The sequence below is a fragment of the Pempheris klunzingeri genome, chromosome 12 (assembly GCF_042242105.1).
Source record: "Pempheris klunzingeri isolate RE-2024b chromosome 12, fPemKlu1.hap1, whole genome shotgun sequence".
NCBI classification, from domain to species: Eukaryota; Metazoa; Chordata; class Actinopteri; order Acropomatiformes; family Pempheridae; genus Pempheris; species Pempheris klunzingeri.
Window position 1 is genome coordinate 22,333,846 of NC_092023.1, and position 246,841 is coordinate 22,580,686.

General features: G+C 41.9%; 9 protein-coding genes across 13 annotated transcripts in view; 6 read left to right on the plus strand and 3 right to left on the minus strand.

Annotated features, from left to right (window-relative positions):
• Positions 1 to 452, plus strand: part of aprt (adenine phosphoribosyltransferase) — a 7,176-nt gene extending 6,724 nt beyond the window's left edge. Inside the window, exon 5 of the mRNA XM_070841123.1 lies at positions 1 to 452. This exon is cut by the window's left edge and continues 1,202 nt beyond it. The gene's annotated coding sequence lies outside the window, so the exon portion shown is untranslated.
• A 3,025-nt stretch (positions 453 to 3,477) lies between these two features.
• cdt1 (chromatin licensing and DNA replication factor 1) lies at positions 3,478 to 7,834 on the minus strand. Of its 2 annotated transcripts, XM_070841063.1 has the most exons (10): positions 7,308 to 7,834; positions 6,970 to 7,113; positions 6,217 to 6,512; positions 5,904 to 6,098; positions 5,444 to 5,589; positions 5,194 to 5,294; positions 4,808 to 4,996; positions 4,511 to 4,675; positions 4,194 to 4,395; positions 3,478 to 4,036 (listed from the first exon to the last, which is right to left on the minus strand). In XM_070841063.1, exons 1-10 carry the CDS (start codon positions 7,755 to 7,757, stop codon positions 3,873 to 3,875), a joined length of 2,052 nt encoding a protein of 683 aa, XP_070697164.1. In that variant the 5' UTR covers positions 7,758 to 7,834; the 3' UTR covers positions 3,478 to 3,872. The 2 variants fall into 2 exon arrangements, with proteins under 2 accessions (XP_070697164.1, XP_070697165.1); XM_070841064.1 differs by lacking the exon at positions 6,970 to 7,113.
• Positions 7,835 to 10,323: 2,489 nt separating this feature from the next.
• piezo1 (piezo type mechanosensitive ion channel component 1 (Er blood group)) lies at positions 10,324 to 102,675 on the plus strand. Of its 2 annotated transcripts, XM_070840711.1 has the most exons (54): positions 10,324 to 10,667; positions 29,064 to 29,159; positions 32,541 to 32,706; positions 33,505 to 33,646; positions 42,724 to 42,958; positions 43,110 to 43,323; positions 51,279 to 51,450; positions 51,807 to 51,911; positions 53,770 to 53,842; positions 55,376 to 55,479; positions 55,756 to 55,835; positions 56,114 to 56,294; positions 58,725 to 58,830; positions 59,853 to 60,034; positions 60,298 to 60,446; positions 60,750 to 60,908; positions 62,003 to 62,109; positions 62,763 to 62,929; positions 63,700 to 63,876; positions 66,936 to 67,061; positions 67,513 to 67,713; positions 67,945 to 68,149; positions 69,510 to 69,614; positions 70,784 to 70,940; positions 72,972 to 73,215; positions 76,307 to 76,403; positions 77,726 to 77,891; positions 78,649 to 78,738; positions 79,684 to 79,766; positions 80,182 to 80,250; positions 80,377 to 80,477; positions 81,968 to 82,115; positions 82,656 to 82,730; positions 84,106 to 84,278; positions 84,668 to 84,777; positions 85,102 to 85,278; positions 86,154 to 86,412; positions 87,285 to 87,473; positions 88,338 to 88,535; positions 88,691 to 88,931; positions 91,487 to 91,607; positions 91,831 to 91,978; positions 94,127 to 94,279; positions 94,677 to 94,738; positions 94,950 to 95,108; positions 95,327 to 95,474; positions 96,271 to 96,459; positions 97,192 to 97,284; positions 98,068 to 98,240; positions 99,165 to 99,287; positions 99,384 to 99,463; positions 99,940 to 100,129; positions 101,151 to 101,292; positions 101,444 to 102,675. In XM_070840711.1, the coding sequence occupies exons 1-54, from the start codon at positions 10,604 to 10,606 to the stop codon at positions 101,570 to 101,572; spliced, it is 7,803 nt and encodes a 2,600-aa protein (XP_070696812.1). In that variant the 5' UTR covers positions 10,324 to 10,603; the 3' UTR covers positions 101,573 to 102,675. The 2 variants fall into 2 exon arrangements, 1 of the variants encoding a protein (XP_070696812.1); XR_011585266.1 differs by lacking the exons at positions 99,384 to 99,463; positions 99,940 to 100,129; positions 101,151 to 101,292; positions 101,444 to 102,675 and having other exon boundaries at positions 98,072 to 98,240; positions 99,165 to 99,284.
• A 3,359-nt stretch (positions 102,676 to 106,034) lies between these two features.
• vps8 (VPS8 subunit of CORVET complex) lies at positions 106,035 to 159,058 on the minus strand. Of its 3 annotated transcripts, XM_070840738.1 has the most exons (46): positions 158,915 to 159,058; positions 154,789 to 154,857; positions 154,521 to 154,651; positions 150,962 to 151,058; positions 150,504 to 150,536; positions 149,828 to 149,882; positions 141,401 to 141,525; positions 139,515 to 139,601; positions 139,337 to 139,404; positions 138,795 to 138,948; positions 138,625 to 138,684; positions 137,790 to 137,897; positions 136,301 to 136,381; positions 134,295 to 134,465; positions 132,721 to 132,795; positions 131,982 to 132,017; positions 131,045 to 131,135; positions 130,338 to 130,384; positions 130,133 to 130,222; positions 127,985 to 128,031; positions 127,563 to 127,785; positions 127,370 to 127,459; positions 125,108 to 125,159; positions 124,932 to 124,974; positions 124,209 to 124,281; positions 123,529 to 123,648; positions 122,010 to 122,081; positions 121,221 to 121,259; positions 120,831 to 120,950; positions 120,619 to 120,675; positions 120,438 to 120,520; positions 119,210 to 119,294; positions 118,768 to 118,866; positions 118,151 to 118,240; positions 116,282 to 116,328; positions 116,036 to 116,180; positions 114,522 to 114,611; positions 114,110 to 114,283; positions 113,343 to 113,424; positions 112,696 to 112,778; positions 112,465 to 112,545; positions 110,588 to 110,757; positions 108,753 to 108,921; positions 107,993 to 108,046; positions 106,810 to 106,890; positions 106,035 to 106,240 (listed from the first exon to the last, which is right to left on the minus strand). In XM_070840738.1, exons 1-46 carry the CDS (start codon positions 158,984 to 158,986, stop codon positions 106,115 to 106,117), a joined length of 4,245 nt encoding a protein of 1,414 aa, XP_070696839.1. In that variant the 5' UTR covers positions 158,987 to 159,058; the 3' UTR covers positions 106,035 to 106,114. The 3 variants fall into 3 exon arrangements, with proteins under 3 accessions (XP_070696839.1, XP_070696841.1, XP_070696840.1); XM_070840740.1 differs by lacking the exon at positions 138,625 to 138,684; XM_070840739.1 differs by lacking the exon at positions 121,221 to 121,259.
• Positions 146,587 to 147,603, plus strand: LOC139211236 (DELTA-sagatoxin-Srs1a-like). The gene is made up of 2 exons (XM_070841519.1): positions 146,587 to 146,683; positions 147,109 to 147,603. The coding sequence occupies exons 1-2, from the start codon at positions 146,616 to 146,618 to the stop codon at positions 147,533 to 147,535; spliced, it is 495 nt and encodes a 164-aa protein (XP_070697620.1). The 5' UTR covers positions 146,587 to 146,615; the 3' UTR covers positions 147,536 to 147,603.
• Positions 159,059 to 171,345: 12,287 nt separating the features above from the next.
• Positions 171,346 to 175,421, plus strand: LOC139211048 (zinc finger protein ZIC 4-like). The gene is made up of 2 exons (XM_070841294.1): positions 171,346 to 172,051; positions 173,773 to 175,421. Exons 1-2 carry the CDS (start codon positions 171,532 to 171,534, stop codon positions 174,402 to 174,404), a joined length of 1,152 nt encoding a protein of 383 aa, XP_070697395.1. The 5' UTR covers positions 171,346 to 171,531; the 3' UTR covers positions 174,405 to 175,421.
• Positions 175,422 to 182,981: 7,560 nt separating this feature from the next.
• On the plus strand, positions 182,982 to 201,039 carry pcca (propionyl-CoA carboxylase subunit alpha). Its single transcript, XM_070840712.1, has 23 exons — positions 182,982 to 183,062; positions 185,333 to 185,410; positions 185,653 to 185,700; positions 186,019 to 186,087; positions 187,925 to 188,038; positions 188,280 to 188,333; positions 189,232 to 189,363; positions 189,954 to 189,990; positions 190,349 to 190,427; positions 190,785 to 190,887; positions 191,861 to 191,955; positions 192,319 to 192,469; positions 193,161 to 193,304; positions 194,111 to 194,185; positions 194,382 to 194,450; positions 194,583 to 194,658; positions 194,747 to 194,960; positions 196,143 to 196,245; positions 196,427 to 196,525; positions 196,670 to 196,723; positions 197,595 to 197,735; positions 198,192 to 198,269; positions 198,568 to 201,039. Exons 1-23 carry the CDS (start codon positions 183,009 to 183,011, stop codon positions 198,634 to 198,636), a joined length of 2,136 nt encoding a protein of 711 aa, XP_070696813.1. The 5' UTR covers positions 182,982 to 183,008; the 3' UTR covers positions 198,637 to 201,039.
• A 1,209-nt stretch (positions 201,040 to 202,248) lies between these two features.
• tm9sf2 (transmembrane 9 superfamily member 2) lies at positions 202,249 to 220,194 on the minus strand. Its single transcript, XM_070840713.1, has 17 exons — positions 219,973 to 220,194; positions 218,817 to 218,884; positions 217,382 to 217,475; positions 215,145 to 215,272; positions 213,851 to 213,980; positions 213,216 to 213,340; positions 212,914 to 213,025; positions 211,784 to 211,863; positions 211,073 to 211,181; positions 210,846 to 210,978; positions 207,412 to 207,531; positions 207,051 to 207,108; positions 206,807 to 206,966; positions 206,291 to 206,442; positions 205,801 to 205,912; positions 205,386 to 205,557; positions 202,249 to 203,813 (listed from the first exon to the last, which is right to left on the minus strand). Exons 1-17 carry the CDS (start codon positions 220,087 to 220,089, stop codon positions 203,746 to 203,748), a joined length of 1,938 nt encoding a protein of 645 aa, XP_070696814.1. The 5' UTR covers positions 220,090 to 220,194; the 3' UTR covers positions 202,249 to 203,745.
• Positions 220,195 to 223,211: 3,017 nt separating this feature from the next.
• calhm3 (calcium homeostasis modulator 3) lies at positions 223,212 to 227,058 on the plus strand. The gene is made up of 4 exons (XM_070841518.1): positions 223,212 to 223,498; positions 224,859 to 224,986; positions 225,091 to 225,218; positions 226,609 to 227,058. Exons 1-4 carry the CDS (start codon positions 223,212 to 223,214, stop codon positions 227,056 to 227,058), a joined length of 993 nt encoding a protein of 330 aa, XP_070697619.1.
• The last annotated feature ends 19,783 nt before the right edge of the window (positions 227,059 to 246,841 follow it).

Below are 246,841 nucleotides of genomic sequence, written 5' to 3' on the forward strand. Positions count from 1 at the left end.
ATGCAGTGATATCAGCTAGAAAGGCATTGCATTTTATCTGTTATAGACTGCTATATTCTACCTTTTTGCACAGTTATTGTTTTATTTTTTTGTATTTTATATCCTCAAACAGCAGTTCTTTTTCATGTGTATATTTTATAACGGACACTTCTCTACGTAGGTGGTGTATTAGTTAAACAGTCCATTTACCATATGCTGTGGAGGTGCTTCTAAAAATGATTGCCTTCTAAGCTGATATCTTATTTTAATGACATTGATAGTTTAGAAATTCACCTGACATTTTGATGTACAGGCCTGAGGTTTGTTATTATTTCTGTGCATCTAAGAAATATGTCCTTCAAGCTAACGGTCAGTTTTGAAGCTGTGATGGTTTTATTGGAAATTTGTTGTTTAAAGGAGAGAATCTATGTTCAAAGTTAAAAAGATGCTGTTAAACAATATTTCAATTTAAACATATTTTCTTTGTGTTGTTTTTATGTCAATTCTGTGATCTAACCTTTAAATATCCATTATTAGAAGCGTCAGTCTTAAGAAATACATGTGATTAATCACGATTAATTACAACATTGTACGAGTTAATTTTTTTAATCAACTGACAGCCCTGATTTTTTAATTTATATACAGTATCTACCTATGACCACTCTTCTCTTTACTAATGAATGTTTCCTGTGTTCAGCATGCCATTGGGATTTTGAACACTTCTGTTCTTACTACATAATTTCATACTACATGTTAATATATATGTTAATGTAAAATCTAAAACTTACTGTATACTGTAACATATGTGCTCATACATTATCAACATATCAAGTTGATATTAAGTACCACACAGATGCATCAAGTACTGGGGAAAAAAGAAGCAACATTTCTTCCTCTCAGAAAGAAGAAATGTATTTTGTGAGCAACAAAACAAACCCTTGCTCAATTCATACTTACATTTTACACTTGATTTATTTGGTCGTTGCAATGATAAAGTAGACATTTAAGCTACCTATGAAGCCTTGCTTTCCAATTAAGTAAAGAAAAGGAAAGAAAAAATGATTTTGTCCTCAGAAAATAATCCCCCAAATATATTTTTATTTAAATTTTCATGGATCACTTTATATGAATTGCAATGCTGTTTGCTGTCTCTCATAGCACTTAAATGTGACTCCATGCTGACTCCTCTACTCCATTGTTCTTAACATTGTATCTTGATCAGGGTGACTCAGTCCAATGTTACCTGAAAAAGCCAGCACAAAAATAGAATTGATTAGCTGATTCTGGATTGCAACACTGGTTTTCTGAATCTGGATCAACTAATGATCAGGTGACACTTATTGTAACATCTGCATAAAACTCTACTATCAAACTGAGTAGACTTATGACTAAACCTGTGTGTACGCACAGATCACATGTGCATATCCATTATTTTTGACAGATACCCAAATTCAGGTATCCAGTTGCTCACACAGCCAACTGACAAACAGTAAAATGATACAAATAAAAATAAATAACACAATTCATAAGTCAGTGAGACCAGAAAGACATTGTTAGATAAAAAAGCTGAAGTAAAATATAAATAAATAAGGCATTCTTGCACATTGTCCGGGGGGAGGGGTCCCTAGAAACAAAGAGAAAGAGAGAGGGAGTGGGTGGGTGGGTCATGAGCCACTGCCCTTGCCTGAGGTGTTGCACAGTCTGATGGCTCTGGGGACAAAGGATCCTCTGTACCACCCAGTCCTCAGCTGCAGTGAGAGGAAGCGTCCACTGCGGCTGCTCCTCTGCCCCCCCAGCGTGCGGTGAAGAGGGTGGCTGACATGGTCCATGATGGCCTGCAGCTCCACCACCATCCCCAGTGAACCCAGGCTCCTACCCAGCACTGAGCCAGCCCGGTGTTCTCAGCTGTCATGTTACCTCCCCAGCAGACGGCAGAGTAAAACAGCACACTAGCCCCCACTGACGGGTAGATCATGTGCAGCATTTCACTGCAGACACCAAAGGACCTGAGCCTCCTGAGGAAAAGTCTACCTGCATTCAGGAACCAGTCCAGCTTGTTGTCCAGGTGCACACCTAGGTGTTTGTGGGATTGCACCACCTCACCATCCTTTCTTCAAATGTTGACTGAAGTGGGGGCTTAGAACTGTGGAAGTCCATGACCATCTCCTTGGTCTTGGAGGTGTTAAGTAGATTTATTAGTGGGAAAACAGTGTACAGTCCCTGCTGGTATAACCGTGTCCCTGCAGAAGTTAATGTAGTCTGTAGTGCAGTCAACCAATTTGTCAGTCAGTTATTTTCCTGTGACCCCAGCAGTACATCCCAATCCATGCACTCGAAGCAGGCCCAGAGAGACCCTCTGGTGTCCACTCCCTGAAAGTGCAGGTGGTTGCAGGCTCCCTCAGTACACAGGGTTTGTAGCAAGACCAGGTTGTGATCTGATCTGATCTTAAAGCTGCATGTACATCTGACTCTGTTTTATAAATCTTAGTCAATGAGCAACCAGGCACACATGCACAACCTGCCAGTGACGCCCCTAAACCATCCATGTTTGAGAAGTCAGAAGCATAGTCCATGATACATTTAGAGTTCACATTAAAACAGACTTTACGAAATGATTCACGATTCAGGTCAAATGAGTACACTTACAGGGCTTGAATGCAAATTAATTGTTTGATTTTGTAATTCTGAAGTTTAAAATGCATGTTTGGTTGACATTTTACACAACACTGTAAAATGAGACAGACTGTTTTACAGTAAGGTTACACCTCGTACCTTCACCCTCTGCTATGTCAACAAAAACCTCGTGTTCTTATGGTCTCAGGCATGCCTTCACGCAAAGTCTCCCTTTATACATACTATATAATGTATATTATACAACAATAGAACAAGTGGTCCTTTTATCTCTTTACTAAGGGAATAACATTCAGCGGTGAAGAGGACCTACAACAACAAAGGACTGTGCATACACATTAAGAGGAACTCAACCTGACAGATTCCCTTTAAATGTCTCTCTTAGGTCCGTTTTGAGATTCCACCGTGTGCACTCACCCAAGTTGTTTTATGCGTCGTAAAAGAAAGACGTGTGCACTTAAGTCCTGCTGGATGTCCCTCATGAAAAAGCATGTGGATACCAGATCTACCATCAGGGACCCAGGGCCCTTCCACTTACCTGTGCAGGTAGATAGTAATCCAGTAACATACAATGTCTCACATTTTTTTACCGGAGAATGATAAAAATTTATGCAGTGTCTAAAAACATATTAGTACGGTTTCTTCGTTTGATTAGGTTACGCCATATCTGATTAAATAACAAGACTGAAGAATGATCTGACCAAGTTCAGCAGTTGGAAGCCTTCGACAGAACACCAGACCCACATGCGCTCTCATTTGTCTTGAAAATGGAATTGGTTTTTAATGTATTATTGTACAGAAGCTTTCCATCACGTTCAGATAATGCATTACTGCCACTGTTTTATGAATTATTAGATTTAACTGCATTCACGGTAAAAAAAAAAAACAGGCATTTCTTAAACATCATCAAACAGTGACCTTAAAAACTGTAAACATTCATTGATTCTGCATTGACCTGTTAATACTAATATTACACTTTCACTGAAAAAAACAAAAAAACAAACTTTAACAGAAGTATGGTTTAAAAAAACCCCACTTACAACACTGGGGCAGGAACACCAGGACTAGGACCCGTTCCATGTGGCTGCTGGATTTTGGGATGTATCGGTGTCCTGGAGCTGTGTTACATCAACCGGCCAATATTTTTACAGCGACAGCCTCCAGAGCAGAGCACAAACCACCATGTCTCCATGCCTGCCACATGAGCAGCTCACTGTGGGAGGCCTCCACGTCACTCAGTCACCATTTTGTTTTTCAGTCTTTTAAAGTTTCTCCTCCTCTCTGAGCCTGCTGCTCATTTTGTCCAGAACAGTGTTGAGCTCCATGTTCTTGTTCAACTTCAGGTAGAAGTCCTTCCTTATTGGATGAATAGTCAGCCAATCAGTAGTCACTTCTGCCAGCAGGCGGATGTGTTTTTCCATTTCACCTTCATGAGAAAGGAGGAACAGCCAATTACACAACAGTTCTTGTACATGGCTTGACTACATTCTAGCAGTTAGTTCCACAGCAAAGGTGCGGAGCTTGGTTCACAGCCACTCCCCAAAGTTACAACATTCCCCACCCTATTTGCACTTTGAACCAACCTGTGCTGAGTGCAGATCTGTAGCTGGCCACCATTTTATTACAGGCCACTTCCATTATTAAAGCTGGTTTCTTTTCTGCGACGAAAACATTCCGGAGAATCCTGGCCAGCTCGGGGAGCCGGGACATCATCTGCAGGCGCTCCTCCTGGATGGGGTTTCGGGTCATGGCTGCCTGGAGCTTCTGGGCCTCTTTTGCGCGAATCTAAAACACCACACACACACACACAATAAGTCCAAACACGGCTATTTGATGGGGCAGTGATGCAGCCCTGCTAATAAAGCGCAGCCTCTCCCCCTTCCTCCTGGCGTGTACCTACCCTGTCTAGCAGGGACTGGGACACTCCTTTTAGGACTCCTGGGACCTCAGTGGCAGGGACAGATGATATTTGAGGAACTGTTGAGTTTTGTGGACATTTTGTCTCTTTACTTGCTACTAATTTATCTTCTGTCTTCAGGGCCAGAGAAACCAGAGCCTTCTCCATCTGAAAATATGGCAAGAGAACGACAACACTCAGACTTTTCAACGTTATTACCAGTGGATTATATATTATTCATTTAAAACACAATATCAACCATTTCAGAACAACCATCAAGTGACCAAACTGACAAAGTACCTTGGGTGTAAAGATTGAACGGGCCTTGTCCAGCATCTCCTGAGCTGTGACCACTTTCTCAGAGTGAGGAGGCAGAGGCAGCAAGCTGGCTTGGACAGCTGACACAGTGTCCACATTAAAGCGAGGGTGCCAGCGAGTCAGTTTGTCTTCTGGAACAGACACCGGAGGGACCAACGAGGACAGGAAGACCTGCAGACAGAGGTGTGGTATGAAAACAAGTTACTACAAAGGAACCGTTCTACAAGACACCAACGTGTTTTCCTCGTGTGTCAGTCGAGGTGACTTTCTTAGCTTAGCATGTTAGAAATGTCTCCCCATGTGTGGCCTACGCCTTGGTATGATTCCTGCTACATAAAAACAGAACCAGTACTAGAGCAGCTGCTGACCTTGTGGTGCTGTTTAACGATGGAGACCAGATTCTGGTGGAAGATGTGTCTTCTCTCCAGGAGACGAGAGGCTGACAGGACAGGGCGGGCTTCGTTCTGGCCTGAGGAGGCCAAACACATGGTACACACAGGTAAGAAATTAGCAGAAAATCATGTGCACCTATAAAAAGGACCTGCAGTTAAATCTGCAGGTTACATAGATGTTGTTGATTTAAAGGGTCTTCAAAGAGTGAAAAATAGGTGTTCTAACCACAGAGAATGGCAGGCTCCACAGTGAGCTGGTAGCTGCCTTTCTTAATGCTGTTATTGAAGGTTGGGATGTTCTTCTCCTGTCTAAATGTGTAGGCCTCTGGAAACACTGTCTTTATCTGACCCATGTGGCCCTCCTCAAACCGCCTGCAAGGTGGAAAAGGAAAAACGGCAAACATTAGTTTGTGCAGCCTGACAGTCAGTTCTAACCTCCAGGATGGCGTAAAACAGAAACTTCTGGAAAAGCAAAGTTACCAGTGTAAATGACTGTAAATATAAATGTCGGTTACTTAAACTGACATGAAGACAGCTTGTGCTGCACACACACAGTAGATGAGGAATAGTACATGGCCAGCAGGCCTGGAATTAAGGCCACTTTTCCACAAATTAAGTGGGGCATCGTGGCCAAAATGTACAGTTAAAAGGGTACAGCCTGACCACCTCTCCATGTTTCCACCTACTTGTGCATCATGTCCTGGACCCCCTGTTTGATCTTGGTGAAGGTAGCCGTCTCACAGCGGTTGTACAGCATGGCAACCACTGTGTCCATACTCCTGAACATTTCTGCCAGCACCTTGTAGTGGTAAGGCAGGGAAAGGCCCGGGGGGGTCGCCTGGGCAAGGTTGTGGTACCGCTGGTATGCTGGCTGCTCAGTACTGAGAGATAATTGAGAGAGAAAAAAAAAACACTTTGGCTCCTGATTTGGACTTGGAATGCCGCCTGCACAGATGGGTATGGTTTGTATGTTCTCTGGCTCTGTGTGCACATGCTCACCTGTCCTGGGTTTGTGTCTCACTCCGTTTGCTCCTCTCGGCTTCTTTCTCCTCTTTCCTCCTCAGAGCTTTTGCTGCACGCTCTTTGGCTTGTGCAACAGTCAACTTGAGGGCCTTCGCATCAGAGGTGAGGGGCGGGGCAGTTTCAGGGACAGGGGGGTTAGTACTGTTAGGTGCTGAACCAGCTGGAGAGGCGACAGAGGAAGATGTGGGGGCAGCATTGGTAATTTCCTCTGCATACTTCTTGATCCTCTGAAGGCGAGACTTGAGGGTTGCAAGGCCCTCTTGACTCAGAGCCTGAAGAAAAGGGAAAGGTCATTATGCTGATGGAGTCAGTTAGTGTAGCAATATCCTGCATTGTTTGTTGTCAACCAATTCCACGTACAGTGCCACCCCAGCGATGAATGTATCCAACTAACAAATGTTGACTAAATATGGTTTAACACATGAATACATCATTTCCTCCTCCCTTTGCTAATACCTGCCCGCTGTTTGGGGAAATTGCTAGCCCTCCTGATTAAATTAGACCACTCCTTTCACACCACTGCACCAGTTAGCCCACAGACATGCTAGCCTGGTGCTAGCTTGCATTTAGCATACCTGCTTGTATAGAGCCACAATGCGAGCACACCTCGAGTAGGGATCGTGAAGCAAAGGCTCAGCTTGGTAATTACAGTACGAACACAAGCGTTGAAGAAGGCAACACCACACCGGTGAAGCTCGTTCTTCAGCCAGTCCAAACACATGGCGTTACCTTGCTGGCCTGTCCTCCAGGGCTCCTGCTGATGCTGATCTCCCTCTGTGGGGAGCCCCTGGCTTGGAGGCGATGGTTCTCAGACACAGGGGCTGGTGGGGGGGAGGTCTGGGAGGTCTGCTGGGTCACCGGCTGGACTACATCCTAAACATGGCCAGCAACAGAGCGGATTAATACCAGTCTTCTATGTGTTACACAGTTATGAAAGCTGTCTACCAACAGGTAAACATTGGGTTTCCTGGTTGTCATTTTTTGGGTCAAGAATAAAAACCAAGCTATAATAACTAACACCTCTAACACCCACTCCTTCAACAAGAACAGAACCAGGACAACATTACCTCCGTCTCTCGAGGGAGCACCAGCTTCTTCTTGGCTTTCTTCCTCGTCGCTTTCTCCGTACCGTGTAGCTTCGCCTCTCTAATGGCCTCCACTGGCCGTCTCTTCTTGGCCGTGCTGTGCTCGGCGGTGGCCGAGAACACCGCTGCCGCGACGTCAAAGTCCGTGTCCGCAGAGGTCCGCTTCGGTGTCCGGGGACTGCAGGGGGAATCTTTGGCGGTGTTGCGGATAGCAGAGTCTGCATCTTTTAGCCCCACTGCCTCGTCAATTACTCGAACAAACTCTTCGTGGACGGAGGAGGAACGGAGGAGAGGGTCTCGGTTTGCAGAGGATCTTGACCGTGTGCCGGTGCCGCTAGTCCTGATCCCAGACGAGCCACTGCGTAGCTTGACTGGTCTCGCTGGTCCTTTCTTTCTCTGGTGGAAGAAATCCGTGACCCGAGCCTGAGACATGCTGCCGCTGGAGAAGGAGACAACAGCTGCACAAATCAACAAGAGACCAGACTCGGTATAAGTAGCGTCTATCAACAATGGCCTACATGTCCGGAAGTGTTCACAGGTCACCGGAAAAAGAAATGAACTTTCGCGCGAATTCAACAAAACCACGCCCCCCGTGCTACGTCATGTGATGATGAAAGAAGGATTCTCCGTTTTAATGAATGGGCTGTTAAAATACTACTTAACATAAATCCTGCTGTTTTGATTATTTCTGTGATCGATTGATTCTTTTTCTTTTTTTCTACAACACGTCAGTGTTTGGTATGGCCGCTGACCTATCCCTGTCCTATGATCAACAAAGCCAATCTAATCATTCTCAGTAGGCCCCTAAAAGCACGGCTGCACGTTCAATATTCGATCTTCTCTGTAAAGTGGTCACATAAGTCCTTATAATCTTTGAACAGTCTGGGGACAAAGAGAGAGAGCTGACTGTTGCAGTCGTCTAAAGCTACTCTTGCACATGAATAAAACCCATGTGACATTGGTAATATTATATTTCACTTATATTTCCATCAATTAAGATATAATTTGATGTCATTTTATTATAAAGAATCTAAAAATTGAGTACTAAACTAAATATGTAAAAAACATTTCAGGAGATGATTAATCATTGTTGACTATCATCACCTGCCCTCACATATCATCATCATCATCATCACTACTGCTACGGCTGCCTCTAGTGACAACAAGCTGCCAACAACCTATTGTTTCAACTATTTGCCCTTAATAATGTTTCCTTACAACGCTGTGACTATTTCTCTTGGTTACATGTGTCTGGTATGCTACACATCAAATGTCTCCTGCAGGCTAAAGAAAGTATTGAAAAAGTTGAGTTATTCGGCATATTTGGTTTTACTTTCAAACCAAATGATTAAAGAATAAAAAATAAAAGTAGATTACGACATAGGCTAGTTTGATCTGGTAGCCAGATTAATTTATCTGGATCACCCACAACAATCGTTAACACAGCAATATCCCCATTATAATGAGTGCTTTGACTTTAGAGCACTCTGTGTTAATCTTATGCACACACCTCTCAACATAAACTTTAATGTTTTTTTGCTTCAGTTACTTTGCAATCTTAGAGAATGCACACCTTAAATACAGTGTAGGAGAGAAAGGGAAAGTAATAGGATTAAAGTCAGTGTCCTCTCACTTAGAATTAGTTACCTGGTCCATTTCATATATACTAATCATTAGGCTTCAGGTGCATTTAAGATATAAGTGATTATTCTTCATAATAGTTCAATGGATTTGATTTACCTTGGCTTAATTAAGTAGTTTCACGCTGAAGGATTTGAACTGGGCAGCGGCTGAAACATTGTAATCAGGACCTCTTAAGGGGTCACCAGGGCCCAGCAATGCAAAACCTTCAGACCGGGTTGCACAAACAAAGCTTAATTTAATCTTGGATTAGCAAAACTAGGTTTCTGTTCAGTAAATCTAAGACCAGTAAATCTAAATTTAAACCAGGGAGGTTTGAGGTCCATCTCAAACAGATTAGATTAGATATACTTTATTGATCCCCCATAGAGGGAAATTTGCATATTACAGCAGCAGCAGAGATAGGCAGTAATAGAGGAAAAAGAAATAAAAATACAATAAACAGTAGAAAAATAAGCAACAGTAAATAAATATAAATTGTGATGAGAATAAATAAATATTTACAATAACAGGCAGCCATTGTAAAAGTTAAACCCTAGATCACATTTTAAACAGAATATTTGGTGTAACAAAATTAAACTGAATCTGGGTTTAGACTAAAAACTGACTGGCATTTAAAGAGGGGTTTAACTGTAATCTTTCTTAACTTTGCACTAGTTTTATTGGTTGGTACAACATCATTTAAAGTTAGATAGTTAATTAGTTAATTTAACCAGGTTTGAAAATGAATCATTGTTGGTGCAACCAAGAAGAAAAATGATGCATCTCTCTTACACATATTCTTTTTATTCACCATTCCTTCCCTTTTTCTCATCTTGTAGAGTACTGATGTGTGCTTTCATTGCTGTGGGTTCTAAAGATCCCTCCAATAAAGCAACCCAAGAGGGAAAGCCCTGTCTTGTGACACATGAACTGCTCCCAGGTCATGTCACAAACCTTTGTGACCCCTCAAACAGTCACTTGATTGGGCTGCTCGTTAGGGTTACATTCGGTCTTTTCACAGTGTTTATGTGTCCGCCAGGGGGGGGGCACGACCCGTAAAATGCCGTTATTGTGGCGCACAGCAGATACAGTACACTGTGGCTCCAGAGCAGAGCTACTTGAAGTGCCAACATTGTCTGGCATGGTCACGTCAAACAATACCGACCTGTAAAGCAGCAGCACATCTGACCTGCTGGTGCCCCCCCACCTACCCCCCCTCTCTCCTGCAGCAGGCTCGGGCTGAGCCGTGCCTGCAGCAGGGAGGTGACCAGCAGTGAGAATAGCTCCTCTATGAACGCCCTTCTGACTTACTTGCCTGTGAATCACATTTTCCACCTACAACACTGTTGATTCTAGCTGGGCCCCTCCGGAGGAACACATGCAGAAAGGAGCTGTCTTCCTCTCCGGAACAGTCGATCTTCTGGAAACTCACACTTTATTTGGAGCCACTTGGAAACTTTAGTTCGAACATGGACTTTTCCCACTTTGATGCGTCTTTGGTGGAGCGAATATCGGACTAACTGTGAGCTCGTTCCGTCCTAAAGCCTCACATGGAGCCGTTCGAGTCAGAGGCAGTGTTTGTGCTCTGATCCCCGGTGATCATCGGTGGTGATTACCGAGCACTGATCACTGATCACTGAGTGATCTGCGCTGCCATGGATCTCCAGGTGATCGTCTGGCTATTCTACTGCTGTCTGCTCCCCATCGTGCTGTTAGCAGGTAGGGCGACGGACGTTCCCTTTTTAATCCTAAGAATGATGATCATATGAATACTAATAACGTACCAACAAAGTTTCACCGCTGCAAACGTCCATCTGACTTGGGGGGGGGGGGGGGGGGGACTGGAGAAATGAACTTGAACATGTTTCTCTGGTGTGTGTGTGTGTGTGTGTGTATTTTGGGACCTTAGAACCCCAGAAGCCAAATGGTTTTAGAAGCCCTGAGTCCCGTTTGGAGCGGGGGTGTCGGCGTCGCCTCCCGCGGTGGAGCGGACGCTGCTGTGAAATGCGGTAGTAGGAACCGCTGAAGCAGTGGAAAAAAATGAAATGAATTCCTGAAGTAATCACTGTTTGGGGGGCCGGATGCTAATCGAATGAAGTCCGAGTGTAACCCAGTGTGACAGGTTTCCACCAAGTATTCGTGTTGACTAAAAAGCAATGAAACGCTAAACGGGCTGATATTTGAATAGAGTTTGGCGGGGACAACTTTAGACAAAAGTGAACGTGAAGTTGTGCGTGTGAAACGTGGACAGGTTACTAGTCAGCTGGCCACTTTAAGGTGGTTTCAGCGCTGGAACCTGGTTTTTAAGCTCTTACATAGTTTGGTCTCAGTCAAACAATATTATTATTATTATTATATTCACACTATTAAGAACATGTGACCTGCCAGCCACTCAGTTTTCCTCCTAAGGCTCTTATTCCCATCCTGTTGCCTGAAACAGTTTCAGTTTAAACACTTCAATCTCGGTCAAGGCCATAATAACAGGAACTGTTCCTCATTATTTGGTTTTGCCTCCTTCTCTGTCTAGTTAAATCTTCCTGTTTTGTAACCCCATGATGATGATGGTATTCACAAAGCAGGCTTACATGTGCAGTCACAGTGAAACTCACTCCCACTTACTTTCATGTGGCACGGCCCAGAACATGACAGTAAGGTAATTGTCTTATGGGTGACGCGTCCTTCATGAATTATTGCCGTCTATTCGAAAACCCTCTCTAGCATCCCAGGATTATTTGATTTCAGTAGCACAGTTGGTCATTTGTCTGCCACAGCTTTATAGACCATTTTCCGACCTTGATACATGCTCTGTATATGGTCTTACTACAGGCAATAGCATCCTGCCGCTGCTGGAAATTCTGTCTAATCCAGTCGCAGAATATATGTGCTACCTGGCCACTGGCTGTAGTCTTAACGGTGTGTTCAAGTACAACTTCTTTGACCAGACATACGCAAACGTGAGGCGATGCAACAGTCAGCCCTCATCACCGCTGGTGCTTTCATGTTGGCTTAGTCTGTTTGGGCCTTTAATTCACAACTGATCACCTGGAATTGATAAATGGCTGATGGTGACAATAATAACACCAACCTGAGCTTCACCCACTCACTTGCTGTGATGCACTGTGAGAAGATGTCCACTTTTTTCTTTCCAAGGCATTGTGGGATAATGGAAGTGAGATGCGGGTTAGGGTTAGTGTTGTTGTTGGTTTGTGAATATGACATGCTGTATGTGTTATTCTCAGTATGGCAGTTATTTAATCAGTTTTTCATGTATGGACTCTGGAATCAATATGTGGTATCAGAGCACAATTAGCTAATATGCAGCAGTAAATATCAGTCCTTCTTAGCACGGTCAACTTGCTTCCATATATTAGAAGCCACGCAGAACCAATGAGCAAATGGTTTTGCCACAGAAGCTTCTCACATCTGGTCTGTAGGATCCTGCAGGAATGACGACTGTGTTTTCCAGTGATTCGACTGGTCCGTAGCCATGCTGTTTAAACTCTTTGGTTCAGTCCTCTGAGCTGCTGCAGTGTCGGCTCCAATAAGTAAAAGTTAGTTGGCTTGGTGACCCCAGGAAGCCTGCCTTAAACCCAAAGATAACTGCTAACCCATTAATTACTGACTGAGACAGGGTTCAAATCTCGTGAATCACACCCTTCACACAGCAAACACAGAGCACTAAAACCACAGGTAGTTTAACCAAGGTTGTAAACGTCTCTGGCTTTGGAGTTATTTCTATCTCTATACTTACTTAAAACGAACGTCTTTCAATATGACATAATCTTTCTCTAAGTGTTTTTTTTTTCTTGTGATAGGTTCAATATTTTGTCTGCGTGTTGGATAGAGAGAGAGCAGAGAGTCTGTCTCCTGACAGGATGTCACAAGCAAGAACTTGCAGTGTTTCTGTTTCTGTCAACAATTCAAATGAGTTTCAACTACTGAGTCAAAGGAAGTGAAGCAAGCCAATAAAGTTGCCAAGACAATGCCAGAAACACACCCTCACACACACACACTAACACACACACAGACACACACACTGGCAGCTGGTTAAAGTACCCTCATTAAGTATCCCATAATGTACTAAACCGTGACTTGTGTTGCTTCTTGTTTAATTTTGAACTGAAGTGTGGATTCCTTGTGTAAACTTTTCGAAAGACTTTTTTAAAACTAATGCTGGTGAAGCACTGTCTGTCAGAGACCGTTTGGCTGTTGATGAACAGGAAGATTATACTTGAATGAGGTGAAACAGCTTTTGTTGCTTTTTTTTGTTTGCCACAAACTCCATGACTTCATCACCAATCCGCCAATCCACTTTCCATACCTGCTCATGCTGTGGCCCCAAAATAATCCATGACAGCATTTGAAACAGTTGTGAATGAAGTGGTTTTGTTTCAACACCTATAGCAGATCTCTGTGACTCAGCTTAAAGTGTGATCTATCCAACATTTAAAGGTAATGATATATGCCAGGATGACAGGCTGATGACAGGAGCATCACCAAGCCTGTAGACATGTAGTGCTTCTTTAAAGTAGTGATGTCAAATTTGAACGATGAATGGATCAGAGCAAAAGCTGTTTGTGATAGTTGAGGTGAACTTGGGAGACACTGGGTGACTTGGACCACTCTGTCAGTTGATTTATGTGGTATTGTCTGTAGTGACCCTGCCATCACTGTGGTGGCAGAGTGGAGCTGAACACATGCTCAGAACACACATGACGTTTAGCTTGATTGACAGATTAGGGAAGCCTGTGTGAAGTACCCTGCTCAGTATTTAGCAGTTCCCTGTCGCTCGTTCGTTGGCATGAAAACGCAAATGTGGTTTTACACAGAACCTAGGGGTATAATTAAAAGTTAAAAGTAAAATTGATTTCATGAAGTAGAGGCTTGTGGATGTTGGTTTCAGCTTTTTTTCCCCAAAATTACAGTTTATTGTTGACATAGCTCAATAGAAGAGACGTCCAATTTATTAAAACTAGAATTGGCTGTAGCCCTTATTTCAATGGCATTTTGATGACCATCTTTAACATGCAACATGTTAACAGGATCTCCTGGACACATTGCCAGTTAAAAATAAATTCCCTGACAGTGTTATTGCATGGGTTTACACGTGAAATGCCACCATAGTGATGATGGCTTGTTTACTTCTGCATGCAACCTGGAGTAGTCTGTGGCAATGATGCATGGTGGTACAACACAACTTCATAAGGCTTACAGAAAATGGACACAAGCGTTAAATGAATATACTTTTATGAACATCTCTAGTAATGAAGTGATGTGTAGTTTCACATATAAGAATGATCCCAATCATATCCATACGGTGAGGCTTAAATTGGAAAAGCCAAAAAAAGGTATAGCCTCGCTTTGTGTACCAGAAGGGATCTACCCTGTTTGACAGTGTTTTGGTGTGTGTGTGTATTGTGTGTGAGTGTTACTAAGGTGGTGAGTCAGAGCCATTCCACACCAGAGCAGTTTAACAAGACTTCATGGCTCAGTGAGAAATACTCAGTGTGTGTGAGATGTGGGGTTTATTGGAGTGAGCCAGAGAGAGGAGGAGGGATCATTTCAGTTGTTTAGAAGTTCTTTCTCTGCTCAGAGAGGTAATGACAGGGATCTGGTCATCAGTGCGTATCAGCCTGACATTATTATTATGCATTATTAAGAGAATGAGCTGCAGCTTGTCTGATTGCACTTCTTAATGATATTAGCCTTGCAAGGCAACTAGATTTGTAAAATTACTACAATCACGCAACAGTCCATCATTGCAGGCTCCAAGTTTTGGGTTCGTGGTCAGACCACAGAGGTTTGAACCGGTCAGCATTAATCTAGAGGCTTAGGCTACAGGGTTCAAGTGTGACAACAGCCAGAAGCAACTGTTCACACCAAAACAAGAATGGCGGCTCCTAAAGAGGTTAGCACAGACGCTACCAAATCATCAGTTACATCTGCACTGGAGAGTATTTCTTCATTCTTGATGAAAAACATATTTTCTCTCTGTTCCCGACTGGGAAGAGATTCAATTCCGTTGTATGGCTAATTGATCCGACTGGTTGAAGTTAGCCCGTGTTAGACACTGATAGACAGTTATCCAATGACCTGCCAAGTATTTTTTGAGCAAACAGTTCTGGTTTCTACTGATAACATCCCAGGTGATTCTATGTACGAAACCATCTGGTGCATCGGGTTATAATGATGTTAAACTCTGCAACCTGTTCTCCACTTTGCAGAGCTATGGCAGATTTTCCTAGGTTCCGGCCTCTTTTTCCTCCCCAGTTTTAGTGGTGAAGACATGCTGTTGCATGTGAGAGCCAGCATGCTGAGAATGCAGCGTGTTTGGAAAGTTCAGAACCAGGGCAGTGTCTGCTCCAAGGCTCTGACTGGTCTGTCTGTGATGGAGCATTAGGTCATGGAATATCTGACCACAATCGTTACCTTCTGGGAAATGTAGATGTCATATAAACATGTGTAAACCAGTTGTTCAAAACACTACCGGAGATTAGGGCAGCAATCATCAGGGATTAATAGGTATCTCTCAGTAATTATTTAGTATACTGTAACACCAAATCTAGACATCTGAAGTGAACATAATATCCTTTGTTTAAAAAAATGTCATCTATTGTTCCGTGCTCCATGCTTCCACCAAAGTGTGTGCCAAACACTTCTGAGACACTGTTTGGTGTTTGGCCCAGTTTGACAGCTTACAGTTTCAGACAAAATAAGACATCAGTGGCTAAGTGTCAGCTTTCAGAAAGAATGTCTCTGACATGTGAAAGTCATGGAAACTTAGCTCAGCGCTAGATTCTATACTGAAGCAAGTGCCAACACATTTGATCTGAAGACACTACTTACTACTACTAGTCTGCCGTAATGAGGCTGAAAAGATGGAGCTAATGAAGATTAAAGAAATGTGTGGATTGTCCCTCATTGAACTGTCAGCTGCTTGCATCATTATCCTCACCACAACAGAACTTTATCTGTGAAATTCATCAGCCTTTAGCCAGACAAATCATAAACAGTTGGCATAACAATTTCAACCTAAGGCTCACTTACTTGTTTTTTCTTGAGCTATCAAACATTTGATATGGTTCTTAGAGGCAGATTGAATTTGCTCAGTTGCCAAAGAACTGTAGATCTTTATGAGAACTGTGTGATACTTTTGAAAGCTCCAGAGCAAGTGGGTGGGTGGACCTTAAGTTTTTTGGTTCAATTAGGGTGCAATTATATAGCAGGTCTGCATGAAACATGTAAGTGGTAGTTGAGAAACATAATCAATAAATAATGAAAACATTAGTTACCATTAACATAAGTTCATTTACCTTCAATTTCAAGCTGAACTGCATTCATTCATGTGCCAAACACAATAAATGACTTTTCACTGATACGCTATGTGCTGCATTTGGATCCGAAACACTGTAGCAATCATATATTGCCATGGTGGAAGAGCTATTGATTAGAAGGCAAACCTTTCATTTATTTGCCTGACGTTAGTAAAGAATTTATTCAAGATGTTTTCTCAAAAAATTCATGTCTGAATCATAAGACAAGCAGTAGTAGATGGAGTATCAAAAGCGAATGGCTTGCTGTGGAGGGTTGTATTGAGTGTGCTCGTGTTGTAAAAGAGGAGGGCCACCTCCTTCAAGCAGAGCTACAGACCTGCAGGGCTTCATGACGGACATTATGTCAGGGAACTGTGATCTACAGTCTGTCTGGGTCTAAAAGTCTCGACCTGATTCAAAAGTTAGTGAGTTCAAAATGCCCACTGATCCAAACTTCAGTGGATCTCAACAGACCCAAACACCACCCTCAGTTGCATGATTTTCTACCAACTAACAATCAGCCATGCTGGAAAGAGCAGTAGTTCATGTCAGTTTTCTGTCTCAGTTAATACTTTATGCCTCAAAAATGCATTTTCTCCTGTGATGAAGGTGAAGCACTGTGTGATCAGAGCTTACATAGAGTCTGCCTGGATCTACATGGGCATCAGACATATCGGTACACAGACAACAATACAACAGGATCATACTGGACCTCATTAGACTGAAGAGAATTGGGTTCCAGCCCAGGCCCTGTTTGTGTGTCAGTTACCTGTAAAGACCATCACTTTGCCTTAATGCTTCACTGGGTTTTGGCACAGCTACTTGTGCTCATTCTCTCACTCAGAGACTGAGTTAAGGGATGATGTGAGTGTGTGGGAATTCAGCGTCAGACTGCAGAACCAGTTAGTCTGCTCTTCTAGGTAGAGAGCGGACTTATATCTTCTTGTCTTGTAGATAAAAACTCTGTTCTGCCTTTTGTATTTTGATCAACTTTGATGGATTCCTTCCTGACTTTTCTAGTTTTGCCCACAGAGTTTGTTCCCATAAAACTTACCACTTTGTGCTTGTCATTATGTTCATGCCGTTCATGCCATTCATGCCAATACATAACACTTATTTATCACATTCCGTTATCCCTGTATGTTTCCAGTGTTAACAGCCCTTTCTTGTTGTGACTTAATTAGGCCAAATTTCTACTCGTACACTGGAAATGCTAAGATCTAACAGGCAGTTTTCCATGAACGTCCATTTATATGCTCCTTTAGTGACAGTTGGCTGCAAATTCAGGATCTTTCCTTTCAAAACATTTGGAATTTCCACTTGCTCCTGCAGCTGCTGACAGTGTTCTGTCTGATCGCTGGCTAATCATAATGTGCATGTGTGATGTGTTTGTCTAACTGAGATGGAAGCCATGGAAAATAAAACTGGGGCCATGGTGGGAACCTTGCAGCTAACTCATTGTTAAAATGTACCAACAGAGGTCTTGTGATTTTAACACCAACTACCTATAAACATTCAGCACACGTGTGTGTGTGTATGTGACAAATGTGTGTGTAAATGTCTGTTTGCCGATTTTCTTTCCACTAAACAGGAAAGCTAGTCAGTTTGGATTCAACTGCACACACAGACACACACACACACACACACACACACACACACACACACACACAGACACACAGACACACACACACAGACACACACACACACACACACACACACACACACACACACACACACACACACACACACACACACACACACACATATAGAATGTTCCATTCCAAAAAGGCTAAGTTGAACCGTCACCACATGTAACTTCCGCAACAACTTTTGGTGTTTCCTCTTAAAATGGGGTGTGGACAAAACACATAAAGCGGAGAGCATGGATATTAAATTCCTGCCTTTAGCAATGGTGGGATTTAGATAGACAGAATCTCTGGCATGGCTGCTATTTATTTTGCCAACATGGCAAATTGGTTCAGAGGTGTTTTCAACATGCCTGGGCATGCCTGCATCATAACAAGACGGCACAAGATTTATTAAGTTTTATTGCTTAAAGACTGTAAGACTAGTCTTTTCTGCAGGTACTTGGATTATATTTAAGGGCACATGGGGAAGCTTTCTGCACCTTGAAGCTGTGGCTATCATGCCCTTGGACAAGATACAGAACCCCAGGTAGCTTGCTGGCATCAGGGGTGTGTGTGTGTGTGTAACAATGGGTGAATGAGAGAAAAAATGGTAAATCTCTGATTTAAAAACGGTATAAATGCAGTCCATTTACCATATTAGCACAGCAACAGACATCTTATACCTCAGACCGAGGAATTAAGAGAGGTAGAAGGGTAACTTGGAGATGAATTTAATAGAAGAATCACAAAAAGTAATTTTTTTTCCAGTTGGCCTTACTCACATACTATAGGAACATTGAAATCTTTGTTTACTGCAATTAGCCGTCCTGTTCCTTTTAAAAATGTCTTGGTCAGCCAAGTTCAGTGGATATGTTTGTCCTGGTGGATGCATGTAGGTTTTTTGTCCTGATGTTGTTTTGTTGTGTCCCTCTCCTTGGTTTTGTTTCCTGGTGTGCTGTCATATGTGCTTTGGTTAAGGCTTAATTTAGGTTACTATCAATTAAATCTGAGTGTTACATTAAAATCCTCCCTTTTACAAAGTAGTGTTGCACCTTGTACATAAATACTGCATTCTTGTGTAGAGTCAGGGTAGCTGATTTCAGGTACCTTTAGGTAATGGCGGAAAGCTCCACTGCTCAAAGCAAACCATGGAGTAAAAAATCATTATCACTGCTGTTACTGATGTACATTCACAGGGATGTGCAGCTCAGCCAGTTTTGCTTGTGTCAGAAGTTGCACACTGGGGGAGGATGTCACAGGGTCAAATACCACTGCTCAACAGTTGAGACCTGGAAACATCCCAAACACTCTGACTCACCAACCCAATCATGAGACTCAGTAACAAGGAAAAACAGGCAGAAGGCATGCTCTTTGAACATCGAGACAATCTTACTCTTAGTTACACTCTTGTGTGTGAATGGGTAGTTTTCTCCTGCTGAACCCGCCCATCAATGGATGAATGTAAATGTAGTGTTGAAGTGCTTTGAGTGGTCAAAAAGACTAGAAAGGTGCTATACATGTGCAGCCCACGTGTCTCCAGGATCACCTAGATCTAATTCCTATCAAATATTTGGCATTGACTTGAAGATAATACACAATAGTGCCTTGTTGGGCTTCACTATACAGTGAATGACACATAGTGAAACCGCATGTTTCTTTGTCTGTAAAACTATTGGGCTCCTTTCCCCAATGCCCCCCAGTTTCACAGATAGGTGTGAAATCACCCCCGCGCCCAGCTCCACTGTCACCATTGGCCGGAGGGGACACATGATTTTACGACCACAGGCCCACAAAACCAGTTCACCCCCACTGAACTCTCTCTTTCTCATCGTCTCTCCTGAAGTGGAGAGACCACCTCTTTTTCTCATCGTCTCTCCTGAAGTGGAGAGACCAGGTCTTTCCTGCTCCCTCTCCTCCTGCAGAGGAGAGACCAGCTCTCCTGATCTCTCCTGAAGAGGAGAGAAGCTCAACTCAGCTAAGCTCTGCCTCAGTGTGGTCTGTCCAGAGCAGCCACCTCCTTCATGGTAGCGACACAAGGTCCTGCCTGAAGTAAGCAGATCAGCGCCAGCAGGCACGACCCAGAGTCTGCCAGCTGATAACCAGAACCAACAACAGGAGCACACCAGCAAGTTAGCACAGAGCTGCTAACTAACAGGAACAAAGGAGCGACCGGATTCCTCCAGCCTGCAACCACAGCACGGACACGAACCACACCTTTCCTCCAGCAACAAGCTGAGAAAGCAGCACCCTCAAGGACACTTCTCCTACCCCTTTAAGGACTGGTAACAAACTCTAACTGGGCATAATTAGCATAGCATTACTGCATACATGGTTTACCCTTGTTAATGTATTGACTTGTTTTAATGTTCAGTGAGTTTAATTATTGTGATGTGTTGCAGATTACTGTGCATCCATTAAGTTTAGTTGATGTTAGCCTACAAACTAACCATCCTGTCTTAACCTGCACCTTTATCTCTCTCACACACACAGTCTGGCAACAGGCCACTGAGGGACAAGGCTAAGCTAACAGCACTTAGCTTTCCTTTGTCTGCCTCTGACCCACACCCCAGGGGGTCTGGCCATCACCATTTGGTCTCTCTCCCCCACCTTTGTGGGACCCATCTCACATTCCTCAGCCTTATCACACACACACACACACACACACACACTCTTACACTCATATTATTTTAGTTTAGTCATAGAGATTTAGTTAGATTGTTTGATTGATTTTGTTTCTGCAACAGCAGATGTCTTCAACACCTACTCTGCTTCAGCCGTACTTACAACCGAAGTACAAGTCCTTAATGCATAACAAATGATGTCCCTGAATTTTGCTCTGTTTTAATAAATGTTTTAATACTTGCTGTCTCCGTTAATGTTGTACAATTGTGGACACTGCCAACCTCTACACTGTCAAGAACTCCAAAAATCCTTCAGCTAGCTATCAATGTGGTAATTTTGGTAGTAATTATTAAATTAATTATAAAACATAATTCCAAATTGATAGTTTAGTATTTTTATGAGACTAAATCAATTAAAACGGCTGTCTTTTCCTCGTTTTTCGAGGTGGTGCCCCAATCGAGGTGGACTTTAATCGAAGTTCATTTATTTTAATAATTATTAATTATCTTTGATAATTATTAATTATTTCTGATAGCCAAATTGAACATTACCACTTGTTAAAGCACAACAGCCTTTCTCTTTTGTAGTGTTCGGTACACCAAGTGGTGCTGATATTATAAAAAAGGAAAATAAAATTTTGTGGTCCCTAGACCATTAATGGCTGAATAGCTCTGGGACAGTGAAAACCACAGTAGCGGTCTGGTAGAGTGGATGTACCTCCTTGCATTTCATTGTGGCACCCTGAGTAGTAGAATGTCAAAGAAATGAACCTTCAACTTTGAAATACAGTAGTGTCAATCAACCCTGTCTTCTGCATTTAGCCACAAGTTAGCATTCACATTCTGTCTTATGTCCCGTCTTACAAGACACTTGGTAGGAGATTTTCTTCAGAAAATGTCTGGGCAATCTGCAGATATGCCCAGACATCCAGCATTCATTGCATCCAGGAAGGACATCCGATCATGTGGGTGGTGCTTTTGACAAGGCACATGTGGGAATTGAAAAGAGAGAGCATTGAGAGAATGTGCAAAGCTGTCATCAAAGCAAAAGGTGGCTACTTCGCAGAATAAGAAAAAACATATTCTGGTTTGGTTTTGCGCTTTTTTGTTTACTACATATTTCCATATGTGTTCTGTCATAGTTTTGATATCTTCAATAATAATTTACAATTCAGAAAATAATAATGAGAATGAGAAGGTGTGTCCAAAATTTTGATGAGTACTGTCTATATATGAATGTATAATGAAAAATGATCCACAGTTTAGTTCACGTTGACTTCTGTTGTGCTTTCTGTGTGAAAAATTGAGTACAGTGTTGAGAAATGCATATTACAAACTGTAAAACAAATAAGGAATAATGTCCAGTGAGTGGGTCATTATTTCAAAACAAACCCCGACAGGGCAATGCTATCAGCTTTAAGTCGTCCTCTTCACTTTTTACAAGGCTTTATACTAAAGATTTATGTGATTTGTAACAATTTTGCAAGGTGCAGACAAATGTTGTCTTGCTGATAGGGATGTCAGATCAGAAAACATTGCTGTGTGTCATTCTATAAGGCGGTTATAGTCAACATACTGTATTTTGTCATTCCCTGTGGAGGACATTTTGGGATGGAAGCACAAACAAGAATGTTTGTGTGTTTAAAGTGTTACATTGATCTTTTGTTCTGTTCAGATGCTCACTAGGTGTTTGGGGGGAGTGTTGTTCCAGCTGTGCTTTTTTACCGGGGTGTGTGTGTGTGTGTGTCTGTGTGTGCATGTGGTAGTTGTATTAAAGGTAAATTTGGCATCCTATTAACGGTTAACTAAATGTAAATACACAGATACAGATTTAACATGTCTAATGAGTGTGGAGTCGACATCTGTTGCAGTCTCAGGCTCTGGTCAGACCTGATGTTTGTATTCAGATAAATGTGCCTGACACATGCTGAAGTCAAAAGACACCAATGGAAATGAAAGCGCATGTGAACTGAAAAAAGCTATCACACAAGTATCACATTAAAAAGTGATAACTCATGAAGTGACGTGATGAAAAGACATTTGAACTGATAGTGACTTGATAAATGCGTTACTATGATTTAATTCTACCAAATCCATATCGATCGCCACTTTCTGATTGTATTTGTCATTTCAACAAAGACTCTTTTAAGGTGAGCCCCACAGCCCACACAAGTAAAAAAATGTTGAAGCAGTTGAAGTGATAAAAATAAATATGTCAAGGGATAAATCATTAGACATTAGATCTGTCTGAATTAATAAAATCATTCCTCACATCAAATCCCAGTCACTTGTTGTGTTACTATAGATGCCATGTTGTTAGAGCATGGACCAAACCTTTTCACAATGACAGCTAAAGAGTTTAAATAAAAACCTTTCAGTTTGCACAGTGTGTGCAACTCCTGTTAGGAAACAATTCGCAGAAAATACCCTCAAAAGAGAGAGTGTGCATCGAGAAAGAGGAATCGAGGCAAAGATCTGAGTTCTGGAATGAGGTGTTGCAACATCTCCCACCACAGCCTGCCAATAAAGAGAGATCTGAAACCATGATGATGTAGAACAAAAACAAATACTCAGTGCTTGAATTCTACACAAGCATAAACAACAGGACAGAGACGGTAGAGTGCTCTAGAGAGATAGGTGCTGTGGTTAGTGAGCAGCGTTATCATGTCTGTCCGTAGACATCATTTTGGGTGTGTTTGATGATTAACTGGTTAGCAGGGTGGAGGTCCTCAACACCCATCTTGTTCTGTACTCTGTAGTTGGTGCTCGTGCTGCTCTGAGAATCATACTGTTATTAAAGAGGTTCATCATTTTTGATGGTTAGGTATAAATGACATGAAACCTGATAAGATACCAATCCCTGGTCTGCCCAAAATTTTAAATTTGTAACCCTTTTTTAAATCAACTTGAAATGTTGAGTGGCACATAAATAAATAGGCAACAATCAGTGACAATGGTAGTGTTACAGCTCTACTCAGTGTTTGCCCTGAGTAGAGCTGTTTTGGGTTTAAAAAATAGACCTCTGCTTGTGTCCTGAAGCAGAGGTGGTCATGGTGTAATGACCTGAGTGGCTGATGGTTCGCCCAGCTTCAGGACCAGCAGGCAGTGGGTATTTCTTTGTGTGTTCAACTACTGGCACTGGTAGGAAAACGAGTGTGTGTTGCTTGTTTTGATATGATTCCAGAAATGTATTGCTGACTTTTGAATTTTTATTGGTTATTAGCTTTAATTCAGTTCTGCATGCAGAGTTGGAAGCTGCACTCTGCACCTAAAGGATAATTTGCAGAACTCTGCATGCATGTCTCTTTTTGTCCAGTCCAGTTTGTGTTCTCCACACCTTGCTGCCATATAATGCAGTGGGTTTGATGATTGACTTGAAGATTTTGAGCCAAGTCCTAATTGGTGGTTGAGTGTTAATTGATCTGTTAACAGCATTCATTCATAGCCAAGCTGAAATTTCCTGTGTTTGCCACAACATGAAATAAGGTTGGGAACTACTGCTTTAAAGTTCTGGAACTTGCCGGAACTTCGGGGGCAAATAAACATGATCAGGAAATACGGAAATGTCTGTTTTATTGTTGGTAAAATTTTGTATTTTCAGTTTTAGTGAAAATACAAGCTTGACCCCCAAAAACTTCAACAGAACGGTATGTCAAGAATCCATGTGTGGATAATCATATTGTTTTGGTGATATGGCTGGACTAACCAGTTAACCTAACATTTCCTGGTAGGAATCCTTTTTTCCTAGTATCCATTTATTATCCATTTGTTAGGTGGTCTTTCTTTTAGTGCCACTATCAGAACCCGCTGTACTTTTTCACATGTTTTGTGCTCTGAAAGGCGTATGCATCAAGGAAAGCTTACTTGAGACAGCAACCAAAATTTACTGAGTTCAGTTCAATTGCCCTATATTTACTACCAGTGATGAAGTGAACACCACAGGAATCTTATACCAGGATGAAACACATGTGGAAAAGATGGTCTTTATTCACGTCTTTATTTTGTGGTTGCAGTGCAGAATTCTGTCTTATAGTCGCCAAAAAGCTTAGTACAGAATAGGACAGAATTGTAGAATGGTCTGCAGGGATAGTGAATAATTCCCCACCTCCTGGAGACAATGGGTTGAGTGAACTACGTGACTGTGACTGGCAGTGAACTAACTGAAAGGCTACATACACACGCACAGCACGAATGACTTGGCACTTTACCACCATGTCAGATGACCGACCACATGAGTCACATATGGAAGAGAGGAAATGCTTCCTCTCAAGGCCAAAATTGTTCGCTGTATCAAATGATTTCCAAAGCATCCCCCTTACCAGCATGGGAAAATAATTTCCTGAACAACAAACAAAGAAAAACAACTCTTTAATTCAAATATTGCTTTACCAAACTCCAAAACATACATTTTCTCTTCCCTCTAGTGGTATCTCTCTAGACAGATACTTTTGGTTTGTGCAAGTTTAGAAATATCTGTCGCTGAGATTTCTGTCTCCACCCCAGTAAAGCTGAGGTGAAAGGAGTTGTATTTGTGGTGTTCACTGCACTGAAAAATTATGTGTAAAACATTTTAACTACCACTGTCAGCACTTTTCAATGCTGTTGTTTCCTCAGTTGAAAGTAGTGTTTGTGTTTGTCTGGTTTTAACTTGAATTCAAGTAAAATTACTTGATGTCATTTAACAATAAACTGCTTTTATGCTGTACTGGGCTGAGACTGAATAAAGAGCTGACTAAAGGAGCACCATCACTTTGACTTTACACGTCAAGATCGGTTTACTTGTTGTGTGGAGCACTCAGCTTGTCAAAAAGTTGTATGATCTGTGTACCTCCGGAAGACCTTTATCAAGTAATGCCATGTCATGTCCGTTTCATTTTTTTTTTCTTGCTCCAATCTAACTTAGTTGGAAAGAGGAAGTTGGGGTGTCAAGATTTGGTTTGATTCGACATGGCTTTGTATTAGCAATATGAACTTAAACTGAATTTGTGTGACTGCTTGAATCTGCATAGAATGTTGTGACTGATCTCAGTCCCAAGCCAGGAATAGGATCAGTGCACATGCACGTCAAGCTACAGTAGCTGTGGTATCCAGGATAGTTGTGGTTTTTCAGGGCTGGGTTTGTTTGGTCAGTGTTGTCCTACACATTACATCAGCCTTTGGCCTCAATAAATGACTTGATCAAGGCTCAACGTTAGCTGGACACGTAACAGCAGCCCCTTTGGGTTGATTGTCTAAAGCTTTCTGTTCTAGAATGCTGGCGAAATGTAATAAACGTTACTTTTATAGGTATTCAGATCCCTGTTTTAAACCCCCACTAGTTAACAAAAGAAATGTATGTCCTTCATTTGTGTCAGTTTGTTTCTGTAGTGAAATGAAGAGAGACAAAGCAAGGCAAAAACACTAAAAAGGCCGCCAGGTAGGAGACATGACTTTTACAGCCCTCCCTCTCATGTGGTCTAATTCCCGCAGACAGGCAGGAAGACCGTATGTTTTTCACTTTAGCAACTGGAGGAAATAACAGAGCACTTGTGTGTTCCCAGTTACTGCACAAGTCATGTAATAACTATCATGAAGTGATTCAGAGAAAGACAGCGATACATGAAAAGATGCGAGAACAAGCTTGTAACTGATGTTGGCTTTCTTTGAAATCTTAACTGTATTACTCAAATTGAATGAATGAAGCAGATGTAAAAGTGAAAGTCTACAGCCCTGCAATGACCTTTAAAAGCTACAGTGTTCATTGCAGCCCTGACATGGAAATGGTTCAACATCTGAGGAACATAAATGGATTTGCTAACAATGTGCCTTTCTTATTTCTTATGTTGAAGTGTCAATTTCTGCCAAATAGTGGCAATAGAAGAATCAGTAGATCACTTTAACATCAAGTTACATCCTCTTGGGTTCCAGAACAAAATCCTAAACAATAGTCATGTGTGTCAGAAGGTCAAAACAATGACATGAACCAAACTTCATCCACCATCAACAGTATTTAATCATTGTACAGTGGCTAACCTATCATCAATATAGAAGTTTTTCTTGATGACCACTTGGTGGTCAATCGCCTATTTCCATGCCAAATAATTTAGGCCAAAGTTGGTGCATCTAGTCTCCATGCTCCCACTATAGAATACTGAGATAGTTTTGGGATTCAGGGGTGAGACAAGGAATTGGTGAAACATTCTATAAACACCATGTCATAGCTACGGCTTCCTTCCAAAAGCACTAAAGATAAGGACTCCTATCAAAGAGTAGATGTCAGTTAAGTGTTGTTAAGAGAGACACCACACAACTTTGCTAAGAAAACTCTTACTTGCTCAGGGTTTTTGAGGCATGATTACAGGGGCACCAGGCAGTCTCCCCCTATGTTTGTGCTGGCGCAAACTCTGCATCACTCTGCTGATTATTTGTCTTCAGTTGCCTCTTAAGACACTGAGGGTGAACAATGGCTAACCTGTTGTTGTTTGGTATTAAAGGTGCACTGCTACTCTTAAAGGGGATGGGCATCTCAGTGTCCATCCTCCTGTCTGATGCTGTCAAAAAGGAACTGTATGAATTAAACACCATCTTGAGGCACATACTTGTCTTACTCCAAGGCTTCCAAGACATCAGTGACCGGTGGAGCTGACATTTCCATATTGCCACTTAATGCACAAACATCTGACTTCCTTGCCTGTCTAGGTGAGGATCAGATGAGTTTGTTACGCTCCAGCTGAGCTCAGTTCACTGTGCAAAGGGTTCGTGCTGACAGATAGTCATATACCTTTAACAGTCATACTTCACAGTCCTGAAGTGTTGGTAGCCTGTTTGTGAGTTGTTTGAGGTGATGGGATGTATGACTTATCCACTGGAATGAAGCTTCAGGTGTAGCCTCTCTTTACCTCACTGATGTTTTGAACTTGTAAAGTGTGCATAGACTCTTCTCTTTGGATGATTTGCACTTTAAACAAGCTGAAGTTGAAATAAAGTTGACTTGTTGGCTTTAAATTAAGGGTCAAACAACAACAACGACCTGTGTAGTAAATCTCTCACCTCTATGTGCAAACTGCAATCTCAACAGGTTGAGATTAATCCAGAACTTAACCCTAGGTGAGTAAATAATTATCACTGCATGTGTTAAATAGGAGAAAATAAGGCTGCACATTTTCTGTACTTGCAGGTCTTTAAGTTGGCAGACCTTCTTTATTCCTCCAAGCCAGAACACCTCATAAAATCCCTCTTGTTGCACTGTTTGTTCAGGAGAGAGACAGCTGTGGAAGTTGTTCTTCTGGGAGGAGACGTCTGCATCAGCTAAATAGCAAGCCTTCTGTGGGCTCTCCCTAAGGTTAAATAATGACAATGGTGTGTGTCATTTAAACGACAGCCTCGGGGGCACTCAGGGCTTTTCATAAAGTCATAAACTGCACTTGACCTTTAGTCCATTATTATTCATGCATGCGGAGCTGTCCGTCATTAGTCAGACCTACAGCACTACCCCTACCACCACTACTAATTACAATTATGATGAGTGTGAGCAGGATCAGGGCACCATCGAGGAACTTTAGAAAAGATTAGCAGGGTCAGTTCTGCTGGGTCAACAGTATTTTATATAATTACCATTCGTAATTATTATTATGATTTAAAACTCTGCACTGTTACTACCATATTTCAAATGATGCTGTTATGTTTATTATGTTCGTTGTGAATGATTTTGGTCAGGCCCTCAAAGGAGGAAGCAGGCCGATTGTGGGCTTGACCCCATCCTAAACTGCCAGATTCAGTTGTGAAGGGTGTAGCCTTCGATTACCATGAAACCTGCTCCAGAGTGATCAACACACCCACCAGGAGCATACCTACAGAACTGCTAAAAGGACTACTAATTTGAAGATCAACAGAAAACATTTTTGTCAAATACTCTTATATGTCAGTTATCTAGTTCTAGCTTCTCAAATGTAAGGATTTGCCCCCCGCCCCCTCCCCCCATTTCATATAATTCTAAAGTGAATCAACAAGCAAGCATAACAGTAAGCTCTGGCAAAATGTAACAGGTACTATCTACCTTTTTAAAAAATATTTTATAGAATATATTATTAATCTAAACATTAATCTGTAGATTAATCTATGGACTAATAAAGATTGTAGATTAAAAGGATCATTTGTTGCAGGGTGGTCCCTGGTCCAGAGGTTTGCAAATATGATCAATTGCCTGGATATGTGTGTTTATTATTGACTGAGACCACGGGCTTGTGCCAGAGGAGTGTTTAAGGTGAGAGAGAGTGAGGATTCCTGTAGGTTATTGGCCGTCCACCATGCTAGAAGAGTTGTGTTGATTGTTTGTTTGGTTGTGGAAACATGGATGTACATGATCTAAAATTGGGTGCTTCTCTGCCCACTAATGACGTGTTGTGAGGTGGTTTGATTCTGTGTCTTCTCTGTTTCCAGTAGAAATTAAAGACATGACTTTCTAATTTACTGAACCACTGTAGTGGCAACTGGGATCATTTGGAAAAGACTGTTTTTGGTATGATCATGTATCTAAATGTATATCTAAATGTATGCTATTTTCTGACTTTGCAGCTTGTCTTTTTCGCTACAACATCCTCTCGCTGGTTTACTTCCTCTATTTGCTGCTGTTGCCGTGGTTCCTGTGTCCCAACAAACACTCAATCAGAGGTAAGACCAATTGTGTTTGTCTGTTAGATATCTTATGGCATTTTACACCCATTGTAATTGTTTTTCCTCAGACCCCAAGTTTGGCAAATTAAATGTGACTCCAATCACTGTAACTTAAGGAAGCCTCCTCTGGTGATCTCTCTCGCCCATGATTTGCTCGTATTTCTAATTCTTTTTTGATATAAGGTCATATGACTAAAAATTGACAGATTTAACCAGTTTCTCTCTCTCCTGTGGTTCTGCCTCCATTAACCATTGGAACCATTAATTGGTGAAAGTGAACAGTGTATTCGGTTATTTTTTCAGGAATGGCTGAACAAGGGCATAGTTAAAAAGGGGTCGTACTAGTGGTGAATGAGCAATTTGACTTATTCCAGAACAACGCATAGGTTAATCAATGGCCATGGCTGGGTAAACACCTGGTATCTGTACAGTAACAATTGAATACTCATTTTTGAATGCCTCCCCAACTACTTGGTGAATGATTGAACATGAATAATACTCACTACTACCATGATGGAGCATCACTCAAAGCAGAAAACCACAATTGTCCTTAGCTGGAGGAGCTATTTAAAAAAATCAGACATTAATGTTTGAAGAAGTTGGACAGTCTAAACTGCTGTCACCTTAAAGGAAATGCTTGTTTCCCCCCACACAGCTCCACCTTATTGTGACTGAGCCCCTCTGACTTATTTGCCCCCAAATTGTCATACATGAGAAACAAAACTAATCCACATCCCTTTTGAAAGAACAGATTAAATGACACATTGATGTTAACTCGTAGGTCTTAAAATCAATTAGCATGAAGCAAGCATCAAGTTACTCACAGGAGAATAAGATAAACAGGAGAATAGCTCTTTATGTATCTTCATTATCTCTAACTTTGTCTAGTTTGATAAGTTTTACATACCTTCACTGTGTAAAGAGCTCCGAAGATCCATTATAACAAAGTACAACTACATCTATCTATGTAAAGAGAGATGATGAACTTATAGCATGAATTGTTTTGCTCAGGCTTTTTGACCCATGCCAGATGTCCAGGGTGTGGTGGACCACGCTGTTTTTGTATTTTCCTTTGTCTGTCGGACAAATATAAGACACTGAATACATATGCTATGTCATAGTCCAAAACATCTTTTTTAAATAGAAATGAGAACAAAAATGTAACCACGCCTTTCAGTAATGAGCTAAGCATGTCATTTCATACTGCTCCAAATGCACGGCACTTCATATGTCACAACTAAACAGCTCATTTGGAAATATAATCAACTCAAAAGTCCTACACAAAGGCAGAAATGGCCTGGCATCAGTTTACAATCAGCCACGTCTGAGTGAAGCCTTGCCCCCAATAACCAAAGTATCGACTTTTTGTGCACATTCCATTGCATTTGATTTCTACTGGAACACTGATGTTTTCTGTCTATCCTGCCCTTTTACCTTTGCCATATTTGGTATTTGTGTTACCATGCATCCTCTGTGGTAATACTCCAGAGAACAAATGCAGGTCTATTATATGGTGGATAGTGTGTGTGTGTGTGTGGGAAGCCGGGTGATGATTTCAGCTCTCTTCTCATTCTAGAAACACATTTATAGCATCCACACAGTAGGAGTCCTGTATCCTGAAGAAAGAGGGCCTATCCACCATTCCCAACTTCATGAATTGGAATAGGTGTGATATTTTTGCACAGTTGCTGCCTGAGAGCAGTATGTTACTGGCAAAAATGAAGTCCCCCGTGAACATCCCATACTTGACAGTGGGCTGGGAAGTCCACACATTTCCACACAGTGTGGCCATGAGGACACATCTGAAAAAGACACAGAGGGAGAAAGACAGCACAGCAGAGTTAACAACTATTACTACAGACTCACCCATTCAGTGACAGCAGCTGTGCCCCTGGACTTGACTTTGATTTCAAATGGTCTAGGTGCCTGGCACTCTACCGCAGTGTTTGGGTACTAAGCAGTACACATGTTCACAGGTAGAGCAAGATATTCAAGCTGCTGCAGACAGTCATGGTATGTGAGAGATGTGGGACGGCCAATTATATCATCCTCAACCAGGACTTTAGCTGTCACTGGGAATGGAGGGATGTCTGAGGTAGTTGGATCTGAGAAGTTTTCTACAGCATCACGCACAGTGTCCTCCATGCTGATAGGTGGAAGTGCATCTAAGCAAATCTGTGTCTTCAGAGCACCGCCAGTCCTGTTCTAATAAATAAAGCTATGAAAAATCCAAAGCAAAACACAATAACTTGGCTGTAAGTGGAGCCAGACAGTACTGAACCTACTGCACACAAATACGTGGTGTTTAAACGTCATCATCACGGTCTTCATAGTGCGAGTCTTCTTCCAGTGTATAATCTAACCGCCATGTCTTGCAGAATCCAGAAAGTGCTTTAATTAAATGATTGGATTTAGACAATTCTGTTTCTGTTTTTACAGTGTCTGTTTCTTGTGCAATCCTCATCATAATATTTGATAATCCCAGGCCTACATTTTTACTACCACCACCACTACTACTGCTACTTGAACCCCAGATGTTTTGGCCCTTGACTCGGTATTCTTGACATAATTGGGCTCCAGGGGAAAACTAATTGGGGAACGCTGATATAGTCAATCGTAGCACAACAACTTTCACAATACTAAAAGTTAATGCCATCAAAAAAACTGCATTGCTTTTCATGCAATTCAGTTTCCTTTTAGTGTAAACCAGTCTACGTTTTTTTGGTTGATTGTCGAATAAGTCAATTTTTGTTCATTTTCTATCCAAAAGTAAATGAGTCATCTTACTTTATAGAATGTTCAGTAGAAAAAGATAGAAAAGACAGAATTGCTGAAGTAAAAGTGGCCAAATGTGAAAAAAATACACAAATACAGTAAAAAAAACAAAATAATATACATTACAGTCCATGTAATTGAAAAACCCCAAGCTATGTCTACGATTGAGATTGAAATCAGCTGTGGTTCGTCCATTTTACAAAGCTTCCTGTAAATCTGCTACTTCTTCTTTCAGCGATCTTCTCATTCAAAAATACTAATCAGCTATTTCAACATAGCATTTCCACTGATGTTGTAGAAGTAGAAACTACACTAAAAGCTTTTAAACATTCGTTTTTCAATTACGGCATACTTTGTGCAAGCGCTTAAGAAAAGAAAGATCAACAGTTTTGGTATTTTGTAAGCTTGTATGTAGAGAAAATGTGAAAGGATGTTAGCGATTGTAAAAAACTGTATCATGCTTGAATAGTCAGTTAAAAAACTCTTACACTTCATGTATTTTACTCTGTATTTATATGAACCTGAGTTCTATGTATTACTTTGTATTTGACTGTTTCCTCAGGTTTAATGTCCATCTTCTATCTCTTGTCTCTTGTCTTCCAGGCCACACAGGACAGTTTATCAGAGCAGTATTTTGCACCAGTCTACTATTTGTACTGGCTCATATTTGCTTCCAGACAGTACTATACACATATCCTCCTCTCAACATCACCATAGGTGTCAACTGTTCACAATGGGACACCATAACCAGACACATAGGACTGTCCAGGTATGTATTTTGTGTTTGATAAAGCTTAGGACCAGTTATCAATGCCACTGTCATTGATGATTGGATGACTGAATGGGGGAAAGCGTGTTGATCAAAATATGAGTGTTTGCTTATCCAGACAATATTCTGCTAGTAAAGTATTAAAGGACAACAGCAGATTCATCTTATTTTCCTCCAGTGGGGTAAGGCACAGATGTATACACAACAATGAGTAAACAACATAATCACGATGTAGGGCAACTTTTTTTTTTAGTCATGGCACACTTTAAAATATTATGCAAAATCACCCCTGTCTAAAATGGGGCAAGGGAGGCGGGGAGGGGGGCTTACTTTCAATGAGAGACCTGAGCCTGTACTGTATTTTAAGTTTGGATGAGGAAGAGGAGATGGTGGATTCCCGGTGCAGATGAATCCATACAGTGCGCAGCATCTGTCTATGTACTGTCTATGTAGCTGTCTTTTCTTTGTCTACGGTCACTGCTGGGCTAACGTTACCACTGTCACTGGATGATGAAATTGGCTCAGGTTTCAGTTATCTGATTCTGTTACATGTCTTTTCAAAAACTGTTCTATGCTAGTTTGTGTGCACTGGCTGCTTCACTTCACCTTTCAGAAACTCTGCATGCGTCACGCCGTAATGAAAAAAAAACAAAACAATGTATGCTATTTATGTAGATATTTGCTGTCTAGCCACTAGTAAATGAGTGTGAATGAAGAAAATATCAGAATATAAGTAGGTATAGGAAATGGGACACATTTTTGCTGACCTGTCCAAATATGCATGTTGGTGTGTCGTAGGCTTCCCTTGGATGATCCTTGGAGTGTGTTACGACTTCTATGTCCAGACCTGGGTGTGTGTGTAGTTGCCTTGGTAACAATCGTCCTCTGCAGAAGATTGGTCAGGAACAGAGAAATGGTGGCTGCTGCCAACATCACATCGGTGAGTGATTTCGTCGTTAGAGTGTGAGATGGGGCTGAAAAAGTCAATGTGTTGTTGGGATAAAATCAAAAGTGACACAGTGTTTGATAGATGATGTGATAGTGCTGTTTCATTTAGCAAGATGACTGAATGCTCAGGCTTATGATTATGTCTTTAATGTAGGTTTTATTAAGCAGGTTTGCACAGACTGTGCTTGGTTTAATTGCCATAATAAGTACTTAAACAAGCCTGAGCCCTGAGCCCTGCTCTTCACAGGTGTTGTCAGGTAGATAACAGAGTAGATGTTGATGTTTTGACAGAAGTCTAGAACTTTTGGTTCATCTAAACTGGTTTAAATGTTATCTGGACCTGTTGTCAGAGCACCAGTTCCCTGAGCCCCAAACTGCAAAAGTCAGTTGGGTCATGAACTGATTTAATTTACAAATGGCTTTTTTTAGAAAGCCATGCAGGTTATTGTAAAATTACAATGATCTGTTGATGTAATTATTGCAATCACATTTCGTAATGAAGAGTTACCAATGCGTATAGCATAAATGATAAAACAAAGTCAATTAAATTACAGTGGATAAAAGTTTGTACATAAAGAAAGAACCAAATATTCTGACATTCTGACCAGAACATATGGAATTTAATTTGACCTTAAAATGTGAATTTGTAATTTGAAGAGTAAAACTTTCAATTAAATACTTAAGTGCAGTGCTCACTGAAGATGTTCATTTCATTAAAATTGCTTGTAAAGAGTAGTGAGGTTTCATTTTCATAGTTATGGAGCCAAGACAATGGCTTTAGATTGTGGTTTTGGAAATAGAATTTGAAAACACAGGCATTACAGTTTGTTTATTTATTTCATTTTTTACAATGACAGTTAAAGACAGTTTTTACAAGCTGTCATTGACTGTGGTCAAATATTTCTGTATGTTTACACTCAAACATGAAATACAGAAATATGCTGCAATATAGATAAAATAATAACAATAATAATAATATTTTCCCCCAAAATACTGAATACATACCACAAAGTTGGATGAATATAGTGTTTTACATACAGAACAAATAATAGATCACAAGCGAAATTCTTCATGGCCAAGCAGCAGGGAAATCTTGCCTAGCATGGCAAATCCACCCCTTCAGAAGCTTTAACAGTTATATCTGCACATGCATCTTCTGTACCTTGCAAAAGCAGGTACAGGCAGACACATGGTCCACCAAAGTGGCTCCAGTCTCATCCGAGGGTTATGGCTCTCCTTGATCTTGCTCTTTTAGTCCAGCTCCTTATGCATTTTCATTCAAAATTATTGTGGAGTTGTGTGGCATCTGCTGCTGCTATATAAATCAAAAGTGGTGTAAGACAGTAGTTGTACCAGAGAAAGAGTGTAAGGCTGACATTTAAATGCTGACGGTGTCTCCTTGCCTGCACTGCTTACTAAGAGTATTCCCACAACTTGTATATGCAGTAGTGTACATCATCCCTCGTGCAAATGTAAATAATGCATCTGAAGTTATATTGGATGTGATTAATTAGATGGATAAGATATCTACTTCTTCTAGGCGACTTTAACCACAGTCTACTGGATGGTGTTTTACCTACATATCATCAGTATATTGACTGTCCTATATGACTTCATAAGGTACTGGATAAATGTTAGGGCTCTGTTTCCCAGAGCATATAAATGGTTCCTCCTGCCAGGCCTTGGTACCACTGACTGCAAATCTGCTCTGCTGGCTCATGCATACCAATCAGTTATTTAAAGATGGAAATAATTAATAGTATGAATTAATCAGCAGGTACATATTACATCCTCATTATTAACTTCTGTGTGGATGAAGAAATACAAATACAAGTACAAATTTTCTCCAATAACAAATAAAAAGTATACTGAACAAAAGAAAATGATATTTTTCTGTGGGACACTGAAAGAAAGGAAAGAGGTTAATAAGCAAGCAGTCACATTTACTCATGTGTTCAGCCTTGAGAAGATTCAAAACTATGTCAGGGACAAGCACAAAGGCACTAAACCTCTTCAGACAGAGAATATCAGGAATAAGACTCCGACACACAAATTAACCAAGTTCTTTCATTTTGACAATTAGGATTTTAATGCTGAACTTATTAGAGACCTATTAGAGACATTCTCACCTGGGCAGCCACTGCAAGTTTCCACCCATTGTATAGCAAAATGTAACCAATAGACATAACAGGTACGTTTTTGGCGGGGGTGCTGGAGCCAATCCCAGCTGACTTTGGGTAGAAACTGGACTGGACTGGTCACCAATACAACACATTCACACTCAAACAACCATTCACGCTCACCTACGGGCAATTTAGAGTCACCGGTTAACCTAACCTGCATGTCTGTGGACTGTGGGAGGAAGCCGCAGTACCTGGAGAAAACCCACACAAGCACAGGGAGAACATGAAAACTCCACACAGGTTCAAACCTTCATTCAAACCTGGCACCTTCTTGCTTTGAGGCAACAGTGCTAACCATCGCACCACCATGCTGCCCCAGATCATCAGTAAAATTAATTTCAACACAATTACAATGACTTAATGGAGAGATTCTCCCTTTTGGTCTTTTTATGAGTCCAGTGAAAGTAATTAAAATATGCAGTCCGTGATATGTATCGTCCAGTGTTTTGGCAATAACCAGTCTCTGAGGGATTTCAGATGAAAATAAGAGATCAGATGTCTCAGGATTGTCTCATCAGTTACCTTGGCTCGCCACAACTAAGAGCACAGACACACACTGAGAGAAAACAGAAAGACCCAGCCTGAATAGGCCAAAAAAAGAAAAGAAAAGACACATATATGAATATTACATATTTATCCTCTTTGTATGTCTTGAATCAAATAGTGAGGAATAATCATCAGGAAATTATTATCATGTCTTTTTAGATAAACGTCCCTTTATGAACTGGTTGCTCCGACCTACAATCTACTTTTATTTTCACTGCCACTGTGCACACAAAATACACAAAGGTGGGATGTTAAATCGCTCTGATATGCACATGCCATGTTCAGAAATGACACAGAATCTTGAACTTGAATTTGCAGTTGCAACAGGTGACATGGGAATAGAGTAGATAGCCTTTTAATTATTAAACTTCACACAACAAATTTCGTTGCATCTTGTGTGGTTAAGATACTTAATATAAAAAAGATACTTAAACAAGTAAAAACACAGCGTTGAAGAACGGTGCGAGCAAACACGTCGTCCACGGTGGGTGGCATCTTGGACCAGAAGTTTCATATTTAAGTCCTATTAACAAGGGTTACATACCTCTTGATTAGGTTCACTGCCAAGTAATTTCTCACCAATTTTCCAATTGACAGCCGCCTTTAAGGGAATTTGACTCTTCTGATTCTGTGAACGTCACAGATTCTTGTTCAGCAGCTGCTCAGTTTTCTTTCTGAACCAGAGGGTTCTTAACTCCAGGGTGAGTGAATGCCACATGATGTTTCTCTGCTGCTCCTCTTTCACTTTCTCTCCAGTTTCCAAATTGGACCATCTTTGCCATTCCGATTGGGCTGTACACAGGAAGGTTACCAGCACATTTCACCACTACATAGACATCAGGCTCCTACTTATCAGCCAACTTGTGCATCTTCTTATCCAAATGTTCCTTACAAGGATGCTGTCACTTGCTTCAAGGGTGGAGTCAATGACTTGCTTGTCAGAGAGAGGCTCTTTAGATCTTGTACTGTTGTATCACAGACTCAGAAATAGGCCAGAGAAATAGTATTCAGTCATCACTGATTTGAAAATGCTTCTTTCAAAAATCTTGGAATCAGAAGCACACACAAAGAAAACCCTGGAGATGAGAGGAATCTGATGCAAAAGAAAAGAGTTAATTGGCTTTTCTGACAGAACACCAATAAACCCGAGTCAATTTCTGACTGACTTCAGACTGACTTATCGTTTGACCTCTTTATTTTATACAGAGTCTTGTTGGAGTTCAACCAGAGGGCACTCCGACTGTCCACTGATCTCTTGGCATGGGCTTTGGTCAACAGATAGGGGTACCGTCATGCAGGCCAGGCTGCAGTCAGGTTTTCAGTCCTGCAACTCGCATCCCCTAATGACAGTGCCCATGGTTCCGGGCACTCTGCCCACCTCATCTCTGTCCTGTTCAGAACTCCTTTTCCTGTGTTTCTTATCCCTTTAAAGCCTGAACCATGAAATCATTGCCAGAAAATTCAATTTTTTTGAAACTGGAGTGTTTATTGAACCTTCTGACAAATTTTTTTTTTTAAGTTTAAAAGCTACATCCGGCATTTTTGTGCCATTTATTGCTCACAGTTTGTTTATCTTAAACAAACAAAAACATATAAAACACAGATAAAATAGAAAAAACACAAAAGAATAGCACACTGATGATGTAGAGGTGTATGTATCAAATATAATACACTCGGCGTTAAAGGGTTAAAGACATTCAGTTCTCCATTCATTTGTACATTATGCCATACATTGAAAGTTTTAATAAGTGTTCCTACTGGGGTTACATGTTACATATTACACAATACTGTGGTTTTAAATGTGGTTTAATGCCAGTAAAACAGACTTTAATTAAAACAAAGAACTCGCTAAAACAAGTTCAAACAAGTTGGATTACTGCTCCAAGCACTTAAATTATCTCAACAAAGGTCAACAAGGTTAACACGATAACTCAGCAGGTTACCTAACATTTAGGTATATATGTCAGAAGTTTACACAGCAATCCCCCCTTCAGACTCCCTTTTAGCCAGACCTGGGAGGGGAGCTCGGCCAGCCCTGGACTAGTCGACCTACGTTACAACCCTGAATTGCAATTGTGTTTTCTAAAGTTTCCTTAAGAAATACAGCAGTTTCTGAACTTTCTTGAGCAGGGTGGAGATATGAGATGACCACTACGTGTTCTCTTTGATGCTGATTCCCTGGAACCTAAAACTGTTCACCTGCTCCACCTCAGCTCCACTGATGTAGACAATGTGTGTGTATTCACCTGCTTTCTCCTAAAATCAATATTCTGCCCTCTTGGCTTTTGATGTATGGTGGAGATTCATAATCTACTCAGGAAGAACCCTCATGCTAGGTGACCTCCTAACCTTTTTTCTTGCACCTCTTTCACGAGCTCTTTGAAGTCGTTAGTCTTTTGTGTGACACTTTTTTCATTACAAAAGAAAACATGTACACCAAATATGAACTTTAAGTGTTCACTTTACCTCCAGCCAGGCTAAATGTTCACTTGGACACATACTATTAGGTTGCAATAATATGTTTAAACCACAGTCATGCTCCCCAAAAAATTCTATACCGTTTCTCATAGCCAGAAGGGAGTATGAATTCAAAGGGTTCTCCAAATCAACTGCTTTCACACAGTAAAGTCACATTCTGTAAGAGTAGGGTGAGTTTATGTGATATTCCTGTCTCACCAATACGTAACATTAGATCAGCCACCTGTTACTGTACGTCAAGTGTTTTACTGGTGCCTGTTCACAGGGATATTAGATTACTTTGTGTATATGTGTGTATGTGCATGTGTGTGAGTGTGTGTGTGTGTGTGTGTATAGACACACATGCTAATAATAAGAGGAAGAATGTGGCAATCTATTAGTTTTTATCAGAACTATGTTGTTACAATAAAACTGTCCTCTCACATAAAATAGACAGACAGGGGGCCTATAAAATGTTCCACACACTTAGATGTCTGTAATGTGTGGAACACTGGACATTTAAGTACTTAAGATAAGTATTAGTTTGTGTCATTACCTTGTTTCCCCGTCCTTATTTTTAAGGTTGTTATTATTTATAATGCTTTGTGTCCATAGTAAGTAAAACTCACTAAACCTGCTTCACCTTAAGTACCTATATATTTGTTTTTGCCACCAAATGGCATTAGTGGTCTGGCATGTTAGTGACTGGCGCTGTTATCCTCTCCTAGAAGCAAGTTTGCGCAGTCATAATATAGAATAGCAGCAAAGGAAGCGGATATTCATCCAGGACTGTCTTTTTGTTGTATTTACAGGTGAGAGTATGTAACTATATCTGTTATATGTTAGTGACCTGACCTTGTAATTGTTTTTCACATGTAAGATGATGTAAGCAGTGTTTTGTTAGTGAACAATTTGCATATTTTGTGTTGTAAAAATCGCAGTGTCCTCCCGTTTAAAGTTTGTGCTTTTAATGCACTTGTCTTATTATTCTTATAGTGTTTCATGTGAACATTTAAGTTATTTTGAAAGGAGACCATACAGGTAGCAAATGTAAATGATTGAATTAAAAACGGTCCAAGTAAGACGGAGTGAATGTAGCGGTAACATGGGCACATGAGCATGGGTAGGGTGACAAGTGTCACAGAATGAGTAATAATAAACGGGGAGAGTAAGCTACAATGGGAGTTTAGCTTCAGTCAGGAGTGGTAACAAGGTATATTGCATTATTTGTCTAACTTAAAAGTTAGCTTATACACAAAATGAAATTGGTTACTCACAGAGTTCACTGTATTAGTTTGCATTTTTGTTTGTTTAATCACTGTTTAGCTCTTACGTTGGTCTATGAACTACAAGAAAGCTGAATAAAAGACATTAGACGGTCAGTCCAGTCTTAAGTACTCATTATAAAGTGACTTAGTGTCCACCTTGATTGGGGCACCACCTCAATAAACAAGGAAAAAGATTTTTATTGATTCAGTTTCATAAAATACTAAACTATCAATTTGGTATTAAGATTAATAATTAACTTAATAACTAAAGCCAAAATTACCACATTGACAGGATTTTAGAGTTCTTGACAGAGTAGAGGTTGGTAGTATTCACTCTTGTACAATATTAAAGAAGACAGCATACAAACAACAACTAAGTGTGACTGGATAACAAACAATAGACAGAAGCAGACAAAGGAAAGCTAAGTGCTGTAGCTGTTAGCTTAGCTTTGTCTCTCAGTTGAGGCCTATTGTAACACTGTATGTGTGAGTGTGTAGATAAAGGTACCAGGTTAGGAGAGGATGGTTAGTCTGTAGACTCTGTGTCTGTGTGAGCAAACTAACATCAACTAAACTTTATGGCTGCACAGTAAACTAGAACACATCACAATAATCTGTGAACATTAACAATTAATAACAAAACAATACAATTAATTAACAAGGTGCATATCTATGTATACAGTAATGCTATGCTATATGTGCCCAGTTAGAGTTTGTTGCCAGTCCTTAAAAGGGAAGAAGAAGGTCCTTCAGTGTGCTGCTTTCTCAGCCTGTTGATGAACCAGGCTAGAAGAAGGTTCTGGTTCTTTGTCCTTGCTGTCCTGGTTGCAGGCTGGAGGAATCCAGTCGCTCCTTTGTTCTTTGCTGGTTAACAGCTTGGTGCTAACTTGCCGGTGTGCTTTTATTGCTCTGAAGATCAGCTGGCAGAGTTTGGGTCATACCTGTTGGCGCTGATAAGCTTGGTTCAGGCAGGGCTTTGTGTCGCTGCCATGAAACAGGTAGTCTGCTCTGGTACAGGCCACACTGAGGCTGGGGCTGGTGGAGGTGCAGCGCTGAACTGGTCTGCAGTAGAGCCCAAGGTGTTACAGAGCTGGACTCTCAGAGGTCCAGAGGAGAGGTGTGAGAGAGCCAACCTGGACTCTCAGGGGAGAGAGAGAGAGAGAGAGAGAGAGAGAGAGAGCAGTGGGGGAGCTCTGGCTTTGTGGCCTGTGGTTGTATGGTCATGTGTCACACACATTGGTCAATGGTGGCTGTAAAGCTGGGTCCAGGGGCCTATATGTGTGAAAACTTAAGAGGAACTGTGGGAAACATGTAGTCTTCACCATTTTCTGGTGGAGGGCCCAACAGTGTCTATAACAAAATCATGTCACTCCATAATATTTAGTCTTTGGCTGCAGCTCTATCAGTGGTGCTGCTCAGTACAGGGAAGCAGACACAGAGCTCCTAATGAATTTGTCTGCAAGTGACCCATGGAAACACAGCATTTCTTGTACAGAATACACCTCAAACAGAAGACATATACAAATATAATTTTGTCATGTTGTGTATGAAAATGTATAGAATTATTAGGAGGGTGCATGCTTAACTTGTACATGTGGGAGTAAAAAATACTATATTTTGCCTTGTATCACTACTTGCTTCCATAATGGTTTCCATAATGTGCATGCACATGCTTCAGAAATTCTATGGAAAATAAATCTAAATGAACTGGATCCCAGTACTTTTGTTGAAGAAATTGTGGATTTCTACTGGTTGACCATGTCATACATATAAGATGTGTTCATGCATCCAGTCTTTTTGCGAAGAAGTGGAATATTCAGCTCTGGTACTGGGTACTTTGTTTCTTTAAATGTACCTTAAAGTGACATATTTAAAGAGCTATATGGCAGCAAGTAAAACATTTTACTAAATGCTAATTACTGCTACTCTTCGTGTAGACTGTTAGATACTGGTACTCTGACATTTTGACAGAATTGTTTCTGATCAGATCACCTGCCTTCTCAGAAATCTGGTGGCAGCTGCTGATAGCTTCATCTTTCTGCCATGTCCAGGCAATGATATTCTCTCTTAAGTCTTTGGACAACTTACTTGACTTACCCATATTTCTAACATGCATCCAAATGTCAGTGTGAACAACCCCCCCAGCCAGTCCAGGTATTTGATGTGTTCTATCAACCTCAGGTGCGTTTGAAACAACACCTCATTTGCAAATGAGTGCTCTTATAGGGGTCCTGTTCAGGGGGTTGAATAATGTTGAGACTGCAGTAATCATTAAAAGACATATTGTTTTGAATTTGGAGAAACCACTTGTGATATTAGTTAGATATTAGTAATCTATTTCAATTGTTCTCGTTTGACTTGTTCATTGAACACAGCTGAAAGTTTGTAAATTTTGCAGTATACCTAATTTGCAATAGGGGTTGAACAATTTTGAGTGCAACTGTAGCTCTAAGGTGTCTCATGGCTACAGCCTGGCCTACATGGAAATACATTTCTGTGTAGTCACTGCACCTGCACTGTCCGTAACTAAAGAAAACCTAAAAAGACTGTAATTTAATGTGTGACTATTCTGTGGATTAGTAACTGTGAGTGTTTTTGTCCCTTTATCACCTCAGCTAGAAGATTATTTAGCAGACAAAACCACAGATGACGAGGAGGAAGATGAGGAGGAAGAGGCATCAGGAGATGGAGATGAAGATGAAGACGAGAGGTCATTACCTGGTGACCCTGACGAGGAGGCTTCCACAGTAACAAGAGCCAAGCAGCTGGCTGAGCGTCTGAAGACCACAGCCTGTAAAGTTCTGAGGGACCTGGGCAGAATTTTGGCCATCAGTCTACTGGCTTTGGCTGGTAAGATCGGTCACCTTGTCAACTTTCCACAAAATTTCACAACACAAGAAGCTGCAGACGCTGAAAAAAAAGTTTGAGCGCACTGATATGAGTGTCTGCCTGTGACATGTTGAATGTTTGCCTCTTACATTTCATTCGTTTCCCTTGCCAGGCATCACACTGCCATCTGCTTTCTCAGCCATCTACTTCTTGCTTTTTATTGGCATGTGCACATGGTGGGCGTGCCACCTTCCCATCAGTCACCTGGGTTTCAATGCAGTGTGTGTGATGGTGGGCTTCTTCACCTCTGGTCACATGGTTTGTCTGTACCTGTACCAGAGTCTGCTAGCCCAAGCCCTGTTCCCTCCACACAGTCTCTGGGCCAGGTAAGACTGCAGCACACTGTAATGCAGAATTTTCATTCATTTACATAAAACAATATGTCATCATGAAGCAAGACTGTCCTATCTATCTATCTATCTATCTATCTATCTATCTATCTATCTATCTATCTATCTATCTATCTATCTCTATCTCTATCTCTATCTCTATCTCTCTATCTCTCTCTATCTCTATCTCTATCTATCCATCCATCCATCCATCCATCCCAGAGTATTTATTCTGCGTTCTAAGTTTGTGCCTGCATTGCTCCGCAGCAGCTATGACCTTTAATTACAAAGCAGGTCAAATTTTGTATGAACAAGTCTGCTGAGAAATAATTTAAAAGTAAGTGAGGGTAACAGATCAGTTCATGTTGAGCTCTGCAGGTGCTGGATGAGTATAGGTTTGCAAACAGATCCTGTGCGGTTGGGAAATAACTCATAATAATGTTTTTACTAGCATGCTTTATTTGTGCATGGCATAGATAGATTATTCTGTGGTACTTGGATTGTTAGGTATTTTCTATTTTGGAAGTACCAGCAGAGGACCCAAGTGATTGTTAAAGGGCATTTTACTAACTAATTATCTGGATATTCATCAACGTGGAGAACCCAATGTGCAGAGCAGCTGCACTAATCCAGATGGCTTAAAAAAGAAGTCAGATTGTATGGAAATCGATGATAAAAATACAATATTTGTCACGCGATTTATCACCTCAGTAAACACTATCCTAATGATTTTATGGTCTCAATCGCTAGTTTCAAGGCTCTGGCTCCATTGCCAAGATGGCGACAATCATAAAACCAAGACACTTCAAAACAGCAGTCACATCACAGTGACTACACCCACCTCTTTTATACAGTCTGTGAGTACGACACGCATACTGCATACCTAGTTCCAATTAATATGCGCACTACACATTTATGAAAAAATGTTTCATGTGGGTTGCAAATGTGGTTTACATGGAGATAAAACTTACGTTACAAAAAATTTACAAAAATTAGAAATGCCAAAGTGAAAAAAAGGTGAACACCGTACAGCACTACAACTGCATTATGTATGTCAATATCACAGAATATCATATATAATGAGGTATATTGTGGGTATAGTATAGTACATGATAAAAGTTTGTGGTATAAATAGTATAGTATAGCATAGTATAATATAATATAAATAATATGCTGCATTTAATATAATGTATTACAAAATATATCAAAACATAGCAATCAGTCCAATAGACAACAGAGAGGGAGAGTAGTATGAAGGACAGCGAAGTGGGTGACTGCTGTAGAGGACAAGCTGAGGAAATGATGCGAGAGTGAGGCGAGAACAGGTGCTTGGGAAATGTCAAGAACTCCCTCAGCACCAGTGGCACAGTCTGACCAGTCAGAACCTCAGCTGGCTCATTAGAAAGGCATGGGTGGGGTCAGCAGGAGGTCCCAAAACATGCAGCCCCGGACCAAGATGAGGGTAGTTACCAAGTAACAATAAACACCGCACAGCTTCAGAGGACAAGCACACAGCCCCTGATTGGTCAGATGCTGTTTTTCTGAACTTGTCTATTAAAAGACCTTCACTCCAATGCTGCTTTTGGGGCTTCTTTGCACACAGGTGGACCATTCTTTTTGATGGGGTTCTTTTCTTGATCACCAGTGTGACGTGCCCATCTTGTCCTTTCTGCTACACCACCACCTTAGGCCGTTAGATTTTCTGCTTCACACCTCTACAGCTCTGAAGCAAGTGTCTCCTTTCTAGTAGTTTTAGAAACTAAATTGGCCTCCGTTATCAAACAAATTCTAAATTCATTACAGCTTTTACCAGCTGCTTCTAGTGATAGTAATTCGGGTGTTTTGATACATTCATTAATCCACTGCATACTACCCTTGTGTGTGTAGGTAGTATTTTTGTTGTTGTTGTCTGTTAGTTGTTGAGGTAATAAAAGGTCTGTAAATATACATTTTCCTGAATTTTCTTTGGCTTAATTTTATGTATGCATCTAAGTCCTGTTTTCTGGGGTTTTCAAGTTGTTCCCGGCACTATTTTTTTCAGTGTTTTATGGCTTGACCACCAATGCAGTAATTTGTTAATCATTAAAACAAAGCACAAATACCACATGCCAGAGAGAGAGAATCCCACAGAATCCTGCAAAGCTGTGTTGATGAGTTTAAAATGAGGTCCACTGTTGGGGATTATGCCAGAGATTGGCAAAGACTATATGTTGGGGATTGTCACTGGGTGTGCAATATTATCCTCCTCCTCTGTTATCCTCCTCACCACAGTCTTTCATCCTCTAGTCAAGTCTACAGAAAGACCATGCAAAGGGCAGGTCATGATATCTAAGCTATAGCAACCACCGGCAGTGGCCTTCATGGACTGCAACATGATTACAACTCGGCTGGGGCAACGGATACGTGACATAGGCATACTGGAGCAGGGCAAGCGTGCAGGAGAGAAGGGACCTTGTTCAGACAGAAGTCAGGCCAGATGAAAGCAGACCCCAGAAGATGCCTCATCTTTCTAGGAGATTACTGTTACATCTCTCATGCAGGATTTATTAATCTGATCTAAAAGCACAAGGAATATCATCATGCTTGAGCCGATGGTCTTGTGGGAAGAGAGGATGGAGGAAGCCTTTGAGTTTTGTAAGTGTAGTGAGAAGCAGCAAAACAAGAGAGCCCTCATCCTGAGCCAGGAGCAGCATAACCACTGTGTATAGGTAAAGTCAGAAATAAGAGGAATCCAATGTTGTTAAATGTTTTGTGTAAGACTGATGTGGAGAGCAGTGAGAGCCTGATCAGCTATGACTTTAAAATAGTCCATTATAAAGGGCTGCTCTGGTGTCGGGGAGCACTCATCTGGGACTGTAACCCAGGAAGGAATAGTTGCATGCATTTTTTTCATGTGATCTTTATTTTCACTGGACAGTCAGGAAATGTATTTTCAAGTATGTTGGATTGAAAGAATTGCATTGCAGTGATGTGCACAGACATTTCGAGGGGCGTGTGCTCTAACCTGAACAAGGGCAAACCCCCTTCTTCCTTAGAACTCCCTGAGAAGGAGACTTTTCCTGTGGTCCGATGGGAGTACACAGACACCCTGCCCCACTATGCCGTCTCCCACGGAGCATGAAAGAAAACAGAAAGGGAATGTGTGAGTTAGAGCAGAGGAATGTAAGTAGAGTGTTATTTCTGGACAGTAATTGTCTGGAATGACAAGCAAGCAGTGGATGCTTCGTCAATTACCTCACCTAATCAGCTTAACTGTAGAATCATTTATGAGCAGTGCAGTATTCCACTGTGATGTATGATCTCTCTCCCTCTCCCTCTCTGTAGCTGTCTTATCCGTCATCACCACACTTCTTGCACTTCTAGGTCTTTGTCAGTATCGCCTAACCAGCTGTCATCTGTGTGGGATACTGAGCTGATGAAATGAAAAAGAGATGGGAGTTGTGGTAGAGGTGTATAACCTCAGTGATATAAATGGGGTGGAGAAAATAATAGAAACATTTGTCAGTAGAACACAATACAATTTAATAGCACCACAAGCGTTTCCTGGTAGAGTGGATGTGGTGAATGATGAATGGTTGGGACTCAGAGTGAGCAAGTGTGTATGTGTTAGTAAGTGTAAATGCATGTGTGTCAGTATATATGTGTGTGTGTGTATACAGTACTGAGCAAAGGTTTTAGGCAGGTTTGAATGCTGTAAAGTAAGAATGCTTTCAAAAATATAAAATTTAATTGTTTATTTTTATCAATTTACAAAATGCAAAGTGAGCAAACAGAAGAAAAATCTAAATCAAATCAATATTTAGTGTGACCACCCTTTGTCTTGAGACAGCATTAGTCCTTCTAGGTACACTTGCACACAGTTTTTGAAGGAACTCGACTGGTAGGTTGTTCCAAACATCCTAGAGAACTAACCACAGATCTGTGGATGTAAACTGCCTCAAATCCTTCTTTAATCCCAGACAGACTCGATGATGTTGAGATTAAGGCTCTGTGGGGGCCACACCATCACTTCCAGGACTCTTTGTTCTTCTTCACGGTGAAGATAGCTCCTGATGACATTGGCTGCATGTTTGGTGTCGCTGTCCTAGTGCAGAATAGATTTGGGGCCAATCAGACGCCTCCCTGATGGTATTGATGATGGATTAGTATCTGCCTGTATTTCTCAGCATTGAGGACACCATTAATCCTGACCTAATCTGCAACTCCATTTGCAGAAATGCAGCCCCAAACTTGTAAGGAACCTCCACCATGCTTCACTATTGCCTGCAGACACTTATTATTATATTGCTCTCCAGCCCTTCGGTGAACAAACTGCCCTCTGCTACAAACAAATAATTTTGACTCATCAGTCCAGAGCACCTGCTGCACCCCAGTTCCGATGTTTTTGTGTATAGTTGAGTCACTGGGCCATGTTTCCACATCAGAAGCATGGCTTCTTGGGCGCAATTCTGCTATGACGAGCATTTCAGGCCAGACTTCTCCGGACAGTAGATTGGTGTACCTGTGTCCCACTGGTTTCTGTAGGTCAGAGCTGATGTCACTGCTGGACATCTTCCGACTTCGAAGGGAAGTAAACATAATGTGTCTGCCATCTGCTGCACTAATTTTCCTTGGCCGACCACTACGGACTCTACGGTCCTCAACGTTGCCCATTTACTTGTGCTTCTTCAAAAGAGCAAGAACAGCACATGTTGAAACCCCAGTTTGCTTTCAAATCTTTGCCTGGGAGAGACAGATATGCTCAGTCTTGCCATAGTGTATGACCGGTGACATGACACTGTCTTCCACAACCTCACCTTGGTAGCAGAGTTTGGCTGTTCCTCATCCAATTTTAAGCCTCCTGCAAAGCTGTTTCTGTTTCAGTTAATGGATTTGTTTCAACCTACATATGAAATTGATGATCATTAGCACCTATTTGGTATGATTGGTTAATTATACACCTGAGTATGACACAAAATCCCTGACTCTGTGCAAGTGTACCTCAAAGAATTGATGCTGTGTTGAAGGCACAGGGTGGTCACACCAAATATTGATTTAATTTATTGACTTTTTTTCTGTTCACTCTGTTCATTATATTTTTAAAAGCATTCTTACTTTACAACATTTCTTCACTCCTGGCTAAGACTGTCTATATGTGTATATGTATATATGCCATGTGGGTCAGAGTATCGTCAAATAATCTGTAATTCATAAGTCACATGGTTTTTGGTTTCAAAACCAAACCTAAAACGACGGTACTATTATACTGCAGGTGGGCAGACCTGAAGCTGAAGTAAAGTGTAGCAAATTCAAAATAAAAGCCAAGAGGGTAGAATAGCCATTCTATAAAAGTGTAACATTATGCAAGGGCCACAATTAGTCACAATTCCCACAGTTTTTGAAGTAATTATGAACGACTCAATGTGTTCATAGACTTCCATTTCACCTCCTTGGATGTTTCAGAGATCAGCACGATGTCTGGTCTAAGGGGGTCTCCATGATGTTTTCCAGGAATCTGAGCTGCTTTCCCAGGCCCATCCGTAGCTTCCAGGCTGATCAAGGGAGGCCCTCCAGGGCTCTTGGTAGGGGTTTTGGTCAGTTCGCTGGATTCCCCGTATTGGAGTACCATGAACTCCTCACTAAGGCTGCTGATGGGCAGGCTCAGCTTGTTCCTGTTAACATACAGGGTGATACTGCTCAAGCTCCTTGGCAACCCCAACACCTTCAGAGGGGACAGCTGATTCCTCTCTCAAGCCGCTCCACAGTGGGCAGTGAGAATTCATACACCAGCAGAGGCCATAACACTCTTGGTAGTATACCTTGCTGGTATATGCAGCCTTTAAATTGTCCTGTTAGACCTGTAATGGAATGTGCAAAATACTGAAGAAAGATACAGTATGTGAAAGTGCCATGCGTTCTACAGGATGTGTCCTGGCCGGTTTAAATCAGTTCTGCAGATGACCCCCACTATCCTATGGCAATAAAAAGACAACGCCTGTTGGGCTTCTCTGAGCTTCTCTAACAGACTGCATGACCACTCTGCTACTGTTTGCTCCTCTTTGCAAAGAATAAAACCCACAAAGACAGTTTTGGTGGTCATTCAGAAATATTTTTTTCCAGGACAGACCTGACTTGTCTACAGCTGTCAACCACCCTTCCAGGTCTTTGTTTCCTGTCTTGATGGAAGCAACATCTTTAAGCGTGGAGTCAAGTTTTTTAGTGACCATTGGGATGCGGGTACCTCTGTGTGAGAGGTGGAACCGGTCTGTCATCTTCCCTTTCTTCAGAACCAAGGACCTGGATTTTGCTGGCTTTGGCAACGGCTTTTTTCCATTTTTGTTTTGAAACAAAAAACAGATTTACAGTTCTGTTTTCTGTTCCAAAACCGAATTGAAAAAATGTTGCTTTTTGCCAGTGGGTGGAAGTGTCAAAATTCAAAATAAAAGCCTAGAGGATTGAATGGCCATTCTAAAAAAGTGTAACATAGAGCAAGCACATGATCTACGCCACAGTATACATAGATAGATAGATAGATAGATAGATAGATAGATGTTAGTAGATAGATGATAGTCTATGTAATATATTACTACACAATAGATTACACAAAACTTGTCCATTCCCTATGCAGACCCTGATAATAGCCAAACACACAATCATAATTTTCAAAAACGTTACATTAAGCGTGGTCCGAATGACAGATTCAAAGTGTGCAGCAGTCAGGCCTGGTTATTGGTGTTATCGGCAGACTCTTGTTGACCACAACATAAAGCGAGACCGCTACCAGTTTGAGAGCGAACCAAAAAATGCTCACAGGTAGCACACCTAACATTACCCATCAGCACTCCCGTCACACTCAATGTGGCCATGAGCTAAGATATGAGGATTATGTTCTTTGACTTTGAGTGCTTTCAACACCATCCAACCTTCCAGGCTTAGAAACAAGCTCAAAATGATGCCCCACAGTCCGTCAGGCTGGGGAAATGCGTCTCTGGGACGGTGGTGAGCAGCACAAGGGGCTCCACAGGGGACTGTTCTGTCTCAGAGTTATATTTAAAGTCTGATGTGTACAGGGTGAACAGGACCTGAGTCCTGCCACACATCCAGAAATATTCGACACAGCTATTATGGCATGTGTGAGGAAGGAACAGGAAGGGGAGTGTAGGGACCTGGTGAGACCCTTTAGTGACTGACAGGAGAAGAACGGCCTCCTACTGAACACCTCCAAGTACAAGGGGGGATGGTCATGGACTTTTGCAGGTCTAAGCCCTCACCTCACCAAGTCGGCATTCAAGGAAAGTACACTAAGGTACTAAGGTGGTACAACCAGATTCTGTACAACAGACAGAGTCTGTCTGTCTGTCTGTCTGTCTGTCTGTCTGTCTATCTATCTATCTATCTATCTATCTATCTATCTATCTATCTATCTATCTATCTATCTATCTATCTATCTATCTATCTATCTATCTATCTATCTATCTATCTATCTATCTATCTATCTATCTATCTATCTATCTATCACCAAATGGTCATTCAATCCTCTTGGCTCTTGTCTTGAATTTTGACACTTCACTTCCGCTTCTGGTTCGCCCACCGGCAAAAAGCAAAAAAGTCGTTTTTTGTGTGGAAACAAAAACCATGTGACCTCCGTTTGAGACCTGTAGTTCTTCAATCAAAAACAAATAATGACAAAAGGAATTGTCAAGAACAATTTTTTTTGACACAAAAAAAGATTTTACGTTTTTAAATTACAAATGAATTACCTGATCATCTGATGGTACTCTGACCCAGATATGTGTGTGTGTGTGTGTTATTAGTTACTTATTAGAGAGCAGTTTGTCACAGTAGCTTACTAGTGTTTATAATGGAGCCTGTTTGAAATAAAAGTATTGAAATTGACAGCAGATGATTAAAACATAATTCATGCATTTCATGTCATGTTCATTAAGTATTTCTTTATCTCTGTACCTGTCTAGACTCTTTGGTCTGAAGGACATCATCATACCAGGAAACTGTTCCTCGCCCTATGTCCTCACCCTTAATGCTGATCATGATTGGCCAGTTTATGTCAACCCAGGAATACTGTTCCTCCTCTACATTACCATAGCAACTGTTCTCAAGACAGGATGTCATGGAACACCTAACCAGGTATCTGCTACTTTTTCTTTATTGGTCCAGACTGAAATGTTTCCATGACAGTGATAGTGTTGGAATTTTTTGAAACATTGGTAATTGTATCATGGTCATGATGGTGCCAGGGTATGATTACATGCTTTGAGCTACTTTTTTCTGGGTGTTAGCTGTTTACTCTAGGTTTAGGTTTAGTTTACTCTCTAGGATTCTAGGATTCTAGGATTCTAGAATCCCCACATGAGCAACTACTGTCATCAAGACTCTCCAAACAATCACAACTTTTGCCCAATGATTGTAGTATTTTTTTCATGTCAAAAGGCTGTCAATTTTGATATGTGTTTCTTCTCAAATGCTGTATTTGTATTCAACAGGTTGAGGAGGAGCAGCAGCATGAGAAAAGGGAAGACTTAAGGGAGGAGATGGTGGAGTTGACGTCACGGAATCAACAGAAAGATAATTATGACAATGACACACAGGTAAATATCAATTTCTTTGCTTCAGCCCAAGAAATAAAAATGAATTGTCAGCTGAAATTAAATAGCTGCTACTGTATACAGATCCACTCCATTCCTGGAATTTCATGGTTTTCTGCATTCATTTGCCATAAAATGTGATCTGATCTTCATATAAGTCAAGGGGACTGACAAATATAATGTGCCTAAAATAATAACACAAAACAATTCTGATCTTTCATGTCTTTATTAATAACAACCATAAAAACTTCATAGTGCTAGTGGAAAAAGTATGTGAACCCTTGAGTTAATGACCTCAAAAAAGCTAATTGGAGTCAGGTGTTAGCATACCTGGAGTCTTGTTAAGTAAAGGAGTTTGGAGGTGTGGACTAGAGCTACTTTGACTGATAAAAACCACTCAAACTTTTTGAGTTTTCTCCGCACAAGAAGAATACGCTTATGTGAGCCTTGCCTCGCCAAAAAGAGCTTTCAGAGGATCTACAATAAAGAATTGTTGATTTACATAAAGCTGGAAAGGGTTACAAAGTGATATCAAAGACTTTAGAAATTCACCAGTCTACAGTCTACAAATGGAGACACTAAGATTGAACTATTTGGAAAGAACACGCAGCACTACATCTGTTAAAAAGGGCACTGCATATCATCATGAAAACATCATCCCAACTGTAAAGTATGGTGGAGGAAACATCATGATTTGGGCCTGTTTTGCTGCATCAGGGCCTGGCCAGCTTGCAATCATTGAGGGGAAGATGAATTCCCAAGTGTATCAAAAAATTCTTCAGAATAATGTGAGAATGTCTGTACGTTAGCTGAAACTCTGTAGAAGTTGGGTGATGCAGCAGGACAATGACCCAAAACAGAGCAAGTCCACAACAGAATGGCTTCAGAAAAACAAAATCTGCCTTTTGGAGTGAAGTCAGAGCCCAGACCTCAACCCAATGGAGATGCTACAGAATGACTTGAAGAGACACATGAGAGGTCCACAGAATATGACAGAGCTAAAGCAGTTCTGCCAGGAAGAATGGGCTAAAATCCCTCCTGAACGATGTGCAGGTCTGATCCACAGCTACAGGAAGCGCCTGGTTGAGGTTATTGCTGCCAAAGGGGGGTCAAACAGTTATTAATTCTAAGTGTTCACTTACTTTTTCCACTACCATTTTGAATGTTGAATGGGCGTGTTCAATAAAGACATGAAAGATCAGAATTTTTTTTGCGTTATTATTTTAGGCACATTAGATTAGTCAATCCCCTTGACTTAGATGAAGATCAGATCACATTTTATGGCAAATTAATGCAGAAAACCATGAAATTCCAAAAGGTTCACATACTTTTTCTTGCCACTGTATTTAATGTTCTGTGTTCTGTAGGTGAGAGTTACTCCTCTGTCTACAGTCATGTCCCACCTGCTTTTTACCATAGCAGCTTTTTACCTCACCGGGTGAAATATGGTCGGCTGCACTATCAGACACAACACAAAAAAATCAAGGATAACAAGAAGAGAAGAGTAGCAAAGTTCCCTTGTTATTTACATGCATAAAAAAACATGTTGCTGACACTACTGGGGGCGGAGCTTGTGGTCCATTGCAGGGCAGAGCCCGTGGTTAGGGCATGGTGCCAAAGGATGCAGGACTGTTGTTTGTTGTAGCTTAAGAAAGCTATTGTGAATTCTCTTCAAAAATGTGGTCTTTTGACATGGTCAAATTAAATTTGACCATATTAAGTAACTATAATGAAAATATAATGCAATTGCTTCATATTCATCATGTCAAGTAGAATGAATAGATCAAGTCCCATCCTTTGATAAAGCTGTTTAATGTTGAATGTATCTCAAAGTGTATGTATGTGGTGTTCTCTGTTTCAGCTCATGCTCCTTTCAATGGGAACACAAGGCAGCAGAGAAGAACCTGTGGCTGGAGAGAGTCAGCCAGATCTAGGTATCAAATATTTTCTCTGTTTTTTCTCTGGCCACAAAACCATTCTTGTTGAAAATGACAAACTCTATATACACTGATATTATCACATTTTATGAGGCTAGCTTGTTTCCTGTTCTCCCAGTGTGTGAGAGAAGCACCTTCATGTTGCCACAGCTACAGAAAAGTGCATTATGCCATTAGGGGTCGTTTGAGTTATAATCTTATTATATTATTGTATTATTGTTGAATGAGTTAACACAATTACGGCTGAACCTATGTCCCACAGATGAAAGCCCTTACATTTGCAATATTCAAACCGGGTGTTGAGTTAGCATTCCCGAGAAAAATCTCGATGCACACGATGCTGTTTGGGTCTCTCTTCAAGGGAAATTACCACTTATCGCCATAGGCGCTGTGATTGTTACTTCAAGTTACTTTATTCAGCCTTAAAGTGCCTGGATAACCTCAGGTTTCAGCATAAGAGTCATGGAAAGAACGTTTGTTGGGTTCTACTATTTCACACTTGTCATAGAGCTAAGCCAAATACATCGCTAGAAAGCTGACGGCCTTGAGAGTAACATAGATCAGTATGAAGATTCTGTGTGACTCCTGTGTAATACTAACCTTTGAACCTTGACCTTGGTGCATCTTTGAAGGCTTTGAAGACATAAGGAGCTACACACATGGGACTGACTGTTAAAGAGAGCTCTTATCAAAAGCTTCAAAAACTACAATGCCCTAGATTTTACACAAATCAGCACCACAGTTGTAGTTGTTACGGTCGCAAATAGGTTCATTAAAAGTAAAATATAAATAAAATATATATATATATGTGTGTGTGTGTGTGTGTATATATGTACTGAATATATTCTGAACTAGTAATTGCATTGCAACTAGATGCTCTATGCTGAGAAAATTAGATTTTTGTTGGTTCATGTCAGATATTAAAGCTACTATTCTAGAAAATTAGGTTTGGATTGGCAGTTCTTACAGTTTACAAAGTAGGGTTGTAAAAAGATACATGTATTGGATATATTAAATATCTGGTGCAGCCGAATTAGTAATAACACTGCATCTAGATGATCTATTTTATGAAATATTTAAGACAAAGCTTTTTTGGGAAGGACTTGGTGGTCAAGCAGCAAGCTGCCCCCATTGAGCAGAGTCCTGGAGATAGAAGATCAGCAAGTCTGCTCTGAGCAGATTACACTGTCAGTGGCCCGTGAGAAAGAGAGAGAACAATGGACTGACCGATACTTTTATTGACCTAATGATGTCGTGGGTCATGTGCCATATATTGACCAGCAGTAGCTGAAAACTGGTTTCAGGCCTGGGGTTCACACTCAGAAGTCTGTGTGATTGGAGCCATTTTGTTGTCAAAACAAACAAACATGATCCCACCATTTTGTAATTATATTATTATATTATATAATAATTATGGAGTACCAACATCAGATATGATGATTTGAGCATGTTATGTTTCTTGATGATCTTCCTCCATTGGTTTATGCTTATGTCTTGTAATGTGCTGCATGATGTATGTATTGTTTGCAGGTGTTAGTGATGCCCCCAGTGGCCAACAGAGTGAAAGTCCATTTTTCATGCTTGGAAGGGTGGTCATGCAGCAAAGCTACGTCTGTGCTCTCATTGCCATGATGGTAACTATTAGACTAAATCATAATTTTCTACATCTATAAAATGACCTAAGACCAATATAGCGTAGGCCTAATTTGCTATTTCACCCTTCAAGTAACAGACACATAACACACGTGAACTTAATTAGTTCTGATCGCAGATTGGTTTTGGCATCTTTGTTGTGTTATGTTGATAGATTCTGTGAACTTATATTAACAGCATACTAAAACATCTTCACAATATGGATATTACAGACCATTATTGTTCCTATTCTCATGTGCTCTTCCCATGTTGTTCAGGTTTGGAGCATCACATACCACAGCTGGCTGACCTTTGTGCTGCTGCTGTGGGCTTGTCTCATCTGGATCCTGCGTGCCAGGTAAATGGTAAATGGGAATGGTTTGTAATGGTATTGCACCCTTCTAATCTTTTCGACCACTGAAAGTGCTGTAACACTGTATTCACATTCACCGAAACCACTCACTGACAAGGGCTAGTATGCAAGGTGTTGGCATGCTTATCATGGGGAAAGTAACCATTCACACACATTCACACATAACACGTGTGGATTTAACAGGCTACATTATGACTGAAGTCACTATGATGTGTGGTTTCAGGGTTTTGAACTGAATTCAGTCAGCTGTCCATTTTTTACAGACGGCATGCAGCCACGCTGTGCTCTCCATTCATCCTGCTCTATGGCCTGGCTCTGTGCTGTCTGCAGTATGTGTGGGCCATGGAGCTTCAGCCTGAACTGCCAACCACTGTGGGAACAATGAGCCTGAGACAGCTGGGACTGGACAGAGCCCAATATCCTTGTCTAAGACTGGGAGCCTTGGTAAGCTTAGAGCATAGATACTGGGTTGATGATGAAGTTAAGTTAAGCACAACAAACAGCAACCAAAATAATAACAGCAACTATAATACTGACAAAGGGAATATGACTAATAATAATAATGATAATAATGATCAATATGGTAACAGTGAAAAACATGACAATAGTTAATATTTTAATAATAATAGTACGACTAATATTGGTATAAAGTGTCGGTGGCTGACGATCCTCAGCAGTGATTCATGAAGCCAGAGAACCACAGCAGCAGAACCAGGACCAGGATCCACAGGAACCTGAGAGTTAGTACCAAGTTAGTAACAGACATTAAAGAGACATGAAGCATAAGGATGGAGAGGAAGAGGAAGAGAGAGGAGCTCAGTGCATCATGGGAGTCCCCTGGCAGTCTAGGCCTGTAGCAGCATAACTAGGGTCTGGTCCAAGGTCTGATCCAGCCCTAAACTATAAGCTTTATCAAAAAGGAAGGTTTTTAGTCTACTCTTAAATGTAGAGAGGGTGTCTGCCCCCCCGAACCCAGACTGGAAGGAGATTCCACAGGAGAGGAGTCTGATAGCTGAAAGCTCTGGCTCCATCACTACTTTAGAGGACTTTAGGAACCACCAGTAGGCCTGAAGATATGATGGAGCCTGACCATTAAGAACCTTGTAGGTGAGGAGAAGGATTTTAAACTCTATTTAATCTATCTATCTAATTAATGGAGCGCTTCCTGATAATATTACCCAGAAGAAGTATAACGTAAATAACATTGGTCCAAGCACTGAACCTTGTGGAACTCCATGTCTAACTTTAGTGTGGATGGAGGACTCATTGTTAACATGTACAAACTGAAATTGATCTGATAAATAAGACTTAAACTTTCTTAATGTGGTTCCTTTTATGCCAGTGAACTGTTCCAGTCTCTGTAATAAGATGTGATGGTCAATGGTGTCAAACGCAGCACTCAGATCAAACAAGACCAGTACAGAGAGAAGTCCTCTGTCTGATGCTATAAGGAGAGCTGTTTTTATTTTCTTCTATTAATGAGGAGTAATAGGCAGCTCTGGCATTACAGAGGGCCTTCCTACAGGTTTTCAGATTCCTATAATTTGGTGACACACCATATCCTTTCAAGTTTTTGCAAATTTTGCTTAAGTTTGCGGGTCTGGGAATTACACCAAAGAGCTTGTCTCTATTCTATTGTATTGAGACATGGCATTTGCTTAAATGCTGATGAAATCACTTACTTAAATTTTGCAACAGTACTATCAGATAGGGATCTAGTTAAGACATTTTTATCAAACGATGCATAGTCTAGTAACAGGAAATCAAATGTTATTAGGTAATCGTCCGATAAAATAGAGTTTTGTGGAAAGACTGTTCGCTGTTCAGTTTCAACACCATATGCCAGAACAAGGTCAAGGGTGTGGTTAAAGCAGTGAGTGGGTTCATTTACACTGAGAGAAGTCAATTAAGTCCAATAATGAGATAAAAACAGTGCTCAGACCATCATTATCATCATCCACATGAATATTAAAGTCACCTACTATACTTACTTTATCTGCACAAAGGACTAACTTTGATAGAAACTCTGAGAATTCAGCGAAGAATTCAGAGTATGGGCCAGGAGGGCGGTACACTGTGACTAATAAGACTGGCTTTAGTGTTTTCTAGGTTGGATGTGAGAGACGCCAGCTTTCAGTAAGACACAATAAATCAGTATGATGGTCTGATATCAGATCTTGTATCTGAAGATGAGTGATAGAAACCAGATATAATTAGGCTCATCTCTCCATACAGCACTGCGAGCAATGAGCATAGTTGGTACCGTCCGTTCAGCTGAGTTCAACTCCTGGCTGTGCCATATTGCAGTATCACAGCCAAATTCATTACATATTTCTTCACATGTGCACTAGCACTGGACCCAAACTCCTGGATAGAGATAAACTCTCTCCTATTTGAGAGGGAAAAAAAATCCTATTATGTCACATTTGGAGACAAAAAGAATGTTGATCTTATTTATACGATACAATCAGTGATCTTTTAGTTGCAAACACTTGTTTATTTCAGTGAACTTTGTAAAGCACTGTGAGACAACTCTGTTGTGATATTGGGCTATACAAATAAATTGAATTGAAAAATTGAATTGAATTGCATTGCATTGCAGTGTTTTCGTACCTACAGAGTGCTGCACTGAGATATCTGCATTCTATCCATTTTCAGACATGCATAAAACAGCCTGAACATTTGTCGTCACCAAATACCCTACAAAATTTAGATTTGCTGTATCTTCAATAAATATTCCCTAAAAAAGTTCTATTGATTTGAGCAGCAGTGAGTAAAGGGCTGGTTATAGATTATAGACTTTCTCAGCTTTTCTGAAACCAGATGAACTCTGTTTTTACTTCTGTCTCTGATTTTATCTGTATGTCTCTCCAGCTTCTGTTCACCTTAACCTTCTGGCTGTTGGTACGTCAGTCAGTGAAGGAAAACTTCACCAGGAAAAGGAAAATGGCCATACCACTACAGAAAGTCACTACAGGAGGTCAGACATCTAAAACATACATGCACACACACACACACACACACACACACACACTTTGATACTATTCACACTGATATCACAAACAGAAAAGAAATGTTGAACACTAACTTCTGCTAGAGCCTTGCTCTATTATGACAAACCATCCATGCCCAGAATGTATACACACTTTTCTAGGTGTTTATACAAACTTTGATCAAATGATGCTGTAATTGAAAAAACATGAAGGGGGTTTGTGATGCATGCAAATGGTCAGCACTTACAGTCTGTACCATTTTTAAATCACTGTAATGAAAGTATAATTAAATTGCATCATATCCATCATAACAAAAGTCATATTGAGTGAAACAAAATGTAATGTAAAGTATCATTTTCAACATTGTGTCAAACAAATGATTTCCTGATTAAATATGATGAAAAACACACACACACAAAAAAACCACAATGTACCTGTTTTCTAGTTATTAAAATGAACATGCAGTTTTCATTGGAACTGTACTTTCTACCAAAGAAATACTATGAAAAGTACTGATGGTCTGTACCCTGGATTATTCAGAGTAAAAGTGACACTGTTTCAAGAAACCATTTCAATTTGGGATGGAGGCAGAATATCAACACCTGACAAATAAACCAAAGCTCTTTGCATGGAGAGACACCACTGTAATACCACATGACTATAATTTAAAATGTAACAAAATATCATCAGGTAAGTAAACATTTAATTCCAAACTCAGCAAAATCTCATAGACAACAATATGAAGTCCTTGAACAGGTTATGGTGTGTTGAATGTCAGCCTCCTCAGGTCATGTGATCTAGTGTTCTTTAGTACTGTCTAAAAGTTGACATTTTTCTACTGTCACCACAAGGTTAAGTTGCCATTATTGTACTCAAAGACAAATAGAATTGATGGATGACCGATTTGTCTATCCCTGTTTTATAGTCCTTACCATGTACAGAGTCTTCCTGGTGACCTTTTCTCTTCTGTCCTCTCCCTCTCCTCCCTCTCTAACCATATCGTTGCCAGACGAGGAGGCCAGTAATGAATCGGTTCTGAAGGTTCTGGGGGGTATGGTGATGAGCTGTTATGCCAAATATTGGATCTATGTGTGTGGAGGGATGTTCATCATGGTCTCCTTTGCTGGAAAACTTGTTGGATACAAGATCATCTACATGCTGCTATTCCTGCTCTGCCTCTGTCTCTATCAGGTAGGAACAGGTCTACAAACCACTGACTCAAGTTTACAGTCATCATTTTTAAAAATGTCTCATCAGATACAGATGAGAACGCTCAGAATGTTTGGGGATTTTGACATTTTTTCTTTGTGTTACTTGGTTTGTGATCAAACGTTGGTTTATGACAATTTAGTTTTAAACACTCAGGAATCTCTTCAAACTGTTGTGGTTATTTGTATATATATTTCAAATTCCTTTCAAAATGTTCTGTACTGAGGAAGTTTCATATTTCCCAGGTGTACTATTCTCTGTGGAGGCGTTTGTTGAAGCTCTTCTGGTGGCTTGTTGTAGCCTACACCATGCTGGTGCTGATCTCCATCTACACTTACCAGTTTGAGGACTTCCCTGGATACTGGAGAAACTTCACTGGTTTCACACAAGAACAGTACATTGTTATACCAAAACTTACCAAAAATACTGATCTCTGTCCCAGTTTGTGAATTCTACATTATATATAAAATTCTATAAACATAAATCCTGCCTAAATTACTATTTTAACTGCACATATGGACCCAAAAAAACCTGCATTTACCCTGTGTTCCTACCACTTTGTGAGCAATGTGTACATTTTCACTACCTGGGTGCAGATCTGCAGTGTGGTGATTAAACATGTTCTTCTACGAATAAGAAAGGTTTAAGTTTAACACTTAGACAATGAAGCTGCATTCTTTCCCCCTTTTGTCCTCAGGCTGGCAGCGATTGGTTTGGAGATGTTTGCTCTCTCTGAACTTTTCTCCAGTATTCTGATCCCCGGCTTCTTCCTGCTGGCCTGTATTCTACAGCTGCACTACTTCCATAAACCCTTCATGACAATCACTGATCTGGAACATGTTACCCCTATACACAAGTAAAACAACCCACTTACTTCCACTCATGTCCCATCAAAAAGTTTTTTTTTTAAATTTCATATTGCTAGCAGACAGTGTTGTTTAAAGTCACTGTGAAATGACAGTGTGAGTGCCTTTACCATGTACTCCGTCCTGTGATGTGTGAAATGAAATGTCTGGTGGGGTGTAACTATGAGAGGAATTAAAAGACATCTTCAGAGCAATGTTAAATCAAGAGGAGGACAAAGGAGAAATGACTATATTAGTCCTCAGCCACATTCTTTGTGAATATAAACAACGTTTTTACTAGCTGAAATCCAAACACCCACTTCCTCCCATGCTATCACTCTACTAGCCACTACTTCATGTGCAATGTTTGCTAGTCTCCCTAAATCACATTTTACTGGACAAATTTATCTATACATCCGTGAGTTCATGATGAGTCACTAAAACTATCATGATATTTTATAGGAAGAGAAAAGAGAGGGATTTGTGATAAAAATACTGTAGAGGATGATTTTCTTATTAGGTTTGGCATGTAGGGATAAATGAACAATTAACTTAAAGACACAAGATTGTAACTTGGAAAATGGAAAATTTTCATTGTGTTTCAAAAGAAAGAGCAAATCTTATTTTAATACAACAAATTGATATAATGTAAGCATTTAAGAGTGCAGGATATACCAGAAATGACCACTAAATTACATTAGTCTGTTAGTTAAACTAGGCACCGCATTTTCCTTCTTATCTAAGGCAGTATTTAATCATCGTAAAGTTAATCTGGCAGTCAGAGGTCACATTATATATTTCATTCATGTTTTTTGGAAAATTTTAAGTTTGATTTCCATTACAGAAATAAATTGGCAGCTAATTATGATTTTTTTACACACAGATTATTTTTTCATTCTAAAGAAAATTCTCCCTGTCACGAGTGAATATCTAGCAAATGTATTAGAATGATCCAGTCTCATTCAAAATGCCCCTGGAATGTCCCCACCATATTTCTGCTCACAGCCACAAATGAATATTTATATTCAAACCTCTGCGTTTTGTGGTCATGTTAGTCTTGTATAGGTCTCCTGTTGCAAGAACTAATGAGACAGTTTGCCTCCAGGAAGAAGAGCAGTGAGAGGACTGAGCAGACTGGCTCCGTTAATGAGGGGTTGAACTTTGAGGAGGAAGACCCGCTGACTAGCATTGATGAGGAATCTGATGATGAAGGTAAAAAACAGTGACAGAAAACAAATTGAATCGTTATTGAGCTACAGATTGATGATTACATTGCTCCATTATCTATCAACTGCTTTCTGACGCCATTCTAAATAATCACATTTTATTTACCAGGTGTGCATTCAGGTGTTCCTCAGAGTAGAAGTCTACTCAAGTAAAAGTTTTGTTACTTTATGAGCTATAAATTATTATGTATAAACAAGCATCACCTCATTGTAAAATCAGTGCCATGACTCATTCAGTTCTTAATATTGAACACTTTTAACAGCATTGTTTGGATGTTTTCAGTATAAGAGAAATCAATAGTATGTGTTATACAGTACAAAAACAGATCATGGTCATATGAAGCTTTGATGGGGATGAAAAAAGAAAAACTGGTAAATAGAAATGACAGCTTGTTCTGATTGGTGGCTATGGTGGAGTCGTGGATTAGAGACTTCTACTGAAGGGTTGTTTCTAATCTGAGATTTGAGACAGAAATTAAGTTTACAGTGTTTTTTTTTGTGTAAAAATGTTTTGTCTTTGTTTTTTAAACTCTCATGGATGGATCTCCTTTCATCTGATTTCTGTTTTACTGTTTCTGCCGTCGACCTCTTATCTTCTCACCCTGTCTGTTCATTTACCCTCTCTCCTCACTTGCCTAGTGGAGCTGGTGCCCAGTAAGTGGGGTCTGGTGATGGACAGGTTACTGGTTCTATCAAAAAGGTTCTCCGACATCCTCACCAAAGTTCAAGTGTTTCTCTGGAGACTTCTAGAGCTCCACATCCTCAAGATGGTTGCCTTCTTCTCCGTGTGGGTTGGACTTGAAGAGGTAAGTGTGTGCGTGTGTGTGTGTGTGTGCACCACCTTCCAGTTTTGTCCATCATTACCCATGTGAGCGTAAACCCCCCCCCCCAGTAGAACTATGGAGTCCATAGAGGGAACCCCAAGATACCACCCAGAGACTCCAAGAAGGCCAGATACTGAACTTGCTGTTCAGTGCATAAGCACACACAACAGTCAGAGCCTTCCCCCAGCAACCCTGAGTTGCATGGAGGGTCCTTCAGGAGGCCCTCTCCAGGAGTTTGGTTTCTGAGACAAAGCTGTGCTAGAGGTGATCCCATCTATATCTATCTGGTGCTGTTCAGCCTCCCACACTACCTCCAGCTCCTTCCCCACCATAGATCCAGGCCCAGCCACTGAAGGAACATTGATCTCCTGGCTTCGCTTCATGCAGGGGGCTTTTGAAACACTACACACACACACAGCTCCCAGGTTGTACGCCTAAAACAGCTGATAGACCTGTCTATCTATGGACTGGAGTGGACTGAACAGTAAATACAAATGATTTATTTAGGCTGCTTCTCTCAACAAGGCATCGTCCAACATTCTTATCACGACAGTGGAGTCAGCCACCAACAGAAGGATACTGACATGTATACTGTATGCTTACAACTGTGGAAGCCTGGAGAGGTTTTTTGACAAATGTGCTGGTTGAGAAACGTTCATCCATGTTTGTGACTGCTTGACGTTTAAACATATCCATTTCACTGTGGCTGGATTATGACCAAGATAATGTACTTTTTCTGTCTTTGTCTGTAGCCATCTGTGATGAACCTGGTCCTGGTGGTGTTGTGGTCTTTAGCGATGCCCTACAGTCGCTTCAGGCCCATGGCTTCCTGTCTGTCTACAGTCTGGGTGTGTGTCATCATTGTGTGTAAGATGCTGTACCAGCTGAGTGTTGTCAACCCTGTTGAGTACTCCAGTAACTGTAGCCTGGTAAGACACATATGCACCCACATCAACAATATCTGTTACAACATGCATGATGTTATGTTTTGGTCAGTCATAATAAACTATATACAGTCCCAGAGGATGAACCAGCACCAGAGTAAATGCAAGAACCCCATAACTTAATCAGATGCACTGCTGTAATGTCAGGTATAGTTCCTGGTTTAGGCTGCCTCCCTGTAACCCTTTTATGTTCATCAATACCACATGTAAAATACTCGGTTACACCATGTCCTAACAGCAAGCAAGTGTCCAACTAACTTGTCAAATCACAGAACATCAGATGCTGTCTGTCCACTCTGAATCTGTTAAATACGCACCTCTGTTACATCATGGAAATAAACCACCATCCTATCAGCTGTGCACTCCAGTTCAGACTGGAGACATAGGTTTAGAAAAGAGGTGTTATTCTGTTTCGGTGTCTGGTGGGTTTCTCCACTGCCCCTCCCATTTAAGGAAGTTTTGGCCGGTCGTGATTCTAAACAGGTTCTATAGTAAACGTGAGCACAGATTATGACAGATTCTTTTGCCGCATAGTCACCAAAGTAAATATTGAAGACATCTTCCACAAGCCACATATCTTCTGAACATTCTGACAGTAAAATGACATTTTTCAGATATCATGAAAAAATTAACTTTGCTTGAGACCTGTCTCTGTTTCAGCAACACACTCTGGCAGCACAGCTATTGTTTCTGAACCACTGTCATCGATAGCCCAATGAAGTATTGCAATATTCACTAACAGTAAAAAGTACCACTGTACTAACCAAAGAGGAACAAATGTTTGCACTGTACTATTAAGATACATCTAATAGAAAGCTGCCACTATACACCTCGACCAAGTATTACATCTGAGTATTTTATCAACCCAAAGTTGTCCAAAGCTGGTTAGCATTTCATGACAATCTATCAACTTGTCTTTACACAACAACTAAGTACAAGCTATTCAACAGTCTGCTTTATTTTAAGCTACAAAGCAGCTACTGTCACAGTCTCCCTTCCTCCATCTACATGACATTGACAACAAGGCAGCCACACCTACTTAGAAGACAGAAGTGTAGACTATTTCACACCCCTGGCACAGCTTATCATGCATCACTTTATGTTATTAGAGTGTCTTTGATGTTTTACACTGTTGACCATAGCTGTGCACCCACCTGTCTCACCCATTTTAGTGCTGCTCACTATGCCATTTTGAGTGGCTTGGTTGTTTCTCCAACTGCAAAGCCCCATTCACCGAAGCAGCAGACCTTTTCGACTAATTGACTTCAGAGATGTGGGCAGATATTCAGGGCTTTTGAACCAAGCTGGAGTCACAGGATATCACATATGGTCACATATGGCAACCGTGTTCATCTAATGGACGACCAGGGTCAAGAGCTGTGGACCAGGACTGTCTTTCACATACAAAACCACATGAGCGACAAAAGCTTTATTAGAACCATAATTTGGCACTTTTGTGCTGTGTTTAAACATAGGCTTTGTCTACAATTAAAGTTGTTTACAAGGCAACAGGCTGAATTCTTCCATGCCCTCGTTTTCACTTTTCTTTCATGAAAAGAAAAACATCTAGAAGGTTCAAATTGTTTAGTTTTAAGAAAGGCTCAGTCATTCCCTAAAACAGCTGGACAGTAGTTTTTTTTAAAAACTTTACTCAAACAGGTGGAAATAGTACATTTATTATACACATTTAGTGCTCTAGTGAGTTTGGAGGGCAGCAGGATTGTGTATGTGGGAGTGAACCAAAATAAACTACAGTGTGTGTGTGTCCATGGTAGCAAAGGAACACTGCACCCAGTGCAACGATGTATGTTCACAGTGCCAACAGTGGTGCCCACAAAATGGATCTTAAATCAGTGGGGGTGACATGCCATGGTCATGTCTTGTGTATGTTTCTAAGGTGTCCATGGCTACATTAGATAAAAGTTATCGATAAGCACGTCCTGTCCAGGTTTCCAGCACCAGAAGGGCTCTGGAGGTCTAAGCACATACAGTACATTTGTGCGCAGTAAGGAGCAGGGAAATGTGTGGAAATATCAAAAAATGAAATGCATGTATGTGGAAATGACTCAATATAAACTACAGTGCCCAAGTTTGTAGTAAGTAAGGAACATGGATCACCAGATCTCCTATCCAGATTCCATGGATGCATTGTCTACTGTAAACCAAAACATATTGAGAAACATCCCAATTACGCACATATACATCCAAATGGAACTTCTCGTCATTAACCTAAAAAGTGACAAAAAAGTGCATCTCCTCTCAATACAGGATAAGTAGCTAGTTATTGTTACTTATTGAAGATGTAATGTTTGTTGACAGAGAGGCTGCCGCAACACTTCCATGAACGTTATATGTAATGAAACTGGCTACACCTGCTAAGCTAACAAACCATAGTCAGAAACACAGCAGTTGGTGAAACAACAGATGAGACTTTTCTTGGTCTTTACAAGCTACAGTATATATTAACTGACACACTGTGGCCTGCACTGTACTTTTACCTCCAGAGTAACTCGCTGCTAACCTTTTCCACTGCTTCACCATTTTCACCATTTGCAGCAGCAATGTGTAGTGACTCTGCTCACTTGATTGTTTCAACATCATGTGTTACTTAGAAGTGGGAAATGCCAGTTTGTGCGTATGACTGGGCAGGAAAGTCAGATCTTTTGTACTGATTAAGACCCAGCCATGAGTTATCTATAAGCCTCACACAAATACACTTTTTTCTCTTTCATCTTAACAAAATAATTACAGTAGTCCCTGAGAGTCATGTCTGATCAGTAGATGGGCATTGCCAAGACTGTAACTTTGCTCAGCTTTTCAAAGGCAGTGTATCCCAAATTAGTACATTTTAAACAGTTTCTTTATTCAAAGTAACAAAGGAGTAAAAAAGGAGGAATGAAAAAGAAAAGAGAACTGAGGAGGTCAGAGTCGATCAGAGCAGAAGATCAGAGCAGAGTAACTCATCCTGATGTAACAGTAATGTACTCTAGTTGGAGCTGGATTTAATATGTTGTGAATTTGTGTCTTTCCTCTTTTCCCCACAGCCTCTAACTAATGAAACCAACCTCTTACCAGAGGAGATGATGAACTCTTCTCTGTATATGGAGCCAGTGGATCCAGCCAAATGGTTCGGCATCAGGAAAGACGCCACCGTACTTGGATACACCAAGGTATATTTAATAGTTTAATAATAGGCGGTGGAAAAACTGAAATGGCGTGGCTCCAGCAAAGATGTTAGTCTATTTGGTTTGTGAAGGTGTTAAAATTAATCCACAATACAAACACAGTGCGAAACTTATTGAGAAGTTATGAAAATCACAATTAATCACATTTTTCCTGTAAGAATAAATATTGTAATGATGAACAATTATAGGTAAAGCAGAATAAATGTAGAATCAATACAAAGGAAGTATGTTTGAATATATTAACTAATGTTAAATAGCATCTTTTTAACGATGAACACAGGTTCTCTCCTGTGAACCACAGATTTCCAATATTAAACCATTGAGGCTTCGAAACTGTCTGTCAGCTTGAAAGGCAGATTTCTTTTATGTCCTAACAGAAATAATAACACACCCCAGGCTGAATGTCATGTCATAACTGAATCAATGTTTTTTGCAGAACCATTTAATAGTGCTGATGTTGTTGGTGTTTGAGGCAACAGTGTATCGTCACCAGGCTCACCACTACCGTCAGCTCCAACGATCTCCCCCCACCATTCCAGCTCTGTTCCCTGCAGCCACCAGGGACACTCTAGACCAGGGACTCTTACCCTGCCTCAAGTACCTGCTCAACTACACCTTCTACAAGTTTGGATTAGAGGTACCTAGGAGCGGTCACATCAGCACTGAAGGGGAAAACAGTAATCTGTAATAATAAAAATAGTTTTCTATTGCAACAATATATAGACATCATTCAAGAGATGACACACAAAAGTTAGTTCCTCTTATAGACTGTTCCAGTGCATCAGCCATTGCAAACAAGAGAATCAAGTTGTGAAATGACAATTTTGTGTTTCTCTATTTTTATATCATATTTACCTCCCAAACCTAGATTTGCTTCCTGATGACGGTGAATGTGATTGGCCAGCGGATGAACTTCTTGGTGATTATCCATGGCTGTTGGTTGGTAGCCATCTTGGTGAGGCGGCGGCGAGCAGCTATTGCTGGAATCTGGCCCAGATATTGTCTCTTCCTATCCATCTTTATGATCTACCAGTATCTACTATGCCTGGGCATACCGCCTGCTCTCTGTACAGGTGAGTCCTGATGAATTGATGTGAAGTTAAGTGTAACTATGAGACAATATAATACACAACTAGGGAATGTTCTACCATGTAGCTGCTGGGGAGAGCATCCATAATGTCTATAAGTGAATAGCACCAATACTGTTTATGAACATATCATTTATATTTCAATATTCCAAATATCCTGCACACATAGTTCCCACTTTATTAGATATACCTGTGTAAAGGCAGCCAGTACAGCAGCTGTGCAAAAATCCCATCTTTATAAACCTTTTGGATAGCTGAAGTCCAGTCACATTGTGGGGTAATCTTAGATCCACTAGCTTTTGTTTCTCAGTGTATTTCCTCATAAAAATGTAGTTGAAATTAATCTAAAGCTGAAACTTCAGTATGTAACATTTGAGTAAAAAGGAAGAGCAACAAATAATCTTCACAGTGAATATCACCATGATGTCTTTTCTGAAGTCTGTCTGGCAGTGGTTCACATCCTAAACATTTTTACTAGCAGGGCCTCCTGAAGTAAATGTGGAAGCCTTAGCTGACTGAAGACTTCCCACACTCATGTATGATGCTGTCATCAACTAATTAAGTTAATCATGAGATGATCTGTCAGCTTGAGCACAGCAGGTGACAGTTATTGATTGTAATTGCAGGAAAAGAATGTCACAATGTCAAGAAAAAGAAAACTTTCTGCACAAAAGTTATGGAAAACAAGGGTCAAACCGCTCAGTCAGTCACAGTTGGGTGTGTGGGCAAAAACTCACTTCCCAATCAATCCATCAACCAATCAATCAATCAATCAATCAATCAATCGGGTGATGATGGGTGACGAGCCGCAGCAGTGATTCATGACGCCAGAGAGCCATATCCAGGAGAACCAGGACCACGAGCCACAGATGAGAAAAACACAGAAAGGCTCCGGGGAAGATACCAAGTTAGTAACAGACATTAAAGGGACATGGAACACAGAGATGGAGATGAAGAAGAGGAGCCCTAAACTATAAGGTTTATCAAAAAGGAAGGTTTTTAGCCTACGCTGTAGAGTGTAGAATGTAGAGAGGGTGTCTGCCCCCCAAACCCAAACTGGAAGAGAGGAGCCTGATAGTGGAAAGCTGTGACTCCCACAATAGTCTGATCAGACTGGTATCAACCAGTGAACAGACAGTGAGTGGGTAACAGTATGGTTTTGTGGTTTTATTTGTTAAAATGTGAAAATGCCTTCTTTCCTGCAGTCACTGTCAGTCTCAGGTCACAGAGTGATTATATTCATAGAGCTTATGAGCAATGTTTAGTACATTGACCGCAAAGTTAAATCATCCCATATACAACTAATGTTGCTATCTGGATTTAATGTGTGTCTGTTGTCCTGTAGACTACCCGTGGCGGTGGAACACTCCAGTGTTGATGAACTCAGCTCTCATTAAATGGATCTATCTACCTGACTTCTACACTGTGCCTAACTCCAAGAACCTCATAGGTCAGTTTATGTGCGTCTGTCTGGGTGTGCATCTGTATGTAGCCCATGATGCTCCCCTGTCTTGTTTAACTTTCCATGTGATACATTTATGGGGGGAGGTTGAGTTTCACTGACTGTAGCTTAACAGTGAACAAAAGTGAGCTAGTGTAGTAGAGTAGTGACTGAAATCACTGAATAAGAACAGCATTTGTGTTTAAAAAGAGAAAGTAATAGCAGCATAGTGGTGTGTATGGTGTATAGTGTTGGGTATGGTGTGTATAGTGGTGTGTATGGTGTGTATAGTGGTGTGTATGGTGTGTATAGTGGTGGGTATGGTGTGTATAGTGGTGGGTATGGTGTGTATAGTGTTGGGTATGGTGTATAGTGGTGGGTATGGTGTGTATAGTGGTGGGTATGGTGTGTATAGTGTTGGGTATGGTGTATAGTGTTGGGTATGGTGTATAGTGGTGGGTATGGTGTGTATGGTGTATAGTGTTGGGTATGGTGTATAGTGGTGGGTATGGTGTATAGTGGTGGGTATGGTGTGTATGGTGTATAGTGGTGGGTATGGTGTATAGTGTTGGGTATGGTGTATAGTGGTGTGTATGGTGTATAGTGGTGGGTATGGTGTGGGTATGGTGTATAGTGTTGGGTATGGTGTATAGTGGTGTGTATGGTGTATAGTGGTGGGTATGGCATGACTGAACATGATGCTGAATGCTGAACATCTGAGCCACTATAGTACAGGTCATTTACTCCCCATATTTTTTACCTATCCTGTATCAGTGACCAGCCTTTATTTGTTTATGCTGGTATTGCCCACAACTATTCTTTGAGACTGATCCATTAGAACTCTCAGAAGCCAGATGACCCAATATTGACGCTACGCCAAAGAACATCTACGTTCATTTTTCTTTAGAACAAATACATCTGAGAACTGGTGACCAAAACAAGATGAAACTGTTTGATGAACAGCCCTCTCATGTGTGTGAATGAGGAAGACGGTGTGACACCATCCTATCAATCACATTTTCACATTTAGTTTGAATGTCAGGAGATGTGGAATGTTTGACCTCCCAGACCTTCTCTACCTTCAGTTGTTTTAACTCAGAGCTATGGGACAGCAGTCACTTTTCCAGGAATATGGCCATGATGATGATGGTGCATTGTGTTATTATGTGTGTCCACAGCGGACTTTGTGCTGCTGATGTGTGCATCCCAGCAGTGGAAAGTGTTCGAGTGTGAGCACACAGAGGAGTGGATGGTTCTGGCAGGAGAGAACACAGACAACCCTGAACCAATGGAGGGCCACATGTTTAACCCGGCACCCAACTTCATCAACTGCAGGTAAATCTGAGTTAAGCAGACATCCACAGTTGAACCTGCTGTTTCTCTGCCATCATGGGCACCTAGTTATAGTTAAAAGTGGGGGTGCAGGATTCGCGATGAGCAAGGGGAGGTATGGCAGGAAAGATTTCATTTAATTATCATGTGAAAGTGTCATTTCCTACAATACAGAGCCTCCAATCATGACCAATAAAGCTGCTCTTTCAGTATAAAGTTCGGTTATATTGCACCGTAAATTTAGTTTTCCATTGTGTTCTGCACTAGTTTCAGCAGTGAGAGACTGATAAAATGTTGTCTCAGATTGGACATAATGCAGATATTTCCTAGTTTGTCAAGACTAAATGCAAAGCTTCTTAACTCATCTGGGCATATCTTATTCAAAACCAAGCTTTTGTTGTGTCTGTGACCTGATTCAACATCATGTGCATGTCAACCAACCAACCAACCAACCAATCAACCAATCAACCAATCAATCAATCAATCAATCAATCAATCAATCAATCAACCAATCAACCTTAGTTTCTAACTCAAAAAAGCAACTCTACAAAAAAGGAAACTTTAAGGAATAGTAGCCTTATACATACAGAAAGTGTGTGTGTGTAAAAATATACAGTTAATAATATTACCTGTCTATATCAGTAAGGATCTCAAACTCCATGTACCCACATTATTAGCGTAATCTGGGTTCCATTAACCCACCGTTTCTTTATACATGGACACCTGTCATTGTCAGACTTAAAACCACGTCACCGGATTTAATGAAGTCTTTCAACCAGAAAGCCGTAAAACCAAATTCTTCTACGCTCAGTGACTGGAAACAGACAGCCACACATATATTCAATCAATCAATCAATCAATCAATCAATCTTTATTTATGTAGCGCCAATTCATAACATTCAGGGTGCAGCCATGTAGTTTGTTAGCGGGACATAGTTCTCCAGTGCTGTGTTTGGACCTACAGTTGGAACACAATGGTGTAGGTCTGACTGGGCCTGACAGGAGGTTTGTCTTGGATGTGGAAAAAATTGTCTCACCTCGACTTTAGCTGCTGTCTGTGGGCAAGAAACACATTTAAACAGACAAAATACGAAACATAGCTAAATCAACTAAGTTTGAGCTCAGATTTGGTGATTTTCCTGTGATTCTCACGCTTCTAACGTGTCCACATCTTGAGCGTAGAAGAGCACCGAGCCGCTTCAGCGAAAACTTCTGTGACGCTGCTGCGACTCCCGGTTACTTTTAAAGTATTGACTAGAGTGGGGGCAATAAACTCTGGCAGCCGGAACGCCCTCATAGACGCCCCCTGTGGGTTGGAGCCTTTAATATTGTGGATGCAGCTGCAGCAGCTATCTGTGGAGAGAGCCCAAAAGTGCCAGTGATGTTCTGGACAGTTTTTATCTTCACATATCCAATGCAGATTTGAAGTGTTTCCAGTCAGGATGCTTTCTATTGCAGGATTTTTACTTTCTTAAATTCCCTTATTAATATCAGCCATGTCAGAGCTTTCTTGATGACCGTGACAGGTTCTCTCTGATGCTTCCCAGTAACCTAAAACTGTTCACCCTCTCCACCTCAGCTCCACTGAAGTAGCCAGGGGTGCAGGGTCTTCACCTCCTTTTCTCTAAAATACAAAATACTGTTCCTGTAGTACATTTTTTTTTAAATTTGCTTTAGGAGGAATGTAAACAGCAGCAACAAAAACACTCGTGAATTCTCTCGGCAGATAATCTGGTCAGCATCTTAACATCTGTCATCTCGGAAACATTGTCCACTATATTTTAGCACCAAGCGTCATTGATGTAAAGTCTGCCTCCCCTCGTCTCACCACAGTGTGCTCATCAAGTGCAGTAGCTTTATCCTGCACATTATGTGAAGCCAGGTCTCTTTAAACATGTGGGTTCTCTGTTATCTATATCTGTATTAACTGTTCTGTCTTATTGTACAGTTACATAGTATAGTGGAGTAACTCTTTTTCAGTTTTTTACATGATCTCTAAATGTTTCTGCAAATACATATTCTGTCCTCCTCCAGGAGTTACCTGGACATGGCCAAGGTTTTGGTGTTTCGTCACCTCTTCTGGTTTGTGCTGTCGGTGGTCTTCATCACCGGGGCTACCAGGATCTCTGTGTTTGGATTGGGCTACTTGCTCGCCTGCTTCTTTTTTCTGCTGTTTGGGACTCAGCTATTGGTCAAACCATCCAGGACTCGCCTCGTCCTGTGGGACTGTCTCATCATCTATAACGTGGCAGTCATTATATCTAAAAATATGTTATCAGTAAGTATAAACCTCGGTGCTTCTTGGTTCGTCTGTCTTTTTGTTTTGGTAATCAAGTAAAAAATATTTCTGCTACAGGAGACTACCACATCAGCTTTCTAGATTTTTTCCTGAAATTTAGAGCCTTATTTTAATTGTGCAAGCACAATGACAAGCACGAAGCAGTGCGTATTGACTGCACAGACTGTGTTGGCATTCGAAGTATATGTGGTATTTTGGTGCATGTATTTGCAGCGTACATGAAATGCAAAATGCAAAAGGACTGAGTCAAGTGGAATATACTGTATATTAGAGGCTGTAGAGGCTCTCAGGTGAGTGTAGGACACACAGTATATGATGCATTTATTACCCACATTGATTTCATTTTTCCCACAGTTCTGTTGAACACAGCATCTCTTGGCACTTTGACAGCTGAGAACAGAACATAATAATAATAATAATAATAATAATAATAATAATAATAATAATAATAGTAATAATAATCCTTTATTGATCCCCATGAGGGAAATTCAGGTGTTGCAACAGCCAATGTACAGGTATACAACATTAAAAATACTAAATTAAAAGCGCAATAGAAAAAAAAAAATTAATTAAAATTAATAATAATAATGATTATATATATATTATATTATAACATATAATCAGAACCAGAGGTGTGTCTTTTTTTTTTGCCTTTCTACATGTTCTCTAAATTGAAATAATAACCTTTATAATAATAAGCAATCACCACCTAAAGTGACCACCCAGAAAGAGAGAAAAGAGAGCCGGGATAATAGCCAGGCAAACCCAGCTTGGACTGAATGCTATAGCACTATCCAGCCTAATGCTGGCTAATGTCTGGTCGCAACAAAATCAAGTGGATGAAATACATTTCTGGCTTTCTGTTGTGCTCACATCTTTATATAGACCTGGCTCTGTCATAACATTTCAGATCAAGCTATTGTGTCCCATGCTGACAGAACACAGTACTATGGTAAGATGAAGAGAGGCGGACTCTCAAATTCGGTCAAAGTTGGTGGACTGTTGTTGAGGAAAAAACCCTGCAGCAACGGAGCCAGACAAAGACTAGAGTCTTCCTCCGTACAATATCAAAAACTCTTTCTGTGGTTCTATCTGTGTTTGGTAGTCAGAAAAAAGGAGTCTTGAAAAACTTTCTCTTGAAACAGAACAGAACCAAAACCTGGTGCAAAAGAGTTTATTGTGTCCTCTCAGATTGCAACACCAATAAACGTGTGTCACTTCCAGAATTAGGCTGGCTTAATGTCCCTCTCTACTTTATACAGGAGGGATAGATGTGGAATAGAGGAGGGATAATATCCGAAGGAGGAATCCTCCCTAAGATGTACATAAATCTCACTAATTGGGTTTAGTCGGTGAATAGAGTCACAAATCACACATACCTATTGATATTTGGGGTCAGCCTGTGGAAACCTGCCTGCTGATGACACCCCCAGCAATTATCCACTAACCAAATGACCACATACATAAGTCAGAAAGAAACCATCCTTTGATCGTATGATCTTTTCATTCCTTGCACTCTGCCAACCTCCAGCCCTACCAAAGCCCATCATCCTTTTCCTGTGTTTCTTACAGCCATTCAGTTCTCCATTCATTTGTGGATTATACCGTACATTAAAAGTGTTAATAAGTGCTCTAACTGGAGGTACATGTTACATATAATGCAGTAAGGTTTTATATGAGAATAGCACAAACCTTAATTATGTTTACAAAAAGAACTTACTATTCAAACACACAACTGATTGGAACACTGTTCTAAAGGTACTTTAACTATTTTAACAAAGTCCAACAAAGTTACCATAATAAATCAAAAGGTTAATACAGTATACACAGTATGTGTGCAACACATTTAGGTATATGTGACAGAGATTTTACACAACACAATCTTTCCCAGATGTCGAAATGTTAACGTTAAGACGCCTTCCATAATATTTGCCCAGAGACTTCACCAGTGTTTCCATCGTTCCTGTTTACATTTCCCTAGATGTAAATTAAAAAAATACACAGGAATTGGTCACATGACTGCACTGTAGCTTGTTATTTTAATCAAACAAACCTCAGAACCTAAATTCCACCTGTATGTCCTCACCCCCATCAGAGGAAATTATATTGTGGACCGTGACAAATATTCCTGGCAGCTATAAAAACTTCCCTCGTCCCATTTTGGACAATATCAGACTACATGTTTCTGCTTTTCTTGCCAACTTACTCCCAGCTGATTAAAAGAGTCAAACCATTAGAAACTGTTTAAATATGGCACATTTTCAGAGATGCCATTAATCATCAACCTTGAGCAGTATATAGCCAAGCATCAGGGCTACAGCAGCTGCAGAGATAACACTAGAGACATCAAGAACTGTGACTGGTAGTGTTTTCACTCACAGTTTCAAGTAGAAATCTCTCAAAGTGAACACAACATCAGCAAGCAATCAAACAAATATATCTTCACTACAAACTGTACACCCCCCCCCCCCTTTTGTTACATTGAATGAATAAATAAACAATGTCCATTAAACAAGTCAGGTGACAAGTATGTGACAAGTAAATTGTGATTATTTTGTGCAAAGAGTCAGTAAAATTACACACATTACACCTTTAAATCAGAACCAAGTGTCATTTAAGTGCAGTGTTAACATAATTCAATAAATCTGTAGAATTTGGCTGAAAGGGCCATTTTCACAAGGTGTCTTATTAAATAGTGCTGAATGTTCCTAGCAAAGAGATTTCTCATGAGTTGTTTTCACAAAGCTGACAAGTTTCTAAATTAATTCACTTCGATCAAATTCAATGCTTTGTCATATGGCAAAATCAATCAATAATTAATCATATAAAAATAACTCAAAATTAAATTTGATAAAAAATCAAAGTACAATTTAAAGTCAAGATTACATTTAACAGTAACAGCTTCATTAGATGCAGAGAAAGGTTTTGATCAAGTCATTCAGGCACTTTTATGGACCTCCTCCACCTTCTCTCAGACTTAGGACCGACCTCCACACATGAAGTGTAAAAGCACTGGCCTGACCTGGAAAACACTGAATTGTGTACTTCTGTGTTTGTGTGTATGTTTCAGATCCTGGCGTGTGTGTTTGTGTTTGAGATGCAGAAGGGCTTCTGCTGGGTGATTCAACTCTTCAGCCTGGTTTGCACAGTCAAAGGATATTATGACCGTAAGTGCTTTATTGATAATAATACTCCACAACAAGGACTTTGTATACTGTACATTAAGAATAGTACATATGTTTGTGTGTGTGTGTGTGTGTGTGTAAAAGAGCACAATGCAGAGTAAACGTGTAAACATATTCTGGTAGGACCCTCAAATACAAGTACAACCTGAAAATTATTTTTCTCCTTCAAATTATATATGAATATATATATATATATATATATATATATATATACACACACACACACACACACACACACACACACACATATATATATATACACACACACACACACACACACACACACACACACACACACATATATATATATATATATATATATATCTTTTCAAATTGCTCAATTTTAAGGGCACCCACCCATAAAAGCCCAGTCTGCTCTGATTGGTCAGTTTCCACAAGCCTGAGCAGGCACTGCCCACCAACCTCCACATCAGCTGTCTATCATCTCCAGAGCTCAGTCTCTGCTCCGAAGGGGAGCCACTTTAGCCAAGCAACATGCTAACACCAAGTTCACGGGCTAACCTGCCAAATAAACAGCAAACACACAGCAAAATAGCTTCCAAGTCTGATGCAGGGTCATGGACAGACAATATTCTGTGTATCCTGTCATTGTACTGTTTATCGCTGTCCTTGCAGATAGGAGTGCTGTATACACACACACAGTTGTGTTTTGCAGCCACTGTGAGGACATCACAGTTCATCCAAACTCTGTCCACTGTAACTGAATCCACTGTGTCTTCACTTCCACAGAGGGTGGACACCAGAGCTAGCGTTAGTCACATGGCAATGGCAGACAGGGAGATGGATTCAGGTTTTCAGTGGTTTGGACCGTCACCCTGCTGAAGGGCTGAATGAGGTCACATCCCTGCTTATGGTGTCACACACATGGCCAAATCTAAATGGACACATTTACTGAAAGATGGAGCAGGAGAAAAGGAGAGTTTGAGGGCCTGTAGGCATCAGGAACACATTTTTAGATTGAAAAGGTATTGAAAAAATGCATTTTGCACAATAGGCCACTGTCCCTTTCAAGCTAAAATGATTTATTGGATTTTTGTTTTATGAAGTGATGAAGTGAAATGATTTGGTACAGCACAAGAAATCCTAAAAGCCTTTAGTATTAGATAGCTTTTTATCTTTAGTCATGACTGTGTATTTAAGTGCCCATAGACGTGTCTTTGAAATAGCAGTATTGTATTCACATGCTATTATGTCAGGAAGTCACACGCAACAATACAGTGACAGACAATGTTCTGCAGAATGTATTTCACTATCTTGCTGTTGTGTATTTTGTTTCCTGACAGCAAAAGCAGTGAGTGACAAGACCTGCAGCCTCCCAGTAGAAGAGGCCGGGATCATCTGGGACAGCATCTGTTTTCTTTGCCTGTTGCTGCAAAGGAGGGTCTTCCTCAGTGTCTACTTCCTGCATGTGACAGCAGAGCTGCAGGCTTCTGCCAAACAGGCCTCGAGGTCAGACACAAGAAAGAGATCACTGATGCAGTGGTTCCAATGCAAGAAGTCACCAGATCATTAAACATGTATTTGTGTTACACATAGCAGTGTTTATTTAGAATCCCTCAAATCAAACAATCTGAGACAGAAATATCCTTCTTTGGTTGAACTTCTCACAACTCATGTTTATACTAAGGCCCTAAACTGTGATGAGGTGTCACACACATACACAAATAGGTGTAGACAAATAGAGATGACCTCATCTTAGAAGCCACAAGCCAAAAAGTTAAGGATGAATGAACAGTGTTGTTAAGCATTCAAGTTTATTGTTTAACTTTGGGGACGAGTAACAGAATAATCTAAAATGAAAGGTCTTTTTTTTTAGCACGTTTGCATTAGTGCATATTCACCCTTTTAAGAGGACGCACCTGACTGATCAGTGGTAAAACTAGTTAAAGGCCACATTCCATTTTTTATTTAGTGTTGTAAGACAATGAAAGGAAAACTTCCAAAGTGGGTGCATAAATAGTAACAACGTCATTATAATGTGCTTCATTTGGTCATCAGCCCATCAGATTAGGTACACAATGAAAATATGTCCAACAGTCCAAATGCTCCTTCTTAAACTTTCAACAGGTTTTGTGATTCATTAATGCAATTAATTCAGCACGCTTGTTTCGTTGAAATGTAGCTGCTGTGAATGTTGGCTCCACAATTACTTGCTAATGACACTTACTTCTTGATAAATATAGTGACATCTGTTTCTTCCTTCCAGGGGGTTTGAGCTCTTCAAAGCCAGTATTGTGAAGAACATTAAATTCCACAGACAAGCTGAGAAGAAATCTCTGTCACAGCTCAAAAGATCGTAAGTGTTCACACGGTACCATGAGTGATGTAGTATTATAACGGTGTATTTAGTAGAACAAGTACAAAAGATAAGTTAGATGATGAAATTCTTACAAACGTTGTACCTTGCCACTGGCTGATGGCAGATAAAGGCTGTAGGGATGGCAGTGTTGACCTTTTTACCACTTTGTGATTAATTTGTTTTATATTTTGTAATTATGGACGTTCATTTTCCTCACAGGATGAATCGTACTGAATTCAGTGATCCTGATTTGTGCCACCGTAACACTGATATTTTTCGTGTTGTGTAGTGAAAGATCCCAACAACTATTGGTCTGCCATGAAATTGGGTACTGATACCACTGGCTGCCACACTGCAAAGCTTTTACTGATCCAGTAAAAAAACCTTCGCATCTACTTGATTTGCACACAATCTTGTCCAGATATTCATGGTTCCCAGACAACTTTGGGGATCCCCTGACTTTTCCTCTGGTACCATCATCAGGTCTTTTTTTTACCTGCAAAACTGACATTGCCATCAGCCTCAGCTTTACTTTGTGTTTCGTAATAATTAGCAGATCTTAGCATGCTAAGATGGTGAACACGGTAGACATTACACTTGCCTAAAATCAGCATCTCAGCATTTTCATTATGAGCGTGTTTGCATGATGACATTAGCATTTAGCTCAAAGCACTGCTGTGTCTATGCCTGACAAAGCCACTAGCATGGCGTGTCATGTTGAACTGAATTCTGAGTCATATATTGTCAGGCCAACTACTATTGGTTCATATTTGCTCATCACAAATGCACCGTGTAACCAAAGGTATATGGACACCCATTTGTGGCTCAAGATATCATTCCAACACCATATGTGAATGAGTTCACATAGAGTTGACACAGAGTTGTAAGAAAACTACTGTTCTATTCTTGTGTCTCATCTCCTTCCTTTATCTTTCCTCACAGGATGCAGAGAATCCGCTCCAAGCAGCAGAAGTACAGAGATGGACACAAAACAAGTGAAGATTCAAGTGAATGTCAGACTGCTGGTAAGAGTCACTGGTTTGCTGTTTGACTGAAAAACTATTTGGCAAACTGTATTCCACACCTTCCATGTCCCCCTGGACCTGCCAGTAACATAGCTAGAACTTGTGCAGCACCCCTCTGGGTTTAATCAGTGCCATTTTGAAAACACTGAACCCAGAAGTGAAATGCATCACTTGTCAAGTTTTATTTTGTGGGTGATGTCACAGTCTGTCAGTTGGTCTGTCAGAGGGTTTCAGAGGACATTTTGTTCATTTTAGGACTATAGTCACTTTGTAGAATATTTACTCTAGTGGCACCCACAGGTGAGATTTACGTTTTCAATTCTGCTATTAGTAAAACTCTAAGATTTGCAAAGCCATGTGTATGTTTGTTCTAAACGCACAGCCTCCAATGTATATCTTTCTTGTTTCCCTCCAGAAACCCAGACAGACATGAAGAGATCCAAGAAGGAAAAGTGGTATCAGCCGTGGTTGGACCATGCTACAGGTATGATGTTGTATATACACAAGGGTAAACCATACTGTAAGAGTGAAGTAGGCCTTCTGGTCTAAATTCAGATAATCTCCATATAGTGAGGTAAAGGAGGTTGTAATATGTGTCTTCTACTCGCAGTGCTCCACTCAGGAGAGTACTACCTATTTGAATCAGATAGTGAAGATGAAGAGGAGCAACAGTCTGAAGAACAGAAGCCTCAGAAACAGACTGCCTGTCAGGTCAGACACACAACTGGTTTGCAAAATATGCTTACTCATACACTATATGGACAAAAGTTTTTGGCCACACCTGTTCATTATTCAATTCAGGTGTTTCAATCAGACCCCTTGCCACAGGTTTATAGATTCAAGCACCTAGCCATACAGTCTCCATTTGCAAACATGGGTCGTTCTGAAGAGCTCAGTGACTTCAAGCGCGGTACTGTGATAGGATGCCACCTCTGCAATAAGATGGTTTGTGAAATTTCATCCCTGCTGGATATTCCACGGACAACTGTAAGTGATATTATTAGAAAGTGGAAGCAATTGGGAACAACAGCAACTCAGCCACAGACCTCCAAACTTCATGTGGCCTTCAGGTTAGCTCAAGAACAGTGCGTAGAGAGCTTCATGGAATGGGTTTTTATGGCCGAGCAGCTGCATCCAAGCCTTACATCACCAAGTGCAATGCAAAGCGTCGGATGCAGTGGTGGAAAGCACTGGACTCTAGAGCAGTGGAGACGCGTGCTCTGGAGTGACGAATCGCGCTTCTCTGTCTGCTAATCCGATGGACGAGTCTGGGTTTGGCGGTTGCCAGGAGAACGGTACTTGTCTGACTGCATTGTGCCATGTGTAAAGTTTGGTGGAGGGGGGATTATGATGTGGGGTTGTTTTTCAGGAGCTGGGCTTGGCCCCTTAGTTCCAGTGAAAGGAACTCTGAATGATTCAGCATACCAAGACATTTTGGACAATTTCATGCTCCCAACTTTGTGGGAACAGTTTGGGGATGACCCCTTCCTGTTCCAACATGACTGTGCACCAGTGCACAAAGCAAGGTCCATAAAGACATGGATGAGAGAGTTTGGTGTGGAGGAACTTGACTGACCTGCACAGAGTCCTGACCTCAACCTGATAGAACACCTTTGGGATGAATTAGAGCAGAGACTGAGAGCCAGGCCTTCTCGTCCAGCATCAGTGCCTGACCTCACAAATGTCCTTCTGGAAGAACGGTCAAAAATTCACATAAACACACTCCTAAACCTTGTGGAAAGCCTTCCCAGAAGAGTTGAAGCTGTTGTAGCTGCAAAGGGTGGGCCAACTCCATATTAAACCCTATGGATTAAGAATGGGATGTCATTAAAGTTCATGTGTGAAAGGCAGGCGTCCGAATACTTTTGTCCATATAGTGTATATAGTATATGGACATGCCAATTTTAATGTGGGTCTCACAGTACTATATATGTCATCATGCATACCAACAGTTTTCTCACCAGCTATGTTACAGAATTTGTGTTCAAACACAGCAGCAGGGCAACAACATGATTAGTGTTGCTGCAGTAGACAGTTGTAAAGCTGTGTCACATGTCCACAATATCTGACTGTGAGCAATTAACTGATATTTCATACCGCATGTAGTTGTTGTTATATCAAAATGTTTTTCTCAGATTAACTCTTTACACTCTAATCAAATATGTTGATTGTTCTGTTGACCCTCATTGTTTCCCCCTCAGTTGGCGTACCAAGCATGGGTGACCAGTGTGAGAGCAGCTTTGAGAGAACGTCAGAGACGACAGAGACAGTTGAAAAGGACTGAGAGAAAAGAGAAGGAGAGAGATGAAGAAAGAGTGGATTCACAACCGGACCCTTTTTCTGTGATAGGTTAGATATTCAAATTTTTTAAAATTCTCTTTTTTACCGTCTAGGGCGCCAGAGCAGATGCTAGAAGCAGTAATAGAGGTGAAATATGGCTTTTGTAATTTATACTCTTCCGTGCTGTGATCAGGGGGAGAGTGTGTGAGTTGATTCATTAAACTTAAGTTTACATGTTTCATAATTTATGAGGCAATGAGTTGTAAAATACTGATGAAGCAGGAAGAATCTGTTCAGTTCTCTCACATGCTGCATCACTAATCAGTTAGTCTTAATTAATCATGACATTGATTATGAGGGACACTTGTCCCTACTTCTCAATAGTCTAACCAACTCTTTAGGTAAATGCAGGTAAATTCAATGTCATCATTTGTTTGGAAGATGATCCTTAGACAATTTAACAACTATGACATGGAAAGACTCATTACAGGAGAAGATTTTGGCATTGGTTACGTCCTTGGTAAATATTGATGTCTGCAGCGCTGTCTTATAGTCCTTGTAAACTTGATCCCAATGACCATGCCACAATACATTTACGTTTGTGTGTAGGTTGTGGGGACAATGATGTGTTTGAGGACCCTGTCATTCAGGAGGAAGTGAAGGAGCCTGAGGAACAGAGTTCTGGTAGGTCATATTCCACCATCACATGCTGTTGTGTCCTCTTAAATACAGTGTATACTAACCTGGGTTTGTATTTACTTACTGTGATCATGAGAATGATATTACTTCAAGTATATTTGTATGTTCAGTAGGGGGCAATGTACAAAAGGCTTTAATACTAAGTTTAATACTAAGTTGATTGGCCCTATTTATTAGACAGTACACACATAACAACACACACATGCATCAGCAGGCTTGTGTAATTACTGCCATAAAATGTGATTTAGAAGACAGAACAAGTATATCTGAGAATATTTTGGCAGTAAACTGCTCTACTTGTAACATCCATACACATTTACAATTAACCGCACGACACGACTGTGTCAAAGGAACTTTGCGACCCTGACAGGGAGGACAGTGACAGTGTCACGCACTGCATAACGGATTATACCAACTTTGGTGTGGAAAACACTGTACCCACCAGGACTGTGCGGTGTTTTTCCAACAACAAGGATTAATCCTGACATAAAGGCCATCCTTAAGAAGAAAAAGAGGGCTTTTAGGCCGGGAAATAAGGAGAAGCTACAGGCTGTGCAGCAGGAGCTGAGGAGGAAAGGGAAGGGAGGGGAAAAACATCTATAAGGATAAGAATAAGAACACTTTATTCATCCCGAAGGAAATTACTTTGCCAGTGGTTAACAATACAAAACAAACATTAAATATTAAATATATATATATATATTTGTAATTTTATAGATTCCTGAGACCTTAAGTATCACTCCTACAGAAGGAGGAGGAATTATACAGTTTGATAGCCACAGGTAGGAAAGACCTCCTGTGGCGTTCTGTTGTGCACCTCGGTGCTCTCAGTCTATGGCTGAAGGTGCTCTGACAGGACGTCAGTGTGGCATGAAGGGGGTGAGAGGTGTTGTCCATGATGCTGAGCAGCTTCCTCAGCATCCTCCTCCTATAGAAGGAAGATGAAGGATCAGCTGCAGCAGAGTAACGTCAGTGGAGTTTGGAGAGGCCTGAAAACCATTTCTAGCCACAAGGAACCAAACTCTCAAGCAGCTGGGGACCAACACTGAACTGGACTGACCTGAACCGTGGGTGACCTAAACAATCAACTGGACTGGACTGACAACTCAAATGCACTTTATAGGAAAGGGCAGAACAGACGCTATCTGCTCAGGAGGCTCAGGTCTTTTGGAGTGCAAGGGGGGCTCCTTAAGACCTTCTACGACTCTGTTGTGGCATCAGCTGTGGACAGCAAGAGACTGGACAAGCTCATCAAGAAGGCCAGCTCTGTCTGGTGTCGCTGTGAGGCTAGTAAAGGAATATCATATCTTATCTTAAGCCACGGCATCCACAGTCTTTCCTCTCTGTCTATGTGCTTCAGGTCATGGCGAGATGGTTCAGAGGATCTTGGACATCCTGCGCTTCCTGTGGGCCATAGTCCTGGCCATGGTGGATGGACTGACTCACTGGCTCAACCTGCTGACTAAACAGTACAGGGAGACATCTACTGTTCTGTGCAATGAACGTTACTTTACCGTACACAAGATACAGCAGGTAAATATAGCAGAGAATATTTTGTTAAGCAACACACACACACAAGCACATCAGAATCAGAATCAGAATCAATCAGAATCAGAATCAGAATCAGAATCTTTAATTGTCATTGCACAGGAGTACAACGAAATTCTGTGAAAGTAGTAGAAAGGAAAGACTCACTCAACATCTACCTCTACAAATAAATAAAAACATTTCCCAACCCTAATATATACAAAAGTGAATATAAAAATTGAAAAATAAATATATGTATGCATTAAAAACAAAAAGAGGAAGAAGACACAAAGGATTTGTACATTCAATATTCAGCATTGCACGTTTTTTTTTTTATGTGGAACAGGTTGTTAAATATATACTCTATATTATGCCTGTGTCCCTCTGATTGACAGCACGATACAACAGCAGAGTCCACAGACGACCAGATATCTCAGAGCAGTGAGAGTCCCACACTGGAGACCTGTTTGGATGAGACTGATGCAGAAAACTCCACCAGATACAGGCGAGTATGGAAAAGAGCGTGTGCCACTTGTGTCTTCTATGGAGGCGTCTTTGTAGGTAATGTGATCAGAGCGTGTCCTCAGTCATACATGGACGTTTTTGTGCTGATGTATTCATTTCCACGGAATGCACTGAACATGCTCACGAAGAATGAATCCTCATCCCTTCCTTTACCTCCTTATTACTCTGGTGATAGATGGGATAGAGGGGTTTTAGGTTTCATTTTGATCTGATACATGATACATTTCTGTGCTTTAATCCACTTTTCATTTTCAGTGTTGATGTATTTGTATTTTTACGTGTATGTGTGTTTGAATCACTTCAGCTGCCTAGAGGTGGATAGCGGGGCTGTGACAGACCGGTCTACCCCCAGGCCGAAGCTCGGCAGCGCTGGGACCTTCTTGAGTCCAGAACCCCCTTCCAGCAGGATGGAGCTGCTACCAGTGCCATCCACACAACAACACAGACAGTCCAGAACAGCCAGCGAGCTGCTGGGAGACAGGTAGAAACTGTGGAGACACATGGGTCAGCCTGGACAGGAAACGTCATACATTTGGGTGGCTGTTTAAAAAGTTTATTGTATGCAGTATTACACCTTCTTCTGTCTCTTTCTCAAGCACACACACACACACACACCTTGGAGAGTGCTCACTCTTCATTTCCTGCATCAGTCCTGAACTGTTCCTCTATAATGCATAAAGTTGGCAGTTTGGGTGTTGAATTAATTTGGGTTGGCTGACCAACACATGTGTTTGTGGGCAGGGCAGTGCAGATGAGCAGGTGGTTGCAAGTATTAACTGACTCACGCATCACTAACACATTCATACACACAGCACGTCGCTAACAGTCAGACGGCAAGACAAGACGGCAAATAGCTGAGTTAAGGTGGGTCAACGCAAAATATTCAGGAAATAGATGATTTACCAAAAGTCAAATCTTGGCATTGAACTAAATGTTCACATTTTGTTACAAAGTCTCTAAACTGACTGATAGCAAGCTGTTATAAATGTTAAGCAGCTAACGTGATGGATTTGCTCACACGCTCCTCAAATCTGCCACTTCAAGACGACTGTTTTTCATGAAAGGTGGCAGATTAGTCATATTGCTGTCTTCTGGGTAGCAGTGTTGTGTGTGTAAAAACGTGTGTGCGTGAACAAAGTCACAAATGTAACTGGCTAAGAACATAATGCAGCATTTAGAGGCAGGCCTCAGGTTCTGGCGATTCTTCATTTTCTTCTTATGCCCGTGGTGTAGCAGCAGTGGGTCATGAATGTGTTATGGGAAAACTAATTGCAACTCTAGCAGTTATTTAAAGACTGGTGATGAATGCTATGATAAATGAATACAACTCATGGTTGTGACCTTTTCTCTCTGCAGGCAGTTCTTCATCGAGGAGCTGGAACACAGCAGAGAGTTCTACAACAACCAGAACCGTCTGCTGAAGTTGCTGTTTGCCATGTACAACCTGCTGGCAGCCAACTCCGAGCTAGTCTGCTACTTCATCATTGTGTTAAACAACGTGGCCAGTGCCTCTGTAATATCACTTGTCCTGCCCATACTGGTGTTCCTATGGGCCATGCTGTCTGTTCCAAGACCAACCAAGAAGTTTTGGATGACTGCTATAGTATACACAGAGGTATGGCCACTGGAAACACACAGAAACTTTGCCATCAAACCATCAGGGCAGCTCAATATTCTTTATACTGTGTATCAATATTGTTTGTCTCATTGCACGCGTTAGAAATAGCAAAGCATCAGTTGCCTGAGGGGCAAAACAGAACATTTAACAATACAGGCATGTTATTGATCTTTTCATTTTGGGAGTCAATACACTTTCCAAATCCAAGACATCAAGCCTTCAAAGATCTATTTAGATTATAGATATTCTTACAATCTGTCAGTGACAATCAATCTGTAACAAACTCACAAAAGACTTTCATAATCTCTCGAATGCTACTGAGATATTTAATTTAATATTCATCAATATTAATGTTATAATATTTCATTTTCACCAACTCTCTCAGCTCTGTTCACCACTAAACTGCTAAACATTTAGCTATGAAAGAGACAGACATTTTTTCCTCAGGAGTTGGTGGAGACTAAACCAGAGCTAAAAGGAGAGTGAACATCACAAACACATAAACTTAAATAAAGTGATAAAATGTGCACTCGAGTGGTAAAAAGTCAGGTTTTCCAAAAAGAACTAAGTGAAGCTGATTTTAATGTTATTTTAGGGTGCACCTGTGACGAGCAGTCATCAAAAGAGATTCATGTGTTTTGAGTGACATTATCTAATTATCTTAATCATAATCTCCTCTACTTGTTCATTATACAGTATGTGATATTTCCATTACTGGTTCATCTCTCACCACTGTAATCTAATTATTGCATCATAGTCACAACATGCTTACATATGTGACTGACTGGCCTGATGGAGGGCAGCTGCTTTCTCTGTGCTCTTTTCTAGTCTGACTGGTGGCACTGCTGTGCCGCTCTGCCTATTTCCAGGTGATGGTGGTGGTGAAGTACCTCTTCCAGTTTGGCTTCTTTCCCTGGAACAGTGTTTATGAGATGACTCTCTATGAAGACAAACCTTACTTCCCACCTCGCATCTTGGGCCTGGAGAAGACTGACAACTACATCAGATATGATCTTCTTCAGCTGCTGGCTCTGTTTTTCCACAGATCCCTGCTGATGGTCAGTTATTATTTACAGTGATTCCACATTTTACTGTTTGACTGTTATGGTAAAAATGTCCTTTTGCTGCCCTGCTGTTACTATTAATCCATGTTTTAGACACAGACAGTGGATGTTGGATGTAACTATCCAGCAGTAGTAGACTGACTTTAATAACTGCCCATTGGCTTGTATTTTTCAATCAGGTGGATTTCTGTGGCTTAGCATGGTGAGGATATTGCTCCACTTTCTCCACCCACTGAGTTTCAGTCGCCAATAACTGTTTTGCACTTAAGGCCACTTCCAGCCATAATCTCTCTCATTGCAGACCTGCATCAGCTAGATTCTAAACTGTGGTTCAGGGCAACATTGTAGCGAGATGATTGACACCCATCAGCTCTCAAATGTAGTGAGAGCATGTGAATGTGATTATTTTTATGCTCATCTCTTTCATGTCTTTTGATGGTGAATCAAGTGGGTTTGAGCTCCCGATTGCCCCCCCAGAGTGTTGGGATCTAATATTTTCATGATAGCTCTGAAGTCATCTTCTGATATTGAAGCATGATGAACTGCTCTGTCAAGCCCTTCCTTTCACTTTACTTTCACTTAACTCTAGCCATGCAGACGTTACCTATGTTGTTAAATAATACATTTCACTTTGAGAAATAGTATGGTAGAGCTATCTCCAGTAAATTTCTCCAAATCCAATAAAGTGCATGACAGAGCAGCTGTCCTAAACATTCCCCACAATGTTGGAGTGGGATGCTGCAGGTGTTATGCTTAGTAATGCTTAAGGGCACTTCAGCATTCCACATAACTTGAGCTTCAAATTTTTTGTGAATCTTTTGTGTGTGTGTGTGTGTGTGTAATGGGCGGTTGGTGCAGCGTTATGGCCTGTGGGACCATGAAGGCCCCCTAGAAGAGCAGAGCCCCTCACCAGAGAGTTTTAAGGTGAAAAGAAAATCTAATGAAGGAGATGAAGATGGAAGGATGGAGGGAGGAAGAGAGGAGGAAGAGGGCAGAGTTAGCTCAACATCAATTCTGGAAAACCTGGAAATTACTGAACTGGAGCAGCTTGTAAAGGTTGGTGTAAATACCTGATATTAGTTGCTATTGGTTACTGCCTGCTCTTAAGGAATGTGCTCTTGGCCATGGACCAAAGCAGTGGCATTGTGTAATAGTATCAGTAGACTTCTGTTTCCTTTCCTAATTTTCAAATCCATTGTTTGTCAATGTAGGATAATGCAGACGATGTTGAACCAAGCACCAGCTCTGCAGCTGCTGCCCCTCAACCTCCTGCAACAGAACCGGTGCCCACTGGGTCAAAAGACGGGCTGAAGGACATGTTGAATCCTCTCAGCGGGCCAACAGAGGAAAAGATGGAGGGAGATAATGAGCAGGTGATAGAGGTCCCAAAGAAAAGCAGCAGTATCCGCTTCCGCAAGAAAGCTAAAGAGCCCAAACAGCAGCGCAGAAAAGGTTTGTGACTTAACTACATGTGGACTGAATTCATAACTGCTTTCCCTTTCCCACTTTGTTGGCTCAGTTTGGAAAAGCCTCTCATATTCACATATTAACTTTGTCCAGGATTAACAAAACAATCCTCACATGGCATTCTAACAACCAAATTAGCTGGATTAGAATTAAGATTATTTTATCTGAATAACGGGGGCTCTGCAGTGGTGCCCAGAACATCATTGGTACCCTCTAAGTAACTGTATATATTATTTTATTTTATTTTTATTTCATCTTATTTCATCTTATAACAGTTAGCAAGAAGGTTCCAGGTTCAAATCTGCTGGCTGGCTGGTTTGAAGTTTGAACCAAAGACCTTTCTGTGTGGAGTTCTCATGTTCTCCCCGTGCTTGCGTGGGTTTTCTCCAGGTACCCAAGCTTCCTCCCACAGTCCAAAGGCATGCAGGTTAATTCTAAATTGCCCGTAGGTGTGAGTGTGAATGGTTGTCTGTTTCTGTGTGTCAGCCCTGTGATTGGCTGGTGACCAGTCCATGGTGTATCCCGCCTCTCACCCAATGTCAGCTGGGATTGGCTCCAGCTCCCCCACGTCCCTGATGGATAAGCGGTATAGATGATGGATGGATGGATATTGAAGACACACATATGGAATTATGTAGTAAACAAAAAAGTGTTTAACCAACCAGCGAGCTAGTTGAAGCGTTTCTGAGTTCTTGACAGAGTAGAGGTTGGCAGTATTCAGCCTTGTACAATATTATAGAGGACAGCATGTGTATTAAAACGTGTGTGTTTGTGTGTGTGGGGGTGTGTGTACATGTGAATATGCAAAGGAATGTAACATGGAGGGCTACAAAAGGTGGGAGAACCAAATGGGGCTGGGTGAATACTGCCAACCTCTACTCTGTCAAGAGCTCGGAAATCCTTCAACTAACTATCAACTGAGACTGAGGAGGCTCTGAAGGACGACTGTGTGGGAGGAACTTTGTGATCCCCACGGAGAAGATACTGACACTCTCACACATTGCATGATGGACCATATCAACCTTTGTGTGGAAAACACTGTACCCACCAGGACTGTACGGTGTTTTTCAACAACAAGTATTAATCCTGACATAAAGGCTTTCCCGAAGGAGAAGAAGAGGGCCTTTAGGTCAGGGAATAAGGAGGAGCTACAGGCTGTACAGAAGGAGCTGAGTAGATCAGGGAGGGAAAGACATCTACAGAAGGAAGATGGAGGATCAGCTGCAGCAGAAAAATGCCAGTGGAGTGTGGAGAGGGCTGAAAACCATCTCTGGCCACAAGGAACCAAACTCACGTTCAACTTGGGCCTGAAGCTGGGGAGGGTGCCACAGCTGTGGAAAACATCCTGCGTGGTACCTGTCCCCAAGACTCCACACCCCCAGGACTTTGGCAGCTACTTTGATTTCTCCAGTGCCTTCAACACAATACAGCCAGCACTTCTGAGGGACAAGCTGGAGAACACCGGGGAGAGCCGTCACCTATCATCCTGGGTTGTGGATTCTCACCAACCGTCCACAGTATGTGAGGGACACAGGACTGTGTGTCTGAAATGGTTGTCTACAGTATGAGGCCCCCGCAGTGAACGGTCCCGGCTCCGTTTCTCTTCACCGTCTACACTTCAGACTTCTCCTACAACTGCCACCTGCAAAAGTTCTCTGATGACTCTGCCACAGTTGGTCTCACCAATGGAGATGACAAGGAGTACAGAGAGCTAACACAAGACTTTGTGGACTGGTGCCAGAGGAACCACCTCCGGCTCAACGCAGGGAAAAGCAAGGAACTGGTGGTGGATTTCCGCAGACACAACACGCCCCCCAACACCGGTGAGCATCCAGGGAACAGACATCGAGATGGTGACATCTTATAAGTACCTGGGTGTTCACCTAAACAATAAACTGGACTGGACTGACAACTCAAATGCACTTTATAGGAAAGGGCAGAGCAGACTCTATCTGCTCAGGAGGCTCAGGTCTTTTGGAGTGCAGGGGGGCTCCTTAAGACTGGTCTTACCTGCTGGGGGAGCAGCATTGCAGCTGTGGACGGGAAGAGACTGGATAAGCTCGTGAAGAAGGCCAGCTCTGTCCTGGGTTGCCCCCTCGACCCAGTGGAGGTGGTGGGAGAGAGGACAACGTAGAAAATAATGAAAATAAAGAAAAACCATTGAATGAGAAGATTTGTCCAAACTTATGCAATTCTGTGTTATAAATTCCATCCATCCATTACTGCCATTATCCACGTATCCTTCAGGGTCATGGGGGGGCTGGAGCCATCCCCAGCTGACTTTGGAGAGGCGGGGTATCATAGGGCCGACACATAGAGGCAGACAACCACTCACGCTCACACTCACACCTACGAGCAGCTTAGAGTGATCAATTAACCTGCATGTCTCTGGACTGTGGGAGGAAGCCAGAGTATCTGGAGAAAACCCACACAAGCACAGGGAGAACATGAGAACTCCACACAGAATTGATTATTATTTATTTATTTGTTTCTCTGTGGTGCTAATTTTGTTCCCTCCCTGGTTGTGGTTCTGACCATAGCTGAGAGTGCAGATGCCTGTGAAGAACCGGGGAAGAAGACGCAGAAAAGCAGAAGGAGAGAAGCAGCCAGTCAGAGACTGCTGGCTATGGGACACAAGCTAAAACATGTCTTCATCTCTGGGTGAGTGGGTACAGTACCACAATGAGAACAGTTAGCAATACAGCTCACATGTGAATTACTAAAATAACCATTTGCTGAATAGTTTTAGAGTAATACAATAATATATACATATTTTAGTTTAGTTAACTTTCAGAAGAGAATTAAAAACAGTGTAATGTTTTACTGAAGTGTTACTGTCTTTCCCACGAATGCACTTTAATGTATGCCATCTTGTTTTCTTCAGTGTTCAGAGTGTCTACAGGCCAGCTCAGGGTTTCTTCAGCAGTATTCTCCATGCTGAGTATAGAGCTGCCACTGATGTCTATGCGCTCATGTTCCTGACTGATGTCATCGACTTCATCATCATCGTCTTTGGGTTTTGGGCTTTTGGGGTGAGAGATGGATCGCTAAATGAGCGATCTCATTTGGTCATTATTGCCCACTTATCAAGTATTAATATTAATGAAAAGAGAAACTACAATGACAATAAATCAAACTGTGTGATTACAAATGAAATTGATATGTATTTTCAAAATTTAAACTAAACTGAAATGAGGCCATCTATTTAAAAAAAAAACAACCTAAAGTGCTATTACAGTTGACTTGGCCTACGCTGCCAACTTTTTGCTTGACCCGTCCTATTTTACGATCAGTTCATGGTATTGATGTTGGACACTATTACAAATACCTCAAGCACTGTCCTTCCGTGGTCAATTCAACTATTAGCAAGACCAATCTAATAGGTCATCAATTGTGTTTTCCAGCGCTTCAAAAACAGGCCGACCACCTAAAGCAGTTTATGTTGCTGTCACAGATTGTGCTTTGATTATTTTAAAGTGCATTTTTAGTTGTGCTTTGGTGAGATACAGCAAATCTACTTTAAATTACTTTTTCTATTAAGTATTTTTCTTTTTCTAGTCTGCCGCAGAGTCATAAAGTGTGTGTAGGTACTTAAAGGTGTTGATTACTTTGCAAAATAGCATTGCACAATATTATGGAAAGAAAACATGACATTACAAGACTGGCAGTATGTCCTGAGGAGCAATATAAAAAATAAGAATATAAAAAAGTATTGCACATTAAGTATGGAAAATGTTGTTCTAATGAGAAGTCCATATGAAGGAAGACATATGGAAGTGTTTTAAACAAAATCATGTTAAACAAACCAGAATATATTTTGTATTTTAGATTCTTCAAAGCGGACACCTTTTGTTTTGATGACTGCCTTGCACACTCTTGGCATTCTCTCTTTCAGCTTCATGAGGTAATCATATGGAATGTTTTTCCAACAGTCTTGAAGGAATTCCCAGAGGTACTGAGAACTTGTTGGCAGCTTAACCTTCACTTTGGAGTCAAACTCACAACAAATCATCTCAGTTGGGTTTAGGTCAGGTGATTGTGGAGGCCAGGTCATGTGACGCAGCCCTCCATCACTCTCCTTCTTGGTCAAATAGCCCTCACACAGCCTGGAGGAGTGTTTGGGCTCATTGTCCTGCTGGAAAACAAATGATGGTCCCACTAAGCCCAAACCAGATGGGATGGCATGTTGCTGCAGAATGCTGTGGAGACCATGCTGGTTCAGTGTGCCTTGATCATGTGTGTGTAGGATCATTGTGAATAAATCACCAACAGTGTCACTAGCAAAGCCCCCCCCACACCATCACACCTCCTCCTCCAGGCTTCACGGTGGGAATAAGACCTGTAGAAACCATCCACTCACCTTTTCTCTGCCTCACAAAGACATGGAACGAAGAATCTGGACTCATCAGACCAAAGTCCAGATTTCCACAGGTCTAATGTCCATTCTTTGTGTTTCTTGGCCCAAGCAATTCTCTTGTTCTTGTTCTTGTTCATGAAGGCCTGATTCACACAGTCTCCTCTGAACACAACAGAGATGTGTCTGCTGCGTGAACTCTAATCTTTGGGATTTCTGAGGCTGGTAACTCTAATGACCTCAGAGGTGACTCTCGGTCTTTTTTTCCTGGAGCCAGTTTCATCAGAGCATTTGATGGTTGACAAGACACGTGTGTTAATTGAAAACCATTCCAGGTAATGACCTCATGAAGTTGATTGAGAGAATGCAAACAGTGTGCAACATGTGTCATCAAAGCAAATGAAGAATCTAACATTAACATATTCTGTTTTTTGTTAACTAAATAATTCCATGTGTTCCTTCATAGTTTTGATGTCTTCAATATTAATCTACAATTAATTATGAAAGAAAAACCATTGAATGAGAAGGTGTGTCCAAACTTTTGACTGGTACTGTATACATGTAGTATGTATATAAAAAATAACAATGAAAATTACAAAGAGGAATACAATAGTGCTCTCTACATTTTTATTGTCACAGTGATATGCACTAGTATTCCCTTTGACAGCAAAGCGGAAGGTGTGACAAGTTATTTCCATTATCAAAAGCAATGGCCACATCACCTTTGATCATAAAGTCAGTATGAATATTAGAAGGCGTTTCACACATAGCATTTTAAATCAGATAATAGAGAAAGTTCTGCATGACTTTTGTTTCTCTCCTTCAGAAACACAGTGCAGCAGCTGATATAGCCTCCACCCTGTCAGAGGATCAGGTTCCTGAAGCCTTCCTCGTGATGCTGCTTATCCAGTTCAGCACTATGATCATTGATAGAGCCTTGTACCTGCGCAAAGCTGTCTTGGGAAAACTCATCTTCCAGGTTCAGTTCACATATCCAGATTATTAGCATGCATGTATCTTATCTGTCTGGTTCCATGTTCCATTCTTCTTGTGGAAAACTGTGGCTCTCTGTCAGTTGTTAGTTCCCTCATTCCCTCTCACAACTTATCAGACATCAGTGAGTGGATTTTCATGGCTGTGTTTCAGCGTTCTTTGCAGTTATACTTCATGAAAAGTTTCATTGTGTAACTTTGTTAGTGCCCAGGTGACAAACTAATGTTTTAGACTTTTGGAAAAGTCTGCAATATTTATTAGGATGACATGTCAACATTTGCCTCACTCTTTATTTTCAGTGCACCTTTACTAATGTGCTTTTATGCATCCTTTTTTTGCCCTCATACCCCTCCTGCCCTCCTTTTGTCATTCCTTCCCTCAAGGTGATCCTTGTATTTGGGATCCACCTGTGGATGTTCTTCATCCTGCCTGCTGTCACTGAAAGGTGAAGTCAAACTAAATCATACATTCATTGTACTAAAGTATTCATGGTAAATTATAACATCACAAGGGACCAAATCACAGAGAGTGACTTGCATTTCGGACTCTAAAATATTAGAGAAAATGAATCACTCTGATAGTATGATACCATCTGAATACTGCTGCAAATTAGATTGAACAAGTTATAATCTCCACCTCTCCTTCTTTCCATTCAGGATGTTCAGTCAGAACTTTGTGGCCCAGCTGTGGTACTTTGTCAAGTGTATTTACTTCGGCCTGTCAGCCTATCAGATCCGCTGTGGATACCCCACTCGTATCCTCGGCAACTTCCTCACCAAGAAATACAACCACCTCAACCTGTTTCTCTTCCAAGGGTACGAACACAAATCAAGTCAGCAGATGTCTGAGCTGTTTAGTAGAATGAATATTTGGAACAGAGGAGGAAGTTTTGTCAGTTTGCATGTATGTATGTATATCTCTAATGATAGAGACTCTTTGAGCCACTGTCAGTACTAAAGGACCACGAGAGCTTTAAATGGGTCAGGGATCAGAATATTGATTATTGACAGAATGATATGGATACTGTGTGTAGGTTTCGTCTGGTGCCGTTCCTGGTGGAGCTGCGAGCGGTGATGGATTGGGTTTGGACAGACACTACTTTGTCTCTGTCAAACTGGATGTGTGTGGAGGACATTTATGCCAACATCTTCATCATTAAATGCAGCCGTGAAACAGAGAAGGTATGAAATGTGTGAGGACAGTGATGTGACAACAGACAAAATGATGGATACGTTTAAATGGGGAAAATTTAAAGAGGGAAAAACTATGTGAAGTCTGTGCATTAATTATTTAAAACCAAATATAACATGTTTTGATGTGTTTTTTGCACGACTGGTGTAAACTTGTTTCCTCAGTTGAAGCCTATATGAGTAATAATTGGTTCCTGTTTTGTGATGAACTGATCTTCATCACAAGACAGTTTTAATTAGAATGACCCCATGGTCTTATCTTTAAAGCAATCCTCTGGATTTTTAACCCCACTAGTGGAAACACTATCAATCAATCAATCAATCTTTATTTATAGAGCGCCACTTCACAACAGCGTTATCTCAAGACTCTTTCCATAAAGAGCAGGTCTAGACCAAACTCTTTAATTAAGAGAGACCCAACGATCCAGGAATTCAACATTAAGGAGAGAGAGAGAGAGAGAGAAAGAGAGAGAGAGAGAGAGAGAGAGAGAGAGAAACACAAACAGCAACCAATGTACTAACACTAGCATCACACTATATTGGCTAGTTTGAAAGCTGCACAAGAGATGAGTCCTGGTTTTGTTAACCTGAGGTTGTAGGGTCATGTGTCACACACTGACCAATGGTGGCTGTAAAGCTGGGGTGAAATGTGTGAAAACTTAAGGACTCTGGGAAAGTGAGTTCAGAGAGGGAGCCCTTTGTTTAAAAGCCAGAGAAACATGTAGTCTCCACCATTTTCTGGTGAAGCCCAACAATTATATCTTCAAAAAATGTTTTCTGCCCTCAGAAATACCCACAGCCCAAAGGGCAGAAGAAGAAGAAGATCGTGAAATATGGCATGGGCGGACTCATCATCTTCTTCTTGATCTGCATCATCTGGTTTCCCCTTCTCTTCATTTCATTGGTCAGATCAGTGGTTGGAGTGGTCAACCACCCCATTGATGTCACTGTAACTGTCAAGCTGGGAGGATATGAGGTAATCAACAGTTCCTACAGCACTCTGTTTTACTGTCTCTTAAAATAGAAAAATCCAACTTAGAAATGTTATGACTGCTCTAAAGCTAAAGTTATGGCAGACTAGCTGCATTTAATATCATTTGACAACAAATCTTCAAAAACAGTGTCTGGGTATTGATAAAATTGCTGATTTGTTTTTTAATCATTATATTGTGTCCATGTCTAAAATTGATAGACATGCTGTCTATCAAGGGTTACACAGTTATTATTATAGATGGGAGTTCATAACGCATTGATACGTTTACTTGCTCTTGTAGCGCCTCACATTGAGCTGAGGTCAATGAATTACCATGATGATGTAATTATTATCCCAGTTTCGGATTGGAAACTACAGAATGCTAGTTTTACAAACTGGGGGCTTGGAATTTGAAAGCCATGGGTGTTTGAAGTTGTATTGTACACTCAGTTTTACTCTGCTGTGCTCAACGTGTACGTTTAAACACATACATTTGATGGAAGGTGGGAAATCCCCGTAGATCAGAGATAATCATTAAATCCCTCTGCCAGGACTCACTGAGATGGGATTAGCATGCGCAGCCAAGATTTCAGAATGCAAAGATTAATTGTGTTTAAGATTCTTTAACGATGGACCGTCACAGTCTACATACAGGACAGCCAAATTGATAATTGGTACAAATGTAAAACACAAATGACAAAATGTATAAGCTATGTTCTCTGTGTGTTTGTTTAGCCCCTGTTTACCATGAGCGTGCAGCAGCAGTCCATCCAGCCCTTCACACAGGCTAAATATGACCTTCTCACCGAAATGTTTGGAGACAATGCGGTGCGTACTGATTTCAGTTGGATCTGTGTGACCGTCCGTTTGTACAGCTACGTTCTATCGCTCCTGAGTGCTGTAGTCAGTGTAAACAGTTATCAGACTGGTTCTATAGCTCTGGGAGGTGTGATTGAGTATTTACCAGTTCTATCATTCTCTTAAGACCCTCGGTATGCAGTAAGACAGCCCTCAGGAGATGTTGTATCTGTATAGAGTACGTGGAGCTACAGGTCACCTACCACTGCCATGCTGATGATGCTGATGACTCAGTGTCCCCAAGTGTCCCACTCGCTTTTAAAATCCCTGTTTTTTCAGTAATTATTCAATAACAATGCAGTTCATCAAAGAAGGAGGTTCTTGTTGACTTTCCTCTTTATATATCATTGTTTCAAGTTCTTTATTGTCATGTGCACAACAATTACAGTGAAGTAGTCATTGGCAATGAAAATCCCAGACTCCCTCAAACAATATGCAGAAACAATAGAAACAAGTAAGTAAGTAAAAGTAAAAGTAAAAAAGAAGACAAAAGAAAGAACACAGCATTAAAATATGAAAAAGAATGTTATTAACTGTTGAACAACGCAGACACTTTTCCAAACATGTTCTTCTTTAGCAGCATAATCAGATCTTTTGTCCAAAAACACTGATTTAAATCACATCTCCTCATAAATGATCGGCACTAAATTATCACGTTAGCATGTTGAGCTCAGACCTGCATTCTTGTCATCAATGTGTGTGTCCTACTCAAGTTGCTGCCTTCGTGTAATTTTTGTGTCTACGTGCATCCAGGTAGCCATGCAGTTCATCACTCTCTACAGTTACGACGACATCGTGACAGCGATGATTGAAGGTAGTTCAGGATCCATATGGAGGATCAGCCCCCCCAGCAGACAGGAAGTCATTAAAGAACTGCTTGGAAGTCCCGTTGACCTAACACTACGTCTGGCCTGGAATTTCCAGAGGTTAAACCTTAGCTCTCCTTATTACATTATTATGCATAATTATCTCCACACTATCAACTGAACCTGACAGCTGACTGTGACAAATAACATTGATGCAAATTATATTGTACAGTAGTGGTTCCCACACTTTTTTAACCATGACGACCCTTCAAAGGATGTCTTTGTTTGATGGTGGGCAAAGGAAATACTTCCCACGGGTCTGGTCTGTCCACGACGTGTTTTATTTTCTGTGTCAGGGATGTGAGACCCAGCTTACACAGACATGATGCTGCAAACGGCAGTACCACACTGAATGTCCTATTGCACATCGCACATGTATAAATCTGTAAAGCTGCAAGCCTACTTGCTGTCACTGCACTGACTGATTTCATTTCATCTGGCTGCTTCATCTTGATGAGAAATGTAACATAAATTGTAGGTCATGCCAACATTGCCTAGTTTTTTAATCTGGTGACACACCAAGAAGGTCTAATAAACACTGAATTAGCATTGCATCCACTTTGGGAACCACTGCTGTAAAGTGAACTTTACATTATATCAGTTTACAGATGTGACAAATCATAGCCGAGCTTGACAAGCTGACAGAGTCTGTGTGTCCTAAAAGGGACACCATACAAAAGACATACTTTCAGAATGTAGTTATAAAGCTATGACACAGCTTTCTTCTGGCACCACCATGTGGTCATTTGATTTTAATCTAGAGAATCATCCCTAAAATAGGTGTAGACATTTACTGTGCGTGCATGCTCCGAGTATAAGGACAAGTGTTCAGTGAGATAATAAAAGACGCATTAAATGGATAGTAGTTAATTATGATAGCTTTTACTTTGAAATATTTGTTTTTCCTCTCCTATCATTGAATGTGTTTATCTCTAAAAACTGACTGTGTCTCTCTTTCTCTCTGAATGTTCCGGTGTCTGTCAGGGATCTGGGGAAAGGAGGGACGGTGGAACACACCTTTGACAAACACTCTATAGACCTGGAACCTGGCAACCCAGTTAGAGCAGATCTGGCCTCACTTCTGGTTGGGAATCGCACTGAGCCTGTGTAGGGTTCTTCTCTGGAGATAAAACATTTTTTTGTCTTTTATTTAATACATACCTATAGTTATATCTTACAGATGGTGTCTTGTTTCATTCCCAGGCTTGTTCCTAATATGTTCCCTAACTACATCCGTGCCCCCAATGGAGCTGAGGCCAAACCAGTTAGTCAGCTACATAAAGGTCAGAGTCCTGTGAAAATGTACAAGATTTCTTTACATAAATATCAATAGCCTAAACATGTACATAGCCTTGTATTTCCATGTTTGGGTGACATAATCATGGAATGGGTTAAAGCTTTCCATTCTAAGTACCGGACAGAGTTCTAGCTAAGTCAAGCCGGAAGCAACAAACAAACAAAAGAGCACTTTGTAGGGATCTTTGTGTCAGAACAAAGTGAGTAGTTATTATGAGAGAGAGCAGCTGCCTAATTGCCATTGTAGTCTTGTCTGAGCAGCTGTGGCTCGGAGGCAGAGCGGGTCGTCCCTCAATCAGAAGGTGGTTCGATCCTATGGGTTAGCATGTGTGTGAATGGGTGAATGAGGACGTGATGTAAAAGTGCCATGAGTAGTGACTAGAAAGGAGATCTACAAATCCAGACCATTTAGCATTCATTCACTTTTCCAAGTGTGTGTTGTAACACAGCTGTTGTTTTGTAGGGAATGAAGACGGTTACCTAAACATAACCCTGTCCCTGATGAGCGACAGGTCAGTGTACGGCAGTGGGAACCAGGAGTGGTGGGACATTGCTATCGCAGGCTGTGTCCCCCCCTCATGTGGGGTTCTACCCATGGTCATATTCAATGACAAAGTCAGTCCACCCAGCCTGGGCTTCCTGGCTGGATATGGGTAAGGAGCACACTCACAAACAGCAGCGGGGGTTGGATATGTCTATTTAACATTCACAAAAATCCATGCACTTTTAAGGAGCAGTTTAAAAGAAGCTCAGGATATCACAGCGTGCAGGACCAGTTCTGATCGGAATGTCTTTAACCCTTTGAGGGTCTTCAGCACTTTCTAGTGTGTTATGATTTTTATTTTTAGCATATTTTATCAGTTTTTCATGCATATTGCTTATAATTTTGCAAGATGGTGAATTTTTCAGAGTTCTCAATTTTTTTCATGTATTTTTTGTGTATTTTAGACCATAAAATGATGCGCATCATGACAAAAACATGGCAATTTAAGGGTTAAATTTTAAAAAAACTAATTAAAATTTGATATGTATGATTAGGGCTGATGCTGGTCTAAAAAACTATTTAAAAAAAATTTAAAAAAAAGAAAGATTTTTAACATTTTTATGGCTTGTTTTTATGCATACACATTTATGTGTGTAAGGATCTTTAACGTGATTATTTCTGAGGACCTTCAAGGGGTTAAGACCTTTACACACAAGACGTTTTTAACGTTTATTGATATTAATGTTTTTCGAACCCGTATTCAGTCTATGCAAGCTTTCACATCAGCGGCAGAATTTAGCTGAGCGATATTGGGGCTTTTATATTTCCAGATGAAGGTCAGTGCGACCTTGAAGGGAGTGAAGCCCCTGAAACGTTTACAGCAGATCAATCACAATGCATGTTTTTGGCAATGCCATGTTTCACATTCTCCATGCCATTCTACTCGATACATTAGCCATTTTCAGCTTCATCCTTGTATTTATAAATGAAGATTGATATTTGGAGGTATTACTAGAATATGTTTGCTGTAATGTTCCAAAAACGTCATCTTTCTCCCACTGCTTTCTTCACCCGCTTTCTGAATGCTCCAATGTAGCCTCCCTATGTCTGATTTGGGTTTTTTCCCCACCCCCTCTTCAATGTAAATATGCTTTTCCTTTTTTGACTGACTGACTAATCTCTCCTTCTAGGATCATGGGTCTGTATGTCTCTGTGGTATTAGTCATTGGGAAGTTTGTGCGCGGCTTCTTCAGTGAGATCTCCCACTCCATCATGTTCGAGGAGCTGCCCTGTGTGGATCGCATCCTGAAGCTCTGCACAGACATCTTCCTGGTAAGTGTGCAGCGAGTGCACATTGATGCACACATTCTGTAAATGCATCCATTGTACTCAAATATGCAAATATGGAATATTCCCCCGAAGACACACACAGTTGTTCGTGGAAATCATTTCTCCTGCTAACTGATGTTTCTGTGTGTTTCAGGTGCGTGAGACAGGAGAGCTGGAGCTGGAAGAGGAACTTTACTCCAAACTGATTTTCCTCTATCGATCTCCAGAGACTATGATCAAATGGACCAGGGACATCCATGGCCAAGACAGAGACAGATACTGACTGACTTACTGATTCTCTTTGGTTGTTCTGAAGCACACTGCAGCGATGTTCCGGGGAACAGCACATGGAAGGCTTCTAGAAAACACTCCCTAGCAGAGTGGACATTGACTTACAGCACGGTGACTCATGGAAGAGGAAGCACACTAATAGACATACTGTATGATACATCTCCAGTCGCTGGACACCTGTTGCAGATACACGTTCACAGCTGTCTTCATTCTTTCATCAAACCACCTTAAACTACAGACTATGAAGTGATGAATTGCTGTCGCACTGTGGGTGGACTTGATGTCAGCTGGATCTCTGTAGCGCAGGATTGGACATAACGCCCCTGGAAGGCAAAATCAGTGAGTTTGGACTTGTATTGAAAAGAAACTTTCAGTTCTAAGCTACCACACCTCCCAGGTTTTGATGAGACAGGTTAGTGGGAGAGCCAGTGGATCAGGCTTCTGGAAGTTGCTAATGTTGCACTGGTTGCCTTTAGTTGACACTTTAAATCTGAAGTTCAGTTCAATTAAAAAAAACTTTAAAAGTTTATCGGGGGGCGCCTCAGTGTGTCACCTGGTAGAGCGCCTACTATTAAGGCCCGTGGCCCTTTTCTGCACGTCTTCCCTCTCTCTCACCTGTTTGCTGTCTCTCCACTTTCACTGTCTAAATAAGGATGGAAAAGGACAAAAAAAATAATCTTACAGCAGAGCACACACACGCTGAAATTTCTCAGCAAAACACTTTGGGTAAAATAGCACGACACACAGTTAGGGTGCTAAATATGTATGTATACTGTATATATATTACCAATGTATAGTGACAACTACAAATGTGCTACATGCTGGGCACATTAAGTTGCTGATTGCTCCTTTATTCAGAGCTCATGACAACCTCAGACAAATGTTTGATTTAAATGTCCAGGTATAATGTCAGGGACAGTTGGATCGTCTTGGTATGTTGGTATATTTTAAGAAATGAAAGCAATCCTCTCCATCGGTTCCGGACCATTCAACAAATCCATTGGTTACAAAGTGAACATTGACTGATGGGCTGCACTAATCCTTACCTCTGTTGGCCTGTTGTTCCCTCATTAAAACTATACAATGTTCAATTAACATGTTCAATATTGTGATGCTGATATAACAAATATTTGTATGGTGTCAATGTGTCTCTGGTTTTATATGCTGCACATATAAACTGACAAAGAGCAGGTATGCCTGCAGGGTACACAGTCAGCCATGTGAGATAAATCTCACCAGGATTGGCTTTGAATGGACCTGTGCTACTAAAAAAATAATAATAACGTAGTAATATAATGAAGTTATTGATATGAACTAGCCGTGACAGCAGCTCAGCTATTGTAAGACACAGACATCTAACAAACTGATACTTTCTAATGATACTTTGCAATCTAGATTTTTTTCACACCAGCAGTCATTTGTTGTTTCACTTGGTTTATAGTAATTTGTGTAAATGCAAATAAGTTTGAGAATATGAACCACAATATCAAATGATCAGGGTGAAAAGGTGCATATTCTTAAAAAAATCATTTTTAATCATGAGAACTGCTGTAAACTGGTACTTTCCTCTACAGTACTAACTGCAGGACTCCCATGGTAACCACGGTACCTTAAAACTGATATTTAATCATTTATGAAATTATTCCTGGCATAAACATTAAACTTCCACTAAACCAAGTGAAAAAACCCACTCACTGTCACTATTTCATCGTGCCAGCACACAGCAACATAAAGAAGTGACAGATATTCATTTAGTCTCAGACTAAAAATACATGTTTTTGATTTTAAACCACCACAAATGTTGGAAGATATGGTAGTGTAGGGTGTATACAGGGTGTATATCTCATGTTATAAACCTTTCTATGTACAATCCCATTAATAGAACAGCCTCAAGGTAAGTATTTTTACTTTTTACTAGAAGTATTTTGACTTGTTTCTCACTGTTGTTCTCCAAGATGGTTTGTATTCATCCAACCAGCCCAAAATACTGATGAATCCTGTAGGTGCAACCTCCTCCAAACTATATTGCTGAGACTTGCATCAGAAGAGGAAAATGATTAAAAGGTATTTGATGACCAGCTGATGAAAAGGTCACAGGTCACTAAGGACAGAAGCTGGACTTGTTGTCTACGGGACAGAGCGAAGACTTCTACAAGTCTCTGGTGATGATTCTTGATCGAAGCACAATCATGCTTTGAAGAACTGATCTTAGTTTTGTTGTAATGGAATCTTAGTTTATGATTAATAATAAATAAATGATACTTTTACAAAGACAATACTAACGGTAATACAATCTGTTGTTAGTTATTTTTATCGAATAAGTGATGGAATGGAACTAAGTGTTACTGTTGGCAGGTACATGAGCTGATTCTGAATCATTCTGAAGTGGTTTTGGTCGTGTTGGTACATTTCGGATGTGGGATTAACTGTTCAACCCTCATGAGGGCAGGAAATCGGACTGCATTAGCTTTAGCTATGCAATAAACTGGAAAATGAGTGTGGAATATGTTGCATATTTTAAATGTTTTCGTGAACAGCCGCACGTCATCATTCAGCTGCTGGCTGTCGAGGTGGGGGCTTCATAGATAACTGGCAGACTGTTTGGGGAAGACCTGGTCTGATCAGAAGAGACAGCATCCATCCCACGTTTGATGGAGCAGCTCTATCATCCAGAAACATGGCTGAGTTCATTAGTCCTAAAGCATGACAGCCCAGAGCTGCAACCAGGAGGCAGAGCTGCAGTCCTACACTCTTCTCTGAACTTGTCTGCCCCCCAACCATTGAAATCAGAAGTGAACAGGAGTTCTACATACAAATCTAATGAAAATCAATACCATCACTGCAATAAAAAGGAGGATTAAATGATTAATTAAATGAAATCTGACATCCAAAGTGTTCTTACCTAACATCTAACATCAGACCATTCTGATTTATTGTCATGAAAAATATAAGTCATATGAAGATATGAAGCCATTTTCAACTCAAACCTTTTACCCAACCCCCAACCTAAAATGATTTCTAACTCAACTGAAAGCCTTTTTCTTAGTCTCTCACACCCAACCAGGAAAACTTTACAGTCAATTCTATCTGTTAGTGTATTTTCATCCTGGCTGTACATTTTTATGAGTTCTGAGTTCTCAGTTTTATCAAAAGTGAAACATTTCATCATTGTCCTTAGTGCAGATAAAGTAGTTGTAGAGATCAGCAGGTCACTTTAATATTCATGTGGATGTTTATAATGATGGAGTTCATCTCATTATTAGTTGGCTTCTCTCAGAGAAAATAAACCCACTCACTGTTTTAACCACCTCGTCAACCTTGTTCTGTTAAACGGCATTAAACTGAACATTTAATAGTCTTCCCACAAAGTACTATTTTATCAGACCATTACCTAAGAACTACACGCCATTAGACAAAAATGTCATCTCTTGGTGCTCTATAAATAAAAATTGATTGATAGAAGAAACAAGATTGAACCTCCTTCCCCTCTGAGTTCAGATTATTTCAATAAAGTTTATTGTTTCAAATGCTGACTCTTCAGTCCCAGATGATCAGCGCCATCTCTTCATGCTGTGGGTTTCTTGTACGGCTGGAAGCAGAACAGCGAGACATTTCCCCCACATTCTCGTATCCACAGTTGAGTACCGTTACATCCCAAGTTTTTACCACTTTCCACTAACAGCAGCCACAGTCACACTTTCTATATCTTTCCATCATCGTTCCTGCTCTTCTGGAATGAAACGATATTTTATGATTTATTCTTCTGCGGAAACGATTATACATTAGAGATATTAAAAACTAGATGCACGTGGTTTTATTTCACTTTCTTTAAATACACATGTGCAGACTGCATTGTTCATTAGGAACATTAAAGACAATGTGATTTGAATTTCATTTCTCTGGATTCTTTAAATGACCAGAAATGCAGTTAGTGATAAAAATGATGTACAACACAGTTTGCATACAAAAACATCAGAGACACTGAAAACAATGTGAATATAAAGTTGATCTTGTCTTATCTTATGTAGCTTTTTCACAGATTCAGCCGAAATGGATGGAGCAAGGCTTTAAGTGTTTTAAAAAATAGGAAGGCATGTACATATGTGATCACATTTCCCAGCTTAAACATCATTTTTTTGTTTTCTATTGACCAAATTAAAAATTGCAACTCTACAAATGTTGTCTGTTATGTTCACCTGCTCTTGCAGCATGCAGGACAATCTAAAGGAGATCTGAGCACAGAACAGGAACTCTGGACTACGCGACAGACTGCCTTGAGGCCAAACAGGACTGACCATCCCATCATCGGCCTTGAAAAGGCCCAACACTACGGTCCTAAATGACTGTTTGTTCAAAAATAAACATCCTGAAAGATGTTAAACAATATCAAATGTCTCAAATCAAAAAAGCAGTTAAAACACACTGATAGAGAACAGTAAGGGGAATGCAGGGAATCAGGGAAAAGTCTTTATTCAGTTCCACTTCACTCGTCTGGACAAATGATGGAAAAATCTGTCCTCAAGCAGTCGTGGTGCTACTCGTCTAAAAGAGGCGGAGGAGAGAGCTTAAGTTGGAAATGTTCTGATCCTGGCTGGGCTGGGATTAAAAGCCCCGTCTTCTCATTGCTGTGGCAGTGGGAGAGTTCTGAAAGGATGGATAACTAGAAGAGGAGGGAAAAAAACCAAACAATTAGAAATGTATACTGAATGTTCAATCCATATTTACTCAGTGAGCCCAAATTTAAGTCATAACTGGAAATTTAAAATGTTACTCGATAAATCAAACTCTTTACAAATCCTCTTGAGTATCATGGATGATGAAACCTGTGAAGGTTGTCTTAGGAACCTGATTACCTCCTGATTTGGAAAAGACTAAATATCCATCTGGTGTTAGTATGAAGGCAATGATGGCCACAGGAGCATCTTTGAATATCTTAGATTTGCTCATTAATTATCTTGTATCACTTGCAAACAAGGGGGCTCTTGCAGAATTTGCATTAAACATACAAATGCACACAATAAATTCAATACAAACAATAAAAATAACGCCAGTTGGGCACTAGTGAAGAACCTCCAGGAGTTAAATGGGGCTAAATGAACCAGGAGGTTTTGAAGGCACTACAGTCAGGGAAGGCCCCTGGCCCCGACAGCCTTAGACACCTTCCACACACACACACACACACACACACACACACTTCTTGGATCTAAGTCAGATGCTTAGTGTCAATACCCTGGATGGTCCTCGGTACAAACAGCGTAACTGATCCCATGACTGCTCCTGCTGAAGGTCCAACATTGCCTCAACGATGACCTGAAGGACCAGAAGAAACGCAGTCAAAATATAATTATCAATAATTGCAATTTGTTACATTGCACAGTGTCGGGATAAGAGTTGGGATAAGACCTGTGAACTACCCCAGCTGGTCCTAGCTAATGTCCGGCCACAAGAAAATGGAAGGGGTGAAACGGAAACGGGGAAATCACGCAGCTGTGCCCACATCTTTACCACAGACTGGAGAAAGAAGTGGACGTAGCTTCAGGGTCTGAAGAGTGAAACCAATGTGGAGGAGCCTTAAACCTGCATTCTTTCTCGTGTCCAGCAGGGGGCGACTCCACTGTCTCTAAACGGAAGTCTGCTTGAATGGAAGTCAACGAGGAAATGAGCCGATTTCTCACTTGGTTTGTTAGTTCTGTTTTCCCCATGAGTTTCTGGTCTCAGTCGCTAGTTTACAGTCTTCTTCAACACAGCAGGATGTTCATTCATAGATTAGGGTCCCATTTGGAGGAGAACAGACCAGGAAGCAGGCAGCAAGCTTCAGAGTGGGACGACGTTATGATTAACCAATCAGAGGTGGTCGTTGTGGAGCAAACTCCACTTCTGGTTCCAAAAAAACCAAGATGGCGACGGCCTGGCTCCACGACACTTGGTGAGCAGACAATGTTTTGTTCCTCAGTCCAGTGGACTAAGTCATGAGTAAGATACCGCTGCACGGCACTGAATGTAGTTTGCTTATTTGCGTCTTGGTCAGAACCATGTTGGACCCACAATAACCACATTAGAATTTTAGTATCAAACCTCCTGTACTGTGGCTGGGCTAATGAGTCAAATGAGTCTTTAGGACATTTCATGGCACCAGGACAATGATGTACTGGTTTTTTCCCCATGATTTTAAAATCATGACTTCCTGGAAATAAGACCCATAATGTAATAAAGTGGTATTACCCTTTAAGTTGTCAGAGATCAAGTTTGACAGAAAAAAAGCTCAATGTTTGGAGCACTGTGAGACAACTCTGTTGTGATATTGGGCTATACAAAAAATAAATTGAAATTGAAATTGAATTGAGCTGAAGATTCCAGCCCACCAGCTGTCCACAGATGTAAATATCCTCTCTGGGGTCTGATAAAAGCTTACCTTCTTTCCTTGAGCCTCTGCTCTGGCATCATGATGCACTGACGTAACACGAGTCTGAGGCAGAAAGAAAAAGAGGGCTTTGTCAGAGCTGTTAGATACTCTCAGACATTTTCTGTGCTCTAAAAAAGTACTGTAATAAACAAACAACCCAAACTGACATAAAAAGACGTACTGGGAGAAGAGGAATACATGTCAGATATACTAATAATAATCCTACAGTGCATAACTGCTGTTGAGTGTGTGCAATTACACATTTACCAAAGTAAGAGTTTGTTAAAGCTGTTTATATGACGGCATCAATCCAACACAGTCACTATCAGTCCTGACTGGCTGCATCACATCATACAACCACTGAGTCACAGGCTGATGTGAGAGACGCAGCTGGGGGCAGTGTGGAGGAGAGGCTGGTTATGGTATATTTATTAGAATCAGTCATGGCAAGTCACACGAGCTCCCCTTATCCCATTTAAAGGCAGCAGGGGGGAAGAAAGGGGGGAGTGACTGAGGTCTCTGAGAGAGAACAAAACTTGACTCCCCATGAATAAAACTACTCCTAAATAGCAGTCTGTGTGTATCCAAAGGAAAAAATAAACTAAGCAGGATTTTGGTGACGAGCTTGAAGGAATATGTATTCCCTCATGTCTTTCTGGGACCAGCCCAGGGTGGACCCCGCCTCTCGGGATTGGCTCCAGCCCCCCCGCAGCCCTGAAGGATGAGCAGTTTAGACAACGGATGGATGCCTTTCCGATCTTTGACACACCTGTGCCAGGGACGCGCTGCGGCCTCTTCCCGGTTCGGCGGAAGCCCCCCCCCTTCCTCCTTGGCTGGAAGAGCATTTGTAGCAGCTCCACTGCTGCTGCAGCTCTGAAGCACAGCCCCAGCCACAGTCCTTCTGCTGCAGGCACTGGAAGTGGTACAGGTGGCCACAGCTGGTAGGACACACGAACACACGCGTTAGCAGCTGGAAGTACATGGTGCTGTGTCATTACATGTGTGTGGCAGGAACACACTGAGTCTGCCAGAGACCCTAGACAGGCGATGGCTTAAAGAAAGAAAGAAATAGGTTTCAGGAAACAGTTGGCAACATCTATTTACATACATTTGACTGGCTTTCCAGCACAGGTGTGATTAACTGCCCAGCCTTCACTCAACAGATGACACAGAACCTCTTCATTAGAGTTTTAGAAGTGCTGCTAGGTTATTTTGTTTCCTTCATACGGAGCGAGGCTAGCTGTCCCCATTTTCTGATGTTGTGCAGTTACCCAGCTACTAATGGTGTGTATGGTGTGGCTGTATATTCTATACACATATTTTCCAAAATATTGTACTTTTCTTTTAAAATATTAACCAGGAAACCTTCACTCTTATGCATCATACTTTTAATGTGAATAAATGTATGTCTAGACTATGGAGAGATGTCAACATGAAATCTACAGTATTCTATAAATACATTAAAGTTCCTAAAACATGTTCTGTATGCATGCTATTCTGTATTCTTGGCTCCTAAGTGTGCAGACTAAAAGTGTGAAGACTGTCCTCAGGTACTCGTGCCCCCTCAGTGCGCTCGGTGTTGATGTGTTTCAGGAAGTTTCCGACTGGGGCTGAAATTCTGTGTACAGTTTTTTAAGTGCACTGGTTTCTGCACATGAGAGGCTTCAGCAGTAAAGCAGCTTTTGCTGCATACAACTTCTTAGCAGAGGAAATACAAGTGGACCTTGTGGACTCCTTCATTACAGCACTACATTCCCGTGGAGTCGTGATGGAGAAAAACAACGTTAATGACATTTTCCCAACTCACACACTTATCAACATGTTTTCTGCAGATCTTTGCATGGAGGGTCTGAGTTTATGTACAACTGAATGTGATTTATCTGATTTTAATATGCCTGTGTTTACGTAGATAATATGAGGGGAAATAATACCATTAATTAGAGTGTAGGAGCTTCAGCATGTCACATTTGTGTTTTCTGGATTCATGTTTTTAACAAGTGTTAAAGTGTTTCACTTTAGTTTTATTGTCCATGCATCCAGCAGACAACCGTTTGTGTGCTGTACAAATATGGGATGTGAGGTTCTCTTCCACTAACCCAAGAGACTGGCTCCCTTTGGCCACAGGTTTACACACACACACACACACACACACACACTCAGTGACCAGTTTATTGAGACACTTTTATAATCTATTGTACTCCAATACAACAGTTCTGCCATACATTTCACGACTCCCATGATAGAACATATGCCTTACTGAACACCTGTAGGACAGCGTCAAATAGAAAAGTAAAACCAGAAAAAACAGTCTTTGAGTTCCAAGAAAGGCACTTTATAAAAGTATCATTATTATTATTATTATTATTATTATTATTATTATTAAAGGGATCATTATAGTAACCTTTATGGCAGAACAGTTGTATTGGATTAGATTACAGGTGTGTCTAATGAAGGCTCCACTGAGTCTATATGATGTGAATCAAAATCCCAAGATGAATGTGAATAAAAAAAACACGCTAAGAGCTGCACGCAGTTCATGACCTACTTTTCTGGCCGAACCTTACAGACACCATCAAACACAGAAGCTGCCGAGGCGTGTGTCACCTGAACACAATGATCTCCTCCGCTAAGTCCTGTCTCCTCTTGTACTGCTGGAGGCAGATGTTACAGTAGTCCTGTCGTGGGTGGAGTCCTCTTGTGACGGCAGCACGCAGGTGAGCGAGGGACCAGTGGAGGTCATGGTTCAACAGACTGGTGGTTGTTTCCAGTAAAGTCTAAAAGAGAAACGGCAGCATTGTTCTGTCGGTTACAAATACGTTTACAGACAAAATAAGATGAACACGACTTTAGCTGTGATGCCTTGTTGTTCAAACGTGAGCTCTGTTTTACTGCTGTGTTCATTAGCAAGAGAAAGCAACATTTAATAAGATCAAAAAATATTAACAGTGTCGATGGGTTCATTGTTCAGAATATCTGTATTGACCAAACATGTTAATAAGCGTGGGAGTGATGCAGCCTTCAGCCTTCAGCCCTGTGACATGAACTGTGGCTCAGATGCTGCTCTGCACAGACTGATGAAAAGGACCACTTTTATCCTCACTCCTGTCTGTAGGACGAGACGGGAAAAGATCAGAGTTTGTCTGAGTTTGTCTTGTTTGAGTGGAGGGGAAAAAGACGCAGTCGTGAGTGGATCCAAAAAATCCATTGGAGTTGTTCCCCTGAAGCTGTTAGCTCTGCTAAGAGAACCCGGGCTACTACAGCAAAACACAACAAAGCAGCAGCCATCTCGGGCGCCACAGCGGATCAAAGTAAAAGAATATGTGTCAAGATGGGATTTAAATATTGCTATTGCTATATACTATACTGATTCCACAACCTTAGGACATCACAACTGCAACCTCATTAGGGAGCTTATGGAGCTACATCATGAGCTCCACGATCGCTCTTGCACAAACTCCATCAACTGAAAGCTCCAGAAAATCTATACCGTATTTACCGGACTATAGAGTGCATCGGAATATAAGCCGCACCCACTAAGTTTTAAAAGAAAAAAATATTTGTACATACACTACTCACAAAAAGTTAGGGATATTCGGCTTTCAGGTGAAATTTCAGGATGAACCACCACCAATACATTTCCTGCTTCAGTTAGAATTGGTATTTAAACAGTCCTCCTCATCGTGCTGTTCACATTCTGACATCATGAGACCAAGACGACACCTAACAGTTGATCAGCAGCACCTCAACACTGGAGGCTTCAAACAGGAAGTCCTCAGACGGAGGTGTTCACTGAGCTTAGAGGGTCACAGAGTGTCATCAGGAGGTTGCAACAGAGATACAGAGACTGGAAGAGTCACAGAAAGGAGAGGAGTGGACGTCCTTTGGCCACATCCCAATTTTACGTTTACCCTCGTTTACCCTCCACTGTTGGTAGATTTTCTTTCAATAAATTGTTTAAGATGAATAAAATGACCATTGCATGCTTCTACTTAAATGCCCTACTTTCATGATATAATATCACTGTAGCATTCACTTTTTACATTTTCCATAAATTTCACCTGAAAGTCAAATATCCCTAACTTTTTGTGAACCCTGTATATTAGCCGCACCAGACTATAAGCCGCAGATATATACGTTGTAAAATGAGATATTTACACAGAAAGATTTTGTAAATGTTTATCTACATACCTTAATTGTTTCTAAACGTTGCCTGTAACACGGCAGTAAAACGGCTGATCGAACAAAACAGAAAAGTCATTAATGTATTTATTCATCCTCCTCCTGTGCACTGAAACCGTCACTGAAACGTTAGCGAAGAAAAATCTATAGATTAGCCGCATCGTTGTATAAGCCGCAGGGTTCAAAGCGTGGGGAAAAAAGTAGCGGCTTATAAATACGGTACTTTTTTGTCCAAGGTTAATGATGAACCTCATCGTAGTTCACAGTAGTGGACAAAGACCCACAATCATCCAGTGCTTTACCTGCTCATAGTTAAAAGTGTCCAGCATGCCCAGAATGAGACCTTGGATCTCTGCCAGCTTTCCTTTCCCATAGACTGGGTCCTGACAGACACAAGCAAGCAGACAGCATCACACACAGCGACAGTACAAACGGTGGTCAGTCAGTCAGTAAATCACACATTACAGATCACCGCATGTCTCTCTGCAAAGAGAAGAATGAGAAATATGAAGACGGGCTGCACAGACACACACCTGAAGTATTCGCTGGATGATGGCAAGAAGAGAAATAAAGCTGCTCATACAGTTGAGAACCTTCATTGTGAGCTCCTTCAGTACTGAGAAACACAAAGAGAATTAATATCACCTTAATGAACAGCAACATCAGCATCCTCCTCACTGGCACGATGACAGCACAAAGGCTTGTCATGCTGTTTTAAATGAGTTAAACAAGTAATCATATCATACACAATCATGAAGACAGAACAGTTTACAGACACTTAAAACTGTAGAGCTGCTTTCAGATGACACTCTTCAACTGTTGTGTGCTCGTGTAGTAATTAGTCAGAATTAATGTGAAGTCTTTAATGTGTTAATGTTAACGTGTCAATCTGCCTTTCCAGGGGTCCGTTTTGAAGCCTCGATGGCTTGATTACATGAAATCTGTAGTTCAGGAGAGAATATCAATCAATCTTAATATGTATTCAAAGTCAAAAAGATGTTATTAAACAGCATTTGATTCACCTTCTTTGTGTTGATTCTACATGAATTCCATGACTTTACATGAAAATATGCATTATTACAAGCTTCAGACTTAAAAAACTGATTTAAAAAAATTGTGGGGTGAATTAGTGACTTGGACATTTCAGTAGTAACACAAACACCTGTCTGTATGTGTTCACCTTCAAAGGTGTGTTGGTCATTGAGACCCTTCACTTGTTTTTGGGAAGCCATCATGGTCTCCAGCAGTGGAAACCACAGGACCTGTGACAGAGACAGTAAACATCATTCACATGAGTTCCCTCTCATCCCCTCCATGCCGAGCTGAGGAAACTCAGGAGCACATTCAGCCACAGATTCCTCCAACCAAGAACCTCAAAGCTCCTTTATACCATCAGTCGTCAGACTGCACAACAATGCAGCACCCAACACCTCCAGACTGGCACCGTCTTCTCATCATAACCACAATAGCTCACTTTGTAAATTTCCACTATTCACCATTTTGTAAGATTTGCACTATATTTTTCTAATTTGCACTATATTTTATTCTTGTACATTCTTTTATTTTGTATTTTTGTATATTGGTATTTACTTTTATTTTTTGTTAACTTCATTTTTTTTTTTTTTTAATTTCCTTTTTCTTTCACTGTAAATTTTTTCTGAATGGAGCTGTGTGTGTGTTATATGTGAATTTCCCTTTTGGAGGATAAATAAAGAATCTTGAATGAGAGCAGACAGTGCCACCCCCACACACACTACACAGAGCTACACACTAACCTATCCCTGACCCGGACCCTCACCACCACCTTAAACATCACCACACAAATAGTTTGACACTTTTAGTTTGATCAAGAACAACAACATAGTTTAGAAAAATATTGTTCTCCAGTGGTCCTGCAAAAAGGCACACACACACACACACACACACACACACACACACACACAATACCTCTCTTTGTTGCTGGTAGAGGTTCTGAGAGCTTTGATGACACAAGACAATGATGTCATTCAGTGAATCCTTTACTCTTGTCAGTGTCGATTCGTTCTCTCTCTCCTCTTCATCCCGCCTTCCATCTTCACGGCCACTCTCAGCAGTCAGGAGACCCAGTTTTTCCTTCAAAGTCTTCAGAGAGATTATAAAAGCACATTTGTGACAACAACAACTACATAAAACAGGAGCGGTGAAACATGTTTCCATCCCACTGAAAGTGACCCCCGCCTGCACACCAATACATGTGGACATAAATACGACTGATGTGCAAGTACTGTTTCACAAGCTGTGTGTTTGTGTGTCAAATTGGTAAATGGTGATTCATTAGTTCATTAATGTGACATGTAATTACTCCCCGGGTGTTCTGTACCTCTAACAAGACAGCAAAAGCTCCTTGAATATCTCCCTTCTTCTCCAGCAGATAGGCTGTCCCCTGATTGTGCTGGTACTTCTGTGTTATCTGGAAAGACAGAAACAGAGAAAGAGACAGAGGCAGACGCTTTCAGACTTACGGGAACAGGTGAACTAGTCCAGTCTGGCTTCAGGAAACATTCTACCGTATAGTGTGGTGCAGGCCTTGAGGTAGGTACATTTCCATTCCATCAACACAGCCTTCATCAACTACAATAATAGAGAACTATGTTGATTCTATTGGTTTAGTTATTTCGTTTGTATCGGAAAGTCATTTTATTCCATGACGGAATGTTTCCTTCAAGTGAGTTACGAGGTGTAGTCAATCAGTTTTAACTACCTACTGTCCTAACAAAGCCCCCGGGAGTTGAAACTGGTGGGAATTTATAATAATTAGGATGCATGAGTGAACAGATATCTTTAAAAATGTCTTTCCCGTATTCGGCTTGAAGTTTCTTTTAATATACAATAAAACCAAGAAAAAAGTAGCCTAACATTACGCTGCAGATCACCGTTAAGGCTTCTTCACACAACAGACATTTCGACTGTCCCCTCACTATGTAGACACTGAGGGGGGGCTAAAGCTGCTGCCATCATTGTGATGCTTTTTGCTACACAGGCTTTGTAGACATTGTGTTACATGTGTAATGTTCCAGGACTGATTGTAGCATCATTATAATGTTCTAAAATATTTGGATCATTCGTTGGTGACTTTATTATATTCTTCCATAATATCAGTCAGAGTATTACTATAATGTTCAGGGAGTGTGTGTCCTATCCACAGGTTCTGCACATTACTAGGATCCACATCCACATCAGGATCCACATATCCAGCCTGGCATATATGGGAATTTTGAAACGTTTAGCTCTTACTGGAACTTGGAAACAGCCTCCTAACTAATGACTGTAACAGCATAAACAGCCTCAACAGTGTTGTTAAGGTCTGAATGATGAAAAAGGGGAATGAAAATCCGAGACAGTTGTGAATTATCACAGCAGAGGTTCCCAACATGGATCAATACCAGATGTTCTTTCCTACAAGTTTCTGATGCTGGTAAATGGTCTGTATTTTTTCTAGTCATTTGAACTACTCAAAGCACTTTTCCATCACATCCTCATTCAGCCATTAACACATCATTCATTCAGGAGGAATCTGAAGCTGGAGGAGACTGTTCTGTCATAAACATTCACACACTGAAGCTGTGTCAGTGTCCTGCTCAACCACTGATCTGACTGACGGACACCCCATTCTACCTCAGAGCCACAGCCGGGGGGGCTGTGGTAGAGCGGGGGTACAGCTGGTAGAAGACCACATCAAGCAATGTGCTCAGTAATATTTTCCGTTTCAGTAACACACTACTGCTGTTAGAACAATGTGGACTCTGAAGGCAGCTGTTCATGGAACAACAAGCAGGTGTTTCAGTCGTGTGCACTAATACGTGCAATGCATATTATCAAAGTAGTAGATAGTACTTGTATGGCCTCCTCCAGTCTGTAGTGCTGAGAGGTCTGGAGGAAGCTCAGGAGCTGCTGGGGGGCAAAGCGACTCATCAAGTCCAGCAGAAGCTCATGGAGGCCATGTTCGAGCAGGATGGTCCCTGATGTGTGATGGCCTTCCCTAAATAGATAAATAGATAGGTGGGGGGGGAGGACGAATTTAGAGGAAATGTGTGAAAGTGAGGTAGCAAAGTTATCAGTGAAGCAGGACGGACGCCATACCGTGGCTCCAGAAGACAGCTGAGGAACTTGAACAGTAGATGATCATCCTACAGAAAGAGAGAGAGAGAGGGAAACAATGTGTTGTGATATTCAGGGGTAACATTCATCACTCCAGGTGTTTTGTTGCGGCTGTTGCAGCCTACAATATGCCAACAGTGGTGGTGTGCAGGTATTCAGCATATACTGCAGCCACGTCTGGGCACTGGATGAGGTGTAGATCCACCTACAGATGGCAGGTGATGTCAGTGTCCATCTTGCAGAGCGAGGCTGTAGCCAAGTAGCTCATTAGTTATATGGTGAATAATTGGGAGGCCGCTGACAACAACAATCAGTATATGCTGGTGTCATGTTTACCAGGTTTGCTGTCTTAAATGGTAAATGGAGTGTACTTGTACAGCACCTCTCTAGTCTCTTTTTTTGACCACTCAAAGTGCATGAAGACTACATTCACACTGACCCATTCATGAAATCCCCCTGCCACCAGGAGGAAAACTAATCATCTAATAGTGAATCACTATCCTGCCCACACTTCGACATGTGGGGTGGAGGGGCCGATTGAGTAAATATTCAAGATGACATCAAACATTAAACATTAACATAACGGTCTGTTTTTGAAGCTCTTTTACAAACTGAAGCAGAAGAACACCCAGGGCTTCAGTTTCAGCCAAACAGTTCAAACTTTCTCCACTCCCCCATGTTGTGCTGTGAAGTCCTTGAGTCTGGGTGGTTTTAAAGGTTTAGTTCACAGTGACTGACATCATTAAGCTTCTCCAGTCTTTAAGTCAGTCTATTGGAGTGTTTTCATGGTGGGGGGTATTAGCCGTGAACAGCCACAAGCAGCGGAGTGCTTTTCCACTGCAGCACACAGCAAAGTAAAGTTGTTTACCTCAATTTGATCTTTTAGCGCCCCCCCACTGTGGTGTATTCTCAGTGCCATACGAAACAAACTTCTCCATTTTCTACGTGGAACAGTATTTTTGAACCACAAAATACCAGAACAAGAATTTTCATTATATTGGCTTCCAACGTTCCAACCTATGAGGGGGTTTGTCTGTCTTCCATAAATCCAACATTAGTGTGATATCTATTATATTTATTACATTTTAAAATAAACTGGTGTTCATATAAATGTGGCCTTTCCATTGTTGAAGATTGCTTGGCCTTTATTCTCCCCCTCCTAATGTCTTGTAGCTTCTCTCTTATGTAACTACCCCCTTCAGCATCAGGTTTCCTCCGTTGCTTGTCGACATCTGTTGCCAAGGAAACACTTTCCTTATGACTCCCTTTTGCTTCAGCGCTCTCTCGATCTGTTTGTCGGCTTGGTGTTTCTGCATCACACCACTTGTCATCAGTTTGTTGCTCTCTTTTTCCAGGCTGTTCTAAGAGCATCTCTTTGATTTAAAACTGCAGAAAGCTCCATCACCAAACACTGAGATAGATCTTGGTGTTAAATTAGGGACAACTTTTGTTGTCAGGGCAGTTGGCCAGTTTGGTGTTTAACCCTGTAACACCATGTGTATCATATTTGATACATGACTTTTTGACACCTCTACGTCATCAGTGTGATTTTTTTGTGTGTTTTTTATTTTTTATCTGTGCTTTATGTTTTTATTTGTTGACGATAAACAAACTGAGCAATAAATTGCACAGAAATGCCGGATGCAGCAAAAATGATACAAATAAAAACTTTTTAAACTTTTCTACTTAAATTAAAAATGATCTTCAGCAGTTTTAGTGCAGAAAGTTGTTGTGAACTAGTTGGTAGCTGATAGTTTGTAAAGGTAGCCAGGCTATCAGTGCTAATATTACCAGATAAAGAAGATGTATTAAATCTACTGTATAACACGTCATTATTTATTTTGATCTCACCTGAAGCTCAGAGATGATTTGCTGCACCTCTTCAGAGAAGTGAAACACCACTAGGTCAGCTGACTTGGTGGGGTCAAGGGTCACCAGCTCCTGTAAAAAATGTTGGACGTTTACGTGCTAAGGCAAACAAAGAATGTCTTCCTTCATCTGTGTCCTCCTTACATTTGTAAGGATGCATTCATATGAATGGGAAGAGCAGAGGAATCAAAACAAACCGGTTCCTCAGCCTGTGACCAAGCAGCCATGCAGCTGAGGCGGTGCTGTGCTACACAGTTCTAAAAACTACACAAAGACCAAAAGCTAAATTGTAGACAAAGCAGTAGTTTTTAACGACCTTTGTTCATGCAACTATACAATATGGATGTGTTAATCCGTCCACATTCATCTCCCTGTTTGCAGGGAATACAGGTTTCCTTCTTCTAAAGATGCTCATGTTAAAGGCAGGGTGGGCCAAATTGAAAAATCTAGCAAGACCAAGCTCGATTTTGAAAGTATAAACCTGAAAACACACACGTGCCATCCTCAGTCAGGGAAGGACTTTCTTCCTGAGTTGCTTAACCAGCAACCAGAAATCAAGTCTGTCTAGATCTGTGTGTAATATCTCTTTATGTACTGACCTGGATGTGCTGCAGTGCTTTGTCCTTGACTGTTTGTTTGGCCTCAGGGCTGTAGCCAGGCATGGACAGGAGATTGTGAATGTAGCTGAAGATCTCCTCCTGATGAACACACACACACACACACACACACACACACACAGGCACATTTCATTGGAATCAGCCGGTTATATCAGTTATGTTACACTTGTCTACAATAGTCATATTTACAGAGGCCTTGTACGTTCTCGAGCAAGGATAAAGGAAACGCAGCGTGTGCCACATGGCCAGACGACCTGCTCTGATGGAGCAACATTTCACCAGCTGTTAACTCTTTTTTGGTGAGCAGGAATCATAACCCACAAACACAATCACACACAGACACACAAATAAACATACACGCAAATGCAAACATCCACCAAATACATATATAGTATGATAAACTACAAAAAGTTCAGGATGTTACCTTTCTGAGAGGGTCTCTCAGGTAGCAGTCAATGATCATGTCATACAGATGTTTCTTCTCATAAAGAAATTCACAGATTTGGTAGCTGACAAGAAAACACAAAGACATGTAACCTGGGCAACAAAATGTAACAATAATAATGATTTATATAAGTACACTGCTGTCCCTAGTGTTTGCTAAATGGATACTTTAGATTAGACATCTCAATGAATGACCTGCATAATCAGCATTGTGAACTCAAAGCTCCACTAATCAGTGTTTTTATGTTCGTGTGAATACATTAGTATGTACTGCATAGTGACAAACCCCCAGGGAATCACCACCAACTCTGTACCTCCCCTAATCTTTACAGAACTTTTTAGCCTCTGCAAAACAAATTCAAATTTACTGTGGTTCAGTCTCAGTCCTCAGTCCAACTCTTGTTTCCAACAGCAACAGGCACAGAGACACAGTTAGAGAACTAGCTGGTGAAGAAAGTGGACTATGGAGAAGCTAAACAGCCAGCATTCTTTCTCAGGAGTTGGTCGAGACCAAAGGCTGAGTGAATATTGGACTTACCAAAAAATGCATCTGTTGTAACCTTACATCAGTCACTGTTGAGATTTTGTACATCCATGCAGGCTGAATGAATGTGCATCTGTGGAACTACTTCTGTAGTGGCTCCAAATCCTAAATCCTAAAGCCACTGAGAGGCTGCATAGATGAGCTAGTACCTGACATGTCCACCATAACACAGCGTACTGCACGTCTAGTGAAATAAAAACAGTCCAGTGATTTCTTCCTCTGGCTCTTGTGGCTATTTATTGCCCATCGCATGAGGATTTTCAGTGGTTCAAGCTATAATCCATTACAGCAGCAGCATAAATCTCTCTGTTCCCCAATACCTCACAGGAGTGTTTTCCGTGTGGGTTGGCAAAAACTGTCAATTCCTACTATATAGCAACACCTGACAGCTAAGTGAAAGTGACACCGTATGAACAAAAACAGCTGACCCCTCTTCAGCACATGGCTCCAACAACTTTTGTGGGGCATCATACAAGGAATATGTAAAATATATTTAGCATAACCTGGGCCCAGGGTGTGAGCTCATAACCTTAAAGAAATATTAAATATTGAGCTGAGAGATGCAGGGTAAATATGCAAAGGTAAAATATACTACAGTTACTCACTACAACTGCAATCATTTCATGCAAATGTTTTTGGTTCAAGTCTTTGGTTAACTACTCACAACTTGGCCTTCTCTGCCAAAGCCAACAGCCTTCCTTCGTTAAACTGGACCACACCCCCGACCTGCAGCAGCTCTAGTAGAACCTATAGGTCAGGCACAATAAAGTCCAGTGTCATGGCATGATGAAATCATCCGGCAAATCACAGACCGCAGACACAACGATATGTATGTATAATGGAACCTGCTGCCTTTCGGTGTGTCTAGAGTCATCATCTGGGCAGCACAGGAACTCCAGCACCTGGAAAGACAATAAGAGCAAAGATGTGGATGAATGGTGTTGGAGGTTAGCTACTCTCATAAATACGTCCGAAAATGACTTTCGTAATGAGCACCCTGATATTACAGCCTTTAATGGAATACTCTGCTGGGGTATCTGAGGGATCTGATGGTTACCTGATCAAAGAGCTTTCTATTCACAAAAAGCGTGTTGTCTGGCTTGGCCAACTGACGAGCCAAAAAAGTGAAGAGCCCGCCCACCTGGGAGGGAGTGAAGTCTGGGTTGTCCACCATCACCTAGGTAACGAGATAAACAAAACAAAAGAGGATACAGACAAAATAAAAACTTGTTACAGTAGTTAAAGATGTTAATATTCGTGTTTTTTTACATGCAGGCCTTCAGGTGACCTATATTCTCTGTGTGTTGTTTGGTTGTAAAGAGCAGAGATAGTGTGTGATGTATGAAAATATCTACTCCAGATACAGAAGATGACCTTGTCACTGTATTTTGTGTGGAATACCAGTTTGTCTGATTCATTGTCAGAGCAACAACCAAGAGGTTTGTACCAGAGATGGATCCATGTCAAGAGAGATCAACCCGTTTATCTGTTTCAGAAAAGAAGGTTATTGGTCCTCTCTGTGCTCCATGCCATCAATATCAACAATTTAGTGAAACATTAATTGACTCAACATTTAAGGAATAGCAGATGGTTTAGGGATTTTTTTTACAATTTTACAATTACAAAAATTTACTTTTCACAATTAACAGCTTTTGCAAAAATAAAAAGTTTGAGCTTCCAAACAGGAACTTTTTTAGACACGTTCTCCTCTCTAAGCTACCAAATTTCCCTGAAGTGAAGACGAAGGCAGCTGAGGTGTTTACTAGACTCCCGTTGCACAATGGTCTAATTTCAGGTCTCTACAACGAGCTGTCAGTTAGAAGACGTGCTCCTCTTGACAAATGTTAAAACTGCCTGGTAGCAGGATCTAAATCTTACGCTACCGGGTGACGTATGGGATCCAGTCATCGAGCTGCTTAATTCATCATTTGCGCCCTCCACTGGCTGTTACAGTTCAAAGTTGCCCTGATGTCTAGTCCCATTGTGATGGTAATGGTCTGTATTTGTATAAAGCCTTTCTAGTCATTTTAACTTTTACATCACATCCTCATTCACCCATTCACATGTCCTAGATCGATGATAGATGTAGAATAGGTGAGGCTTCCCTTATACACAAGTTCTCTGAGGCATGGCACTGATCTGTTGTCAGGGTGGTGGGACGGGGGTAAATCTCAATATAAATAAAAACAATTGTGAAACAAACACAACAGCAAGAGAATGATTTCTGTGAGTTTACCTGAAGTAAGATGTCCACTATTCTCTGCTGGTACTCAAGGGCCTGCTTGTCATTCTTAAAGTCTTCAAATGTCTAGAAAGAAGTAAGAACCAATTCTTAAATCAAAGGAAAAAAACTATAACAACATCTCTCTGCTTTTAAAAGGTGATTTTTCTTTTTTTATTAGAGGAAAATAAAGACACAACCTGACAGTGGCCGGGGGAAATCGAAACAAGACTAATCCTGCAAGGAGGAATGAGTGCAGGGCACTTCATTTGTGACAATAACAAAGATAAGTGGCTGTGAATCCCACACATTACAGACAGACTCATCTCAACTTATCACAGTGCTCCTAACACTTCTATGGATTATGTGACTATTACAAATGAATAACATTTTATAACATGAGCATTCATTGGGTACATTTTTCTCTTTATTTACTTATTATTTGTCATATTCCCTGCTTAGTTATTTTGACTCCCATTAATGTTTGTCTATTTATTGCACATATAGTTTAAATGGACCAATAGTTTAAATCTACTTCATGAGCTTCTTTAATGATACATTTCCTACAATTAGAGAAAATATTCATCACCTCCTCTAATTCAACAGGCTCCGATTCAACCTCAAACTCAGGAATCAAGGAAACAGCTGTTGGGCTTAATCTGCATTTGGATTGTTTTTCTCCAATTGATCTTCCTGAATTGGCTTCAATAATTTCCTCATCCAAACTGTCAACATGTCTCCTAGACCCCATTCCTACTGGGCTACTTTAGGAAGTCCTGCCCTTAATTAACACGTCCTTACTGGATATGATCAATCAGTCTTTACTAACAGGCTACGTACCACAGTCCTTTAAAGTTGCTGTCATTAGAACAATTCCGCTCGATTCACATGTATTAGCCAACTATAGGCCTTTATCCCACCTTCCCTTTCTCTCCAAGAAAGCAGCAGATAGTCAGCTGTGTAATTTTCTAAATACCAATAGTCTATTTGAAGTCATTATAGTCTGGATAGTATTACTCTGTTTCTACTATCAGGCTCCTCTCCTGTGGAATCTCCTTCCAGTCTGAGTCTGGGGGGGCAGACACCCTCTCTACATGTAAGAGTAGACTAAAAACCTTCCTTAGTGATTAAGCTGGGGGACTCCCATGATGCACTGGGCTCCTCTCTCCTCCTCTTCCTCTCCACCCTGATGCTTCATGTCTCTTTCATGTCTGTTACTAACTTGGTATCGTCCCCGGAGCTTTTTGTGCTGCCTCATCTCTCAGGATCCTGTGGATCCTGGTCGCTAAGTCGGCTGTATTATATGTATAAAGTGGCAGACTGGTGACAAATGATGTCCCAGTCATTGCATTAGCAACTCCTGCTGTTGGCTTAAGAAAGAGCAAACATCCAGGCCTCACAGATATTTTGCTGAACGCAAGGAGGTGCCATAAAGAGAATGATGCAGATTAATGGCCTACGAAGATATTCAAGATACAACAAGCTAAACACACATACCAGCAAAGAGATTTACAATAATATGAGGAGATCTCACCATGGCGAGGACATTGAGGAACTCCCGAGTATCAAAGTGGAGGAGTGTACGAATAAATGGGAAAACCTCCTCCTCCTCTAACGACTCAGCTGAATGGAGGCGGACCAGGAACTCAAACACCTGACAGACACACACAGAACATACAGGCTGTCTTACAGTGACTAAAAATACATTTCTTCAGATGACACGACAGTGGTGACATCCTGGATCACCATCTTCTTGCCCTTGAGCCAAGCAAGTAATAAATTCAGAGAAATGAGAGCATAGAAACAACAACGACCACACTGTCAGGGTATTAGACGATAAGGACTTCCAACCCCAGAGAAGACTTGTTTCTCTTTGGTTAAAAATGTGTAACCAAAGTGTGTCGGACGGATTGGGATCAGTCTTCTGGGAGACAACATAAGGCCACACAACCACTCAACACTTACTAACTACAGGCAGAGTTAGTTTGCGGCTTGTGAGAATTCCAAACTATTATAAAATGTGTAAAAATGTAACACAGAGACAGGATTTATAGCAGTTCAGTCACAGCCGGTCATTACCAGATTACTTCCTGTAAGAAACTTTTGGCAAATATATAAGGATATAAAAATAAAGGGGAGAACACACACACACACACACACACACACACACACACACACACACACTCTGTCTGCAAATATACAGCATCTACGTACTTGGTTCTTGACTTGGATCACAAGGTCTTCAGGGATGTCTCCAAGTGGATATGCCCTTCCTGCAAGACAGCAGCTACACACACACACACACACGCAGGATTTTAGATGCTTGTTTGCCACACAAATTGCATTATATTAACAGTTTACATTATTACGCTTTCAAAAATAATAATAAGATCTGACAATATTAAAAAGCCTGTTTATGAGTGACAGGTGTCACCTAATCAAAATATGAATTATTAATACATTACTATATTATTAAACATCAACAACAGCTATAAAAACACAGGATGAGCCAGTATTGATCCCCAAAAGTGAATTCAGTTGTTGCAGCAGAAATAAGTTCAGATAAATAGAGAGAGCAAAAAATAAACAAGTAGTTATAGTTATGTAGAACAAAAATAAGAATAGAAGTAAAAATAGAAACAATATGTAAACTATGCATGATGAAATAAATGTATGTTGAAGGAATGATGAAAGATCAGCAATATAAAACCTGATACAGTTAAAGACATTTTCACACCTTGACCAGCTGTCACACCTACGTTATCCATAGCAGTTTTTTTAATCATCTTTCACAATATGCTACCTGATTACATCAAGCAGCTTAATTACATGGCTTCTTTCAGGTACCTTTTGCATTTAGTAGAAGCTGTAGGCAGATACCAAACTTTTTCCTGTAATGTATCCTAGCTGCATATAAACTGAACTGTGTGAACTTACCTTATGTACACCAGAAGTTTGTTTCCCATCACCACTTCCTCATCTGTCAAAAAGAAAAGAGCTGAACTGAAGACTTAAATATGCTTTTCACTCTTTCTCATGCTAACCAGATACTTAAAATAGCATGGAGATGCTTAAAGTAGGTGGTGCTAAAAACTCTAGGGGGTGTGCCTTACCTGTTAGGCTCCTCCCCTCTCTAAGTGGTGGACCAATGACTGCAAAGAGTTTCTGAAATATAAACACATGGTCGAGGAGTATGTTTTCAATTATTGTTCAGGATCACAGCACCTATTACATCTATTGCAACTAATTAATGTGTTAAAATAGAAATAGAGAATTAATTATGAAAGAATTTGGCTACATTTACCACCATCTATCCTGACCAGCTCCATATAACCTGACCAGGTCCAATGACTCTTTTTCAAGGACTCCTATTGCTTTAATAACACATTAAGCTTAAAGATGAGTGTACAGTGGTGTGAAAAAGTATTTGCCCCCTTACAGATTTCTTCTGTTTTTGCCTTTTTGTCACACTTACATGTTTCAAATCATCAAACAAAGTCAATCAAACAAGTTTTTCATTAGTTGTCAGTTATAATCATCAAAATTAAAAGAAATAAACACTTGAAATATATCAGTCTATGTGTAATGAATGAATATAATATACAAATTTCACTTTTTGAATGGAATTACTGAAATAAATCAACTTTTTCATGATATTCTAATTATATGACCAGCAACTGTATATAATAAGTTCCTGAGTAACACAGATCTAAGATGAGGTTAGGAGAACTTGATGATCCACTATTTGGAACCTTTCATAAGAAATTATTGTTGAACCTATAGGCAGCAAACAGGTACACAGTCTCAAACGGTCAAATGGTCAATTTGTTAGTTCCTGCATTGGCAGGAGCAGGTTTGGTTATTAGCAACAGAATGAAAATGATTATTAATACAATCAAAAAACGTATTGATAACAATAAACTCATTAATAGAAATTCATATTTGGACACCACCCAGGGAAGGCTTGAAGCCGACTATCACAACCAGCTGTTACTACAACACATGTGCACAATAACCACAAACAATTCCTCTTTAAATGTATAATATGGTTTATCTAACTAAGTACACTCAATAATACCTCATCTTTTGTATTTGTACAGCAAGCATCCAGCGTGTGTGTCCGGTGTGTATGTGTGTGAGAGGTGGAGATAGAGAAGGAGGGGTGAGGAGGAGAAGGCAGACGAAGACTCATGAGTGATTACGCCAAGCGAGAGTTCAAAATGGCAGATGAGCACGGAGAGCACGATAGAGAGGACTTGACCAGTCTGTAACACCAGATGGTGCAGAACACCGCCGAGTGTATTGTGGCGCTCATCGAGCCTTTAATGATATGTGGAGGTGTGTGCCTGTAGGTGTACACGTGTCGGTTAGTAAGGAAAAGAAAAGAAAGGAAAGCACTCAGAGTAAAGTAAAGACAGTCTTAACTGCCTCACAAACGCTCAGTAACCATCTATTCTATCGCTCAGCGCCCGACATGTGAACTCTGTTTCAGCGGTCATGGCTTGTTATTAACACAACAAAGCCTGCATTGGATAGCACAGACTAAAAAACTAAGAAGAAAATAAACACGTGGCTGTGTAAAAGCAGCTGGAGTCAAGTTGGAGTAAAAGGAGAGCAGGGTGTAGAAGTTACCCTTCTCTTTTTTGAAAAAAAAACCGCCAATCTCTTCGTTGTGCAGGTTAAAAAAATGGCGGGAACTGTGGGTTGCTCGGCGACCTCCTCTGGATCACAACATGTCCGGGGAGGAACACAACAAGAAAAGAAATGCAGGAAAACAAAAAAATTAAAAGCAGCCTGTGACTCGTCGAGCGAGAGCGGGGAAGGCTGTTACCTCAGTTATTAAGGGCACAGACGTCTCATCAGCCACACGGTGTGGCGTTGGTGTGCGCTGGCTTTGTATTCCTAGTGATGTCATGCCCGCATCGCGACGTTCCCCCCGAGCTCCGGTGATCTTCGCCCAATAGGGCACCAGGACTTTGAGTTCAAACCAAATTTCCCACTCAGTTGAGATTTGTAATGTTCCATGGAGCTCTGGTGTCTAATTCTTCGTTCCATGCTTTGGTCTTTACATGTAGGCCTTTCTTTGTTCTCCCACGTGCTGAGGTTCCAACATTAGTATGTGAGGCTTTTGAGTGTAAAATGTTGATTTAGGAACCTTCTCACCAGAAATCAAGTAAGTCTTAAACTAAGGTTACAGTGATGTCTCATAACACATCATGCCTGTGTCACCATACCACACTGAACATAATGCTCCAAAGGTGGAAACTCAGATTTAACAACATAATCCTTCCAATCCATTAGGTTTTTAAATGTCTAGCCTTGGCCTTGGTAGGAAATGATATAGCTGATAAAACATGTTTTGGTGGAGGACTTACCTCCATAGGTGTTGTGTAGTCATTCATGCCACTGTTGAAAACGTAGATCATTGCGTCATAGAGCTGGTTCTCCCAACACACTTGAACCACCTTTAAATACACACACACACACGACCTTTAGTGACACCAGTGGAAATGTGAAGATCACTCACTGACCCTACAGCCTTTACTATACACTCACACACAAACACACCTGTTGTATGTCCAGACTTGTGACGTCCAGATGGACAATGCATCTCTCTAGGCTCTCCATCATACCGTTACCATGGTAGTGGGCCAGGAGGTCCCTCATGATGGGCGTGGTGAGGTGACCAAGGCGGTCCGCAACAATGTACGACTCCAGTGACTCCAGAAAGACACCCTTTGCAACCGTATTCTCTGCCAGCCGAGCATACAGCTGGTTGAACAGAAGGTCGCTAGACACACGCAGAGACACACACACACACAAAGTTAATATATTAACCATTCATAATAGGCCATAGGCTATACCATATATAGCAGATCAAGTGTGTTCTTGTTTACATCCCATTGCATCTGCCATCAGTTGAAAGCCATGAGTCTTACCCTAATGTTTGTATTTATGTACTTATAGTATGAATGCATATATATTCTTACGTCCTCTGTAGCAGTAGACAGTAATCCACCAGGACTGGAACCACATCCTGAATGGAGAGAGGAAGCAAGAGGGGGAGACAGACAGAGAAAGATGGAGAGAGAAAGACTTTACCACATAGGAAAGCTTTCATTCATGAGACGGAACCACTCCCACCCCCATGAAGGACACTCTGACAGCACTGGAGAGCTCCTTCAGCCACAGACTCCTCCACTCTAAGTGTGTGAAGGAGTGATATCACAGGTCCTTCCCTCCAGCAGCTGTCACACTCTACAGCCAGCACTGCTCCAGTAGACCTCACTGCACCAAAACTGACAATAACTGCAGTATAATGTACACCAACTGTGCAATATATCTATTAAGAGCAACCTCCCTCTGTGCAATATATTTATTCATCTCTTTACCTCACCCAACAATGTGCAATACTTTGTAATAACTCCATCTTGAATACTTTATTGTTTCTATTTTTTATACTTTCTCCACCGTAGATGTACATTATGTTTTCATATCTCCTCGTGTCTGCAGTGACATTGTAAATGGAATATCTTATCTTAACTGCAAGAGATGTGTTCTCCCTGAATCAGTTTATATTAAAAGATGAGTCATGTAATGTTGAAGAGGAGAAAAATGTGTTAAAAGGTTTTGTGAGACACAGCAGGAGTGAAACACAGGAAGGCGAGCAGGACCAGATGTGTCCGGCTAAAAGCAGAAGCACTCAGGAAGGAATGAAGAGTGTTTAGAGAAGTGAGAGTGGAGAGCGGGATTTAAAATGATCAAATATGAAACTGAATGTTCAATGTTGATGTTATTGGACAAAAATATTCAAACAATGATTATGGTTTGAAATGTTTGCTCAAGTAAATGGGCTGAGGCTGGAAAAGGAATTTAAATATACATGTACGCGCTCACACACACACACACACACACACACACAGCAGGGCGAGTGACGCATGTCCTGTACACAGGCCGGAGAAATTGGCATGGCAACGGAAATAAGCTGTATGAAAACGGTGACACGTGCACAGTGGAATATTACATTCCGAGTTTTGTGGGATAAACCATTTCTCTGCCAAACCATTGTGGATTACAATTTCAACTTTGACTTTCTTTGCTCGCACTGCCATGATGGAATAAGGATTACAGGCAAACTTTGAGACGTTGGAAGGAGTCGGGACTTTCCCTCGGAGTCTTTATATGATAGATCATTCTGAGCCGTATGCTTTGCCCCTGCGTAATTTTGCAAGAAATACCTCAAAATAAAATTAGTGGACAAAATTTAATTTAGTGGACACTCATTTTATCATTTCTCTCTAGAAGTTTAAAGACTATAGTGTGTTTTACATGATAAAGGTTCTTGTAGGTTGCTCTAGCCAATTCAATTCACAATTTAATCTTCTCCACTTAAGTCATTTCTAGCACCACACCAAGAGCACAGACCATCTAGAGGAGAGCTGCCGTTAACGGGCGTGGCTGGTGACTGTATCTGACCCATGGGCTGTTCGGTTGGGTGCAGCTCCAAAGGAAGCAGGGTACGCGCTTGGAGGGAAATGGTAAAATGGTAAATGGTTTGTATTTGTATAGTGCCTTTCTAGTAAGTTCGACTACTCAAAGCGTACATCCTATATTCTATACATCCTCATTCACCCATTCACACTCCAGACTAGGAGGAGATTTTTCTTTTCACACACACTTGCCCAAGGACACGTCGACTTGCTGACTTATAGGAGCCGGGGTTGGAACCACCGGCCTTCCGATTGATGGATGACAACAGGCTCAGCAGGCTCTGATTCAACCTCAAACTCAGGAATCAAGGAAACAGCTGTTGGGCTTAATGTGCATTTGGACTGTTTTTCTCCAATTGATCTTCCTGAATTGGCTTCAATAATTTCCTCATCCAGACCGTCAGCTTGTCTCCTAGACCCCATTCCTACTGGGCTACTTAAGGAAGTCCTGCCCTTAATAAACACGTCTCTTCTGGATACGATCAATCAGTCTTTACTAACAAGCTATTGTAATGCTGGATTGTTTGAAGCACTTCACTGTCAGCCATGACGATTCACAAACACAAGTGCTACAGTCCAACTGTATTTGCTCGGCTGTTACTATTCTGTTAGTAATGCTCATTCAAAGGCATGTTACATGTTACTTACATGGAAATGTTGCTCCATCACTTGAATCTTGCCTTGCTCTGGACATTTCTTCAAAGCGTGCTCTGCAAATTGGAAGAACATCTCTACCATCTGCACACACACACAGAGAGAGTGGTACAAGTTCAAAAATAAGAACAAGAATGCTGGAATTCCCGGTCTAAGGTAGAGAGATTCATTATAGGAAGGGGCGGTTTTCTGAACTTACCTTGTCACCTACCACTGCCTTTCTTTTCACCGGATCTCCAAACAGGCCTGAAATAAGCACGTCAGACATGATTCTCATCTGTCAAACAACTGTTTTTTATATGACTAATTTTCTATTCAAAATACCTCTCATTAATCAGAATTAATCACATGCTGAAGCACATACAGACATTTCCTGAAAAGCATGCACTATGTTTCAGGGTATGCTGTGTTTTGTACAAGATTTTAAAAAAGAATGGCCTAACAAATCAAACTACATGCTCTATTAAAAAGTACATGTAAAGGTGTAGTTTTACCACCACCATGCCTGTCAGTTAGAGATATGGGGTGGCTGCGGCTCAGAGGTACAGCTGCCATCAATTGGCAGTTCTCCTGTTCGATCCTCGGCTCCTCCAACTCCACACCTCGAAGTGACCTTGTTCTCATGGAAGTGTGGGTATAACTAGGCTAGTGGAAGGGTAGACTATTTGTCGCCTTTGCTTCCTGGTGCCAGCACTGTGCAGTACAAAGTACCCTCTTGTATGATGAGTCCTTGCATGTCATCAGTCCTTGCACATCATATTACCACATTCCTTGATCAAAGGACTGCAAACTGATCAGCACAAGGCAACATCAGTGAACCAGAGTGGAACCAAAGACATGATGGAAAACACCTGTCACATCCAGCAGTTACAGGCTTGTTGGATGTGTGACATGCATTATACCCACCAACCACAGCCTTCGCAGTTCCCTCATGGAAGGACCAGGCCAGAGAAAGAGCCTCAACAAAATGCTCCTGCTTCAGCAGACAGTCGATTCGCTGGACACCGACAGAGGAGGAACATGGACCAAGAGCAAAGTGAGCAGTTGTTGCTATAGTAATGTAAACTAAATAATTAGCAGCACAAATGAGGTCAAGGAGAAACTGCACTTCTATCACAATCCTCTACTAATGGATCTTTCAGTGTATCATTACTGTTTAAAAATGAATGTAATGTAATGTACAGTATATATCACAAGTATAAGACAGTAACACATTCAGTGGAGGTCATGAGTATAATGCATTCAGGCTAATAGCATCAAGGACCTTGCCTAAGGGTCCACACTGGATCTAAATGGCTGCAAAATAGGTGCGAAATATTCCTGGAAGTTGCAAAAAATTGATTGATGCTAATGATTATTGCCAAGGTTTGTTCACGCTGATTAAATCGATGACAAAATCAGGTGTTTTTTTCCTGGATTAGGTTTTTAGAGATGTTTTCATCATGTTTCACCCCCTATGCCTATATTCATGTATCTTATTTCTTAACATGAATAAGAAAACATATGAAAAGACTTGACAAGAGTAGAGGGCACAGCAACTTTGGTTTGTGAGCAGCTACTTTTCAAAATGGCCTCCACATTCGTGCTAAATATTACCATGACCTGCTCGAGCTGATTAAATCACGCCAGAGGACCATAGATATATTTTTTTTACCCTTTTTATGTTTTTAAGGTTGCAAACTGAAATTGTGTACAACCTTGTCATAAGTTGTCATGTACAGTAAACATTTATAAAGGTTTTACAAATTCTGAATCCTGAATTCTTCACTTATTAACAATTGATTTGTGTGGAACTAAAGCGGCAGACTCGAGCCTTAACTCGTACAAACAATGTCATACATACCTCTCTCCAGTTCCTCAGAGCCATAATGTGAGCCGACTGAAGGACAAGAGAATATTACGCTGTTAAGGAAGACACTTTTGACTTCCACATAGAATCTTAACATCTGTGCTTCACTGGAAAGGAGTTATTTATGGAAAACACATTAGAAATATTTTGGATTAGATATCATCAGATATTAATATTATCAAATGCTGACAAGCATGTCTATATTTATCTAGGAAAGATAAAGTCGGCAGTGTAACTGCAACTTGTACAGAGGTCTGGGGGTCGTTGCATAAAACGAATAAAACTATGTGGGCACAAACAGAAATATGCTTACACATTATTTTTGTTAGATTTATAAAGCCGCACATAGGCCTGATTCTCACGCTTATAAATTCCACTCATTATGGAAGTAGGCACAGGAACACGCCTTATTTCAAGTCCTACAGTTCACCATGGATTAAACATTTGTTTGCATATCGATACTTCTGCCAGCTCCATCATTCATCAGAAGAACATTTCACTGATTGTGTCACACTGCCGAGGTTCTCCAACAGCATCTCAACAGCTTACACTAAATGCAACCATTATGTGATTTAACTGCATTTCCCACTGCAACAACAGTCAGGACTTGCTTTTCAAAGTGGTTACCAATGATTGCAGGGGAAACTCCACTCCACGAACAGAAGTGGCAGGCCACAGCTGTTAAACACACACAGACAACAAATGGAACAAACACACACGTGCAGCAAAGTACCTTAGTGCCCAAATATACAATCTGTCCTGCGTAGCTCGACACTGACTGGTAGCAGGCCTTTTCTCCGACTAAAGCCTGAAACAGACACAAACACAAGTCAGCAAAGAATGACGGCAGCCAACCTGCACTACACAACATATACAGCCTACCAGACCATAAAAACCTGCTGTTCAAGCTGTTCTAACGTAAATGCGAAGATTTATCCACATGGACCGTAATATAGAAAAGCTTTTAAACCACATTCTTTTGTGAATTCCAGGTTTGGATTCAGAATCAAGAGACTGTAGGAGGCAGGCTGACAACATTAGAATAGATCTTTATCATCATTGGTATGAGACAATGAAAGGTGTCTCTTTCACAGTTTAGCAGCTCTTCACATGAGCCGCAGGTTGTAATTGTAGTAATAAGATCTGGTAACCAGGGGAGAGCCAATTAAACGCTTTAAGTGTCAGGTCAAGTACACTTAAATCAACCAGTGGAGTGAGATTAGGATTAGTGTGGTAGAATCAATCTTGCCAGAGACTAAAAGAAATGCAGAGACTAGAAGACCAGAAGTATTACATGGATCAAAACATCAGTATCTGAAAAGAGAGTAATGGACACATCCCCTCTTTGTTGCTGAGACAGAAAAAAGCTATTTTGAGAGTAGACTTATCATGGCTACAAGTCAGTTTACAGGATTTGGAGAGTAAAACTGCATAGGTGTAAAAAAGTTGTGGGTTTTTGTGGGTTCAGAGGGAGCTGTGAAAAATGTGATAAATGACCTCACATGACATCACTTGAGGCAGTTATAAAACCTTGCTGTCAGCTGGGAGACGTCTTCAGCCGTCAGTGACATATCACAGGTAGGCCTGCCTCTGTGGCGGCTGTTCTATATCTGCACTTTCATCAGTTCTCTACACGTTCTTTTCTTCAAGGAAGTATTAAGTACTAACGGCCTTCCATTATCACTTTACTTTAATCTCACCTCTGTTCAGTAGCTTCTGAAAAAACCCAATCTATATCTTGAACAATCCCACAATTGCATGACAGCTGTGTCTTAGCGCTTCTGATACGATCGATCATAATGTTTTATTGGATCGTCGTGGATTAATCAGAACTTCTTTGTATCCATTGCTGACAAAAACTCTGGTTGTGCTCCTGACTCGTAGAGTTCATCAAGGATTAATCCTGGTACCTGCTTCATTCTCACAGAAACCTAGAGGTCATTTTTATTTCCCAGTTGAACTCTGGGAAACATCTTCATTAAGTTATTCAGTCCTGTTATCAACAATTAAGAAAAAATGCCAAACCATGTCCCTTCTTATCCAATCCAAACTCAGGATTGAATTTTGAATTCTTCTAGTTACTGTGAAGTCACTCTGCAGTTCCTGTACAGGTCAATCTGGCCTCTCAGGTCACCAGAACAAGGTCTCTTGGTTCTACTAACTACCCACATTATTTTTGAATGTTAAGCTTGTATTTATGATCAATAACCTCTTCACTTCCAAATCAAAATTATTACACTATCGCTTTTAATGTTACATTCATCTTAAACTTAGCGTCCGTCCCCGACCCAGACACTGGTCCCTTACCAGAGCCTGGGAGACGTTCCCTCCAGTGGCCAGCGATTTGAAATGTCGGCTGCTGTAAACCAGTTGTACCTGCTCCAGGTCCAGAGTCTCTAAAACCTCCTGACTGGGTCGGTCCACAACCTGCAGCTTTTCGTGGCTGTCTACCAGGACGAGTGTACGACTGTTAATCCACTGCAGACACAGAGAGAAAACAAGTGATGCACTTTGCGCCCGTGCAAAGAAATACAAATATTAATCTATATTCTCACATTAGCCAAGAAGGAGTTAGATTCCATCTGATGTAGAAAAACCTCCCTGGTATGCATCAAGGAAAAGAAAACATACACAAGCTCTGCATTTTGGACAGAAAACAAAACACACTGCTCAAAAAAATGAAGGGAACACTTAAATCACACATCGGATCTCAAATAACTAAATATTCAGGTTCAAAATCTTTACTGTACATTGTGGAATTCATTGAGAACAAAATTATGCAACAAATGTCAGCGGAAACCAAAATCACCAACCGACTGAGGGCTGGGTTCAAAAACGGTTGGAGCCTTCAAAATAGAAACTTAGTGAATTTCATCATGGCAACTCATAATGTGACTCAGTAGTGTGTATGGCCCCCACGTGTCTGCATGCACTCTCGACAACATCTGGGCATGCTGATGAGACAGTGGATGGTGTCCTGGAGGACGTCCTCCCAGACCTGGATCAGGGCATCAGTGAGCTCCTGGACAGTCTGTGACGCTACTTAGCAGCGTCTGATGCACCGATACATAACGTCCCTGAGGCTTTCAGCTGGATTCAGATCTGGGGAACATGAGGGTCAGTCAATGGCATCAATGCCTTCGTTATTCAGAAACTGCAGACACACTCTGGCTACATGAGGCCGGGCATTGTCCTGCACCACACCTGCACCTGCACATAAGGGCAATGGCTCAGAGGATTTCATCCCGGTACCTAACAGCAGTCAGGGTACCGTTGGCTAACACGTGGAGGTCTGTGCAACCCTCAAAGGATGTGCCTCCTCAGACCACCACTGGCCCACCGCCAAACCGGTCATGGTGGAGGATGTTGCAGGCAGCATAATGTTCACCACAGTGTCTCCAGACTCTTTCACGTCTGTCACATGTGCTCAGTGTGAACCTGCTCTCATCGGTGAAGAGGACAGGGCACCATTGGCCAATTCTGGTGTTCTCTGGTGAATGCTAGTCGAGCTGCACGGTGCTGGGCTGTGAGCACAGGTCCCACTAGAGGACGTCAGGCCCTCATGTGAGTCTGTTTCTGACAGTTTGGTCAGAAACATGCACACCAGTAGCCCACTGGAGGCCATTCTGTAAGGCTCTAGCAGTGCTCCTGCTGTTCCTCCTCACACAGAGGAGCAGATACTGGGTTGATGCTGTTCTACAGCCCTGTCCAGCTCTCCTCTTGTAACGGCCCCTCTCCAGGTATCTCCTCCATGCTCTTGAGACTGTGCTGGGAAACACAGGAAACCTTCTTGAGATGGCACCTATGGATGCCATCCTGGAGGATCTGGACTACCTGTGCATCCTGAATGGGCTGCAGGTACCACCTCATGCTACCAGTAGTCACAAGGACACCAGCAAAATGCAAAACTAGGGAAGAATCAGGCAGGAAGGATGAGGAGAGAGCAACTGTCTGTGGCCACCACCTGCAAAACCATTCCCTCTCTTGCTGTTGCCTCTCCAGTGAACCTGTTGTCACTTTCATTTGCACCAAAACAGGTGAAATTGATTCACAATCCCTTTGCTTCCTAACTGGACCGACTGATATCAGAGAAGTTTAACTGACTTGGTGTTATAATGTGATGCTTAAGTGTTTCCTGTATTTATTTGAGCAGCGTATATTCCTGTCATGCTGTCCAGGCAGCTCCCCATGCAATTTGAGCATGCTGCCATGGCAACGTGATGCTATCTTGTGGGCATGACCTGTACGCTGTGAGCAGGTGTATCACTGAAGCAGCATTTGAACTGACCCAGTATATTTAGTTGGCTACTTACACACAGGCTGATGATGTCACAGCTCAGGTGGAGTTGTCTCTGTTTTATGACATGGATGGTCCCCGTCTCCTCCTTTTTAACCTGCAAATAGAAGTGCAGAAAGGAACATTGAAACACTAGAAACACTGTTGCAGTGCAGCAAGCGGACATCTGGGAACTATTACTTTCTACCATAATTGTGATGTGGCTGTGTATTGGGTAAACACTGCTATAACGAAATGGTTAAGTAGCTTCTTAGTTGGTTGAAAAACCGCCTCTTGAATTACTTGTCTTTTATTTGGGCCTTGATATCAGATATGCTGAGGTCAGATCCCACAATATCAATCCAATAATAAGAATAAATAAGAATAATAAAAGATGTGACTGACATTGGGAACAAAACTGGACGTTGAGTGCCACAACTGACTGCTCCATAGCATCATAGTGAATTAAGAAAAAGCTAATTCCACATTAGCTATTAGCTATTAGCTATGCAGCAGTTTTCTCTCCACTGTAAAGTCTCAGGTGAACAAAATGGATGAGCAGCAGATTATCACGCTTAAAAGGATCAAGCTGCAGCGTCATCATTTTGACAGAAACATGACTCAACTGCCCTCAAACTAATGTGGAGCTACGCCCCCTCGGCAAGATTCTGGCAAGACCAGAGATGGGGGACCGTGTGTTTGCATACCCAAAGCCTGGTGCATGGACACTGCTATACTAGAGAGTGACTGCTCTGCTACCCTAGAATATCTCTGAGGAGATCCAGCGCCTGGCAGGGCACACACCTTCCTCTAGTGACTAAACATCTGCACTGTGACAGTCTCTGCCTCCCTAACTACTGCCACACTACTGGACACACACTACACTGTATGTGCTTTCAAACTTCTGTCCATACTGAGTATCTCTGACCGATGCTGTATACATCATATTCATATCATACCCTCAGCTGTTTTATTCGATATATATTGTCTCTGTATTTCCATCCGTGTCCTTATACCTGCACTGTATCTCTTTTTGTTCATACTGTATATATATCTTAGCATGTTCATATCTATAATTCACTGTTTATTCTCTACATATGTACATTACTCTTCTGGCTAGATGCTGAACTACGTTTCATTGTCTCCAGACAACAAACTGACTTGGGGCACCTGTAATCTCATTCTACCAGATAAACTGCAGTTTGATCTATGTTTGTATGCTTTTCAAATTAGTCTGCAGCCACATGTCTGGCTGTTTCAGGACCTTGAATTAAACCTAAAACCTGACCAGTAAGAGTGTACATATTGAAACTAAATATATAGTGATAATTACAATATTTAGCTGTGCTATTCATCCCTAGCTGAGTGTGGCTCTACGTGGAACAAGCGGAAGATAATATAATATAATATAACATAATTTACAGCTACAAAAATGTTGTTATATTAACTAAAAACAATATTCAGGTTGAGAGTGTTGTATTATGAGACAAGCTAAGAGTGAAGTTGAATTGGAGTGGAGGCGATACCAGGAGGAAGTGGACTGTATCTCCTTTGCAGAAAGCCAGGATGGGGTTGACAGTCTTCTGAACAGGAACAAACTGCCAGGCCAACTGGGGAACACTGGACGGATCAGACTGGAGAAAGAGAAAACGTGATGTTCCAAATGTTCACATTTGTATGAACACAGGGCTGAGAGCAGCCTCACGGCCACCACGTTGTTGGCCTAAAAACAATGAGTAGCAAAGAGTTTACATGCTAATACTAATAATAGTGCTGAGAAGGCTAGTTTCACTTGACAAAGTCTAATCAATGAAAATCTGCACTACGTCAGACACACACACAAAAACACAGAAGTACCAAACCCAGTGGTAAGTTTGACAGCATTTCTCACATCACAGAGATTCATGGATGTCAGCAAAAGGACATCATTTTTCACAGCTGATATCTTCACAGCTGTGAAGCACAGCTGTTAGTAATAACGCCTAGTAAACTACACAAGAAGAGATCACTGCTGTGGTTGAACATGGAGCTCACAGAGTTCACGAGGGTCTGCAACTACCATTTACACCAGAATCAGGTCTGATACTGTGCTCATGCACTCATGCTTGTTCTCATACTTCTCTGATACAGCTGCACCGAGCAGGAGATCTTTGAAAACGTTCTACTTACCAATTCTGACAAGTGTCAACACTGCCACTGATAAGGTGGATGAGATAAACCCTTTCATTTACAACCCCTGATGTGTGTACATTCACTCACACACTCACACTAATTGATAACCTGACAGAATCAATGTCAATGCATCAATATATTTGGCCGACACACACTCATTAAGATGGACAAGCAGGCAGGAACACAGACCTTGCTGTAGGGAAAAGTCATCCAGACTTTCAGTGAGGGCTTTAGTCCAATGACCAGAATCTAGTGAAAGAAGAACAGAAGGTAAAAATGTCACTAACTCAGTACATGGTTGGGTGGATGGGCAGAGGGTGAAGGGTGCACTGGGAGTGGTGCTGTGTGTGTTGGTGGACCTTAGTGAGAGAGGCCATAGCCAGCAGACAGTAGTGTGTGATGGGATGGTCTCTGAAGTCTGGAGGAGCACGCAATGGCTCAATACAGCAGACCTCCCCTTTGGAACCACTAAAGAGACATCGAGAGTCACAGGATCGCATCCCCATCACCCTCCTGGGAGCAGGAGAAGGAAACCATTAACGGAGACACGCAGAGCATGAAGGCAACAAATGAAGATGAAACACTGTGAGAAGAGCCGCTCACTCTCCCAAAGACACGGGCAAACCACGCAACTATCCCGCAGACACAAAGACACTTCATAACTAAAGAAGTTAATCAATCAAATCAGTTTTCAGCTCAGTTTTGTAATGCGGAAGAAATGTGTGTCAAGGGGCAACCGTAGTTTCAAACACGTATAGGTCCAGCATAGAACTCCATTCATTTTCAGTGTTTCCAAAAAGGATCTCTAGACACACTGGGCACACATATTTATGCTGGAAAAAAAACCAAAAGATGCATTTTGTATCATATGTCCTCTTTCATTTGAAGCAGAGTGCTTTACCTGAAAGCTAGCTCGAAAACGGATCCTCCACTGTCATTGCACACGGCGAGAGTCGGGTCATCTGTGAACTACAGGCACAACAACAGGGAAAGAAATCAGGTGAAAAGTATCCAGCTCATGTAACACCAAGACCAATATCTGGGTTAGTGTGTGTGTGTGTGTGTGTGTGCATCTGTACCTTCACATGCAGTATAGCTGTCCCTGGAGGGTGGGCATCAGTGATAGTCCTCAGAAGCTTCCCATTGGCTAGATCCCACATCATAATCTAATCATGCAGACAGACAGACAGACAGACAGACAGACAGACAGACAGACAGACAGACAGACAGACAGACAGACAGACAGACAGACAGACAGACAGACAGACAGACAGACAGACAGGGTGGTTTTTGATCAGAAAATGATCAACTTGATGAACACATCATCTACACAGTTAGGGGAGAATGGGGTTGGTCGTCACTCCTCTTTCAGCATGTTGATATCACCTTCCAGCCTGATGTCACGCTCATTTCTATTTAGCCATTTTGTGTAAGACAGAGAAATGGAGTATTTTTCATGGGTCAGAGTAATTCTTCATGTTGCTGTTAATGTAATAACAGTTTGGTGATTAGGCGTTTCATAATGTTCAGTTGTGTGATGACCCTAGGCCTTAACGTGTATTCTGAATGTGACTGTGACTTGTGTACTCTGTTCCCTCCCTGCCCGAGGGCGGTGCTGTTCACCCAGCTCTGTGAAATTTCAGAGTGCTGAGTTGCAGGAGGTGCCGATTGGCTAGGAGACTTCTGGCACCTGCTTAGGCCGACTTCACTCATTCTCCTTCCTGGTTCCCAACCAACACAGTAAGTTCTTCATTTCACTTTTCATTACACAGAATAATTCAAACAGACAATCAAAGTTCACATTCATTTGTTTGAACAATTAGACCAATGCACCAAGTATGACAGAGATGGTGATTCTACTCATTCATCCTGACACAGCCTTGATGACTATAGGGACGGCCAACACCACACAGCCCATACCAACCCCGTGATGGGGTTGGTTGTCACAATGTGTGAGAGTGTCTTTGACGGTTAATAACTTAACTAAAATAGTTACAAGAATGAAAGAGATCCCCGTTTCAGCCTGTGACCTTAAGCTTCCCTCTAATGTAGGAATGACTGTAAGATGTGTTGTTGATGAATGTCTCCCACTCAATTTCAAATGTGTACACAGAGTCAAAGATTCTTTTGTAAATGTACATACATGTAAGATGAAAAAACTCACAGAAGGTATAAAGTACTTCACGTGATTCTAGAAAGACCTGCAAAAACACACTTTCCTCACCACCTCAAGTGAAGCAGGTGCTTTTAGGAAAAAAACTGGCATCATATATATAATATATTATATATGACCTGTGGCCACAGCAGTTGTTCATATAGTATATAGTAGTATTGTATTCATCAGCAGCATGACTCTCCACTGAGAGACACCACTTCCCACCAGCAGGTGCCTCTTAAAACTGGTAAAGTTATGTTTGTTTGTTTATCTGATACTGCCTCTCTCTTCTTTTTACCCGCCTTTATTTTTTCTCCACATTCAACTGTCATCACCAACTTGTCCACTGTATGTATCCATATGTATTGTCCATGGAGATCAATGGAGATTACTTAAAATCTCAGTATTCTTTCATCACTACCAGACAGTGTGCACATCATGCACACGACCAACACAAGCAAACAGATTAAAGCATTCAATAAAAGCTTTGTCATGGCTCAGATGTAGCTGTTTAAACCACAAGTGACCATTGGATGATGTTATACACACAACAAATGCATAAAGTATTAGTTTGTACGTTACATTTGCCTAGTCTAGTAGAGCCAGTTTCACCTTAACATCTCCTCTGTGTGTACTGGCCCTTGGACAGCAGCTAAAATCAATAATAATAAACACGACTGTATTCAAATCATCAGTAGAAACCTGCGCAACATAAACCAGCTGTTGTTAAAGTCATCAATGACCCGTCTCCACCATCTTTACCTTTTTGAAACTGTCTGTGTTTGTATGCATGTGTTTCTGGGGATATACCTGTCCTTTGGCGAAGCCACAGAGAAGACGTGAGCAATCATGGTTAATGCTGAGGGCGGAGACAGCTCCGAACTCTGTCCCCGTTGCCTTGGTACCCAGACAGAGCCGCAGAGCCTGGTTGGTGTCTGAAGAGGAAGATTAAGAGGACATTTGACTGCTGAAGTAAGGGTACAGACTTGAACAGAAATGGTGTGGATGGTAAAATTCAAAAAGACAAATTTAAGGTTTCTTCAGTTTTCAAATTTAATAGTGGAAAAATAGAACAGAATTAAAATGGCACATCAATAACAAAACACACTGGCACCAAATGAAGAGTTGGAAATGCAGTAAGAACTGCTTACAGCAAATAACCAAAATCAAGCAACAAAGAATGCATCAGTAGCTCCACCAAACCAAAATAGACATGAGTGGTGACTTCGCAGAACCAGTCAGGTTGAGCCAAAATGAAAAACATAAAGCATGAATGTATCATCTGACAGCAATGTTCATACCTTTTCCTGCCCAGGCATCATTAAGTCAGCAATGTAAAGAGACACAGGTCAGCCCTACAGAAACCTCAGCCCCAGTCAACAGCCAAACAACATCAATATACGAACTCTTTCATTCTGTATCTCTGGAGACCAGCAGCTCTTATTACTATGTAGTTGCACTCAGAATTAGCCAACCCCCATTGCAAATGAAGTGTATAGATGAAATGTATAAACTTCCAGCTGTGTTCAATGAACAATTCAAACAAGAACAATTGAAATAGCTCAACACGAATGAACAGATAGATCACATCCTCACAACCCTCCCTGTCTGCAGACAGGACACACATTGGGTGTCAAACCTATTGTAGAACTGGTTTAACTCATTGATCCTGTCCTCATCACCCACTGTTGCCTGAGTGTTCTTCTACTTGTAGCCAGTGATAGTCCTCATCTGCCAAGTGGGCTGAAGGGCTGAAGCAGCATATGCCTCCCTGGCATTTTCATAAAGCAGGTTAAGTGTCCTGCTTTTCCTTGTGGGACAATCAACATACTGTAAAAAGTCATTTGATTAGAATCTCTTGTTATCACAATAAAGGCATCAGAGCCAGACACATGGCCAGACACCTGGTCCTGACAGCATTCCTGAGGAATCTTTGCCCATTCCTCGTGGGCAATAGCGGCCAGCTCTGTAATATTCTTAAATTTGCATGCTGCAACCACCTTCTTCAAATCCCACCAAAGGTCTTCCATGAAATTCAAGTCAGGCAACTATGACGTCCACTCTAGTATCTTCCAGGACTTTTTCTGCAGCCAAGCCTTGGAGGACTTTGAGCTATGCTTGGGATCATTGTCCCGTTGGATTGTCCAATGACGCCCATGCTTCAGCTTCCTCACAGGCAGCATGAGGATTTCTACTAACATTTGCTGATACTTGATTGAATCCATCTTGCCATCCAAACGCTGCAGATTCCAGTGCCAGAAGAAGCAAAGCAGCCCCAGAACATCACAGAGCCACCGCCATGCTTCACTGTAGGCAGGGTGTTCTTTTCAGCATCTGCCTCATTCTTCCTCCTCCAGACATACCGCTGATAGACCTGAATCCCAACAGAATCTCAAAACTTCTGTGGCTTACTTATATGGTTTTGAGCATATCACAGCCAACTTATCATATGCTTTTGTCTTGGATTTCGGACATAGTAGCCTTTAGCATGCTCCTTTCTGTAGAAACTGAAATGAAACCTCAGTGCCTGCTGCCACCAAGTCTTGCTGCAGGTCTTTTGCAGTCACTTGAGGGTTTCTGGCCACCTACCTCCTCAGAGATCTGGAGGCAGCTGTTGATAGCTTCCTCTTTCTGCCACGTCCAGGAAATGTGGCCAGTGTTCCTGTTTCCAACAGTATCTCTTGGAACATTCAGTGCTTTTGCTGTCTTTTTGTATCCTTTTCCTTGTTTGCGCAAGGCAATGATCTCCTCTTTTAACTTTTTGGAAAAATCTTTTGACTTACCCATATTTCAACATCCATGAGATGTTCTATCTCAAGTGCTCTCGTGAGGGATTCTATTCAGGGGGTTGAATAATTTTGAGACTGCAGTGGTCATTAAAACTGGCATTTTATGTTGAATTTGGAGAAACCACCTATAATATTAGTTGTGTTGAGCTATTTCTTAATTGTTCTTGTTTGAGTTGTTCACTGAATACAGCTGAAAGTTTGTGAATTTTGTTAATACACCTAATTGGTTACGTGGGTTGAATAATTTTGAGTGCAACTATATATAGTATATGTCATATTTTGGCATTTTTCTCTGGAAATTACAATAATCCTATAAAACATGTCATGAACATTTTATGTCTACATCTCTCTTGTACTTTCTTTTGGCTAACCTCTCTTCTCTTCTTCTCACCTAAACCACTTCAGGAGCAGGTTTCTGTTGGTCATACTTTACTTCTTCATACTCTGTGACTGCAGCAACAACAACACTCACCAAATCCCCACGTTAGAGTTAAGAAGAGCAGTGAAAAATGTCAGGTAACAGAGCCATGAGCAAAAACACTGACCAGAGAAATACTTCAGTGAGGCCAAAGACTTGATGAGAACTTTGAGCGAGGACTGAAAACTCCTCTAATCGTTTTGAACTGAAGCTTACTGAAACTGAGATGGTGCCTTTAGCTGAAACATAGAAATACCTGGAGCACCAAAGCCCACTCCTAAGGAGGCAAAATGTCATGTCAGGGGTCCTGGTTATGGTTTGCGGTAGGTTATGTTAAGGTCAGGGTTAGGCCTGAACTGGTTATGTTTAAGGTCTTGGTTAAGGTTAGGGTAGGGGTCTGGTTATGGTTAGGTATGAAGGTACGGGTGTTGGTAAAGGTAAGGGGGGCAGTGGAGATAGGCAGGGCAAACGGGCAAACGGGAACAGGAAGAACAACTTTAGATTAAGTTTAGGTTAAAACAATAGCAGGTAGGGCAAGTAGTGGTTATGGTCAGGGTTAGGATAAGTCTCCAGGAAAATAATGTAAGTCAGTGCAGCTTCCTCATAATGAATATAAGTCTGTGTGTCTGTGTCTTTGCATTAGAATAGTTTTGGCCGACAAGATTACTTTTACATCAAAATCTGTGTGATTCTCTGGTTACAGATATTGGTCCTCAGTATTTGTGTCCTGCAAGAAGAAAATTAATAGTTAGATAAGATATGGGCGCCTGGCTCAGTGCTACCTCACGGCTGGTTGAGAGCTCTGGCACACACCCTATTCATGCTACTCCAAGTACCATTCACATGACTGATATGAATGCAGTTAGAAACTCTTTCACTAACTAATGCTTTTATTGGTACCACTGCTGCTAATTAGCACCATTATCATGGCTCCAACTGGACTGTTTTATTCACTACCATTACAACTAATGTTGGAACTCCAGTTATTACTGAAACCACCACTACGGATACCAGAGGCATTCTTTTTACTGGAAATGCACTATTACTGTTATTACTGCTGCTCCTTTAGACACCAAAGCAGCAAAAGGACAGCTACCGTTTTGCCTGAACCAGCTGGACCTAAACTGTTACATGCTGCTACAACTATCACATACTAAATACATTTTAACTCGTATCTGTACTTTTACACATTGATAAAAAAAAAGTCAAATTCCTTAAGCCATAAAGAAAACATTTTGAAAGAAATTTTAACTCTGTTGAGAGTGAATTAATACTTTTCTTCCCACTAAAACAAGCACACAAATTCAATTCAGTAATGATACGTGGCCACAACCTAAAGGATCAAATCACACTCATCATTTTGACATGGTGAGAGGACAAATAGTCATGTTGGTGCTTCTGCATACAGAAGTGAAAATATATATTTTTTTTAAACAGTGCTTGTGTTATCACACATTTATACTAAAGAAATTGATGAGTTTTGTTTTGTCTTGATTTCTGTTTTCCAAATGGTTGCCATCTTACTGCAACAACTGTTCCCTTAGCAGCAGTCTCATTTCATGGTCGGTGAATTAATTTTTATACTGTAGACATGGCACACTGGCTAGTCTTTACCCTCCTGATGTCACGCCCTGTACAAATAATGCGTACCCATTTTAATATGCTCTAATAAAGGGCAGGAACAAAAGCATACGTTGATCTCAGTAGTGTGATCCAATCCTTTCGTAGTGATAAGGTGGTGAAGTCAGGGAACAGAGAGGTAGCTGATACTGGACAGAAGATAAAGAGTGAGTCAGCTCGCGCCTAAAGGTCCTGATTACCTGAGTCAATAAAACCCAGTGTGTCCGCAGCTCATATGCAATGTGACTTCACCACCACATCCTGCCTGAAACCTGGACCAACAGCTCACACTGTTTTTTTAGCTCTGCACACCATAAAGAGGTACGTACTCCTGAATTCACATATATGTGACTTTTACACAGCAGACATTAGTGAATCTAGTGAGTTTCATGAGCTTTATTTCCACACAGGGATGTTTTGTTTCATTACCAGCTGTGCTGTATGCAACTTTTCTATACCAGGTGACTACAACGCATGTAAACATGTTCTCTTATAATAATAGTAATGATAATAATAATAATAATAATAATAACAACAACTATTATCATCATTATTAAAGTCCACTGTATGGCTTGCCAAAATGTGTACTGCGAAAAAGTCTCTCGTCTAAATACCAACATTTGCAAGTCATTTTTCAACTCACTGTTGGAGGTCAGGAGTTTAATCAATATAAGATGTTTTTATTATTTTTAAGTTGTATGAGACAAACATGTCAAGCACAAATTATGCTCTACCTGATACATGGAACTAGTTAGTTCTTACAGGTGGGTTAATAATAGAAGCTACCTTCAACCTAATTAGTCAGTGAGAACAGTACTTGTGTCGAGAAGACGAAATGAAAGCAGCTGATTTTGATACAACTTTGTTGTAAATGAAGTGAAAATCTATTTACTATGTGAGCTATGAAAATACAGGCAATTAAAACCACAACCCTGATGGGCTTTTTATTTTATTTTATTTTTTTAATCTTTATTGACAACTACACAGTTTGTGACCTTTGTGTTTTAGTGTTCTTTCCTCTGAACTAATACACTTAAACATTTTCTAACTAAGCCAGTCAGCCTACTCAGAAGCTTACACTCAGTCACCAGTTCACACACTGAAGCTCAAACTGGCCTGTCTGAAAAACTTCTGAATGAACTGTCTTGACTTGTTCTGTCTCCAGTCTCTTCACCTGCCAGCGCTCCAAACCATCGCAATGCCTCATCGCAGCTGCTGTATTGAGATTAACAACACCTCTGGATGCTACACTCTTGCTAATCCAAGGTTTTGTGTTGCTTCTGTAAACTTTTTAAACTTTTAATGAACCATTTTTGACTTGATTTAGGCTCATCTATGTGTGACAAGATAATGTATACCACAGACCTTTAGGTTTTAATATGTCCTTGGTTGTCTTGGATTCCGTTGCATTTGGAAAACAGCCAGATAATAAAACAAGCAAATTGAGAAACACTTTCAAGGCTGCACTGTTGTCTCAGAGTCAAGTCTATTTTATCTATGTAGCCCAAAAGTTTTCAACCACATTCATCACTTTTGGGCAGCAAGTGGCCAACGTCACTAACACATAGCTTCTTGTGGGTAAATCAACACGCTTGTAGAAGACAGAAAATATCCACTCATAAATTCAATTGGATTGATTTGGAAAAACCTATTTCTACAAGAACCAATATGATTTGATATGTTGTGTTCAGGGTGTTCACTGAGAGCGGCAACTGTGAGGTCCCTCTGCCACCCATGGTTGGCCCCTGCTCCGTTGGCAACGCACTGTTCAACAAGACTACCGGCGCCGCGACTGGGGCAGTTGGCATCTTTACCTATGACCTTTTCAACGGCGACCTGGGCGACTACAGCCACATCGTCGCCGTCATGTTCTCCGTGCCCTACGACCGAAACCTCTACTCCAACTGGTTTGCTGTGGGCATCTTTGACAGAGGAAACAACTGTGACTACAATCTTTACGATGTTATGTATAATGGAAGTGAAAATAACTTTGTCAGAGCAAAGGCTGATGGCTCCTGCATTTCTTACCAGGGCGATTATGTTATTGCTAGTGCCTCCATGTCGGACTCAGGTGAATCGGTCCTGAGGTTGGATATCAGTGATATTGCCATGTATTAAATGGAAAGAAAGATACAACCTACTGTTGTTATAGAAGCCATAAAAGATGATCACAGTATATTTAATAAAATGTGTGGAGCTCAACAAGAAGCAAGTGGTGATCATTAATCAATTTACGTAAAATATGAGGGCACAAGATTGTTCACTAAATATCGGCTACTTCAGGTGCGATTTTCATGCGATGCCAACAAACTAATAAAGAACAAGACTTTTATGTGTCCATCTAATCATGTCCTTTTTGTACTTGGCCATGTATAGATAAACTTAAACTTTATCTAAACTTATAAGATAGCTACATTTGTGGCTTCATGACTCACAGACTGATTATGCCTTTAGTGTGTTCTCTCTGATCCATAAAAGTCTCATTGTGTATCAATTTCCAACCCTGTATGGGTGATGTTGGTGCCCTTGGCCAGACACCCACTGATGAAATTCATCTTTTTACCATCACATGGTCATTATATGAATTTGAGTCTAACAATTTAATCATAATATTGTTTTATTTAACTTCACCCATATCATCACATGTCAGTTAGAGCCGTTACTGTCTATGTCATACAGCTGACAGTAACACTTGGCCTGCATTACAATCTGAGAAGGAGAAGCATTTCAATTGGTTTTAGCCGCTTGACAGCTTCCTTTAGACAGATTCCTAGAAAGTTTGTATGCCATCCTGAGGATGTTTAGACTCAACCTGAACATTAACAAAATTCCTAGAATGACTATGTTTAGAGTGAATATTCACACAATACGTCTGAGAAGATTCTCAGTCATCCAGGTCATAGTTATTCCTCAGGAATTGAGCAAAAGTCAACTGGACTTGTTGAAGGTACTTGAAGACGTTTCGCAGATTGTCTCTCAAGAATATGCCTGCAGTGTCCTCTAAGCATCAGAAGTGCGGAATCTCCTTCCAGTTGGGGCTCAGGCCTTGGACCAGCCCCTAGTTAGGCTACACTACTATAAATTGGCGCTATATAGAGACTGACTGACTGACTGACTGCAAAATAAAACATCTTTCTCCACCTTGCCACCCCTCTAGCTCACCTATGCCTAATAACGTCCCTAAGTTAACAATGACTTTATTTTATTACTTCATGCTTTATTAGAATATGTGTCTATCCATCCATTAGCTAAACCTGTAGCTTGCATGTCTTGAGATTGTGGGAGGAAACCAGAGCACCCAGAGAAAACCTACACTTCTTTTCCAAAACCAGGTCTATGGAACAGGACAATGGTCTAAGAGGACTTCTTCGACTTGTGTGATGTGTGTTGTGAATATCTTGATGCTGTGAGGCTTGTGTCCAACCCTCATGATAACAGTAAGCCTATGATCAGGTTTCTATGAGAAGGACAGACACCAGAGGGAGTATTTGCACAACCTATGGTCAGTACATGTCTGTGGATGGGCGTGATGTTATGCGGTGAGAGAAATATTTTTGGTCATGCTCATGTACCTCTGAGACTCTTTCCTCACTCTCACTTTGTGTGGCAGGTTTTCCATAAATCACAGCACATGTATTGAAGCCCAAAGAAAAAAGGGAAGCTTTATAAATAAAGAAATGACTTTTGCACCTTTTGTTTTGCACCCATGCGTACATAGATCAGATTATTCCATCTAGCAGCCTTTTCTTTAGACATTTACACAAGTGACTTTGTTAGTTAAACTTTTTATTAGTAAAATGAGCTGATATTAAATAAGGTAAGATTCTAAATAAGATGCTCACACTGTTTATAAGCAGGACAACATTTCCTGCATACTCAAACTACCTCATCAGCTAGATGTTTCACAGAGAAAGGCTTACAGCCAAGTCTGTGGATTTGAGACAAGTGCATTAATTCCTATGTAAGCAGCCACAGAGCTTGTGAGGATCAACAAGAAGGAATGGGCGCAACTACACACTATCCAGGTGTTTAAAGCTGGTAGATTCACAGCTGTAATCCCTGACAAGTCAAGTAGTAGTAGAGGTATTAAAGAAGACCGTGTTGCAGATAGTAAGGCACAGCATTATTACCACTCCACATAGAACACTGAAAAGGTGCTCAGCTGGAATCAAAACACGTTTTATCTGCCTTAACCACTGAAGTAACAGAAACCCAGATAAAAATATCTGTAATTAAATGTGTAACAGCACCCCATGTAAGCTTGTTTTAATAATATATATCCGATAACAAAACTTTATCAGCTCCATCTACACTGTTTGTGTTGCATTTGCATTGTAGTATGTTTGAGATGTGAACATATCCTTCACACCACTGTGTGCATACAGGGAGGGTGATCAGGTTTAGACTCACCAAAGACCAGAGCCAGACCATGAGATGTTCCCACAGCAATCACACCTGACACTGTCTGAACAAAAGACACATGCAGCTTTGACTTGGTTGGAAGGTAGAACACAGACCAAACACTGCATCCACCAGCACTCACCCAAAGACCACAAACTTAGAGCCACCTGTGGGGGGGGGTGTCGTTTATATAATAGTGGCGGCAGTAGTTTTATTGCGCTGATATGATCTAACTGATATAACTATGACAGCCTCTCTCTTCCTGCTTCTCTCCTACATCTCGCTCCATATTTTCTATGAACTTTCTATGAGCTGTGATGATAGAGGACGGCTCTATCATTATCTGCTGCTCCTGAGGTGGCAGAGTTGCTGCAGGAGTTGGTGGGCACTGCCTGCTCAGACTTCTGGGAAGCAGAGCATTCAGAAAAGACCAGGCTTTTTCCGGGAGGGGGACCTTAAGCTAAAACGGTGCTTTCAAAGAGAGGCTAATGAGAGCGGTCTGCGCACAATGAGAGAAATAATGTGCCAGAACATAGTCTAATAGGATCCCAAAATACAGACACAGACCTGCAAATGAGCAGAATACGTCTACTTAAAATAAATGCAAAAATCTTGATTCAGATGTTGATGGAATATCATCACTCTTTGTTCAGGTGAGTTCATAGCAGGATGAGCTGATACTCACTATAGCAGTTGGTAGTCCAGCATCAACTTTGTCCTGAGGAAAAGATACAAACAGTTATTATGCTGGAACACAATCTTTAATGCACTGGTCTACTGGAACGAATGCACGATTCTAGAGCTACTGCTTAAGTAAGTAAGCTCTGTAACATTAAATCATTAAAATAAAGTCAGCTTTAGCAACAAAACACTGATGATCACCCCGGTCACCGACGGATCACTGCTGTCTGACCGCTGGATCAAAGGTTTTGATCAAGTGATTCAATACAGTCACTCCAGCCCAAAGGTTGGCATTAGCTTCAGTGAACCAGTGAGTTATTTTAATGGTGTGATGTGGTCTGACAAGAGGAGCGGGAAGATAATTAAAGACACACAAGAAATATGTGATCAGCTCTAATGAAAGGCTATGAGGCATGTGTGTGTGTGTGTGTGTGTGTGTGTGTGTGTGTATGTGTGTCTTACAGCAGCTGAGACGATCTGTGCAGAGATGCCCTTCAGCAGGCTGTGTCGCAGAACAGACCCATGAATTGTCGTGTTCAAATCCGCTGTCCTCCTCTTTCTACACACGTGTTCCAGTCTCCCCCCCCCCCCCCCCCACACACACACACACACACACACACACACACACACACACACACACACACACACACACACACACACACACACACACACACAGTAGAGTTAGTTAGAAATGAAACTGGATTCTGTTTTCATGCAACATTTTTAAATGAATTCATTTGTAATTGTTATATTTAATTAAGACATGTTGTTAATATGTTGTTACAGAGTAGGTGAGCAATTAAGACATTTCTCAATAAAAATACAGACTTCAGAAGACTGAAAACATCGTAAAATAGCAAGAATTAATTAAAGCTGCAAGCAGCATTGAAGGGCCCTCGCGAATGTGCGCGCGTCGGGGCGTGTCCACAGCCGCAGACGTGGCCACGCGGTTTGGCCGAGGCTGCCTGAATTTGCGTGACATCTGCACGGAAGCCTTCACAGAAGCCAGGCGTACATCACGCATATAGCTCCAAAGTTTCATATCAATCTGACGATCTTTGTCACGAGAGACTGAGATCCTGTCGTCTGCGGCTGTTGCTGTGACCGTGAGGCAACGAGGGCACGTAGATGTCCGTTAATCCTAAAGTCTTATCCAGCATTTGATGTATGGAAGAATTAGTCAGTCAGTAAGAATGTACACAAAACACGTAGAATTCAAAGAACCTGTGTGTTCATGTGATCAAGCATTATAAGATGTTCCCTTATTAGTGTTGCAGTAGAGTAACACACACTGAAAACACATTTTTAACTCCTTCCAAAGAACAGGAGGGTCGTGAGCTGCTTTTCAAAAAGGTCTCAACGATGTCCACAGATCTTAAATCCAAAGATCAGGAGCTATAACATGAAGCACAGACATTTAGTGAGGATGAGTCTGGAGGGACAACCATAAAACCCTGACCAGAGGACTGGAGAGATCAACCGGTCACATGCAGATCTCTTGAAACGATCACAAGAACCTGGAAGTAGAATCTGAATTTGATGGGGAGCTAATGAAGAGGAATCAAGATAGGAGTCACATGAGGCACTTTTGATGATCTGGTCAAAAGCTTAGCAGCAGCATTCAGGTCTATTTATAAGAGGGGTGTTTTGCTAGAAAGAGCATATAATCATCTCCACCTCGGCGTGAGAAACAATGGGCCTGGTTTCACAATGTTCCTCAGCTGGGAAAAACACAGGAACAGAACAAGCACTTGTTACATGTTGGCCAAGAGTCAGAGTCTGGTCTCTGCTGACACCTAGACCTCAGAGGGGGGAAGTGTTTGTAGACTATTCACTGCCTGAGGGACGTCGCTGGCTGAAGCAAAAAACATGTACTGCAGCATCCCACAACGTTAAACTGTGGGAACTATCTGCCTTCCAACATTCAAGACAGTTTATGCATATAGTTGGAGTCAGGGTCCAAGTCCCCAGGACATGGTACATCTAACAGGCACATTTAAATGATACATTTTTGTAAGACTTGGACATCCCTCTTGCAATTGTATCTTTTGTATCCATCTATTGTATTTAAGAGACGGGCAAAGTGACGTTTTTGGGTTCAAGGTGGATAATTATTTGAAATTATTTCAAATTTTGTTTTGTTGCTTTTCTTCAAAATTATAGTTTTATTTATTTATCTATTATTTATTTCCCGTCTTTCTCTTCAGCCGTGTTGCTGTATTAATGTTGGCTGTAATGGGATTCAATATTGTCTTATGTGTGTTGTCAAGAGTGTCTCTTTACCTCATAAGGAGCTGCAAGAGAGTGTAACATCGAAGTGTGGAACACATACAGCAGTAAGTAGAAGCCTGCACGCTGATGTAAGATCAGGATGTGAAAGAACAAGCAATGTAACGTGTTCAAACAGTTTATGTTGATTAATGAATAAGAACAAGTGTTGACCTAGATACTCATTACATACGCATGTCGGAGAAGTTGGCATGGCAACGGGAACAAGCAGTATGAAAAACAGATGGAGTGACACGTGAACACACGCACACAGTGTCTATGTGAGAATGAGTGCAGGAGAGTATAAAAGGGAGTGGAACAAAGGGCCGAGGTTCTCTCCCCGGGATGGGGATGACTCGCACATCGATCTCGTATCAACACCAGAGAAGCAGCTTCGCTGAGCTGCCCGACATCTGGAAGGAACTCTGAAAGATCTACAGTGGAATATTATATTCTGGGTTTAGGGGATTCAACCATTTGATGTCCAAACCACTGTGGCTTACAGTTTGAACTTTGGAGTTCCTTTGCTTGCACCGCCACAATGGTAGAAGGATTATAGGTACATTTCAGCACTTTTTCCTTGGAGTCTCTATCCAGCAGTTAGACATGTTGCACTGGCCGAGCAACTCACCTATAAAGTTATTATCAGCCTCAGCTTTGACCTTTTTAGTGATTTTATACAGTTTTAATTAGGAAATTATTTCTTGATTGACAAATCAACCCACGGGATGTTCGGTTGGATGCAGCTCCAGAGGAAGCAGGGTAGGTAATCAGTAGCTAGACGAGTCTTCTCACCCCTTATAGGGTAAGACCCCTAAAGGCAGAAAAGACTTGAACCCTTACAAACATAGGTGGTATAATGTTTTTTCTCCCTTTATAATTCCTTAAACTACTCACAAAAAGTTAGGGATATTCGACTTTCAGGTGAAATATATGGAAAATGTAAAAAGTGAATGCTACAGTGATATTATATCATGAAAGTAGGGCATTTAAGTAGAAGCATGCAATGGTAATTTTATTCATCTTAAACAATTTATTGAAAGAAAATCTACCAACAGTGGTAGGTATACCACAACAAAACATTTTTAGTGTCTCAATAAATTGGGATGTGGCCAAAGGACGTCCACTCCTCTCCTTTCTGTGACTCTTCCAGTCTCTGTATCACTGTTCCAACCTCCTGATGACACTCTGTGACCCTCTAAGCTCAGTGAACACCTCCGTCTGAGGACTTCCTGTTTGAAGCCTCCAGTGTTAAGGTGCTGCTGATCAACTGTTAGGTGTCGTCTTGGTCTCATGATGTCAGAATGTGAACAGCAGGATGAGGAGGACTGTTTAAATACCAATTCTAACTGAAGCAGGAAATGTATTGGTGGATTCATGGATCAAACCTGTTGTGAATGTTGCTGTTAAGCTTCTTGTTAGAGAACAGCAACTTGTGCAAAAAGTACTGAGACACTGAACAGTTGGACATGTGCATTCAAAAGTTTAGAGAAGGTCACATTAAGTTCACCTGGAAAGGTTAGAATGCATTTTAGGTTCATCTTGAAATTTCACCTGAAAGTCGAATATCCCTAACTTTTTGTGAGTAGTGTGTGTGGTTGTGTGCAATCGTCTTTTCTAGTATATTTTGTATCACGTAAAGTCACTTGTTTCGTTCTTGTGGCCACTGTGTATTGTTAGTATTGTTGGATCTGTGTAAATACCCCAAAGGTGGTGTGTGTGTGTGTGTGTGTGTGTGTGTGTGTATTCACACCGTTTGAGGTGTGCTGGATCTCCACTGTCAGAGCTGGCCAGAGAGGAGGTGTCGCAGGAGTGAGCGTCCATGTTGTCCGAGTTCAGCATGCAGGTGTCCTCCAAAACAAACGGTTCCTCCTCATCCTCCAGCTGTGGACACGCAAAACAAACCAACAAACCAGAGCTAGAAGGGCAGAATGCGTTCCCTTACCCTTTGTACTGTGAACAATCTACAGTGCGTGACGCAGTATGGCACGGCGTCGTAGTCAGAAGCAACGTGTTCTCACCTCATTAAGGATGCTCTCCAGCGTGGGAGGGGTGTCCACTTGGGGAATGTCAAACTCCTTGTCGTCGATCTGAGAATCCAAGTAGAACAAAAACACAGGTGGTCACAGAAAGCAGTGTTTGTTTCTCTAGTAGATCCGTCCAGTCTACGGCTCATCTATGCTTTCTTTGCTGTGTGTCTGACTGGTGGCATGTCCTTAATTTGTTTAACCCCAAATCAATCAGAAGGTCAGGTCGGGCAACAGAGAGGGTAAGGGTGAGTCCGAGCAGGAAGGCTCGGGAGATCGTCGCAGAGAAGCAAGAACACAGTAAACCTGTCTAGGAGTAACAAATGTAGTTTACGGTTCTGTTTCTGCTCTCTGAATAAAACTAAAGTTCTCATATCTGGCTTCCCAACTAGTGATGGGAATTTCGGCTCTTTTTAGAGAGCCGGCTCTTTCGGCTCCCAAGTGGCTCCTCAGATTTTTTTGTTGCTTCAATAAATGTATTACCAAATTATGTGTAAAATGAATTACTAATGTAAAAAACACATTATATAGAATATTTATTGTTTATATTGCTTTATTGATTTGAAATTATTTAATTTTACTGGGGTCATAGAGCTCTGGGCTGTAGGTCTTGGTGGCTGTGGTGTTGTCCTGGATAATGCTGCAGACAGTGTAGGAGCAGTAGACACACTGGCACCTTCATTAACAGCAGGTTCCCTCTCTTGTCTTTCCTCCTCTAACTGAATTGATGGGTGAACAGTACACACTTGTCTGTGCAGGTTATTTGTGGAGCCTGCCTGATATGAAATTTGAATTTTGCAAAGTCTGCACTCTGCCCTCCAACTATCAATTGTATTAAAATTTGTCCAAATTTTACTACATTTTCTGTCGCTCATGTTTCTCACCTGTCCTGCCTGCAGTCTGACTATGTAGCAGTGCTCTCTCTCGCTCTCTTGTCTCTCCCTCACTCCAGTTCGTGTGCTCACTGTGCTGTGTGTCTGTAACCTCCCGCTCAGTGTGGACACACAGACACCACCACACATCTTGACCATAAGACCTAAGAACCGGATCGTTCGCGACCGACACATCACTATTCCCAACAGCAACGTTGGGCAAAGTCAGGACTGCCCAGGAGGCAAATCTCTGCTGTGCTTCCCAACCACTGTATGGAAACTGAAGCATTTCATTTTGAAAATAAATCCGCCCCTGATTGTACTTCAGAACGTAAGCTGTGTGAAACAAAGAAACAAAAACAACCTTTTACTTCTCTGATTTACTGCTCCGTTCTCACTAATGACAGCTCCTATCTACATTCAGTATGACTGCCGCTGCCCTCTTCATCCGTCAGCGGAATAATCTGTGCAATTTCTGAGAGACCACGGTGAAACACAGACTGTCTGCAGGAAGCTTTCAGTCCCTTGAAAAAAAGGTTCCTCAGAATAAAAGTTCTGGTTACTTTGGGCGGATATGCAGCCAAACTTTCTTATTGCTTGCCGGTTTCCAGAATTATTCTAATTGTAATATCATCCACATTACCATTGATCTTCCTTATGTCTAGGGCATACAAGAGACTGCATACAGTATAACCTGCATTAAATGATGCCAGCTCTAGCCATACTGATTCTGGGCCATTTTTAATACAATCAGATACGTAACGAAGCTAACCCTGCTAACTTCTGCAACCAAGCCACTTTGATCCTGGTTTCTTTTTGTTCCAAATAAATGTCCTGAACCAGCCCTTAAAGGTTTTATTACCGAGTAGGATGAGTAAAAAACAGTTTACAATTTTAAAAATGGCGACCAGTTTCCAAATGTGTGAAAATACAAAATCACACACACAAGAAGATGTCACTCCTCAAAAGCTGCAAAAAAATTTTTAAAAAATGGACCCTTCATTGTTAGAATCCTGTCGGCATGGCTGTGGCAGACCACCACCCACCATGTCCTGTCCATCTGTAACACAAATCTGGCCACAAGCAGTTGGCATGATGTCATATTCAACACAGGTAACAACCAAGACAAGCAGGGCAGCACACTGATCTGGGACTTTAAATCATATCGTTGCACTTTATATGTACTCTATCTTCCCCTGCGTTAAACAAACCATGCTGCTGAGTTGGAAACCTCAAAGACTTTCTGGACTGATCGTCTAGACTTAGCCATCTAGGAGCATCACAAACACACACTTAAAAAAGGATGTGACACGCCTTGACTATGAAAAACCACTTTTCTAGTGCTTTGCCACTGACAAATCAAATTATATTAAAACATAAAATGTGATGCAATGGGATTTCCCACAGTAAAACTGATTCATATAGGCAATAAATAGGATGAGTGTGTATGATGAAATAGTGGCATTAGATATTCTCTGGACTCCCCCAGCTGCCTGGCTACTCCATATCCTGTGGAGAGCCCTGTTAGCTAGGCCACAAATAATTCCTTTTAAATCACTGCCTCATGTTGATGTTTCTCTCAGTCAGTGCGGTTTCGCGCTGTACAGACGTTTTTCTATTTTGATGTCGATGAAATATCCTTTTCTTCTTCTCTGATTCTTCACATCGTTGCAACAAATGAGAAATTATCTGCAACAAATGTTGGTTGGTGCGAGTGTTTTGTGTTGAGTTTATCTTTGTGTACTCTATTCATGACATAATACGTGACACAGTCCAGTGGAACCTTCTGTCTGGGCCGCAGTTCCCACCGAGAAGTTTCTCCTGCTTTCCTCCGTGTCAGAAGTTGTCTTAACCTTGTGAAGTGTAGGAGGACTGTAGTGAACACATTTTTCCACAAAACTAGAATGCCCCAAAGAGGACACAAGTGTGTGCTTGTGACATCCCAAGTTGCACTAATCAGAAAAGAGACAGAACCGTGAAGCTCTGTCGATCCCTGCGCCTGCCGCAGGACAAACTTATATCTGCATAATTAGAGGATTAATTATACTATTCTATTTTAATTTAAATAGAATTAATTGTTCAATGGATATTAAATCACTAGATTTATGGTGGTCCTTGGTATTAATATGAAGGCATGACGTTATGCTACAGCTGCCTGAATATGTTGTTACAATCACATCTTCCGGTGTTTCAATCAGTGCTGGATGAGCTGCAGCGTACCTACATAAAGGTTATGTCAAAATAAAGAGTCTCTGGTGTAACAGAATGAACGTGGTCTCCCAGAGGACAGTGGAGTGATGCAGTCCTACAGGTGTTACAGGGGTGGACGTCCGTCTCTGCATTAGATGCCATGTGCTGTGGGGGGGGTTTTGTGCACATTAGAGATGATTGCATTCTACGCTGACATGTGGAACTATGTGGAAATGGAAGTGACACTTTGACACACGGGCCTGGGGTTTGTTAACATTTCTGTTAGTGCACGAGACAGAAGAGAAACATCATGTGTTTGTCCCTGACCGACAGCCTCAATATTAACCCAGATTATCTCCTGTTATGGATCATATAACACACAGTATCCTTCAAACGTCTGCCCGATTTAACAGGTCCAGGAAGTCAAGTCCCGGCCCCTGAACGCACCACAGACGGCTAGTTGCAGCTAAGCCAAAGGTTACTGAGCATTAGTGAAGAACACATACTGAGGCCCTGTCTGTCTGTCTGTCTGTCTGTCTGTCTGCTGACGCTCTGACATCATGAACTGCACCCTAAACACTGATCACGTGACAGTGGCACACACTGCACATCACATTCGCAAAACTCGACCTTAAAGTAGCAGCAATCCCTTCAGACCGAGACCCGGACCCGGACCCGGACCTGGACCCAGACCTGGACCCAGACCCAGACCTGGACCCAGACCCAGACCCAGACCCAGCCAGTGTCCCCCCCACCCCCCCAGTTCCGAGCAGGGCTCACTGACTCCAGCTGGCCGCTCCAGCTCTTCCTACACTGGCTCTCTGCGGCCATCGCACATGCGCAGACGCGGCCTGGTCCTGAGCTAACGCTTCTCCTCAGGAACAGTTATCGTGTTCGGAGCAGGATTTAGATCCACTGTGCGGCTTCACCTCCTCTGGTATGTAGATACCGAGAAAACAGCAGAGTGCTGCGGCAGCACACACTTCACTTTCCCCCCCAGTCTTCAGCCCCCATGACCCCCCTCCCAGTCAGAGCAGAGTCCCAGCAGAGTCTCTCACCGGGTCTGCCTCCATCAGGTTGAGCTGGGAGGAAGCAGAGAGCAGGCTGCGGGCGTCCGGAGAGTCCGACATCTCTCCTGGTTCCCTTGGACGGACGGACGGACGGACGGGCTCAGCTCCACTTCTGCTGCTGCCTCTTGTTGTTGTGCTTTTACTGCGGTGCAGCCAGTGTTCCTGGGGCAGGTAGCGCCCCCTACTGCACTGGAGTGTTATCACATGCTGTCGCTGGACTAGTTCATACAGTGATGATGGCACTACTAATCATACTGTGGTAAGACTTAAGACAGACCATGACAATATATTCCACATCCTCTGTCACCTGATGTACTTTTCCTGGTCAAACCGTGGTCGAGTCAAAACGGTCTCCTCCTGAACGCTGTCATGTTTTCTTCTTCCTTGAGCATCACCTATGAAATCTTTCATCCCACTTGCTTTTTCAGTAACTCTGTCTCTTCCTTCATTCCCCTTCTCGCCTACATGAGCTTGTACGCTGCAGAAGGGAACTTTCACTGCTTGCCTGTGTAATCTGAATAAGCTTCGTCTAAAATCTTCCTTAATGGATTTCTTAATGTATCCTACTGAGAATGACTCAGTCATGCCACTCTGTCTGGTTTTACTTCCCTTCTCACTGAATGGAGGCCCTGCAATGACTACCATCATTTCTGCTGTATATTCTAATATCTGATCAGGAATTGTTCTGTTCCGTATGTGCACAGCCCTCTGAAAGGCTTCACTATTGGTCATATGAGAAAGATAAATATGTACTCACCGCACAATCAGGGTGTAGTATAAATCCAGAAGCCACCCTAAATTCCCTTTCACAGCCAGCTACCTTGAGAACAGATTTATCCTGCAAGACTTTTTCTCTTCAGCTTTTTCTCTTTGGGCACTTCTTACACCACATCCAAACCCTGCTCTTCTTGTACCTCGCCCATGCTGCCGTTGGACACTTACAGTAAGTGCTTTCTCTCCCTGGGACGACGGCGCCTGGCTGTGGTCAAACCGTGAAATGTCTCGCACTCCCCCAGGAGGAGTGTTAGCGGTGCCTGCAGTTCACTGACTTGGTCCACTCCATCCAAAACCAACCCAGCGCTTGCAAGCGGGACCGCCGACCAGGCCGTTGTAGGAGGTAGGTGGAGAAGCTCCCCTTGCCACACCAATGCACCAAAGCTTCCAGCAGTGCAGGAAGTATTGCACCTGTAGCTGCAGCATGTTTGCAGCAGTGATGATGGCAGGTCATGATGGGCTGGACCACCTCACAGCTGGGAACCACCCACTGGTGAAGTACTTTTTGCAGGGGGCTTCTCGGCATCTCACTGTGCCGGATGGCCGAGCTGCTTTCGACCCTTTGGGCCAGGCTGAATTTGAGGTCTTGTGTCTTTCTGGCGTCACCTAAGAGATCACAGGACTTGCAAATGGGAAATGGTCTGTATTTGTGTAGCGCCTCTCTGGTCACTCAAAGCACTTTTCCTCATTCACACATCATTCATTCAGGCGGAATCAAAGGTGGAGGAGACTGTTCTTTCACACACACTGAAGCTGCTTCAGGGGGAAGTTGGGGTTCAGTGTCTTGGCCTTCATTCAGGTTGATGGTCATTTGGCTGAGGGCTGTCTTTCCCCCTCCTCATTCCAAAGGGGAGCGCCTTCACACTTTGCACCCTTATGTGGAGCTCAGGGAGCCCCTCTGTCTGCACAACAACTAACTACAATCAGGGCTATGAGATTGTAAAACATGTTCCCCCAGTGGGCTCAGGGCTCACTCCACAGGTAGTGTTGTGTTCTCAATGACTCTGCTCAGGATGTGGACGACATCTGTCTGACTGCCTCCTGGTCTTCCTCTTCAACCTTTGTGTAGTCATATCTCAGGGACATCACTGCCATACCTGTGTCTCCTGCAGTGCTCGGAGCACTGTCTGGAGTTACTTCCCATGGATTTTCCACATACTCATTTCATTTAGCCAAACACTCAGGTACTTAAAGTGATCTGATGTGTCCATGGCTGGGCTTGTCCATAGAACTTCAGGGTCCTTTTGTCTATCCCTTTTGTTCTTCTAAAAATATTGCAACAAGACTTACAGAACGCTTAGAGCCCTAATTATATGAACACCGTTCTATTTTTCTTATGGCTTCCTTGATTTTTACCTAATATACTGTACTTGGGTAATATAATTGTCCCCTTGCTCAGATGGCCCCACTATCTGCATAGAGAGGTGACCCATTCCTTCTGCCTTGCTTTACAAATATATCATTAGTCATAATAATGAATAAAGCCGGTGCTCTGAACATAGTACCTCTGACCTCACATGAGCCCTAAATCGTCTTCAGATAGAAAATCTGCTGCACATGTACTCATGATGAACTGACAAGAAGTAAGGCACAGAGCTGGAATAAGAGTGCACGCTGACACAGGAGGGGAAGACACAAGGGTGGGAAACCACACAGCAGGAAGTGAGACGCAAAAATGAATCAACTTAATCAGGTCCTGAGAAAATCTGATGAGCCATTAAACAGGAGGGGAGAACAGAAGCAGATCATGACACTGGCACTGATTTTGAAACACTTCCTGAGAGCTATTGTTCATTGTCAGACTAACAATTAGAAACTAGGTTTTTAAAAATCCTGTGACATTTCTTGAAATTCAGCCAGTCTGGTCAATAATAGCTTAATGCTGTCTTTACCTATCTGTTTCTGTACAGTGTGGTCGTCTAATGACATTGCCAATGACGACGGAGGGTAATAAGTGGGTTGAGAAGATGGTTTTAGTATGTAGGGCAAGACCAGTGCTCAGCAACTGGGTGACCAAAGTTCCAGTCCCAACAGACCACCACCAAGAAAAAACCTTGGGTGATGGTTGTGTGACACCCAGGTTAAGAGGCAAGTATTGGGTTAAGGACAATGTTGAAATAGGTGATGGGATGTGAAAAATTAGATTTGTGGTAGAGAAATACATTGCAGCAACTCAGTCAAATCCCATTTGAGCATCACTTTAATTAAATGAATAGGAGGCTGGTTCATTGAGATGTGTGTGCTGGTGTGTAGGTGTGTAATGGCATAGTGCAATAAGTGAGTCAGATGGATGATGAACACAAGAAATGAGATGGGTTGGACACTCCACACTGAGAACTATGTCCAAAATGACACGTAGTAAATATGACACGTGGACAGCTGTTGTTCCACCACTGATTGTATTCACATACACACCACATCTGCATTTTCTACGCTTTTTGCTTCCATTTTTGACAAATACCAAGTAACCAGCCTGCTGTATGCCTTTACACGTTGCTTAGTACTGATAATGGGGTCTAAGGCTTTGTATGTCTGCAGTGAGTAAGCCAACGCAACGCAATCAGATTTGTCTACATCAGACAGAGAGAGAATTATTGTGAGCAGATGACTTTAAGGTGAAATCTGAACTCTGTGCAAACAGTGCTTTCTGTCATAATTATGTGAAAAGTAACAGCAACTGTGTTTGAAGAACCTCAAATTATTACAAGTTAGCTGTGTATATATCATTACTGGATTAGCAGCTGGCAGAAATGTATCAAATCAGTGGGGAAAAAAATAGAAAGGTAATGATATATAAGGGGAGCTAGTGTGACAGTGATAACTGATCATTAGCAGGTAAATGATGGTGAGAGGCTAAAGATAGACAGCAGCTGGATAGAGTTGAAACCCTACCAGCAATTTTCTGCTGCTAAACTCAGAAGTTACTGTGCTTGGCCCCAAACACCTTAGAGACACATTTTCTGACGACATAGTTAATCTGGATGGCATTACTCTGGCCTCCAGCTCCACTGTGAGGAATCTGGGAGTTATCTTTGATCAGAATTTGTCCTTTAACTCCCACATTAAACAGATTTCCAGGACTGCCTTTTTCCATCTGCATAATATTGCTAAAATCAGGTCCATCCTGTCTATGAATGATGCAGAAAAATTAATCCACACATTTGTCACTTCCAGGTTGGACTATTTCTGTTCCTTATTATCAGGCTGCCCCAATAAGTCCTTAAAGACTCTCCAGCTGGTCCAGAACGCTGCTGCTCGTGTTCTGATGAGAACTAAGAGAAGAGACCATATTTCTCCTGTACTGGCTTCTCTTCATTGGCTTCCAGTAAAATCTAGAATAGAGTTTAAAATCCTTCTCCTCACCTACAAGGTTCTTAATGGTCAGGCTCCATCATATCTTAAAGAGCTCATAGTACTTTACTACCCCACTAGAGCACTGTGCTCCCAGAATGCAGGTCTACTGGTGGTTCCTAAAGTCCTCTAAAGTAATGATGGAGCCAGAGCTTTCAGCTATCAGGCTCCTCTCCTGTGGAATCTCCTTCCAGTTTGGGTTCGGGGGGCAGACACCCTCTCTACATTTAAGAGTAGACTAAAAATCTTCCTTAGTGATAAAGCATATAGTTTAGGGCTGGCTCAGGCCTCGGACCAGCCCCTAGTTATGTTGCTATAGGCTCAGACTGCTGGGGGACTCCCATGATGCACTGGGCTCCTCTCTCCTCCTCTTCCTCTCCATCCTGATGCTTCATGTCTCTTTAATATCTGTTACTAACTTGCTATCTTCCCCGGAGCCTTTTCACATGTCTCTGGTTCCTGTGGATCCTGGTCCTGGTCCTCCTGCTGTGGTTCTCTGGTTCCTGTGGATCCTGGTCCTGGTCCTCCTGCTGTGGTTCTCTGGTTCCTGTGGATCCTGATCCTGGTCCTCCTGCTGTGGTTCTCTGGTTACTGTGGATCCTGGTCCTGGTTCTCCTGCTATGGTTCTCAGGTTCCTGTGGATCCTGATCCTGGTTCTCCTGCTGTGGTTCTCTGGTTCCTGTGGATCCTGGTCCTGGTCCTCTTGCTGTGGTTCTCTGGTTCCTGTGGATCCTGGTCCTGGTTCTCCTGCTGTGGTTCTCAGGTTCCTGTGGATCCTGGTCCTGGTTCTCCTGCTGTGGTTCTCTGGCTTCATGAATCACTGCTGAGGATCATCAGCCACTGCCACTTTTTACTGATATTAGTCCTGTTATTATTATTCATATATTATCTGTTGTCATGTTTTTCAATGTTACCATATTATACATTATTAGTCACATTCCTTTTGTTAGTACTATAGGTCCTGCTCTTTATGGAAAGTGGCGCTATATAAATAAAGATTGATTGATTGATTGATTGATTGATTGATTAATTGATTGATTGATTGATTGATTGATTGATTGATTGATTGATTGATGGTGCAGGAGGCTCCTTTCATGGTAGACTTTAAATGTGAACAGCTGAAGGAAAACACACACACACACATCTTTTCTTGGGAGGTGCTGGCTTGTAGGTACACATCAAAGAAACATGGGACTCTAATGCAGGTTATGTTTTTAATCAGAATCAGAGTCAGAATCATAAGTGCTTTATTGGGGAAATGTTACAGAACAGCTATATATAGAAATTATAAGAAACTAGAAAATAAGAAATAACAACTATGTAAAATATGTCCATTGTACTAAAACATATAATATAAGCAATAATATAAGAATAACTGTTTAACAACAATATAATATGAAAATGAGGAGTATATGCATTATACTAAAATACACTGGATAAGAATAAGAAATAAGTAGAAATGTGCATCGACTATATATGAAATTAAATATACAGTATAAATATAAAATATTAATGCATATCAGAGTATTGCACAGTTGAATTATTGCGTAGTTTTTGTATTGTGCACAGTTGAAAATAGAGATTTTGAATAAGATATGGGTTATAGCTGCTATCAGAAGTGAATAAGCCCAAGGGACAGTGTATTGACACTTAGTATTGACACTGAGGGAGCAGTTAAAAGGTTTAATTGCCTCTGGCAGGAATGACTTCCTCTGGTGTTCTGTGGTGCATCTCAGAGGAATGAGTGTTGCGCTGATTGTATTCATGTGCTTGACCAGTGCGTCATGGAGTGGATGGAAGACATGTACAAAATGACACGTGACTATGACATCATCCTCTTTCTGACTCTGCTGCCAGAGGGTCCAGCTCCACCCCCACAGCACCACTGACCTTTTGGATTAGTTTGTTGAGTCTGTGTGGCAGTCCAGTACCAATGATTACAGAGAAGTCTTCAGCAAAACCAAGGCAACTTCTCTGCCTCCTCATCAACCATACGACTACCATCGATCTGCTGCACAGCTTGGTATCCCCTCCCCAAGGGCCGCTTGTACTGTCCACCCCCGAGAGAGGCCATGGAGACTTGCATCAATGAGTCTTTGGCAGAAGGCATCATCTGTCACTCATCCTCACCCACTGGCGCTGGTTTCTTTTTCGATGACAAGATTCATTGCCCCTGCATCGACTACTGAATGACTTAACAGTGAAGAACCGTTACCCCTCCCTCTCATCTCCTCTGCCTTTGAGCTCTTGGAGGGTGCCACCATCTTTACCAAGCTGGGCCTGCACAACCCAGGATTATGTTCCCTCAGTTCTATGTTCCCACATTTCTAAGTAATCTAACTATATAATAGAGAAACGTATGTCTGTGTGTGTGTCTGTCTGTGTGTGTGTGTGTGTGTGTGTGTGTGTGTGTGTGTGTGTGTGTGTGTGTGTGTCTGCCTGTCTGAAGCCTCTTTTCTCCTCATTGGGTTAACCCTAACCCTCTAACCCTAACACACACACAGACATGCTTTTTATATACTAGACTATTATATAGTTAGATTACTTAGAAATGTGGGAACATAGGGCTTGGGAACATAGGAATGACCCCCACTTGGTCTGCATCCAGGAAGGAGGTGAGTGGAAGACAGCCTTTAACACCCCCACCGGACATTACCAGTATCTGGTCAGGCCCTTCTGTCTCAACGCCCCTGCTGTCTTCCAGGCCCTTGTCTGTGACTTGCTCTGGGACATGCAAAACAAGTATGTGTTCATTTACCTGGAGGACATCCTGATCTTCTCAAAGACAAAAGAGGAACACATTCGCCATGTTCAGGTCCTGCAGCAGCTCCTGGAGAACTCTCTTGGTCAAAGCTGACAATTGTGAGTTCCTCTCCGACTCCTCCTTGGGCTTCATTGTCAAAGTGTCTGGTCTCTGTCTGGCCCACCCCTGACTCCTGCAAGCAGCTACAGCGGTTCCTGGGATTTGCTAACTTTTGCAGGAAGTTCAAAGGCACTTCATACATACTAGGTTCAACGTCTTTCTCTCTTACCAGCCTGGGTCCTGCAACATGAAGCCTGATAGCCCATGGTCAGACCACCATCCTGACAGGGGTAGACTGGTTCAATAAGATGGCTCACTTCATGCCCCTGCCCAAGCTTTCCTCTGCCAAACAGACAGCAGAACTGATGTTACTGCATGTTTTTCATCTGCATTGCCTCCGACCAGGGCCCCCAGATCACCTCCATCTTCTGGAGAGTTTTGCAAGCTGGTAGGGGCCACAGCCTGTCAGCCAGCCCATTGGACTGGGGATGGAATCCAGAGGATGAATCTGGCAATGGAGACTGCCCTACGCTGCATGGCACCTCTGCATCCATCCTCAGTACGCCCACAACACCCTGACAAGCTCTGTGACGGGACTCTCCCTGTTCCAATGCACCTACAGGTTCCTGCCCCCTTCTTTCCCGATCTGGAGAAAGAGGTTTCCTACCTGGCTCAAGTTACTCCAGTCCATGCAGGTTCAGCCCACCTTCCGTGTCTGCAAGGTACAGCAAGTCCACCAGAGCTCTCTTATCACCTCCAGCTCCTCCGCCACCCCTGCCCTGCATTATCAATGGTGCTGCTTACACCACCCACCACCTGGGGGGGGCTTCACTACTTGATGAATTGGGATGTGTATGGTCCTGAAGAGAGGCCCTGGGTTCCTGCACGACACATCCTGGACACCTCACTCATAAGGGAGTTTCATCTGTGCCATCCAGACAAACTGTCCAAGCCCTCCACATCATCGAGGCACGGCCTGTGAGGAACCAGCCTCCTGTTCCCCTGAGCTCCTCGTGGTACCACCAGCTCCCACTGAACTGTCCTCCTGTGAGTGAGCTCACCTTCCTCGCTCCACTCCCTGGCTCACCAGCTGGAATCCTGGGATGTCCTCCAAACAGAGACTCTGAACCATGTTGTTCTGAACTGCATTCACCTGCTTGCCAAGTGCAATAAGTTACTTTGAGTTTTCACAGATGTACTGTGTGCTGCATTGGGTCTTAAACACACTTGTTACCCTGATCTTGTGGCCGCAGCCGACTAATGGACACGAACAATATAGCACTGTCCACAGACTCAAAACACATTCTCAGCATTGTCAGGCTGCTTAAGAATAAGAAGAATAAGAACACTTTATTCATCCCGAAGGAAATTACCTTGCCAGTGGTCAACAATACAAAACAAACATTAAATATTAAACATACATATATATTTTTGTAATTTTATAGATTCCTGAGACCTTAAGTATCACTCCTACAGAAGGAGGAGGAATTATACAGTTTGATAGCCACAGGTAGGAAAGACCTCCTGTGGCGTTCTGTTGTGCACCTCGGTGCTCTCAGTCTATGGCTGAAGGTGCTCTGACAGGACGTCAGTGTGGCATGAAGGGGGTGAGAGGTGTTGTCCATGATGCTGAGCAGCTTCCTCAGCATCCTCCTCTCTGACACCTCCACCACAGACTCCAACTCAACACCCAGGACAGAACCAGCTCTCCTGATGAGCTTGTCGAGTCAGTTGGTGTCAGCTGTCTTCAACCTGCTGCCCCAGCACACTACAGCGTAGAAGATGACGCTGGATACCACCAAGTGATAGAACATCTGCAGCATGGTTCTGCAGACATTGAAAGATCTGAGCCTCCTGAGGAAGTACAGTCAGCTCTGACTTTTCTTATATACAGCATGAGTGTTTATTGACCAGTCCAGTTTATTGTCTATGTGAACGCCAAGGAATTAAGAATTAATTAAGAATTAAGGGGCCTCAGCCTCCTCAGAAAGTAGAGATGACTCTGGCCCTTTTTGTAAAGGGCTTCAGTATCTTAGCCCAGCCCAGTTTGATATTGTATAGAACTTCACAACAGTATATATAACCAGTCTTCTTTGACTGAGGTGTTGCAAGTCAGCGTTCACAGGGCATCAACGAGTAATAACCTCCAACATCCAACATCCACATGTGGCACGACTGGCCGAAGTGTGTTCATGGTGAAACATCTGCAAGTAGTGTTGAATCATGACTGCTGTTGTCTGTCTTCCTGCCTCCTAATAAACAGAAACTCTTGTCTGGAGGCAGCACGCTGGTGCGGTGGTTAGCACTCTTGTCTCACAGCAAGAAGTGGAGTTTCAGTGTGGAGTTTTCTCTGTGGGTACTCAAGCTTCCTAGCCAATAGGTGTGAGCGTGAATGGTTGTCTGTCTGTCTACAAATGTTCCCCCTGCAATTGGCTGGTGACCAGACCAGGGTGTTCCCTGCTGCTTACGCAATGCCCAGCCCCCACCCAAAGTAATTTTTCTAGCTACAAAGCCAAATTTTATTCGGCTTTATTGGTAAATTTACTACTACAGTTATGAGAATTTTCTGCTTTTATATTTGGAATGGTTGTACAAAACTGCCATCACTGGCAGTCTAAGCCAAAGAAATTGGCTTCCCATGGTGCACCGAGCTCCTCTCCCTCTCCATCTGTAGGCATCATGTCCCTTTTAATGTATGTTATTAACTTGGTATCTTGGTAAGTGTTTGTGCTTTCTCGTTTTCCAGATTCCTGTGGATGGTGGTCACGGTTCACCTGGCTGTGGTCCTCAGGCTGCCATGAATCACTGCTGCAGATCGCCTGCTGCCATCTGCACGACTCCCCCTGTTTCTATTACTATCGTTTGTCATATCCATTATTCCTCATATCTTTCAGTCATTTAGTCATATTCCAATTATCAATAATATTGTTGCCATTATTATTTTTGTTGCTGTGCATCTCTCTTTCTCCCTCCCTCCCCTACCTCCCTCTCTCTCACTCCCACCCAACATGGCCGCAGACACAAACCACCTCTGCGCAGGGTTCTGTCTTGGGTTTCTTCCTGTTAAAGGGGGATTTTTCTTGCCATAGTCACCTACAGTAGTTCTTGCTCATGTGGGGCAAAATCCAAAAGCCTTAATGTTGAATTCATGAATTGTTGGGTCTCTCTTAAAGAGTTTAGTATTGACCTGCTCAGGAAAAGTGTTTTCAGATAACATTTGCAATGACTTGACGCTATATGAATAAAGATTGAGTTGAAGGTAATTTTCTCTATTTTCAGACATTCTTAGATTAAACTACAACTCAAAAAATTGGAAGATTATTTGATAGTAAAAATAATTGGAGAAACTGGGGAAAATCAAGTCTCCATTGTGATTTGATTTATTCAATTTATCACAACTGACAGTGAGACACATGCCCAACCTAACATTATCTGATACAACCGAGATTACGTTTTTAAAGAATTGGGCTGAAATATTGGAGGTGATGAAGTAAAATTATGTCAGTGTCCTAAAACCAAAAACCTAAAAACAAATTGGTGACTGCTTAAAGTCTCTACATCTAATATTGACACAGATTGCCACCGTGGGAAAGCAACGTAAGTATTTAATCTAAGTATAAATGTGGGGTACTTGTACTGAAGTGTTTACATTTTATACTACTATATACTTCTACCATACTACATTGGGCGGCTGTGGCTCAGAGGTGGAGTGGGTTGTTCATTACTTGGAAGGTCTGTGTTTCGATCCCCTGCTCCTCTAAGTCGGCATGTTGAAGTGCCCTTGGGCAAGACGCTGACCCCCAGCTTGCTGGCATAGCTTCAGTGTGTGACTGTGTGTGAAGGAACAGATTCTCTAACACACATTCCTCCTGTGTGAATGAGGATGTGATGTAAAAAGTGCACTGAGTAGTTGAAATGACTTTAAAGCCGCAATACAAATCCAGACCATTTACATTTCAGTCACCACTACATCTATGTAGTGAATATAGTGTAATGAGAGAACTACTTTTCTCTCTTCAAGAATATTTTCTTGATCATGCTTATGTAAAAATCCAAATGTCATACATTTATTTGGTGTAGTACTGCTTTGATTATAAGTATTACAACTTGTACTTAAGGAAAAGATCTGAGTACTTTTTTGCACTGCTGCTGACTGCTCTCTGACACCCTGCTCATCCTATTCCATAGACCCACAGTATTATATTATTATCAAAATCCTAAAAATGAATTACAACAAATGTGTTCTCAAAAGGTTATGGTTTTGGTCCCCTAATATATGGATATTAGAATATCTTGTTAATAATAACTTAAGTAATGACCTCTGTCACTGAGAGCTACAACATCATTCTCATGATATTACCATGTAATTATCCAACAAAGCTGTGATAAATATTAGTGCTGGTTTCCACACTGTAACCATTCTGTCTCTGTCTCTTTTATTGACAATGCAACAGAAAAGTACTACCACACACTTAAGCAAAAAACACTGTATACTACACTGTAGATCATCTGCTATTATATTATATTATATTATATTATATTATATTATATTATATTATATTATATTATATTATATTATATTATATTATATTATATTATATTATATTATACCATATTATATCATATTATATCATATGATATATATTATTAGTTATTTTATCCATTAACATCTGTGGTTTAGAGCAAAGAGCACTTCTCACTTTGGTTTTTGGGATGCATATATACACTGTTGCCCATAAAGTTGGAATAATTGTTCAATACCCCCAGACAGTTTAGTTAAAGCCTGAATCCACAGTCTGCAAAGGTTCATCGTGGTTTAAGTTTCACTGTGACATGTTTGGAAGAGTTTGATCAATAAAGTTGAGAAGATATAAACTTTATTTATCAAGAATAAATCACATTGTCACAATCATTTCATGAGAAGAGGTGAAAAACATTTGATTCCAACTTCATGGGAAACAGTGTATTTATTATATATATATATATATATATATATATATATATATATATATATATATATATATATATATATATATATATATATATATACACACACACACTGTTGATTAATGATAGATTCATTTTTGGAGAATTGATATTAAAAATATCTATCTATCTATCTATCTATCTATCTATCTATCTATCTGACATGTATTCATTTCATGCACAAATGTCCATGCTGGAAGATGTTGGATCGACTAATTCAGCTAATCCACATGAACACTGTTATGGAGTTTAATCCTTGAAGGTGGATTTGTTTCTGTTTGTGTGTGTGTGTGTGTGTGTGTGTGTGTGTGTGTGTGCGTGTCCGTGTGTGTTGCCACAACTTGGTGAGTGTGTTTGAGGAAAAGAGTGGAAGAGGCAGGAAGAAAGGAGCGGGGTAGGAAAGGAGATAAGGACGCCAGCAGACAGTGTTGGGTCGCGGCCCGCTGTATCCCTCCGACTCCGTTCACCTCCATTCACACAGTAAATAAAAGCATGGAGGCTCTGACTCTCGGGATCTAACACCGAGCAGCGGGGGGTAAAGACACTGCCGCATGCGCTCTCCCTTTCACCGACACAGCCAGGACGGAAGGGGGGACCGCGGCGAACGCTTTGCCACTTGGATTTAACTCCTTGTCCGCGGAAGAGAGGATTGTAAGCGTGCGAAGGAGCGGGGCAGCCCGCCGAGCCGAGCATGAAGCGGACGGCTGGAGTGGCCAGGCACAATGGCCTCGTCTCTCCGCTGGGGAACAACAACTCCGGGGCTTCGAGCATCGTCTCTCCGCCCCAGCAGCGAGCCGCTATCACCGCCTGTGCCGACAGCGGTGCCGGCGGTGGGATGGACGGCCTGCTGGATTTCTCCAAAGGCCCCGCCGTCAAAACCGAGCTCGTCTGCAAATGGATTGACCGAACTTGTTCCAGACAGAGGACTGGGCGGACGGCGACATCCGTCTGCGACCAAACTTTCAGCTCCATGCACGAGCTGGTGGACCACGTCACCACCGAGCATGTAGCGGCGGGGCTCGAGACCCTCAGTCACGTCTGCATGTGGGACGAGTGTCTGCGCGGCGGGAAGGCGTTCAAAGCCAAATACAAACTCATTAACCACATTCGTGTGCACACCGGGGAGAAGCCCTTTTCGTGCGCATTTCCCAACTGCGGCAAGATGTTCGCACGCTCCGAGAACCTCAAGATCCACACGCGCACGCACACCGGTAGGGCTCGCTGCACGCGCTGTGATATAGTCATTGTGGGCTTTGAGTCCGTGTCATCCGCCAGGACGGCAGCCTCCTCGCGCACAATAAAGAGGTTAATAGAGATTGTTCCCAGTCCGCTAGGATTTCCGTCCATGTTTACGCAGGCTGGGTTCAGTACCGATTCGCATCCGCCCTCCGCTGCGCCCTTGTTTCCTCGAGGAATCACGGGGTCGAAATTGCAGCTCCGGAGTCATGCAAGGTGACATGGAGCAGCGTCCAGCAGCTGGAGGGAAAGGGATCAGATCAGTGGAGGGGGGGACGGGTACAGCCAGAAAGTAGCGTGTGGGAACAGGCGACGTGTTGCAGTGATTAGAATTTTAATTCCCAATCTGCATCCAAAATGGATTGTTTCCTCAATTTCCCTCAAACACTAGAACCTCCATGAAGAGCAGAGTCAGTGCAGAGCTGTTGGATTAGCCCGCGCAGTGAGCATCTCTCAGGCCGGATACCTGTGGGGTCAGGAAAGAATTGATCATATTTTAAAACACAAAAACACAAACATCAGGGGCACGAGAGCGGTTCCAACACGGCTATGCCCTCAGAGATAAGAGCTGAAATGAGAAATGATCACTGCACAGGACTGTAGGAGGATAAGAGAGACTTTCTTTATCCAACAGCGGGGAAATTAGCTTGTTACAGCAGCAGCAGGGAGTCGAGAGGCAGGAGGAGAACAAAAACAAGGGCTATAAAGAACATAAAGAGTAAATACAAATGTAAAATATATCCGTGTGTGTAATGCACAGGAGAAACAACCAACAGCCCCCCGGAGACAGAATAAACAAGAAAGAGAATAAGAGGATATAAGAATAGATTTCCCAGAGATCGTACACTGAAAACACATTTGATTAGAAGTTAAAATAAATATTTGTGAATCTTTAACTGATAAATTTACCAAAAGATGTCCAAGTCTTACAGAAACAGGCCATTCTGCAATTAAACCCGTGGGTTAGATATTCAGTCATATCAATTTCATGCCATCCCACAATGCACCTTTGTATGAGGACCTTTGATACGAAGACTAGATGAACCCAGAGACAAACACTGAGCTCCTGACACATTAAGTTCTCCAGTATGGATCCATGTCCTCATACAGTCCCTCTGACTGACTAGCCACCTTTACATGACATCCTTAGCGCATTGTCTGTCTATGGGGGGGGGGGGTGTGGGGGGGGTGTCTCTCTCACAAATCATGTCATGTATAATATTCTGGAAAGAAATCTTTTTAAATATCTTTTGAAAAAATGCAGCTCTGTTTTTGCTTTAGTGTCATTTATATTCTTTATATATTCATATATAGATAAGATACAGCCACTGTCTTTGTTACAGCTTCAGAAAAGCCCCCCCCCATGCCAGAATAGATTGGAGGAATTCCATCTCACAGTTTTTGTTCAGGTCTAACACTGAACCCATAACCTCTTTATTTCCTCTATAATCATTTCGATTATTTCACGTTGTTTCCACTGTAAGCGTGGTAAAACATAGATGCTATTAATTATTATTGTCGTAGTAATTATCGCACTGCGTCGAGCTATCTGTTCGCTGCAGGAAGGAGAAAGAATGTACGTCCAAGTGTAAATATTTGTGAATGGGGGAGCACATTTAGCCCTTTTAACTGTGCCAGTGGGCCGGGGGTCCGGTCTAAGACTGTGATGATGGTGAGTGTGATGTCTGTGTTGCAGGTGAAAAGCCATTCCAGTGTGAGTTTTGCGAGCGACGCTTTGCCAACAGCAGCGACCGGAAGAAGCACTCCCAGGTCCACACGGCCTCCAAGCCCTACGACTGCAAGGCCCTGGGCTGCACCAAGTCTTACACCCACCCCAGCTCCCTGCGCAAACACATGAAGGTTCACGTAAAGTCGTCACCTACCTCTGAACCCCAGGATGCGTACGACTCCATCCCTCATCAACTCCAACAACCTCATCAAGCTCTCCTGGAGCCCCTCGACCTTAAAATTAACCACCTTTCTCCACCACTCGCCAACAGAAACACTCATTGTCCTCTTCTGTCCAGTCACGCTTTGGATATCAGCTCAGCCAGCGAAGCAGACCACAAACTGTTGCTGCGGAGTTCGTCTCCAATGGCCATGCCTCTGGATCTCTCTCTGTCGGGCCTGAAGAGTCAGCTGGCCCAAAGGCAGCAGAGCGGCAGGGCCCAGCGGAGGAGCCAGCGCTCGGTCAACCCAGCCTTACCTCAGCTGTCTAACATTAAGGAGTGGTATGTCTGTACCAGGACTACAGCGCCACACTTCCCTCTACTCCACCCAGACCACATCAAGTCAGAACCTAGTGATGATGAGGAGTACGTCACGTAGGATGGAGGGACTGGTGGAATTTGCACGTGAAGATCAGACCTCATGAATTGTCAGACCCAGATCAGGCCAGGTGATGCTCTGTGGAATCATAGTTGCTGTAATTTTATAGAACCAGCAGTTGTATGGTTCGGCGTCGGTGGTCCTTTTAAGACGGAGAAAGCTGTGATCACTTTGGAGGTTTCACTGTGTCTCGAATACAAAACTCAACGTGGAAAGCGTCACGACGCGTGGACCGTAAAAGCAATGGCTTCACTTTTGCCAGAAGGGACACGGGGAGTTATCTCATCGGTGTTAGCTAACTAACCGGAACTAACAAATTGGATGACATTGTACACATGCACCCTGGAGCGTTGGTGACTTCTCTGCTTGCTGTTAGGACACGACTATGAGGAGGCTGTGTTTACACGAGGACACCTCTAGACACATAGATTATTAACCAATTTCTCTAAATGCAAGATGAAACCATTTCAAGGGCTAAATTGACGCTGATGGAAAGTGGTTAATGTTAACCCGACCCCACGGGTGCAGCGTGCACGCGGTCACGCAGCAGCTTCGAAACAGCACACGGAGGGGGGGGGAGGCGCTTCACTGTAAAAGCCTCAGAATGCTTGAAACAAACTAGTTTGTACAGTGTCAGAGAGGGGGGCTGCAGATGCTCAGACGCCGGGCGAGCTGACGAGCGCCGCGCCTGCAGCAATCTGAGGCCCTCGCTAACAAACAATTGGTAGTAACGTGTTCAAAAGTGTTTTTTTGTTACCGCAGCGTAACAAACACAGCAGCCGGCAGTGAAGCATCAGTGTGGAGACAGGTGGACAGCAGATCCTGCATTGTACTGATCATCAGGTGTGTCCTTAACCTCATTAGCTCCGTAGACCTCTCAGTGGGTTAGTCACCTGCATCTGTTTACACTCCATGTACAAGTTAGTCAAGGCCACAAGATTATCAGATGACCATATATGTCATATTTATATTCCTTTAACATTAAATGTCTATCAAGAAATCACAGGAAATCAACTTTTTTTTTCTCCATTTGATCAAATGTTGATGAGCCGTGAAAAGTGGCGTCTCGGATCTGAATATTCTGAATCAGTGTAAGCAGACTGTGTCAATAAATGAAAGAAACAAGCGGAGTGTATTGTGTGAGATTGTGGCACAGCGCTGACTAAATGTATGTTTGGAGTTACTGTGTTGAGAACACTAATGGTTAGTAAGTGACTTTTACCAGTGGACATTATCCACCCACTTGTTGGTCATTTCAGGCTGGATTTGAACCTGGGTCAGGAGAAACCCTCCCAGACCAGATTGTTGAAATGCACACTGACACAGGATGGCACAGGATGGCACAGGATGACACAGGATGACACAGGATTACTGACACTGGGGGGTTGTCGAAGACCCTTTTATTCACCAAGCTAATAACTTGGATGAGAATATAATTTTTTTCTGACAGGAATGAGCGATAAAACTGCAAAGATATTACCCATGCTGACTGAAACCAGAATTCTCTTTAAACAATACAAGTCAGTGTGGAAGTCTGCAGCAGTGAGGTTTCATGGCTCACTGCAGCTTTGAATCTCGAGAGCAATAGACTCTAAAAGTGAAGTAGTGTCTCAGTCACCTCACAGCAAGGAGCTCCTGTTGGGTTTACATGTTCTTTTCACATCAGAGTGGGTTCTAAACACGAGCCGGTCTGATAAACTGGAGACCCAGAGGTGTAAGTGTGAGTTTGAATGGTTGTCCGACCACATGTGCCAGTCCTGTGTCACACTGCGAACATGTTCAGATGTACCATGATGCCTCTCACCCAGTGTGAGTTAGGATGACACGCTGGTGCAGATGGATGGATGTCCTTGTCATGCAAACACAGTGAGAGAAGAATAAAAATCCATTGCGTTGACATGTAAGTGAAGTGTCATCATGTTGGATGCTGCTCTCCACATCACGTCAGGCCGTCGCTCAGTGTGCTCCACCAGCTCCACGAGCTCCACCAGCTCCTCTGTCTACAGCACATCCACTGTTAAAGTGCTAATATGGACCTCAGCCATAGAAAACCACTCACAGATTTGAATTTCATTATGCATGAAATCACATTTTGTGTATAAACCTGCCAGAGTTATCTTAAATCTTATCCTTCAAAGTGATGGGATTTGTTTTCCCACGCAACAATTGGACTTCATGACAGGGCAGACATGAAGGCTGCTCAGCACCGCTGTGTGGAGAGAGGCTGTTGGATGCAGTATCACACCAGGTCTCAAATCACTGAAGACTTCCAATTCAGACACCCATGCAGTCACTGAGTCGCCCGCCGTGTGTTTAAAGGACAGCAGTAAAGTACGGCCAGCAAACACAGACACCAGTGAACACGCACCCCCTCGCTCAGGTGACTGCCCTGACAAGTCACCGTCCTGATGTGGGTAAATGAGTGAATAAGAAATGAAATGAAAACAAATGATCAGACAAATATGATGCTATTACTAATGAATAATGAATACTGCCGGTTTCACTTTTTGTGTTGTGTCTTGATTTTTCTAAAAGGCTTGCTGGGAACGGGTGAAAAACTCCTACAGCCTTTGCCTTTGGATCCTGATCATTAATACGGCTCATCTGGCTGAAGGTTAGGAGTCAAGGTGTGTAGTCAAGAGATTTTACAGAAATCTGATCGCAGAGCTGCTGAAACGATTCGTACCCGGTGTTCCTGAGGAGTACTGGAACTACTGCACCACCTGAGCATGAAAGCTCATTCATTCCTGGAAAAGACTCACTTCTACTAGTGTTTAGTACTAGTAGTGGAAACAAACCAAACAAACCCATTTGCTAGGTCTTGATGGGACTGTCAGACACCTTTATGCTAATTAGGCCCATGGGATGTGGCCTGTGGAATAAGACTTCTTTTGTCATACTCCACCACAGTGGACTGTTCAGGTGGTCTATATGGCTGCGTGCTCCACTCAAGACAGCTGAATGGATCTATATCCTGGTGCTGAGATTAATGATAAATAACTTCTGGGGTGAGTTAGATATTTACTGCCTGCCCAATAAGATGCTTGTAAAGGTTTAGACCCACCATCAATCTACATTCCCCGACACAAGAGTAATCTGTGAGAGCATTTCACACCAAACCTGAACACCTGTGTCCATCGTTTTACACAAGAAAAGGTAAGTGGACACAAGTTAGGGAGTGTGTCTTTTCTAAAGTCAGGTTTAATGTAAAGGACTCAGTCACAGCCCTTAAATTAAAAGATAGTCACAAACAAACGAACACAGAAACATACAGGTCAGTATATTTATTTATTACAATACTTTGTAGCCCACATTACTGCATGGAACCAATAGGAAGGTCCACTGTTTCACAGCAATACAGAGCAATACGAAAAACCTCTAATGAATTTATCAATAATTTTTCTCATGCACAAGAAAATGTCATTTGAAAAGTAGTCTTTTGATAAGCATGCATTCATATATTTAGATATCATTTAAATAATTAGTTTTTTTGGCCTGGTTTGGTTAGAAAAACTACTAACCGGTAGTTTATGGAATTTCCCCTTGGGGATTAATAAAGTATATTGATTGATTCACAGTTATGTCATTTGTTTTTGCAGCAAAATGTCTTTTCTTTGTTCATATAAATGTTACAGAATATGTACATACAGGATTTATAATTAAAGAGTTTGGTCTTGACCTGCTTTATATGAAAAGTGTCTTGAGGTAATGTTTGCTATATAAATGTAAAAAATGATTGATTATGAAAACAGCCACTGCAAAACAAGTAGATAGGGACTGTTCATTTTAGTTTTTATTTTATTAATCAAATATGATATTTGAAGCCAGCATGGTGGTCCGGTGGGTTTGAGTAAAGGCTGAGGGGAGTGAAGACAGGTGGAGTTAACAAAGAAACAGGTGCAGGCAGTCACAGCGGTAGGAAAACACACAGAGGCTGGAAGTAACAAGTGAGGAGGAGACGACTACAACATGAAACAGGAAGTGATGGAGGAGGAACCAGATACAAATACAAACACAAGTGTGTTCACGCCCAGCACTCGGCTCTTTAGTGCAATGGATAAGGCGACTATTTTAAACTCTGATTTTAGGTTCCAAACCGACTCGAGGAGGTAACATTTTCAACATTCTCCACAGTTATCTTACTGAAATTATTCAATCCATTTATATGATTTAAAGAAACAAACAGTCCGACAAGAAGAAACTGAGCATGTTCGTAGACTGTGAGGAGGTTCAAAACTTCGAATATAACCTTGAAACAACAACTTGTGTACTTTAGGGTTACTGTTTGGAAAATATTGGGCAGAAAAATTAGATTGAAAACATTTGAAATTCATAGCTATGAAGACCAGACAACCACAGATCCCCTGCAGGACATCTGTGCTTATAAATCACAAATACATTGAGGTAAGAGTTCTGATTATTAGATCATTTAGAGTTTCTAGGTCATATATACAACAGGTGAGGAATAGAATGATCAGGTGTGTTGTGAGTCATTTGTAGTAAGCCACCAGGGCCAGAGTACCACAGCCTTAGACGTACTGTTCATGTGTACGTCTAAGGAAAACATGCTCTCTGTGAGACGTTGTGCTGCTACAGTCTAGTCCAGCTAGCAGGACCAGCTGTGGTCTAGTAGCTGATAAAACCAACAGTCCTCACCTGTAAGGATTGTCAGGATAATAATAGGGAGACCTCAGAAGCTGTTTGACATCGAAGCAAACTCTCTAGCTGATCAATACTCAGCCAGAGTAGCCATTATTGATCCAAACATCTTGATAGCCTTCCCCAGTGATCAACCTCAGTGTGCTGGACACAGACTGCCAACTAAATCTGCTGGACCTGCACTGACCTAAGTTCAGCAATTAGAAAAAAATTAATTAAGAAATTAATAATTTACAGTCTGGAGAACAAGCTTGAGTCTTTCTCTAGTTTTACAGTACTTCCTAATCAGCTCTAATATAGGAGGGATCTGCTGATATATCACTTTTTCTCATGATACAACCCCCTGATCAACCGTTTTAGTGAACACTGTACTACATTTTCACTATTAGCGTGAGGTTAATACAACCATGTTAATTTAAACGGCCATGTAAAGTTTTCAGCTAATACAACAGTGTAAAAGTAAAGTATAACCTCGTACCCTTCTAGCCAAGCATCATTTGAACCATTTACTTTGTCTTTGTCTTCACCAGAGTCAGCAGAAGGTCGGTGTCACTGGTGTCCTCAGTCTGACATCCTAATGAAATATGAAAGTGTTTCACTGAAAATAATGATAAAAATAATACACACATGTTTGACATTGTTGTCAGTTGTCCAGCGTTACTTCTTTGTCCTTTAACCTTCACTTCCATCAAAACCATTAAAAAGAATTTAAAAAGAAATCTGCCTTCCCATTGGTCAGTTTTGTGCTGATGGACTGAAAAAGAATTTGTTTGAATATCGGTCACATCAAACTGTGAACCAAAGACCCTTCATATATAGAGCAGAAATCTTTCTGGCATGCAGTCACACTGGTATGTAACTGGTGAAAGAGAGGATATGTGTGCTGGATGTCTGTGGGTAGGATCATCTCGCCGCTCAGCTTCGAAGGGAAGATGTCTCTCAGTAACGTAGCCCAGTGACTGACAGAGTATCTCCTGAAGAACATGCACATCAACTCCTGTGTGCAGAAGGGAGGGATCCCAGTGGTGACATAGCTGATCGGAGAGAAAGGGAAAGCAGACCTGGCTGTGCTGTAGTTGGACCTCACCAAGTTGTATGGCTCCATTCCACACACTCTGGTGGAGACGGCACTGATACAGCATGTCTCCAGCAACATGAAGAACCTTACAATGAATTATTATAACAACTTCAATCTGAGATTCACATCTGAGTCAGTCAATCAATCAATCTTCATTTATAAAGCGCCGATTCATAACAGTGTTATCTCAAGACTCTTTCCATAAAGAGCAGGTCTAGACCAAACTCTTTAATTAGAGAGAGACCCAACCCCTGGCTCCCTGGCTGTGAACCTGCTAGTCAAGTCAGCCAAGGCGGAGTGCTGAGGCCCAATAACCAAGTCACCGAGCAGGTCCTTGGTTCTGAAGAGAGGGAAGGTGACAGACCGGTTCCACCTGCGGAGGTACCCAAATCCCATTGGTCACTGGAAAAACCTGTAAAGAGCCCCTTGGAGAGCCCTTTGACTCCACACTAAAGGATGTTTCCTCCATCAAGACAGGAAACAAAGAACTGTGGTTGACAGCTGTGGAAGTCAAGCTGCATATACCAGCAAGGTATACTACCAAGAGTGTGATGGCCTCTGCCTATGAATTCTGACTGCCCACTGTGGAGCGGCTTGAGAGAGGAATCAGCTGTTATCTCTGAAGGTGTTGGGGTTGCCAAGGAGCTTGAGCAGTATCACTCTGTATGTTAACAGGAACAAGCTGAGCCGGCCCATCAGCAGCCTTAGTGAGGAGTTCATGGTAACCCCATCAAAGGGAGGTACCCATGATATAGGCAATCCAGTGACCTGACCACACCCAAGCAAAGAGCCCTGGAGGGCCCCCCTGGATCAGCACATGCCTGGCACATATGGGTGGACCTGGGAAAGCAGCTCAGATTCCTGGAAAACCTCATGGAGACCCCCTCAGATCAGACATTGCACTGTTCTCCGAAACATCCAAGCAGGTGATCATGCTGGAGCTCACAAAATGTGCTGAGCTAGTGGAGAAATGCCACAGAACGAGGTGGTGTGCTTGGTTTTGTTTAAGTTATTAAGTTAATTATTAATCATAATACCAAATTGAAAGTTTAGTATTTGATCAGACTGAATCAGTTAAATTGGATCTTTTTCCTTGTTTATTGAGGCGGTGCCCCGATCGAGGTGGACTTTACACTAAGTCCCATTAATCTATATAATTATAAATTATCTTTGATAATTCTGATGGTGCAAAGCCCAATATTTACTGGTGCCCCAGGGTACTGAGCACAACAGTCCTCACCAAACAAGGAGAGTGGAGAGGGCTGCTCTGATGATAAAAATTAGTATCTGACCAAAACAACTCACAGAACTGACCACACACTCCCATCACCATCCCATCCCATTTTTGGTTCTAGTTTTCTAGTTTTGGGAAGCTTTGTAGCTGACGCTGCTTTTACCCTGAGAACTGTACTTGACATTATAACCAAACCTTCTCACACAGTCGACTTTGTCAACTTTCTCAAACCATTCTATAAGGAGCAGGTCTGTAATAGTATAGCTCAGGTCTAAGAAGGCAGGCCTATAGATTAATGGGTTGAAGCTGTGGGTGAGGAGTTACATTCTCCAGATATGGTTTGACAGCTGTTTCATGTTTACTGGTCCCTTGTGCATGTAGTTTTGGTGATTTAAAGATGTCCAGGCATTTGAGTTAAAACCAGCCTACATTAGTTTTAAGTAAAAGTTGTTTTCCGGTTCTCGATGCATGTGACATATAATGTGTGGTTATAAACACTTAGATGCTGTCAAAACATTTCTCAGTAAAAAAGTACCTCAAATGAAACAGTTTTTAACCACGTTGGCCCAGTTTAAACCTAGATGTTTACATCTCTTAATCTCTCAGCCTGCAATGAACCAAAACCTCGTTCTCTGGGGTTATATATGGACCACATTGTGACGCCCACTTGACAAGACATCTTGAAGCCTTTTAACATCATGGGAAGTGAGTTACATCAGCAAAGGACAGGTTTAGGGAGACAACTGAATTATAAAATCATTTGTAAAGTGCTTCTCAGTGACCTCAACCTGGGGATGTTTGAATATCTGATATTCAAGGAGTACAGGAGGAAAGCATGAAAGCATGAGCTGCACCAGATTTTTTATTTAGGCTATATATTTTTTAAATATAGAAAAGGCTTCTGTTTCATCTGGAATATTTAAAAGTGCCTCAGCTTGGTGGGCATCTTAATGTTTTATAGTCTGCATATATTGACACACTCTTCACTGCTATGGCTGAATATTCAAATTTCATCATCCATAGAACTACTGGTACAAGAAGAAGAGCTCAACAAATACAGCAACAAGAGCTGATGTAATGTGGGCCGTCAGAAGTGTGACCTCCAGAGGCAGCTTCAGAACATATTTCTTACAAAAACAGTTTGAGTCACAGTTTATTATCTGACATTCTGACCACTAAATTCAAATAATCTTATGGAGCCCCCAAAGTCCCAAAAAGTGACATTTTTTAAAATCTTGTTTGCACAAGATAATTTAAGCCCACTATGTATAAATTCACGTGTCTCTATGTAGTATGGACCTTTTTGTGGTGTCAGACTATTTCACATTACATTATCCATTACTTCTATTTTAGCATTAATATGTAAGCAGCTTTTTGATGGAGCTGTCGAGGTGGAGCTCCTCTGAAGTGGTCTACATCACTGACTGTCAGTGGTATACTTGTGGGGACTTTATAGGCACACACACACACACACACACACACACACACACACACACACACACACAGGTGTTTCAATAAAGTTGAGAGAAAAAAAAGGTGACTGAGGTGACGCCTCTCTCTCCACCACTCACAGCGCTCTAAAGATAAAACGTCATCACGTCAGTGGTGTGTTTGACCGTCACAGTAAAGTAAGATGGCGGCACGCAGGCTCTCCCCATCACTGAGCAGGGTCTGGCTAGCAGTAAAGGTGAGCTGTTCCCGGGGCGGCTGTGCAGGGCGCGAGCTTGTTGGGCTACCGGACAGATGTGTGTTTACTGACAGCACGCGGACGAGTCGACAGCTGTTTGCATAGTCCAGAAGTCTGTAAATGACGAACAGGACGGTCCCTAAATAGTCCTCAACGCTCTTGGCGGAGCCCACTTTAAGATAACAGACACGGGACGACCTCAAAGAAACAGTCTCCACTTTACTGTAAAAATTGTGAAAAAGTTTTCCAAAAACCTGACCAGTGGTGTCTGGCGTTTCTTTTGTAAGAGTGACCGTGAACTAACTAAGTTACTGGGAACTAACTAAGTGCGTATTTAACAGATGGCTGTGTAAAACATGTTCTCTTCTTTACATGTATCTGTTCAAATGGCCAAAGGGTCAGTAAAATGTTCAATGTAAGGCGTCTATTTCATTCACCAAACGACCCGAAACTTCTATCTTTATGACTCTTGATATCCCCCAACTCCTGTCATGGTGTCATGACTGACTGGAACAGCCCACTAGGGGGCCCCTGGAAGCTCTGCACACTGTACAGAGTCTAGACCAAGCACAACAGGATACTCAGGAGAAGAAAAGGACAAAAACAGTAGAGAGAAGAGGGAAAGAAATTACATTTAAACATCAAATAATGCAAATATGAATAAATATAAATTACAGTAATGCATACCATAGCCAGACGTGCTTTAAATGTGTTCAGAAGGGAGCCAGGGAAGAGATGCCAGAACTAGGCCAATGTGAAGTTGTCTGTTGAAACCACTAAGAAGATGAACTGGTGGAGGTGAGAGAGTGAATTATGATTTATACCAGACAGGAGGGAGTTACAGCGATCGAGTCTAGAGAAAAAACGAATGCGTAAGTATTTGCAGATCGGAGTGTGACAGTATTGGCTTGATTTTGGAGATAGGTCTTATTTGGAAGAAGCGGAACTGGACAACTTTTTTCATCTGTGGTTGAAAGCTTAAGATCTGAATTGAGCAGTACTCCCAACTTTCTGCCAACAGGCTTCACATTAAGGCCATTTTATATTAAACTGGTAGGGTTTGGAGGATTGAATATCTGTCTTGTCTTGGTAGCAATGAAAATAAACGTGGGAGCATGTAGACAGAAAATAAAATTGGACCTAAAATTGAGCCTTGCGGTACACCACAGATGATGTGGGTTTTAGAAGATGATTAATTACCTTTGGTGACTGGGTAGGTTCTGTCTAAGATGTAAGAATAAAATAAAAAGTGCAGTGTCGTTGATGCAAACCCAGGTTTTAAGACGATCAATTAAAATGGCATGGTATACCGTGTCAAAGGCTGCACTTAAGTCTAAAAGAAACCTGCACTCTCACCCCTGTCAGCTGCTAAAAGGGGGGTCATTGGTTACCTTGTGGAGGGCAATGTCTGTGGTGTGTGAAGCTTTAAAACCCGACTGAAACCTCTTAGAGATGTGATTATGACACACAAAAGTTAGGGTGAAACCACTTTTTTCTGAAACAAAATAATTAATAAAATGCAGGGCTCAACTGTGACAATAACCTCTAAGAAATGCGTTGGAAATTATATGCAAGACTGCATGTGATTGATTTTTATCTTGGATACGAGTCCAGTTAAAACCCAGTGGTACTGGGTCAAAATGAAACTATGAAGGTCTCTAGGGGCGGGGGGTTGATAACCAAGTCTATAATCTTGAATGATATTCTGGGGTTATAATGATTTGCTAAAATCAAATCAGAAAAGAAGGATGCTCTTTCCCCTATAAGTGCCTTTTGATCATTTTTCATTGTGTCTTTCCAGATCTCTTGAAATACGTGTAAAGTAGTTTTCCTCCACTTTTGATCTTTTGTCCTACTCTTTAGTTCCTGGGTGGCTTAATTTAACCAGGGCTGACATTAGCATACTCCACCACTATATAATACTTATTGTAAGTGTGCAGTAATTTCCTCGAGGCGTGTACATCACAGAAAACTGTTCTCTCATAAGAAATGTCATATTTCTATCTGTCATACCAACATGCTCTGTCTCATAAAGGATTAGGTGGTGCAGTACAACCGTAGTAGTGATTTTGCATCAGAGTTTGCCTTTTCTGCCTATTTTCACAAGTGGAGAAAAATCTTTAAAAATTCTGAAAAACTCTACTATGTATATATAGATATATGTAGCACAATCAGAAATTGAGTTGTTTCTAAACCTTAATTGTGTATATTAACAATTGAAATGAATTACTGTAGTAACCTAACATAGCGTATCTGTGTCTGTTTTGTAGTATGCCTCAATCCCGACCAGATGCTGTACATTGCGCAGCAATGCTCAATATTCCTCAGTCTGTGATCCCAGTGAAAAGGTAATGCACAGCTCTCCTTTCCTTATCCTTCATCCTGTTTGACTTTAACCACTGGCGCTGAAGACTTATCTACATTTAAAAAACTGACTGTGAGATAAGACATGGTTTTAGTATGACACTGATAAGATCTGATAAGGTTTTGATTGATGTAACCGAATGCCTTGGATGACTTTGGCTCTCAGGAGTTAGGGGATGAAGACATTTTTGGTGTCACCGATGAACCAATCTGTTTCCTTCCGCAGACTTTTGATAAGATCCTCATCGCCAACAGAGGAGAGATTGCTTGCCGGGTAAGACTGCAATGGAATCCACTCAATCTGTCATTGGATTACTGTTGAAAACATAGACACTCAGTGGGGCTTGACCTCACCCCACCCCACAAGACGAGTTTGTAAAGAAAACCCATAGAGCCGATATTTGAACACTTCTCCAAAGGTATCATTCGGGCCACAAAAGTTGCTCTGCTGCTTTTATTCCCAATTTTGTCAATAGCACATTTCCGCCTTAACGCATAGCAACCAGTAGCTACAAACAGTCATCCAATTTTGTATTTGACATTGACTGTAGAGTGAAATATCAGCGCTAAATGTTGTGTGTTTTTCCATCAGGTGATCAAGACTTGTCAGAGGATGGGCATCCAGACTGTAGCTGTGCACAGTGATGTAGACTCCAGTGCTGTGAGTGTTAACATTTGGGGTTGATTCCCAGGAGTTGGCTCCTCTAGTCCACATGTCAAAGGTACCCTTGGGCAACACACTGAACCCCCAAATTGCTTCCAAAGCTGCACTTTTGCCTGTGAATGTGTGTGAGTGGTTAGTCTCCCCCTGATGAGCTGGTTGGCATCTTGTATTGTAGCTCCTGTGGTCACTGTCGCTATGAATGTTGTATGAATGGCTGAATGTGAATGCAGTGTTATAGCTCTCTGAGTGGTTGAAAAGACCAGAGAGGCACTGCACAAGTACAGTCCATTTACTATTTAGCAGCATGGAGTGAACAGGCTTCCCATGGTCATGGAATGTCCAAACCCCATTTTCCAGGCCTTTTTAAAGGATTTTTAAAAATTCTATGATGGGATTTAAAGAATCCTCGAAAGTTTTGTGTAAGTAATAGACTTTGTTTGTGTGGAATCCAATTAATTGGTACAATAATCTTCAATGAAAAAACTTCCATGGGATAACATGAGAGCAAATGTATTTTCTGTCGTTGTCATTATTATTTATTTATTTTTTTTTCTTCAGCACTGTCCGTGCAAGCTAGTTTGAAATTGGATATCTGCAGACATTCACACTGGACCCAGTGCCGTCTGCTTCCCCAGTTTCCCCCAGGAGCTCACCACTTGGGGACCATCAATTAGTTACCTTCTCTTTGACACACAAACATCATTATAAGTAGTCGTTCAATAACTTCATGCTGACTTGATATTGATTAATTATAGATAAATAATGTCACATTTATTAATGCATCACTTATTTCGATTGCTAAAATGTAAGCAATTTATTTTAATATAAAGATTTTGATTTAAAAAATTGCATTTTTTTATGTAATGTGAGGCACTGACTCCAAATCGATACCAAAAGTCATCATTACACCGGACAAATAGGGCAAACCTCTTCATATTAGACTGTAGTGCTGCTTCTGTTTTTCAACAGTTTCCATGTAAATGTGACATGTGGCTTTAGTACCTCTTGTGCTTTAGAGTAATATTTTATGGGAATTTGATGTTTATTTCAAAAGCTTCCCTGTAATGCTGTACAGTGACTCTGCAGCACTGAGGTGTGTCCTTTTTGTGTCAGCACCTCAAATTACACGGACATTTTATTATGGCTCCTCGTGAAGAAGATGAAACATTCCAACTGCATGTCCAAGAATAATTCTCAGTGAAAGAACATGCTAAAATGTCTGTGTGTGACAGATTTCCCTTCCCACAGTAGTCACCTCAGCCAGCATGGTTCAGATGGGACAGCTGTTCTGTGTTAATCCACAACTTGTCAAATATTGTTACACATGTGATTTGACACATGCATGTTAAAGGTCCCCTATTCTGCTCATTTCAGGTTCATACTTATATTTGGAGGTATCACTACCAAGTTTTCATGATGTAACGTTCAAAAAACACATTGTTGTTCTTATACAGACATGACTGCTGCAGCTGTTTGCAGCCTCTTTCTTCACTGATCTGTTCGCTTTGTTCTTGCCTTCGACTTCTGTGTGTTACTGGGAGCTGGCGTTCGTGAGGGAAAAAATAATGGTCACATGATAAACTAGAGCCAAATGTGCTGAAAAATGGAGCAGGAGAAACAGAGAGAGTGGTCTTCTCATAGTTTAGCGACCTCTAAGAGCACCAGGTACACATTTTTAAATAATGAAGTGCATTTTGCATTATATGGGAGCTTTAATAATGCACATCACAGAGGCTCTGTTGAAACCAAATGTGTCCTGTGCCAAGTGTATATCTTGCTTTCTACTGCTGACGTGATATCTGGATTTAACTGCCCTGTCTATGTATGTATCTAGGTTCATGTAAAGATGGCCGATGAGGCAGTGTGTGTCGGCCCCGCTCCCTCTAGCAAGAGCTACCTGAATATAGACGCCATCATGGATGCCATCAGAACAACTGGAGCACAAGCTGTAAGCACTTCTATTCTGTGACCGTGGTAGATGGCGTGCATGCCACACACACCTGCCACAGCTCCTCTAAACAGTGGGTCGTGTGGCTGCATGTCAGTGCAGAGAGCTGTGGCAAAGGCTTCAGTCATTGTACAGTTAAGATACACTTTTACTGTATACTGTGGAGCCAAATGTCTCTCTACCTCTTCATTTATGGAATACACCCGTGCTTATATAATCAAAGCTATGTATCTCTCTTAAGGTTCATCCTGGTTATGGATTTCTCTCTGAAAACAAAGAGTTTGCAAAACGACTGGTGAGTAATACACAGAGTCCGATTCACTTTCATTTTCTCTCAACACACACTTTACTACCATGAGCTCCGAATGAATGTCAGAAAAATCTCTTCACTCATTTACTGAAATGCATTTGTTACTGATGTATTTGTACCTATTAATGTTTTATTTTAGTCTCATTAACACTATTGTATTAGTAATTTGTGTCATGATTGATCAAGAAATGTTTAATCAAAGTAAGAAATTACTGGCTGCTTGTATGTCCTGACCTCTTGAATTGTGGGCTCTTCTTGGACTTGGGTTTGGAAGGCTTGTGTGTGAGACTATATCAGCTCATGCATGCTGAGGTGAAACACCATGTTGTTCCATGGTTTGAGTGCACTTTTTGTGTACTTACTGAAGCAGTCATGCTAACTGTGGGTAATAATGGGTGTTTGACTAGCAGCTAGTTATTTTCCCAGAGGTGTAAGAGCAGTATGAGTATGGAAGTTTATTCTTGACCTTGGGATCAATATAATATTCTGATCCCAAGGTCACATATTATGTGACAACAGCAGTCAAGTAAAATTAGATTTACATTGCCCCTTTGGGGGGCTTTACAGTCTGTACAACATACAACACTCTGTGTCTTCAGACCCTTGATTAGGTCTTCTTAGCCCCCCCCCTAATTAATCTCTCTAAAAGTAAATAACTGTATTTATTTAAATGACCAGGCTCATGGACAATATATTCCAGTCCTGTTTTTTACGATGGTGGATGATGGAAATACTAAATGCAAACTTACTGCATGCTGTTAGGCTAGTGGAAGTTGCCTGGTATTGGGGTGGGACTTCAGCTCTCTGTCCTCTCTAGGGTATTAATTATACTGTCATTGTGATATGTTAAATCACACGGTATTGTTGTCTTCCTGCTGGATAGGCGGCAGAGGGTGTGGCATTCATCGGCCCAGACACTCATGCTATCCAGGCAATGGGAGATAAAATTGAGAGCAAGCTGATCGCCAAGACCGCTAAGGTCAACACCATTCCAGGATTTGATGGAGTCGTCAAGGTACGGCCACACATACACCAGAACACATGCACTCTCTTTCCAGGCCAAGAGACTCTATAGCATTTCTGGTTAACTTCTCACCACGGCACACGGAAGGTCGTGGTTCGATCCCCGGCTCCTATGAGTCAGCATGTCGAAGTGTCCATGGGCAAGACACTGAACCCCAACTTGCTCCTGTGAAGTGTGTGAAAGGACAGATTCCTCCTGTGTGAATGGGTGAATGAGGATGTGATGGAAAAGTGCAGTAGTCGAAACGACTAGAATACAAATCCGACCGTTCTTTAAGCTGTTCTCTGGGAAGCACCTGGGACCGTCTCCTCTGCAGTGGATGAGAAAGTCCTGAGTGAGCCGTGTCGCTGTATTTCCTGACTAATTCTCTATCAAATAAAAACCCAGTGCTATTCAATAACAGATAACAAAGAGCATAGTCAAAAATGCACAGTAACTGCTTCCAATGTGAAACTATGAAGACGAGACTTACCGACAGCACGATGACAAGCCAGTCCAAAGCATGTAAGAGAGCGTTACTGCACAGTTGTCTGGAATGCTTTGATTCATCATGAGTAACCCTAAACCCCTCTCTGTGTCAGACTGCTGAGGAAGCTGTGACGATCGCACAGGACATCGGTAAGTTGTTCCGTCTCAACACATTGAAAGTGTACAATATGTGTTCCAATATTGTGTGTGACCGAGCTGAATCCCACTCTGTGTAAAAGAAGTACATCCCAATCATTCTGTCACAGAAAAAGATGAGTTAGAGAAATCATGAAAATCCTCTAACACACATGTCATAAATGTCCCTAGCTAGTGTGTGTGTGTAAACTGTAACTGCACCTGTTTACTTCACAGAGCCTAACTCTGTTAAGTAAAATGCAGTTTGGAATATATTTTCTAGACTGTTTGTGGAGATCTCAGATGTTCATGTTGTATCTGATTACTGGAGGCAGTTCACTCAAGTGAACCTTTACAACTGTGTTGTTGCTAGGCTACCCTGTGATGATCAAAGCATCTGCAGGGGGAGGAGGGAAAGGAATGAGAATTGCTTGGAATGTTGAGGAGACAAGGTATTGTATTCCTGTCTCTGTCCTATTCACAATGTATAGCATCTCATCACTACTCTCTTTGTTAATCAAAGCAATGTTTAAAGATCAGGCATCAGAGCAGAGTTGTTCTGCTTCTGCTTTAAACTAGTTGACCTCAAATACTATTGCAAAACCTTTGCCAGTTGTAGCACAGCGACTATTTCCCAATACAATCTTACTCCTGCAGCTTATTTTGGACTGAAACCATCTTGAAATGATTCAAATGGTATCACTGCTGCCAGTCCAGACCACTGAGAAGGCTGATGTTTGAACTTCCTACTGTTGTAACAGTTGCATCGTCTGTGTGTGTGTGTGTGTGTGTGTGTGTGTGTGTTACAGGGAAGGTTTCCGGTTCTCTTCCCAGGAGGCAGCTTCCAGCTTTGGGGATGACAGGCTGCTCATTGAGAAGTATATAGACAATCCCAGACACATAGAGATACAGGTATAATATACGTGCAGAGGGCTGATGTATACATGTGCCTTAGGTAATATGTGTTTCAGCTATTCAGTAAAAAAAAAGAAACATTTCAGTAGATAAGCTACTGAGTCCACCTCAGACCTCGTCAGACCACAGCACATCCACATGAAGCGGCTGTGGTTAAATTTCATTAGTCTTATCTGTTACGTTTGTTCAGCTTGTCTGCTGTAACTCATAGAACTTGTTATCACGATCACAGCCCATCGCCCAGTTCTCCTTGTGTTTTTTGGGTCTCCCTGTGTGTCTGAGGTGGCCGTGGAGTACACAGGTTGACATGTACAACCTGTGTACTCAGGAGACTGGGATAAGACATTGTAGATAGAATTGCAGCTCCACAGATCTGACCAAGGTTTGTCTGGTCTGTCTTGTCAGATGCTATTGATCTGTAAAAGAGGAATGAATAGAATGAAATAAATGGAGCACATCACAATGTTGCAAACAAAACGACAGCAACAACATTGTCTAGACCAGATCAGTGGGATTCTACAGCAGAACATTTCACATCCACATTATGCACCCAGAGTGTTGGGTGGCCTGACAGCAGAAGGATTAAAGGAGTTTGCAAATCTGTTTGTGTGTTATGCTTGCACACAGAGCGCCGGCCTGAGGGCAGAACTAACACGTGCTTTGAAAGGGCATGCTCAGGTCGACGCCTTCTGCCTTCAGGATCACTTGCCTCCTCCACAGAGAGCCGAGGTCCTTCTGCTGGACTGATCTGGAATGATCTCCTGATCTTCCTTTGAAATTTAACTGGCACTCAAACTAACAGAAATAATATTTGTTAATGTAAGAGATCTGCCTTTCAAGCTTACAGTCCGCTCTGTAGCCTTTTTCTGTTGATTCTGCATTCATTCTTGTGATTTTTTTGAAAATGTTCATTATTACAAGATTGTTATAAAAGTGTGTGTGTGTATGCATGAAATCTAAATTCTTTTAGGTGCTGGCTGATAAACACGGTAATGCTCTGTGGCTGAATGAGAGAGAGTGCTCCATCCAGAGGAGGAACCAGAAGGTTGTGGAAGAAGCTCCTAGGTTAGTGATTTTTAAATCAACATGGTGAAAACAGCCAACCTGCTTCTTACACTAGAGGGTCAGTAATGTGTAGTGAGGACTGCAGCATTCCTCAGTATGTGGTGAAGTGTTTTAATATGAAGTCATATTCTTTGTGGATCCTACGCCGACACTGAACTAAATTAAGAACGTATAACATTTGTAATAGCGAGCCAATGCTATAAAAGAATGATTGTACATCATAGCACAGACCAGCCACCTGAGCAAGCATCAGTACTAAAGACAGGAATTGTACCATTTGTGACTTTGTGATATGTATCTAAGAAGGTTAGAATGTCTGTGGAGTTTGTTTAGTCTCAGTGTCTACTGCTGTGTCCTCTCCAGCACTTTCCTTGACGCAGAGACACGGCGGGCGATGGGTGAGCAGGCAGTGCAGCTGGCCAAGGCTGTTCAGTACTCCTCTGCTGGCACCGTGGAGTTCCTGGTGGATTCTAGAAAGAACTTCTACTTCCTGGAGATGAACACACGACTACAGGTCAGTGGAGCTGTGTGTGGGTGGATTTGGCAGGATGTGGGTGTAAACACAGTTCTCTTTTTTTTTTTCCCCCTCTGGTTGATTGCCTGTTCCTGTTACCACAGAAATCCTCCAAATACATAGGATGGATGACAACACAAATGATGCAGTACATTTACTTTTTACATAATCATTAATATAAGTTTTGCAGCTCCAAGTGGGAAATTAGATCAGATAAAATAAAGTAACCTCCCTCAGCCAGTGATGCTCTCTTCTTGTGTGGAGGGTCTCAGTGGTGAATGCAGCGATGTCTACCTGTTTCCTTAACACATTGAATTCACACTGTACTCCTCTTTTTACTTGGTCCTTGTGTGCTTTTTTTTATTATAGTCTGTAGAGAGATGACAGCTTGACTCACAACAGGGATGTCATAGTTCATGGTTGGCTCTTTAAACCCCAGGCTAACAGGGTGCCGACCACAGAAATAATTCTCTCTCAAAGTCTACTTTAAAAGCTTTTTCAGAGCTTTCAGCTACATCTCACCATCTTCATTGGTGCATACAGTTTGACGAAGCTAATGAAGACAAGATGTGGCTGAAATACTGAGAAGGCCAGTAAGGGGTCCTTGAGTACGAGCTCAACAAGCACACTGCTAGTTTTCAAACTTGCAAGCCTACAAACCTTGTCTTGTCTGTTGCACCTTTGACCCCAGGTGGAGCATCCGATTACAGAATGTATCACCGGCCTGGACCTGGTGGAGCAGATGATCAGAGTTGCCAAGGGTTACCAACTAAAGCACAAACAGGAAGATATCCCCATAAACGGCTGGGCCATTGAGAGTCGCGTCTATGCTGAGGTCAGTGTGTGGCCAGTGCTCATTGTTGTATATGTGTATTTGTTACAGACACCTCTTAATGGCTTCATTTGATAGTTTTAAACCAGTTTATATGGAGTGGCATGGATTAGGTGTTCTCTCAGTGATGAGCACAGAGCAGCCCAGAACCAATCATATGAAGAGCCTTTTGGAAAGATGGGTCAAAATGAGTCAAATGTTTAAGAGGCCTCTGTTGTGGGGGGGGGGGGGGGGGGGGGGGGTCTAAAATGATATGCAATTATGTATTTAAGCTAAAATTGAATACATATTTGCATAAAGATCACTAGTAATCTTTATGCTCGTTGCGGTTTCAAACATGTTAAGCTTAAAGGTCAGGACATGCAATAATCCAGCCAGCTGTGTAGATGTAGTTTATTTATTTTCCGTGGTTGCTGCCACCTTTGTGCCGTTGTACTTGTAGTAGTTAAAGGCAAATTCTACTCTGTAATTTCTCGGCCAATTCTACAATGACAGTTTGTCTGTCCAAACAACAAAGTGAAGTTACTAGTCCTAACTGAAACTTGGAGCTCTTTCTCCAGACATTATGACACGTTGCTACTCTGGTTTACTACAGCGATCAATCATAGTCAATTATGTCACCCGAGTGCTACAAATATATTATATATATTGTAGCTTGCCATGACAATTAAGTAGGATGAAATAAAGATATTAAATATTTCAATTTCAAACCTTTCAACTCTTGTTGATGTAGCAGTCTTTTTACACTACTGCTGTGAATGAAATGGGGGGGTTTCAGTGTTTTCTATCTCCTCTGTTTGTTCTGTTAGGACCCTTACAAGTCTTTCGGTCTTCCCTCCATTGGACGGCTGTCTCAGTACCAAGAGCCATTCAACCTCAGCAATGTAAGTGTGTGTGTGTGTATTTGGTGTGCATGTGGAACAAATCCCTGTAATCAGTCTACATTAGAGCTGCATCAGATGAGCTCTGGCTCTTTACTCAGATACTATAGGTTTTGCTTTCAGTCTCCCTGGAGTTATTGGCATCTTTTCAAGTGTCAGAAAATAGGACCGTGTTCTTGTCTGCTCCTCGCTCTGTCAGGTCCGTGTAGACAGCGGCATCCAGGAGGGAAGTGACATCAGCATCTACTATGATCCCATGATCTCTAAGGTCAGTAATGTATTGAGTATAGAATGTTGGAAATGGTGCTCACTGGTCCTATTGGTGAAGCTAATTAGAAAATGGCACCATTCCACAAGGATTGATTGTTCTGCAATGATTTCCTCTAATATCTGTTTATAGTTGGTCACCTATGGAGCCACACGAGCAGAGGCCCTGGCCAAGATGGAGGACGCTCTGGATAACTATGTGATCAGAGGTGCAGCACCTAACGCAAGCAGCCACTTTTTAAATGGACATCAGCTATTTTACTTTCTGTAAGGACATTTTGGTCATCTTCTCTCCAGGTGTGACCCACAACATTCCCCTCCTGCGAGAAATCATCACCCACCCTCGCTTCATCTCCGGTGACATCAGCACCAACTTCCTGCCGGAGGTTTACCCAGATGGCTTTAAAGGTCATCAGCTGGCGGCGGACAAGCGCAGGGAGCTGTTGGCCTCAGCAGCAGCGCTTTACATCTCTGCTCAGCTGCGCTCACAGAATGTCCTGGGCGACCTGAGGTGAGGACACCCACAGGCCGCATGTAGACGGGGGCTACAGCGGTCCACTCAACCAAAAACTACTACTACTTTCAAAAACACAGTGCATTCAGACAGCCTCACCACAGACGAGCAGGACTCCTGATCACTGGCCTGGTGGAAACTAAAATGAGATCTAAACAGAAAATGACTGGTGTGTGGTGCTGTTACATGGCTCGATGCTTTCTTTTGAACGTTAATGCAGCAAGCTAATTTAGATGAGCTATTAGTAAAACATTTAAACATACAGGATGTACTTGGGGCGTGTCAGAGGTCAGGTGTAGAGGCTGCTAACTGTTGTGAGGCATTGCTAGTAAAGTTGGGGCTTGATAGCATTTTGTCCAATCTGAATCCAGTATTAGAATCCCTTTACTGAGTCTGATTTCAGTGTCTCATCTGCATATCAAATCTGAAGTCATTCAGATCCCTTGTCGACTCCATTGGGTTTAGCGTTCTACTTTTTAAGAAACTAAGATAAGTATTAACTTTTCAAAAGATTCATCTTAAAGTCTGTAGGATGGGAGGACAAACAGTTTTGATCCTGAAAATGAGAGAGAGGGTGAAAATGAGTTGGAGCTCAGAAGACTTGCAGAAGACATTTTTGAGGCGAAGCTGCTCAGTGTCCACAGTAAAGGTAAAGTGTCATAGTAGCAGAAGTTATGAAAGGTTGACTAGATATGTATCTGATACACTGAAACACCAGACGCCTTTTGACAGGAGAGGCAGAACAGTGTTCGCACTTGTGCCCGTTACCATCAAGAGCAGAAGAAAAGTGAAGAGAGGTCAAAGAAAGAAAGGGAAATTCATCTTCGTCACATTGCCAGCACAATTGCCAGAGAGGTGGAATTCTTCTGGTCAAATATTGAGCAGGTTGTGGAAACTGTGACTGGCTGGTCCATCCTTGTAAATCATTAAGAAGTGGACTTTCACCTTGTTCTTCACATTTTTCCAGATAATTAAAATGACCCCTGCATTTCTTCAAAAATGGTGGAGCGAAATAGTTTAGCACCACCTAGAACATGAAACATGTTATCAGACTAAGTTATGTCCGTTTAAGTGGCACAGTTGGAAAGAATCATTTGGCCTCCCTAGAAGGCTCCCTATAGGATGTGATTCAACTTCTGTTCCTACAGAAGTGTGTGTGTGTGTGTGTGTGTGCTGCAGGGTATCTTCCACCCCTGTGGAGAGTAGCCACTGGGAGCTGTGCGTGGAACTGGAGGACCAAAGCCATTCTATGGTGGTGACCAAATCAGGAAATGTCTTTACTGTGAGTATTTAATGGGCACCCACACACACATGAAATGTATCAACAGCCCTGTAATTACACCGGTCCTGAGTGTAAGCCATTAGGTCCTGTCTGATCTGAACATTATCGAAACAGGATGTCACTGTGAGTCTGGCCCTCCATAGCCTTCCTGGAGAAAAGAATAATCTGTGTTTGTCTGTAGGTGGAGGTTGGAGGAGGAAAGGTGGAAGTCAGTGGACAGTGGAACCTGGCTTCCACACTGCTGCCTCTCACCATCAATGGCACACACAGGATGCTACAGGTAACACACACACACACACACACACACACACACAGAGGTTCAAGTTACTGAACTGTATCTCGTTATGTGACTTTACAATAAGCCCACAGTAAGTGATGTAGGCTACTGATGCAGTGCAGGTGATATTTTGTCTTTTTTCTCTAGTGTCTGTCCAGAGATGCTTCAGGAAAGATTGTCCTTCAGTACCTGGGCACATCGGTAAGGTTGCACATCTACACACAACTGTAATTAGATAATCACATGCGCATCATCACATAGGCTCATAAAAGAACTGAGCGAGTGACGTCACAGTAGGTGACTGGATCAGTCCTACAGGGTTCTACAGCGATGAAGAGAATGTTGTATAGTTTTAGAAATGACTGAATTTCCCACTTGATTAGTAGAGTGACTACAATTGGTACTTAGTTCACATTTGTTTACAGTGAGTATTAGATCAACCAATTACACCAACAAGATGTAGGAAATGTGTGAGATGTGTTATGGCCTTCAAACTGGCCCAGAAAGCCAATAATACGAGCTTAAAATGAGATGAGCACAAAAGAGAAATGCATGTACTTTACTTGCAGTATTTTATAAAAATGTCATTGATTGACATTTAACGCAAAACCTTAATAACCATTAAGAGATTCAGGTTTCTAATTCTATGTGAATACATTTCCAAATAGATGTTCTGTTAAAGAAACTATCTGGTAGCTTCACTTCTTTAGTATTCTACGTTCTCTGATTTTTTTCATTTTCAAACTTGTCTCCGGTTCAAGTGACGCTGCCTCAAGTGACATCACTTAAGGACATTAATCAGCCTTCACAAAGGCCCCCCTGGTGGCACCAAAGGCTTTATTTTATACCCATCTGTTCTTACTGTGTAAGCCACAGCACTGAATACTGTAAATGGAAATGATAACCGTAGACTCTGCCTTGCCCAGCCCTGTAGACACACTTTGCTGTGTGAAGTCCTTCCCCTTTAGCAGTGGGTACGCTCTTAGTGTCATCAGGAACCATTTCCTCTCGATCATATCGCAGTACAACACACCTTCTTTTAGCGTTTCTCACTCTGTGCATCTTTATGCAGTTTAATCTTCGCGTCCTGTCCAAGCTGGCTGCAGAGTTGAACTTGTACATGCCAGAGAAGGTTCCAGAAGATACCAGCAGCATCTTGCGCTCACCAATGCCAGGCTCAGTTGTGGCGGTGTCCGTCAAGCCTGGAGATACGGTAACATCCTAATGTTTCACCTGTCAACCACACACTTCTTTCTTCACTGAACAATGACACAACACATTATCCATTATATTTAACCCTACGGGTCATGTGTTGTCACAATGGAAATACTTAACAGGATGTCACACAGCAGCCTGCTCCCAGGAGGCTGGCTGGTATACTGTGTAGCCTAACTGTTCAGCCTCTGACCACCAAAAGAGTGGATGGTGTTTGAGCAGCAGAATATAATGTCCATGGATTTGGAGTGACACTAACCACCAAGGGTGGCAGACTACAGTATATTATTATACCTGTGTTTGGGATAAGAGGTCTTTAAAGATCTTCTCCTCTACCTTCCCTTTGTCACATATGTTTTCCTGAACTGTGAAACAAGCTGTGAGCTTCATAGGCTGAACTCTAACACTACTGAGCCATTGGTCTCATCCAGCCGGTTGGTGTGTGTGGTCGTAGGTTGCCGAGGGCCAGGAGATCTGTGTGATCGAAGCCATGAAGATGCAGAACAGTTTGACCGCCGCCAGGCAAGCGAAGGTACCAGACAGGAGACCCCCAGTCCACACAGTACTTCATGAATCACAGACGTAGAATAGACACACATTTCTCAAACTGAAACAAGTATAAATGTGTGTGTGTGTGTGTGTGTGTGTGTGTGTGTGTGTGTGTGTGTGTGTGTGTGTGTGTGTGTGTGTGTGTGTGTGTGTGTGTGTGTGTGTGTGTGTGTGTGTGTGTGTGTGTGTGTGTGTGTGTGTGTGTGTGTGTGTGTGTGTGTGTGTGTGTGTGTGTGTGTGTGTGTGTGTGTGTGTGTGTGTGTGCCTCTCCTGCCTTCCAGGTTAAGAACGTCCACTGCAAGCCCGGGGTGACGGTGGGAGAGGGAGACCTGCTGGTAGAGCTAGAATAAAAGACAACGTCTGCCCTTCTGATAGGCCGAGCCTTACTCCTCTCTGCGTCCTCACAGGAACATCCTCTTCAACAAAGACACTGGACGATAACAGAGGCTCCATTTATCTGGCCGGTGGTTGGTCTCCACGGTGGCCCCAAGCAGAGTTTAGAGAGAACAGCTCCTCTCCACGTCGGACAGTCCAAGCTGACGGTTCTGCCTTGTGTTTTTTTTCTACACCTCATTGTTAGTTGTTGTTGTTACAAAAGATTCTAGAGGTGATGTTCACTCTTTCCCCCTGTGCCGCCCTGCTGCCCTGTACTTTTGGTTTATACGCCAAGGTTTTGAGATATCGTCCCAGGAAATGTTTGTTGCCACTCCGGTACAGTGAAGGACATGGACGTTTGGTTCATAAGCTGCTGCTGCTGAGGTTTACGTGTCAGGTGTCCTTGGTTTGAACGCTATAAAGAAAGTTCCATTCTTGTCTGTATCGCAGTGGAGGCTGATTTCTCAAAACCTCATTGGAGGAAAAAACAATATGCATATCCCCACACACCCGAGGTGAGTGGGGATATGTCTGTTGTCATTTGGTTGAAGAGACTTTAAAAGACACTTTAAATGCAACAAATAAACAGCAACTCTGACTGAACTGCTGTCTGGCTACATGATGAAAAGACAGAGGAGAAAAGAGGAAATGAAGCTGGGGAGAAAAACTCAGAGAGAATCAGACTAATGAATTATCTGCCTGGTGATTCAAAACAGTAAAATGGAAGGGTAGGTGTGGTGGCTACTACCCCCCCCTCCCCCCCCCCCCCCCCCCCCATTTTTCTAATGCCATCAAATAAAGCTGTTTTAAAGAAAAAAGAAGGTCAGAAAGTGTGATAGTGAAACACTCCATTTCTACAGATCCTGTTTGTGGCCAACTGATGACTTTCTGAATGATGTTCAGGAAATAAAGCGCAAATAGAGGAAGAGCTCACTGAAGCTGATGAGAAGCAGGTTGTCATTATTAGTGCTGCAGTCACACTGGACACTCAGTGAGGTCTCTCAGTCACTTCTGTTGATCATCCTTTCCTCTGGGAGTGAGGAGGCAAATATCCACCATCAGTCTGATATCCTTGATTACAGTTCATTTATAAATGATCATGGGTTTTGCTTTTTTAAATTCTTTAAAGCCGTTAACTCACGTGAACAATCCTGTTTATCCGAAGCTCTGAGACACTTGGATTTGGGCCTGAAAGGCAGTCAGAATGTTTGTTTTCTAATGTGTTCCTGTAAAAACATGTTTCTCCATCTCTTCTTATCTATAGTTTAACATTTTCTATGGAGAAATAAAAGCCACTTATATTTGTAAATTCCAGCAAATTAAACGTTCTGTAAAATGTGGTGATTTGTTGGAACATTCACCAACCAAAGCTGCCTTTATTGTCGTGTGTTCCACTAACAGGCCTCCTCTGTCGCCATAGTTTCTGTTTCACAGCTCGGCCCTGTGGGACGCACTAAGCCCAAAGTCCTCCTAATATAAAGCAGACGGTCTGCTGCTTCCCAGAGAGGTTAGACCAAACTATGTGGATCCTTCTAACTCTTCTACATTTCCTCCAGAGCAGGTTCCTGAGGAGGCTGAGGCAGCGTTTGCTTCCAAACATGACAACAGACTCAGTTAGGGGTTATCAGAAGGTGGTTTTATTTTAGATCCGAGGCAGGAATCCAGGCTCTCTGTGCTCAGTTTGATTCCTCGTGTGTGAATTATGTCTTGACTTGTTATTTATCTTTGACACTTGCTCCCAAAGCAAAAGAAACCCAAAACTCTCACATCGTATCGTCCTACGAGGCTCTTTGTGCACCGTGGATCCTGGAAGGTTGAATAATAACTACATCCATGACTGGTTATCTTATGACAGAACTCCAAACTACTGGAGCGGTGTTGGGTTTGAATAAAACTGACCAGAGAGTGGAGCGTTCACATGAGGAAGCCATGAGCCATGATAACAAATGATACATTAGCAGCACACGTGAAATATTCCTAGTAATATTATATATAGTAACTTAGACTTGAACCCTCTGCTTAGTTCCCTTCATGTTCCTTTCACTCTAGTTTGAAGTTCCACTCATCAAATGGGTGTCAGTGGGTGAAGGGAGGTCTGTGCCTTCCCAGGTTAACAGCCTTTAGAATGAACTAGTTTCTTATTTCCAGGAGATCCGGAACCTTGAAGTTGTGTGAAGCTCTGTCATATTTACATAAATGTTGTGTTAACCTCTTTGGTTTATCCTGGACTAACCTTGTTAATCTTTGTTCTAATAGTTACTGTGCGTCAGAGCTGTGATGGAGGAGACTAAAGATGTTGAGGCAGCCTAATTCTGGAAGTGACTCTGGTTCCTTGGTGGTGCTGTGTGATCGAACACAATAAACTCTTTAGCACCAGATTTAGCTGTTTTGAGTGTCTGACTCCTTCTTCCTGACTCCCAAACACAGAGAGAACTATGGAGAGGTTCTGATAACTGTGGAGGAAGATCCCAGTCCCAAGAGTGGATTCTAGTTTGCATCATCAGACTGTACTGTGCAACACGTGCTGCAGTTACCGCTGATAAAGTTGTTGTATAAATGAACCAGAAGATCCTTATGAAGTCCAAACTGTGGTGTCCTGGGAATTTCTCAAAGGTCTGTCTGAAGAATGTTTGCTGTCTGCTGAGCTAATCTGTCAGAGCGAGAGCAGAACAGGCACATTACATGAGAGGTCAATTAAGTTACTACTAAGGAGTATGACAAATAATAAATAATGTAATGGACAATGACTGATAACAGTAATAGTGAGATGGTTAGCATTGATCCATGGAAGCCTAAGAACCGCAGCCACAGTCCAAAGTCTGATCCAGCCCTAAACTAAGCTTTATCACAAAGGAAGGTTTTAGTCTACTCTTAAATGTAGAGAGGAGCCTGATAGCTGAAAGCTCTGGCTCCATCACTACTTTAGAGGACTTTAGGAACCACCAGTAGACCTGCATTCTGGGAGCACAGTGCTCTAGTGGGGTAGTAAAGTACTATGAGGTCTTTCAGATATGATGAAGCCTGACCATTAAGAACCTTGTAGGTGAGGAGAAGGATTTTAAACTCTATTCTAGATTTTACTGGAAGCCAATGAAGAGAAGCCAGTACAGGAGAAATATGGTCTCTTCTCTTAGTTCTCATCAGAACACGAGCAGCAGCGTTCTGAACCAGCTGGAGAGTCTTTAAGGACTTATTGGGGCAGCCTGATAATAAGGAGTTACAATAATTCAGCCTGGTCGTGGGCTAGTTTTTCTGCATTTTCTGCAGAATTATGCAACATTAGGTAGATGAAATAAGACGATCCTTGGAATGTGTCTGATGTGGGATTTAAAGGACATCTTCTGATCAAAGTTAAATCCCAGATTTATTGTGGTGCCAACACCCGACAATGTGCTAATGCACTATTAACTCTCACAGACTGATGTTGCTGTCTGCTGTTATTTGAGATCATATCCTCCAGTTTTAGATTTCAGGAGACAATGAAAACCTGAGGTCACTTGTACTTTCCTTTCCGTGTCTTTCAGCAACATTTAATTGGGATGTAATCCAAGACAAGAGGGATTAAAGGACAGAGAGCAGAGAGGACATACTTTAGAACGAGTTTACTTATAGACCAAACTGATTAATAACACAGAAATCCTGAAAAACCAGTTTAAAACACATGAATATTCAAAGGATGTTTCCATGGTAACAAATAAGTCCATCCATTTTCTCATTTGCTCCACATCCTAGTGACACATTCTTTACATTAGAAAAAGTTATGTACAGTAAGTGTTTCAAACACCGTGAAGTTGAAAAGGGGAAGATAAAGCCGCCGAGTCACACGGTGCAGTTCTACAGAGAGCGGAGCGGGGGGGGGGGCAAACTAGCTGATGTAAGCTGAGTGAGGTCAGGCTGGACCGTCGGAAACAATAATGTGGGGCGCTGATGATGATGATGATGATGATGATGACGATGATGATGAGATTTCAGTCTCTCCTGAACCTCATTTAAGGATCTGAATACGTTTTTTTTTCAGTTGCACATATTTCTCAAATGTTCATTTTCAAAAGCGCAGCAGCAGCAGCAGCAGCAGCAGCAGCAGCAGCAGCAGCCAGTAGGGACTAAAATATGGGCCACTTTTCACTGCTTCAAAGTAAATCACGTTAGAAAAAGTGAGCTCAGCAGGTGAACAGCTAAAGGAGGCTGCAAGGTTCTGTCAGCGTTTCAGTTCCCGTTCGCATGATTTGCCGGAGATCTTTGAGAGAAGGTGACATTTCCACAGAGTCTTGTGCACTCGTGCTGCTGCAGACTTGATGCTGGGACGCCCGACGCTCCGGACGCTGTCCGGCTGGGACCGCTTCATCGCAGCAGCCGCCTCCTTCAGGGCGTGCAGTTTTTCTGAACCTTACACCACTTTCCCAAATCATCAGCAGAGCATTCACCGGTTACACCCTGGCACCTCAAAGAAAACTGCTCTGCAGTAAATTGAGGAAACTGGGGACCACAACATGCTGCATCTCTCTACTGCACTTCTGAAGAATGGAACGGGTTTATTGACTCATCTTGAAATGTTGGGAAACAGTTAGTGACTGGATCTGTGCGTGTTAATTCGACAGAGCCGGTCAGAGAAAGGAGCTTTAAGAAGCGAAACCCTTTGCAGCTTTATTTGTACGACTACATCTGCAAACAGAGCGCACGGATCAAGAAACAAACCTAAAACACACGACATGACAGCTGACACAGTGTCTGGACAGTCAGCCTGCGCACATCGATGCACGGTATGAAGGTTGCATGATATGAACCGGCATCATAAGTGTCAAATTATGGGAGGCCTTGAACGGTTAGGATTCATTGCTTTCAGATTATATGCAGATAGATACACTATGTACAAAACAGCAACCCAGCATACACATGCTCACACTCAAACTATTTAGGCACAGAAACTGCCGTCCGCTGGAAGAGGAGTCCTCTCTGCTCGAGGGAATGAGGAGATGACGCTTCAGGGTGAAATGTGCGCTTCACTCGTCGTTTCAGGGGCTGATGGGAAAAAGCAACCTCCGGGCTGCTCCAGTTCTATTTAGCCTGCTGCGTGTCGGGATCCCTCAGTCCACTTTGACCACACTGTAGATCTTGGTAACAAACCAGAAACAGGCAAAGAAGCCAATTGTTCCTGAGGACAGAGAAAACACACCTTTCATTAGAGCTGCATCACATCAAAAGGCTTTCATGACCCACAGAGCGACGTCAGCGGGGCGGCGGGGCAGCGGGGCACGACGAGTTTCAGATCTGTAGCACTGCAGCTGTCGCACTGGTACAGCTTCAGGACACCACAAGAGTTCCTGTTTCTCAGTACAGGGCTTTAGAGCTCAGCTGACTTCACCCAAGGCCAGTCATCTGTGCCACCCTTTATTAACCTACGGCTGCCAGTAAGGCTGGGGGGGGGGCCACACGCTGCAATTCTGTGTGGATTCAAGATTGAGACTCGGAGGATGCACAGACATTCTTTTTGTTTGCTGCTCTCTGCGCGGCTGTGTTTCGTGTCTCCCATAGTTTTCCATAAGTGAACATAGAAACGCCGTGAATTATCCGTTTGCAGCGGCGAGGTCGTCCAGCAGTAATATGTCAGACACCGCGGTTAAACATGAGATGATGGAGGATTCATCTCTAATGCTCACATGGAAACAGACTTTGACTCTGACTGAAAACTGCAAGGTGACAGTTAGTGAACCTGCATAAACACTCTCACCTCATATCTTGTGTTAAACAACCCACAGCTGCACATTTGCAACATTTTGCACTGCAATTTCTGCACTCCACCCACCTCTATTGTACATACGGTTGTTGTTAAAGACTTATATATTGTTTATACTGTCCTGTATTCTTTTCCTACTGTTGTAGTTTATTTCTACTTTACTTCCTCACTGTACAGAACACTCAAATTCCTTGTTTGCCTGTTCAAACTTGGCCAATAAAGTTGATTTGAAGTTTGAAGTTGAGCTGGCAACTGCTTGTGTGTGGGAGGTGGCACACGCACTGTCTGTGTGTGTGTGTACACACTGGTTACACATCAGGCCCATGGAAAAAGGAAACGGACATCAGAGCTGCACTACTGCAACACGTCTCATAACGTCTCACGTCACCACGTGCAGTGTGTGGAAGGCGGCCTGGTAGTGATGAACCCACAGGAAAAAAAATAAAAATCAGCTCTCCAAGTCCCATCAGCCTCCTGAAGCTCTAAGTACAGCCTCAGCGCTCTCATTGTTTCCAGCAGCTGGACAGAGTCACTGTACACGACCTGCCCAGCAATCAACAGCACAACAGCTGGTTACTTGCTGTTGAACACAGTGAAGCATTTAGCAGCTTGGTGGAGCCCAAACCAGAGACACGAGGACAGTGATTACTGGACTTGGACCGGTCCAATGGCAGCGAGGTTTATTTAGCAGACAGCTTAGTTACTTCCTTTCATCGGACACAAACAGGCAGCTCTTCGCTCCGTGATAATAATCACTGTTTACAGCTCCAATGCATTTTGTGCACGGCCGCCAAGAGTTCAAGATAACTTTGGTCCCTTAACGGACCTTCAAGACCCTGTGCTATTTTTCATCCTCGTGTGGTGTCAACGCTGCTCTGACTGGGACAAAAACACTCCTAGCAGCAAGATTCTCCATCCTCCAAACTGAGAACTTTCCTTTTAACCATCACAAACGACATCAATTGTCATCCCTCCCTTTCATGTACCTACCAGTGAATAAAAAGAAGATCAGCGCCATGATCATGGTGTATCCAAAGTACAGGATGGTGCTGGCCAGTCCAGTGATTTGCAGCTTAGAGAAGAAGTAATGAATGGCATAGACCAGGAAATAGACAGCAGTGAAGCCGCTGGTCAGGAAGGAACGCCACTGCCAATGGTAGTCCTGTGAAGAGGAAGAGGAAGAGGAAGAGTGAGTGTCTCCTGTCCTGCTGTCAGAGCCTGGACTACAGAGCCTCGCCACAATCCTACATCCTACATCCTACATCCTACATCGTCAATCACAGTAACGGAAATCAGAAGAACCTAAAATCAAATCAAAGTCGATCCGAACACATAAGAAGTCCTCTGGTTTGTTCATCATCTGATCTCATCTAGTGCTGGTAACGTTAAAGGTCGTGCCGTTTACCTCAGCACATAAATGGAAGTAGCAGAGCAGGATGGTAGCCTCGGAGCAGGTGATGACGAGGATGATGAAGACGAGGAAAAGGAAGCCAAACATGTAGTACATCTGATGGGACCTGGAGGACAGGAAGAGACAGGTCTGAGCCCTCACTGATTACACAACAGGTAAAATACATCAGGCACTATCGGTGGTTTGGCCTCATGTCTCCTGTCAAAGAAGAATATTAAGTTAAAGTCACTATTTCTGTGGATTTTTCTATTTGGTTCAAATCTCATACTTTGGCAGTTGAGACACATATTTATGTTGAAAAGAAAAGGTGCATTTTGCATAATATGGGACCTTTAAGGCCTCTCAGCAGCTCTGACTGAGCGGGACTCGACTGACTCTCAGTTTTCCAGACTTAATTCTAGTCGCTAATCCTGAGCTCCAACATGCATTCTGACTGTCTATGAATAATTACTTATATTATAAGAAGAATTGTATTCGCTCTCACCAAATGGAGTTTAGTATGAAGAACAGCTGGATAAATATACATCCAAAAGGCAGAATTCCTCCCATGATGATACCAGGGAAGGGCTTTGTGTAGAAAGACTGCTCCGGGATCTGACGAGGAATTTGATTGGTCCGCACTGGGTGCTCAATACCCTGAAACAGCAGTCACAATAGAGACAGAGAGATTCTAACGTTCAGATGGGTGCACTCTGAAATAGTTAACTATTAAAAACAACATACATGACGTTTTTTTTTAATGTGAACCATGGAATATGTCTATAAAATCCTGTTGGTTGACTCAAGTTTAGAGGGAAAAATGAAAACATCATGACGACACAGACAACACTTGATCAGATCTTCCAGCTCTTCAGTTATTGTCATTTTTCACATGTGGTTCTTTTCTTACTAACTGATGACCTTGTGACAGCACACCACCACCGGCGTGAAATGTATCCCAACACTTACTGAATCATTAGCTATGAGTGGGTGCTGAGTATGTGGGTTTCTATACACTTACCACCTTCTTGAAGCCAAAGTATGCTCCTATAAAGGTAAGTGGCACTGAAATACAGAACCAAAGAGCCAATATGGCTACCAGGGTCCCAAATGGCATGGCTGCTGAAGACCCTTCACCCCACAGGATCAAGTTCATCACAAAGAAATCAGCAAACACCACCCTGAACAAAGACGGAGAGGGTGTTGGCAGCAGGAGTGACTTTGTCGTGCAGTAAATGTTTGGCGTGGTGTGTCCACAGTCTTACCCAGGGCAGAGGAAGGCTGTCAGCAGAACGTTGGTCTTCCACTTCTCTCCTCCAAAAGCTGATCAACCAAACACAAAGATGAAGAAGAAAAAAGGATTTTCTCATTTATTTGTACATTCAGGTGCACATTCACAGCCCCTGTGAAGGCTGCAGTGTTTATGATGAGCGTGAGTTCAAGAATGAATGTTCACAGCAACTTTAATTACTTTTGCAAATCTAAATAATATTTTGATCAAGAAAGAAAGAAGAGTCATTGAGTAAATAGCAATTAATGACTTAGAGAGACACCCATGATTTCCTTCAGCACAGTGAATATGAAGTTCTTGTTTTCTCTCCCTCCATGTAAACATTTCTCACTTACATTTGTAGAGGCGAGCAGCCACATATCCAGCAGGAGTCCCCAGAAGAACCCAGAGAACAACAGCACAAGTCATCAGAGCCCCGCGGTTCGCCGGAGAGAGAAACCCAAGACAGGCAAAGACTGGGGGAGGGTCGATAGTATTTTTGGGTGATACAAATATTTATGTTTGAAAATTAAAAAAAAAAAATAATACAAAGTGCGAAACAGAACAAGAAAACAGTATTATAGAAAACACATTAGAGCACCATCAACGTTTTAGAGAACCCTGCTTACCAGAACACATTTCCCACTATGAAGAAGGAAGGGACCACGGCACACACATGGACAGGACTGAAGTCAATTCAGAGTTTGATGGGAATAGGTCAGTGATACTCCCACAGAGCCCCAACATGTACACCTGGTAGAATTATAACGTGGGAGGAGCTGTTTTGGGCACTCCTGGTTCCAAAGTTACAGCTCCGTTCATTTTCCCCCCCCCCGTAGAAAAACTTTACATGGCACCCAGTCAGAGCGCCTCTACGGCTCGGATCGGAGTCTCCTGGTAGAACCGTATCAGTAAGCATATGTGGAAGTTAACATCCTTGTAGTATTACTGACCAATCTTACATCTCTGAATTTACTTCGGCTCTATCCAGTCACAAACGAGAATTGTTGTTCCTAGTGACTTTTGGGAAATGTTGGGCTATACAGTTGTGTTGCAACATGGCACGGACCGCAGTCTTAACTGCAGCGCACCGGTACTGTCCACTGGCCCAGTGCACAGAGCAGGTGCACAGCTCAGTCAGTGGGCCACTTTATTCGGGCAATCTTGTTGTTTGCACTCACTGCCACAGTTGGTTTTTTAGCATAAAGACTTAATGATTTTTCAAAAGGTCCCTTAAGTTTAGATAATTAAAAAACTGTGACCAAGATATGTACTAAAAAGACATTTTTAAGTGTTCAAATAAACTTCTAATTACTTTCTGATGGGCAAACTTGGAAACATATCTTTTCTTTTCTGCCAACTACCATCTACTGCCATTTGTTGTTACTATATACTGAGGAGATATCTGTGATAAGCTAATATCGGTCATTTCTAGAGTTTTACTTTGATTTTTGACTTGTGTACAACCTCTCATCGTCTGCCATTTGCCCTACTGAATTCTATGTCTAACGTTGAAGCGACTCCCGAGATCGCAGCAATTAGCTATGGTAAAGAATTAGTTAAGAACTAATAGGAATGATGTTCAAGATCTGTTACTGCTGGGTTAAGTTTAGGGCGGCACAATGTTGCTGCTTCTGGAATTGTACTAAAGCGAGAGAGACTGGCACATAAAACTATTTGTACCACTTTTTTCCAAAGCTTGAATAATTGATTTTTTTTTTATTACACTTTTTCAACTTTGAAGTGCAGTGTAGCCCATGACATGACCAGCTGCTCTGATTTCCTGAACCCAGCTGTGTTATCCAAATAGGTGCATGATGCCCGCACTGGGCAGAGCACATTAAGCCGTTCATGCTCCTGCGTAGAGAAAGGAGGAGGCTAGAACACTGACAGCTCAACAGGGCAGCTTGAGAAAGCCACTTTAAAAAGCTTGGGCACCACACAGGCGGGGTTAGGTTTCAGTAAAACCTTGGAATCCCCCATAACAAACTGCATACATGACGGATTCATCGACAATGCGTGGATGTCACTAACGCGTTTGGCAGAGACTAACACGAGTAATAAAGCCATCTTAAACGAGAGTATCTTGAGCTCCAAAGGTGGTTGTGACAGCGCATGGAGCACCATTGGTGTATTCCATGGGGCAGTTTAGTTCCTTAACACTGGCCGGAGACGCCGCACTCCCCTCATAAACTGAAAAACTAGAGGATGCCATCCTCAGGGTGGCTCCTATGAGTCAGCATGTCGAAGTGTCCTTGGGCAAGACACTGAAAGAACAGTCTCCTCCAACTTAGATCCTCCTGAATGAATGATGTGTGAATGGGTGAATGAGGATGTGATGTAAAAGCACTTGGAGTACTCGAAATGACTAGAAAGGCACTATACAAATACAGACTATTAATCCTGCAGTTTTTTCCCCTGACAGCCTATGTGACACACCGATATAGCAGCTAAGTACACGTTGACAGTGGAGAAGGTCAGGTCTTTATCCAGTAGATCCTGTAGAAATGTCAGAACAGGAGGTATAGGGCTCTGGAAAGCAACCGCTCCAACCTTTATGCACCGATCCTCAAACACACGCCATTTGCTATCATACGCACAACGTGTAGAGGAGCGCTCTGAATAGTTGCAATGACACTTTGCAGAACAGTGCAAGTGGTCAAGTTCATCCTCTCCCGGGCCATGCCCAAAGAGCGATGCACTCTGGATGAGGATGGAGGACCTCTCCGTGCCAGGAGATCCCTGCAGGGCGGCAGAGGCCACACGTGGCTGTACAAGCAAGTGAAATATCTCCGCTCAGCCAGTGCTTCCCCCGGCCAGCGGGGGGGCTGTCAGGATCAGAGTAAATCCCCTCCCGCACAGCGAGAGTAGGAGTGATCAGCTCTAATGAGGAAAATGTAGTGAGGGTTGCCTCTGGACAACAAATCTGCCCCCCCAATACGCCAGCACGTGTGCGGCTCTCAGGCATAATTGATGAGAGTGCAGCCCCCCCCTTGTCTGTTGATATATGCCACTACTGTGGTATTATCCATTTTGGCCAGAACATGCTGCCCTCTCAAAAGGGGCAGACAATGTTTCAGAGCTCTTGACAGTGGATGTGAACAAACTGCCTCTGAGAGCTCCATGTGCCATTTACTGTCCTGCCTACGTAAGTGGCTCCCAAACCCACTGGAGAGGTTTCTGTTGGAGTAACTGATCGTCCCCATGGTAACACCCGTGGTTAGAACAGCCTAGAATCTCCATGGGCGCGCAGTGAGGGCACATGTATTACAAACCAAAACATGACGGTGGCCATGGCGCTTTGGGCTCATTTTGAGTGACACAATCCATCAGGATGCGGTACGAGGACTAGGATGACTGCCCATGCCAACGCCATCAATCCCAGCAGCCTGAGGCACGTTCTCAATTTTAGAACCGCCCCCTCATGAAAGTACTGAACAATCAAAGGCTTCCATCCTTTCCTCTGACCGTGGTTCAGTTTTCTGTCATGCAGCTTTGAATCCCATCGTGAGTGCTTCAAAAGCATTTCAGACGCGGAGCATCTGCCTGGCTGAGTAGTTACTTTGTCAGACTTTGCTGATTTGGTCATTTTCCTGTGACATTTGTGCTTTTAACATGAGTACACAGGCTACGTTTATCATTTTGTCGGGTTTAAATGTGCCTCTTGTCAAGAGCAAGTAATGTAGCCAAGAAATCAGGGACTGTCGCCATAAGGTGGTGCTGGTTAGGCATCTATGACATCTATGTTTTTTGGTTCTATTAAACAATCAAGAAGAAAACAAAGACATACAAAGGGTGACAAAAGTCATGATGAAGATCTGGGTTCCAGAGCCGAGGAAAACCGACAGCAGCATTCCCTTCCTGGGTGGTCGAAAAACATCTCCATGGACCAACTTCCACCCAAACTCCTCCTGGGCATCCTCCTGCAGAAGAAGAAAGATTAGCCTAGACTGCATACATAGACATCTCCACCCCATCTCAAAAGTGTTCCTATCAGCCACAGAGACAGGAACTCACCACAGAGTCCATTTGATTGTATCTGGCAATGTCTTTATGCAGAGTTCGCAGCATGATCATGGCTACCATTCCAGACAGGAACAACACAATCACCAACGAGTTCATTATGCTGGGGAGACAAAACAGCAAAGCCAAACAAGTCATTGTTGTATAATCTATTTGGCTCACTACTAATCAATTAATGTGTTATCAGCATTTGGATGTGGATTGTTTCGGCCGAGCTGTTGACTCCGTGCACTGAGAGAACGGTTTGAATGAAACACTGTGACGCAGTGACACAGCCATGATTCATTTTGACATCAGGTTTGACATTTAGATGAAAAGAATGACTGCTGTATAAAGTCTGCCCAAAAATACAACTTTAAGACGGCCTCCTTATCGGACGGGATTCCTCGTGGATGGTGGGAGTGTAACACTGTAGATATACAAACTAATCAACTGAGAGCATGCCACTGTTCAAGGTCTAGCAAAGCTGGCTCGTATTGTTTCCACAACTCTAGAGGTGACTTTGCTCAGCTGTTACAGTTGCTGCATCCACTCAAACCTCTGACTACGGAATTTGTGTCAACAACTTCCAAACATCACTGGCAGAGAATTCATTAACGTAGGCTCAACCTTCAAAACCACAATTAGTTCTTCTTTAAGACATTTCTTTCATTCACGTTCTATCTGAGCTGCAAATCCTTTCACAGAATGAATGTCATATCTTACCTGAACCACTGGATGTTGGTGTGAGGCATTGACTCCAGAATGTAGTCCCATCTAGACGCCCAGCGAATACTCTTGTCTTCCTACAAATAAGCGAGCACACACACACACACACACACACTTACTTCTCTGTTTATGCATCTACATTCCTTATCTTAAATTATTATTAATTATATATAGTAATTATTATTATTATTATCTTAAATACATGAAAATGTTTAATCAGTGTCATTTGCTTTTCAGAGTACGGCTGGATAATCAGTATAAAAAGAATTTCACATTTATTGATAACAGTAAAATTATGATAAATGGTCTGTACTTGTACAACTGGAGGAGCCGGAGAATGAACTGCCAATATTCTGATTAAGGGATGACCTGCTCTACTACCAAGTCAATATCATATGATCTGCTGAGAGATGTCTTTAACAACAAAGCATTTCACTGTGACTTTGCAGGCTCAGTTCCCTGCAGCTGTTTTTATCAAAAGTGGCATGCCTCTATTTTGGTGTCTGCATACAGCCACACCAGCGGACTGGTATTTTCCTGGGCCACACTGAGGTTACTTCCCCGGTTATTTCCTAGTTTTCACACCTGCAATTTGTTCGCTCTGGTCTGAATCTCCTGATGAGTTTGTACATTGTTCACTTTTTTTTTTTACTCATCAAAGCACGCCAAAATGGGCATTCACGTTCACTCCACTTGTTGGTAAGATGTGTTAGGGTGGGAGCAAAAAAGTAAATACAGGAAGAAAGTCAAAGAATGTCAAACATCAGTAAAAAAAAAGTTAACGTGGACCTCTGTTCATTGTCCGGCTAGCTGCTACAACTAGAAACCGTTAGCGAGCTCTGCGACATCCAAGAATGCAAAGAACTGCTGCCTACAGGAGTGATTTTAGCTCCAACCTGTAGTCTGAGTAGACCTGGTAGTTGGGTCATATCATTCAATACAAACCCTGCTCTGTATTGAATGAAGATGTTGAAAAAAGTTGAGACACTGCAGAGCATGTGACTAGTACAGATAACTATAACAACAACTATTATTAGTCAATTTTCAGTTTTCAACCCAGATTGTCTTTAGAGCCTCACACAGCATGGACAGCATTAAACACAGCAATATGACAGTATTGTCCTAACCACAAAGTTGACTGAGTAGGTGTACGGGATCTTGAATGCTCCTGTGTGTTTGTTTTTCAGGAACTTTGGTGCTCCAGTACAATCGGGGCTGTCATCATTTGGGTTTTCATAGCTGGGCAGAGAGAGAGAGAGACACAGAAAACAAGATTCAGAGAGATTTCAACTTCAAGAGAAAGCTGATCTATACTGCACTATTCTAATCTGAGGAAGGGATGGTTCTCATACCAGGGCACAGCAGCGGAGTTCTTTTAGCCTCTACTAAAGTTCTACCATCGGCTAAAATGTAAAAATACTCGTGTTACCTTTTGGGTTCAATCTTGGCAGCGACCAATCGTGCCCCGAGTTGTTCATGCTCAACGATGTGGTAATGGATGGTGATGTCCACATGGTTAAAGATGTAAAAAGCATCCTTTTCATTAAAGTTTGACTGAAAAACAAAACAAAAATAGAGATGTTCAGAACACAGACAGGGCAGAAATATGTTATCACACTAGGATTAGGATTTAACGTAGGATTTAAACTATTCTAACTCCAGGGGCTGAGATGTGTGCTAGTATCACCGGGAAAAAAAAAAAAAAAAAAGGCAGACAGTGATGCACGTCGCAAATCTTTGTCAGTTTGTTTAAATTTGTTACAACAACCAGTTTGGTTTATTGAGAGTGGGACATCTACATGACTGTGAGTCATTTCTGAACATCCTCACTCTGCCCCTGACAAATACCCACTATATTCTAATGAAAAAAACACCTCACACTAATATTGAAACTACTAACTAACCTCAAAGTGAACATGTTTAAACAATAAAAACTAAAGTGAAACAAGCAAACCAACTCCGGAAACTAAGGAGAATTGAAAAGGAAAAACAACAACAAACTAACAGATGATCATGACCGTGTTAAAAAGAGGCTTCCACTGTGTCCGTGTGTAACCTGCTCACATTGACCACGCAGGCGTCTTTGGGCCGGCCTGTTTCTGTGACGTAGCAGCCAATAGGGAAACCAGGATTACAGAACTTCTGTCCATCTTCAACATCATAGCACCAAGTAACTGGCATGTTATCCACAATCCTACACACACACACACACACACACACACACACACACACACAGACACACACAGTGATGTTCAGAAATACTGCACTAAAATACTCAAGTGCTCAAAACAACAACTCTGTTGAACCTCAGCTGACATGTAACTGGTCAGCCATCACTCCCTGACACATTTCTGAGTCAAGACTGGCAGAGTCTGAGTTTTAGAACAGGATTAAGGTCATTGATTAGCGACCACAATAAAGTGACTGGGTATTGAACCTCTGTCTGGAATCATTAGTTGACATTGTTCTGTGCCTTGATCTTTCTTGATCTGATTAATAATTCTGCCAGTTTCACACTGCACGTGTGTTTTATTTAGACGGACATTCTCATACAACTGCTTCTGGTGCTGTTGCACAGCTGACCCTGAAATTTTACCAGGCACGTTTGCGTCACGGTGTGGGTCCAGTCCGGTTTTGCTCCTTTGTCCTCCACGGAGCCTCAAATCCCACCGCAAGCGTTTCAGGAGCATTTCAGGAGCAGAGCGTTTTGCCTGGCTGATTTGACTTGCTCAGATTTTGTTGATTTGGTCATGTTCCTGTAATTTTCATGCTTCTGTTTCTTGTTGGTATTTACTGCTTTGTAGCGACAGACAGTAGGTTAAAGTGAATGTGTTTTTCCTCATCCAAGATGAACCTCTCATTGTCCACGGTGTTAAACGACCCTCTGACAGGCTGACGTCTGGCCTGATGCCGCCAATTAATACTGATGTGCTGGTGGAATATACACTTAAAAAAACAAAACAAAAAAAAGCTGCATGGGGTCTTTTATTTTGAAAACTGACCGGATTCTCTTTGCTGTTTGTCTGAATCCTGCCCGCCTCATCTGCTCTGTGCTGCTTCCATCTTAAATAGAGCAGGTGCGTATCTTCAGCGGCGCGGAGAACCGAGCTGCTCCTAGGACACGCTGTTTCTGGTGGGATTTGAAGCATTAACTACACGATCAGCTACAGCAGCCGCGTTGCTGCCTGAACGTGACGCTGACGCTTCCGGTGGGATTTTTAAAAAGTTCCCCATAGAAACAAAAAAAGTAGATCTTGCTCTTGATCTGGCTTATGTGTCGTGTTTTTGTAGAAATGTACATGCACATGGTTTCATTTTTCTTCCCTTTATGAGGTGTGTGTGTCTGAATCATACATACCAGTGATGCTGGTAGTTGAGTAACATGCCCTTTTTGAGGAAGTCCAGTTTGGCTTTGTCTGATGGGCTGTTGGTGTCGTATGTCCTGGTGCACACCTTCTGACACACTGCAGCTTTCTTAAACTCGAACTGACACACAGAGAACACAGTTAGCATGCGTGTGCTTTGGCAGTGTCACGGCTGCATCAGCTACATCGATCGAATCCATGAAAATACACAATAAAACAAATAGACAGACAGTTGCTACTGAGCTATTTCTACCTGGTCTGGTCACGCAGAACAATACCAGTCAAAAGACAACTTCTCATTCAATGGTTTTTCATTATTTCTATTATTTTCTACACTGTAGATTAATATTGAAGATATAAGGAACACATATGGAATTATGTAGTAAACAGAAAAGAGTATGTTTTATATTCTAGATTCTTCAGGGCAGCCACCTTTTGCTTTGCTCTCTCTGCATTCTCTCAGTCAGCTTCATGAGGTCAACTGGACGGTTTTCCAACAGTCTGTAAAGAATTCCCACAGGTGCTGAGCACTTGTTGGATGCCTTCCCTTCACACAATTCATCCAAACCATCTCAGTTGGGTTTAGGTCAGGTGATTGTGGAGGCCAGGTCATGTGACGCAGCCCTCCATCACTCTCCTTCTTGGTCAAACAGCCCTCACACAGCCTGGAGGAGTGTTTGGGCTCATTGTCCTGTTGGAAAACAAATGATGGTCCCAATAAGCCCAAACCAGATGGGATGGCATGTGGCTGCAGAATGCTGTGGAGGCCATGCTGGTTCAGTGTGCCTTGAATTTGGAATAAATCACCAACAGTGTGACCAGCAAAGCCCCCCCCACACACCATCACACCTCCTCCTCCATGCTTCAGCACACCTGTAGCAAACATCCACTGGTCTAATGTCCATTCTTGTGCTTCTTGGTCCAAGTGATTCTCATCGTCTTGTTGTTCTTCCTCAGTAGTTCCGTCTTTGCAGCAGTATGGCACTGAACCACCAACTAGCTCCTGAAGCAGCTTCAGTGTGTGAATGTGTGTGAAATAGTGAAGCTGACTGAGAGGATAGATAGATAGATAGATAGATAGATAGATAGATAGATAGATAGATAGATAGATAGATAGATAGATAGATAGATAGATAGATAGATAGATGTACTTTATTGATCCCAGACTGGGAAATTGTATTAAAAACACACACACACACACACACACACCCAAACAAAGAATAAGTTGCAGAAATTAAAAACACACGATGGGAGGTGCTGCATGGCGCTGGAAGTATAACATGCCAAAAATGTGTGAAGCTGAAGATCTGAAGTATAAAACCTAATCTGTTTTTTGTTTACTACATAATTCCATATGTGTTACCTCATAGTTTTGATGTCTTTAATATCAATCTGCAATGTAGGAAATAATAAGAAATAAAGAAAAACTGAGTGAGAAGGTGTGACTGGTGCTGTATGAGGTGGCTGCATGTTTAGTAACAGAGCATTGACCCTGAAGAGATCAAATTAAAACATTAAAGTATTTGTATTTGTATATAACTTGGTTATATATTTCCATTTTATTTTACTACTATCACTTTCTGTCACCAAAACTACTTGGTTACATTTACAAAAAAAAATCATGATTTGGGTTCAAATAATAAATCAAATACAAACATAACAGACAGTGGACATTAGGCAAAATAGCTTCTTTCCAACGTACACCACAGGTGCCAATAGCATCTGCCATAAAACACAGACTGACTGTTCAGCCAGGAGTTAATATGCCTCCTCATGTAAAAGAGGTGGAGATACACAACCAATGACATTTTTAGGAACCTTCTTGCTTGACAGTCAAATAAAAAGCCCAATAACAGCTCTGTCCATTCATGTGTTTACTCAGTGGGGTCCACTGAATCTTGTACGGTCTCATGTATTGTGCTGGATAAGCCCTTATAAAATATTGTAAATATTGATTAAATTAAACTGATAATAAAAAAACCCTAAATCAACAGACCAGAGGTTCTCCCAACAGCGCTTTGGAAGCACTGACCTGGAAGAGTAACATGAGCAGAGGAGAAGAGTAACAAATGTGTTCTCCCTGAATACAAACATGTATGTACAGTATAGAGAAAGAGGATTGATGCCTTTGTTTCTCTGCCACAACAAAACCTTACCAGCGTACCACTGTAGCGTTTCAACTTTCATTGCTATAATTACTTGTGTTTGTCTGTGTGGAGATACATGTTACCTTGTATGGTGACGGTTCAATCCTCTCCCCAAAAAGAACCTGGCCCAGATTCTCTGATGGACGTTTCATTGTCGTCTCTGAGCAGAGGTCAAACCTGTACAAGAAGGAGGCGACTGTTGAAGGTGTTTGAGGCAGAACACACGTAAAACTGCACAATCCTCATGACACACAGGTTGTTTGACATTTCCTCATCCCCTCCTCAGCTGGACTGGAAGTTGGTTTGGTCCTCCATCTTGAAGGCCATCCCAAAGTTTGTATTTTAGCTGTGAGAAACGAGGATGGAGAAGGGAGGACACACAAGAGCAGCCTTCACGAGGAGTCTTTTACCGGCCGACACGCCGCCAATCAATTAGTAATTGCACCCTGCAACTGATTGGAATGATGGTGATACATCACTGGAGTTTTATAAAGGACTAGTTTCCTGATTCAACATCTTATCAACTGGAGGTCTGAACAACAAAAGGACCACAGACAAGTTTCTTCAGTGGACATCAGATGCAAAATATCTTCTTTCCAACAGACGCCACAGGTGCAAATAACTGTTCAGTCAGGAATGTGCCCCCTCATTATGATGTGTAACATAATACACAACCAATGACCAATGATAAATCAACATAGCCTCAAACCAGAGGTCTCTCAACTAAGCTTTGGAAGCATCTGGAAAGTTAACATGAGCAGAGCAACAAATGTGTTCTTCCTCAACACAATACTTCCCCTGTCTCCCCCTCCCCACAGGTTAAGAGTCTTCCTGTCATCCTCGACAGCACTCTATCTTTCCAGTCCCATATCAGTAACATCACCTGGTCTGCTTACTTCCACCTACCAAACATCAATCGCCACCTATTTACACTTCACTTTCTGAGTAAGAATCAATCAATCAATCAATCTTTATTTATAAAGCGCCAATTCATAACAGCGTTATCTCAAGACGCTTTCCATAAAGAGCAGGTCTAGACCAAACTCTTTAATGTTCTTGCAGACAAATCATATTCACAAAGCACAAATAGTGCATAGAAATGTAAACAATTACAATTAGATTTCAATTTAACATTGAAAATGTTAGATTTTATTCGTAGCAGAACTGTGAGCAGAAATCATGTGCACAATAGTGTTTTCTGATGGATATTATCCAGTGTGTATTAAGCCAGGGGATAAAGCAAGCATTCCTGAATGCTTTTGGACAAAAAAAAAGCAGAGAGAAGCAGGCCTGAAGTAATCAGACAAAAAGGGCTGAAATGAAAAAATCCTACAAGAAAACAGCAGACATATTAGTACATGTTAGTACGTGTTAGTACATGTTAGTACGTGTTAGTAGGTGTTAGTAGGTGTTAGTAGGTGTTAGTACATGTCAGTACGTGTCAATACGTGTTAGTACGTGTTAGTACGTGTTAGTACGTGTTAGTACGTGTTAGTACGTCACAGCAGAGCTACTTACGCGGTATATTCATAAGGCAGAACAGACTCCACTGAATCCAGCCTGTTCACAAACAGCTCAATGGTCGACTTGAAGAAAAGAAAGCAGACAAACACATATCAGGAGGACAGCATCAAGGCTCCAACGACGCTGTTATTTTCACCTTATTGGACACTGATTGGTCATTGCTTAGACTGTTGTGAGGAGTAGGTTGTGACCATTTAAAAACCCAGCAGCAGTGTGTATTCTGGCCAAGTAAGGAAATACATGTTTCTGTAATCAGGGTGAACTGACCCCTTAAAGGATTCTTCTACTGAATCAGAAAAACCATGTTGTTAACCAAAATAAATACATTATGAAAAGGTTCATGGGGATTAAAGCTCCTTCTGCGGTGGTGTTATGCTCTTATGGCAGCGGACCGTCTGTGGTGCCCACGGCACCTAGTGATGGACTGGCCCTCTGACACTGGGATCAGAATGAATGAATGAATCAGAATTGATCTGGAGCACGATCCACAGAGCACGGCCTGTCACTCTGACACTGTTACACACATCTGACATATTGACAGGTGACAGAAACAGATCCTAAAGAAACTCAACTCTGACAGTGTGGTTGCTAATAAAGAAATAGCAAAGCAGTTAAGGTCTGTTGTCCCTTGGTTGACTGTAATGCCTATTTACTTTCCTTAAGTCCGGTTTTAACTCAGGCTCTTTAAATGCTCACAGGGCTTTGTGCAGGTTTGGAAAAAAGCCCTGTGACCAGTGAGTAGTCCCAAACAGCAGGTCCTTCCAGTCGATCACTGTGGTGACTGATCGTTCAGTCAGTGATCACAGTCAGCCCTGCAGAGACCACAGTGACTCTAACTACACACACACCCACTGTCCAGTCTGCCAACCCCCGTCAGTGTCACTAGTGTGACACGAACACTAGCGAAGTTACTTTGGCAGCTGTTTCTCTGGACGTCTAGTTTGCTATCTAGTTAGCATAGTAGCTGTTAGCTTTGCTGTTTGTTTTGGCTAACGTTGGCTAGCTCCCATTAAACCTTCTATCAAACAACCGGCTCGCTCACTGCTCTCCATCACCTGCTGTGTGTTTATCTGCTAGCTGCACTTTACATCCCTCAGCCCGTAGTGACAGCTGGCAGCCGTACAGGTGATCTGTGCCATGCTATGTTTACCTTGCAGTCAGGAACTTGGTCTTTTCCAGGCTCACAGAAGCTGACGGGCGCGAGCCCGGGGAGGTAGAAGCTGGCCGCTCGAGCCAGCAGCGCGGCTCCCAGCAGCCACAGCAACATGTTCCACGGCCTCTTCTCAAGGTTCTCTCTCTTGTGTCGCTCCTGTTCGGAGTTTACACTACATCTGACGTTTGCACTCAGCAGCCACCAGCATCCGGTTCAACAGCAGGCAGACACGTCACAAGCCGGAAGTCCTGTCCTGCTTTGGGAAGCAGAGCATTGTGGGAATGGTGTATGTAGTAATAATAATAATAATAATAATAATAATAATAATAATAATAATAATAATAATAATAATAACGATGATGATGATGATGATAATAATACCAACAACAACAGTCATCATCATCAACATCATCGTCAATATTGCCAAATGCACCTGAATTAGGACATGTACTCATAGAGGTGTGTTGTGTGTGTAAAATGAACCTATTTCATTTTTGGAAGTGATGGAAATGAGAAAAATTCAAAAAAAAATTCTTTTTTCTTTTTTAGATTTTTCTACCACTAACCACTGCATTCCTGGTTTTGTCTTGAAATTGGAAATAATAAAAAAAAACTAAGCCAAAACTCAAGATATACATATATATTTTTTATTTTTCTAATTTTTTTATTTTGAATTGTATTGTATTTTCAAGCTGCACAGTCTGTTCTGCAGTGTGTCCTACATTAATCCCGTTGAGGGATTCAAAAGTTATTTTTTTTAACAATCGCACTCTTACTTCCCTTATTAATCTTTCAGCGCTTTCCAATATCCATACGCATTCTACTTAGTATTCCAGAAAAAGATGGCTCAATACATGTAAGTCAAATGCAGTATGCCAGAAATAAAAGGAATGCCCTACAGCATTCAGCAGTGTCAAAGATGCTCTAACAACATTTCCTTTACTTTATCTGGAATCCAGCATACTTTTTTTTTTTGCTGTTCTTACCCACGATCCTCTGCACAGTGGGAGAAAGAGCACAGATGACAGCACATTGTCGGTGAAATGAAGTGCAGACAGAACACAGTGGCAGCAGCTGCATGAAAATATATTCAACAACAAAAACTATCTGCCAGCAAAAGAGGACTGTGTGTGGAAGGGGATAACATGCCAAGCAAGTAGAAACAATAGGAATAGGAATCATTTAAGAGAAATAAACACAAAGAAATAAAGAATAAATGGATTAATATTCCACGTTAGAATCTATAATTACATTACAAAGCAGCAGAAGCAGAGCTCACCAGGTTGACCTCTGACAGCATGTGCTAACAATGTATAAATTGTACGTATACATGTGGGTACCAAGGTTAATCGTGCCATAGAAATGAACATTCTGATTTACAGCGGATGGATTGCAGGTTGTTGACATACATGCAGCGATCCGAGCGCAGTCAGGACCTAATGTTAATGATTACTGCTCATGATAACGTTTACAGTGACTGAAAGCAGCCTCTCTAACCTTTACATGAAATTGTTTAAATAAAACCCACTTCAACACATCAATGGAACACACAATTAAGAAATTAGCTTGTTCTGCAGTCCATAGCTCAAAACTGGAATTCTGATGAAAAAATGTTGAATGGCATTTTGTGCCAAACTTTTTTTTTACAACAGTCAAATTTTTGCGCTACAGACTGAGATGGATGTTTGAGCAAGAGAGTCAAATTTCAAGGCGGAATGTTGTGACGTAGAAGTATGTCACAGCTGTTTGCATACTGCTTGGAGACAAAGTACTTTGTGAGGGCAGCTGCAGCTGCAGAACACAGGGTTATGTTTGACATGCTCATGTCGTACAGCAGCACCTAGTGGTAACGGTTGTCACGGCAGCCTCATTAATAATACAGCATCTGTAAGACACAGCATGTAGGCTGCTGTATGAGTTGGTGAGAGAGTAAAAGGACCAACAATGGATGTGTTTCCAAAATGCAGCCTGTAGCTGCGATAGAATGACACATTAATGAACCTCGAAAACACCACTACTAGTTTAAGTAGTTTTAGTAGACGATTGAAGTCCATGTAAAGCAAATCCAGACGTTTGTTTCTAAACACATCATATGTGTTAGAAAGTGGCTGCTGAAAACACGAGAAGACTCTTAACTATGTAGTTCTGAATCTGCAGCAGTTTTTCTCCATGTTTGTGTTGGGGATGTTTTGGATGGGGCTGAGATTGTGGCTCAATGATGCACTGGAGCATCTTTGACACGAGTCAATATCTAATATCAATAATATCTAAAAAAAAAAAGAAAGGTCCTTTAAAATAGTCCTAAATTTCATACTCATTTCATTTCACCACTCTACAATCACATGTTCAGATGTAACTAACATTCTACTGCCTCACCCTGACAAATATCACATGAAGAAGCACTTTTCTTTAATTCCACATTGTTCGATGACATTGTATGTTAAATGTGCTGATGAGCTTTAAGCATCTACCCTGTAAAAGTACATCACAAACGATCAATTCTGCTGCATCTCTACTGCGCTTCTAGTCTGATCAGCTAACTTCCCGAAACTATTGAGGGGAGTCAACGAGAAAACGATGATTGCAGTTTACAGACCCACTTCCTTTTTCAGCTCCGACCTACTATACATTCTGTTTGACCTCTAAAGTGTTGGCTTGTTCACAGTCTATCTGAATGTCTGGCTCATAATTCTTGTCCTAGTCAGGCATTATTATCCTTCAGTATGAAATTAATAACTTCAGTGCAACCACAGCAGTGGTGGATCATCAAAGCACTGTGCAGCTGCACACACACTTTGAGTTTCAGGCCCAGTCATGAGTATAATACAGCCCTATCCGGAACTAATGGTGCGGCTTCTTTTCTGTCTGTAAGCTTTTGATGCGAGGGCTGCTTTAATGGTGAGGCAGGGTGTGGTCACACAGCTCTGTCACCTGGGGAGGTGTATTTTTCTCAGACTCTTCCTGGATCACTGCAGGACTCACTCCTCAACTGCTGTATTGTGGAAGACTTTGAGGAAGGATTAGTTCATATCGTGAGGTAAGGTGAACTGTTTGGGGTTTGAATTGAATAAACAGACTTTGAGTTCAGATTTTTTTTTTGCTATTCTCACAGAAGCTAAAACATTTCAGAACACTGTCAATCACGACTGCAGCTATTTCTGTTTTTTTCACATGTTGAATTAAAAAGCCCAGCAGCAGTTGGATCGCCTTGCTGTTTCTACTCTACTACTACTAATATGGAGCGTCTGAAGTTAGTCCTGCAGTACTTCCAGTCCAACTCTGAGTCCATCTCCAACGGTATCTGTATCATCCTGGCCTTGGTCAGCGTCAAGCTCTACACCAGCTTCGACTTTAACTGTCCGTGCCTTCCTCAGTACAACAGACTCTACTCTCTAGGAGTGATGATTGTTCCACCCATCATACTGTTCTTCCTGGGTGTCCTGGTCAACCGACACACAGGCGTCATGATGGATGAGTGGATGAGGCCCATTGGGAACAGATCTAAAAACCCTGCTGTGGTTAAGTGAGTCAAAGATTTGGATCTTTAAATTAGTAAGAGTGTGTCACAGACTGCCTAAACTGCCTGTAGGTGTGAGTGTGAATGTGAGTCTCTGTGTCAGCCCTGTGATTGGCTGGTGACCAGTCCAAGGTAAACCCCCGCCTCTCACCAGGACTGAGTCCAGCCCCCTCACGACCCTTAACGATAAATGGTATAGACAACGGATGGATGGACTGTATCACAAGAGAGTAAAACTGACTGTACACTTGTATCACTTTTATCACTGTGCTTTGGATTAGAGATGTTTCTTACTCTTACATTTGAGTACTGCAGTAAATTGAAAGTATTAGTATCAATGATAATCAATAAAGCACACAGGTATTGTGGGTGAAAGGCTTTAGTGATTCCCCTCATTCTATGTAGTCCAATTGTTACATCCACTTCTGTGGGATAAAGGTGCAACATGAGGGTGAGAGTGCTGTTCCTTTCATCCATCCCCAAAACAGCAAGCTGAGAGCTGAACTGGCTACAAAAATGAATCATTAGAATTCTTCTGTTTCATCTTCTGTGGTTATGGATCTTTTCTTTTCTTTGTTCAGCCATAGTAACTGTTTACTCACGACTCAGCAGAGAGCAGAGAAATCAGTACACCACACCCACCCACACTTTCTGGCAGATTGACCACTGTTGGTTGATGGACACCACTTGTGATTTTTCTCAGCAATGTTGACTTTTTGAAGTAAAAGTGCAGAATGGTGATGGTGGCCCCCTCATATTTCAAATTTTGCCAAATTTTGCTTTTATAACTAAACCACACATGGCCTATGGAAGCATGCATTTCCCTGTGACTTTAATTAAGTATAGTGGACCTTGAGAGACCTCTGCCCACAACATCCTCCAACTACACCGCCCCCCACCGGCCCCATTTCAGGCAGTCAGACCACATTTTGCTGCCTACTTAATCCCAGCTGGTTAAAAGGGTCAAACCATCAAAAAACGCTAGAAGAGTAGTCCTTTGCCAAGGCTCACAGTCCAGTCTTTTATGATATGCAAATCTACAATTGTTCGGATCTGAATTCAAATCAAATGGGTTTCTCCTTTGCCCATGCTGCACTCTTCCACCAAGTTTCATGGACATTGGGCAAGTCATTTTTCTGTAATCCTGATGACAAACAGCAATGAAAACATGACCTCTTTGGAAGAAGTAAAAATCAGCTCATGTGTAGACAGTTGTTCTACAGGACTGACCATAAAGCTAGCCCCTAACCCCTTAAGGAATATACATCAACAGTGACATTGTACATCAGCAAATGTGTGTTCTGTATAGTTTTTGTAACAAGGGGTCACACCTGAGGATGAAAGCAGGTCTTATGTCGTCCTGCAGGTACCTGTTCTCAGCTATGATCCAGAGGGCCCTGCTGGCACCGATGGTGTGGATCCTTGTCACTCTGTTGGATGGGAAGATCTTCATCTGTGCCTTCAGTGTCAGCGTAGATCCTGCACTCTTCTCAGGTCAGCTGCAAACATACTCTACATAGACAAATACAGTATTCTTTCTCAAGTCCATGCCGCTCCATACTGTATGGCCCAGTGTATCATGTGATCTGTTCCCTCAGGTTTGCCCAACAATACAGACCTGGATGTGGTTAAAATAATGGCCAAAGTGCCTTGCAAGGAGGACATTATCTTCAGGAACAGCTCTTTCCGCAAAGCAGTCTCTCGTTACGTTCGCTGTTATTCACAAGTAAGCTGTTGCAACCTCAGCATGCACAAACATGTCTTGGTACTTTTATCCTCCTTAAATAAGGGGTTTGCTCTGTCAGGTCACGATAAGGGTTCATTCACCCCAGACATAGGACAGAGGGCCATTTCAGTGGTGTGATGCAGGATTGTAGGTGTAGGAGTCTGTAGGAAGATTCCCAAAGATGAAATAGCATGAAACAGCAGCACCAGGACAGAGATAAGTATGTATATACTATATACTGTACATATATATATAAGAATATAAATAGAGAAAGGTAAAAGTAAATATGCCATAGTTCAAAAGACCCAAATGCAGATTCACTGGACAGAGGCACAAATGATAAAATGTCATGTAAACTACATTATCTTGCCTGATGTTCTACAACCATGGATCGGGAAAATACTAATACTCTTTGGGAAAATCTCAATAGTTGATGTCTTTGTCGTTCTGCAAAGGTGTTCAACCTTTTATGTCCATCTCAAGTCCATTACAGTTCTTCTTCAAGCATCATGAACAAAAAATTTTTGAGTTTCTTTAGTGTAACAAATAAAAAAAAAATAAATAAAAATAATAGTCAGGAATATGGCAGGTTAAAACTATTACATTTGGATGCTTTATGCTTGTCCTTGAAAAGCCTTCTTTGTTCAAAAGTTTTTTTTGACTTGAATGAAGACTAGTATCCATGTAAGTTATTGGTGAATATCTATTGTTTCAAAAAAAAACATTATACCCTTTCTTATACACTCCAACATATCCATGTTTTTAAATGAAGCATTTCGGTGCTGGCAATTCAGTGCAATGCAGTTTCATCCTCCAGAGGGTCAGTATGAAATTCTGCAGCAAATAACATGGTTAATCTCGAGCATATTATTGAATGGAAGTCAACAGAGTTCTTTACATTTTTTGTTTAGTGCATATGGTCACCTTGTACAAGTAAAAAAAAAACAGCTTGTCAGTGCTTTCTAGTGGAAAACGGCTGTTATGATATAACATCGGCTGATAGATAAAGTGCTATAGACTTTGCACACCACGTTTTGAATTATGTGTAAATCACAGCAAATTTACCTCAAACTGTAGATATGTGTAATTCCCATCAAAAGTATAAACACTGAACGCAAATACATATACATATACAATAAATACTGCCTATCCTTAACCCTGAAAAAATTGACCATTCATATTAAATGGCAAGCTGTGGATTTAGCATTTGAGGAAACACTGAGACTGCAGAGTAATTTGTAAAAGAAGTACTGGCATGCTAGTCTGGTGATCAGGCTGACACATACACACCCTCCATACAGCATGACTGACTGACTTGTCACAGTTGCTGCACCGAATGAGTGATAGCTTTTGTTCACTTTGTATAGCTGATTTTCCTCACCCTGTCTAGGCAGTTGGCTGGTCCATCCTCCTCTTCCTGATTGTACTGGGAGCAATGGGACGCCTCATCAAGCCCTGTTTCGATGATCACGCTACCTTCCTACAGACACGTTACTGGAGCAACTACCTGGACGTGGAGCAGAAGCTCTTTGATGAAACCTGCGTCCTGCATGCTCGTGACTTTGCCCGAAAATGTGTGGTGCAGTTCTTTGAGGACATGACAGAGGACACCGTTTTGCGCCTTCCCCACCCGCCTTTCTTCATAAACCCCCGAGAGGATTGGGAAAGTGTAGAAGAGGAGAAACTTCACGGGATATCAAAGCATGAGCAGGTGAACCAGCTGCTCAACAAGTGGTACTTCAGTAAACCTGAACTAGATGTCACCAGGTCAGCACACAGACCGAGGATGTGTGTTACCTGGGAGGACCGTGAGGGAAAGACTTTATACTCCGATGTCTAGGACACTCAGGGTCACCTCAGTGTTGCAGTAAGCTGAGCTCAAAGACCCACTTACTACTAAGCTTTGAACTGCATCTCACTATCTTCATTCAGCAAATGGAAGCGGCACAGGCATTATTGCAGCGTCTAATGAACTTTGGATGACGTGACAACAGATATTTGTAGATGGGTGGAGATGGTAACCCCCTTCTCTGGTCAAAGAGGGTGTCAGAGGTGAATGATCTCCTTGGCTGTGTTTGGAATGACATACTATTCATACTAATTATGACGTCGAATTGAGTACAGAGTGTGTTTCAACTGCACTGTATGTGGATTTTGTGTAGGCAAGAAATGCCTGGATGTATACTCTATTAGCAAAAATGTATGAGCACGTGCTGTGAGCTCACTCAACATACTTAACTACACCAAGATACATTGTGTCTCTTCAGACTGGCAGGCTCATGGTTCTAGCACTATACCATTGTTGGTGAGAGGGATGGCTGGATCAAGTAATTATTAAATGATGCGAATTATCTTGTTTGCATAAATCACCCACCGCCACCCAAAGGAATGAATTGTTTTCTCCAATTTAAAGACCCTGCACATGGACATTTCCACCTCTACCGGTCACCTATGTTGCCTTTAAAATATTGCTGGCCTGTCCACGCGCTTTCTTTATTGCTTCTTATATGTGTGAGTGCTTTTTTTTCCAGTAACTGTCATTTCCACTCACACAGAAAATATCATGGGAGCCTTGAGCACCAAACTAAAAACTTTACTTGTAAATTTGTCAGGACACAGGAAACTCTCCAGGCACAGAATTAAGCTTCTAGCTTCTGAAATAAAATGAATGTCTGATGGAGCTCAGGATTTATTAGGAGGATGCAGCTTTGCTCCAAACAATCTCACTGTATAAACCTGGACTGTGTTCGTGTGAACCTTTGGATGTGCAGTAGAACATTTATTAACATAAGATCCTGACCAATTCTTTTTAGCATCTGGAGATTTGAATAATTGATTATTAAGGTATCAAGGTGTACACGGTTGCTCTGTTAAAGGGGAGACATGCTCCTGGATGCTTTTGCTGAGTTGGTAGGTCCATTGTGGTCTTTTTGCTGAAATTATGGCTCTACAAAAATGCAGGTTGGTCTTTGAAGTTGAAGCGTGTTGTGGGCAACTGTAGATCGCAGATGCTTGCACTTTCCCAAATCATAAGAATGAATTAGGTAAGCCTGAGCGTCAAGCTTGTAGCACACAGATGAAAAATAATGGAAATGTTATTCTCAGAATATAAACAAGTGTCAAAGAAACAGCCATGGAAATGATGCCGTACAAACCCTTTGCCTATGTAGTAGGAGCATGTTCAAGCGTCATGACAAGGCAGGATTTTAACCATCCATCATAGCTTTTGGCTCAGAGTTCTCCCTGCAGGGCTGCTGTCTGTGAAAACCACACTAAAAATGTTACAGTATGGACTGGGACGAGGTCAAAGGTCATCAGCAGTCAGTGAATTGCTGGAATAGCTGATCCGAAAGCTCAAGGAGGGACTTCATGTCATTTATCCAACATCAGAGACCATCTTTGGATGGACTTCATTTACAAAGCTCTGCTGTTGAAGCTTCCAGACTACCTCACATCTCTTCTCTCATTAAATCCAGTAACGTCAATACACAATTCAATGTCTGCCTAACTTTAGAGATCCCTCACATCTGCCATGCTGGCAGAAATGGTTTCATTCATTACCCTTGAAGATTTTAAAGCCTTATTACATTGTGTATTGTGTAATGTTCTTGTTCAGTTAGTGTTTTTGTGAATGTTGCTTGCTCCCAGGTCTCTCTTTTAAAAGATTAATATTAGTATAGCACATTTCAGCAACAAGGCAATTCAAAGTGGTTTACATAAAAAACATTAAATGCATTATGGGGACATTTGAATACAATAAAAATCAGAGACATTAGAAAATAGAAGAAAAAAATAAAAACAAGCTAAAGTAGATTAAGACAGGTACAGTGCAATGAAAAATGAAAAGCAGCAGAAACAGAAAAGTCTGAAGCCTGGATTTAAAAGAGCTGAGAGGTGCAGCAGACCTGCAGTTTTCTGGGAGTTTGTATCAGATATGTGGTGCATAAAAACTGAATGCTGCCTCTCCATGTTGACCCAGTTGATTTACATTTACTTTACTGGAACACATATCCAGTACCTGATGTGGGGGCACAAACTGCTTGCCTAATTTTCAGATTTTTCCCATCGAAGAAAAATGCTGATACACTGCAGGCTCTGGTGGATTGAAGTTCAGGGGCTACTGACACAGGGGGGGTTGTTAGCCCGTCAACAGCAGCAAACAAGGCTCGTGCATTGTTATTGTTGTCGGCTGACAATGTCGGAGAAGCAGGATTGCCTTGCATCTCTCAGTTTTAAATTGTAAATCTCTCTTTACAGATGTCATAATCAACCTGAAAATGAGATTTTAGATTCTTTTTTTCCCTGTTATTACCAACGTGTCGTTTCTCTGTGGAGATCTTTTCTTTCCACAGACCACCTTCACCTAACTGTTTGATTATCCACAAGCTCATTGACTGAGACCTAAGAGAGGGAGGGTGTGGAGGAGAAAGCCTGAATAAACATTTTACTGGTGTTTCAGTGATATTCCGTTTTGTGATTACCTCTCCTTGAACACGTGTGTGCATGGAAATGGCAAAGGAAACCCTCAGTCCTGGGGGTTGTCAACATGAATGTCAACATCCCCACAATAACCACATAGTCTAAGTCAATACAGAATATGGATTGCAGGTCAGCAAAGTCGTCAAACAAGGTTGCACAGTATTGAGGTGGCCTGTAAGAACAAAGCACATATTCAAAGGAGACAAAATTTCCCAAAATATATCTGCTTGTATTGGTATCTTTTGGAAATTGGTATCCCCCTCCCTTCTTATGCACCCTAGCTTCACTCACAAAACTAGGAGGGGCTGATTTGACAAGACCAGCTGTACTGTTATCTTGGTCTAGCCAAGTTTCAGCTAAAAAAACATACAATCAAGATTGTGCTTCATGTGCATGAATTAAAAATGACTAAACTAGAGTCAGTCCCAGCGAGGTTTGGTCCCAGCACTGATCAGAGGGGGAATATCGAGAACGTGACCCAGCTGGGGTTTGGGGAGAGGGGGAAGGTTTATCCTCACAGGCGGTGTTGGTGCTGGAGGGGGTGGTGAATCTTCCTCTCGGCTCTGATGTGTCTCATAATTTGAATTCTCTTCAGGTGGGGGCTAAGGTGGCTCTCTTTCAAGCTTTCTGCTGTGCTGTGTTATTTCTCCTCCTTGTTTCGACTGCTCTTGTCTTTAAACCTTGGCAGAGGGAACAGATGGGTGACACAAGAAAGAAAACAGTTTGGAGATGAATAGTTTTACTCTTAACCACAGAAAGTTGATATTGTCAATAAAGTGAAATGAGTGGATGCATGCAGTTGGAAGCCACGTGTTCACATTCAATGATCTGCTGATTCTCTCGACTCTTCCTCTGATGGGTGGCACCAGGTCACTGATGAACACCTCAGTATTCAGACAGCTGACTGTGTTCAACACATCAGTCTTGTTTCATGACATCATTTGATCATTTTCATAGTTGGTAGTGCAGCAACAATATGCATGACTTTTTTCTCTATATACAGTCATCACCAAATGTGCACAGATACATCTGTTAGCATCAAAATGACAATTCTGTTATATAATACTACAAAAAAGAGGTTGGTCTTAGGGGAAGACCATGAGAGGGTGATTTAAATATGTTGAAAATGGGCTGGCTGGTTTTGCATACAGACGGTTGACATGGAGCTCATCCCCACAGACTGATGGAAACATGCAAATGAATATTTGTAACCAAATAACCTGAGACTCATTCTGTTTTCGACATTTACAATTTGTTTGCTTTAAAGATGAACAAATACATTTTACACTCTCTATGGCAGTGAAAACTAATATAATATATAACTAAATAAAGAATTTTGCAAATGGGCCGATATCATCACAGAATCTCTCCACACCATTTTGTAAGAACATTCTGCACGTCCCAAGAAAGACACCAAACAATCCATGAAGAGCAGAACTTGGCCAATTCCTCCTCAGATTACAAATACGAAAAAGAGCAATTAATTTTTCCAACTTAAAACAAGTTTTTCCCAGACATACCATCACAGAGCCCTGACCTGCCAGGAGCTGAAGCCTAGAGAGAGCCTCAGGAGCAGCTAGCTGAGTCCTCAGGCTCTCCATCTCCATCTCCACCCAACACCTCCCAGACTGCCTCAGGATGACCTGACACATCCTGGAACACCACGAGACTACTCAACATGTCCCAGACCGCCTTAGACACGTCCCAAACCGCCTCAGGATGGACCAATACCTCCCAGCCCGCCTCACATAGGTGCCTGAGCAATGGAGCAGGCGGAGCAGCTGCACCCCCACTGTTAGACCTGGGGGAGCAAGTGTGTGTTTTTGCACCCCCACTTTTTGATTAGACAACATTTTTCAATAATTGAGCTAGTTTGGATCAAAATTAGTTCTATGCTATATGTAGTATGTGAATTAAAAATGATACTTCCCGTCCTTACCAAAACTGTTTTCTCATGTAAACTGGATGAGGATGTAATGCAGCTTTTTTAAGTGTTATCCAGACACAAAATGGATTTTAGTCGTCTCTCCCATAATCACTGTGGTCCAAACAAAACACAGAGCCCTGAATATATGTGAGGATGATTTTTAATCACTGAGCATGAAGAAGTTTACCTTCACAGATTTCTGCTAGAAAGATAGTTCAGGAAACCAGGTGAGGAAGATTAAAATCCAAGGTCAGAGGTAAAGTTGTGATGGTGAATGGTTTTAAACAAAAGTATTTTTTACCTGGGTGACTGAGGTTCGAGATGTACATTATATGTCATGTCATACTGTACATTTGGATGTGACTGTTTCTGTTGTGTTTCCTCCCTGCCTGAGGGTGGTGCTTTTGCCTTGTTCTGTGTTTTTTTCAGGGTTCTGAGTTGCAAATCAAATCAAAATCAAAGACTTTATTGTCACATGTTCAGCAGTTACATGAAGCAATCACTGGCAGTGAAATTCTTGTGTCTCTGGTTCCCGGTAACACTGCTAACAGTATCAAATAAAAGTAAGTAAGTAAATAATATAAATAAGGTATATACAACAACTGAAAAAATAATAAAGAAAATAGAATAGAATGTACAGCTAAATAGATAATAGATAGATAGAGGTGCAACATAGGGCAGTGCAAAAATGTTTGTGTCGATTATGGGCAGTTTAAATGTCTTATGGCCTGGGGGATGAAACTGTCTCTGAGCCTGCTGCTGTGGGCTCGGATGCTTCGGTACCGATGGCCAGACGGCAGCAGGCAGAACAGTTTGTGGCTGGGGTGGTAAGAGTCTTTGATGAAACTAGTGGCCTTCTTCCTACACCGCTGGGTGTAGAGGTCCTCCATGGATGGCAGCATCGTCCTGGTGATGTGCTGTGCAGTCTTCACCACCCTCTGTAGAGCCTTACGGGTTGAGGGCGGTGCAACTGCCGTACCAGGAGGTGATGCAGCCAGTCAGGATGCTCTCAATGGTGCTCCTGTAGAAGCTGCAGAGTATCCTGGAGTCCACGTTGAGCCTCCGCAGCCTGTGGAGGAAGAAGAGCCGCTGTCTCGCTGACTTGGTGATGAAGTCAGCGTGGTGAGACCAGGTCGAGTCCTCGCTGATGAGGAACCTGAAGCTGCTGACTCTCTCCACCATAGTCCCATTGATGAAGAGGGGAGCGTGTTCCTCTCTCTGTCTCTTCCTGTAGTCCACGATCAGCTCCTTTGTTTTGCTAACTTTGAGATGGTGATGCAGGTGGTGGCTGCTGATTGGCTGAGGCCCTGATAGCGTTTACTTTAAATTGGTACCTGCTGAGACCAACTCCATGCCTTCTCCTTCCTGGCGCCCAACCTGACCCTGCTGTGCCAGCTTGTGTTTTGGGATGACTTAGAATTAACTACTCATTATTGTGAATATTGCAAATGTAGACTAAAAGCAGTCCCTGCTAGATGCAGGGGTGAGAAGTCCTGTGTTTTACTAGGGAGACAGGTAAGAGCCCTGTATTTTATTCCATTTTCTTTTCTTAAGTTAGGAAAGTTGTTCTCTTACAATGTTTTGTTCATGGTTTTGGTCTTTTCTCACCCTGAAGCTGAAAACTACCTGATGATAAATCAATCCTGTTTGGACTGCCTCTGCTGTGGCACAGGTCAACTTTGGGAGTGGGAAAAGAGAGGAGTCACTTTCTTTGTTATGCTCAGGCTTCCCCTTGGCCGGGTGCAACACTGTGTGGAGGCGTTACTGACTGAGGGCTTAGGATTTGGCTAGTATTCTTTATTTTTTTAGGGTTTAGGGCTACTTTCCAAGTTTATCGTGGGGCAGAAACTTAAATGCACATAATGTTGAATCAGGTCACAAACAACAAAAGCTTGGTTTTGAGTCGTAATGCACTACTCACAAAAAGTTAGGGATATTCGGCTTTCAGGTGAAATTTCAGGATGAACCTAAAATGCATTCTAACCTTTCCAGGTGAACTTAATGTGACCTTCTCTAAACCTTTGAATGCACATGTCCAACTGTTCAGTGTTTCAGTACTTTTTGCACAAGTTGCTGTTCTCTAACAAGAAGCTTAACAGCAACATTCACAACAGGTTTGATCCATGAATCCACCAATACATTTCCTGCTTCAGTTAGAATTGGTATTTAAACAGTCCTCCTCATCATGCTGTTCACATTCTGACATCATGAGACCAAGACGACACCTAACAGTTGATCAGCAGCACCTCAACACTGGAGGCTTCAAACAGGAAGTCCTCAGACGGAGGTGTTCACTGAGCTTAGAGGGTCACAGAGTGTCATCAGGAGGTTGGAACAGTGATACAGAGACTGGAAGAGTCACAGAAAGGAGAGGAGTGGACGTCCTTTGGCCACATCCCAATTTTTTGAGACACTGAAAATGTTTTGTTGTGGTATATCTACCACTGTTGTTAGGTTTTCTTTCAATAAATTGTTTAAGATGAATAAAATTACCATTGCATGCTTCTTCTTAAATGCCCTACTTTCATGATATAATATCACTGTAGCATTCACTTTTTACATTTTCCATATATTTCACCTGAAAGTCGAATATCCCTAACTTTTTGTGAGTAGTGTATGTCCAGATGAGTTAACTCACTTTTCAATATGTCTTGGGAAACTATGAAATATATTACTCACAGTTTGAGACAACATTTATCGGTCTCTCGCGGCTGAAACTTGTACAGACCACAATGATATCTAATATTGTATGGTGCAGTACAAACAGAGCTTGATGCTGAGAGGGCAGCATTACTGATTGTGATTGAAGGCTTTATTGTAGGAAATGGACAACTAGGCACCCATGCCTCCTCATCCTGACCGAACACAACCAAAAAGAAAAATACAATACTGGAAAGAAACAACCAAAGCACAGAAGAAATGTTAATGTTATCTTGCCCCCAAAAGAGACTTCACACTGGCAAATTAAAAAAAAAGCCTTGATGATGTCCAGAATCACTGAAGACAGCTTAGCCATGAAGAAAGGTGGACAGAGTGGAAGACAGACTCTGGTCCCAGACAGGAGGTCGAGTCAGAGCTACACTTCCCCACCTCATGTCCCAAATACCATACTCTGAGAAATGAAATGGTAAATGGTCTGTATTTGTATAGTGCCTTTCTAGCCTACTACTACTACTTCTTTTACATTACATCCCCATTCACATAACATTCATACAGGAGTGAAGAAATATGAAAGTGTCCTTTCATATACATTCTGCTTATTCTTTCATACACAATAAAACAAGTAGGGGGTCAGTGTCTTGCCCAAGGACACTTCGACTTGCGGTGGAGCTGGGGATTGAATCACTGATCTTTCCATTGATGGATGATTTTGAGCCACAGCTGCACCCAATGAACACTTGGCCTGTATCATAAAAATACACCCTGATTCTGAAAACATAACAGACAGAGAGAAACTCCCATATTTACTTGGGGAAATGCCCAGCTGTGAAAACACTGCAGCTAAATATCTCATCCCCTGTGATACCCTAAGGCCAGCCAAAAAACTTACTGATTCAGCTCTTTGAATTGAAATAATTTTTTAATGGATATCAATCAGCCTGGTTGGTAGATTAATAAATTCTCTTGTTTATTGAAAACTGAAATGGATTAATACACATCTGATTTGTAAATAATTTATCACAAAGGCACTGAATATTCCTAGAGATACTGTTGGAAGCAAAAGAGACAAGCTCCTTGGTGTAATTCCCAGAACTGCAAACTTCCCGAAAACTTGAAAGGATGTTACGTGTCACCAAATTGGAAGAATCCCACTTAGTCTTAGTCTTAAAACCAGAGGGCCCTCGGTAATGGTATTACTCCTCATTAATAGAGGAAAATAAAAACAGTCAGAGATTCCTGTTCAGCATGTTAGCCAGACTGACAAAGAGCCAGAACTCTATTGAGCCTTGATCTTCCTGAATTGGATCCAACGATTTTCTCATCCAAACTGTCAACTTGTCTCTTAGACCCCATTCCTACTGGGCTACTTAAGGAAGTCCTGCCCTTAATTAACACGTCCTTACTGGATATGATAAATCAGTCTTTACTAACAGGCTACGTACCACAGTCCTTTAAAGTAGCGGTAATTAAACCTCTTCTAAAAAAGCCTATTCTTGGTTCAGGTGTATTAGCCAACTACAGACCTTTATCCAACCTTCCCTTTCTCTCCAAGATCCTCGAGAAAGTAATAGCCAACCAGTTGTGTAACTTTCTAAATTCTAATAGTCTATTTGAGGATTTTCAGTCAGGTTTTAGAGCGAACCATAGCACAGAGACAGCACTGGTGAAGATTACAAACCACCTCCTTATGGCATCAGACAGAGGACTTCTCTCTGTCCTGGTCTTGTTAGACCTGAGTGCTGCTTTTGACACCATTGACCATCACATCTTACTGCACAGACTGGAACAGTTCATTGGCATAAAAAGAACTTCCACATGGTTCAGTGCTTGGACCAGTTTTATTTACCTTTTTATATATACTTCCTCTGGGCTATAGTATCCATGATGATGGATGATACCCAATTAGTTGGCTAAACTCCAAGTCTGCCTTAAGGACATAAAGTCCTGGATGAGCAGCAATTTTCTACTGCTAAACTCAGACAAAACTGAAGTTATTCTGCTTGGCCCTGAACATCTTAGAGACACCTTTTCTAACAACATAACTGCTATGGATGGTATTACTCTGGCCTCCAGCTCCACTGTGAGGAATCTGGGAGTTATCTTTGATCAAGATTTGTCCTTTAACTCCCACATTAAACAGATTTCCAGAACAGCCTTTTTCCATCTACGTAATATTGTTAATGAACGATGCATTTAAAAGTCCATCATAATAAATCCCCCCACCCCCCCATCTTTATCCAACCCACAACATACTGGTGGTTCTTCAAGTCCTCAAAAGAAATGTGGGAGGCAGAGCTTTCAACTATTGTTCTCTTCCCATGTGGAGTCTTCTTCTAGTTTGGTTTAGTCATATTCCTATTAAGTAATATAGTTGCTGTTGTTATTATTAGGGCCCGAGCACCAAGCGGTGCGAGGACCCTATTGAAACTGAGTGGGGGAAAAATGTGCATTGGAGGAAACGGGCCAGTACCCAAGAACCAAGAGGTGTACGGACCTCATAGGCCTCGAGCAAGTAGGCCTCGAAAAAATATGTGAAATGAAAAAAACCTGGGGACCAGGGGGCCGAAAACATAGTTGAAATGCAAGGAATTATTCTTCTTCTTCTTTTTTAGGCAAATGAATTGCATTTTTCTGGTGAAATGAGCGCAAGAGAAGTGTTTCTCTCTCCCTCCTCTGTCATTTTAACATGGCAGTCAATGAGGCGTTCGGTTGGTGCTCCCGTCGCTCCGAGGCTCGTGGGACGTGCTGTGTGCGTTTCTCTGTGTTGTGAGTCACATGACTGCGTGTCCAAAGACTTAAGCTACATTTTGAGTGATAAACTGTGACTGTGGGTGAAACGGTTCGGCCAAACCAGCGAGTTAAAGACAAAAGTTTCATGTGATTTTTCCGCTCCTCCACACTCTAGCGATGACGTCACCCACTCTAGCGCGGCCACATACACACTCATGTAAAATGAGAAAAAGTTTTAAAATGTTTTAAAAGACTGTGATGAAGTGGTGAATGGCACAAAGGATGTAGAGGTATGTGCTGAAAGCTTCAATGGAGTTTCTAGCTAAAAGCATGAAGGAGCTGTGAGGGCTAGAAGTCGGTGAAGAAATGGGAATGTTGAAAATTTTTCACATTCATTTCTATGAGGAAATAAATAAATCGGACATTTTTAAAGTTTCGGATATGAAAAGTCATAGCAGAGCCACTTCCAGAGCTCTCAGAAACTCCTAAAGGACTCCTGCAACCATTGACATATACACAAGATATCTTGAGATATCTTGTCTTGAGATATTTCTATGTGATGAACAATACTGGAAAAACTATTTTTCAAACAAAAACAAGTTTGTAAGTAACCAGAATGTTGGCTGAGGGTGTCACTGATGACCTCAGAGGCTTCCAGAATGTTGAGACGATATAAATAGAGACGGAACCCAAACTGAGCCGAGGAAGATAGACAGAGAGAGATACACGTTCACCACACATCTGAGACACACCACCGTTCGAAGAACACTTCAACAACCATTGAAAACCCGTTACAACTGCGATCGGTTCCATTAAGAAGATCAATGAAAGCCAACAGCAGTCCAGTCGAGGCAATGCTGCCTGCGGGTCTCACCTGGGGAGAGATCATGGAGTTGGAGGACGAAAAACAGGAGTTACTAGCTACACTACCTGTTGATGGCAGCAGCGCTGTCGAAAATATGGATTGGGAGTCCAATGAGGTCTCTCCTGCTCCGATGGATGCAAGAGAGCCTCATGAAAACACCCAGAGGGAGCAGCCACCTCAAAACAACGGGGATGGCCAGCAACCTCAAATCAACGGGGATGGCCAGCCACCTCAAAACCACCGGGGTGGCGGCCGACCTCCAAACCACCGGGGTGGCCAGTCATCTCAGTACTACTGGGATTCCCAGTCATCTCGAAACCACCGGGGTGGCCAGTCATCTCAATACTACTGGGATTCCCGGTCATCTCAAAACCACCAGGGTGGCCAGTCATCTCAAAACCACCAGGGTGGCCAGCCACCTCAAAACCACCAGGGTGGCCAGCCACCTCAAAGCCACAAGGGTGGCCAGCCACCTCAAAGCCACAAGGGTGGCCAGTTATCTCAAAACCACCAGGGTGGCGAGTCATCTCAGAACCACCAGGGTTGCCAGTCATCTCCATACTACTGGGGGAGGAATCCACCTCTGCACCAGCGTCTGCAGAAAGCCCTAACCGACCTTCACTATGAAAGAGGTTTGAGACGTAGGGAGCAGCAAACTTCTTACAATGAGAAGTACATGCGTGAAGAAGCAGAGTGGAAACTGAAGCAGCAGCAGAGCTTGAGGTTCGATCTAGACAAGGAGGTGGTGAGGCTCAAACAGGAAATCAAGAGTCTCTCCTCCACAGCCCTCGCAGCCGAGCCCCTGGATGGGTCGAACAACAACAAAGACGACCTGATCAAAGATCTCACAGATCAAGTCCAAGCTGAAAGGCAGAGAGCTGACCTCCTGAAAAAAGAACTGGAGGAACTCAGGCTTGAGTTTAATGAGAGAGTCACCAAAGTCCTGAGCCTGGAAGAAAGACTGAAAGGCGAAAGAGACTCTCTCTTGGTCTTCAAACTAAAGACGCATGAACTGCAGAAACAAGTTGATACCTACAAAAACCCAATGATGCTCCAGGTGTGTGAGCAGATTGGAAAAACCCCCATTTCAAAGGTAAACAACTTGATCACAACTGACCTCCATGCACCACAGAACACTTCTGTCGCAGAGGAGGTTACCCTCCCGGAGGAGTCCCAGGTCGCTCCACTGGAGGAGGCCCAAGTCACCGAAGAGGTCGCCCCAAAGGAGGAGGCCCAAGTTACCAAGGAGGTCGCCCCACTGGAGGAGGCCCAAGTCACCGAAGAGGTCGCTCCACTTGAGGAGGCCCAAGTCACAGAGGAGGTCGCCCCACTTGAGGAGGCCCAAGTCACCGAAGAGGTCGCCCCACTTGAGGAGGCCCAAGTCACAGAGGAGGTCGCCCCACTTGAGGAGGCCCAAGTCACCGAAGAGGTCGCCCCACTTGAGGAGGCCCAAGTCACCGAGGAGGTCGCCCCACTGGAGGAGGCCCAAGTCACCGAAGAGGTCGCCCCACTGGAGGAGACCCAAGTCACCGAAGAGGTCGCCCCAAAGGAGGAGGCCCAAGTCACCGAAGAGGTCGCCCCACTGGAGGTGACCCAAGTCAACAAGGAGGTCGCCCCAAAGGAGGAGGCCCAAGTCACCGAAGAGGTCGCCCCAAAGGAGGAGGCCCAAGTCAACAAGGAGGTTTTCCCACTTGAAGAGGCCCAGGTCCCTGATGAGGTCGCCCCACTGGGGGAGGGCCAAGTCACTGACGAGGTCGCCCCACTGGGGGAGGGCCAAGTCACTGATGAGGTCGCCCCACTGGGGGAGGCCCAAGTCACCGGCCAGCCATCTTTGTGGAGGCGCTTCAAGAAAGCTCTAACACCAAAACACCGCCGCCAGTACAAGAACAAGAAGCAGAAAAATAAGGAGGCGTGAAACAAGACACGGAGGTTCAGTTTCATGTCCTGACAGACGGGAGCGATCCGTCTGTCAGGATCTGAAATAATTTGAAATAAAAACTTAAATTAGAAATTAAATACTGATTTCCTGTGTAGTTGTTCCTCTGTAGAGCATCGTTCAGAACTCTTCAGACTGGTGTCTTACTGTTCATATCATACTGGGATACAATCAAGGACTGTTTACTGAGTATCAGCTGATCTGATTTAATTTAATGTTGCACATAAAAATAATATTATAATATTATAATATGTATCATATAATAAAATGACATGTCATTTTAATTTAATTGTCTAATTGTAGCATGAAGAAACAGTTCAACATTTTCAGAAATGTGCTATTTAGCTTTCTCTCCAAGAGTGAGATGAGGTCACTCCAGCACGTAACTCTGAAACCACTGTGTTATTTTTACATTTCTGTTTGTGTTCACACTCTTTAATATCAGAGATGATCCTGGAATAATGGTGAGAGGTTACATATGAAGGTGGTTTGTAGGTCTGCAGGAAACAATCGAACTTCTCAAGAAGCTGTAAGCATTCCATAATGTAATGTACTGTATGTGCTTCCAGATCCAGACCAACCAACCGGACATGTTGTTTATAAGCAAATACAAGAAGGCATTGGTGAGCAACAGCTACATCAGAAAGAAGAAAGACGAGAAGCTTGAAAAATACCAAGGGTAAGGAGCTAGAAAAGACGTGGGGAGTAAAGGCAACAGTGGTGTCAGTGGTGATCAGAGCACTGGGGGCTGATTTCCCCCAGTTTGTGTAACCTGTGGTAGTGAGTGTATCCTTTTGATCCCTTGCCTGTTTTGATTTGTCATATAATCTGCACATGAAACAGAATGGTATCTTTTTTGCAATGTTGGGACTCAAAATGGTGGAAACCACACGTTTCAGTGGCTATACTGTACCTACTAACTGTTCACTACATACTCAAACAGTACGGACTGCATACTACCTACTAAATGAACATCATACCAGCAGACTGTTCACACTGAAGTATACTCAAGCAATATGTCTTCACAGCATTCCACAGTATTCATTGCAACATTACAGGTCAGAGACAGTATGAGACTAGCAATGCATTTACTGAAGTTACATCTGCTGGCACCGCAGTTAATCCAGCCATCATATCTGGTAGGTTGAGGGTGGAATTTATACAGTTGTCACATACTATCATACTTTTTGAAAATCCATTTACACCACAAACAAACCACACTTTGAAGTGGACTGAGACCCATGTTTCCAGGAGATTTGTGGGGCACGACATTTAGCTTGTATGCTGGCCCTCCAAAACTAGCCACACTGTAAGTAGCCAGTGTGGCTACTTACATCTGGCTACTTGGACCCAGGTGCAAATAGACACTCCATGAAACTGGAGGCTCCTCTCCTATGGAACCTTCTGCCAGTTTGGGTTCGGGGGGCAGGCACCCTCTCTACATTTAAGAGTAGACTAAAAACCTTCCTTTTTGACAATGCATATAGTTAAGGGCTGGATCAGGCCTTAGACCAGCCCCTAGTTATGCTGCTATAGGCTCAGACTCCTATGGTGCACTGAGCTCCTCTCTATTCTCTATCCTCCTCTTCCTCTCCATCATTATGTCTCATGTCAGCCTAATGTCTGCCTCTAACTTGCTATCTTCCCCGGAGCCTTTCTGAGCTTTCTCATCTCTCAGGTTCCTGTGGATCCTGGTCCTGGTCCTGCTGATGTGGTTCTCTGCTTCATGAATCACTGCTGCGGATCGTCAGCCACTCGTCATGTTTTTCAATAATATCATACTTCTAATCTTTTAGTCACACTCCTATTGTTAGTGCTATAGTCATTGTTAGTACGTTGGTTGCTGTTTGTGTTGTCTCTCTCTCTCTCTCTCTCCCCTGAATCCTTAATGTTGAATTCCTGAATCGTTGGGTCTCTCTCTAATTAAAGAGTTTGGTCTAGGCCTGCTCTTTATGTAAAGTGTCTTGAGATAACACTGTTGTGAATTGGCGCTACATAAATAAAGATTGATTGATTGACTATGTAGCTTTCTTGCAATGAAACCTATTGTTAACCTCACTCCATTTTTTATAAATGTATCTAAAGACAAGAGTTTAGCATTTTTTTTGGAGTGAAATAGATCACAGATAACCTTTGTCAAAATATGTTGAAATGAGATTCATGCTATCCAGTTTGTGATTCAGAATGTGTCATATACACTGGTCAAAAAATTTACTGACCTAATGCTCTTCTGCAATGGAAAAAGGATCAAGACCGTCCAATTTAACGGAATAATTTACTTCCAAGTCCATCCCAAATGTACTTTATCTTATTATCTCCATTATTTCAAGAGAAGAGAGGCCATTTAAAGAAACACATGGTTTTCCTTATCCTCGAATCTTCTCCCCAACTGTAATAATGTCGGGCCAGAACACACAGGCTCAAAGTCATCTCTAAACAAGACCGACTCTGGTGATCTCTCTGAAGTCCAGCTTCACAGGAACATGATGACTCTCATAATATTATGGAACCTCTCAGCCCTTCATGGCTCTCTCACGACAGGCCAAACAATACATCATTGATTCAACTAGACACATTTGTTATACATCAGGGTACGGGTGGCAGAAACGAAGATGTGAGACCATCAAACAATGCAGCTTCAGCATGGGTGTATTTTAATAGCTCTCCCTTGATAACACTAGTGTTGGCGTTGTGTGCTAGTTGCTCTACATAATGTTTACAGAGGTAAAACTCAAGCCACATGAAGCAGAGTGTTGCTGCCACCATGAGAGCTTTCCTGTTCCAACAAGTTGGTACAATGTTAGAGCTAGGACTTTTAACTTGTGTATAATAAACTATGATTTCTTAAGACTTGGATTTTAATATTTTTTTAGCTCAGGCAATTATGTTAATAGTGGACTCACTCGTGAACAGAGCACCTTTGTCAAATGAAAATGTTTCCCCAACTAAACTAAACTAAGCTGAGGAACCAGTAGAGAACCTCTAAAGAACCATATAGTGGCTTAACAGCTGCTTGTATGGCAGTGGTGTCTGCCCCCCGAACCCAAACTGGAAGGAGATTCCACAGGAGAGGAGCCTGATAGCTGAAAGCTCTGGCTCCATCACTACTTTAGAGGACTTCAGGAACCACCAGTAGGCCTGCATTCTGGGAGCACAGTGCTCTAGTGGGGTAGTACGGTACTATGAGGTCTTTAAGATATGATGGAGCCTGAACATTAAGAACCTTGTAGGTGAGGAGAAGGATTTTAAACTCTATTCTAGATTTTACTGGAAGCCAGTGAAGAGAAGCCAGTACAGGAGAAATATGGTCTCTTCTTTTAGTTCTCGTCATAATAGTAATTAGTAATAGTAGTCAGATCAGTTTTTTTGTCTGCTTTACAGAAACAGTAACTTTCTTCGTAAATAGTACTAAACTACCAGGTACTGTGAGAATGACTGGCATGCGATTTGAATGTCTGAACTATAGAGAGAGGCAGAGAAACAGAAGTAGGAGGTTATTAACTATAACTTCATAGTGACCTAGCTGGGAGCGGTGTGTGGGTGGGTCTGAATTCCATGACTTTACTTTGTTTTTCCAGTTAGTGAATGAAAACATGGGGATAATGTGTCAATACTAGGCAGGGTGATGTCCAGTCAAGGGTTAATATTAGGAAGGAATGTGATATTTGCACACCATCAACCACAGAAATACAATACAGTCCGCTGATGGAAGAAATGTGTTCAGACAAAGATCTTTTAGACCAGTTGTGTGAATAATGAAAGACAATATGGTTACTTCCTTCCCTCTCTCTGCCGTGAAATATTAATCCTTTCAATGATACTGTGGCTCAGTTGTTCCTACATAGACATACTAGGTGGAGATGGAAAGAAAAAGATCTCTGAATGCTCAGGCGATACTGCTTTACTCTAAGGAATTTAGTAGAGAGCAGGCCCACCTGATCTCAGCTTTCCGACATTTTTTCATTCAGCATGACCTCTATTGAGATTATACATCTCTACAGATAACTTTAAATTCTAAATTATAAGGGGACAGTCTCTTTAACACTAGAAATGCCTAACTCTGGTGGTTAACGGCTGTTTTAATCTTAATTTGACTGGAATCAAATTAAAAAGACAAGCTAAGCAGAAGCCCACGATTCATCGCCAACCCCTTCACATGTCTGACATGTTTCTCCCTACTCAGCAACACAACCACAGAGAAGCAATCTTGTTATTTCCTTTTTATTATTTATTATCTTTAACACCTCTGTAGTGAGACTTGAAATGGTAACGACCCCAGCGACCATAGTCAGATGCATCCGTGGAGCCAGAGCCGGCACCACTGAATCTCATTTAAAACAGGTGGTGACTCCCGACTACGCCAACTGGAGGTCATTGAAATGAATATTGAGACTGATTTTATGGTCAATGTATTGAGATAAATGATTGGTTATAAATTGGTGCTATATAAATAGATTGACTGAGTGAGTGAATGACAACAACAACAACTCAGCATCAGCTAACCCCTGGACAAAAGACATCAACATGGCAGAGGACCTTAACCAATTCTCCTGCAGGTGTAACCAGTCTGACTACTCACAGGAGAGGGGGGAGCTAATAGCTGAGCTCACTCCAATGTTACCGCCCCAAATAAACCTGGAGCTGCAGCAGTGGGAAGTCGAACTCACGTTGAAGAGGATGAAGGCGAACAAAGCACCAGGACCTGACCAGATCTGCGGCTGGTTGCTGAAGGCAGGCTGGTGTTTTCTGTCATCTATTCAATCGCTCCCAGTCAGAACATTCAATCCCATCACTCTGGAAACCCTCAACCTTCTGCCCTGTGGCCAAAAAGAGGAGCCCTGCCTGTGACAGTGACTACCGGCCTGTGGCGTTAACGAAAGGCTTTGAAAGGCTTATTCTGTCCCAGCTCCAGGAGGAGGTCAGTATGCATGCTGACCCTTTCCAGTTTGCCTACAAACGCCACAGCGTGTGGATGACGCTGTACTGATTCTCCTGCATGGCGCTTACACCCACCTGGAGAAGCCCATGTCACTCATCAGACTGGTCTTTGTGGACTTCTCCAGTGCCTTCAACACTGTTCAACCTCACCTGATGGGACGAAAACTGCTCCAGATGGATGTTAACCTGCACCTGATCCTCTGGATCCTCTCATTCCTAACAGACAGACACCAGAGGGTCACCTCAGCTCATCTAGGACAGTTTCCACAGGAGCCCCACGAGGGTTCTGTACACACTATACACAAATGACTGCAGGAGCAGCATGTGCTGATGAGTATGTGGTATGTTGTGGTGTGCTGCTGGTATGTAAACTGCACAAATGAAGTTCCTAATGGATAAATAAAGTGATTAATAATCATAGTAGGTCCATATTCATGTGGATGATGATAATGACGCCTTAGCACTGCGTTCATCTCATTATTAGACTCATTGGCTTAGTGTTAAAAAACCCACTCACTGTTTTAACCACATCTTAAACCTTGCTCTGTTAAGCATGTGATTCCATCAGCTTTAAATTCAGTCTTATGCTAACTTTAGTCCTTCCCAAATTGAACACCACATTGATAGTGCTGCAGGCTCACCGTGAATGACACTTGACACCAATGCCCCTCTAAAAAAGAAGATGATAAAACAGAAGAGGTTAGCTCCATGGTGTAACTCCCAAACCCACAAACTAAAGCAAACATCGAAACTTGAATGGGTGTGACGTTCCACCAAACTAGAAGAGTCTCGCTTAGTCTGGGAAGTCTTGAAGCACACAGGAAGGCAGTCTGTAAGGTCAGAAATGCTGTTACTCCGTGTTAATAGAGGAAAATACAAACAGTCCGAGTTTCCTTTTTAACACAATAACCAGGCAGTATTCATGAATTCCTGCAGAACTCTGTTGTGATGACTTTATAAGCTTCTTTAAAGATAAAATTCTTGCTAATAGAGACAAAATTAATCCCCTCCTGCCTTCAACAGGCTCTGATTTATCTTCAAACACGAGAACCTTAGAAACAGCTGTAGAACCTGATATATATTTGGACTGTTTTTCCACAGTTCACTTTCCTGAAATAACCTCATTGACTGCTTCATCTAAACCGACAACTTGTGGTCGAAACAGCAAGAAAAAGATTTCCATGGTCCAATGTTTATAATTACACATCTGTAAATGCTTAATGTAGTTTAATAATACACTGCAAAAAGGTTTGTGTCTCAGTGACCACCTGTACTGTACGACAACAGATGCTCTATTCGAGCGAGTTCTCTAGTTTCATTTAGAGTTTCTAGGTCATATATACAACAGGTGAGGAATAGAATGATCAGCTGTGTTGTGAGTCATTTGTTGTAATCCACCAGGGCCAGAGTACCACAGCCTTAGACGTACTGTTCATGTGTACGTCTAAGGAAAACATGCTCTCTGTGAGACGTTGTGCTGCTACAGTCTAGTCCAGCTAGCAGGACCAGCTGTGGTCTAGTAGCTGATAAAACCAACAGTCCTCACCTGTAAGGATTGTCAGGATAATAATAGGGAGACCTCAGAAGCTGTTTGAACTCGAAGCAAACTCTCTAGCTGATCAACACTCAGCCAGAGTAGCCATTATTGATCCAAACATCTTGATAGCCTTCCCCAGTGATCTACCTCAGCGTGCTGGACACAGAGTGCCATCTAAATCTGCTGGACCTGCACTGACCTAAGTTCAGCAATTAGAAAAAAATTAATTAAGAAATTAATAATTTACAGTCTGGAGAACAAGCTTGAGTCTTTCTCTAGTTTTACAGTACTTCCTAATCAGCTCTAATATAGGAGGGATCTGCTGATATATCACTTTTTCTCATGATACAACCCCCTGATCAACCGTTTTAGTGAACACTGTACTACATTTTCACTATTAGCGTGAGGTTAATACAACCATGTTAATTTAAACGGCCATGTAAAGTTTTCAGCTAATACAACAGTGTAAAAGTAAAGTATAACCTCGTACCCTTCTAGCCAAGCATCATTTGAACCATTTACTTTGTCTTTGTCTTCACCAGAGTCAGCA

Bases quoted from the DNA above. Each gene is read 5' to 3' on its own strand.
- cdt1 (XM_070841063.1), bottom strand. From the start codon at position 7,757: ATGTCTCAGGCTCGGGTCACGGATTTCTTCCACCAGAGAAAGAAAGGA. The intron at 6,513-6,969 runs GTAACGCCATGT...CCTTTTCTTCAG, and splicing joins CTGGAGGACAGGCCAGCAAG to GCTCTGAGTCAAGAGGGCCT. The intron at 6,099-6,216 runs GTGAGCATGTGC...ATTATCTCTCAG, and splicing joins GAGACACAAACCCAGGACAG to TACTGAGCAGCCAGCATACC.
- piezo1 (XM_070840711.1), top strand. From the start codon at position 10,604: ATGGATCTCCAGGTGATCGTCTGGCTATTCTACTGCTGTCTGCTCCCC. The intron at 67,714-67,944 runs GTACCTAGGAGC...TCCCAAACCTAG, and splicing joins TCTACAAGTTTGGATTAGAG to ATTTGCTTCCTGATGACGGT. The intron at 97,285-98,067 runs GTGCGTACTGAT...ACGTGCATCCAG, and splicing joins AAATGTTTGGAGACAATGCG to GTAGCCATGCAGTTCATCAC.
- LOC139211236 (XM_070841519.1), top strand. From the start codon at position 146,616: ATGCCTCATCGCAGCTGCTGTATTGAGATTAACAACACCTCTGGATGC. The intron at 146,684-147,108 runs GTTTTGTGTTGC...TGTTGTGTTCAG, and splicing joins TACACTCTTGCTAATCCAAG to GGTGTTCACTGAGAGCGGCA.
- vps8 (XM_070840738.1), bottom strand. From the start codon at position 158,986: ATGTCGGACTCTCCGGACGCCCGCAGCCTGCTCTCTGCTTCCTCCCAG. The intron at 123,649-124,208 runs GTACGTAGATGC...TGTGTCTGTCAG, and splicing joins TGATCCAAGTCAAGAACCAA to GTGTTTGAGTTCCTGGTCCG. The intron at 120,676-120,830 runs GTAACCATCAGA...TTGTCTTTCCAG, and splicing joins ATAGAAAGCTCTTTGATCAG to GTGCTGGAGTTCCTGTGCTG.
- LOC139211048 (XM_070841294.1), top strand. From the start codon at position 171,532: ATGAAGCGGACGGCTGGAGTGGCCAGGCACAATGGCCTCGTCTCTCCG. The intron at 172,052-173,772 runs GTAGGGCTCGCT...TCTGTGTTGCAG, and splicing joins CCACACGCGCACGCACACCG to GTGAAAAGCCATTCCAGTGT.
- pcca (XM_070840712.1), top strand. From the start codon at position 183,009: ATGGCGGCACGCAGGCTCTCCCCATCACTGAGCAGGGTCTGGCTAGCA. The intron at 185,701-186,018 runs GTAAGACTGCAA...TTTTTCCATCAG, and splicing joins GAGGAGAGATTGCTTGCCGG to GTGATCAAGACTTGTCAGAG. The intron at 196,724-197,594 runs GTAAGGTTGCAC...ATCTTTATGCAG, and splicing joins TTCAGTACCTGGGCACATCG to TTTAATCTTCGCGTCCTGTC.
- tm9sf2 (XM_070840713.1), bottom strand. From the start codon at position 220,089: ATGTTGCTGTGGCTGCTGGGAGCCGCGCTGCTGGCTCGAGCGGCCAGC. The intron at 213,341-213,850 runs GTGAGCAGGTTA...TTTGTTTTTCAG, and splicing joins AAGACGCCTGCGTGGTCAAT to TCAAACTTTAATGAAAAGGA. The intron at 205,558-205,800 runs GTAAACGGCACG...TCCTCTTCACAG, and splicing joins ACTTCCATTTATGTGCTGAG to GACTACCATTGGCAGTGGCG.
- calhm3 (XM_070841518.1), top strand. From the start codon at position 223,212: ATGGAGCGTCTGAAGTTAGTCCTGCAGTACTTCCAGTCCAACTCTGAG. The intron at 223,499-224,858 runs GTGAGTCAAAGA...GTCGTCCTGCAG, and splicing joins AAAAACCCTGCTGTGGTTAA to GTACCTGTTCTCAGCTATGA. The intron at 224,987-225,090 runs GTCAGCTGCAAA...CTGTTCCCTCAG, and splicing joins AGATCCTGCACTCTTCTCAG to GTTTGCCCAACAATACAGAC.